A 207,092-nucleotide genomic window follows, 5' to 3' on the forward strand; every position below is an offset into this window, starting at 1 on the left:
CCTTCCTTCCTTCCTTCCTTCCTTCCTTCCTTCCTTCCTTCCTTCCTCTCTTAAGGACTCTGACATTGGAAAGGGTAAAGGGCCCCAAACCTAGCTACATTTCCCCCTTTGCCGCCACCTCAGCCTTTCCCAGAGTCCTCTCAGGCATAGTTTTTAGAGAGAGGAAGGGATTGGTTCAGAGGAAAGAGTATTGGTTCTGGAGTCAGAGGACCTGGGTGGAGTCAGGAAGATCTGAGTTTGAATCTCACTTTAGATACTAACTGTGTGACTTTGGGCCTCAGTTTCCTCACCTATAAATCGAATGGGTTGGATTAGAGGACCCCTGAGTGAGTCCATGATCTTAGGATATACAAGCTGCCCAGATGATAGTAACTCTCATTTCTTCTAGAGATTTAAGATTTACAAAGTGCTTTCCTCATAAAGTAAGGAAAGATGTACAAGGATGCTTATCTCCATCATAGAGAGCAGAGTCAGGATTTAAACTCATGGGGCAGGTAAGTGTTGCAGTAGGTAGAGTGCTGGGCCTGGAGTCAGGAAAACTCGTCTTCCTGAGTTCAAATCCAGCTTCAGACACATACTAGCTGTGTAACTCTGGGCAAGTCACTTCACCCTGTTTGCTTCAGTTTCCTCACCTGTAAAATGAGCTGGAGAAGCAAACAGTAAACCCCTCCAATATTTTTGCCAAGAAAACTCCAAATGGGGTCACAGAGAGTCATTTTTCCCCTCCCTCTGCACTGCATTGTCGACACCTTGAACAATACAGTTCAGTCAAGAGGTAGCTTGTGGTGGAGGTGAGCAGGGAACCTGGAGTCAAAAGAGGTGTGTTGAATCACAGCTCAGATAATTTGCTAGCTGAGTCTCACTCCTCCAGATGTCCTCAGCTCCCTCTCTGAGCCCTTCCAGATAAGACTTCCAGGCCAATCAGCAAACCCTACCCCTCACCAGGGGAAGAAGCTGTAGTGTCTTGGACAAAGAGATGAACTTGGAGGGAGAGGACCCACTGTTAAGTCCGGAGTCTTGGCTCTGCTGCTCCATAGTACAACCTTGACTGAGTCACATCTCCCTGAGCTAGGTCTCTTCTATTAAGTGAAGGGGTTGGATGGGATGATCAGTAGAGTTCCTTCTGGCTTTGATGTTCTGTGATTCTGAGGATCTCACTCACCCTGAGGTGGGGCCAGGGTTCTACCATCTCAGGTTGTCTTTTATTTGCCTTCCCTTTTAGAAAATGGCAAGATTTGTATGGCTCTAAAATCTGGGGTCTGGCGAAACAAATTTGTTGAGCCCTCATTTCAGGTCTCTGTGCCTCAGTTTCCTCAGCTATAAAATGGTGGGAATAGCTTCTGGTCCAATGAGGTCACAATGGAAGAGAGAGTTCTGTGAAGTGTGAAGTGCTGCCCCAATGGGCTGATCATGAGCACTCATTATAATCATCATCCTTCTTATCTCCCACACAATCCTCCCCCTAGAAGACTAGGCATATAGAATGATGGATGCCCTGCAAATATTTTTTGAAGCAAATTGAATTATAAACCAAGATCCAATAGAATGTAAGTTCCTTGAAGGCAGGGGAGTGATGGTTTGATTTTGGTCTTTGCAGGTCTAGTTGTCTAGTACAGTACCTGAACAAAATAGAAGCCCCTGAATATAGACATTGAAACTGAATTGAAGCTCTATGTGGGCCTTAATGAGAAAATGAACTGACCAGGGAGACAGAAGATCTGGGTTCTAGATTCAGACTTAGGACTTAGTGTGAATCTTGGGCAAAACCCTTCTCCTCTCTAAGCCTCAATTTCTTTTCTGTAAAATGAGTGTCTCCTAAGGTCCAGGTCCATGATTTCATTCCATGGTCACCCTGTGCCTTGGTGCTGGAGAATAATTATAGGCTGACTGGGTTCTAATGTGAAAAGAAGGTTGGACCTCCCTCCCTTCTTTGCAGAGGTGGGGGGCTATGGGTGTGAAATACTGCATCTACTATCAGATAGGACCAATGTATTAGTTTATTGACCTCCCTTTCTTTTATTCTTTGTTTCACAGGATGGATCCCTGGGCAATGGAGGGAGGAGGGGTATATTCAGAAATAAAGATGTTGTAAAAATAAGCTATATTAATTTTTTTTAAATGAGGGGGTAAAGGAGGACTTTGAGTCAGGAGGGATATGGGTTGGAATCTCAACTTCAGCACTTACCAGTTTTGTGACCTGGGATCATCCAACTTGGGATTACATATCTCACAAGGCTGATGGAAGGAAGGAAAGTGTTTGGTAAATATTAAAGCCCTAGAGAAATGTGAGTTAGAATGATTAGATCAGCCTCAGGACATTTTTAGTGGAGCCAGTTTTTCTCCTGTCTGCAGCCAACCCCTCCCAGTCACTCCCAGCAACCAGAAGGGCAGGACCCTTCAAAAGGCAATACCTGGGCAGACAAGTGCCTTCATCTCCCCTCATTGGACACCAGGAGTCAAGCTGGGAAAGTCATCTTTAGGGAAAGATGGTGTCTATGGTCATGAGCTGAATAGGCTCTAGGAGCCTGGAAGCAGCCCAAGCAGCAGTAAAAGGCTATGACTAGGATTCAGGAGTCTTGGGTGCTAATCTAGGCTGTGCCACTGATGCTGTATTACTTGGGCACTCATTTGCCCTCTCTGGATCTTAGTTTCTTTCTCTGTAAGATGAGAGGGTTGGACTAAACCTTTTTCTTTCTTTTTTTTTTTTTTGTGATAAGGCAGTTGGGGTTAAGTGACTTGCCAGAGTCACACAGCTAGTGAGTGTTTTGTGCCTGAGGCCAGATTTGAACTCAGGTCCTCCTAACTCCCTGGCCTGTACTCTTTCCACTGCACCACCTAGCTACCCCATGGATGAAACCATTTCTAAGGCCCTTTCTATCTCTAATTCTCTATAAGACACAGTTTTTGCCCTCTAGAATAATAGGATTTAGAGCTGTGACTGAAGAGGCCATCTTATCCACCCTGCTAGGAGAAAAGTGACTTGCTGAAGGTCACACAAAGTAGCAGAGTTGCTTTGCCTCTCTTGGCCTCAGTTTCCTCCTCTGAAAAATAGGGGGTGAGAGGTGCATAGGACTGGACTGAATGACCTCTACGATTCCTTTTGGCTGTGATGTCTTCTGAAGCCATAATTCTTTCTTAGATAGTGAAGTCATTAGATGAGGTGAGCTGAAGGACATAGCTGGGCAGGAGAAGGAAACAGTCTAGGGATTAGAAGTATCCTGGGGGGAACAAAACAAGCTTATAGGGACAGGAGGTAACAAGGAGAGAGCAAGGGTCGTGAGCTTTCTGACACTTTGCCCCGAGGGCTGGCATTCAGGGCCCATGCCCAGCACTAATCTTGTTTGCCAGGGAAGCACTTTCTCTGGTTACTGGGATGTTGCATCAGGGTGGTAACTGACTGCTCTGTCATCCCTGCCTGTCCTGCTTCTGGGTGGGGTCCACGCATGGCTCTCCTCCCCCCTTGAATAGCCTCCTGCTCTGAACAGCTCAGCTGGGGTGGCACTTGGACTACTCTGCTTGACTCCAAGCTTGACCAGGTCATCTGACGTTTTCTAAGCCTTCTCATAGAATCCTAAAAATCTAGAGTGTTAGAACTGGAAGAAAATTTAGGTGAGTGTCACACACACTTTACCCTGCTGGAGTTCGAAGTCTAACAGTCCAAACATGTAATTTTAAGAATCAGAAGACTCAGGTTTGTGTCCTAAGTCTGACATTTATTTACCAACCATGTAAATGAATGTCATAGATGAAAATTAGATAGTCCAACCTCAATCCCAAGTATGAATTCTCTCTACCACAACCCTGCCAAATGGTCATGCCCTCTCTTCTTGCAGATCTAAGCTGATGGAATGGGAAGACTCTCAGGGTTGCTGGCTGAAAGAGAAACAATTACTATTTACATTCACTCAGAGCCTTGAGGGCCCCAAAAATAACCATTAAGTGGTGCTTGGGCAGGGACTTATTGTTGGCCAATCAACGAGAGCCAGAATGAATTGGGTTTAAGGCATGTTCTTTAAGAAAGAAATCTAGCCAGTAAACCCCAAGATAAGTAGGTAGGTTTCAGCCATCAAAATTTACCTTCCTTTGGGCAAAGTACCGTCAGGTAAGGGCATGATACACCATGTGGAGACCGAGAGGAGAGGAGGGAAGAGGAGAGGAAAGGAGGACAAGCTGAGTTGCCCAACTGGAACTGGCCAGCTGGGTCCCCATTGGGGCAGCTCAGACTACTCACAGGTTGTGGTTTGTCCTTCTTTCTCGAAGAAGACCATGACATCAGGAAGATGATGACATGACTTGCAATTGAATTGCCATCCCTTGATTCACTTCTTAAACAAGCCTAATCATTGAATGGATGTTACCTCACTCAAAGTGAGAACTTGGAAAGACCTTAGCTTAAAAAGGTCAAGGTCTCCAACTGCATCCTAGGCCATCTCTAGTCATCCTAATCTATATCTAGCCACTGGACCCAGATGGTTCTGGAGAAGAAAGTGAGGCTGATGACTTTGCACAGCCCTTCCTCACTCAAATCCATTTCAATTGCAGGTCATGTCATCATCTTCCTGATGTCATGGTCCTCTTCTAGAACAAAGGATAAACCACAACACTGATGGGGAGCTTACTACCCATCAAAGCACCACCAATCCACTTTTGAATAGCTCTGATTGGTCTAGAGCAGGGGTGGGGAACCTATATAGTAGGTCCCCTTAATAAAAGAATTTGTTTTGTAAACTTGGATTCCATCAAAAGGCCACACCTGAGGACCTAGAAGGCTGCAGGTTCCCCACCCCTGGCTAGAGTTTGTTTTGTTTTTTAATATTAAGCTTAAATCAGCCTTTCTGCATTATCTGCTCCCTCTTTCTGGTTTCTCCCTTTGGGTGTAAGCCCAACAAATCTAACACCACTTCACATGGATTATAAGATTAAGCTCTAGAAGGGATTTTGAGATCATCTAGTTCAATACCTTCATTTTACAGAGGAAGAAACTGAGGCCAGAGAGGCTTGATCACTTATCCAAGGTCACACAGGCAGGAAGTAGGAGAGCCAGGATGGAAAACCAAGTCCTACTATTCCTCATCCAGTGTCCCCAACACTAGGCTGCTTCTCATATTCCTGCTAAGTTTCTTTTTCCCCAGGCTAACCATACTATCTCCCCAGTTGCTCCAACTGTTCTTCCCATAGCCTGCTTTCCAGTCCTGTCCCCATCCAGGCAGACACCTTCTGCAGACATTGCATTCTTCAAGTCTTGGCTAACATGTCTTCCACTCTCCTCTCTGCCCTTCCAAACATGATCCATTCTTTAAGACCCCCTTCCAGTTCCAGTCTCATTTTATCGGGAACAGGTGAACGTAGTTGGTCTGGGATTGTCTTTTCTCTGTTTCCCTACATGGGTCTTTCTTCAATTCAACAAATATTAAGAGCCTGTTACATGTTAAACACATAAAAAATGACATTTTCCCAGCCATCAAGGAGCTACCATTCCACTCCCCAAATAGACTGTGAAATATCTGGAGGCAGGGCTAGACAGTATTCTTTTCCAGTGCCTTCCTAAGCCAGGAGGACAGGGCTAGGCACACAAGTGAGCTCAGAAAATGTGGGCTGATTGACAGGGGACTCAGAGTGTGGGGGTCCTGAACAGGCTGAGAGTCACCTCCACTTTTTCCCTTTAGAGAGCTCTCTCGTCAGGTAAAGTCCTTTTCGGGTGCTGGGATGCTGTTAAATTGAGCAGTACCTTCAAAAACAGCACTGTCTTTATAAACATTAGAAGGTTTAGTTAGTGCCAAAGGCAAGGACTTCTCTTCAGAGACTACAACTTACTATAAAGGTGCAGTTGTATCCCCACACGTCCCACCCCTCCAGTAGACTGTAAGCTCCTCAAGGGGAAGAACTGCAGCATTTAAGAAAAAATCCTTATAATCTCAATGCGGTCTGTACATAATAAGCACACAATAAGTGCTTGTTGACTTGAATTGACTTAATCTTAAATACTCTCATTTCCCTAGCTCGCTAAGGTTTATTCACAACAAACCTGGGAAGAAGGTGGTGCAAGGATCCTTCTTGCTATTTTACGGATGAGGGAACTAAGGCTAAGAGAGGGTGGTTCCATCCAGCCAAAAAACAACAGAGCCAGAATTTGAGATTGTTTCCTACCCGCCAAGTCCAAGCTCTTTGCATTATACCATGTTACTTCTCTATGGGATTCTCACAATCCTCTGCTTTCCCAGGAGGAGGCACTTCTAGCTGTCTGGGAAGCTGACCTTGGTCTGGTTTGAGATTGTGTTAAACTTGAGTGGTATATAAGATTCTAACTTCAGTCCTGAGCTTCCTAAGCAGACTGTCCTCCAGGAACCTCATCTGGACTCAGACTCCTGATGCTCCTCTGCCCCCAGCATCCCATGACCCAGTGCTTCTTCAGGGGCACTGGCTCCAACGTCTCACCTGATGAAGGATATCTGCAAAGCACAGGGAACACTAGTGGCTGGAAACACCTGACCCTCAGGGGATAGGAAATAGACTGGAGGAATGAGTGGCCTCTAAGGTGGAATCCTAGCATGTCAGAGCCTGAAGAAAACTAAGAAACCTTCTGGTCCAATCCTCTCATTTTATAGAGGAGTCAACTAAGAGAAGGGGGGCGGGGTGGTGGGACTTGTCCAAGAGTGTTTAGTGGCAGAGGCAGGTCTAGAATAGATTATGAAGTTCTTAACTGAGGGTTCTTGAACTTAATTTTTTTTGATAACTGCATTTCAATATAATTGGTTTCATTTGTAATCCTATGTATTTATTTTATGCATTTAAAAACATTACTCTGAGAGGGGTCCATAGGCTTTAACAGATTGCCAAAGGAGTTTCTGACCTCAAAATGGTTAAGAATCTCTGGTACAACCAAGTTTCTCTTGACTCTTAGCTCATGTTACTATGGGCTAGGAGTGGGGCTACCATAGGGGTCCTCAAAGCAGCATGGGATAATGGCAACGACACTGGATTTGGAAACATGTGACTTGGGTCTGAATTCTAATTCTACTACTAACTTGCTAAAGAAACCTGGAAAAATTGCTTCCTCTTTCTGGATCTCAGTATCCTTATTTGTAAAATGAGAGAGTTGGACTTCATGATCTTAAAAGCCCTTCCTGGCTCTAATGATCTATGAACAAAATGAAAAAAAGCCTTCAAAAAAACAAAGGAATGAGAAAGGTTATGGTTTCTCTATGCCTATTATGAGGCAGCTAGATGGTTCAGTGGATAGAGCTTTGGGCCTGGCATCAGGAAGATCTGAGTTCAAATATGGCCTTAGATAACTTACTAGCTGTGTGACTCTGGGCAAGACACTTAAACTCTATTCCCTCCTTAATCCACTGGAAAAGGAAATGGCAAACCACCTCAGTATCCTTACCAAGAACACCCCCAGTCGGTATTGGCGTGCTCTCGTCATTGGTGATGGAACGACAACATGCATGTTATACATTGCCATCTGAATAGATGGCATCTGGAGTATTTTGATCTCTTCTGGTGCCACATTTGAGGTACATTCGTAAGCTGCAGGGCATTCGGAGGAAGGACTTCAGGATGACCTCAAGATTTGCTTATTTGAAGACTGGTTGAGAGAATTAGAATGCTTAGAAATGATTGATGGACTTCAAGTATTTGAAAAGCTACCCTTGTGGAAGAGAGATTCAATTTGTTATGCTTGGCCACAGAGGGTAGGAGTAGGTGAAATTGATAGAAATTTTGGAAACCCAGATTTAGGCTTCATATGGAGAAAAACTTCATAAAAGTTAGATTTATTCAAAAATGGAATGGGCTGTCTCTGGCCTAGAGGTAGTGAATTCCCTCCTCTCTGGAGGTCTTTAAGCAGAAGCCACATGACCTCTTATCAGGTTTGATGTAGAGGAAATTCTTACCTGTGACGGATTGGACTAAATGGCTTCCAAGTTTTGAGGTTCTTGGATATACTGTCTGACAAAGCTCAAGAGGAAAGATTTGAAGGAATGTTACTGACGAGATCCTATCTTTCCTTTCTTCCTCTAAAGGAATAGTAGTGTCCCACACCCCAAATTTCTCCCCTCCCAGTGTCTGATCAGAGTTTGCATGTTAACTGGCTCTGTTCGTCAGAGTCCGAAGTGTGCGATTCATGCCAAGTCAGAGCTTTGGGGGCCTTTAGAACGTAGAACGTTACAGCTGGAATTTGACAGAGGTGGAAACTGAGGCTCTGAAAAGGGAAGTGATTTCGCCAAGGTCTTACAGCAAGGAGGATACTTAAACCAAGTCTCTTGCCTCCTATCCCAATGCACCTGCTGCCTTGGAACAAAAGTCATAGGAGAGATGGGGATTCCTCCTGCTGGTCCCAGGTGGGCTCAGGGTTGGGGTACACTGGGCCCCCAGGACAACAAACCTTCACTCTCAGATTCCTGGGTGCCGACAGGCGCAGCGGTAGCTTGTGCGGGTGTGAGGGGTCGGGAGGTTGCCCTTTCCCCGGGCGGATGTGAGCCCTGGGCCCGACAGGCGGGGCTAGGGGGATGTTGCAATCAGGGGGCGGGGCAGGACGCGTCCGGCGCCGCGGGGGGCGGGAGATGGGGGAGGCTGGGGCCCGAGATTAGCTCAGCTTTACATCACCCCAGGCCGGTGGCTGGGCCGGGCATCTGCCGAGGCAGCCCAGACACTTATAGAGCCAGTTGCAGAGACTCCGCACTGACGGGACAGGGGCGCAAACATGCAGGGGCGGTGGGCTCTTTGAGCCCAGCCCCAGCCCCAGCCCCAGCCAGCCGGACCCAAGCAAATGAGTCCCCGGACCTCCAGAGCAAGGTAGACCTGCGGGGTGGAGGGAGACCGGCTCAGAGACGGAGGTAGGTCGGCGTGTCCCGAGACTCAGTGTTGCTCATAAGTCTGCCTGGCTACCGTATGGGATGGGAGGGTGGCTTGGGCTGCGTGTCCGTATGGGGCTGAGGCTGGGGAGTTGTGGGTCTTTGTTGTGTTTTGTGTATGTGCTAGCAGCTAGGGGAGCAGCCTGAGGGAGTTGTGTAGGGGACAGTGGCGGAGAGCTATGGTTCGGAGCGCGAGTGGTGGGGAGGACCAGTGTCGAAGTTCTTTGTTTTTGTTTTGTTTGTGTTACGAGGACAGGCCAGGGAGCAGCGGAGAGGAGGCTGTGTGTGTGTGGGCTTCTTGTGTGTGTCTGCGTGGAAGACAGGCAAGAAAGTTGCAGTGGTCAGGTTGTATTCTGCGTATGGAGACAGAGGTGAGAATGTCACCAAAGAGGAGTGTGTGTGTGTGTGTGTGTGTGTGTGTGTGTGTATGTGTCCATGTGTCAGCGTTTGGATCACCGGGACTCGGGTGTGTCAGGGTCCGGGTGGAAGTTGTGTCAGTGGGTGATGAAGCTTGGGTGGGTGCCTGGCCCCGATGCCTCAGGGCTCTGGTGCCTGAAGTGTGTCATCATCCCTGTGACATGCGTCGGCAGAAGTGTGGTGAGGTTATATGTGTTTCCTGTGTAGGCTGGGTGTGAGGGCCGATTTGCTTCTTAACAGTGTAGCTAGTCGTAGACTTAGAGTTGAAAAGGACCCCAGAAGTCATCTAATCCAATCATCTTGATTTTGAGAGATGAAGTGACTTAGATTACAAGTAGTGACAAAATTGAGATTTGAACCCAGGTCCATATCCAGCACCAGCCTACCGTGATCACTATGCTTTGTGCCTCAGATTAAGAACAATAACAGCATACACTCTCTAGTGTTCTATGGTTTAAAAAGCCTTTTCCTTGATAAAACCCTAGCTACTGCTAGGATTTTGTCTCCATTATATAGAAGGGGTAACTGAGGCACAGGGAGGAAAAGTGACTTGTCTAAATTTAAGCTAGTGGATTTTAAGATCGAGCTAAGAAACCAGGTCCTCTGAATTCAAATTAGTGTTCTTTCTACCACAGTAGTCAACTCCCTCTCTGCTAAGGGGCCAGGTTTATTGTGTTCAACACCAATAACTTTCCACAGGGGTATGAGGAGCTGAGGACAGGCAGTAGCGGGTACCAGACAGGGCCTTCTGAAGCTGATCCAATCCTTGTGATGCCCACAGCCCTCACTGCTTCCTAGCTATAGCTGGCCACTGCCACCCTTGGCACATGCCCCAGGGGCACATAGCTTCCGATCTCACCGGAGTACTGGCTGCCTGTTGCTAGGGAGACATCATCTCCCCCTCCTCCATCCCCAAGAGAGGTTCCTGGGTATGACTGTCTGAAGTATGCCCCTTTGGGGGATTGAATTTGTCTGTTCTAGTTTCTTGTCTGTTCATTCACAGTATATATATATATATATATGTATATGTATATGTATATATGTGTATATATATGTATATATGTATATATATGTGTATAATACATATCTATATATGTTTTGTCTTTCCAATGTGTCAGGCTATGTCCTGTCATGTCCCTGTATATTAAATATATTGGGGGAAGAGGTGGTTCTGCCTAATGTATCTATTAGTCTTCTTGTATGTTTGGGTATCATAAGTATCAGGTTTTGAGCTACTTACAGATCATTTAGTTCCATCCCTTATTTTACAGATGAAGAAACTGAGACCCAGAGACTTTAAGTGACATGCTAAAGATCACATAGGTGTTTTTCTGGGGTGTATATGTGTCTTGAAAGTTTTCGATGGAAGGAATAAAATAAGCATAAGCAATTTATTAACTGCTTGTTATGTGCCAGGCACTTTACAAATAATTATTTCATTTGATCCTCCTAACAACCCTGGGAAGTAGGTGCTATTCTTATCCCCACTTTACAACTGAAGAAATTGAGGCAGAAAGCAGTTAAATGATTTGCACAAGGTCACACAGCTAGGGAGAAAGTGGATTTGAACTCGTCTTCCTGACTACAGGACCAGTACTCTTTCCAGTGTACCACCTAGGCGAAAAGGTCATTGAGGTGTGTGATTGGGGCTCATTTGCCAGGGTGGGGAGGGAAGAGGAAGGATGAATTTATGTATTGAATCATGCTGTAAAAGCTGTGTTGTATGTTTGTTGATTCCCAGGGCTCTAAAACTGAGTACCTGACATTGAATTACAGCAGGAAAGGGAAAGGCTGTCTAAGAGAATAGGAGAGGATGTCAAGAAAGATAGGATGGCTTCCTAGAAGCCATCTTGGACCAGAGAAAGAATAGGGCTCTTCCCCTGGGAGCCACCTGGCATTGATTTCTGTCCAGTCTAAGAGCAACAGCTCCACCCTGAGCCCCTGTGAGGAGCATGAAGGGACCATGTGGGAACATGAAAAGGGCTGGGGTTCAGACATCTGGGTTTCAAGCTGGTCTCTGCCACCAACTTGCTTTGTGACCTGATTGAGTCATTTCCCTTTTCTGGGTGTCACTGTCTCCATTGATCAGCTGGAGAATGATTTGTGTGTCTCATCTACCTCAGAGAGCTGAGGATCCTGTGAAACTGGGATGGTCACATTTAGAGAACAAGCCTCATCTTTGACTTGTAGCTGGAAAAGGTTCGGTGGAAAGAGTGTTGGATTTGGAGTCAAGGGGATCTAGGTTTGTGTCTTGCCTGTGCCACGCACTTTCTGTGTAACTTTGGACAAGTTACTTCAATTCTTGAGCCTCAGTGTGCTCATATGTAAAATGAGAGAATTGGGCTCATTGACCCCTGAGGTCCCCTGGGGCTCTACAGCTGTGATCTGGCCCCAGAAAGGTTTAAATCCAAGATGCCCACTCTCCATGGACCCTCACTCAACCAGGCCCCTGAATATGCTGAGTTCTCTTGGCTGTTTGCCTGCCTTTGTTTACATGGTGCTTGATGGAATCACACATTTGGACCCCGCCTTGGCTGAGAAAGAATCCATGGAAACTATCTACCAATGAAAATCAGCAAATCCCCTGGAACCTATTGTCTCAGAGAGAATTGCCCAGGCACTGGAAAGTGAAGTGACTTACTTCCCCATGCTCATACAGTCACTATGTGTCAGACCTCAGACTTGAAACTAGGTCTGTCTGACTCCAGGGCTGGCCCATGTTGTTCAATCGTGTCCAACCTTTTGTGAATCTGTGGACCATAGCATGCCAATGCTGTTCATGGAGTTTTCTTGGCAAAGATACTGGAGTGGTTTGCTGTTTCTTTCTCCAGTGGATTGGGGCAAATTGAGGTTAAGTGACTTGCTCAGGGTCACACAGCAACTAACCATCTCAGACTGGATTTGAACTCCAGTCTTTATGACTGCAAGTCCAGCACTCTAGCCACTGAGCCACCTAGCTGCCTTTCCTGAGATACCAATAATATTTAAATAGGCTACCTCATAGTTTTGAAGTTTTAGTCTCGATTTTTGCTTATTTGCTGTGTGCTCTTGGACAAATCTCTATCTCTCTGAACCTCACTTTTCTCCTCCGTAAAATGGCCCTTTCCAGCTTTAGCATTCTGGCTTAAGCTCCATTCTACTTCTGACATCCCATGATCTATGGTTTTTTTGTTTTTGTTTTGTTTTTTTTTAGGTAATTGGGGTTAAGTGACTTGCCTAGTGTCACTTGTAAGTGTCAAGTGTTTTGGTCTGAGGCCAGATTTGAGCTCAGGTCCTCCTGACTTCAGGGCCGGTGCTCTATCCACTGTGCCACCTAGCTGCCCCATGATCTATGTTTTAAGATCTCTTCCAACACTGATTATTTTCTGTTCCATTCCAAAATGTCACATGATGTCCTTTACTGTGTTCTTTACTCTTGACCCATACAATAGATTCTGTTCATGGGTATATCCTGTCATTGAAAACTGAAAGGAATTGTTCAGATGAGGAAACTGAGACCAAGAGTTTTTAACTGATATGTGCAGGATCATAGAGGTATTAAATAGGAGAGCCGAGATTTGAACTCAGGTCCCCTGACTCTAAATCCAGGAACTCCATAGGTGACAGCCTGACATGCCCTGGGGATCCCTAGGAACCCTCATTTCCTATGCCCTTTTTAAGTCTCTTCACCTTCTTGTCCCTAGATGAACCTCACTCCAATGACACTCTCTATGGATTCTCCCCGGAGGAAAAAGCAGCTGGAATTTGATGACAATGACAATGATGACTCAGTTCCAGAGCAGCCCCCCCTGAAGCGAGCCCATCGAGACCCTCAGCTTTGCCTGGCCCCCTGCCAGCAGCCTCTCATCAGGTCACCAGAGCCCACCTCTGATGCTCCTGCTGCGTTTTCTAAGCTGGGGCCCTACATACTCCTAGAGGCCCAGGAAGGTGGCAGGGCCTACCGGGCAGTGCATTGCCCCACAAACACAGAGTACATGTGTAAGGTATGAGCCACCCTTCCCCAACCCCTCAACTGGTATCACCACTTCTTCCACAGCGCCAGAGAGCGAGGTCAGAGAATGTCCTGTTGGAGAGCTCGGCTTGTGGGAGGGAGTGCGGTGGGTACAGGAGGTAGCGGCATGAGAGGCATGGTGCATAACAACAAAGGGTCAGGTGCCAACTTCTAGCCTGTTGCCTGCTGGCCCTTAGATTGCCCTTAGGGTATGGAAGCTGGAGGAACCCAGAGGATTTCAGGAATGGCAGGAAGACAGAGAGCTGTCTCTGGACGTTCCCATCTTCAGATCCTAGAATTTGGCTCATCGGAATATAGAACTGGCAGTGTTTCTGGGCATACCAGAAACATACCCTTAGAGGTAGCTGGTGGCACAATGGTTAGGGTGCTGGGTCTGGAGTCAGGGAGACCTAAGTTCAAATCTGACCTCAGACACCTTCTAACTGGCTGACCCTGGGCAAATAATTTAACCACTGTCTGCCTCACTTTCTTCAACTATAAGATGGGGATAATAAGAGCACCTACTTCACAGGGTTATTGATGATAAAATGAAATCATTGTAAAAGGGCCTCTAAGTAGCTCAGTAATAGAGCACCAGGACATAGAGTCAAGAGGACTTGAGTTCAAATGCCCTTTCAGGCACTTACTAGCTGTATGACCCTGTGCAAATCACTTACCTCTGTTTGCCTCAGTTTCCTCATCTATAAAATGAGCTGAAGAAGGAAATGGCAAACCACTCCAGTATCTTTGCCAAGAAAACCCCAATTAATTGTGTCGTGCCTGAAATGACTGAACAACAACACAGTGCCTGACACCTTGTAGCCCCGATATAAATGCTTATTCCCTTCCCTCCTAGTTAGAACACAGGATGTCAGAGCTCTAAAGGACCTTGCACGGACCACAGATTCTGTGTCTTAGAAGGGACCTCAGAGATCATCTACTCTACTCCAGTCTGTACCTCTCCACAGCATCCTCAATAAGGCATCATCCAGTTTCCACTTTGAAGATCTTAGACCGTAGTATATCAGGGCTTCAGTGGGCTTTAGAACATAGAACATGAATCTTTCTGTGTCTGGGTCTCAGGGCCCACTAAAGTTCAGAAGATTTAGTGCTGAAAGGGCTCTCAGAAATTATCTGGGATAGGGATTCTTAACCTGGGATCCATGAACTTTGTAAAAAAAAATTTGTAGTGGTAGTTCAACATAATTGGTATAATTGGTTTCTTTTGTAATCCCAAGTGTTTTTTTTTATGGATTTAAATTATTCTTCTGAGAAGGGATTGTTCAACTTCACCAGATTGCTAAAAGGATCCATAACACAAAACAGGCTAAGACCTCCTGCTCTAGTCCAACCTGCTCCTTTTACAAAGGAGAAGATAGAGCTCCAGAGGGCCTGGCTAATAGCTGCCCTTAGAGGTACCCAGCTTGTGCCTATCAGGAAGCCCCACACTCTGGCTAGTGACTTGTCTAAGGTCATACAGTCAGTCTTTGCCCGAGTTGGAAGATGGCACTCCATTATGTGCCATTCTTTTTTAGATCAGGGGTTCTTAACTTGGTGTGAGAGAGATTTCAGGGGGTCTGTAAACTTGGATGGGAAAAATTATATCTATTATACATTAGCTTGTAACTGAAATTTAGTATTTCCTTCAGTTATGATGAAAAAACCCCACCATTATTTTGAGTAGGGGTCCGCAGGCTTCACTAGACTGCCAAAGGGGTCCATGACACAAAGATACCTGTTTTAAAGGATTATCTGCTATTTGGGTTCATCTTGCCCCTGCTCATTGACATATTAGACCCAATCTGCTGACTGCTAGTGTGACCTTGGACAAGTCAATTCTCTCTGTGCAACCGTTTCCCGTATGTAAAAGGGTTTGGGGTAGGTGACTTTCAAAGGTCCCTTCCAGCCCCAATAGTCTAGGATTCTGTATTTCCCTAGCTTGTTAACGCCAAACTAGCATAGTACCTGCTGGGTTGTGCTGGTGAGTGCTGGCCCCTGGTGGACATCATTGGAATTGCAACTAATCCTAACCTTCCTTTCCTAGGTGTATCTAGCCGGAATCTATCAAGAGCTGCTGTCTCTCTATGCCCATCTACCCCGACACCCTCATGTACTTCCTGTGGCTGAGGCAGTCTTGGGCAAGCACCATGTCTATGTATTCTTCCCACGGGCATATGGTGACATGCACAGCTATGTGAGGGAGCGAAGACGGATCCCTGAGCGGGAGGCGGCCTCACTCTTCCTCCAGATGGCTCAAGCCGTGGCCCATTGCCACCAGCACAGTCTGGTCTTGCGAGACCTCAAGCTGAGGAAGTTTGTCTTTGTCAACCAGGAGAGGTGAGTGCCTGAAAGCAAGCACCTCAACCCAGAACACCCCTCCCTCCCCCCCTCAAAGAAACCTGGATTCATAATCATTCAGCCTCAGGTTTGGCTTATATCCATCAATCCATCAATGGACAGTTGTTCATTAAGGACCTACTGTATGCTAGGTGCTGAGAATACAAATGTGGTGAATGAAACAATTCCTCCTGGCAAATAGTTTGTACCCAGGTTATAGTGATGGCCACAGTGGCCTTACTCCCCTCATGCCCCTTGCAGCCAAGAATCATAGAACACAAGATGTTAGTTCATAATAAATGTGTGTTGGAATGAAGGGACCATAGAACATAGACTGTCAAAGCTGATGGGAAACTTAGAGATCAATCAGTCAGTCAATAAACATTTATTAAGCTCTTACTATGTTCTGGGCACTGTGCCAAGTTCTGGGGGTATAACAAAAGGCAAAAGCAGGCTCCTTGCCCTCAAGGAGCTTACATTCTAATGGGGAGACAACATGCAAATAACTTGGTACATATAAGATACATATAGAATAGATAATAATAATAATAACAATAATAATAACTAATGTATGTGTAGCATTTACTAAGTGCCAGGCACTGTGCTAAGTGCTTTATAATTATTATCTAATTTGGTCTTCATAATAACTCTGGGAGGTATGTGCTATTGTTCCCCTCCCATTTTACAGATGAAGAAACAGGGAAGCTGAGGTTAAATGCCTTGTGCGGGGTCACACAGCTTGGGCTTGTCTGAGCCTAGGTTTGAATTCAGGTTTTCCTGACTGCAGGTCCAGCGCTCTTTCTGCTACACCACCTAGCTGCCTCCAAAATGGGAAATACAGAAAATGGAAAGATGGAACATAATCTTAGAGGGAAAGCATCCTTCTTGTTATGATGATAAGGGAGCCGAGGCACAGAAGGAAGCAAACAATTAATGACCTGGCTTCCTCTTTTTCTCTCCTCCTGTAACCTAGGACAAAGCTGGCTCTAGAGAATCTGGAGGACTCCTGTCTGCTAACGGGGCCAGATGACTCCCTGTGGGATAAGCATGGCTGCCCAGCCTACGTGGGGCCTGAGATCCTCACCTCCCGGCACTCGTATTCGGGCAAGGCAGCTGATGTATGGAGCCTGGGTGTGGCACTGTACACCATGTTGGCTGGCCGATACCCATTCCAGGACACAGCCCCTGCCCTGCTCTTTGGCAAGATCCGAAGGGGCGCCTTTGCCCTCCCTGAGGGCCTCTCAACCCGTGCCTGCTGCCTTGTCCGCTGCCTGCTCAGGCGGGAGCCCAGTGAGAGGCTGACCGCCCAGGGCATTTTGCTGCATCCCTGGTTGCAGGGAGGGGGGGATCCCTCTGAGGAGTCTGGAATATGGGGGTCAGAGCAAGTGGTGCCAGACAGCCAAGACCCCAGAGAGGAGGAGGCCAGGCAGGAAACTGAGGAGGAGCTGTATAGTTAGGCCAGGAGGGCATCTCCTCTGCCATAACCCTGACTGGCCCTAATGGCTGGGGGCAGCTGGAACATCATGGAAACTCCCCCACCTTCCTCTTTGAATCAAACCAAACCCCATTCAAGTGCCTTAACGGTGGAAAAGAAGGGATGCATGTATGTGTACATGATTGTTACCTGCTACACACACTTGTCTCACACACATGCTAGTATGTGCACACACTAGTATACATGGAGGTTGGTACACACATGTGGCAAACTCAGGCCAAACATATCCTGCACCACATGCATAGTGGTGCACATGTTGTCATACGGACATAGCCGGCGGTGTGCAGACACCTAGAAGTCATGCTGTTGCCGTAGCTTCCTGAATTGAGTTGCCATAAGGCCCCCTCATGGCCCTTTCCCCGGAGACTCAGAGTGCTGAGGAAGGATGCTGGAGGGAGAGCTGGGTCACCAGCCAGCCAATAAGAAAACAATAGGAGAGGCCTCACTTGGAGTGGGAAGACTGGGAAGAAGGTATTATCCTGGGCAGACTGGAAGGTCTGTGTTTGGGGGTGGGTAAGAAGCAGTCATCTCAGGTATCAGATCCAGTCCTTGGTTCCAGAGCTCTGAGGCTTATGAGGAATTATAGGCCCAGGTGGCTGATGGTGGACCAGGGAAGGAGAGTATGAAGGACTTCTCAGGCCCCAAGAGAGGCCCTCAGCTTACTTACTCTGGGAACTGTGTTTTCCCTTCCCTGTCCCCAGACACCAGTTCAACATTCCTTCAGGCTGTGTGATTTCAGAGCCAGTCAAAGGGTTCAGTCTGAGAACTAGGCCCTCTCCCCAGGGGCCTGCTCCAGTGCCTGGACACCTGCTTTCTCAGTTCCCTTGGGACCTCCAATTGACTCTATGGGGCAAGGACATTATATGCAGCATCTATTTTTGTCTTTTGACTAATAAAGGACATTTTTTAAATACTTCCATTTCTCCATATGGTTTCTTTGGCCCACCTCACCCCACCACTTTTTCCCTGGCTTGAAACCAGATCATCAGAGAAAGGCCATGTTTCCTAAATCTCAGGGGGGTATGAGGAGGCTAGGGTGCCCTGGACCTGCCTGTAGGTGGGAGAAGCCTAGCTGGATCCTTGTGAATAATAATGACAGCTTCTACTGATCTAGCCCTTTAAGGCTTAACAATAGCTCCACGAGGTCAGCCGTGTAAGTACTATTAGAAGAGCCAATACATTCTTTTTTGATGGGACCTGCGAACTTCCTGAGAGTTAACTCCCTCTGCCATTATAGACTGACACCTTCTCTGCAGCTTATGGTCTTGGGGAGTCTCCTGGGGGCACTGAGAGATTGTGACTTGCCCAGAGTTACCCAGCCAGGATGTGGCAGGGGCAGGACCCTGAGATCACTTCTCTTATCTACTGCACCTTCCTAATTCCTGAATAAAGTCCATTCCTGGCTTGCCTTAAGGACAATTTCATCATTCAGAAACTGAGGGAAGTCACAGATGGAGCTGCTTTCCTGCACCTGATTCCAATCAACCAGGGGAAGGTGGCTGCTAAAGTAGAAATGATGATAACCCTGGGAGAAATGACCACTCCCTCTCAGAATTCCCAAAGAGAGAAAAGCTGGGCACAGACTAACGTGAAGATTCTTTTTTTTGTTTTGTTTTGTTTTGATTTTTTATTTTCAGTTCTAAATTCTCTCCCTCCCTCTACCCCTTCCCCCCACCCATCGAGAAGGCCAGAAATTGGATACCCATCATACACACTGTCATGCAGAACATTTCCACATTAGCCATAACATGAAGATTTTGAAGGATTCAGAGAAAGGATGTTCGGTAACCCATGGACTAGAGACCTTTAGGTGAAGTCAGCCTAGGAGGTGTGTGAAGTTCTTGAGCATGGAATTCTAAAAACAAAGAGAAGAGATCTGGATGAGTAAGAAAAATGGGAGTTGTCTAGGGAGATTGGTGTAGACACAGAGGGAACACCATGACTGACTTTTTGATTCAATTTCATTTTTTAAATGTTTTATTGATGCAATATTCTTTTTTTAATGTCATTTCCTATTGACTTCCCCAATAGAGCCCTCTCTTGTAAACAAATAACAATAATAATAAGCTGTTATTTCTATATGGCTTTAAAGTTTGCAGAGCACTTTACACAGTTTTATTTGAGCCTCACAAGAACCCTGTGAGATAGGTGCTATTATCCCCATTTTGCAGATGAGAAAATGGAGGCTCAGAGAGATTAGAATTGCTCACCGTCGACACATAGTTAGTAACGACCTCAACACGTTTCAAATCTAGGTCTTCCTGACTCTTAAGTTCAGCTCTATGTCCACTTTGCCATGCTGTCACTCTAAATTAGTATATTCAAGCAAAACAAAACATCTTGGCCCTTTAGTCTTCTGAAATCATTACTGGTCACTGCTGTATATCAGCATTCTGAACTCTTCCAGTGTTGTTTTCCTTTATGTTGTTGTGGCCATGAAATGTGTTCTCCTGATTCTGCCTATTTTACTCTTCCTCTGTTAATGTAAGTCTTTCCAGGTTTCTCTGAATCTTTCATTTTAATCATTTCTTATGTTCCAATAGTATTGCTTCATGTGTAGGTGCCATATTTTGTTCAGCCATTCCCTGACTGATAGGCACTCACTGTTCTAGTTTTAGTTTCTAGTTCTTTGCTACTTGAAAAAGTGCCTGCTATAAATATTTTTGTATATACGAGACCTTTTTCTCTGTGGCTTCCTTCTTTGTTGTATAGCCCTCTAACTTGGAGTTTAAAAAGACAGGTAGAGGACGAGCTATCTCACCACCTATAAGGGATAGGAGGTGACAAGATAGTATAGTTGAAAGAGCATGGGTCCTAGAGTCATGGGTTCAAATACTGCCTCTGTCATTTCCTACCTATTCAATTTGGGGCAAATTGTCACCCCTCCAACAGGCCTCAGTTTCTTCATCTGTAAAAGGAAAGGGTTAGATTAGATACTGTCTGAGATTCCTTTGTAGTAGTAGATCTAGGATGTCTCCCATTTGGACTCTATCTTGCATATCATTTAAGACTCCCCCAAAGTATTTATTCTTCCACTTAATGCCTAAAACTCCCACCTCCTCATTACCCCTATCCCAAGGGGCTCTCCCTCCCTCTGATTAGAGAGAGTAGAGGATGAACAAGATTCCTTGAAGGATGTCACAACAGATCTATCTTTATTCAGTTACCAAGTCAATAGACATTTATGAGGCACCTATTATATGCCAGTTGTTGTTAAATCTTTTATTTTTTCACTCATCTGACTCTTTGTGACTCTAGGGTTTTCTTGGCAAAGATACTGGAGTGATTTGCCATTTCCTTCTGCAGCTAATTTTATAGACAGGGAAACTGAGGCAAACAGGGTGAAGTAACTTGCCCAGGATCACACAGCTGATAAGTGTCTGAGGTCAAATTTGAACTCAGAAAGATGAGTCTACCTGACTCCTGGCCTGGTGCTCTATCCACTGCACCACATACCTACCCCATGTCTATGTGCCAGATAATGTGCTTAAGTGTTAGATATACAAAGAAAGGCAGAAGACCATTCCTGAAGAACTCCCAGATCCATTTAAGGAAGGGGCACACGTAGCCAACTCATCACTTCCTACTTGTCTTCATTCCTCTGGCTTTGTTAAAAAACCATGAGCTGGGTTATCCCCCCTCTCCCTTTCAATTTCTTTTTTTTTTTTCAGTTTTGGTTATCTGATTTATTTTAATCCCAACTATACATATAACATACACACACATACACACACAAATACATGTAACAGGCAGTTGAATTTTATTTAACATAAACTCTTAATTTTTTCCCTTTTTTTCCTTAATTGCTATTTTCAATTTCAAATAATCTCCTTCTACCCTTTCCCCCATCCTTTGAGAAGGTAAGAAATATTATACCCATTATACATATGAAGTCACGTAAGACATTTCCACATAGACATGTCTGGGGGGGGGGGAAGGAAGCAAGAAAAATAAAGAAAATTGAAGAAAATATGCTTCAATCTGCATTCAGAGTTCATCAGTTCTCTCTCTAGGTGGATAGCACTTTTCATCATGAGTCTTTTGGAATTATCTTGGATCATTGTCTTGATTGGAGTAGCTAAATCTTTCACAATTGATTACTGTTACAATACTGTTGCTACTGTGTATAATGTTCTACTTCTGCTCACTTCATTTTGCATCATAAGTCTCTCATTTGATCATCCCAACAACCTTGGGTGGTATAGTGCTAGTAAGGTGGAATTTGAACTCAAATCTCCTTGACTCCAGGCCTGGCATTCCATCCACTGGGCCGCTTAACTTCCTATATTATATGGTAAATATGATAAATACAGAGAAGCATGGAAAGACTAGGGGCAGCTAGATGGCACCATAGTGCACAGAGTGCCGGTCCTGGAGTTAGGAAGACTCATCTTCCTAAATTCAAATCTGACCTCATACATTTACTAGCCTTGTGACCCTGGGCAAGTCATTTAACCCTGTTTGCCTGAGTTTCCTCATCTGTAAAGTGAGCTGGAGAAGAAAATGGCAAACCTCTCCAGTATCCTTGCCAAAAAAACCCTAAATGGGGTCACAGAGAGGTAGACATGACTGAAAAACGATTGAACAACAAATGGATGATGGAATATGACTGTGCTTTAAGAAATGATGAGCTGGCTGATTTTAGAAAAACATGGAAACACTTGCATGAAATAATGAAGTGTGAAATGAGCAGACGCATGAGAACATTCTAGACAGTAACAGCAATATTGTTCTAAGAACTAAGTCATTTTGAGTATTAAAAACTCAGATTAGCAACAAAGGATCTATGAAGGAAGATGCTATCCACATGCAGAGAAGGAACTGATAAATAGAAGCATGCATAGTATGGTTTTACAAATATACACATATTTGTGTCAAATGGTGGCCTTCTCTAGGGTGAGGTGGAGAGGGAGAGAGTAAAAAAAGTACACAGCAGAGAACAAAAGAAAATTTAGAAGGAAGCACAGAAAAGTAGGGTAGCCTTGAAAATAAGTTGTAGTATTTATTACATGGTTTTTCTTTTTTTAATTAATTATTTTTAGTTTTCAACATTCACTTTTATAAGATTTTGAGTTCTAAATTTTTCTCCCTCCCTCCCCTTTACCTTCCTCAAGATGTCATGTAATCTGATATAGGCTATACATATAACATGGTTTTTCAAAAAAAGCAAATGGTGTGAAATGGAAATTCATGGTTTTATATTTAATCCTCTTTTTATGTTGTGCTGCATACATGGAAATGTTCTTTTTTTTTTTCTTTTTGCATTTAAGTTCAAAAAGAATAAAAAATTTTAAAATACCCAACAAATGGAAAGACGTGAATTGATGAAGAATTAAGCAGAGCAAGGAAAACAATATCTCCAACAACTACAACAATGTAAATGGAAGGAACAACTACCACAAAACAATTGAATATTAATGTTGTGAAAATATAAAGAACTAGTTTTGACACAAAAGAAAGATATGAGAAGATATCTCTCCTTGCTCCTTAGCAGGGGGAAAGGGGAGTGTCTATGGATGTAAAATGTTGCATGTACCATCAGATTTTTTTTAAAGTTTTAATCAGTTTTGCTGAATTAAATTTTTTTCCTAAAAAAAATTCTTTGTAAATAAGGAATGGGTCTCTGGGACAGAAGGGTTGCGAGGGAAAATCTAGGTGGCAAGGTAAAGACAGAAAATATCAACAAAAATCTAGCATTACAAAATAAAAATGAATTTAAAAAAAAGAATAATATTTAGTCTGTTAATAAAGTCCAGTGACAAATGCTAAGGAAAAGGAAAAGAAAAAGGGAAGTAGGTGTATTTTTTAAGTTACTTTGGGAAAAGAAGAGGAACAAAGTGTGCTGCCCTGAGTTGTTGAGACAATGACAATGAACGACTTAGAGAGGGAGGGGCCCTCAACTCTTACTTTGCTGTTGTTTTTTCTGCCAAGTAGAATGGTTTTTGGTTTGGAAAAGGCAGCACCAAAGTTATGAATAAGAACTTGATTCACAAGATCCCAGAAGAGAAATTGCAAAACCTTCTATATTTCTGCTAGTCGTGTATTACTTTCTCAAGGTCACATCATTCCGCCAGGCCTGGTTCTCTGCCTAGCCATGTGACCTTGGAGAAGTTATTTCTTCTGACTGGACCTGTTTTCTAACCTGTAAAATGGGAACATGGATTAGATGGGCTCTAAGGCTATCTACACCTTTTGTTTGGGCAGCTAGGTGGCACAGGGGAGCTCCAAAGCCTGGAATCAAGAGAACCTGAGTTCAAATTCGGCCTCAACACTTACTAGCTGTGTGATTCTAGGGCGGCAAGTCACTTAACCGTGTTCGCTTCTGTTTCTCATCTGTAAAATGAACTGGAAAAGGAAATGACAAACCACTCTAGTATCTTTTCCAAGAAAACCCTCAAAAAAAAAATGGGGTCACAGAAAGTCTGACACGACTCAAAAAATGACTGAACAACAACTAAATGGGATAGTTTGTAAAGATATTATTATTATTACTATATAATTATTATTCCGATCCCGAGCAGTCCTAATCTTTGTACGTTTCTCTGCATCGCTAGGTCTCCATTCCCCCCTCCCCCCTTTTTGCCGGCCTTGTCAATTTCTCGGATGCCTCTCCCACCCAATGAGGCTTCTCCGATTCGTGACTCCGCCTCCCCAGCCCCGCCCCCTCTGCGCCCTGGACTTAGCCTGTTCCCCGCCCCTCGGTCTCTGCCCCTACTTGGGGCTTCCTCTTCCTTCCTCCTTCTTCCTCCTCCTTCCTCCTCCTTCCTCCTCTTTCCTCCTTTTTTCTCCTCCTTCCTCGGGCCGCAGCCAAGCCGGGCCGGATCGGGTGGTGAGTGGAGCCTACGAGGGTCCGGGAGGTATCCGGGTCGCCGCTGCCCGCCGGGGGCCGGGAGGAATCGTCCACTGAGAGCCAGCTCTGCCTTAGGGCCCCGCGACCCCCTCCAGGGGCAGCCCTGGCAGCGAGCGCCCAGCATCCCGACCTGGCCCCAACCAGGTCAGCGCCTCCGCCTCCCCAGGTGTCTGTCCCCCCTCCCCTGCCTCTCCACTCCCCCCTCCCACGGCCGAAAGTTTCCATTCCCTCTTCCCCTCCCTGGCCCTTCTCCCTCATTTCCTGGCCCCGGGTCACTTTCGGGTTTCTCTTCTCAAGCCCCTCCCCTTCCCAAACTTGGGGGCCCCTGATAACGATAGGCCAGACGATTACCCCCTTTGGGCCTGTTTCCCCACTATAAAATAAGGGAACTGAGCTCTAGGTTCTTGAGGCCCCTTCCAGCCCAGACATTCTTTGTGCTGAGGTCCCTTCCAGTTCTGACATTTTATCTCCTCAGAGCTCTGAAATTCTGTGTTCTGAGGTCTCTTCCAACCCTGACGTTATGTATCCTAAGATTCCTTCCAGTCCTGACGTTCTGTAGTCTAAGGTTTCCTCCACCTCTAACATTATGTTCTAAGATTCTTTTCGGCTCTGACATTTTGTGTTCCAAGGTCTCTTCCAGCCCTAACATTATGTATTTATTTTAACTTCTGACATTCTGTGTTCTAAGGTTCCTTTCAGCTCTGGCATTTTATGTTTTGGACACCTTTCTAACTCTAAATCCTGTGCTCCTGTGATAGATTTGGGTTCTCTGTGTCTCTCTAACCTCATCTACCCCCATCCCTTTTCAGATTTACTGGTGGTGTCACTATCACCAATTAATTCTGTTATTCAAGGGGCCTGCTTTGTAGTTGCCTGTTGTTAGCTTTTCTCCCCTCACCACTGGCATGCCAATGGCACGGAGGAGATAAATAATACCAGCCAGAGTACAGTAGAATTAAAAGGGTGAATCTGCAGCTAAAAAAATACTCAGAACTCATCATCCAGATGAAAACTGCAAAGGTTTGTTAAACATCCAACAAGTGCAGAGTTGATGTGTCAGAGATTTAGGGGATATACTCTGATCTATGCTAAGAGATATACAGCTTGGGGAGCTGGTAGGATGATACTGGGGAACAGTAACTCCTGAGCTGAGATATGAAGGGAAGGGATTGACAAATGGAAACTGTTCCAAGCAAAGGTGAAAGTGTGAGCTAAGGCTGGGAGTCCAGAGAGAGCTGGATCACCCAGGGCTGGGGAGGAGGAGTTTGTGAAGGCAGTAAGGCTGGACTTTGCACACAAAGTTATTTATTTTACATCTCATAATGCTCTCTATCTCTTGTTTGGTTATAAATTCTTCCCTTATCCATAGATCTGGCAAGTAAACTATTCCATGCTCCCCTAATTTGCTTATAGTATCACCCTTTATGTCGAAATCATTTACCCATTTTGACTTTTATAAAAAACCTCCAAATGGGTGTTCTAGCCAATATACTTGGCCAAGAGTTATCTTTCTAGTGAATAGCTCCAACAACATTCCTCCCCACTTCTGAGACCTTTCATGGTTCCCTATCATCTGAGAAAAACCTAGCTCTATGTTTCAATATCCCTACTAAAATATGGTGTGTAAATATAGATATATGATAACCAGGGCCCTCTATAGCCTTGCTTCACTTTTTCAGTTCATCAAACATTTACTAAGCTCCCTAATGTGTGCAAAGTCCAGCCTTATTGCCTTCACAAAGTCCAGTGAGGCTAGACAGGGCTTGCCTAGAGATAGTACAGAAGAAAGGAGGAGGATGACTGAGAAAGAGACTGAAGAAATAAAATGGAAAGTCCTTGGCTATGGTAATCGTCAAGACAAGCTGGTACTGACTAAGAAATAGAGTCATGGATTAGTGAAATAGATTAGGTACACAATACACTGTAGTATGACCATGCTAATCTAGTGTTTAATAAACCCAAAGATCCAAGTTTTTGGGGCAAGAACTCACTATTTGACAAAAACTCCTGGGAAAACTGGAAAGTAATTTGGCAGAAACTAGGTATAGATCAACATCTCATACCGTATACCAAGATAAGGTGAAAATGGGTAAATGATTTAGACATAAAGGATGATACTATAAGCAAATCAGGGGAGCATGGAATAGTTTACTTGCCAGATCTATGGATAAGGGAAGAATTTATAACCAAACAAGAGATAGAGAGCATTATGATATAAAATAAATAATTTTGATTACATTAAATTAAAAAGGATTTGCACAAACAAAACCAGTGCAGCCAAGATTAGAAGGAAAGCAGAAAACTAGGGGAAAATATTTATAGCAAGTTTCTCTGATGAAGACCTCATTTCTCAAATACATAGAGAACTGATTCAAATTTATAAGAATACAAGTCATTTCCCAGTTGATAAATGGTGAAAGGATATGAACGGGCAGTTATTAGATGAAGAAATCGAAGCTATCTATAATTATATGAAAAAATACTCTAAATCTCTATTGATTAAGGAAATGCAAATTAAAACAACTCTGAGTTACTACATCACACCTATCAGATTGGCTAATATACCGGAAAAGAAAAATGACAAATGTTTGAAGGGGTGTGGGAAAATTGGGACACTAATGTGCTGTTGGAGTGGTCGAACTGATTCAGCCATTCTGGAGGGCAATTTAGAACTATGCCTAAAGGGCTATAAAACTGTGAGTACTCTGACTTAGCAATATCACTACTAGTTCTATACCCAAAGAGATTTAATTTAAAAAAAAAAAGGAAAAGGACCTACATATACAAAAACATTTATAGCAACTCTTTTCATGGTAGCAAAGAATTGGAAATTGAGGGGATGCCAATGGGGAATGACTGAACAAATTGTTGTATATAATTGTGATGGAATACTATTGTGCTATAAGAGATGACAAGCTGGGTGCTTTCAGAAAAACCTGGAAAGACTCATACAAATTGATGCAAAGTGAGCAGAACCCAGAGAACGGTGCATACAGTAACAGCAATACCATACGATAACACCTGTGAATAACTTAGCTATTCTCAGCAATACAATGATCCAAGACAATTCCAAAGGACTTAGGATTAAAAATGCTATCCAATTCCCAGAGAAAAAACTAATAGAATCTGAATGTAGGTCAAAGCATACTTTTTAGGAAAAACTTTATTTTTGGGGGGTTTTTTGTCTGTTTTTTTTTCACAATGTGGCTAATATGGAAATATGTTTTGTACGACTGCACATGTATCAACACATGTATATAACATATCAAAATGCTTGACTTCTCAAAGAGTAGGGAGGGAAGGAGATAATTTGGAATTCAAATTTTTAAAAAATGAATGTTAAAAATTGTTTTTATATATAATTGGTAAAAAAAATATTTTAAAACAAACAAAAAAAGAAAGTGCTTGGTTAACGATTAGATGTGGGAAGAGAGGGAAAAATCAAAAATGACTGGGACATTTCAAAGCAAAAATTGAGAAACTTATTCTCAAACTAAAGGAAAATAACTTTTGAATTTTTCTGTTTGGGAATTCTCTCCCTTTTCCTTTCTTGTTCGCTTGGGTTCTCCCATGGCTTCTAGGGTAAAGAAGGGTTCTGGATGGTCCCTCTACAGACTGAGCCTGCTGATTGGATTTGAGTGGGATGGGCACAGTGCAGCCTGATGGAAGAGAAGACCAAGAAAGGTAGAGCATTGGGTTCAGAGTTGGAAGACCTGGGTTCAAGTTCCAGCATTGACACTACCTAGATGTATGTTGTTGTTGCTGAGTCATTTTACTCCTGTTGGACTCTTCATGACCCCATTTGGGGTTTTCTTGGCAAAGATACTAGAGTCATTTGCCATTTCCTTTTCCAGCTCATTTTACAGATGAGGAACTGAGGCAAACAGGGTTAAGTGACTTGCTCAGGGTCACACAGCTAGTAAATGTCTGAGGGGGGATTTGAACTCAGGTCTTCCTGACTCCAGGGCTCTGTCCACTTTGTTAGCTAGCTGCCCCATCCTAGAAGTATGACCTTGGGCAAATTACTTCCCTTCTCTGAGTTTCATTTTCTTCTGTAAAATGAGGGTAATAATACCAGCCCTTTCTACGTCATAGGGTTGTTGGAAAGAAAATCCTTTTTATATGTAAAAGTAATATAGAATTGGGAAATATTATTGTTATTGTTGATTTTGTAAATAAGAACTATCTGGGAAGTAGAGGATGGTTTAAGGTGAGGAGGGTTTAAGGTCTGGGAGAACTGGGAAGGGCTTTGTGTGGGTAACCTGGGGACATTTTCAGGTTTAGGTCTTCCATTTCTATTCCCCGCAAGTGGGTGAGGTTTGAAGAGGTCAGGATTAATCTTTAGCTCTTCCCAAGACTCATGTAGTTCACTTTTGCCCCTGTGGAAATGCCAAGCCTCTATGCCCTTGGCCAAGCTTTAGATTTACGAGAACCAGGGACTCTCTGGAGATCCATTCTTGCTTCTGAATAGAGAACAGAAAACCCTTTCCCCTACTTCCCTGCCTCAGATGAATACTTTGCCTTACAATCTCTCTCTCCCACATCCCTCACTCCCTTTGCAGTGGAGGAGATGGCCCTGAAGCTGGCTCGGGCTGTGGCAGGTGGGGATGAGAAGATGGCAGTGAGCTGTGCCACCTGGCTGGCAAAGCATCGGGCTCTGCTGACACTGCAGCTTAAATCAGAGGTCTCTCCCAAACAGGAGATCAAGTGAGTGCTGGACAGTAGACTGGGCAGAAGGGAGAGCTTGTCAGATTGTCTTGGGGGGGCGGGGATGGTACATTGATCTCTGAAAGAATTCTAATTACTGTCTCTGTGACCCTGGGCAAATGACTGTACCTCTTAGGGCCTCATCTAAGGCCTTTATAAGTAAGATGAAGGCTTTGGATGAGATGATTAGAAGTAGTTGCTAGGTGGTGCAGTGGTTAGAGGATGAATCTGGGCTCAGGAAGATCTGAGTTCAAATTCAGCTTCAGATATTAGCGGCATGACTCTGTGCAAGTCTGTTTGCCTCAGTTTCTTCATCTGTAAAATGAGAATAATCATAGCATCTACCTCCAAAGATTATTGTGAGGATAACATGGGATAATATTTATAAAGAAATTGCAAACCTTAAAGAGCTATGTAAGAATGCTAGCTATTATCATTATTATTATTATTGTTATCCTTTAAGGTCCCTTCTACTCATAAGTTCTGACTTTCAGATAGGATGGAAGGCAGGCAAGTATTAGAATAAGTTAACTAGGTTAAAAAAAAATGTAGGAAAGCTTTGGATTTTGTTATTTGTTCCTAAGGGAGGAACCAATGTGGGACAAAACTTCAGGGAGAGTTTATCCCAAAAAAATACTGAGAAGTAGGCTTGATTTTAGCTCAGGAGACAGAGAGGACTTCGAAGTCCGAGCCCTGTAGTGCTGTGCCAGATGGGATGCCTGTGGTCACTCTCCCTTAATAGGCTGTCAGTTCCTAAAGGGCAGAGACTTGGCCGCCTCTGCCTTTGCTCTAGCACAGACACCAAGGATGGGGTCAGCCTAACTTAGCAGCTAGCTTCCTTTCTCAGTTGGGCTGTGATGTGAGTGGTTCTGTCCTACATCTCTGGGTGGGTCTCATTTGGAGAAATGGTCCAGATTTGGATACTATATTTTAGTAGGGATATTGAGACTGCATAATGTAGTTGATATAAAGTCCCTTTTGGAGTCACTAGGACCTGGGTAGAAGCCCCTCTTCTGCTACCTGCTAGCTGTGTGACCCTGGTCAAGTCGCTTAATCTCTTAGTGTCCCAAACAACTTTGTAAAGAATATAATTTGTGCCACAGGAGGTGACTGTGTATTGGTAGAGAAAGTTTCCTTATTGGGGAAATACCTTATACCAATAAAAATCAGAATTCTAGGGGCAGCTAGGTGGCGCAGTGGATAGAGCACTGGCCCTGAAGTCAGGAGGACCTGAGTTCAAATCCAGCTTCAGACCAAACATTTGATACTTACTAGCTGTGTGACCCTGGGCAAGTCACCTAACCCCAATTGCCTAAAAACAAAACAAAAAAAATCAGAATTCTAGACCTCCCCCACCCTATTTTCTCCCAAAAAAAAAGTCACACTGTCTGAAGCAAGATTATGGAGATGAGGGAACTGGAAATCGGGCTCTAGAGGAGAGAGTGAGAGTGACAGAGACAGAGAGAATATGAGAGAATGAGAAAGAGAACAAGAGAGAGAGAGAGAATGAGAGACAAAGAGAATGGAAGACAGAGAGAGTATATCTGTCAGTCTGTCTATCTGTCTGCTGTGCTTAGAGATTAAGCACTCTTGCTGGGATGAGGCCCCACATGGGATGAACCATGTGACTTTTAACAAGAATGATGCCTTTCTATAATACCGTACTTTTGTGCACACCTTAGGTAAAGAACCTAAACATTCTATCTTCCCAGTGGCCCATAAGGGAGGCAGCCTCTAGAAAGGTTAAGAGAGGTCAGATAACTTGCCCAAGGTCACACAGCTAATGGGGCAGAAACAGGACTCAACCCTAGCATTCTACCTCCCAGCCCAGGGCTCTCCCCTGGGCAGCCAGCTGCTTGTACCCGTGGGATCTGTGACCTTGGGTGTCTGAGTGCGTATTTGTTTGTTCCAAGAAAGGTAGGCTGTAACTATGTGTGTGATTGGGTTACGGGAGAGAGGAGATCGTATATTATGTCTCTCTGTGTGTGGCCCAAACTTCTCTTCCCAGTGACAGCATTGTCTCCCCACAGGTTATGGGTGGGTGTGGAGGATGCTCAGATGCAGACTCTTCACATCTGGCTCATGGTGCGGCCCAACATGACAGTGGCTTCTCTGAAAGATATGGTATGAAGAGCTGGGGCTAGTGGCCAGGGCTGGGTTTGGTAGAATTGGTTTTCAAGGAACCAGAATGGGCTTGGTCACTGTAGCCAGACTGGATCATTTCCTCAACCTGAGGCTGGACCCAGCCAGACCCACTCCACAAGAGCACTGTGAGGTTGGGGATTGGGGGGAGAAGTGAAGGCGGGTGGGAAGCTCTTTCTCTGCCATAGATTCACTCAAAAGACTATGACTTTTTTCCCCTATCTCTGTTCCTCATCCTACCTATCCTTAACATATAACTCCCCACTGACCACTTCTCCCCTTTCCCATCCTCTTCCTTCCTCTCTCCTCCCCATCCCAATCTCCTTTTCTCTCTTTTCCCTCCTATCTCCTTCCCTCTCCTATCTTTCCTATCCCCTCTTTTCCTCTCTCTCCTTTTCCTCCTTTACTACTCTTTCTTTTTCTCCCTGCTTCTTTTTTCTCTCCTCCATCCTCCCTTTTTCCTTCTCTCTTCCTCCTCCTCCTCTTCTCCTTTCCTACCTTTTTTCCCTCTCTTTTTTTGTTTCTTCTCCCCACTGGCCAGGTCTTTCTGGACTATGGCTTTCACCCAAGCCTGCAGAGGTGGGTAATTGGCCAGCGGTTGCCGCGTGACCAGGACACACTGCATTCATATGGGGTGAGGCAAGATGGCGACAAGGCTTACCTGTACCTCCTGTCTGCCCACCACACCCAGCTTAGCCAGCAGGAGCTACAGAGGCAGCGGCAGCTCCGGGTTCTAGAAGGTAACAATTCTGGGGGCCAGTCCTGGGCTCTGGGACTGATTCCAGGGACAGCTGGAGGAAGACACAAGGGCATCTTCTGTTCTGTCCACATAATATATAGCTAGAATACATAGGTTGGGAGCCAGGAAACCCAGGTTTGAATCCTTTTTCTGCCATCCTGTGACCTTGAGTAGGTAACTTCCACTCTCTGGTCCTCTATTTCCTTATTTATAAAATGGAGGCAGTAATACCTAGGCCTTTTTCAGGCAGAGGGCAGGGGAATTGCAAAAATCATATGAGCTACTAAATGGATAAACCACGGTGAGGATGGCGGCGCAGGTGAGGGTGTCTCTGATGCCTCTTCTCCTTTGCAGACTTGGGCTTCAGAGACCTTGCTCTACAGTCTCGGGGTCCACAAGAGCCCAGAGCCATGGAATCTCAAGAAAAAGTCCCCTCTGAGGATACTGGAACTACTGCTCCCTCTACTGTGGAAGCAGCCCCTGATCCCTCTGTGGTAAGGGATTAACTCTGCTCCTGCCTGCCCTGTGGCCCTCACCACTGAAACCCCCTTACCAAGCCAACCCTCTTCCTGCCTCTGAGTCCCATTCATAGCATCAGTCAATCAAACCTCATTGTTAAGTGCCTGCTACATGCCAGGTGCTCTTCTAGGTGCTGAAGATAAAAATACAAAGATTGAAACAAAATGTACTTTTAGGGAGCTTAACATTCTAATAGGGGAGACAATGAGGAAGCGTATGTGTAGAATGCTTTATGTACATACAGATTAATTATAAAGAGAATAAATACAAAGCAGTTAAATTCAAGATATTTGGAGAGGGAGGGCACCAGCATTTGGGGGGATCAGAAAATGCTTCATGTAGAAGGTGGTGCCTGATTAGTGTCTTGAAGGAAGAATTCTATAAGACAGAAGTTTGGAAGAGGGGAATTTTTCTGGGGGGTGGGGGTAGATAATGAATTCATTTTTGGACAGGTTGAGTTTGAGCTATCTCTAAGACATCCAGTTTGAAATGTCCAGGAGGCAATTGATGATTTGGGACTGAAGCTCAGAAATTGGGAGAGACTGGGGCTGGATATATAGATCTGGGAGTCATCTGTATAGTGGTGATAATTAAACCCAGGGGGAATTGATAAAATCACCAAGAGGGAGAGTATATATAGAAACAAGAGAAGAGGTGCTAAGACAGATTCTTGGAGAACACTCATAGTTGGGGACTTGATATGGATGACTTAGCCAGAAAAAGAGATTGAGGAGAGTCAAAAAGTAGAAAGAGATAGGTAGATAGGTAGAAAAGAGAACTAGGAGACAGTAATGTCATGAAACTCCAGAGGATTTTCTCTATCCATAGCTACCCAAGCAAGAGGTATAGATAGTTGTTTTTTTTTAGGAGTTTAGCTAAGAAAAGGAGGAAAAACATAGAACAGTATCTCAGGTAGATGATGGTCTAGTGAAGGTTTTTAAAGGCTATTTTTGAGGAGTTGAGCATGTTTGAAAGTAGGAAAGGAATTAGTAGATAGGGAGAGGTTGATGATTCATGAAAAGGGGGATGATTGAGGATGCAGTATACTGGAGGAGATGAGGGGGATAGGATCAAGGGTAGCTGTAGAAGGCTTGGCATTGACAAGAAGGGTCACCCATTTGTCAGAAACTGGAGGAAAAAAAAGAGAGTGTGGGGATGATATCAAGGGGGTTTGAGATGAGGAGAGAAGATAGAGCTCACATTAAGTAGCCTCAATTTTTTCAGGAAAGTAGGTGGGTAGATCTTTGGCCGAAATAGCTGCCTAAACAGAGAGGCAAGCTGCCTAACTCCCCCAAATCCACTCCAGCAAAAACCTGAAATTCATGCCAGACTAAATCAAGAAATTCAATGAGATTTCTTCCACTCTAGAACTGCACAAAAAGTCAGCAAGCATCCTCTCAGCATTTGTAAAGAGGGCTGCCAGCTATTGGTAACCCAGTCCAGTAAGCCAGTGGAGGGCTAAAGATGTGTATAGTTTGCAAGGCTTTGTGTCTGGAGACAGCAACCACCAGGGTGCTTGTAAACCCAAGGAGCCCTTGGAAGCCCTAGGAGACAGTAGCAACCAGAGTGGTCCCTAGCATGTAGTCCTGAGATGCCATAGTGGGCCCTGAAGATCCTGTACTCTGAACCTTACAGATCCTGGGTTGCGGGTGGGGAGGGGGGTGCTTAACCCTGGGAAGGTGAAGTCAGCCCAGGAACTCAGGGAATCTAAAGAGGCAGAACACAAGAACAACCACCCTACGCAAAAACACAGCATGAGGTGAAGCCTGGCCCAAAGCTCCTTTCAGGAGCTGAAGATGGAAAAATGAGTAAATCAAAGAAGACACTAATCTGAATCAAAAATTATTGTGAATCTAGAGATCCCAAAAGGAGGAGCAGATGGCTCCATAACAACTTCAAGCACAGACTCAAGTTTATTAAAAAAAAAAATCATCTTCTACAAGGACTGCATGAATAGCTAGAAGAAATGAAGCAAGACATTAAAAAATGGAATAAAAGCTCTGGAAAAAAGAATTGGAAGGAGGATAAATAGTTTAGAAGAGAAAATGATAAACTTTACCCAAATAAGAGACTCTTTGTAAACTGGAATATACCAAACAGAAATTATGGACTTTTTTATTAGAATAAAATCAAGTGTTTTAATAGAAGAAAATAATGATATCTGATATGAAAGAACAGCTGGACTTGAAAAACAAATCAAGGAGAGATTTAAGAACTATTGGGCTCCCTGAAAACCATGTTTTGATGGGGGTGAAAAGCCTGGACATGTGAAAACTGTCCAGATCTATTAGAACCAGAGGGTAAAGTGAAGATATGAAGAATCCACTGGTCACCTCCTGAAAGGAATCCCAAAAGTCCTGGGAATGACTATCATAACCAACATCCAGGACCACCCCCCATATAAAAAAAAAAATGCTGCAAGTATCCAGAGAGAGTTCAGGTACCAAGGAACCACAGTTAGGACCACACAAAACCTGGAAGATTTTATGAAAAACTAGAGATCTTGGTTTGCAATATTCCAAAAGGCAAAAAATATAAGCTTACAACCAAGAGTATCATTACTATGAGGGGAAAATGAATAGTTGGTGAAATAGAGGATTTTTGAGCATTTCTGAGGAAAAGATCAAGGCTGAGTAGGAGCTTTTAAGTGCAAATGACAAAGGTCAAGAGGAAACCTGGAAAAAGTGTGTTTCTTTGAGTATTTGGAAGGGGCTGTGTATGATATTGTGATAATATTCCAAAGGAGGAAAAGAAACAAGTGTCTTTTCAGAACCTTAATATCTTCTAAGGATATTGAGGGAATTAAATGAAAAAACAGAGGTCTCCTAAGGGTAGATTAGTTCTGATCTGTGGATTTTAAGGGGGAGGGGCAAGGGAGAGTAAAAGAAATAGACTTACAAAAGGAAAAAGAAATGGGTGGAACATACTATTTCTCAGAATTGAGTTTGTGAGAAGAGCATACAAACATGGAGAAAGGGATGGAGGAAAAAGGAATCAGATAAACCTCACTTTTATCTGAAATAGACAAAGACTGAATGCCCACAAATGATTTGGTGTAGAAATACGTTAAACTTAACAGGGAAATAAATGAGGAGGCATTAAGAGGAAGCATAATTCAAGGGGGGTGATTTGGGGGTGGAGGGGCAGAACAAACTTCCTGATCCTGAAGGGGGAATTAAAAGGAAAAGAACTAGAATCTAAAGGGTGCCCATCAGTTTGAGAATGTCTGAACATTTGTTGTATCTGAATGTGATAGGATATTATTGCTCTGTACGAAATGACAAGGGGTTCATAGGGAATGTTGACTAGCATGACCCATTGTAGAATCAAGTGAGCAGAACCAAGATAACAGTGTTTACAAGAACAACACATTGTAAAGAAAAACAACTTTGAAAAACTTAAGAACTCTGATCAATACAATGACCCACACTATCTCCAGAGGACCTATGATGAAGCATTTAACCTACCTCCTAAAAGAACAGTGATGGACTCAAGGTACAGAAAGAGACACATTTTTGGTCCCGGTATCTGTGTGTATTCATTTTGCTTGACAATGCTTATTTATCTTAAGGTTTTTTTTTCTTTCGGTTTTTAAAATGGGGGTGGAGAGATAGAAGATGGTTAGCAATGCTGATGTCCCCCAAAATTCGGACCATCGAAACCTTTTCTAAAATGCATAGAAGACATCAAAATTCAGATGTTCAGAAAGAAACCCAGACAAGGATAGTTCTAAAAGTAATATGTGGAATTTATTATATACTTTAAAAATACTTTGAAATAGAGATCATGGTTTCATAAACAGTCTTTGTGATCTGCTGTGTATGTGAAAATGCTTTTTTTTTTTTTTTGGTGTCTAAGTTCAAAATAAAAGAAATTTAAAAATTAAGCAAGAAGCAACGCCCTTAGCTGAGAGGGAGAGGGATGAGGGAGGTGTGGGAGTCTTGATGAGAGAAGGTTTGGAATAACTTTTGGGGGAGTGAGACCGGGAATCAGTTAGGGAAGAATCAGAGAATTACATTTCCTTGAGACAGTACAGTGAGGGCTCAGTTGGGTAACATGAATTTATAATGTACCCAATCACCAGCCTGTGGACTTCTGGATTTCCATTCAGGAAGGGAAGAAATTAGCATTTACTAAGGCTTACTATGTGCCAGGCACTGAGTAGAGTGGGGAGTAATCTAGCTAGGGTTGAGGTTTAGCAAGGGATGAACAGTCATAAAGAGAAGGGATTAGAGAATAGAGCACAATACAGGAGAATTGACTGAAAAGGGAGGGAAGAGAGTTCAGTGCAGCGGTAACAATGGCTCGAGTAAGCCCTGAGGGGTTGGAGGAAGTGGAGGTCTGATGGAGGGGTAGAGGATTGATTTAGGAGGGTTGGAGAGATGGAATGTTAGAAAACTGTGGTCACTTGCGGGTAATGGTGGACTGAGTGTATGACCATCCCTTTGTGGCTGGAGTGGAGTAAGCTGTAGGTTGTGGGAACTGAGAGGACCGAGGTATTGGGAGGTTAAAAAATATGGATGTTGAAATCCCCTAGTATAAGGGTGGGAGTTGAAGAGCAGGTCATGTGGGCCAGGTGCTGAACTCCTTGAGATAGCAGGGAGAATGACCTGGGGGCTGGTATCCAGCAGCAGCCACCAAAATCTGGACTGGGTAGAAATATTTTATCATACCCTCCTTCCCTCTTCCTGCCCAGGCTGGCTGGGAATGTCCAGGGTGCACTTTTGTCAACAAGCCCACCAGGCCAGGCTGTGAGATGTGCTGTGAGGCTAGACCTGAAGGTTACCAGGTGCCCAGCTCCCACCAGCCGGATGAAGAGGAGCAGGCCCGGTTGCAGAATGAGGAAGATGCCCTGCGGCAGTACCACCTGGTAGGTCAGGGAGGACCCCAGAGTCCTCTGGGAATGTCCAGGCTGTCAGTCCCTCTGTTCCCCTCTTTCGAGCCCCTCAGAAGCAGATCTATCCCACACCAAGGAGATTTCTCCAGGCCCTTCTTGCTCTGACCATAACACAAGGCACTCTGCGTAAAAGAAATCAGGGTGGATTGAGAAGTCATTGGGTCCTAAGCCTGGCTGGCCGTAGGCTGAGACTTGTGGACTTGTTTGTTTTACACATTCTTCACAACGAAGGCTGCCTTCTGAGCCTGACCCTCAAAAAAGCTGCCTCAGGAATGGGCACCAGGAGACCTGAGTTCTAGTCTAGATCATGCCCTGAATGTAGCAATGTAGCATATTCTGTCTGTACACTGTACTTCTCTTAATACAGCCTGACTAGTACATCATAATACTGACTCATATTGTTGGAGCTTGTGGTCAACCCAAACCCTCAGTTTTTTTCACATATATTTCTAGGTGGCCAGATCTTCCCCATTCTGGGCAAGTGCAGTTTTGTTTTGTTTTGTTTTGTTTTGTGTGAGGCAATCGGGGTTAAGTGACTTGCCCAGGGTCACACAGCTAGTAAGTGTCAAGTGTCTGAGGCCATATTTGAACTCAGGTCCTCCTGACTCCCAGGCCAGAGCTCTATCCACTGCACCACCTAGCTGTCCGTGCAGTTGGTTTTTTGAACTGAAAGTCCAAGTATAGGACTTGGGTGGGGAAAATAGGAAGAATCCTGGACAAGAAGTTAGGACATTAGGGCAGGGGTCCTCAGCAAACTATAGTCTGGGGGCCAAATCCAACCTAACACCTGGTTTTGTACTATCTGCGATTTTTAAATAAAGTTTTATTGTATTTAAAAATACAGAAGCCAATTCAAAAGTAAGAACATGTACAAAAACAGGCAAATAGCTTGATTTAGTGCTTGGGCTATAGTTTGTAAGCCCCCTGCATTGGGATTTGAGTCCTTGGAATTACAGAGGCTCCTATGTGACCGTGGGTAAACCACTTTCATTTTCTCAGCCCCCTTTTCCTCATGTGTAAGAAAAAGGGTTAAAGGGTCTAAGATCCCATCAAGCTCTGACATTCTGTATTTCTTTAAGAAAAATATTTTATTTATGCTTTTTTACAAACATCACTGTTACTTCTCAATGTCACTAGCCCTCAGAGAATCTTCACTTATAGCTGATTAAGTAAAACAAACTGGCATACAGTGGCTTTGCCTCATTTCATATCCATAGCCCTGCACTTGTCCAAGGAGAGGAAGCAGGGACCTGTTTGCCCACCTCTCCTTCTGAATTAAGATTGGTTGCTGAATTTCTCAGAGTTCTAATGTCTTTAAACTTTTTTTTCGTTGTTGTTCTGAGCTTAATCACCAAAGAGTGAACCTTTCAGTATACAAAGAACAACAAAAAGGACTCTCTCTCTCTCTCTCTCTCTCTCTCTTTCTACATATATATATGTATATATATGTTCATATAAATATATGAACTGTTACATAGTTGTGGGTTTTTTTAATCAATTTATATTGATCTTTTGTTTTCACATCACCAACATGTTATGTCATTTTGCAGATATTTTTCATTATGTTATTGTGGTCTTTGTGTAGATTGTTTTATTTTTTTAAAATAATTGAGTTGATATCTTTTGTTTTTATGTTGCCTACGTTTCCCAAAACAGCCCTATCCTACACCCCTTTCCAGATAGTCATCTCTTATAATAAACAATAAGAAAGAGGAGGGAAATTTCATCAAAACTAATGAACCCATCGGAAATGTCTGATATTGTGTGGAGTATTCCTTACCCATAGTGCCCCACCTCTGCAAACAAGAGGGGTGGGTGCTGTGGCCAGGGGCCGAGCTTGGTTATCAAAATTGTTTCATGGCATTTAGTTTTGATTATTTCAATGCCACTCTTTCTATTTGCATTGTTGTAGTTGTGATGGAGATGTTTGCTCTGTAGCAGTTCATACCAGCTTTCCCGAGTCCCTCTGCATCCTTCATAGCCATCACTCCTCATAGGGCAATAATATTCCATCACATCCATGTACCATGATTTGTTCAGCCATCCTCCAGTCCTTGGGCACTCACCTTCCTTCTGGTTCTTTGTTGTCACAAAAAGTGCTGCTATAAATATTTGCGTAGGTGGAGTATCTTTCCAAAGCTCTCTCTTTGGCCTCCTGGTCTGATTTTCTCTATTCCCAAGTCTTCTTTGTCTAGCAGTCTTATAATCCTGACAATAGAAATTAGTCTGGGAAGGGAGAGGGAGTGGGATGTTAAGGGAAAATGTAGGCTGCCTAAGAACAAAAGATATCAATAAAAAACTTAGTTAAATGACAATGAAATGAGGCTATTCCTATCTGACTGATGCACAATGAACCCATGCTGACTCCCAGGTGATCCTGCTCCTTCCCAGGAACCTTAGCTCTCTCTCGATATGACTCCTTTCTCTCATTTGCTCAGAGGAAGCAGAAGCAGCAGGAGGGAAACTACCTTCAGCTCCTGCAGCTGGACCAGCGGAGCTTGGTGCTGAGCACGGAGGCCGTGGAGTGCCCCATCTGCTACTTGTCCCTGGGGCCTGGCGAGGGAGTTGTCCTGCGAGAGTGCCTTCACTCCTTCTGCAAGTACGGCCTGACTCCCTCGCCCCTGCCCTGCTCCATGCCCTGCTGATGGCCAAGCCCGGGCCTGGGGCTGGGAGGAAGAGGGCTGTCCCCCAGTGGAGTCCAGAAGCCTGAGGGGTTGGAGCAGAGTGTGGGGGTGGGATGGCACTACTCTGCCCTGGTTCCCAGAATCCCAGAATCTCAGGGAGAAGGGACCCAAGGTGACCCAGAGTCACTGGTGCCTGAGCAGGAACCCCTCCTACAACATCCTTGACAAGTGGTCATGTAGGCCACACTCTCACACCTCTATTGATGGGGAGCTCACTACTTAGAGAGGAAGTCTCCTACTCTAATTAGTAGGAAGTGTTCATTTATATCAAACCCCACACTTCTTACCCTGTAACTTTCCCTCCCATCCCCTCTGGTTCTTCGTTCTAGATTGAAGCAGTTGGAAGACAGCAAGTCATAGTCTGCTTAAATTTTCTCTTCTACAGGCTAAACATCCCGAGTGCCTTATAATAACAATAATAACAACTCACATTGCTGTAGAACCTTGAGTTTACAAAGTGCTCTCTCCATAACAATTGGGTGAGGTAGATGTTTCAAGTATTATCCCCATTTTACTGATGTGAGCACTGAGGCTTAGTAATATAGTGTAGTGACAAGGGTTTGAATTCTGCCTCTGACACTATATAATCCTTGGCAGGTCTCTTAACCTTCCTAGGCCTCAATTTTCTCATCTGTGAATTGGGAATAATAACAGTGCCTATCTCCCTGAGTGACCGTGAGGATCAGAGATATTTCTAACGTACTTTCCAACCTAAATGGGCTGTATGTTTAACTGTTATTATCACTATTATTGGTTTTGTCCTGATAAGCACTAATTAATTGTCTTGTCATGACTCCTCAGATCAGGGATTTGCCCCAGGTGTCCAGAGTCTAACTGCAGAAGACTTTCTCCTAGACCACACTGCCTTCCTTTAAACTTCCAGGGCCAACCTGGTCCCTCCTCCTCTCCTTATCTCCTTTTCTCCTCTTGCCCGCCTTTGCCAGGGACTGCCTTCAGGGCACAATCCTGAATAGCCAGGAGGCTGAGGTGTCGTGCCCCTACATTGATGACACTTACTCCTGCCCAGGGAAGCTGCAGGAGCGAGAGATCAGAGCGGTAAGGTCTGGTGTGGGGGGCACCTCGAGAGCTGAAGATGAGGGAGGGACCAGGGACTGTGGGGAACTCACAGCCTCTCTCTGTGGCAGCTGGTGGTGCAATAGATAGAGCACCAGGTCTGGAGTCCGGAAAGCCTGAGTTCAAATCCAACCTCAGACACTAGCTGTGTGGCCTTGGGCAAGTCACTTAACCTCTGTGCCTCAGCTTCCTCACCTGTAAAATAAGGATAATAATAGCATTTGCCTCTCAGCATTTTTGTAAGGATCAAATGAGATAATATTTGTAAAGTGCTTAGCACAGTGCCTGGCATGTAGTTAGCCTTATAGAAATGTTAACTATCTTTATTATTTTTTTATTACCTGTGGTACTAGTGCCTGATCATTAGTTGTGATTAGAGCCCTGAATAGAGACAGAGAGCAAAGACCTAGACCTCTCCCTTGTCCTCAGGGAGCTCGTGGTCTTGCTGGGGAGACAAGACACACACAGGAGGACAGAGTCCAGTTAAGGGCTAAAGGTGTATGAGTCATAGTCAGGGCTGTGGGACCTCAGGGGGAGGAGAAGTCACTGGAAACAAGTGGTCAGGGATGACTCCCTGGAGGAGGGATATCCCAAGCTGGGTCTTGAATGAATAATACTCACAGAGGAGAAGGAAGGTATCCTAGGCTAGTAATTCAACCGAGTATTATAGAATTCTAGAATCTCAGAGCCTGAAGGGAACTCAGAGATCATTTAGTCAGGAGCTAATGTCCAGAGTCTAACTGTAGAAGGCTTTCTGCTAGGTATACGGTGAAAGGAGCCGTGGATTTGGAATGGATTTAAGACCTAGGCTTACTTAAATTCTGGCTCTGCTGCCTACTATTTGAGTAAATCACTTCAATTCTCTGGGCTTCAGTTTTGTCATCTGTAAAGTGGGGACGGAGGGTCAAGTTAGATGGCCTTTTAAGGTTCCTTCCAGCCCTAAATCTGTGTTCCTGTGATTCTTACGATATTCTTGACAAGTAGCCATCCAGCCTTCACTGGAAGAGCTCCCAGGATGGGGATGCCCTTTCTCCTGAGGAAGCCTTTGGGACAGCATTGAAATGTCAAGTTACAGATTAATGGAGACCTCAGAGGTGGGTGGAGTTAATCTGGGAGGGCTTCCTGGATGGGTGACTGTCGAGAGGATGCTAGGAAGAGGCAGAGAGAAGGTGTCCGGGGCAGGCGGTCCCCCCAATGAGGGTAAGTTGTGATGGCAGCTCCTGAGCCCGGAGGACTATCAGCGTTTCCTGGACCTGGGCATCTCCATTGCCGAGAACAGAAGTGCCTTCAGCTATCACTGTAAGACCAATGACTGCCGAGGCTGGTGCTTCTTTGAGGATGATGTCAACGAGTTCACTTGTCCTGTGTGTGGGCACATTAACTGTCTGCTCTGCAAGGTCAGGATCCCAACCCCACCCCCACATCCCACGTCCAGCCTGGGAGGGGTCAGACGATCTTTCAACCCAACACACCCAACCTCCAACATCCCCAGACCCAATCCTGCCCTGATGCCTGCCAACCACCTCCCCTGCCCGTACCCATTCAGGAGACTGTTAAAGGGAGGCTAGATTGCCCAGTTCATCCCTCCTGTGTTTGGGGAGTGGGAAAGGAAAAAAAAGCTAAGCCTGTTTCCTACTCAGGGAAGATCAGAAGCTTCATCTTCATGTAACCAGAATCCATTTCGTAATTGGAGGAGCTGAAGCCCAGAGTTAAGGGGAGGGAGGGCAGAGGGACAGGATGAAGTGAGGCCTAGGGCCTTGGCCCAGAGGAAGCCGAGGCCCCATAGTTTACCATGACAAATACAGATGGGGCATTTACGGTAGGAGCCAGCAAGACAAGTGGTTCTGTTAGCTGGTATCAAAGTGAAACAATGCCACCAGCAGAGCTCTAGGGCAGGGGTTCTCAACCTGGGCGCTGTGACCTTGTTTTGAAAATATCTTGGTAACTATTTCAAAATAATTTGTTTCCTTGTAATCCTGTGGGATTTTATTTTATGTATTTAACAACATTCTGAGAAAGGCTTCACCAGACTGCCCAAATGGAGTCCATGATACACAAAAAGCTTAATAACCCTTGGTTAATAAGCCTGAGAAGTTGTACATCATGGCTGGGGAAGCCCAGGGCCCTTGAGGAATGAACTGACTGAGGAAGTTGGGGGAAGAGATCTGAAAAAAGAGCCGCTGGTGGGAGCTGGGCCACTGGAGGTGTCCGACTGGCCACAGCATACGGGTTACAGCTAGGGGCGCGTCCCGGCCCCAGGGCTTTTCCTACTCAGCAGAATGTCTTTCGGAGGCCTGAGAGCTAGGATGTCAGACTAGAAGAAGGAGCGGCCAGCTTCCAGGGGCACACTCTGATCCGACGCTCCCCTCCACCCACAGGCCATTCATGAGAACATGAACTGTAAGGAGTACCAGGATGACCTCGCCCTGAGGGCGCAGAATGATGTAGCTGCCCGGCAGACCACAGAGATGCTCAAGGTGAGGGGGTAGATGGGCCCAGCGTAGCTTATCTCTTAAGGCCTCTCCCAGCTCTGATGTTTCTGACATTCTAAGAATCTTCCCCTCAGTCCTAGTCCCTTCCCCTGTCCAGGCCAGTTTTTCTATCTGTAGCAGGAGAGGGGTTAGACTCAATGGTCCCCAAAGTCCTTTCTGGTTCTAAAATGCAATGATTCCATTCAGGGAAGAAATGGAATTTGAACTCGGCCTTGGAGGGTGGGTAGGCTCTGGGTAATAACAATTAAGGCTCACATTTCTGAAAGTGCTTTAAGGCTTACAAAGCACTATCCTCACAACTGCCTTGTGGGGTGGGTAGTGCAAGGATCCTCATTTTATAGATGAGAAAAGTAAGGTTCAGAGAAATTAAATGATTTGCACCATGTTCACATCATAGGCAGGGCTTGAGCTCTGGTATTCCAATATATGAAAAACTAGGGAGCTGGGGCTAGTAAAACTGGTGAGAGGAATAGCATGAGCAAAGGAGGGGAGGTAGGAATTAAAATTAATTCATTAAAAACATAGGTGACATAGGGGAGAGGGCACTGTATTTAGAGTCAAAAGACTTGGGTTCTAAAGATAACTCTGTTAGCATGGGATTTTACACAATCTGTCTGATCTTGGACAATTTGCTTCTCCTTTCTGAGCCTCACTTTCCCCATCTCTAAAATGAGATGGTTGGACTGGATGATAATAATAGCTGACATTTAACAGCACTTCAAGTGTTTATCAAGCGCTTTACAAATATTATCTCATTTAATCCTCACAATAACCCTGGGAGGAAGGTGCTGTTACTATCCTCATTTTACAGATGAGGAAATTAAGGCAGATGGTGGTTAAGTGACTTGCCCATGGTCACACAACTAACAAGTGTCTGAGGCTGAATTTGAACTCGGGACTTTCTGATTAGATCTAACACTCTGCCCACTGTATCACCCAGCTGCCTCTTGAGAGCTGAGGCTTCTTCTAGCTTTAAATCCTGCAGTCTTATGAAGCTTTGTGTGAGGTCCTGTGCTTGGAGCCAAGAAAGATAGAGAGTTATAATCCTTGTTCTACATGAGTATGAAATCAAATAGAGGAGAATGAATTATGTACATAAATAATTAGAATACCAGTTAGGCTTTGTGATAGAGGCCTAGGTCATTCAGAGAGGCCTGAGAAGCTTAAGGAAGAAGGGATCACTTCCAGCTGGGAGGAATCAGGGAAGCCTTCCTAGAGGAAGTGGTTATGATCTGAGCGGTGAAGGATGGCCATGAACCTGGCAGTGAGACGGATGGGGAAGACCAGGCCAGCGAGGGGAGAAGTGCTAGAATTGTCCACTACCCTCATTTCCAGACGAAGAGCTGGATGGGACTAGTCGGTCGAAGGTGGAGCTGTGGGTGCCTGTGCCTTCTGTGGGCAGTGGAACTGCTGGCAGCCTAGTGGAGACCCCTGGGACTGGAAATCAGGAGACTTGGCTGGCTTCTAGTCTACACTGCCACTCACTCTCAGTGTGACCCAGGCTAGGTCACATTCCATTTCTGGACCTCAGTTTCCTTATCTGGAAAATGGAGACCATCATCATCAGACTCACAATTAGGGCAGTGTGATCAGAGCTTTGGCCTAGGGCATCAAAATTTAGTGGTTGTATCTCTTCAACAGGTAGAAACAACTGAGCTCAGCTCCTAGTTTAGCAAAAATTATTAAAAAATTATTAAAATTATTAAAATTAAGAAGCCAGGTAGAGCACTTCCTTCTCCTTCTCTTTCTCCCTCACCCCAAATGAATTTCTCCCTGCCGTGGTCCCACCCTGTCCCCTGTAACTGTGGCAACCTCCCCAGCTCCAGCATCGTAGTGGTAGGATCTGAGGCTCATGGGGGTCAGGTGATCTTGCCTGGAGGTCTGTCCATCGTCTTCCTCCTTCTACGTACCCTGTCCCTTCCCCCAGCTGAATCAGCCAGGGCCACATTTTGTGGTGTCTTCTCAGAGGGAAGTAGCATTTCTGGTTCTGACTCTGGTAGCGCTCATATAACCTCACCTCACAGGGCCATTGTGACAGAGGCACTTTGTGTGACACCATAGAAGAGGGAGCCTTTGTTTTCAGCCATCTGGCGACGCTAACAGCCAGACTCTCTGTTACTCTGATTGCCGGTAGCTGATGCTGCAGCAGGGCGAGGCCATGCACTGCCCTCAGTGCCAGATTGTGGTGCAGAAGAAGGATGGCTGTGACTGGATCCGCTGCACAGTCTGCCACACGGAGATCTGCTGGGTTACCAAAGGGCCACGCTGGGGCCCTGGAGTGAGTCCTGGGCCCTGGGGGGGGCAGGGAAAGGGGCTTCCGAGGGCCCAGGAACCTGGTGGGGAGAGTGCTGGGGAGGCCAGGTATGCCCACATGACTCTTGTAGAAGTCATATCCCAGGAAGTCCAGGTCTGATTAACCGTTGAAGCAGGTATGCCCTTGTGTTTCTAAGACTGATAGACCCTTGGAGTGGGTGGGCCTTGAGGGGGTCTCTATGCTCTGTACTCAGCTGGCTTTCAGCAAGTGCTGTGTTGTACAGAGCCCCCGTCTCAGCAACATCCCTAGGTGAGTACTTGAGACGTAGGCAGAGAGGAAGCCACCTTGTCATGCCCTTTCTCATTCCTGTCCCTCCTTTCTAGTGTGGTCATCTCCCTAAAGTTCTCTCTACCCTCTGCTAATTAGGGCCTTGGGGATACCAGTGGGGGCTGCCGCTGCCGGCTGAATGGAATCCCCTGCCACCCCAGCTGTCAGAACTGCCACTGAGGAGCCCCTGAGGAGGCACAGAGCAGATCCTGGCCATGACAGCACAGCCACCCAGGCCACCAGGGCAAAACCAGCCCTCGGGGAACTGATCTTCCCAGCAGACATCCCCAGCCCTCACGTCCCGTCCTGCCCAGCACCACAGGCCCCCGGTGGGGCTGCCCATCCCAGCATAGATCAGGGATGATGCGGATGTGGATCCTGGGGGAGGCTTGGAGTGGGAAACTTGCCTTCCTGTGCTACCAAAAGGCCATCACTGGGGAGGAACCACAGTCCCCAGTGACTCTTGAAGGTGTGAGTTCATTGCAGTGCCTTTGTTTCTTTGGCAACTTTTGGCCAGCCTTCAGTAGAACAGACCTGCAGTCCCCTTCTCTGCTGCTATTGCTACCATTGTCTGGCTCTTGGCTTTAACCATGCTCTGGGTAGCCAACAACATTGAGGCTACCCACCCTGAGCCTTAATCACCTACAGACTTCCCAGCCAGGACAGAGTCACCCATAGGCTGGCCATCTACCGCCTACATGCCGGTAGCTCACAGGGAATCATTACCTTGGACCAGGCACAGAGGGGTTTTCCTTTTTCCCTGCTGCCAGGGTTTATAGACCAGCCCATAGTTGAGTGGGAGGCTCCTCACTTGTACTGGGCCCCTGGATTACTGAGGGAAGAGAGGTGTCCTCTGCATGGGGTAAAGCACCTTGGACTTGTGTGTTCACATTAAAGTTTTCTTTGAGGAACGGGAAGCCGTCATCTTTAAATGATATGTGCCAGCTCATCTGGGGTAACCCTTGGAAATACCTCTAATGGTCAAGGTTTTTTTTTTAAAACTTAACCCTAAATATACCTCAATGCAACTTCTTCTATCCCATCTCTACTCCTGCCCTTTGGGGCTGTTGAACAAAGGAAGTGCATTGATCATGATCCCGGAGCAAGTTAACAGCATAGGTGCATCTAGGCACTTGCCTTTTCTACGTTACACTTTCTCCCCCTCCCAAGGTCTGTATGTTTTGCTCTGATCATTGCTTGTCTATTGTAATAGCGGATATTAACATAGCACAATGGTGTGTTTATAATATTATTTTTTAAATTAATTAATTTGTTTTTGGTTTTCAACATTCACTTCCATAAGCTTTTCAGTTTTGTTTATGATATTCTAAGAAGCAAGAATCTTCCCTGACTGTAGTATCTCTGACGAGTGGTCAGATTGTACTTAAAGACTAACAGAGAACTCACTACCTCCCAAGGTAGCCCATTGCACTTTTAGACAGCTCCAATACTTTTTCTTCACATGAAGTTGAAATTTGCTTCCTACCCATTGCTTCTCATTCTTCCCTCTTCCACAAGGTGTGGTCGCTGAGTCATTTTCAGTTACGTCCGACTCTTCCTGACCCTTTAAGGGGTCTTCTCGGCAAAGATACTGCAGTGGTTTGCCATTTCCTTCTCCAGATGAGGAATTGAGGCAAACGGGGTTAAGTGACTTGCCCCGGGTTCATGCAGCTGGTGAGTGCCTGAGGCATGATTTGAACTCATGAACATGTCTTCCTGATTCCAAGTCCAGCGCTCTATCTACTGTGCCAACTAGCTTGCCCTCTTCCACAAGACAGCACTTCAAAATGCTTAAAGATAGATATGAGCACTTTCCATCCCCTCCTCTCTCTCCTCTCTCTCTCCTCTGGGCTAAATAGCTCCTTCAGCTGGTCCTTGTTATGTGGCATAGTTTCTAGTGTGGTGTGAAAATGAATACTCACATGTAATGGTGAGGTAAAGAGAGTGTACCTTACACATAAAATAGTGTGTGAGTGGGGCTGCCCCAAGTAACACTCATGTGTCACTTCCCATTGTTTTGACTTCTCCACCCACCCTGTGTGTGACCCCTAAGGAGAACACACTGCCGTTGCGGTTTCAATTACCCTTGCTATAAGAAATAGTCTTTTAAAAGTCAGAGTAATAAAATTCCATGAGAGACATCATGTGTAGTAATTAGTAGAGGAGTTAGGATGACCTGGGTTCAGTTCCTACCTCTGATACATGAGTTGGTAACCGTGGGCTAGCCATTTGTTTTAACCTGTCAGTTGCAGAGTGGATGCCACCCGCATTGATAGAGGGATTTCCCTATACCATGGAAATCACTATTCTTGTCCCCCAAAAATATAAAAAATAAAACACCCAACGCTGCTCAGGTCAGCCATCTCTGTGTGTGGGGTGTTCAGGGAGGACTAGCACCTCAGGTGTGAGGGCTTGCCAAGCGCATTTCAGGGCTGCTCACCCGCCTTTGGTGTCTACCTTCACACAGCTCTCACCTGTAGCTCCAAGAAGCTGTAGCATGAGCAGTGGTCGCACACCGGTAAAACTGTCTTGGCAGACGGGCTAACCCAGGTGGAGGGTAACCGATTGGCTTTAGACCCGCAGGTGAGATAGTGAGGTGTCTATCCCAAGCATGTGAAGACTTCCCCTGGTGGATTGGGTAGATGAGCACAATTTGTTCCAATGGCCACAAAGGCGGCTGAAGCAGGAGCTGTGGAGCACTTAGGGCTTGGTCAGGCATTGAAGATGCCAAGGTCATTCACTGCATCCTGGGCCATCGCCAGTCGTCACTGGACTTGGATGACTCTGGAAGAGAGAGTGAGGCTGACAACTTTGTGCAGCTCTGCCTCACTTCAATCCAGTCCACTCACAAGTCAAGACATCACCTGCAATGTCACTGGCTCTTTTTGAAAACAAAGGACAAACAACAACCATCTCTGCCTAACAGCAAGAACTACATCAGGAGCTAAATTCAAAACTTTACTTTCACCAAGGGAATGAAGGTGTCAGCTGAGTTGAGCACATGCTCTACCAAAGGCCCTCGATATTAGTCATAGAATGATGGCATGTACTACCTCACAGCACCCCAGATGGTAGATTAAAATGGGTCACCAAATGTCAAAGACAGAAAGGAACCAAATACACCCAAAAATTCATAGAGGCATTTTTGGTGGCTGTAAAGACCTACAAGCAAAGTAGATTCCCATCCATTGGGGGATGGCTAAACAAGTTATGGTATATTTATGTAACAGAATCATCTTAAGAAATTAGGCATGTGAAGAATTCAGAGAAGCATCGAAAAACTCATCTGAACTATTGTAGAGTGATGAAGACAAATGCAGGAAAATCAAACAATGACAACAATAGAAATAGAAAGAAAAATAATCGAAGCTGCATGCTTTAATTAAAATGGCCTAGTTGAGCCCCAGAAGAAATAGGGAAAAATCATTCCCTTCTTTGCACAAATCGGGGAATATCACATATACTTGTGTGAGTTGCTCTGTTCTTTCTTTCCTTTGAGCTTCACCTCCCTCCTGCCCACTCACTCCCACAAATTGCAAAAAAGAGAAACAAAACTCTTTTCACAGTTATGCATAGGCAAGGAAAACAAATCCCCCTACCAACTCTCTCCAAAAATATTGGCCTCATTGTACAACCTGAGTCCATCCTCCCTCTACCAGGAAGTGGGTAGTTCATTTACTTCGTCATCCATTGGTCATTGCATCGATCATAATTCTTACAGCTTTCAAAGTTATTGGTCTTTGGTGTTGTTGTTACTGGATCAATTGTTCTACTGGTTCTGCTCCTTTCCCACTGCCTCAGTTCCTCCAAGTCTTTCCTGGTTTCTTCTCAACTATTCCTATTGTCATTTGTTTATAGTCACATAATATTTATGCCATAAACTTGTTCAACCATTCCCAAATTGACGGGCACCCCCCTTAGTTTTCAGGACTGCACCACTTTCCCTTCTTTTTAAATCTGTATCTCTATTAAACAAGAGTTGGATTTTTGGAAATGGTACCTATTGAGAAAAGGTGGTGCAAAAACAAAAGAAATCCTCTTTTCCCTTTTAAACTGGACCTGTGATTTCCTGTGTAAGGTGCCCTGGTGAGGAACTTTCTCAACCTATGTAGATTATCACTTAATCTGCAGTTTAGAATTTTAGAGAATTGCCTAAGGTACCAAGAGGAGGTGACTTGCCCAGGGTCATACATCCGGCCAGTATATGGTACAGGTCATACTTGAAGCCAATTCTTCCAGCCTGAGACCAGCCCTTAAACCATTACCTCAGTCCACCTCTCAGAAACAAAATATGTGAATAAAATTATGATTTAAAAAATAATGCAATGGTTCTCTGGGAGGGGGAGAGGGAAAACTATGGTGATATAAAAATATTTCAATAGAAATTTTGAAAAGAATGCAGTGAAATCATAAAAAATTAAGAAAACTAAGACATTTTAATGCACGAATAAAGTTTTTTTAAAAAATAAAGTAGTTCATGAGCAGATTAAGGGTCTAGAGTATTCTTCTCCAAGGTCTCCTGGAATCTCTCAATTTTTCTCTAGATAGAATAGGAGAGAGGAGGAAAGACAGTTTGAGAAGAGGGAAGGAAGAAGGGGGAGAGAGTGAGAGTTGGGGAGGGGAGAGAGGAGAAAAAGGGGAGGAGATGGAAGAGAGAAAAATGGGGAGAGAGGAAAAGAGGAAAGAAGGAGGAGAGACGGGGAAAGGGGAAGAGAGACCCCCCCACAGACACAGCCCACCCCCTCAACAGCCAAGGTGAGGTTTGCCCAGCAGGCTGCGAGCCCACTGCTCCCCATCCTGGCCCCCAGAGCAGGCTACAGATGTGTATAAAAACCCTCTCTTAGCATGGCAATTAAAGACCTACCAGGTCCCAGGCAATTCAAAGTCCAACTCTCAGCACTTCCGGTCCTCAGCTGGCACTGGTACGGGCGGAAATCCAGGGAAGGAGAAGGAAAGATCCGCGTCCCTGCCTTCACCGATTCCCTTTGCCTGTGCTCTCCTTACTGATAAGGGCAACGAGGGAACCCTCATACTTTGCTGATGTCCACATTCTGCCAGCAGAGACACCAGCAAGGCCAACCCCAGGGCAAGAAGGAGAAGAAAAAAGATGTCCTGCCCTTCTTTCGCCACTGCTGCGCTCTACCCCAACCCTTTGTGCCCATCCCTCTCCCCTCAGTAGGGGCTCTGAAATCAATCACGTTTATACTTCATGAATTCCATCACTCTTCTTTCTGACTGATTGATTGCTCACTCGTTCATTCAACCGACCAACCCACATTTAGAAAGTCAGCAGGAAACAGTGGGATGGCAAAAGTCAATAATCTTTTGGGGTTCAAGTTGAATTCCGGCAAAATTGTTTGCTCCAGGACAAGTAATTTAACCTCTAAACCTCAGCTTCCTTTTTCTGTAAATGGGGATAATAAACACTGGGGGGCTCTGCTTTTGTGCTCTGTGAACCAAAGCACTCTCTAAATGCATCAATACTTCAAATGTGGGAACTCCATCCACCAGCTCAGATCACATCCTAATCAAAATATAGTAGATAAAGTGTCTGAGGCTCCAGAGGCCAGACAAACCCAGTAAGTGACTCAGAATCTTAGGAGTCTTCCTCACTCCATGTTCATAATTATCCACAGCCTCTCACTGTACAGATGAGTGATTCTACGATGGCAATGAAGGAACGGTGCAGTGAAAGTTTTCATCCTGTTACTGGAATTCTGGGCCCCAGAGAGCAGGTAAGGGGGTGGTTTTCCAGGCCCTGAAGTCATGCTGTCTTTAGCTTTGCACATGAAGACTTAGAGGACAGATCACATAAAACATTAGGGGTGCTCTTTTCTGGGTTCTATCAATTCTGCTATGATACATCACATGGGAATTTCCAAACCAGATCATGGCTGGAGAAGTGGTAATTACAAACTCAGAGCAGAAGCAGAAAACTGCCACGTTTTATGAAAGAAGAAGGATGTGGCTGAACCACAAGGGCTGGTGGGGGAAAAAAAAAGAAGAAACCAAACCAGAGAATGAAAGCAAGCCTTCCTGGTTGACATCAGGATTCCTGTGCCAGCTGCTCCTGTCTTTCACCCTCCTCCAGACTTACAGTGCTAGGTCCAGCTTTAGGCCTGTCCTGCCCTTTTTTTTTTTTTTAAACTTAGAGACACTGGGAAAAAAAAGTAATGCTGATTCATTTTTCTGTTGTCTTTATCTAACAACTACCTAATGAGAATAGTTTTGCAAATATCATTATAGTCATTTCACAGAGAATGAAACAGACATAGGGAGGAGAAATAATTTGCTCACAGTCATTGGGCTGGTTTGTGGAAGAATTGATCTTGGACCCCAGGGCGCCAGGCTGGCAGACGCAGGACTTTTCAAATGGAACCACAAGCTGTGGTTAGTGTGACATCTAAGAGGCACATAGAAGATTGAGGCCATGAAACCAGAGCAGTGCTTTTCAGCTTTCTGCCATGTCGTAGCCTATTTGTCAAATGCTCTAGTTCTAAGGCAGGACATTCAAGGAAAACAGCCCACTCCTTTTTAAAAAGAATAATTTTTTTATTGATCCCTTTTTTATATTACTATAATTTCCCCCACTATTCCCCCCACCTCTGCCAGAGAGTCATCTCATATAACATTACTTTTGAAAGACAAATTAAGAAAAAGAGGAGAGAAATCAGCATAACTGATCAATACATTAAAAAAAAAAAAAAACTCTGAAATTACGTACAATGTCCGACACTTGTGGCCCTCTCACCTCTGCAAAGTGAAGGGGTATTTTCTCATATTTCTCTTTTGAAGTCATACTTGTTCTTTGTAATTTTTTTATATCCACTTGGGTTGTTTTTTTTTTTTGGGTGCGTGGTTGTTCTGTCCATTTACATTGTTGTAGTCATTGTGTAAATTGTTTCATCAGCTCTGTTTATTTCACTCTGCATCAGTTCATACAGATCTTTCCATGCTGTTCTCTATTCATCTCATTTGTCACTTCTTACAACACAGTAATATTCCATTACACTCATGCACCACAATTTGGTTAGCCATTTCCTCGTTGATGGGCATTCACTTTATTTCCAATTCTTTGCTATCACAAAAAGTATTGTTTATGCATGACTAATGTAGAAATATGTTTAATATGATTGCACATGTATAGTCTATATCAGATTGCTTGCCATCTTGGGGAAGGGGAAAAGGAGGGAGGGAGAAAAAAATTTGGAACTCAAAATCTTATAGAAGTGAATGTTGAAAACTTAAAAAAAGAAATCAGGATGTAAGGAATAAATGTTCATTATGAAGATGCCAGTGACCTAAAAAAAAAAAAAAAGGTACTGCTTATGAATATTTTGGTAGATAAGGGAACTTTTTTCTTATCAATGGCTTCCTTAAGCTATAAGCCTAGTGATGGAATCCCTGGGTCAAAGAGTATGGACATTTTAATTACTTTACTTGCATGACCTAAATTGCTTGTACTGATTCACAGCCCTACCAAAAATATACTAGGGTGCTTACTTTCCTACAATCCCTCCAACATTAACTACTGCCATCTTTGTCAATTTGAAAGGTTTAAGTTGAAACCTCAGGGCTTGATTTTAATTTTTATTAGTATTAGTGATTTGGAGCATTCTTTCCTATGATTAATAGTTTGTGATTTTTCTTTTGAGAACTGTTCATTCATCTTTCCACCATTTATTTATTGGGGAATGGCTTTTATATACAATCTGTTATATTTATATGTATATATACATATTTTATGTATAATGTTAATTGTTTATACAACATACATACTAAACCCTATCAGAGAAATTTGATACAAAGATTTTCCCTCATTCTATTATTTCCTTTTTTATCCTAACTTCATTAATTCTGTTTGTGAAAATTTTATTAAAACCATGGTTTTTTGTTTTGTTTTGATCTTTTGCAATTGGCCTCTATCCCTTGTCTGGTTAAGAACACATCTCCTACCTGTGCACATGAGAGTTATATGATCTGCTTCTCTTCGAATTTTTTTTTTAAAACATGACCTTAAGTAAAGGTCTATTTAGAATATACTGTGAAATACAGTGTAAGGTGTTGGTCTAAATCCAATTTCTGCCAGACTGCTTTCCAGTTTTCCCAAGTTTATCAGATGGGGAGTATTTACCTTGTTTTCTGGTTTATCAAAGACTGGGTTATTGAATTCCATTACTTCTGAGTCTCCCCTGTCTAGTCTGTTCCATTAATCTGCTTCTATTTTTTAACCAATACCAAATGGTTTCTGTTGCTCTATAGTAGAGTTTGAGTTCTGGAAGTGAACACACTATTCTTCATTACCAGAGACAGCAACGTGTTAATGCAGATGACTGGAATCAGCAAAAAGAATATGTCTTATTGATTTTGACCATGACTTCATTCTCTAATACGGGGAAACTTGCCATGGGGAAGAGTGTATGGACCTCCAACTTGGATGGCCAGTTCCCCCTTCTGTTATAGGCAGAGAGGTCTGCTTATAGCCCTAGCTAGCTTGCCAAGCCACACTAATGAACCACGTGCAGAGATACATGTGCCAATATGTAGCTTTAAGGCAAAGTCATATCTAACGTCCCACTCTCCCACTAATTGGTTGTATGACCTAAGGTGTGGTACTCACCTTCGGTCAGCCTCAATTTCTTCCTCTGTAAAATGAGAGGCTTGACTGAGAGAATCAAAGTCTCACTGGAGACACGGATTTATATCTCTCTTGACAGCAGCCTTTTGGAGGTAGTATGGTGCAGTGTATAGGATGCTGGACTTGGCAATGTAAAGATCTGGGTTCCAATACTGTCTCAGAGTGTGACAATGGGCAAGTCACAATTTCTCTCTGCCTCTGTATCCTAAGCTTTAAAACAAGGGAGTTGGACTTAATGACCTTTAAGGTCCCTTCCAGTTCTAAATCTGTGATCTCTTAAGGCCCACCTTTAAGCTTGGGTGATATGGTTCAGTAGAAATAGAGGTTCAAGTTATGGCACTAACTGGCTTAGTGACCTTGGGCAAGTCATTTTGTGCCTCAGTTTACCCATCTGCAAAATGGGGCTAAATAAAATATTACCTACTTCATAGGGTTGTTATGAGGAACAAGTGCTTTGAAATTATACAGCTATATTTGTGAGTAACAATTCTTACTGGGAAAGTTGTTTGGATAGATTCTGAAGCAGTACTTTTGATATTGTTCCATTCTCTTCCTACTTTAGGACTAATATGGAGCCTCTTGAGTCTAGATTACAGGTTGAGAACCAACTCGGTCATTCTTCACAGAACGAAGGGGGAGGCTTTTGGGGGAGGCAAGGCTAGAAAACAGTTCATGTGAAAAAAAGAGTCAAAAATTCCAAACTCGGTGAACACCCAGTGTGATGGCGAAAAAAAGTTAATACACTCTTCAGCTGCTTTCATAGCAGAGTGGTGTCCGGAACAAGGGAAGTGACAGGCCCTGATTTGAACCCATATGGATTTTTGTGTTCAGTTCTGGGTACCACATTTCAGAGAGGTGATTTACAATCTAGTACATTCAGAGGGAAACTAGTATGATGAAGTGACATGAAAATTGGGTGAAAGAGATCCTTAAAATGATAAAAGTAGTCTTAGGGATAGGGGAGAGGGAGGGGGGAGGAAGATGGAGAGGGGTTAAGGGTGGGGTGGTGGAGATGATGGTTGTCCTTAAGTATTTAAAAAGCTGCAATTCAGAAGAGGGTTCAGACTTATTCTTCTTGGCCCCAGAGCACAGTACAGAACTAACTACAGGTAAAAATTCCAGAGGCAGATTTTGACTCAACATAAAGAAAAAAATTTTCTAATACTAATGAGCTGCCTCATAAGAAAATGGGTTACCCCTCCCTGGGGGTCTTCAAGCAGATGCTGATAACTACTGGTCAGAAATATTGCAGAGATTTGTATTTAGCCACTAACTTGAAAAACAAATAAACACTAAGTAAGCCTACAGGCAAGCTCATCTGCTCTAAGATGTCACTATTCAACATCCAACTGTGATCATAATAGCTAACATTTGTACAGCACTGTACTATGTGCCAGGCACTGTGTTAAGTGCATTACAATTATTATCTTACAATAATCTTGGGAGGTAGGTGCTATTATTATCTCCATTTTACAGATGTCAAAACTGAGGCAAACAGAAGTTAAGTGACTTGTTCAGGGTCACACAGCCAGTGTCTGAGGTTGCTTTTGAACTCAGGCTTTTCCTGACTCTAGGTCCCAGTGCTCTATTCTTTGAGCCACCCAGCTGCTCTACCCTCCTGGTTGGCAGCCAGGAGACAAAACTAATCTAAAGCCCCAGCCGAAGACTTCATAAAACATACGCTGAATAATTTAACCTTTAGAAGGCTGGCATTGGGTTATTCCATGGTACAAGTTATGGAAGTATGGAAGGTAGGGGAGAAAAGGATGGAATAATACAAATATCTAATATTTCTATGCTGCTTTACTACTTACAAAGCATTTTACAATATCTTGTTTAATCCTAACCAACTACTCTATGAGGCAGGCAGGATTATCTACCTCCTGGCTCATTATCCTTATTTTACAGATGAGAAAACACGCCCAGAGAGAGGCCAAGTGCCTTGCCCAATGTCACATGGCTTGTTAAGTCGCAGAGCCAAGTTTTGTACAGACCTTTGTTTCTGCTGTTAGAGACTAGCTTAAAGGGTCCCAAAGGAGGCTGGAGGCACAGGGCATGATTAGGAATGGAAGTTTCTCGTCTTTGGCTCTAAAGCATTGGCTCTACCCGTCACTGTGTCGCAGATCCCTTTGCCAATCTGACGAGGCCCATGGACCCCTTCCTCGGGACTTTTTGAAATGCATAAAAATATACAGGATTACAAAAGGTTACAATTACATTGAAAGAGTTATCACAATATTTTTAAAAACAAGTTCATAGGCCCCAGATCCAAGAACCCTGCTTTGAAGCAATGACAAGCCATCTCAAGGGGTGAGTTTGGGTTTCTTTAGCACTTCTTTCCTTCTATATTCCTGGCCTGGGCAGACAGTATTAATAGAAAGCTCATGCTAGAGCTGCTCTCCTCTTCCCAAATGAACCAGCTCTAGGGCAGAGGCTTACTGCTAAGCCCTGGGCTCCTGCCTGCTGCCAACTGGAGGTTAAAATGTAGGCAGGAGGGCTTTTAGAGGACTACTCTCAACAGTGCTGATGCATGTAATCAATCCCATAAGACTTCAGGGCCTGTGACTACTTAACCATTAACAATCCCATGCCCTTCCCCAACATAGTACAGCTAGGAGTTATACAGATAGCTAGCTGTCTTTCCATAAATAGATAGGTATCAAACTGCAGAAATAGGAGGGATGTAGCTAGAGCATCATGCAGCTTTTGTTACAGATCTCCTGGCGAATCATGGAGCTACATCTGATTTGACGTGGTCCAGCTATATTGGTCAGAAGACTGGTCACTTACCTGCAGGAAGCAACATAGAGGCTGCCAACCCAATTTCCCAGATGGGATATGGAAAACCTTCAGTGCTAGCTGGCTTCTGACCTTACCATTCCACCAAAACTGATCTCTCCAAAGTTACTAATGATCTCTTACTTGCCAAATCCAATGGGCTTTCTTTAGTCCTCCTTCTTCCTGACCTTTCTGTAGCCTTTGACACTATTGAGCACTCCCTCCTCCTTGATACTTGTCTCTCTAGGTTTTCAGGACACCATTCTCTCCTGGGTCTCACTCCTTCTCTGTCTCCTTTTCTGGATCTTCTTCCAGATCATGCCTTTAACCCATAGGTGTCCCTCAGGGTTCTGTCCTGGGCCCTCTTCTCCTTTTGTATTTCTTTGCTTGGTGATATCATCAGCTCCCACAGATTTAATTATCATTTCTACACTGATGATTTTCAAATCTACCTATCCTGCCCCAATCTCTCTGCTGACCTCTAATCTTAAATTTCCAACTGCCTTTCAGACATCTCAAACTAGATGTCCAGTAGACATCTTAAACTCAACATGTACAAACCAGAACTTTTCCCCTAACCCCACCCCCCAACTCCTTTCTCCATTACTGCAGAGGGCAAGACCATCCTTTCCATCCCCAGGCTCACAAGCTAGGAGTCATCCTGGATTCCTCACCATCTCTTGACTCCAACATCTAAGCTGCTATCAAGGCCTCTCAATTTCACCTTTGCCACATCTCTCTCCTCTGACACTACCACTATATCGATACAGGCCCTCGACACTTCACACTGGATTACTGCAATAGCAGCTGGTGGGTCTGCCCGCCCCATGCCTCTCCCCACTCCAGTCCATCCTCCAGCCATTAGTGATTTTCCTGAAGTGCAGTTCCAACTATGTCAGCCCTCTACTTAAATGCCAATGGCTCCCTATCAACTCCAGGAGCAAGTACAAAACGCTGTTTGCCATTCAAGGCCCTTTATAACCTAGATCCCTTCTACCTTTCCAGTCTTCTAATACTTTACTCCCCAACAGGCACTCTTCAGTCTAGTGACACTGGCTTCTTGGCCACTCCATAAATAAGGCACTCCGTCCCTTGGCTCTGAGCATTCTCTCTGGCTGTCCTGCATGACGGGTGTGCCCTCCCACCTCCTCCCTGGCTTCAAGAACGAGACAGATTCCTATCTTCTTCTACAGGAAGCCTTCCCCAACTCCTCTTTATTTCAGTGCCTTCCACTAACTACGTCCAGTTCATTGCTTTGTTTGCACATTGCCTCCCCCGTTAAGACTGCAAGCTTCTCGAGGACAGGGGCTTTTCTGCCTCTTTTTGTACCCCCAGTGATTAGCATAGGGCCTGGCACATAACAAGCCTATAATAAATGTTTATTGATCAATAGAAGTAACCTGAATTGCTGATCTGGTCCATCCAGAAAGGAGGGACAACAGGCAATAAGCTGACAGAAGAGGCTGAGATTGTTTAGTAACCACACATGGCTGTTTATTTCATACAGGGATCTGTACAAATTGTATTTACACATATATATTCTTTACAGAATAAGTAAATCACCTGAAGATAGGAGAGTATGAGTTTTTTCCTCGTTGGCAAAAGGACATCCTTAGCCTCAAGAAAGGAGCAAGGCAAGTGAATTTTCCTTCCTTTTTTCCATCAGGGTAAGAGAGAAGCTAGTTTATTTTGCTTTCAGGAAGACTGTGGGTTGGGTGGAGGGACTGGTAACAATTTTAGGATCCTGACTACACCTGTTCCCTACTAATGAGCACCTTCAGCTTATTAAAAGAGATCAGTCTCCCTGTAGCAAAATGCTAATACACAGCCAGTCCTCCCTTATGCTGACATCATAACCTGGCGGGGTTCCACTCTCTTTACTTGGGAAGGAGTTTCCTTTGTCATCAGAATCATCAGGATGGCTCCCTAGAATGCAACCAACTTAAAGCTAGACTGCCCCTAAGCCCTTGGGGAGGATTCTCATCACCTGTTTGGCCATTCGTGTCAAACCTTAAGAAGGATTTCACAGGATCCTCCCTTCACCCTGCTTCAGAGTTTCTCTTAGTTTTAAAGTGCGTAGTGAAAATTCAATGTTTGACACCCTTCCAACCCTTTGGGAAGGCTCCTGCCAAAAAAATAAACCACCCATCTCATGCCCACCATGTGGTCAGACTAGGCAAAGATTTCTGAGTGAGAAAGGAGTGAAAGCAGGATTCACTAGGGGGAGTGCATCTGATACCTTCACTTGTAACAAAATACCTGTAAAAGAGAACCGTGCAGAAGAGACCGGGAAAGATTTAGAGGAAGACGGCTGAGTGGCTGTTTAACATCTGACACCCCAGTTTCTCTAAAGAAGCAGAAAAGGCACTTTTTTTTTTTCTAGCCAGAGTCAGGTTTAAAATAAACCTGGCTCTGGGTATTGGAAAAGCCACTTTCTAAATGGACTGATGAATTTAAACCTACTTCCCCCACATCTCGTGCCACAAGTATGGGAGCGTGGGTTTGGTTCCTCCAGGATCCTGCTGAGCTTCACAGAGACTGCAATTTACCCCTCCTGAAGGAATGGTCAATTTCTAGCAATATTCCCTACAAAATAAGAAACTGCCTGGGGGAAAGACAGAACTGAACCTATGAAGTGATAAAGAGGTAGTGTGTGGGTGTTTCTTTTGGGGATGGAGGGACCAGAGAAAAGCCCAAGACATGACAGGCTGAGTGGGTTTTGTGGAGGTTTGGACTGTTTACAAATTTAATTTGGGTTGACATACAAAAACACTTGATGGCAAGTAGTTTTCAGGGCCTCATGTTCACCCTCCTAAGTAGTAGCTCTTTTTCCATGGACAAAGAACGTTAGTAAAGCAAGTTTATATGTATATTCAAAAAATTGTAATAACAATGGCTTTTATATGCCATCTATGTGGCTCAGGGGCCCTGGGGGGCAGAGGAACAAAAAAGAAGAGAAGATCAACTCAGAACTGAATCTGAAAAAATCATTACCCATTTATGCTTGACAGGATGTGCCCAAGGGATCCCTGGGCTGGGAATAGGATTTGCCCAGTGACCTATTTCATACCTGTCTGTTTATTTCTCAACTAACTGCACTGGGAAGATGGAAAAAATTAACACTAAATCCTTGGCTAACTGGGTCATGTCAAAGCTTCACTGACTGGAGAACTCAGAAAGTGAACTTGGAAAAAAAGTATGGTGGCCAATGGATTATCAGGACCTTACAAACAGTTCCGTTTAAGAACTTTCTCTGTTCTCTGAATACCTACAGACCCTCCCTGGCTTTTGCTCAACCTTCTTCCAACCATTCAACTACTGTGATGGTTCCTTCCTCCCTTGTATAAAAAGGAAGAGAGGCAAGAGAAACCCCTGCAGTAAGGACAGGAGGCTTGCAGTGGCTCAGGTTACTACTGGTCTCCCATAATTCAGTTGAGCTCAGTCCACATGAGCTCCAAAGACAAAAGGGAGTTAAAGTAACTCAATTCCCCTGTCACAGGGGAAGATGGCAGACATCTGCCCAATTAGAAACCCACTGCTTAATGACCAAAGAGATAAAGAGGTTTAATACCATGGCCCTAAAAAGCCCTTGGTGTTGGGTGGACCCTTCCATTAGCCCCTGAAGCAAAGGCAAATCATGGACAGGGAAGGTAGGGTGGTGGGGATAGAAAACCCTTGACATAAACCCTTTTAATAAAGGAATGCTGACTTCCTCTCAATCTTCCCATGGAAGGGTGAGAAGCTTAATTTAAAATAACAGGAGCCTCCTCCCCAGTTGTCAGGGAAATAGCTGTAGTTGAAATTTAGGGGCCCACTCAAGGGCACTCTTCACCACTGCTAAAGCAGCTGCTCCCAGAGCCACTGTCAGCCCCATCACTGCCAGCTTCACAAAGCGATTGGTCCTTGGTTTGGTCAGGATATTTTTTGTCCGATCTTCAGGCTGCAAGAACCCTCGGAAGCGCTGCCGCAATACCATGTCTGGTCTTTGCTGGGCAGATGCCAACTCAAAGTCTTTAAAGGTAGAGGCTGCTGTTCTGCAAAGGAAAGTGATGGAGATGAGAATTTGTGTAGGGGGCAAAATGGAAGGATACCTTTTGTACATTTTTCCCTTAAGAGGACCTGTGAAGTCTAAAATGGGAATCCTATCCATGTCTAGGTCTCTGGAACCAAAATTTCCACAAAGACATCCTTTATACTGTATGATTCTGTCCAGGAAATACTTCCAGATCATGTAGCGCCACGGAGCCACTCACCTCTCAGCTTGTTGCTGAGCCACCTCCCTGGCAAGCTCAGATGGAGGAAACTGAACGAAGAGATCTCCTGCTCTACTAATCAGGGTTTCATACGGCAAGTCCTGAGGGATCTGGGACAAGAGGTGGTGAACAGAGGCCATATCACACTCACAATCAAGGACTTCTTGCTCTCGATACAACACAATCTACAGAGATAAAGCCAGAGATCCTGCAATGAAGACCTGAGAAAAGATGATGATGCCCTGTCCACAAACACACCATTCTCCTTGAAGACAGATGTATATTAATCATGGAAAAGATTCTTTCAAAATTTCCTGTGAATCCCAGTACCCATTTTGGATGTAATATTAACATGAAGGTGGAGTAGTGGATAGAGCACCAGACCTGAAATCATAAAGACCTAAGTTCAAAACCAGTTTCAGACAATTACTAGATGTGTGATCCTGGGCAAGTCACTTAACATCTGTGTACCTCAGTTTCTTCATCTGTAAAATGAGGATAATAATAGCACCTATCTCCCAGGGTGGTTATGAGGATCAAATGAAATAATATTTGTAAATACTGAGCACATAATAAGTGCTATATAAATGTTAACTATTATATCATATTTATCATATAATGGGCTTCAGTGCTGTTGGGACTAGAACTACTGCTATCTTAATGAGGCAGCTGGACACAAGGGATAGGGTGACGGATCTGGAGTAGGGAAGACCTGAGTTCAAATGCAGACTCAGACACTTATTAGCTGTGCAAGTAAGTGACCTGAGCAAGTATGCCTCAGTTTCCTTGTGTGTAAAATGGAGATAATAACAGCACCTACTTCCCAGGCTTCTTGTAGAGATCAAATGAGATAACAGATATAAAGTGCTCTGCAACCTTAAAGCGTAATATGAATGCTAACTTATTATTGCTGTTGTTATTATTATTACTATTAGAAGATAAGGAAAGAGCGTTCTTGCTGGAGGCTTAGACTATGTGAATACCTAAATAAGTCCTTTTGAAGCACAGAGGCTCAAGTGCCTCCCCAAATTCTTATTTAGACACCAGAAACAATCCTTTTAAGAAAAATAGAAGGGAAAAGGAGAGTTGAAACACTGAATTCACCCATAGCAGAAATGATTTCCATTGAATGCCTCATTCTCTCTGTGCTGATGTGGATACTAGAGGTATTATTTTCTTTTCACTTTCAAACTCACTTCTTTCTTTTCAAATACATATATTTAATTTTTGCCCCAATATTACATGTAAAGATAATTTTTAACATTCAATTTTTTAAAATTTTGAGTTCCAAAATTCTTTCCTCCCTCACCACCTCTCTCCCTAAGACAGTTAGCAATAGGTTATATATATGCAACCATGTAAAACATATTCCCATATTAGTCAGGTTGTGAAAGAAACTAATTGCCCCACCAAAAAAAAAAACCCTATGAAAAAAATAAGTGAAAAATAGTATGATTTGATCTGCATCAGTTCTTTCTCTAGAGGTGGATAGCATTTTTAATCATGAGTCCTTTGGGATTGTCTTGGATCACTGTCTTGCTGAGAATAGCTAAGTCATTCACAATTGATCATCATACAACGTGGCTGTTACTGTGTACAATGTTTTCCTGATTCTGCTCATTTCACTCAGCATCAGTCCATACAAGTCTTTCCAGGTTTTTCTGAAGTCTACCTGCTGCTCATCATTTCTTACAGCACAATTTTATTCCATTACAATCATATACCACAACTTGTTCAGCCATTCCACAGTTGATAGGTATTCCCCTCAATTTCTAATTCTTTGCCACCACAAAAAGAGCTGCTATAAATATTTTTGTACAAATAGGTCTTTCCTCCATTTTTTTTGATATCTTTGAGATATAGACCTAGTAGTGGTATTGCTGGATCAAAAGGTAATGCACAGTTTGGTTGCCCTTTGAGCTGAGTTCCAAATTGTTGTCCAGAACAGTTAGATCAGTTCACAACTCCACCAACACTGCATTAGTATCCCAGTTCTCCCACATCCCCTCCAACATTTATCATTTTCCTTTTCTGGCATATAAGTCAATCTGATAGGTGTGAGGTGATACTTCAGAGTTGTTTTAATTTGCACTGATCAATAGGTAGCTTTGATTTTTTCATCTGAAAACTGCCTATTCTTATCCTTTGGATATTTATCAATTGGGGAATCACTTGCATTCTTATAAATTTGACTCACTTCTACATATTTGAGAAATGAGGCCTTTGTCAGAGACACTTGCTGTAAAAATTGTTTCCCAGCTTTCTGCTTTCCTTCTAATCTTGGCTGCATTAGTTTTGTTTGTACAAAACTATTTTAATATAATCAAAATTATCCATTTTACATCTAATAATGCTCTCTATCTCGTTTGGTCATAAACAAACCCACTTCTTCAGCAGGAACAAGGAGTGAGTCAATTCACAATATCTAGAAGCAAGCACTCAAGAATGTCTTACTCTTCTACAGTTTACTTCATCCAGTCCAAGTTGTGTCTACTTTCTATTTTAGAGTAGCAGTGGAGAGCAATCACAAGACCACTGGATCTAAAGTCAGGATTCAAGGCCGCCATTTATCAATTCATGACCATGGGCAAGTCACCTCAATTCTCTGAGCCTCAATTTTCTCTACTTATAAAAAAAAGGACAATAGTACCTATGTGTCCTACCTTACAATACTTTTGTAAGGAAAAGTGCTTTATAAACTGCAAAGTGATAAAAGAACGTGAGACTTATGCTTCAAAGACCCACTGTGGGTACTTCTTCTTACAGATTATAATACCTTCCTGCCTCAAACGGATTGTTTCACGGATTGCTGTGGTGGAAACAATTCAGCCCCTGGTGGCCAACCTTCTGAAAATCAGCATCTCAGAATCTGGTGATGCTGGTGCAGACAACAGTTTTCTTCGGGGCTTGTACTCAAAACCTCTTCAGCCTGGGAAGGCCCATAGGAGCTTTGGCATTGCTGGTTGGCAGAGCCTTTGAGAGCTCAGGCCCAGCTGGGGAGGCCTTGGGAGTTAAAGTAGGGCTTTCCTGGAGGTTACCATTATTATCATTATCAATATTAGCACCTACTTTTTTTTTCCCTTTAAACTTATGGTTTTTATTCATCTTCCCACAAACTATTCTTTTCCACTTTGTCCCCACTGGAACCTGTAAATCATGGCACAAACCAAGGTACATAAGAACACTGAAAGTGGAGCTATGCATAGTTTAGTCATTCTGGAAAGTAATTTGGAATTATGTGCCCAAAGGTACATAGAATACATACTCTTTAACCCAAATAAACCATTACTAGGTCTCTACCCAAAGAGATCAAAGAAAGAAAAAAAGACCCATGTGTACAAAAAGCTTTATAGCAGCTCTTTTCACAGTAGCCCCCAACCTGGAAACTAAGGGATTACCCATCTCTTGGGGAATGCCTAAACAAACTGTGGTCTATGAATGTAATGGAATATTACTGTGCTATACAAAGTGATGAAACGGACAATTTCAGAGGACACTAGGGAGACCTTTATGAAATGATACAGAGCAAAGTGAGCACAACTAGGAGACAACCAACACAATGACAACATTATATAGTAAAACACCTTTGAAAGTCTTTGATAAATCAGGACTGACAATGAATCCAATCACCCATCTTCTGCCAGAGAGGAGATGGACTTAAAATCTAGAAAAAAACTTGCATTTTTAAAATATGGCTAATGTGAGAATGACTTTGCTGGTCTATGTAAGTTTGTGTGGGCTTAGTCCCCACCCCCTAACTGAATATGGGAGAGGCAATGGAAGGGATAAAAACTGCTTGTAAAAATAAAAAAAAGGGGGGCAGCTAGGTGGTGCAGTAGACAGAGCACTGGCCCTGGAGTCAGGAATATCTGAGTTCAAATCCAGCCTCAGACACTTAACACTTACTAGCTGTGTGACCCTGGGCAAGTCACTTAACCTCAACTGCTTACCTAAATAAATAAATAAATAAAATAAAATAAATCTTTAAAAAGGGGGGGAGAGTGTCATAGATCAAGGAGCTACTTTTTCTCTCCCCCCAATTTTGGTGGAAAGAAACATGAAAAAAGGGAGAAACACCTTACTTGGGACTCAGGTGACCATGTCTAGCTCCATTTCTAGATATGTTTGCTCCTGGAGGTGGAATAAGATCCTTCTTAACTGACCCTTTCCAAGGGAAATCATTGGACTGCTATGTTACAGATTTATGATTAATACTTACCACAGCAGCAAAGTAAATGGGCATCAGTGGGTGGCAGGCCAGGAAGAAGTCATACAACCGTACCACATGCCTGAAGTCGGATAGGACGTGGCCAAACCAGGTGATCAGCCAGCTAAGTGCAAAGATGGTTCCCACCTCAGCACTAAGAGCCAAAGGAAATCCAGTTGTTAGATTCTGTTTCAGCTTCCTCCACATCTTCCCTCCCTTTTCGGCTTCCCCAGCCTCAGATCTGGTGAGACATTTACTTAAGAAATATGTTTCCTGGCAACTTTCTCCATCAAGGAATAAGCTGTATTCCCCAAGACTTCAGAATCCAAGGCTGTAAACAGTAATGTTAATAGCAGCTTGATGATGCAATGAGTTCTGGGCCCACAGTTAAGAACACTTGAATTTAAATCTAGTTTCAGATACTTCTTGCTGTGTAAGCCTGGTTAAATCACTTAACCTCTGTACGCTTCAATTTCCTCAACTATAAAATGGGGATAATAATTGCACCTACCTCCCATGGTTGTTATAAGGATCACATGAGATATTCATAAAGTGCTTAGCAGAGTGCCTTAGGAGCTTAATAAGTTCTTGTTCTCTTCCCTTCCCTAATTTCTCCAACACAATCTTGTGATGCTCTCCTGATAGAGTATGAGTCCTAGTTACTTTGCTTCAAAAAAAGGCATTATGGTATACTAGAATGAGCACCAGACCAAGAGTAAAAGGATCCAAGTCCCAGTTCTAACAGCTATGAGATATTGGTAAATTATTTCTCATCTCGGAGTCAAAATTTTTTAATTTGTAAAATTAGGCAATTAACTGCAAAATGAAGCACCTGGGTGGCACAGTGGATAGAGCTCTGGGCCTGAAGTCAGGAAGAGCTGAGATCAAATCCAGACTTAGACACTTCCTAGCTGTGCAATCCTGGGCAAGTCACTTAACCTCTGTGTGCCTCATTTTCTTTATCTGTAAAACAGGAATAATAATAGCACCTACCTCCTAGGGTGGGATCAAATGAGAGAATAACTGTAAAGCACTCTGTACTGTGCCCAGCTTATAGTAAGCACTATATAAATGTTACAGATTAGCTATTATTGTTAAAATGAGAATAATAATAATTCTTATACTAGCAACTTTGCATGGTTATCATAAAGATAGCAAAATACCACATAAAGGTGAGGGGTTTTGTTTGGTTGTTTTTTGGTGAGGGCAGGAGAGGGCAGAGTTGAAGAATAGTAGAAAGAGTATTAGGCCTGGAGTCCAAAGACCTGGATTGAAGGCCTGGCTTTGTCACTTGTGACCACAGGCTCAGTTTCCTCATAATGCTGCTTGAATGAAATACCTTAGAAGACTGTTTCAAGAAAAAGGTTTTATAAACTATTAAAAAAAACCATAAATAATCATTGTTATTATGTTCCACAAAGTTAAGTGATGGCATTATGCCACTCCCCAGCTGGTCTACAAATCTAAAAAACATGGGACAAGAATTAAAGTCAAGTGTTTTTTATTCCCACCATTTTTAGAAAGACTACATCTTCAGTTACCTTCTGACAGTACTCAGATCTGTTATTCTGAGGCTTGGGCAACACATTCTCTTAAGCTAGGAAACAGGTGCTTTCAATGATCTGCAGACTTAGTGTAACTAAAATTCTTAAAAAAAAAATCCTTAAGAGATAGTATCATCTTTCCAGAGATGACACCCAAATCAATATATCCAGCTTTAATTTCACTTCCAATCTCCCACTATCAGTTGACTGCTGGACATCTCCACCTGGGATGTCCCTTAGGCCTCTTAAATTCACCTTGTCCAAAGCAGAACTCATCACTGTTACCCCAAGAACCTCCCTTATGTGGAGGATACTACACTTTTCTAGTTATTCAGGTTCACAGTCTTGGAGCCGTCTTCGCCTTTTCCCTCTGCCTTTCCACTTCTATTTAACAGGTGAGAGGTGTTGATAGCTCAACCTCGAGCATGTCCTCTTCTCTCCATCTGCACTACGTCAGCACTTCCAGCCTTAATCACTTCTTGCTTGGACTATTTTAACTGCCCTTGCAATTTTAATCTTTTCTTTCTCTAACAGCCACCAAAATAATATTTCTAAGGCACTAGTCTTTCTATATAGCTCCTCTATTCAAAAGTCTTCAGTGGCATTTTAATGCTGTTAGGATAAAATATAAGCTCAACCCTCCACAATCAGGCTATAACCAATGTTTTCAGTTTCATCTCCCAATACTTCTGGTTCTCTATGTTACAGACAACCTGGACCACTAGCTGTTCCCTGAACTCAGCATTGCTTCCCCTGCCAACATGGATTTGCATAAGTCATCCTCCACACCCACAACGTATTGCCTTTTCTTCTCTACATCTCAGAATCCTTATCTTCCCCTCAGTGTTCAGCTCATGAGTCACCTCCTCCACAAGATACAGCATTCTCTGATCCTCCTCATTGTTACCTGCCTGAGTAATTAATGCTCTCCCCTCCTTAAGTTACTTTGTATTATTGGTCTGCACACCTATTATATCCCCCCATTGGAAAACAAGCTTCTTGAGGGTAGAGATTGCTGCACTTTGTGTGTGTGTGTGTGTGTGTGTGCGCGCACGCGTGTGTGTGTTAGCCCTGTGCCCAGCACCCTGCTTTGAACATAAGAGTTGCTTAACAAATATGCTAAATTTGGGACCAGGTGGTGAAGTGGATAGAGCTCTAGCCTTGGAGTCAAGAGGACCTGAGTTCAAATCCAGCTTCAGACACTTGACACTTACTAGATGTGTGACCCTGGGCAAGTCATTTAACCCCAACTGCCTCACCAAAAACAAAAACAAATATGCTAAATTTAATTGAATTAATTCCCCTACAGATAGGACCTAATGGCCAACTGTGGCTTTTCAGAGATCTAAACAAGTGGGGAAATAAATCTATACTTAATTTGTAAAGGCACTTTCTATTACTGGAACTGAGAAGTACTTAGGAAAAAAATCCTATGCCTGAGTGATTTTATGAAGTCTAGGGGTTCAATGAGTTTATCTGTCTTTTAGCGCAAAACAGCTTAGGACTTGCCCAACCACACTAATTAACACAAATTTCAGATAATGAAATATGTTTGGATTCCCTAAAGGGGAAAAGTTGGGGAGACTATGTTGTATACCTCTGCATGAAGTCATGGAGCTCTGGATTCACCTGATCTATGATGGGCATCAGGTAGTTTAATATATGCTTGGTATTGTCCATTGTTGGGTCCATGAAATCCCTGGGGTGAGACAAGAAAAAGAGTTTGGTCAGGTCAAAACTAGATTAAACCCTGCTAGGGGTTAATCCATTCAGTAAATAGACCAGTAATAAGCTCAGGGGGAAAACATGGTTTGTTGGTCTTTTTTGTGTGTGACACCAAGTAGGCAGAAAATGTAACTCCTCACAGTTCCCTGGCAAGATACCTGAGGTGGTGGGTAGAAAGCTTCTCCACTAGTGATGTCGCCAACCTCTCACCCACAACGAGCAGAAATGTGACCACAATGTCATGGTAGCCCTGGTAGTAGTGCAGCTGGGGATTGCGTTCCAAAACATACAAAATGATGTCAATCAGTTCCTCTTGGAGCCCTTCTCTTTGTTCACTAGGCATGCCTGGAGATGGAAGGAGAGAAGCACATGGGCATGGCAAATAGCCAAAGAGCAAGAAAAGGAAGAAGGACTAGAGCTGGCTTGCCCAAATACAGAATGGTAACTTTTAAAGGAAGTGTGTAATCAAGGAATGAATCCCACTGCCAACATCCTACAATGGATCCTTGTGACTAACTTCTGGACCACTGCACAAGCCACCCACCCTGCATTCCCCACACCAGTTTCTCTAGCTTCAATCAATCCAACACAATGTAGCCAAATTAATCTTCTTTATGAACAAATATGATTATGATCTTTTGCTCCAAACTCCTGAATGGGATACTGCCTACTGCATAAAATTCAAATTCCTCACCTTGGGAGTCAATGCTCTTCAGAACCCAGCACCACCTCACATTTCCAGCTTTATCTCAGTCCATTCTATATCCTTTTACTATATGCTCTAGCCAGCTAAAATGGACTGCCTGCTCTCTTCTGTATGCAGCTCCTGTGGTTTTCTGCTTCTGTACCTCTCTTCTCTATATTTCCTATGCTGGCAATGCCCTACCCCATCTCTGCCTGTTGAAATCTTACCCATTCTTCAACTCAGCTCAAAAGCCAAAGCCTCCATTGAAGCCTTCTCTGTTTCCCTTCTTCAGATCTCACAAAATACTTTGTACTTCTGCTCTATTTACATTATCATTATTTGTATACACAGGCAGCTAGACGATCCAGTAGAATCAGGAAGTCCTGAATTCAAATCCAGCCTCAGATACTTACTAGCTATGTGACCATCGGCAAGTCATTTAACTTATGCCTGCCTCATCTGTACAATAAGGATAATAGGAGCACCAACCTCCCAGGGTTGTTGTGAGGATTAAATAAGATATTTATAAAGCACTTTGCAAACCTTCAAGTAATATATAAATACTATTATAATTATTATTAATTCTATCACCTTACTAGAATGTAAACTCCATAAGGACCGAGTCCCCAGCTAATTAAAAAAAATTTTCCCCCAGTGCCTGGTTGCATATTTTGCATATGGTAGGTGTTTAATGTTTAATTTAATGGGAAACTGTTGTATTTTATTTCCAACTCTCCTAGTATGCACCCCTGAATACACCACTAGGCCTCTACACCATGGCTGCTGGCAAGAGCTTGGAGGTCCTGGAGTGGAAGCTATCACTGTGATGGAACACTACAAACCAAGGCCAACAAGGCTGCCTACTCCTCCCAAAGCAAGGCGCTGGAGGTGGGCACTATCATGCATTTCACAGAATCCTCTCATTAGAAAAGACATTGGGGATTATCTATTCTAATCGCTGCCTAATTCACAAGGATAGCATTTATGGAACAGAACACAAAATCCCGGGGGGGGGCGGGTAGTGACTATTTGTTTTTGAGTCCTCAATACAAACACAGCAGATGCCTAATAAACAATACTTACTGAAAATTTTTGTTTTAAGCTAACAACTATTAAACTCTTATTTTTCCACTCTTCCCACTCTCTCACATTAAATCTTCATGCTTATCAACTTCCAATCCCTTGATCCCTGCTTATTTTCCCAGTCTAATTAGCCCACTTTGGCTTGGCTTAATTCCATACCCTAGCCTTGGTCCCAAAGGTCACTTTCATGTTTCACTAGATACTACTCCAGGATTCCTTATCCTCCTGAGCTTCCACTGTTCCTAAACTGAAAACCTCCATTCCCAGGTATTTTATTTCTCTGTTACTGTCACTGAGCTGCTGAGTACTGCTAGACAAAGATAAAAATCATTAAACTGGGCTGATTTTACTCATTACAAATTTATACAACATAACCTCAATTGGATCCTTGATGCTGCCTGCCAAACCTATTTCACCCTTATTCACTCCTTATCTCATTCCCCACATCTGTTCCAAACCTTTTCTCCTCTTCTGTATTCTACAATCCTAACCCCACATCTCAAACTTACAGTGATCTATTTCACCATGAAGATTGATGTGATTTAATGTGAGCTTTCTACCTGCCTCAAATATCTTCAAATCTCAGCACTGTCTACCCACACTTTCTCCTTCACTCTGGTCACAGAAGACATATCCCTCTTCCTAACTGAAGTTAATCCTTCTACCTCCATCTTTAATCTCATCCTCTTCTACCTTATATAGAAATTCAGAATTAAAAGGCACTCTAGTAGCTATCTAGTTCAACCATACCTCAACAAGAAGCCTTTGCTTGAAGACCTCCAGTGAGAGGAAACCCACCACCTTCAGGGCAGCCTGATGCACTTTCGAGCAGTGATATCTGTCAGGGAGTTTCCCCCCAATACCAAACACAAATATGCCTCTTTCCAACTTCTCTTCATAGCACCTATTTCTGCCCTCTGCAGAACAAATCTAATCCTTCTTCATCTATGGGAAAAGCCCCTTGAAGACAGTTATCTTAACACTATTTCTTTTCTTCTCCAGGCTAGACATCCCCAGTTTGTTTCAACCAACCTTCCCATAGGATAAATTCAAGGTCCATCACCATTTTGGCTGCTCTTCTCTCCAGCATATGGTGTTTGGAAATGAATGCAATACTACAAGTGTGGTCTGACAGAAAACAGTCTTCCTTATTGCTGGCTGTTAAACCTCTCTTAATTCAGTCTAAGATCACACTAACTTGCTTGACTGTCATATCATATCACTTTCTCATACTGAACATGCAATCTGTTAAATCCCCCAGATCTTTTCCAGATAAACTCTTCTCTAGCTACGTCTCTTCCATTTTGTGTTGCTAAAGTTGATTTTCTGGATTTATACAGTTTAATTTAATCTCATCTCTATTAAATTATTTCAGCTATTTTCCTTCCCTGAACCTCACATTAGACTTGGTTTGTGAATGTATTCTGATTTTGTTAATTGTGTACCTGTTGTGTCAGCACTGCTAAGTCAGTAAACTCTATTAGGAGTGGGGCCACCTCATATAATATGGTTTGAATATATTCTATACCTTTAACATATTTCTTTGGGGTGGGGGGAATACACACACACAAATAGATACATTTGGTAAGCTTTACATTTCAAGGATCCATGGGTACATTATAGTTGGAATTCCCATAACTGTTCAATTTGGTGTCAGGAGGACCTAGGTTCCCTTTTTATTCTAATCAAATCCTGCTTATGCCACTTACTCTTTGTATAGCCTATGAAATGGATTCTTAACTTTTTTTCATCATGGATCCCTTCAGCAATCTAGTGAAGTTTATGATCTCTTTTCAGAATAATATTTTTTAAATGTACAAAATAGATCAAAAAGGAAATCAATTATACAGAAAGTTATCAAAATATTTCAAAGTAGTGATAAATATAAATCACGTTGTGAAGTATTTGCAACAACTATAATGTGAAATGAAAATATCTGTGATTTCTAGAGGTAACAAAGTCATAGATACACCTAATACTACTATGGTAGTATTAGGTATTATAGTAGTATAGTAGTATAGTATTAGGTAGCATAGTAGTATATTAGGTAGTATAGTAGTATATTCGCAATGAAAAGAAATGTTAAACTTCTCCCTCCATTTGCTCTTCAAGCTTTCTTTTTGTTTCTGCTATCACCATTCAAACTGTCTTTCATAACTGTAATGTTCACAACTGTGGACTTTGATTCTATTCTTTTACTTTCAATCAGCTATCAATTCCCACCGATTCTATCTTGACAGCATCTCTTACATCTATTCCCACTTTTAGATAACTGTGAGAGTTTAACAGTTCTTCCTGCCTCTACTCTCTTACTTTCAACTTTTCCAAAGTACTGCATGAGTAACCTTTCTTATGCGTAGATCTGGCCATGTTACCCAAACTGTTCAGTGTCTATTTCTTTTGAGTAAATGCCTTTGCCTGACATCCACAACCTTTTACAATTTCATACCATCCTACCTTCCCAGTCTTATCTCCTCTTCTTGCCTCCATACATTCTACTCTAGCCAAACCGGACTAATTTCTGCTGTCCCTCCCCTAACCCTGAACATGTCTCATGCTCTCCTGCTTTCTATTACTTTTTTTTTGCACCAATCATTGTATCAGGAATGTCCTTCTTTCCTTCCCCCTCCTTCACTGTTGTACTCTTTCCCATCTTCTAAAGTTTAATTCAATCAAATATCATATTGTAAGTAGTTTTCCCAGATTCACTACTCATCAGTAACAACCTTCTTCCTGTCTTGGGTCTGAGATAGTACCTTGGTTGAACTTCCCTAATGAATTTATATAATACAGTGAATTGCAGTTACCTGTATTAGTACCTTATCCACATTTAGACTATAAACTCTATGAGGACAGGCCTCATGGTTTTTCCCCAAAGTTTCTCTCCAATTCTTTGACTAGTTGAATGAAAGCCAATAATTATTATATGTAGTCATGGTTTCAGGTGACATGAATAGAACTTAAATCCATGTAATTATGAACCATGGTGTTCTTCTATATTTAAATGCAAGAACTCTGTAAATAAGGTTGGAAAAATTCTATGTTATGTACTCAATGGGAGATCAGTGAAATAAATCTTCAGGTTTCTAGAACATCAGCTTATCTGAGAGGCAAGAATTTTTAGTGACAAGTACATTGGAAACAGACTTGTGGTTCTGACTAAATCCTACCATTTGTTGTGTGAAGTTAAGCATGTTATAACTTCTACATCCCCATTTCTCCCCGGTGGAAAACCTGGGACTATCTATTACACACAAATGTATTTTGAGTATTTTTTGTATTCCAAAACTTACAAGAAATCCTTATTAGTTGTCTGCAGGCACGTTTGGTTAAGGTGTAATTTGTAGTCATAAATCCCACAGAAAGAGGCAGTGAATCTCAAAGCAATTCATCCAACGGTGTTCTATGTAAATGGAAGCTGTCTTTGGCAAAGTAAAGCCTAAGAGGTATGCAGTTTCAAACTTCTACTAACCTAACATTTACTTCACAAAATGATAAAATCTCAGGCTTTGACAAGACCTCAGAAGTTAACAAGTTCAACCCCCTTTTCATTCTGCATGTGATTTTATTTTCTGGTTGTGTTTCTAGTACGCAGCAATTTCAGGTCTTGTTTTCTTATCTGTACTGCTACTGGTTTTATTGGAATGTTTAAACCATTCACATTTAACGTTATGATTGTTAGGTTGTATTTGCATCTACTTTTTGTACTTATTTTCATCCCCCTTCTGTTAAATCGGTACTTTCTCCCTGCAATTAGTTTTCGTTATACACTTTGGTGCTAGGGATATCACCTTTGCTTGTCCTATTGCAAATTTTTTTAATTTACTTAAATTGCTAACATCTTTTTATTTCCCTGAATCTCTTTTGAACCTTTTCTTCTTCCACTCAGTTAAACTTGTGGTCAGAAATTTTCCCTCCCTCCTCTCCAACTACTTATTTTATAAGTAGTTCTTTTGCTGAACCTCTTTCCAGTAAGTTTTCCTTTGCTTTGTCATCCTTATTTTTTTTCTCTACCCGATGACTGAGGACACACTCACCCACCCTTATTTATTCCTTTTTTATTTTTTTTCTCTCTGTGCAGAGTTTCTGAATTAAACTTCCCCTTCTATTCCATTTCTGTCACTGCATTTGTAGATATTACCCTATTCTTTATTTTATGGTGTACCTCACACTTTTTAGAAATATCAATTCATAAAGAAAAAAAAATGTCAAATGAAGCAATGTCATCTAGTGCAACTTACTTTGTGTCCCAAGTCCTGAAGCAAGTCCTATCCCCTACTCTTAGCTTGATCCCTTTTCACTGAGGCCAACTTAAATCATCTTTGGTTCTAGAGCTATCCTACTATTCATACATCCCTTCTCCTGGGAACTCTTCTGCAGAGACATCAGTCTCCTAGTGTACAGATTCCCTCAGAAGAATCTTATGATGAGGGCTGTCTTTTTACCAGTCATACTGGTACAGTGGAGAAGAACACTGGACCTGGATTAGGAAGATCTGAGTTTAAATCTGGCTTCAGATACTAGCTCTGTGATTCTGTGCAAGTTACTTAACCTCTGCTTGCCTCATTTTCCTCAACTGTAAAATGAAGAAACAATAGTACCTACCTCCCAGAGTTCTTATGAGAACTGAACAAGATATCTGTAAAGCATTTAGCACAGTGCCTGGCTCATAGTGGCACTGGCACTCAATAAATGCAGGCCTCCTTCCTTCTTTCCTCCTTCCTGCCCTCCATAGCAATGTTTTTTAGTGGAACCCTTTTCTTTTATGTTCTGGGGCAAGACACTCTTCTATGCCATATTATAATGGTGTTCCACTGTGATTAAACACAACAACTTTGTATATGAGGTTCTCCTCCCCACTCTTCTTTTCCAATGCCCTCTCTTCCTTGTTCATGAAACTTTTCACTGTTGTCCCTAGCGCAGAGGACAATGATTCATTTGTGGGAGCTCAACAAGTGAGTCTTTGGAATATTAATTCAACTACTCCTCCTTCTTGCAGTCTTCCGATCTTTTAGATTTTTAGCCCCTTGTGTCTTTTTTCTTCCCAGAGGATCCCTCTTTATCTTTCAGTTCAATTTACTTTTTTTCTTTAACCAATAGCTTTTAAGCATGAGACAAAAGATCTTACTATTTAAGTGTTTTCTACATCACTGCGTTTATTTACCTTTCTTGTGTCTCCATTGTTTGGGTATCTGCAAGTCAAATATTCTGCTTCTCTTTTTCTTTCCTTCCCATCATCTAAAAATGATTAGGCTTAATTTTATAGAAAGATTACTTTGGGTGGTAGACTAAGCTCTTTCATTTTTTTAGAATGTAGTATTCCATTCACTTCTCCAATGTCTCATGACTGAGGAGTAATCCTGGGTTATTTGAATATGGTGTTCCTTCACATTTTAAAGATCTTTCTCCTGAAGGCTTTTGCAATTTATTATTGTTGAAATTTACTTGTTCACAGTGTTTTGGCCTCAGTCTTCAAACATTCTTCCTTGTGTTTTTTATGAGCCTCTAACTGCTGGTTTACCTGCTTCTAAGGGTTTCACTTAGATTTCTCTCTTGGCCTTTTGGTCTTTTTCAGCCTCTCATATTCCCAGTCACTTGTTTCCGGTTTTCCTCCAACTTTTCAATCCCTCCCCCTTCTTCTGCTGCAGAGTTGCCCAAGACTGGGAGTTCTTAGTCTCTATGCCTTGGAAGTAGAGGGAGGCCCAGCCTCAGGACAAACTCCAGAGGTGAAGGTTTTGTCCCTGCTAACCTGTAACTCTATATTATCCAAGTCTTTCATCTACCCTTACCCAATTGATTTACTTGGGGATCATGCTAAGTCACTGACATGGGAGACTGGCAGACATTTCCCCATAACCAGACCCTGAAGCACAGGCCTACAATACTATTTGCATTGTTTGCACCCAGCATGTTGGGTAGATTGGGGAGATGCCGAGCTCTATGACTTTATGTTCTCTGATGCTATTATCTTTATATGACATTTGTCTTATGGTTTAAGCTACATACTCAATATCTAGCACATAATCCCCCCCCCTTTTTTTTGAGGCTCTGGGTTTGGAGAAGTTTATAGAAAATAAATATTTCAACACAATGCCAGTAATATTCCAACCTACTCCTGGATATATGAGTCCTCTTTACTGTACAGCACACTTTTAAAGTGATAATGCACTGCTGGAGGAGAGGTTATGCTGGGGAACGGGGTTTCCACTTATGTCATTCCTTCAGCAGCCAGCTCTGTCACTGGACTGGTTTGGTGTCTCACTCTCTTCTTCTTCCTGCTTCTCTTAATCCAGGAAGCATGTCCCATATGAACCTCAGACTGTAAGATCTTAAATACCTGTACTGCCTTATTGCCAGACAAAGAATACAGGTGTAGTGAATGAGAAAGCAAGTGATATCAGGGCCTGAATATCACTGGCAAAAAATTCAGGCCAAAAATCTCATCACCCTCTCATGCTTACCTCCACCCCAACAAAGAATGGTGTATGCTTGATGATACATTAGAAGATAAGTGCAAAATGCAAATAAACTAAACTTACTAAAATAACATTAGTAACTAAGTAAATTATTAATAGTTGAGGTAAAGAATGTTATCAATAGCCACAAATTAACGAATAAGATATTGGTATTTTCTGAATAATTAGGGCAAATGAGATGGGGAGAATCAAGGAAAAAAACTCAGAACTAGAAAGGATCATAAGAACTCAAAGATCATAAGATCCAAGACTATCATTTATCAGAATATAAATGGTATTCCCTTTGACCCAACAATAGCACTTCTAGGGCTGTATCCCAAAGAGATCATACAAATGGGAAAAGGACCCACATGTACAAAAATATTTATAGCAGCTCTTTCTATGGTGGCAAAGAATTGGAAATTGAGGGGATGCTCATCAGCTGGGGAATGGCTGAACAAGTTGTGAAAAGTTGTGAATGTAATGGAATATTATTGTGCTATAACAAATGATGAGCAGGTGGACTTCAGAAAAACCTGGAAAGAACTGTATGGACTGATGCTTAGTGAAGTGGGCAGAACCAGGAGAACGTTCTACACAGTAACAGCCACATTGTGAGATGACTAACTTGGATAGACCTAGCCCTTCTCAGCAATGCAAAGATCTCCAAAAGTCTCATGATGGAAAATGCTATCCACATCCAGAGAAAGAACCATGGAGTTTGAATGCAGATTGAAGCATACTATTTGCTCTTTTTTTTTTCCTTCTGTTTTGTTTTGTTTCCCCTTTCTTGTGGTTCCTCCTATTGGTTCTAATTCTTCCTTACAACATGACTACTGTGAAAATATGTTTAATAGGAATGTATATGTAGAGCCTATATCAGATTGCACACCGTCCTGGGGAAGGAGGCAGGGAGGGACTGGGAGAAAAATTTAAAACTTAAAAGCTTATGGAAGCGACTGTTGATAAATCAAAATAAATTAATTCAAAAAAAGAACATAAACAGTAGTTTCAGCCTAAGAGCACCAGGAAAGTACAGACTACAACACTTATGTTATAGATCAATGATGGTTTAAATCAAGGTTTCTTCACCTTTTCTGTACTATGGACCCCTCTGGCAGTCTGGTGAAACCCTTCTCAAAATAACGTTAGTGCTTATTGTCACAGTCTTTGAGAAACCATCATCATTATGAAGTGTGTCACAGTAGGATTTTAGGGGAGTTATTGACCACAAAATCTGTTTGTCCCATTTACTGTTTTTCCATTTAAGCCAAGGTTTCTTAACCAAGGGTTCATGAACTTGTTTTTTTTTAAATTAATTTATTTTGATTTATCATCAATCACTTCCATAAGCTTTTGAGTTTTAAATTTTTTCCCCCTCTCTCCCCAAAGTGTCATGTAGTCTGATATAGGCTATACATATACAATCCTATTAAACATATTTTCACATTAGTGATGTGTTGTAAGGAAGAATTAGAACCAATAGGAGGAACCACCAGAAAGAGGAAACAAAACATGAGAAGAAAAAAAATAGCAAATAGTATGCTTCGATCTGCATTCAAACTCCATAGTTCTTTCTTTGGATGTGGATCACATTTTCCATCATGAGGCCCCTGGAGATGTCTTAGATCCTTATATTGCTGAGAAGGGTTAAATCTATCAATATTAGTCATTGCACAACGTGGCTGTTACTGTGTACAATGTTCTCCTGGTTCTGCTCATTTCACTCAGCATCAGACCATACAAGTCTTTCCAGGTTTTTCTGAAGTCTGCCTGCTCATCATTTCTTATAGCACAATAGTATTCCATTACATTCATAACATGAACTTGTTTTTTAAAAAATACTTTGATAGCTGTATTTTAATATGATTGGTTTCCTTTATAACCCTATAATTATGCCTATATGTGTGTGAATTTTATTTTATGCAAGCCTTACCAAGCTAAAAAAAATGTTTCAAGCAGTCTCAATGACAGATTGTTTTCTGAAGACTAATTTAACTAACTTAGAAGAGGGTTCTTTATCAACTTGCCAAACACAGCATTGATTTTCTAATGATAACTCTTGAAAACCAAGTTACAGAGTTGTAATCTGTGTTGGTAGTAGAAGTATCCACATATCACTGAAATTACAGACCTTTGAAGTACTGAAGTTGTTAAAATTAAAAAAAAAAAAAACAAAAAAAAAAGGATTTTGAGGGAAAACTGTCCTATATATTCTAGACTAGGTAACTAGGATAGGAAAGGGAACCAGGGCATATATATGGGTATATGTATATATATACCCACATAGACACATAGTACATAGATATATTCTGTGTGAAAAAAAAAATGCAGTCAGTAAGAAGAACCCTTTCAAAAGATAAACAAAGCAACAGGTTTTTAGTCACTAGCTGTCTATGTAAAACCAGGAGATTCTCTTGGCCTCATGACTCCAGATACAAAATTTCCTGGAGAATAATAAACAGATGATAAAAACAGAATTCTGGCTCAGTTTTTTTCTTTCATAAAAGTATTTCTTATTCCTCCAAGGATATAAGGATGACTACAGGGTCTAAACAATAGAATAGAACCACACGTAAAGGTGATGTTCTACTGAAATATTCAGCTAGATAGGTCAAGTGGCCTCCCAAAGTACCTGCAATGCCCAAGGACAGCAATATAGACACTAGATAACATTATCTGAATCTAATCAACTTAAGGCATTAACAGGACTTATTAGTGCTCAAAATCCAAAGCAATTTACTCCTTTAAAGCAGATTGAGTATAGATTTGAGTATGACTCTAATCCCTATTAAGCCCCACTGATGGCTTTGGGAAGAAAAAAATACTCTTATTAGTTCACTATCAATATGTCAGGCATACTTGTTTTTAGCTTGAACCTTTATATCATCAGCCAGAAAGTCAATGATTCAAGGGATAAAATGACTCAAAAGATTTGAAATTACTAACTAATGGACACATTGGAAGGAGGGTCAAAGGTGTCATGTACAAAGCACTTTTGCCTCCCAGTTTCCCACCTCATCAATGTTCTTGTTGCTGCCACTGACACTAAGAGCAGGAGTGGACAGAGCAGGAAAGACAGGCAGGAAACTCATGGCTAAATGCAGATGACTTTGACATGGGAAGCCACAGCAACGTAGAAAGAAAATGGAGACACAAAAAATGAAACAGGGAGCAAGCCAGGATAGCCATCATCTCACCAGGTGGGAACCGCCGCAAAGACCGTCTCACATCTAGAAGTACTTGCTGGTAGTCCTTGCTATCTTCCCGTAGAGTCTTCTCTGAGAGAATAAAAAGGACAGCAATATTTCATAACATTATTTTGTTCCCTTCTTGGTCTTTAAAGCCCAACTCAAAATCCATCCTATTCCAAGGTGTCTTCCTTGAAGCCCCTTGGTTGGTAACCTTTCCCCTCAGATTTCACAGACCTTTTTGTTTCAAACCTCTCTAATATACTTACCATGTAATACCTGTTTAGCATAACTACCTGTCCGTGGCATTGTATCCCCTTAAACTGTAAAATCCTTGGGGGTGGAACTGTGTTGTATCTAACCTATGTACCACCGCAATCTAGGCACGATGCTTTGCACACAATAGGTGCTTATTACAATTGTACTGTAAAGAATCCTAGAGTTGGAAGTATTCTCATAAATCTATTCCAACCCCTACCTGAGGAGTCATTCCATACTATAGCAACCCTGACAAGTGGTCTGCTTGAATTGCTGTAATGACAGGGTACTCACTACCTCAATAAGCCAGCTCATTCTCACTGTGAACATTTCTTCATCAATGAAAAAAATTTCTTCTGAAACCAAATACAGTCAGGTATAAAACAATCTAGAATAGAACCAAAGGCCTATCTGTAGGGACAGAAATATACTGACTTGCTTCTCAAAATAGGACATAGCTCAGGTCATGTCTTTGGCAGAATTTCTGATTTTGTAGTCCAACACATCTCTACCATTCAAACCTAGTTCTACTCATTTCCATCAAATTAAAGTTATCAATAAAGGGAGAAAGTACACAGAGTTAATCTCACCTGTCTAGTACTCCTTGGGTTTTAAAGAGTTATTATCTTTTTTCAAAAAAGGCCTAGAAAGTATTTTGAATATCACAGAAATAGGTATCATATAAATTTTTTTTTAAAAGTTCTTTTTTCCTACCTCATCAGTAAGAGTAGACAATCAAGGCATTGCAGAATGAAGGAGAATATCCCCACGTATTTTGCTGATAAACTCAGAGCAATACAAGAGTAGTCAGCTCTCTAACCAGCTACAATGAGTGTGCAACCACACTTTCACTTGCAATTAGTGCCTCCACATATATACAAGAACTCATCTTACGATTCAGGATGAGAATTCTCAATCTGACTGGTTAGGAAATATCTTCACTACAAACACTAACAGCTCAGGGTAGGAGATTCCAAGGTGTACAGAATGTAAAGAAGCTAAGGTCCCTCCCGAGAAATAGTTTAATGTCTTGAAAACCATCTGTCATAAGAGCAGATCAGAAAGAAAGTGTGAGGTAGCAGAAGACAGTGAATTTTAAGTCAGTGGAACTGGGTTTGAATTCTGGTTCTAATTAGTACCTCTGTGATCTAAGTTACTCAGCCTCTCTAGCTCCTCATTTTTAAAAGAAGGAAATTGGGTAAGATGATTTCTAAAGCATTCCTGTAGCTCTAAATCCTATTATGCTACAGTAATGGCGTGAGGCATACAGAGTTTTCTTCTTATTTTGCCATCTATTTTTATATCAGGCATGTATCCTAAGTAACTGGCACATAACAGTTTATGAAATCTGGGTAAGAGCAGTTTAGCTGGAAGAAATGTGGAACAATTGTGCCACTTTTTACCACAAGAACTACCTAGGGTCAAAAAAGGTACCATGCATACACATGGATGCTTTTTAAATGAACCGTTGGTGAACTGAAAAGAGCAAGGAAGGAGAGAAGGAAAAAAAAGGAGACATGATAGGCAGGAGATTCATACTTAAGGTAGGAGTTGGACTAGATAACCTATCAATTCCCTTCCACAAAAGCATTTCTTATATTTTCTACCAATACTTGGAATTAGCAAAATCAATCAAAAAGAATTTATTATGTACCAGGCAATGTGAATACAAAGACAAAAGTGAGACAGTTCCTGCCCCGCCAAGGAGCATATATTCTATCAGGGTATATACAACCTTATAATGATCTCTAATTCTTCATGTGTATAACCTTTTCTCCTCCTTGGACTAGTTTAGTCCTTGGATGGGTGGGAGAGAAGGAATTCTGCCACCAGGTGGAGAGACCATGGGCAGGGAAATTAAATTAAGAGGCTATTGCAAGAGTCTGGGTGAGAGGTGATAGCCTGATCAACACCTGGCAGCTAGGTGGTGAAATGGCTTTGAATGCCAAACAGAGGATTTTGTATTTGATCCTAGAGGCAATAGGAAACTGCTGGGGTTTATTAAGTAAGAAGGAGACATGGTCAGATCTGTGCTTTAGGAAAATCATTTTGGGGCTGAATGGAAGATGGATTGGAGTGGGGAGAGACTTGAGGCAGGGCAGACCCACCCATCAGTGGACTAATACAATAGTTCAAGCATGAGGTGATGAGGGCCTACACCAGAGTAGTGGTAGTGTCAAAAGACAAAAGGTGGTGTATTCAAGAAGTGTTGCAAAGGTGAAATCAACAGATCTTGGCAACAGATTGGACAGAGGGGGGGGAGGAGAGGAGAGATAGTGAAAAGACAAAGATGACTCCTAGGTTTCAAGGGACTTGGAGAAGGCATTGCCCTCTACAATAATAAAGAAGTGGGAAGGGTGGGAAGGTTCCAGGGGAAAGATAAAGAGTTCTGTTTTGGATATATTTAGTTACTGGATGTCTACTAGAAATCTAGTTCGAAATGTCTGAAAGGCACTTGGAGAGGTGTGAAATTGGAGGGCAGTAGAGCGGTTGGGGCAGTATAGGTAGATTTGAGAATTATCAGTCTTAGAGATAGTAATTAAATTTAGTGGTGATGAGATCACCAAGTGAGATAGTATAGAGGGAGAGGAGAAGGAAGCCTAGGAAAGAACCCTGAGGGATATCTGCAGTTTAGAGGATGTAATGTGGAGGACAGAGGAGGCACAGTCAGATAGGCAGGAGGAGAACCAGAAGAGCCTAGTGTCCTGAAAGCCTAGAGACGAAAGAGTATTCAAGGAGGAAAGAATAATCAACAGTGTCAAAGGCTACAGAGAGGTCAAGAAATTGAGAAAAGGCCACTAAATTTGGCAATTAAGAGATCACCAGCAACTTTGGGAGAGAAATTTTGGTGGAATGTAAGTTGGAAGCTAAATTTTAAGGGCTTAGAGAATGAAAGGAGAGAAAGTGGAAATACCTATTGTAGACAGCTTTTTTGAAGAGTTTAGCTACAAAGAACAGAAGAAATATAGGATGATAGTTAGCAGGAATGGAAGGATTGAGTAGGGTTTTTTCAGGGCAAGCCACTTTACCTCTACTTCTGTTGCCTTAACTGTAAAAGGGAGAAAGGCATAAGCATTTATATAGTGCCTATTATGTGCTAACGTAGCATGCTAAGTACTTTACAAATATTATTTCATTTGATAGCACCTACCCCCCAGTGCTCTTATGAGGACAGAAAGAAATAGTATTTGTAAAGTGCTCTGAAAACCTTAAAGTGCTATATAAGTGCTAGGTATTATTATTTAAGAAAGATAATATAATACTAGGCTACATTAAGAAAAGCAATGTTCATTGACTAGAGAAATGCAAATCAAAATAACTCTCTATCACATCATCCCTTCAGACTGGCTAACATGACAAAACAGGAAAATGATAAATGCTGGAAAAGATGTAGGAAAATTGGAACACTAATGCATTGTTGGTGGAGTTGACCCAATCATTCTAGAGAGCAATTTGGAACTATGCCCAAAGGGCTATAAAAATGTGCATATCCAGCTATACCACTTCTAGGTCTGTATCCCAAAGAGACCATACAAATGGGAAAAGGACAAATACATATACAAAAATATTTATAGCAGCTCTTTTTGTGGCGGCAAAGAATTGGAAATTGAGGGGATGCCCATCAGTTAGGGAATGGGTAAAGAAGTTGTGGTATATGAATATAATGGAATACTATTATGCTATAAGAAATGATGAGCAGGCAGACTTGAGAAAAACCTAGAAAGACTTATATAAAAAGATGCTGAGTGAAGGGAGCAGAACCAGGAGAACATCATACACAGTAACAGCCACCATATGTGATGACTAACTTTAATAGACTCATCTCTCTTTAGCAATGCAAAGATCTAAGACAACTCCAAAGGACTCATGATAGAAAATGCTGTCCACATCCAAAAAAAGAACTATGGAGTCTGAATGCAGATCAAAATCTATTATTTGCTCTCTCTTTTTCTTTTTTTCATTTGTTTCTTCTTTCTCATGGTTTCTTCCATTGGTTCTAATTCTTTTTTACAACATGACTAATGTGAAAATAAGTTCAATATGAATGTATACGTAGAGCCTATATCATACTGCATGCCGTCCTAAAGTGGGGGGGGAAGGGAGAGAAGGGGAGAAAATTTGGAACTCAAAATCTTATGGAAGTGAACATTGAAAACTAAAAATAAAAAAAGAAAGGAAAAAAAAGAAAATGAAAAGCAGTATTCAAAATGAGGAAGGTGAGGGTCTTGCTGTCTTACTTTTGGAGTTCAGTGTTTAGCTCCAGGACTTAAATATTTAAGAAAGTTATTGACAAGACAGTAAGGAAACCAAATTTTAGCTCAAGAGAATTTTGGAGGGGGAAGAAGGCTCTATGATATAGTCTTCAAATATCTAAAGGGCTGTCACTTAGGAAAGGGATTAGAATGGTCTTGCCTGGATCCAGGTACTTTAACTAGGCGAGAAGTTACACGGAAGTAAAATTTTGGAAAACACAAAGAAAAATCTTCCTAATAATTAGATCTATCCAAAAACAGAATGGGATGCCCAAGAGGTAATGCTATTGAAAATGATCATCATCACAATATTGAACTCCCCATCAATGATCGTATTCAGAGGCTGGACGACTACTTGTCCAGGGTATTACAGAAAGAATTCCTACTACTGGGAGAGGTTGGATTAGTTGCCCTCTAAGGTCCCTTTTAACTATGAGATTCAGTGAAGATGAAATAAAAACAGATGTTTATGAAGTAACTCTGATAAGTAGTAGCAATTGTATTAGTAATTCTGCAGCTCTTCCTTCCACAGACAACCCCAAACAAATTCATCCTAAGACAGTCATATTTACTTCTAGGCATCAGCAGCAGAGACAAAACCTTTGAGACTGTCCTTCTTTTCCCTATTTCCTGGCTATTACTTTCCCGTAATAAATTTATTTTTCCTATACCTGTTGGAGAAGGAAGGTCATTTATGTTGACATTGAGAAGTTTTGGCCACACTTCACGGCGGATATCATCTGTCAGAAGCCCGCCTTCACTAATTGCCATGCGTCGAAGCGCAGCCACATCAGTAGGATCACTGCTCAGGGCTTGGTGAATCTCTGCAGCTTTCCTTTTCTTCTTGACATTATAGTCTACAGAAAGAAAAGAAAGAAGTATTTCTGAACTGAGCCAGGGCAAAGCTGGGACGGGAATAGTAAAAATAGGTGGCCGTGTGTGTGTGTGTGTGTGTGTGTGTGTGTGTGTGTGTGTGTGTGTGTCTGTGATGAAAGACTTAACATTATTTTTTACAAATGTATATGTTTTTAAGATCAAAAAATGCCACTCTCCATGGTATGTGCATAGATATACACAATATACAGATATGTGTGTGCATATATATTTGTATATATGCAGCCATATACGTACATATATATTTTCTAATAAGTGACTGTGTTACAGTAAGAGCTCAAAGCCTCTTTTAGACAGAATATACAGGGGGTTGAAATTTTCAGAAAGGGTATGTACACAATTTTCTAAACTCTATGAGGGTATACAAAAGTTATGATAAAACCTGACTCAGGTTCTATTATCATAAGGTCTCTGGCTTAACAATATTATTTGGTTTGAAATTTACATTGGTGTAGGACTCCCAGTGTGGAAACTCTACTAATCTACTAAACTGGCAACCAACTCCCCTTTAACTTATAATCTTAGAGAGACTTGGGCACTGAGAGGTTAGGTAATTTGTCTATGATTACAAAGCCAGTATATGTCAGATGGGACGTAAACATTGAACAATACAAAACGACAAAACAATAGACGTTACAAAGCAGTACAATGAATCAATGAATCTGGAAGGTACTTCAGGTCATCGAGTACAATGTCCTCATTTTACATTTACATTTATAATGCTTTACATTTTACAGTCCTGATAAAGGGCTTCCTCCATTTAGGAGAAATGAATTGAAGTGAGGTGTAGAGACAATAAACACAGTATATTTAAAGGAGGGAAAGATTACTATGGACTAGATTGATCTGGGAAGGCTCCACAGAAGATGTGGGATCTGAGGAATAAGGAGAATATCTTTACCTATAAAATAGGGAGGAGAAAGGAGGATGTTTTAGATGGGGGAAGAACATGAACAAAAGCAGTATGACATAATTGAAATGCTGACTCCAAAGTCAGAGGACCAGGGTTTAAATCCTGTCTCTGATATTTGTACCTTCTGATACCCACGTGACTGTAAGAAAGTCATTAATCCTCCCTGGGCCTTAGTTTCCTCATGTGTAAAATAAGGGGTGTCGGAATAGAAAGCTACTAATGTTAGTTCTAGCTCTAGATCCATGATCCTGTTCATATAAGCAAAAACATTCAAGCAGTCTGGTTTGACTCTGCAGTGTTTAAACTAAATCAATGAATATTTGAAGAGAACTTTGCTATGACACTGTAACTAATATGGGTGAATAAGGTCTTGAATTTGTAGCTAGAGAATATTTCTATGCTATATAACTTCCACTTTGTACTTAAACAATAGTTCAGCGCTCATGTAATGAAGCTGCTATATCATGAATGTGAATAAAAGCATGAGTGCTGCCTACTTACTATGTGCCAGTTTTGGCAGATGATAAACTAAGGCACACACTGGTTTGGTAATAGGTCATGATGTCAAAAGTAGAGGCGAAAAGATGACCTAGACACATGACTCCATTCTCTACCTTGCCCTACTTTTCATGATAACCTAATAGCCTTGAAAGCAGTGCCCTACTTCCTTCTGTCAGCATAGCACCTGACCAGTCAGATGTTTGATTAAAAAGTGATTCGTACTCCTAGTTCAGATGTCTATTAGGTTTTTTCCTAGGCTAGTTTGCTTGTAGAGCATGTACTAAAGAGGCCTAAGTCAAACAGAGTACGTTCTACATATTGATAAAGCCTTGGAATAACAGCTGTCCATCTATACAGCACTTTACACACAATATCTGATTTGATATGATATAACAGCAAAGATGAAATTAGCTACACTAACACGATCTACGACATATTCTATTTACTCAAAGAGAATGCTCTTCATTTTCCACAAATCAGAAAAGGTACCAACACTGACTGTAATAACAGCTTCTAACTGGTTATACTGAATACTGTTTGAAAAAGATGAGGCATTAGCTGGAAATCTTTTGTGTTAAGCTTTTTCTAAAGACAGGAAAAGAAATCTGCCCTCAATTCAAATTTATTTCCCTCCACCTTGTTAGTGTGACATAGCAGCACTGTATTAGATGGGAGAGGGGGTGGAAAGAGCTGTTGCTACATATCTGGAGGAAAAGAACACTGCTTGTAATCATGTGAATTTCCACAAATTTGGGCAACTGTTCTGCCAGAACATTAACCATCTCAAACAACTCTACAATTCTAAGAAGAAAAATAGCTCCCAACTGGATTCTATCTAGATTCTGTTTTGCCCCATCTTCTTAAAATGCTGCTATTCAACTCAAAAAACATTTATCAAGCACCTACTATGTACCTCATCATATCATGGAGATGATACTGGGTTCTCAAAGGCCAAAACAGTGAGGCACAAGTACTGGCAAGTTTTACCTGACTGAAAAAGCTTCCAATGTGGACCCAGCAATGGATTGTTTATGCTTTGAAGACTAAATCTAGCTAGACTAGGAAAGTCTCAATCAATCAACAAGCATTTATTAAGAACATAGTATGTGCCAGGCCCTGTGATAGGTCACTGGGGGTATAAATATAAAGAATGAAACAATCCCTACCTTCAAGTACTTTACATTCTATCAAGGGAAACAGGTGTGTGAGTATATGGGGATCAGAAAAAGTTTGCTGTAGAAGAAGGTGCTTGAGATTAATACTTGTAGGAAAAGCAGCAGTGTCTAAGGCTGAGGGGAGAAGGAAGAAGTATGCCTAGGCATGGGTAATGGCCAGGGCATAGACCCAAAGGTGAGAGATGCAGAGACCAGAGAGAAGGCCAGTGAGACTGGATCTTCAAGTGCTAACAGAGGGAATATGTATAATGAGGCTAAGAAGGCAGGCTGGGGCCAGGTTGTGAAGGGCTTTAAAAGCTAATGAAAAGCTTATATTTTATTCTAGAGGAAACAGTGCCATTGAAGTTTACTGAATAGGGAAGTAACATGGTCAGAAACATGCTTAAGGGAAATTACTGGCAACTGTGTGTTAATGGAGGCGTCCATTTTAGGGATGGGGGGGACAGCAAGCACAAAGGCATGGAGGTAGGAAAGGGCACAATGAGGTCAGAAAATAATAGTAGCTAGTAAGTATATTGCACCTTAAGGTTTGCAAAGTATTTTACATATGTTATTATGTGTGATACTTACAACAACCCAATAAGGTACGGTGTTATTATTATCCTCATTCTACAAAGGAGGAAACAGAAGTGACTTGTCCAGGCTCACACAGACATTAAATATCTGAGGCAGGATACACATGCAGGTCTTTCTGACTCCTTAGCATTCAATCTACTGAACTTCCTAAGAAAGCAGTGAGCAGTGGAGCTTGATGGGAAGTGGACCCATGAAGGGCAGTGTTGTGAAATAAGACAGGAAAAGAAAGTCGAAGCCAGGCTGTTAAAGCTTAAAATGCCAAACTATTTTACTCAGCAGGTAACAGGGAGTCACAGAAGGTTAAGTACTTTCCCCTTCAATTAAAATGGAATAATCTTAATTTAGTTGGATTTTTCCCCTTCCTGGAAAGAAACCTGGTCTAGCAGAGAAATACAAATGATAAATGAAGAGGTCATCTTCCATTTCTCACTGCTGGTAATATGCAAACTCAAACCTAAAATAAATGTTCTAGCATCTTCTGGCTTAAAAATTTCAAATTACTAGGCACTCTCCAGAGAGCAGTTAAACAGCTTACGTTGTTTGTAGCGTGCAGTTCTGGTCCCACTACTACCTCCTTTACAGGAAGATGACTGAATGTTTGGCAAAGAATCTACTATGTCAAGGAAGTAAACGTCACAGGGTGGACGGGGAAGACTTTACTTTGTGGCACCACTCCTCTCTTCTCTTACAAATATCTTACTGTTCATGACACACACACTGTGATCTTGCCTTAATAAGAGGAACAAAGCACTTTCAGGAATAGAAATGTTCAAAAAATGTACACACTTCTGAGGAAATATAAAAATGGCAAATGATATTGTAGAATTAGGAAAAAAGTTTTCATTATAATATAATTATAATTAATTATATATAATTCAAAATAGAAATGAGAAGATGGATATTCTTTAGATGCACAGGAGAAAATGAAATGCTTTGGCTTCCAACAATTTAATATTAAAATAAATTCTGCAGGTAGCCTTTAAGTTATAACACATGATTTTGAACTTCAGAATTTTATAACTTAGGTTTAGGATAAAAGCCTACAATTCACCTGGAGATTGTAAACATGTAATTTCAGGGTCCCAGGCTGCTTTTTTTTTTTTGTCCCAATGAGTATAGAAATGTGTAAACAAAAGCTCCGTGGTGGTCATCAGCATAAAAAATGATGGATTAGTTGGGTGACTGAATTAACAAAAGATACCACAACAACATGCAAAGCTTCCTCTGGTTATGAACAAATCTTCTGGTAATTCTCAGGAAAAGGGAATTCTATATGTACTATGCTTGTCCATTCTCTATTAAAATGATTATTCATATTGTGCCAATATCACAGTGCTTCTTAATATTCCTGGGATGAGGGTGCCTGCTTTCCAATCACTGCATTGAGCCACTCCCAACTTCGGATACAAAACAATCTAGAGTTCTATCTCCACCAAACAACAGGTGTTTCTAGAACCACCTGGCTGAGACAGCAGAATATTCTGGGAAAGAAAACAATGACTAACAATGCTCACTCAGTTACCCTTCCCTCTGGCAGAGATCAAGTTTTTTCCAAGTCACTAAATCATCAGCTGACCTAAAATCATCTTTGTTTTTTGCCCTTAAAGTCTATTTCTAGACACTTACATGTCCTAAGATTACCAAATGGATGAGTTCTTATGCAAGGGCACAAAATTCCATTGTGATTTTGGGGAGTATGCCTACATTCTACATTATAAAAAAATCTTATATTCTTTACTCAGAAATTAAGCTCAAGACACTATAGTCAACATTGTTCCTAACTAAAACAATGAAGTGGGGAAGAGCCAGGAAAAAATCCTCCTCTTCAAATAATGTTCATTTTGTAAACAAGTTTCAGGGAGAATAATAGACATTAGATTTATGGTAGGACCCCATTTCTCTACGATAAGACAGTGGGAGAAGAAAACAGGATTTTTAGGTATCCTGAGTTGGGCTCTAATAAAACAAACATAACACTCCCCCAAAAAATAATGCAGCCCTTTTTGGGGTACTAGTCATTTTCCCCAAACTCAAACCTAAATTAGTAGGCCCTCATTAAAACTACCTGAGGGGAAAAAAAAGGAACAAATTTAAAACTCTTTCATCAATGAAGTATATTACTTTCAATGCTTTCTTTAACAGGCATATTTTTTTTTCATTTGGTTGCTAGAACAGTCTATCTACCTTATGCACAGACCTGGTCATGTCACTCCTCTATTCAAAGTACATCCCTATTGCCCACCAAGTAAATTTCAAATTCCTTTGCCTAACATTCAAAGCTTTCCACAGCCTGGCACCAGCCTCTCCCTTATTTTATATATATTCCATGCACAGTCCAAATAATCTCTTCCTAATCCTAGAAAACATCCTGTTTACTTCCTCCCTCACTTGCTTGCCTTTGCTCATCGCCTGGAATGCCCTCTCTCCCCTTCTATGCTTATTGAATATCTACTCACTTCTGAAAGCCCAATTCAAACACCACATCCACCACAAAATCTCCACTTCCATGTTCATCAACTGTGACATTCCCTTGTATGTTATAATTTCACCTGCCCCTATGCCCTGGTCACCATGATTTCCAATCCTTCCACCTTCAGTTCTTTCCCAGGCCATCACCCCTTCAGTGGTTACATTCTCCTCCCTTCCCTATTTTGACCCCCTGGGTGAACCTGTTCAACTCTATGCTGTTGTCTTCTCTAGAGTCTCCCCCCTCCACTTATCTTACCTTGCAAAGTCTCAGTCTTGCATTACTTTCATTAAATGCTTCGTCCTTCACTAGGAGTCGTGTTTCTGAAGGACGATGGAGAAAAATCACAAAACTGTGCTGAGTGAGTTCACTGGAAATTTCTTAAACAATCTCAACTGAGCCTTCACTGTAGCAAAGCAGTTCTCCTTAATTCACTCATTTTCCCACTCACCACAGCAGCCCTTCAAACCTTTTCATCTCTCCTCAAACCTCTTATAAATCTTTCTGCTCTCAGCTAAGTACCTTACTTCATAACTAAGGCCAGTGCCAAGAGCTCTCCCTCCTTCCTTCTTCCTCACCTCACATCATCCAGGTGCCTTCTGCCAATATGTCCTTCACCCTTGTCTCACATGAAGAACTGGCCCTTCTCTTTGCCAAGACTAACCCCCTCTCCATGCCCAAGTGATCCCATTCCATTCTATCTTCTCCAGAAGATTGTTCCCTCTATCATCCTCATTCTTTCACTTATCTTCAATCTCTTCCTGTCTATTGGTACTTCCCTAATGTCTATAAACATGTCCATTTTCCCTCTATCCTCAAAAAAATCTCATTTAATCCATCTATCTCCCCCTAGCTATTCTCCCATAGTTTTCTTCCATTTTGTGGCTAAACCTTTCGAGAAGGACATCTACAACTGACGCCTCCACTTCTTTTCCTCTCACTCTTAATTCTCCACAATCTGGCATCTGACCTCATCTTTCAGTTAAAATGGCTCTTCCCAAAGTTACCAACTGTTCTCTAAATTAACAAATCTAATGGTCTTTTCCAACGGCCTTATCCTTCTTGACCTTTCCACAGCCTTTGCTACACTCAATCACCCTTTTCTTCATACTCACTCCTCTCTAGATTTCTGTGATAATATTCTGGTCCTCCTCCTACTTGTTTGACCGTTCTTCCTCAGTCTCCTTTGCTGAATCTTTATGCAGGTCACACCTGCTAAAAGGGGGTATCCCCTTAAGCTCTATCCTCTTCTCTCCTCTTTTTTCCCTCTATACTATTTCACTTGGTAAACTTACCATTTCTCTTAGATTCGATTTTCAACTCCATGCAGGTGATTTTTTGGTTTATTTATACAGTTCCAATCTCTCTCCTAACCTCCAGATTACCAGTTCCAATTGCCTATTGGACATCTCAAACTGGATGTCCTAAAGACAAGTTCCAATTTAACATATCCAAAACTTAACTCATCATCTTCCCCTCCCGAGCCCTCTCCTCTTCCTAACTTCCCTCTTAATATTGAGGTCACCATCATCCTCCCAATCATCAAGACTCACAAACTAGGTGTCATCCCTGACTCTTTACTCTCTCACCACTACCTTCCATATCCAATACGTTGCCAAGTCCTGTCGATTTTACATCTGTAACATCTCTTGAATACTCTCCCTATTCTCCTCTGATACTGCCACAACCCTTCTACAGGCCCTCATCAACTCATGACTAGATTACTACAAAAGCCTGCTGGTTGGTCTCTCCAACTCAAGATTCTCTCCCCACTGTGGTCAATTCAGCTGTGAAACTGATCTTCCTAAATTTCTTTTCTTTTTTTTTTGGTGAGGTAATGGGGTGAAGTGACTTGCCCAGGGTCACACAGCTAGTAAGTATCAAGTGTCTGAGATTAGATTTGAACTCAGGTCTTTCTGAATCCAGGGCTGGTGCTCTATCCACTGCGCCATCTAGCTGCCCTGATCTTCCTAAATTTCTAAAGGGCAGGTCTCTCACAAACCCCTACTTAATAAATTCCAGGGGGATCCCTATCACCTCCAGGATCAAATATAAAATCCTCTGTTTGGCAAAGTCCTTTATAACCTTTTCAGTTTCCTTACACCTCACTTACCACCCTCCTTCCTTCCCAAGTGCTCTCTGATCCAGTGACATGGCCCTCCTTACTGATCTTAGAAGAAACCTTTATCTCCTGACTGAGCATTTTCACTGGCTGGCCCTCATATTTGGAATTCTTTTCCTCCTCCTCCTCTCTCTCTCTCTCTCCCTCCAGGTTTCCCTCAAGACCCAGCTAAAATTCCAAGTTCTATAGGAAGCCTTTCCCAACACCCCTTAATGCAAGCGCCTGTGCTCTGTTGATAATCTCCAATTTTTTTTGTATATCTCATTTGTACATAGTTGTTTTCATGTTATCTCCCCCATTAGACTGAACTCCCTGAGAGCAAGAGTTGTCTTTTGCCTTTCGCCTTTTTTTGTATCCCCACTGTTTAGCACTGCACCTGGTATATATTAAGTATATGTTGAATAAAGGCTTGTTGACTTGAATTGACCTAATACCTCCTCCCTGAATGGACCTCTTAAAGGCATTGTGTTTTGCATCTCTCTAATGTCTTTATACAATAATGTATATTAGTTACCTGTGTTTGCGGCTTATCCCCCCCCCCCCCCCCCGACAGTAGGCTCCATGAAGGCAGAGGCTATAGCTCATCTCAACTTTTAATCCCCCCCAGCACCTACAGAGAATGGCGGGTGCTTAGGAAATGTTCATTGATTGAATTAATCCTATTTACAGCATTTCCATTAACTCTCAGAAATAAGCCCATCCTTGACAAAAACCTTTCACCCCTAAATTCTTCTCATTCATTCAAAGTGGCATCATAAAAGGAGGCAGGGTTAAGTATAGTATCCTGTGTACAGGACATACATCTGGCATCTTGGAGACCAAGATTGCAAAAGAAAAAAAAAAGCATGATACAATTTGGGAAAGAGCCAATTGTATCACAAGAATGGAAGTCACAAGACAAAGCAAAAAGTTATGATGCAAAAGGGCCTAGAAAGTCAGTTCACAATTGTTAAGAATTACTTCTGAGCTATCACACTGTGGGAAAAAAAAAAGGGAAAGAGAACAGACAATGATTAGGGCAATAAATAAATTAGGGCTATGCAGGGAGCATAGCAAAATGTAGGCAAGTTAGTTATGCTGTCTATCTTGGACAAAGACCATTGCTATTGGGGACCCAAGAAGAATGTCTCAGGGTCCTAAGAAAGTAGATAAACTAAATTACTGTCTATTCCTATAATTATTAATTCCTCTTGGAATTATGCAGTAGTTAAAAATAAAATAAACAGGAATTTGTGGACTGGCCTGGCAGTCTGGTAGAAAGAAAGAAAGAGGATGTTAGCTTTAGATAATGGACTAAGCCAGGGGTGAAGAACCTGAAGGCTTGAGGCCACATGTGGCCCTGGACTAAGCTCTAGAAAGTTTTGGAACTAATCCTACCCCCCTTCACATTACCATTCTCAATGTAAAGGTGCCCAGGGTCCAGATGCCCTCCTGAATGACTGCTCTAATCTCAGATTCCTCATTCTTTAGAGCCTTACTACTCTAGCAAAATTCTTGAAACCAGTGCTATACTGGCTTACTTGCTGTTCCTCAAACACAGCATTGCATCTCCCATCTCTGAGACTGCATTGGCTGTCTTCCATGCCTAGAATGCTCTCTCTCTCTCTCCCCACACATTTTCATCTCTTAGTTTTCCTGACTTTCAATATTCTGCTCAAATCCCACCTTCTTCAGGAGCACTTTCCCAGTTCTTCCCAGTTGCCCACCAAACTTACCTATTATAGGGACAGCTAGCTGGTGCAGTGGATAGAGCTCTGGCCTTGAAGTCAGGAGGACATAAGTTCAAATCCAGTCTCAGATACATGACACTTACTAGCTGTGTGACCCTGGGCAAGTCACTTAACCCCGATTGCCTCATCAAAAAAAGCAAAAAAAACTTACCTATTATAGTTGAGAGTACCACCATCCTCCTATCACCCAGCTTGAAATTTACATGCTCAACCCTCACTCTCTTTCCCCTTCAAGTCCAATCAGTTGCCAATTCCTCTTTATTCTGACTACATGCATTTTTTTCTTGCTGCACCCCATGCCTAGGACGTTCTCCCTCTTCATCTCCATTTCCTGGCTTCCCTAAAGTCTCAACTCAAAACTCCACCTCTTCAGCAAGAAGTATTTCCAGGCCCCCCTCAATACTAGCACCTGCCCCTCCAGAGCATTTCCTAATTACCTTTTATATTATCTTGTAAATAGTTACTTAGAATATTAGAATGTGAGCTCCTTAGATGGGGATGACAGAGACTACCATAGTTCTTTGTCTCCTCATTGCTTAGCACGTCTGCCACAAAGTAAGTGTTTAATAAATTCCTGCTGACTTACTAAATATTCCTTTCCCGTGGACCTTGGGCCTCTTTCCTTAACAAGCAATATGGTGAAAAGAACATAAGACGCTGTGTCCAGAGAGACTCAATTCTTAGACTTAACACTGTAGGACCCTGGGCAAGTAATTTAGCCTCTCTTTCCTCACCTGTAAAACAGAGATAATAATACTTTCAGGACTGTCGTGAGGAAAACACTATATAAAGCTGAAAGCCCTAAGAACCACATAACCAAATCCTCCCCTTTCATCTCTCAATATCTTTTCAATCCACTTAAGTCCTTGCCTTTCTACATCACTATAACCACCATCACCCACAAGCACTACCATTTTCATCTCAAAGCCCTACCCCCTGTACCCCATTATGGACCCTATTTTGCTCCCTGCCTCCTGACATCAGTACCACCACCCCTCTTCTCAGAACCCCTTCCCCTGGAGTCATCAGCACCAGAACCACGAAGACCCCTCCCCAGGCCCCCTCAACAACAGGTTTAGCACCATTCTCTCTTCTCTCCCCATCCAGCAGCAGCAGCACCATCACCGTCCTTTCCCCAGGACCCCCCAACATCATTAGCCATACCCAGCCTCCTGCCCTTGGGTCCCCCAATCCTAGACACCACCTCCCCGTCCAGCAGCAGCACCACCACTGTCCTCTCCCCAGGAGCCGCCCCCATGCCACGAGCACTCTCCCCACCTTTGCCATCCTTAGGTCCTCCTAACACCGGACTACCTCAGGAACAGCAGCGCTCTCCCTCCCTCTCCGGATCTTCGTCCCCGACCCCATTGCTCCCGGTTTTGCTGCAGCGGCGGTGGCGGCGGCAGCATCCCCCCTGTCTCCCCGGGACCCCTCACGCCACCATCAGCACCCCCTTCCCGCCCTGGCAGCATCGCTCCTTCGCCGACGCCCCCTCCCTCCTGCTCCTCCTCGGGCCCCCTTGCTCCCCCAGGCCTCCTTCCCTCCCGGCCCCATCCTCTGCCCTCCCGGGTGGCGGCCGCAGCAGCAGGAGCAGCCCGGCCCCTTCCGTCCCGCCCCCCTCAGGCCTCAGGCCCCGGCCCCGGCCCCGGCCCCCGGTACCTGCTCTCTCGTCCCCGCTGCGAGACGAGGAGGCCGAGAGCCCATCACCCCAAGCCCTCGGGAGAGCCATGCCCCGGGGCCCCGGCTCCTCCCCGCGCCCGTGGTGGTTGCCAGGGCTGGAGCAATGGTGGCGGTGGCGGCGGCGGCGGCGGCAGCTACAGCTCAGCCGGCCCGTCCGCTCCTCGGCGAGCTCCGCCCCTACCACGTCACCGCGACCTCGCGCCGCCTGCACGTGACCGCGCCGGCACTAAACAAATCACGAACGAGCGGGATAAGTTAATGAGGAAGGGAACACACGCCCCCTGGGGGTCGCCATGACAACCGCTCGGGCTCTGGGTCTTTCAGGGAAGGGCTAGGGTTGACCCAGGGTGCACAGCGGCAGGGAGGCGGAGGCTTTAGGCTAGACCAAGCCAGGACTTACCCATCCTGGCCAGTAGTATCAGAAAGGGTAGGGCCTGGGCTAAAAAGCCCATTCTACAGATATGGAAACTGAGGCCCAGAGTGGCAAAGAGACATTTTGTTTCCTGGCTCCTGCCCCGGAACTCCTTCCATCACATCACAAAGTTTTGGGAACACAGGCTGTCCCCCTCTGAATGGGCACTTTTTTGAGGGCAGGAGGTGACCAGGTATATTAAAGCCTTAGACTGGGAATAGAGGAGTCCTTCCTTCTGCTGTTTACTAGTTGTGTGACTTTGGACACACTCTCTGGGCCTCAGTTTCCTCCCTTGTAAAATGAGGAGTCTCTTTAGGTCTGTTCTGACTTAGGCAATTTGAAAATTTATCTAACCCATCCTCCTCTTCCCTTTACAGGTGGGGGTAGGGGTGGGGAATAAGGAAACAGGTCCAGAGAGGGGCAGAGACTTAGGCAAGGTTGTGTTAGTGGGCAGAGTTGAGGACTAGAATCCAGGTCTCCTCAGTCACAGCGAAGTACTCTCCACCGTGTCAGACTGCTTCCCACTGGTAGTGTGGGTACTGCTTTGGCCTTGGATCACCCACTTCACTCTGGAATCTCCTCATTTGGAAACTGAGTCAGAACCTCGGAATTGGGAGAGACCTTAGATAACAACCTCTGCAACTTCTGTTACTTTGGGAAAGGGATTTCCTCTCGGGGCCTCAATTTTACTTATGAGGACCTTTCCAGTTCTAAAGCTATCATGATCATATCCCCTAATCCAATCCCTTCGAGACCAAACAGCACGTCCTCCATCTGCCCAATTTCTAGGCCTAGCAATGAACTAGGCATGCTCAGTAATGTCAGCTGCACAGCCAACTAGGGGAATTCCATCCAGGAATTTCCTACTCTTCTCTCTCTGGAATGAATCCTTCTTTGCTTCAATAGAAAGCTGTACATGCAAAAGAAGGGGTTTTATTAGAGGATCTCTCCACCCCCCACCCAGCCTTGCAAGTGCACATAGCCCAGGGCAGACAGGTTGTTAGGTAAGCTCTGACCGGCTATTGCAAGCCCTGGCCAGGACCCTAAGAAAAAAGCAAGGGTTGGAGCTGGAGAGGGGGCATTAGGCATCTAATGATAGAATCTTAGAGCTGGAAGAAACCTCTTAGGCCACTTGATCCTACTTCCCACCACACACAGGAATCCCTTCTATTCCTCCCTGACAGTTCATCCAAATTCTCTACTTGGACAATTACTGTGATGAGGAGTTTATTCCTTATGGGTTCATTCCATTCTATTGTGCTACAGTTCTCATTGTTGTTAGGCAGTTTCTCCTTACTTCAAACAGAAATTCTCTCTGCATCCAATGCCATTACTTTTAATTTTGTCAAAGTGTCAAACTAGACTAATCTTCCTTCCACATGACAGTCTTTCATGTTATGCTCCCTCCTAAGTAATTTCTTAGTTAAATATCCCCATTTCTTTTTTTTAACAATACTTTATTTCCCCCAAGTATATATAAAAACAATTTTTAACATTTGTTTTTAAATTTTGAGTTCCAAGTCCTCTCCGTCCTCCCTTCCACTCCCCCCTCTCTCTGAGACGTTAACAATTTGAAATGGTTACCTATGTGCAATCATCCAAAACAAAGTATTCCCATTTCTGTCAACCCATCCTTATATGGCATTGCCCTCTTACCATGTTCACTGCTATTCTCTGCACCTTAGGGAAATCAATATATCATAAAATATGACTCCCAGAGCTGGACACATTGGATCTCAGATTAGTTTTGACCAGGGAAAAAAACAGCAATGATATAATAAAAATCCATTTCTAGAAAGAGTTGAGAGATAGTACCAACACTCTTTTGAGGGGAGATAACATAATCCAGTGGAAAGAATACTAGATTTGGAACCCAAAACCATATGATTCTACGTTCTAATATTCTGTTTCTAATTTCTTTTCCAGTTCTAACATTCTATGTTCCAGGTCTGACAGTCTGTGTTCTAAAGCTAGGCTAATCTAATTTTTATGTTCTTTGATGCTAGGAGTCAAGTGCTTTAGTGTGAACAAAAAGATTAAGTCCCGGTTTTAAAATAATATCTTCCTCTCCATGTGGATAGGAAACTTCCTTTGGACCTTCTGGACCTTCCTTTGAAGTTGCAAGTTCCATCATAGGCATCAGCATACCCTCGTGCCAGTAAGTCCATCAGAAAAGGTGCTATAAATCTGCCAGGTGGGGGTGCTGTGTGAAAAGATACAAAGATCTCAATAAAAAAGACTGACTGGTCCAAACTGAGGCAAATCAAAACGTATAATAAAACCCTGGAGTTAATGAACCCCAGTGGTCCTTTTGCAGTATATTCAGAGAAGGGATATTAGAACATGCTGTGGAAAGAGCCTTGAATTAGGAAATAGAAGAATTTAAAATTGTAGTCCCTGTTCTGCCACTGACTCATTAAATGACTGACCCACCATGAGTTAGTGTCAGTCAGGACTTGAACCTTGGTCTCTGGATTTCTAATAATGCAAATCTTAAGTGATAACATAAATAGCTAGCTATAAAGCACAGCTCCCATTCCTCTAATGCTTTATAGATTGCAAAGAGCTTAACTTAACACTATTGAATTTGGTCCTCATCACACCCCTATGAGGTAGTTAGTGAAGGTGCCTCCATTTTACAAATGGAGAAACGGAGGCTAAGAGAGAAGGGGATTTACCAGTGTCACAAAGCTATGAATTTGTGAAGCAGAGACTAGACAGAAGCCAGGTTTTCTGTTTATCATACCAGTGCGTGTTCCCTTTTGCCCCATTTCTGTTCTAAGAAGTATTTCAATACACCAAAGTTTGGTCCCCTTTTGCCACACTATTCATGACAGCCCCACATATTATACAAACAACCATGATTTGCAAGACTAGATCAGAAAACAGTACACCAAGTCTCTTTTATTTTTAAAGAGGAATCATAAAAACTGTGTCAGAGGAAGGTGATGCAACAGTGGAACAAATTCAGAAATACCAAATCCCCTCAGGAAAGCACTCCATGAAATCAGTTACCTCTCTCTTCTACTAATTCTCTCTGGGGAATTTGTCTTGTGTGGTATAATAGAAAGAGCAATGAATTTCAAGTTTCAACACCAGGGCTCCACCTCTAGTATTTACCAACTGTGGGACCTTGCAAAAATCCTTTAACCTTTCTTATACTCAATGTTCTCTTCTGTAAAAAAGAGGACCCACAAATCTGGGTGACTTCCAAGGTCCCTTCCAGGACTCCAAGATCAGCTTCTGTCTGTCTCTCCGTACATGCAATCTGTTACAATGATATAATCTCTAGGGTCCCTTCCAGTCTTCATTCTGGTCCCAGTTCTACCACTTAACAAGTTGCTGGCTTCCTTCCCCTCTCTAGGCGTCACCTGTCTGTAAGATGAAGACCTGTCTGACTTCTCAGGACTTTTGAGAACATCAGACAAGTTAACATTTGTGAAGTGATTCATAAATTGAAAAGCCCCATACAAATGTAACGTAGTATTTATTATTTGGTCACATTGGAGAAACAGTGTGGTGTAGTGGTAAGACCTAGAGCCAGGAGAAACCTAGCTTTGAATTCCGGCTCTCATACTTACAAGTTGGGTAACCCTGGGCAAATCACTTTAATCTCTCAACCTCAGTCTCCTCATCTATAAAATGGGGATGATAATGATACTAGTAATTTACAGGGTTATTGTGGGGAAAGAACTTTTTTGCAAACCTGAAAACACTATACAAATTTGAGTATTATTATGAAGCAAGTGTTTTGTAAGCATTAAAGCCCACCAACAATTTGAGTTATTATCATTAGTGTTATTTTCTCCTAATAGGAAATAACTCCCAATTGGTTGATCGAATAGTGATCAGACAGATCTAGAAAGAACTTGAATATATTTGGACAAATATTTTAAATAACTGAATTCAAATTAAAAGGGAGCTAGGTTGGTAGACAGGAAACCCAGGAACTCATAGGACACTTGTTTAGTCATTCAATTGTGTCCAACATTTTGTGACCCCTTGTGGGGTTTTCTTGGCAAAGATACTGGTGTGGTTTGTAACTTCCTTCTCCAGTGGATTAAGACAAACAGAAGTGAAGGGTCACACAGCTAGTAAGTATCTGAGGCTGGATTTGAACTCAGCTCTTCCTAACTCCAGGCTTAGGGCTCTACCCACTGAACCACCCAGCTGCCTCACAGGACACTTTGTTGTTTAGTTGTTTTTTAGTCATGTCCAACTCTTCATGACTCATTGGGATTTTTTTTGGCAAAGATACTGGATTGGTTTGCTATTTCTTTCTCTAGCTCATTTTACAGATGAGGAAACTGAGGCAAACAGGGTTAAGTGACTTGTACAGGGTCACAGAGCTAATAAGTGTCTGAGGCCGAATTTGAACTCAGATGAATCTTTCTGATTCCAAGTCCAGCACTCTATCCACTTTGACAACTAGCTGCCCTCATGGAATACTTATTCAACTATCAAAAAGAAAGTGAGGATACACTGAGTTTTGTAGGGTTGGATCCAGAATACAAGACTACCATGCAATACCTATGATAGTTGTTCAACTTGGGAAGTAGCCTTAGTTCCTAGAATCATGGTAAAAAGTGTTTGGGAGTTCTTTCAAGTTTCAATGGAACAGCCTAACTGGGATTTACAAGTAACTTGGGCAAATTTATTGCTAGAGGGACTCCTGCTTAGACTCTGCTGTTAAAGGCTACCCATTGGAATCACTGAACAAAAAAGGAAGCAGTTGTGTAAGTATAAGGTTGGTGAAAATATGGTTAGAATCATACTGGAGCATGTTATAAGTGGAAGAGTTATAAAACGGAGCTTTATGGGAATGTATGACATAGAAATTTTGACCCGGGAAGGACATTAGAGAACATCTAATCTGACCCCCTCATGGAAAAATATGATCAGAGAGAGCGGGGGCCTGCCTGATGTTTACAGAAAGCTGATGGCAGAGCTAGGACTAAAATGACCCAGGTCTCCAGATGCTCAGTCCAGGACTCTTTCCACCGGTTACTTGGTGCAGTAACACTAAATTTTTCAAGAGATGCTCGGGGATTTGATTATAATTCTAACCACAACTGATAACAAAGAAGGCAATGTGAAATTTGATTTTAATTGAATTTAACAAGCATTTAATAAGTGCTTATTATATGTGCAAAGTTTTGTTAGGTGCTGATTGAGCACAAGATTGAAAACAAACAAAAATGCCCAAATCAGCCACAAATCATGGCCATTATACCATTTTAGAATAGCCATAATCAAGACTGTTCTGGCATATTTAGATTTCTATATTTATTCTGCCAATCTTTACAGATCCTACCATACTAATCTACCTTCCTAGGCCCCATTTTTCTTCTTCTGTAAGATGCAGGTAAATATTCCACGCCTATACAACATTAGATCTGCATTTAAAAGCCAACTTTTAATTTAAAAAATGAAAGAAACCTTAAGGTTTTAACTATGGGATTCTGTATAATAAACTTCAGAAAAGTACATTTGATATGCATTTATTCAAAGTGAATGACAGGGGAAAATAAATGACTATAGGGTGGCATGCAGCCAAAATCCGAACTCAGGAGCTCTGGCTTCTTTAACATAGGAATAACAGCAACCTGTCATGACTTTGGTGTATTTGATGCTTACCACCCCATTAAGGATTTCATCAGTTAGCGAACAGGTGCAGAAAGGGACTTGCCCGAGATTTAGAATATTCCCTACCATCCATCCTCTATACTGATGCCAAAACAATCTTCCTAAAGCACAGTTGCGAACACATCATGCTCCTGCTTTAAAAAAAAAAAAAAAAGTCAGTGACTTCTTGCCCTTAAGACATAATACAAACTACTTAACCTGACAATGTGGATCCCTCAACCTTTCCATCTCCCCTTTAAGAATTCTGTTCCAGGGGGCAGCGAGGTGGCGCAGTGGATAGAGCACTGGCCCTGAAGTCAGAGGACCCGAGTTCAAATCCGGTCTCAGACCAGACCAGACACTTGACACTAGTTGTGTGAGTGGGCAAGTCACTTAATCCCAATTGCCTTAAAAAAAGAAATTGTTGCAGACAAACTAGATTACTAGCTCTTTCCTAAACTTGCTACTTCACACCTCCAGTCTACTCCATGCTTAAAATGCGCTGGTTCATCTACCCTTCTCAAGATCCTTCCATTCTTACAAGTCTTCCCAGGTCCTCTTTAGTTGTTAATACTATCTCCTCAGTTTTTCATGTACTGTTATTTGTGTACATGTTTCTCCCCCAGATAAAATGCAATCTTGATAGCAGCAATTTTTTCATTGATGCTTTTGTATCCTTAGCACCTAGCATAATGACCTGTACATAGAAAGCCCCTCAGGTTTGTTGAATTAAAACATATTTAAAGGGCTGCTACACAGCAAGTACTGTGCTTCTAGTGGAAATACAAGAGCCTATTATCTAGTAGAGCTCAGGCAACCCTAGTAACAGATCAGAATTAGAAGGGATGTTAATGGCACCTACACTTTTCTGCTAGATCTGGAAGGGCATTCAGAGAAAAGACAAGGTCACTGCTCTCAAAAAGAACTCAAAAGACTTTTGAAGAAACTTATGTCAGTGTAATCCTTTAATTTAGATAGGACCAAGACCATCAAGATCTCACACTACTCTTTTCTGAAACTTTCTTTTCATATTATTCCCCTCAATGACCTCTACATTCCTGCCACACTGGAAAAACTCTCACTTTTAGCCTTCTTGCCTCCCCTCACAGTTCCTCATGTCTATTTAATCTTCACCTGAATTCCTATTTATTCTTTAAAGGAGGCTTTCATTCCTTACTGCTTTAAAAAAAAAAACAAACAAACCAAAAACCAACAACTTTCCCTTCAGGCTTCATGTGCCACTTTGAATACTTCTACTCTAATGATTTTGAAATATGAATCTGTTGTTGGCTTCTCTATAAGAGTTCCATGAAGGCAGGGACCACTTTTACTTTCCCCCAAGCAGTGTTTTGCATATAACTGGTGCTTTAAGAAATGCTTTAACTGAATGACCAATGGTCAAATAAAGGTATATGTTAAGTACCTGGAAAAAAATAAAGTTTCTGCAAGTGGTTTTAAAAGCACTCACCACTTTTCCCCTCTCTAGTAACTTAATATGGATTAAAATGCATTTAACCAAAAGTGGATTTTTGTCAGTAACACCATGTTCCCACAGGTATGGTCCAGCACTGCTGTATAAAAGTGAGGAGCCAGTTTTATTAATGGAATCCAAAAAATGTTAGCGGTGGAAACCTTATACAGCTAGTCCACTTCTCTTTTTACAGGGGCTGATAGTCCATAGGCGAAGCAACCTTTCCCATGTCGCACAGTGAGCAAATCAGATCTTGAGCCATCTAGCGCCTTTTCCTGACATATCAAGGGACCAGATAAATTCTGAATCTGTTTTTTGAGCACCTGTTATGCACATAGCTTAATGCTAAGCTTCTAATGGAGTCACTCACAAACAGCAAATACCACAATATTTTTAGGACTAATAAGTATGCAAAAGGAGTATTCAAAGCCTTGAATGCTTAATTCACATAGGGCTGGGGATCTAGATCACTTACTGTATCCTTAAGCCTTTTTTTAGGCTAACAATTTCTCTTAAAATTTCCCATTTAAGCACTGATCCAACAGCATATGTGTGAATTCCAGGGAGGAGTTCAAAGATTAGGTAATGAAAATTTGGAAACCAGTATCCCAGAGCCTCACAGTTCCCATCCCAGGTTCCATCAATATAAACTTAATTCCTTTCCTTCACCACTGGACAAAACTTACTAGAATATTAGATTGACAATCATAAGGAACAACTTAACACGTCAGCTGGAAGGAACCTTAAAGAAATCTCTTGTTCCATGGTTTCACATTAGAAGAAATTGAGGCCTGGAAGGGAAAAGTGATGTTAGCCCAAGGTCTCACTAGCAGAGCTGGGACTAGAACCCAGTTTCTCTGCATTCTCAGTCTAGTATGATTACCCAAAACATTACCTCTCAAATCCAGTGCACTTTCTCTGCATTCGAAGTCAGATAGAGAAAAGTGTATTTATTTACTCAGGCTCTGGGGACATTTCATTTGTTTAAATGTTTTTATTAAAAAAAAAAAATTAAAGACCTCCATGGCACAACTTCTTCCCAGCACAGTTAGGTTTTTAGTTAGATCAATTACAATACAATTACAACCAAGAAATTTTTTTTCTGACTTAACTAAAAAAGGGGGTGAGGGGGCACACTTCAAACAAGGTTAAAAAAATATGCTTTTAAAAAACCTTTAGAAGTAATTGCCAACAAAACTTTCACATATTGGCATCCAATTTCCTGCTATCAAATGCAATGCAAAGACGCAGGGAATGCTGAGAAATGTGCTCCAATACAAGGTGTACAGATGAGGTAATTTACAACACAGAAGTTGTTACTCTGCAAACCCTTGCCCACCTGCCCACCCACCCACCCCAGCCTCTTGTGTTAAACTCTCTTTCCTCTTTCCAGATTCATGCATGTGCAGTGGCTCTAAAGTAGCATATTTTTTTTTTTTGCTTATTTATTTTTGTAAAAAAAAAGCCCATGGGTGGCATTCCTTCCAGGCTTGTTTCAATTCCTTGTAAGGCTGATGGGTGTTAGAACCTCCAGCTGTTTGTAGCTGCCCTCATCAACCTCAGCTACAACTACATTTTCTGAACTAGGAGGAAATGAATATTGACAACTCTCCCTCCCCTTTTGAAAAAGAGAAGAGTTCCTTAGAAAGAGTCCTGTTTAAATCACAATTCAGTGCAAAACCTAATCACGAGTTGCATCCCTGGCACAATGGTTGGTGCCATCTGTTCCTGTGCACAGTCAACATGGTAGCTTTCACATCATTTTAGGGCCTAAATAGGTAAAAGTATAATAAATATTTACTCCAAGTGGTCATGGGGAATAAAAGTACACTGATGTGCATTAGGAATTTCTCCCCTTCAGCTCTCCCTTGGCTTCATATAGTGAGATAAAAAGGAGGCCACAATTTTCTCCTTTTAAACCCTATTGCTCCTCCAAGCTCCAGTACTCACTACTTACTACCACTACTATACCTCAGTACATTCACTGAAGCAAAAATGGGTTATAAAGTTAGACAAGTTTATTAAATAGAACAACCCAAGCAACTGCTTACACACGACACTCAAGTGAGAGGCTTGTGGAACCACTGAAGGTCAGGGAAAATAGACTTTAGGGCTTGAGGAGGGATTGGCAAAGAATTCCTGACCCTGAAAAAAGCAGCTACTGCAATGGGATAAGGGGAGAAAATCCAGAGCTGATGCTTTGTCATTGTGCTTAAAAAACTAGGCTTCTCCAATGGTGCACCCAATAAAGTTTGGTGGCTAGGTTACAGTGCAGAGTGTATCCACACACATACATATACACACACACACACACACACACACACCACGCACCCTTTTCCCATCCCAAATCCTGGCATGGCTGAGACACAAAAGGAGTTTTATGGCAAAGTATCCTTATTCCCCAACATTTTGGCTTGATGTTTCTAGAAGGCTTCTATGCACTGCCCAGTATCATTCAAAGTGGGTGAGAGAATGGAAGAGGTTGCTTCCCCCAATCCATAAAGGGCTGGCTGCAGGCCCCTTCAGTGTAAAGTGACACACCCATCCAGCAAGATCTTTACACAGGGACTTAAATCTAACCTTGATAAATAAAACCAAACGTTTATTTACACCAAAGAATTCCAACACTGGATCTTTCACAGAGGAAGGACAAAGTAGTATATATATATACACACAGCAAGGAATGTGGAGCAGGGCTGAAATAAGGGTGCTTTGTCGTTGTCAACAGTTAATATTGTTCCACAACTACGGATCTACTGCTTCACTTTCATTTAGAGAGACTTTGCTTTGCTCCTGCCCCTCAGCATATATTTATGAGACTGAGGTCACAGGTGTTCTCACTGGATGGCACGTGAGGGAAAGGGGCAAATGGGGGGAAAAGAAGCCTCCAAATGTTACTTGGTGTGGTCTGATGTCCCATCAGCTCTAGCTCTTTAACAGCCACTAGCATGAAATTGGTATAAACAACGTTTTGGGGTTTTTGTTGTTCTTTTTTTAAAAAAAGGCAAGCGGTTATACCCAGTAACAAATTTAATGCAAAATTGCAAGTAAAAAAATCAGGGAAGGTTTCTCCTTGTCTCCCCCACCCCTCATCTGCCATGTGAAAAAAGATCTTACCTATAGCACAGTCAACTCTACTAGGGAACCTTGACTGGAAGGGGAATAAAGGAAGAAGACTGGGGAGGCAGAGGGGAAGAAGGCAGGGCAACTGTTTAATTTTCAAACTAAACTTTCAAACTAAAATTACATGCAAGTGAGCTGAATTTAGGGTTAGGTCAATAAGACATGATTCAGACTAAGTGGAGGTTTTTAGGACCTGTATGCACTTTGGGTAAACTTTCAACATCTATGTGACTGTGTTCCATTGGTTGGGTCAGTGTACCCTACTGGATTCCAGCTCCTCTGGAGTTGAGTGTTAAAGTGACCAGTACATTACTATAAAGAATTGGGCCCTCTTCCTCCTTCCCCTTCCTTCCTGCTTCCCTGGAAAAGCTGTATTTTGGTAATCTCTGGAGAAGAGCACAAAGACAACAGACCTCCCAAGGTGTGGGCTGGTGGAGGAGTAATGGTGGGAACTGGAAGAGATTTCCAGCTAAATGCAACAGCCAGGAAAAGGGATGGTTCATCATTGTTCTTGAGATGAAGAGCTGGGATTGGGGTTGGGTTGGGGGGGGGGGGCAGGGAATTGTCCGAAAAATCCATCTGCAGGAAATTTTTCAGGGAATCCCCCGAGTTACGAAAAGTTCGAGTAAAAAAAAAAAAAAAAAGAAAAAAAGAAAAAAATCAGCCTATAATAATTTTTTATAATGACTGAACTACTATAAATCCACAAGCAACTGTTCAGACACGGCGCCTCCGAAGTGTTCCATCCCCTCCCCTGCCAGGCACAACTGCATCAAAGGGAGAGATGGAGCGGAACCCCCTCCCCCGCCCGGCTCTGCTCAGGCATCAGGAGACAGAGGCCGTCATTACTGCTGAGCGCCTGCGGTAGCTGGAACTGGCATCCCCAGAGGGTTGGCAGCAGCAATCACTGGCGAGCCTGCTAGAGGTCCAAGTGGTGAAGGGGTTGGCACTGAAGTAATCCCTGAAACCAAATAACAGAGAATAAGCTAGGGATCGTGACCAGATGGAAGCTTCTATCACTGGGTGGCGTGGAACCTTTCTTCCAAAGTTTGACACACTCATGGAGAAGACTGGGTTAGCATTATTAAATGTCAATGAAAACGGCTTCAAGTGACTATGCTTTGGAAACTCTAAGTTAAAGTGGAATTTGGTTCTGATTCTGCTTGACGTCCCCTAACCTCTAATCAGCATATCTGAAATTTTAAGGCTGTCTCAATCAAATAATTTCTAAATATGGACTTTATTGCTTTCTCTTTGGTGTTTGACCACACAGTCTCTTTGAATAAAGAGGCTCATATAGAATGCCACATTGTACCATATTAAAATACAATTTGGAGTCTGGCTCTAGCCCTGCCAGGAGATGTGTGTATCCTCACTTCTATTCTACCTGACCCAGCCTAACTCAGCTTTATTTTTACCTCTACTATCCCCAAATTCCACTGGAACATGACCTCTTCTTTTTTTCTTTTTTTTTTTGGTCATGAGACCACATCATGCCTTGCTTGGAATTATTCCTCTAATTTCTCTTAATGTGACACAAAACCAATAAATGAGCTCTCAAAGGCTTTTACAAGCATTTAAAAGAACGTGAATAAATAAAACCTTACAAAAAGTCAGGTTAGATGGTACCCAACTCTCATGCTAATGACCAGTATGAACAAGACAGAGTAAGATAGTTTCTGCTCCTGATTTACTAGTATTTGGCCTTGGCTCTAAGCAAATCTGCTGTTTTGTCCTTGCAGCTGAAGGAGAAGCAAGACCAGCCAACAGACTAAATAAAACAGATAATAAATTCCAGGTGGGATTGAGATCTTGGTAGGTCTCCTCCTTTCCTGAATAGACTGGGTGGCCATCCACCCCCAATCCCAAGTATATGTATTAACAAATAGTAACATTCCTAAGATCAACAGCTATGGCTTCCTTTGAATAATCTTGTCCTACCTTTTATAAAGGTTCTTCCACCCACTCAGCTAAGGAGTTGGCAACATTGAGCAATGAAGATGATGTTTAATAGCTAGGCTCATTCTCAATGTCTGCTCCCTACTAGGAATTATGGAGCCCAAAGAGGGAAACAATACCCAGTGGAATAAAAATACCACCGTTATCTCTTCCCCTTTCCCTTCTAAATTTTCTATTTCCGTTTCTGAAAGTCATATAATTTTCCCTACCCTTTACAAGTGAGCTGAAGCCTCTGGTAATTAATTACTCCTTTCTAAAGATGACTTGCAGGAATCATTTGTTGATGCTAATAACAGCATCCAGAAGGGGAAGGATATAAAAATCCACCACTCTCTTCCCTAAGATACCAGAAGAACTGACCTGACATCATGTTGGCGGTGCTGACAGGAGTGCTGCCGCTTGGCATGTTGGATGTGCCCATCCGAGCCTGGTCCTTCACAATTGGGTCTATGAAAGAGACAATATGTTTAAGTTCTGTTTTGTTTGAATACAGTCTGGGGATTTTATGTATGAAGTAGCAAACTGGTTCTTCATAGTTCTAGAAAGGGAAGAACTATGTCTTGCTGCTGAAAGCTATAAGGAGGCAAATTCTGGCTTGACACAAGCTTAACAAATCAAGATTATCCTAAAATAGAAACACATTCCCCCTTCCTGGAGGTGTTCCAATAGAGACTGATCATGTATCAGGAATGTTCTAATTTGGACTATCATCTCTGAGATTATATGACTTTTAAGTGACTAATCCCTTAAAATTAAAATTCTTGATGTTTTGTTTTTACATCATCCTCATTTCTAAATATCCTGACTCACACCTCTCCTATTTAGCAAGTCCTCTCTTTTAACAAAGATTTTAAGGAGAGAAAAAAAGCAGTTCAGCCAACCAAACAAATCAATTGTGGCTAAGAATTTACACAATATTCCACTCACATTCAGAGTCCCCAACCTCTGCAAAAAGGAAAAGAAGGGTATTTTCCCAATATTCTCAGGAGCCAAGTTTAGTCAAGGCATAGTGTTTAGATTCATTTTGTTGATGCTATTTTTCTTTCTCTTTATATGGGGCATATACATAGTACAGTGGGATAGAACATTGCACTTGGGAGTCAGGAAGATTCAAGTTTGAGTCCTGCCTCAGTCAGACACCTGGGCAAGCCACATAACTGCTACTTGACTCAGTTTCCTCATATATAACATAGGGATAATAATAACACCTGCTTCACAGGATCTAATATGAGGATAAAATGAGAACATCTGTAAAGCACACTGCAAACCTTAATGAGCTATATAGATTTTAACTATTATTATTATATTCTTGTGATCATCTGCTATATCACATATGAACATATTTATATATGGCAGCTTGGTGTAACTTAGGACTTAGAATTAAGGATCAAGTTTGAATTCTGCTTCAGTAACTTACTAGCTGTCCAACCCTGGACAAGTCCTCACAACAACACTGTGAGGCTGCTACTGTTATTATCCCCATTTTTCAGGTAATAACGGTAGCAGCCTCACGTTGTTGTTGTGAGGACTGAATGAGATAACATATAAAGTGCTTTGTAAACCTTAAAATGATATATAAATACTAGCTATTTATTGGTTGAGGTTCTGCTTTTCAAGTAACTTAGTTGTATGATTAAATTTGGAGACACCCTGAATCACATATAAGTAAAATAAAAGAAAATTTCTTCCCCATTGTTAAACTTTATTCTTAAACCACATGGTATGATTATTTTTTGGTCACGCAGGTCTTTATAGGCTTCAATAAAGCAAACATTATTCATTTTGGCTAGAACAGTACTTCATAGCACCTAGTACTATACTATTTGACAATTGCTAAATATCTTACATGAATTTAACAGAGATAAGGTTAGTTTTACTGAAATCTAAGGATGGAGGTGTCTGGGGCATGGTATACATATTTGATGCCTATTTGAGGCCAGTTATCTTTGCAAGAAATGCGACAATGGGGTAGCTAGGTGGTGCAGTGGATAGAGCACTGACCCTGGAGTCAGGAGGTCTTGAGTTCAAATCCACCCTCAGACCCATAACACTCACTAGCTAAGTGACTTTGGGCAAGTCACTTAACCCCAATTGCCTCAGAAGAAAAAAAAAAAAAGGATTTGGAGTTGAAGTGTGTATGTAGTTCAGCAGAGACATCACTATACTACTCTTAGAACAATAATTCCAAAGAAGCTATAAACTTGTAAAACATGACAAGTTAGATTTCTGGATGTTATATAATGTTAAGGTCTGGCAGAACTAACTCTCAGGAATACAGGATGTTATAACTAGAAGGGACCGAGCTTTTTAATCATCTGATATAATCCCTTCATTTTAGAGGGGAAAACTGAGGCCCAGAGAAAGATTGTAAAGCACTTTTGGAAACCTTAAAAGTGCCATATAAATGTTGGCTACTAGTATTACTGTTGCTCAAGGCCACAAGGTAAGGTAATGGCAGAGCCTGGTCTTTTGATTCCCACTCCATGGGTTGTTTCATTCAGATACTGTAGGTAATCATTCTCTTCACATACAAATTATGGCACAGTTAAAAAAAACAACTTAATGTGATTTGTAGTTCCACATTTTTTTTTTGATATATCCTACTTCTCATAGACACAAAGGAATTTAGAACTGGAAGGATTCTCATTTATCATCTAGTTCTCCTTACCTAACAATGATTCTAGAGAGGAAAATGAAGTCCAGGAGGACACAAATGACTTGCAAAAGGTCACAAAGCTCTTGAGCTGCAGAGCCAGTACTACAGAAACCTTAGTGAACCTGATTCATGGTTCAATGATCTTTATTTATACTGTACCAAACTACCTTTATCATTATAGTCTCATGAGAGGAACAATAAATATAATGCTACTAGTTTGTTCTGAACTCTTCTAACCAGTGATCAGATTGCCAAATAAAAGTATAACCCACAAGGACTTTGTTGTTAGGGTGGCAGGAGTCACAGGATCACGAGGGAAAAGAATTTAGAAGATTTTACTCACAGAAATAAGGGTGTTCCATGGCCTCTCTTGCCGTGAGTCGTGACTGGTGATCATATCGCAGCAGTTTGTCCAAGAAATCAAGGGCTTCTGGACTGACCAGGTGCTGGTTTTCACTGTGAACAAAACGCTCCCATCGCTTACGGGAGTGCCTGAAGAGCAACGAAGGAAGACAACAATTAGACAAGTACAACTGTTGGTGAGAGGTTTCATTTCTCCTTAGAGAGCCGGGAGCTGAGCCTGTGGCAAAGTGATCAAAATTATCAACAGTTGCTACTGGACTCCAAGGACAGTTTTACTCTATTCTTGCCACTTGGTGGCAACAAAATAAATTGAAAATATGAAGTATATGTTGTTGGGGGGAAGAAAAACTGACTTACATATTTCTGGAATCAACAATAATCAAGTTACTTCAGGGGGTCATATGCTAACACAGATAGGGGAGACTCATGAAATCTGCCCTTTTCTCTCTCCTAATATTAACACTAAATTTCAGCAATGGCTATATTTATCCCTTGCCCAATGACAGTCTAGCTCCAAAAGACTCTAACTTTCATTTTAATACGCAATTATAAGATACTCTTATGTAATCCCTAGTGATGAAGAACCAATTTCCTATATGTAAGGTACAGAGTTGTAATTCAGAGCATGTAGTTTCTTTTCGCTCCTTCCTCGACAGCTATCTATTTTGAAGCAGCAGGTTAAGTGAATATGAGGATGTGACTGAATTTACTGAGCTTTTAATACAGATTTCATTCGCTGAAAATGAAACCAAACAGGTAACAATAGAGCTAGAAAGGGCCTTAAGGATCATCTAGTCCAACCCACTTATTTTGGAGAGAAGGAACCTGGAACTCAAGAGAAGTGATTTGCTCAAGGTCAAATAGTGAGGAAGTAGTAGTGCTAGGCCTAGAACTGAGGGTCTTTTTATTCATAGTTCAGTGCTCTTTCCGCTCCATTTCCAAACATAACACTAGTCACTTTAGGGTTGGAAAACTGCCATTCAGTCCCAACCACACTTTTAAAAATATGTTTCCTGTATATAGTGTGCTGCAGCACTGGAGCAATGTGGGCAACTAGAACTTAACTGTTTTTCCTTAGTCTATAATGGTCAAGATTTCCTTCTGAGAAAAAAAAAAAGCCAACCCTCCTTGCCTCAGCCCAACAATGTCTTTCCTTTTCTGACTTACCTGCCCAGGATATCATTGAAACGTGGATCTAGTTCAATGTTGTACTTGTCGATATAGTCATATAAGTCTTCTGTCCCCAGCACCTTTGCTATCCTTACCAACTAAGTTAAATAACAAAAAACAAAACACAACATAAGCATATGCATAAAGATAAGACTAATCAACTGAAAGGGGATTACCAATTATATCCTATTTCTAAAACCAATGGAGTTACCCACATTTTTTAAGGAGGTGGAGGAAAATGGCAGACTTTCACATTGACCTGTAAAAACCTGCTAGCCACAGTATTTACTAGGCAGACTAAACATGGTGCCAATCCTTATACACACACACACACACACACTCTTTTAGGAACACTTGAAAAAATAGGTGCTATGGTCAAAAGAGAATGGAAAAATCCTAGGATCAGTAACTAATCCTTTCATGGATAAAGACTGCCATAGAACAACTTTGATCAAGCTAGTGAGAATATCAGCATTCAAAAGACTCTTCTTGAGATCTGTAGGTGTCAGTACACATCTTTTTATGATTCCAGATTTTTATCACTGATGGTGGCTCTTGGTTTTTACTCCAGTAGACTCATGAATGAGAATCTACTTTTATAGAGTCAGGAGGTCCCAAATAATTCCACAAGAGAAGGTGGTTAGGTCCTACTAACACTCTTTCACATGTGCGAGCTAATTTTTAAAAAGATATTTTGCTAAAAATCTCAAGTCAATCATATCCCAGGGTCAGATAAGCTACATTTGTGATGTTTAAGATGTGAGATGCACATCTTTATTTGACAGGTAAGAAAATGAGTCTACAGAGGTCAAGTGATAAATTATTCAAGATCACATAGCCAGTTAGTGACAAAACCAGGATTTAGAACCCAAGTTTCCTAATTCTCAATCCAGTACTATTTTTTCACTTAACATATCACTTATACTAGCTGTGAGACTCTGAGCAAGTCTATCTGTAAAATAGGGACTGTAATACTACTCAATTTGAAGTCAGAGAAGCTGTATTCAAATCCTGGTTCTGCTACTCATTTATGTGACTTTGGACAAGTCATTTTTACTTCTTTGGATCTTATGCTTCCTTGTCTGTAAAATGAGAAGGTTGGAGTAGATGATCTCTAAGGTGCCTACTTAAGGTCTAAATTTCTATGACCTCTGTACCTTAAGCTATAACTCAATGGATTGGCATGATGATCAAATGAGGTAGATTACATAAAATGTTCATATAAACGAAGCTATTATTACAGGCATACCTCTGTTTACCTCAAGTACAATCAACTGGTCAACAACAGTCTGAGTTAGTGCTTGAACCCTCGGTGGCATTAACTCTGCCCCTCCTCCCCATGTCAGTCTGTTGTCTCACTGCTTACTTCATGGGAATAGACATGCTACTTGTGGAATGTTTCAGTGACTTTTGTTTTGTCCAACTGTGTATTTTTACAGGACCAATTAATGACATTAGGTGAGATATACTTGTATTAGTAGACATAAAGCAAGAGAAGCTCCTTTCTCCCTAGTTCTATCAAAACACCATCTCACCCCTTCTATAGGAAGAGACAGGACAAGATTGATAAAAAAAAACCAAATTAACCCTTTAAACATTCAACATAAAATCTGTGAAAATGTTTGGGGAGATATTTCCAGTCGTGATGCTTGCAAATTTCAGTTCAAGAAATGGTGTTTTCCTGATAGCAAATACATGTCATAGCATATCACCTGATCATAATTGTCATGTCCATGGAAAAATGGCTCCTTCCGGAAGATCATGCTTGCCAACATACAACCCAAGCTCCACATATCCAAACTGTAATCATACATCTGCACAAAAGAACAGAGAATACAGAAATCCTTTGGCCTTGTTCATGATTAACTTGGTCCAATCTTTAACAAGGTTCCTAGGGTTGTGTATTAAGTTCCACTTAGAATTTATAAAGCATTTGATAAATCTAAAATGTCAGCTGACCATAACTTAGTAAGGAGGAAGGGCACTGAATTCAACAGACATAGAGTTAGGAAAAAAGTGCTAATCTAAAGATTCACATGTATGATACCTACATTTCTAATTCAGATTTGGTAGGTACTACTGATTTAGTTACAATATCTTATATTATTCCCATAAGTTTAGGATCAAATACAAACACATTCTTTTCATCAGGTTCTTCATGTGGTAGGTACTCTGTTCATTGAAGTTAGTGGAATTTCACATGTGAAATGGGTCAAACTAGGGATATATAAATCAAAGAGGAGATGAAGTACTGGAAAGAATGTCACCCTGGGAGTGAGAAGACCTTGGTTTTAGTTCCAGCTTTATTGTAAGTCAATTGTGTGATCTAGAAAAAATTACTTTGAGTCTCAATTTCCACATGCGCAGAAAGGAGTGTTTGACTTGATATTTAAGGTCTCCTCCAATTCTAAAATTTTATTATCCTGAGTTATTGGGAGATGAAAGATGCGCTCAAGTATATGAAGAACTGTTCATGCAGAAGAGTGGTTAGACTTGTTCCTCTTGGCTCCAGAGATGAGAAGTAGGACCAAAGGTTTGAAGCAACAAGTAGGCAGATTATGAAATATAATGAAGAACTTTCAAACAATTTGAGTTGCTTGACATTGGGATAGGATGTCTCACGAGGAAATGCATCTTCAATAACTAGAAGGTCAGAATATTCAGAAATAGCAGGACCCTTAAAGAGCTTCTAGTCAGTCAAAAAACATTTGTTAAGCACCTACTATGTGCCAGGTACTGTGCTAAGTAATGGAGATACAAAGAAAGGTAAAAGACAGTCTCTTCTTCAAGAATTTTAGGTGGGACTTGAAGCAAGACAGGAGAGGAGGGAGAGATGAAGAGGAAGAGCTTTCTAGGCCTGGGGGACAGTGAGTGAAAATGAGCAGAATCAGGAAATGGAATGTCTTGTTCTAGAATCACTGAGGAGGCAAATGTCACTGATCACAGAGTAAGATGTAAGAAGACTGAAAAGAAGAGGCAGGAGAGAGGAGGTTAAGTTATGAAGGGCTCTGAACACCAAATAGAGGATTTTGTATTTGACGCTGAAAATTACACGGAGTCCCTAGAATTTATTTGTTGGGGGTGGCGATATGTTTTGTGTGTGTGGTGTGTGTGTGCACGCGTGCGTGTGACATTATCAGACCTGCGCAATAGGAAGATCACTGTGACCACGAAGTGGACGATGGACTGGAGTGGGGGTGAGGAGCAGGGAGACTTATTGCAAGGAGACCAACCAGCAGACTACTGCAATAGTCTAGGCATGAGGCGGTGAGTCTTCATCAGGGTAGTTGCAGTGTCAGAGAACAGAAGAAGTTTTGAGAGGTGTTAGTAAGGTAAATTAACCAGTCTCACCAACAGCTTGGATATGGAGAGTAGAGAGTAACAGGTAGGTTGCAAGTCTGAGTGATAGGGACAATAGTGGTGTCCTTGACGTTATTAAGGAAGCGAAGAATGGAGGGTTTGGGGAGAAAAATGAGTTCAGTTTTAGACATATAGAGTTTAAGCTGTCTAACTAGATATCTAACTAGATAGGTAGATGGAGATGTCAGACTGATGGTCAGAAGTAAGGTTAAGGCTAGATGGGTACATCTGATAAGTACATTTGAGAATCATCAGCACAGAGATGATAACTGAATCCATGGGAACTGATGAGATCATCAACTGAAATAATATAGAAGAAGAAGAGTAGAAGACGCAGAACAGAGCCCTGGGGGACATTCAGGGTTAGTAGGTGTGACCTGAACAAAGATACAGCAAAGGACACTGAGAAGTAGCAGTCAGATAGGTAGGAGAACTAGGAGAGAGTGGTATCAAGAAAACCCAGAAAGAAGAGAGTATCAAGGTAAAAAAGGTGATTAACATGTCAAAGATTATACAGAAGAAGGAACAAGACTGAAAAAATGTTATCAGATTTGGCAATTAAAATACTATTGCTAACTTTGAAGAGAGCAGTTTCAGTGAAATGATGAGGCTGGAAGCCAGGGTGCAGAGAGCTGAATAAGAGGAAAAGCAGCAGAGGCTTTTCTAGGAGTTTAACCACAAGTGGAAGGAGAGATATGGGATAATTAGGAAGGATGGATGGGATCCAGGAGTGAACAGAGTAGATATATTTGTAGGAAATGTGGAAGTAGATAGCAGACAGGGAGAAACTTAGGGTAAGAGAGTAGTAATAAGAGGGAATCAGCTGGAGAAGAGAGGATGGAATGGGATACATGTTAGAGAAGTTAGTCTTAGCAAGGAGAAGGGCTACTTCTTCATGTAAGATGGGGTAGAGCAGATACTGGTGGAAAGCATCTGGGTAACATGAGATGAGGGGGAGGGGAGAAGAAGCTTTTAATGAAAACTCTTTTTTTTTCTCAGTAAAACATGAGACAAGGTTCTCAGTTGAGAGAATGGTAGGAGAGGGAGCCATGGGAGGTCTGAAAAGGTTTGGAAGAGCTGCTGTGGTGAGTACAGGAAAAAAAATTGTCTTGCAGCAGTGAAGACACAGTTGAGGCTGTGTAACATTAATTTGCAGTAGAACCAGTCAGTTTGGTTTCGTGATTTTCTTGTTTCATTCAGCAGCACACAGGTAACAGTGAAGGATGAGGAGAGTAGAAATACAAGTCAGGCTTGGCAGGGGCAAGACAGGTGATAGGATAAAGGAGTAAGGGACTCAAGAGATGAGTATATTGTAGAGTTGAACTGGTTCACCAAGGGGTCAAAAGGGGAAAACGAGGAGGTTATAGTTAGTGCAAGGTTATGTCTGGGAAAGAACTGAGAGGCTGAGGGATTGGAGTTTTCAGTATGGGTGAAGAACAGGGTTTAAGATTGCAAGACCGAGGGAAAGGTAGACTGACAATCCACTTATTCAAAGAAAAGGAAACTAGAGGCTGCTAGGTGATGCAGTGGATACAGCTCCGGCCCTGGAGTCAGGAGGACCCGAGTTCAAATATGGCCTTAGACACTTGATACTTAGTAGCTGTGTGACCCTGGGCAAGTCACTTAACCCCAATTGCCTCACCAAAAAGCAAAAAAGATAAGGAAACTAAAGCTCAGTGGTTTTATTTATTTATCTGTCTGTTTGTTTATAGGGGCGGAGGGGGGCGCAGGTTCTCAAAAGTAAGCAAGTAGCAAAGACAAGGCCCTGAGTTAGATCCTCTGACTCTAAATACAATGCTTTTTCCATCTCACTAAGTACTTTATTTTACATGGGGGATTTATGCATTCAGCAGTTTGAACAAAGTTGAGTATACAACCCTAACGCTCTATGTATTTATGATCACTAGGTCAGAGTATGGTGAACAATTTGTGGGTAATCAGGTTTAGTTTTTAACCAGGTAGAAGCAGCAAGGCATGATTGCAAAGAACCAATTAAGAGCCATCTGTGTTGGCATAAACTAACGATCCTTCACATATAATCAACACTCCCAATTTGAGTCTCATTTGTACCTCTCACCTGATAGTCTACAAGAAGCTCAGGACCTTTAAAATACCGTGAAGCCACTCGGACGTTATATTCTTGGCCAGGATGATAGAATTCAGCCAAGCCCCAGTCTATTAGTCGCAGCTAGGAAAAAAAAAAGGGAGAAATAACATCAATTTGGGGGTCTTTGAAAAAGTAACTCTAAACAAAACAGTCCCCCTCCAAGGCAGAAAATAATCAGTGGAGGCAACATGATCTCAAATGACAAACATCCACCACCACCACACCCCAATACACATAAGAGAACTGTGCTTGTGAAGAATCAGTTTCTGAATGAAAGTTCAACTGTGCCTTTCCACTTCTGCATGACTCCTTCCCTTCAGAATTACATTTCAGCCACACTGAACAAGGTGCTGTTTTGGATGCCTTCTATGCCTTTGCCCTCATTGTCCTCCACATCAGGAATAGTCTCATACCACACAACACTTCTTGAAATCCTTCACTAGCTTCAAAGGCCTAGATCAGTTACCACTTTCTCCACAGGCGGTCTTGTTCTTTCATCTGGGCAGTAATCACTTCCTTTTCAAATGTGAGACCCATAGTACTTGATATGAATCTTTTATTTGCACTTGTTACCTTTGCACATAAGGGCAGGTGTGCACATGCACACATACATCCCATTGTTACAGTACCCAAAACTCCCCCCCAGTGCTTCGTAGTGTTCTCCACATTGTAAGCATTTTTAAGGCTATTTATGTACTATGGCACTAGATACTAGTTCATTACACTAGTTGCCCATCATCCTTAAAGCATACAACAGATGGGAATTATCACATGTCTCCAAGTAACCAACTTGCTTGTCGCAAGAAACTTAATGTTATACAACTTTTGCCCAAAGGATGACTCAATCAAATATTTCCCAGAGACATGTTTAGTAGGTATTAGTTTACTTATTTGTATTTCTTTAGTAAAAAGTCTTACGTAAAAAATCCCAAAAATCTTCATCCTTTTCTCTTAAAAAACAGCATATGATGGCAAGAACAATGAAACTAGGAATCAAAAAGTTTTAGGATTTAGCCCTGTCTCTGTTTACTTATTAGCTGTGTGACCCTGGGAAAGCCATAACTTCTCTATGCCTCAACTGCTTTATCTTTAAAAGAAAGGCAATGATAACTACCCTGCCTGCTTTATAAGATATTGTAAGGATCAAATGAAACAATCAATATGAGAACCCTTTGTAATAATAAAGATCGAGATAAATATGCGATTAGTATCACTTTATAATTATTTTTTATTTTTAATTAATTTATTTTTAGTTTTCAAAATTCACTTTCATAAGCTTTTGAGTTTTCAATTTTCTCCTGTTCCCTTCCCTCCTCAAGAGGGCATACAATCTGATACAGGCTCTACATATACATCCATATTAAACACATTTAGCACTTTATCATTTGCAAAACACTTTCATATACTCTTGGTTCTCAAAACAACCCTGTAAGTTAGGCAGGTTAGGTATTATTAAATGCACTATACATGTGAGGAAATGGAAGCACCAAAAAAGTAGGCTGGATGACTTGATCTCACAGATTTTTACTGACAGATTTGGAATAAGAACCCAGGTCTTCCGATTCCTAGCTCAAAACTCTTTCCTGTTCATCACACTGACTCTCTTCTTATATTTTTATCCCCAGCAATGACGGCTTCAACATGTTGCAGTTGAAAGTGGATGTTGGAGCTGATCATGAAAACAAATGAAATCTTAGTTTGCTGCTTTATACCTTTCTGTGTTCGTGATCGATCATGACATTATGAGGTTTAACATCTCTATGCATAATCCCCATGCTATGACAATAATCCAGGGCCTGCAGAGAGAATGTGTAAAAGAAGAAAAGGATCAATCTATGAAATTACATTGCTAACTTATATCTCGGTTCAGTTCTAGAAGCCCAAGTGTCCACTATTGTATTCCTATCAATCTTCCCTCTCAGGAAGTCTTGACACTTCTAGGAAAACTCACCTATAAGTAAAAACTCAAATGTAAACAACTACTTGTCCGTCGAAGTGCTAACTCTTCAATAGTTTTGACACAGACCACCTGAATGGTTTATCTTTTTTGGCAGTAATCAAAATCACAGAATGTTAAAATTGAAAGAGAACACAGAGCCTTTGAGTTGAAAGGGACCTTAGGATACTGAAAATGTCACAAGTAGCCCCAGAACAGAGAGCCAAAGGAGAGCTCCGAGGCCATGTAGTCCAATCTCCTGTCATTGTACAAAATAAGAAAACTGAGGCCTCAGAAAGAGAGCAGGAGTTGGTATAAGGATAAAGGGGAGACATATTAAAACCCGGATTCTTCTGGTTGCTAGGTCTAGTACTCTTTCAACTATACCACATTTATAGCCCCTATACCCTAGTTTATTCAAGGATAGCACTGTAATTCTGATAGATACACATACACTAGTTTTGTGCATTTGGCAGCATTGTGACTGACAGATACCTGTGCTCCTAAAAAGGTTTATATTTAATGAAATAATTCACATTTCCAAAGTATTTCAAGGTTTGCAAAGGACTTTTCTTAACACCACCACACTTCTAGTCTAGTGAGATACACAATGCAAGTATAACCTGCATTTTTAAAGATGAAGAAATTGTAGCTGAGAGGTAAAGTAACTTTCACAAATGTCTCAAAGTAAATTAGTGGCACAGCCATGATGAGAACCCAGGCCTTTTGACTCCAAGAGTAGAGACTTCACACTGTCTTCTTAGTAAGTAAAAGAAATATTGTTTTCAAGCAAGGATCTGCCACATCACAATGTAGCAGTGTCCAAATTCTAACTAAGGTGTAGAGGGTGTTATAACCTTTGGAACTTGCCAACACAGTTCTCTAAGTCAGCTGACAGGAGCTGCTCAAATTATTGTCCTTTCTGAAGGGCAAACTGGGCCAACACTCCTCCTGGGGACAAGTCTCGTATATTTGTAGCATATTGAGGCCTATGAGTTTTGCATTTCTTTGTATCCACAAAGTTTATTATAACAGTGCCTGGCACGAAGGTGCTTAATGAATGCTTGCTGACTTGACATGATTTGACAGTAGAATGAGAGCATTCGAGCTCTAGAGAAGAAATGGGAACATCCATTTCATCCCCTTTTTAAAAGTGAGGGACTATGGATGTGGAATGGTATACAAACATTTTTTTCCTTTTTAAAATCTTTGTGTACAGAATCACTAGTTGAGTTGGAAGGGCCATTAGAGACTATGTAGTCTATCCCTTTCATTTTACAGGTTAAGAAACTGAAGCTGATATTGGATGGGGGTGGGGAGGGTATAAAAGTCCTTGCCCATGGTTATACAGGTAGTAGCAGTGTCTTGATCTGAATGCTGGTCCTCTGATCTAAAGCCAGTATTCTGTCCATTACAATGATCTCCCTCGACATCACTCTTGTCATGTTCTGTTTACCACAGTTGGTAGGTGAATCCTCACTGGACATAAAAAGAGACAGTCATATCTTCTGAACTAATAAGAGTTCTTATGTCTATTAGGCCTAACTTGGGACTAAGTACTTTGGTAACTTAATTTTAAGAATCAAAGTTGACTATCAATCAACACTCTCCAAGAACTAGTTTAAATAAAACATGGGACAATGATCTCTTAGTAACTGGACAGTAGATAATCTCCTCTTGATTTGCCTGATAACATCCTTTCAATGGGTGTGGGGGGGTGTTTATCAAATAAAATTATGAAAGGGCCTACAATTTTAGCCATAACTAGCTTTCCTAATCTTGAAAATAACATTTTCAAAGGATGAATAAAATATAGTGGAGATCATCAATACATATCACATATCCCAGATACCTCCCAATTGCCTTGTTTCAGCCCAAACCGTATTGTTCACTGATTTAAACCTTCCAAACCTACCATAACCCACGCTCTTATGACAATTATGTTAATGATATTCCACTGAAAAACCTACTAAGGAAAATAAGATTATATAAAAAAGGCAATTTCTTAAGAATAAAGGCTGTATCTTACCCATCTCTGTACCTCCAAAGACACACAGCACAGTATTTCACACACAGTAAGTGCTTTAGTAAATGTTTGGTTCAATTTGGAATTGAAACTCTTTAGACAGTTACAAAACCAGTTACTATTTCTGTGGCTTGATAAAAGAACCTCTAACAAAGGCTTACTCAGGTGCTATAGTATGGCATAAAGATGATCTTGAGGTCTGAAAAGCCATGCCTGTTGGGCATAAGGTTTGCTAGGTCCTACACTAAGATGCAAAGGTTTGAAGGATGGGCTAGGAATAATAAACTGTGCACCTATCATCCAAAGACCAATCTAGGCTAGTAAGGAGAGGCTTATCACCAGAAAGCTGACCACCAACTGGTGAGTTTTTTGGCCAAAGCAACTCATTAAATACTAAGTCTACCATAAGCCAAGAGGGGGTTGGGAGCTGCACCGTACTCATCCCAATGAAATCAGTGATATATCTTACTGTTTTATAAAGTTCTCACAGTACCACTTAATACCATAGAAGAGATTCCTAGGTAAAATTTCTTGCTGACTTAGTCTCAACAGGACCAATCAAATATATAGAATCATAGAATCTCAGTTAAAATAGACTTCAGAGGTCATATAATTCAGTCTCTGTAACAATGCCTAACAAATAGTCACCAAGTCTTTTCTTGAAGACCTCCAGTGAGCCAGTAACTCCAGTAGTACCTCTAATTGTTACAAAGTTTTTCCCTATATAAAGTCAAAATCTGCCTCTTAGCAACTTCATGAGAACTTAAAAGAGGAAGAGGGGAGAGAATACTAAAATTTGGAAGACTTATTTTTAAAAAAAAAACTTATGTGTTTTCTTATAGCTTCTTGCTTTGTGTACAATAGTTGGGCAATTAAGAATTTTAGGACCATTTTCAGGATGGTCTTACTTTCAGCAATAGAAGTCATCTGAATATAATAAGCTTATTCCCCAAATCACCATCAAAAGTCTTACCTTCAAAATCTCATACATATAAAATCGAATATCATAGTCTGTTAACGTCTGGTACAATTGCTGTTGAAGACAAATACAATAACTCAGGATGAAATAATGCCAATAGGAAGGTAATTTCTCATTAATGTTTCAAGTAATTCAAATTGAATCCTACTTTGAGAACTTTCCAAAGCACCATTGTTCCAGTTTCACTAACTTACTGGTCTTGCTTTCTCTCATCTAAAGTTCACATTAAGGACCCTTTAGATTCTTAACCCAGTATGTAAAGTGAAGAGGAACTATTTAGCTCATTATGTGGTAGAAATACATAATGGACTACTACAGATGGATTCGACTTTGGAAGTGATAGCCCAATTCCCTTCATTGTACCAAGAAGGAAATCAAGGCCATGGGAAATGATCTGCCCAAAGTCATAGCTGAGATGTAAACAAACCTAGAATTCCCAGCTCTCAGTTCAGTGCTCTATCTACTATACTACATTGATCTCCTTATAACTGTGATATACTAGTAAAAAGCTGTTGAACATACACAGTATCACTTCAATAGGAAATATACAATCCTTGGTTTACGCACCCAGCACTGCAGATTATCACCCAACATGTAGGATCAAAATGGTGCCAAACATGCAGAGCCAATTCAACAGTGCTTTTATCCTAGTCCCAATTCAAAAGCAAATACAGCAAAATCTGATAATCTCTTCTTCAGTTTCCAAAGAGCTGCAGCCTTTTTTGGTTGTTTAATAAATGGATGATGATGTGCTAAGAGGGCTTTTCTGGGTATTATTAATCTGATTCTAAACAAAATGTTTCTCTTTTTTTTTTTGGCTGCCAAAGGAAAATTTTTGAGATTCAACATTACTGTTACAAGAATGATGTGAAATATGAAATGCATGTCAAATCTCTTTATAACTCCAAAATTCTCTAAGCTCCCATAGTCTAGACAACTTTTGGTCATTTCATGTAAAAGTCATATGTGTTCTAACAGGATTTGATCTACTGTCATATCAAGCATTAAAAGCATTTTAGAAGTTCTTCATAATTATCTTAAGGTAAGAAGAGCTTCATAATTATCCTAAGGCCTCCAGGCCACAGGTTCCCCACCCCTGTACTAAGGCAAAGAAGATCCTTGCTTATTTTTAAACACAATAATGTGTTCTTAGAAACCACATCTCAGAGTAGATCCAAACTAAGCATGCAGTACTGCTTTCTTCTGTTCAGACATTAGGGGAAATCTTTCAGCAAGTGGGTCAGAATGGTGAGAAATGAAGTACAGATTTTTGTTAGGCACTATCAAATGAGCGGAGTGGCAAAATACAAAGATTGTTAAGTTTTTACGTCTTAAAATATATACTATGTCAAGATGACATGCTTCCTCTTAAAGTAACTTAGATGCAGGCCCTTCTGATGGCATCATTTTTAGTTAAAAGTCATGTAACAGATCGAAAATCAACAACTGAAAAGGGCTGTCACATATTATACCTTGAAGTCTGTGTTGTTTACGTGTTCAAAAACCAAGGCAGGTGTTCGTGACTGGGGAAAAAAAGAAAACAAAAATTAGCAACAACACTGAAATCTTTGACTGGTACAGTGTTTTGCAGGCTCTTTGTGGTGAGTTTGGCAGTCTCGGCCTCAGCCTCAGTAGTAGAAAACCCTCTAGTGCTAAGATCCCTCCCCCCCTCAGATAATCACCACACTTAGGTAATTTCTGGGATGGATTCAGACAGAAGACATGGAGCTGAAGTCTCACCAGGCTCTAGGCAGCCCAAAATGCGTGCCCATCTGCATCGGACCTGAGTTTGCAAAATGGATTAACACATTTCAGTTTCCAGTGCTATCAGTCTCTTATCCTAGAAGAATAAGAAATAGTCTGTGGGTGGAGGTCTCTTTGAAAGAAAGAAGCTAAACTGATTAAATGGTTGATCTGATTAAGCATTTCAAAAGTAGGACTTAAGGGCAGAGGGAAAAACAGAAAGAGGCCAGTTTTATTCTAAGTCAAACCCAACCTCAGTGGGCTTTGCTAACATCTACCATACTCACCACAGGGTCTTTTACTATATCTGCCAGCGTGATTATATTGGGGCCACCTCGAAGATTCTCCAAAATCTTTATTTCACGCTTGATTTTCTTCTTCTTTACAGGCTAAAAAGGGGAGAAAGTCATGTTAGTAAAATATGATATTCAAGAGTATTTCAGTATATAAAAAAGATGCACAAAGATATGACTACCATAGTTATATTCAGATATGCACAAAATAGGACCTTTGTGGTCACAGTAGCTAACATAGCTTGCATGGAAATGGCTATGGTCTATAATACACTCTCATGAAAATCCAATGCAATCTTAACTATTCCTCTTTGTAAAGGTTTAAAAAGTAAAAATTTAAAACAGCAGCCGGGAAGTTAAATGCCCCGTCTCTCCAAGCTACTCTCAAAGTCCTTCACAATTTAAACTCATTGGTCTTGAATTCAAAGCGCCAACGTATCCATTGTAACTAGAATTACTAATTAACAACAGAGGAACCCTCTGCCATATAGCTGTTATTTAGGGGACAGTGAACAAACCATTCATATTTCTGCCAAACTACATGATATTACCACCTCTCCAACTCACTGCCCTTTACCTGAATCCTATCCACCTTCGAGGCCCTGGTCTAGACCCAACTGTTTCCTTCCATGAATCCTTTCCTGATTATAATACTAGAGTCACATAATCACATAATTTTTCAATTGGAAGGGGCCACAATAGCCATGTACTCTCACCCATAATCGATGCCCTCTTTTTCTTCTTAACCTCAGCAACATTGGTCTATATAGCCTTCATTTAGCATATATCCTATATTGCCTTCAATTAATGCATTTATTAAGCACCTACCATGTGCTAGGCACTCTGAAAAATGAGACTGTAGTCCCTGTCCTCAAGAAACTTGCATCCTACTATATAACTATCATTTTTAGTGACTTGTTTGTTTTAACTAGTCTTGTCACTTTAACAACATTAACTTTTTTGGTAATTAGATGCTTGTTTTTACTTCTTTACAAGGTTGTGGCTTACACATACTCGGCATTCAATAAATAAATATCAATCCCTTTTTAATCAACTGACCCAGAAGCCCAGGTTCATAGTCTCTCTCTCTCTCTCTCACACACACACACACACACACACACACACACACACACACGCACGCACGCACGCACACACACTCTCTCTCTCTCTCTCTCACACTTTGGGGAGAGTGTGTGAACATGTGTTATACAAAAATTTTTCACCCCCAAAACATTACTCAGGACCTTCACATCTTACATATCTGGATTACTAACAGAGCCTCTAATCTGTCTTCCTGCTTCTGGTCTTAACCCTTCAAATCCACTTTGTCAATTGCAGCTAAAACACTATTTTCCTTTTGTTAACACACCTCCCCAGCTAGAAAATTTTGATTCCCAGCTGTATAGAATATAAAAAATACAGAATTTTGAAACTGGAAGAGAATTTGGAAGTCATTTGGTCCTTCTAGAATACCTCTCCCCAGCTGCTTAACCCTACCAGCTTTTTAAGGCCCAGTTGTGAAGCATTTCTTGTTCCCAGTAGCTAGAAATGATTTCTCTTTTCTCCAAACTTTCACAACTCCCTTATTTCTCTCATTCTAAAATGTTCATCTGACCAGTTAATCAGTTAAGCTTCCAGAGAACAAGAATTGTATTTAAAACGTTTTTGCTGTCCTCCACATATCAACATACAGAGAAATAATACTGGGTAGTATGGAAGCATAAGTTATTAAGAGCTGGATTCTAACCTTGGTTTTGCTACTAACTAGCTAGTTGTGACCTCAGACAAGTCACTTACATCCACTATACCTCAAAATGTGAAACTTGCTTTACCTACTTCACATAGTTATTAGAAAATAAGACCGGTATAAAAATATAAAAACCTGGGGCAGCTAGGTGGCGCAGTGGATAGAGTACCAGCCTGGCCTCAGACACATAATACTCACTAGCTGTGTGACCCTGGGCAAGTCACTTAACCCCAACTGCCTCACCCAAAAAATAAATAAATAAATAAAAATCCATTGAAAAGTCACAAGTGATATATATAAATTCAAGGTATTAATGCCTAATGTTTTTCCTACTACTAAAACAGTAATGAGACCCCATTTCAAATTATCTCTGAATATTAAAATTTCTCCCTTCACTTACCTTGAGAATTTTAACAACTACTTTTTCATTATTTGTGATGTTGATGGCTTCAAATACTTCACTGTATTTACCCCGGCCTAACTTTCGAACTAGTTGATAGTCGTCTTGGTTTCTGTAAACAAAGGACACCATCAGCCTCACAAGACTTCACATTTATTTACTACCAAGAAACAAATCTTCTTATAAGGGCCTATCTCGTCTAACCAGGAAATGAACAAAGAGGTTTTAAAAATGACTGTACCTATATTTGCATTTGTAAAAACCCAGTAAACTCTGTTTTTTGTAATGTACATCTTAAAGGACAGCCCCATTTAAAGCCTAGAAAGGAAAGAAGAAATTTTTGGTAGGCTATTCTGTAGTTCATGAACCATGGAGACAGGTCTTTTCTTCTGCTTTATCACATACTAGAGGTTAATGAAATGTTCATTTCTACTGTTTCCTACTCTGAATAATTTTGCTCCACACAAGTACCAAACAGGTCCCTTTTATGAGCACTAAAGTTTTATTCTAGAAGTCAACTAAATAGTTAATTGGCCACCTATTTTATTCAAACAATTAAAAGGGACCCAGACATAATGGAAAGGCCTGAAGTATTATAAATGTGAAAATGATAACTGCTATGGAATAAATGCTTTACACTTTGGACAAGTTAAGCTTAGTTGTCCCATTTCTACTCTTCTATAAACACATAAATGAAGGAATTCAAGCAAACTAAATGGCAGTATGCCAAAAACTTGAAAGAGATGGATACGATAGGAAGGAAACAGCAGTCCTCCTGTATGTATTTTTATTACTTTTTTTTTTTTTTTGTGCTTACACTCAGGGTATGACCTGATAAATATGCACCACTTCGAGGAGGAAATGGGTACTACCACCATTAAACAAGCTTCACTGAATGACACTGTAACTGCTCCAGTGAACATTTGGGTCAAATTCCAAGGACATTGTCTTCTGACAAAGACAAGCATTTAGGGATTTTATTTTGTATTTCATAAAAAAAGGGAATAATATTCAAGATTCACCTCAAAATCCTGAAGGGTGGCAAAAGAAAGTTCCCTATTCTTAAGAGTACCTTGGACAAGATTTGGGGGTTTCCTTAATGTATCTAAGTAGCAACTGCTATACTATCCTCAAAATTCTTTGGGTTAATGAAATATTTCCATAGAAGTCTAATTTGCTTCATACCTAACAGTTACACCTAAGGTAAATGCTTTATGCCAGGGAAAAGAATGCTAGGATTCACTGTATTTTTAAATAGTGAGGCCAATGAAACAAAATTATTTCTTCAGGACAGTAACAGAATTTGCAAATCTAAGAGATGTATGCAAGCTGGGACACTGGTCTCGACCCTGATGTATTACAGCTGTACGAACAGGTAGCTTTCCAGACATAAAGCCAAATCCAACAAGGCTCAGGGCCCTTGGGGAAATAGTGAAGCAAGTGGAGACAATTACCCCCATTCCACCACATGTGACTCGTAGTCCCAGTACTCCCGGGGTCTGTGCGTGTTAACATCAGTGTAAACTCTGGCCCTGCTTGGCACGGGTCCCGACATGTCAGACAGGTTGGCTTGCAAAGCTGGACTTGATGTTAAAGTTCTGGTAGTCACTTAATTCAGAGCCAACTAGGGGTAAGGCCTTGTTTAGACCCCTTGTTTTCTCCAACTGCAGAAACAAAATGAACAAATGGTTACTTAAAAAAATGTAATGGGGAACAGAGGGAAGGAATGGCTCACAAATACCATTCTTTCTAATACCTCTGGCTCTATGACTTAGCAACAAATCTCTCTTAAATGTTATCAACCACAGTACTTACTGCTGTATGAAAATCCAAACTATCCTTAAAATGATACAGTTCTTCCCATATTATGAAGGATCATTTGAGACTTTTGCAAGGAAATCTTGGATGTCTCATGTTTCCAGAAAAAAAAAAGGATTTGGGATCCAACCATTCAATATTTAAACATAACTATTATTGGCTTATTAGCACACATATGGTACAAAGATAAATAAAAAACAGTATCCACTCAAGTAGTTTACAATTTAATTGAGGAGAAAAGTTATGCAGATCAAAAAATGCAACAGAAATTTGTTTAAGTATCCAAGAAATGCAGAAAGTACAGTGAGAACAGAAGAGGAAAAAATAATTTGGTGGTGGGTAAAAATTAATGAGTAATCCGGTTTGTCTGTAACAAAGAGGCAGAACAGCAGAAGGTAAGTCTACATAGGTAGGTGGGGTGATATCACAGAGGACTTTTCAAAAATCACACTAAATAACTTATCTATCCAATAAACAATGAAGACATTGAAACTTTTTGAGCACTGCAGAGACATGCACAGTAGGAAGACCAACATGGAAGGATCAGATGCACCTACTAGTAAGACCCAAAATTTTATACACAAGTTATCTGTTAAGGCCTGGAATTTTCACCTCAGTAGATGCCTTTCCAGGGTAGATGCTCAAAGTTAAAGGTACTATAGAGGTACCAGAGGATCAATGTACTAAATAAAGGTACACTGATTATTGAGATTACAGCACTTTCTTAATACTTGCCAAAAATTGAGCTAAATCACTCCCTTTAGCTGTAACTAAAAAAACTCTGTTCCTACACAGAGTGAGATATTAGTTTAATACTATTGTTTGGGAACTTCATACAGTAATGATAACATCAACAATCACCAATGCCATTATTGTAATCCAAGCAATTGACTCATTCCATTTTACCAACTAGCACTTAAAAATAAAAATAGAATTTCAAAATTGAAATTAAATTTTGTTTTGTTTCATTCAGTGTGTGGACTCAACTAGTGTTCTAAGGTAGAGAAAGTAATATTACATATATAACTACTCAATACTTATATACCACTGTAGTCTTTACTTTAACATGTGTATATACCTTATCTCCCTAACTAGATTACTAATCCTCAAAGGGAAAGAAACAATGTCAGACATATTGGTATTCTCCAAAGAAGTAAGCACAATGTTACACACACAGTAGGTTGTCAATAAATCTTTAAGTGAATAATATTGCCTAGGACAAATAGTTCTATAATCTATTTCTCATAGAATCATATTCAGAGCTGGACAGAACCTTGCAAGGCATCTAGTCCTTTTAAAGATGAGGAAACTGAAGGCCCAAGAGCCAAGCAACTTGCCTAGTAGTAAATGACAAAGACAGGATTTGGACCTAAGTTCAATGAAATCTTAAGTTTTTAGTACAACTGTGACCAGATAGATTAGAAATCAGTTCTACAAAAGGAAAGTTGGGCTGTGTGTTATGTCTACTCCAGCCATTTCCTGAAACTTCTTTCCTTTCAAAAAATTATACTTAGTTTCATACACAATCTTGTTCTTTTTTATACTGAATTGTTATACTCATAATAAAATATAAAATAAAAATATATTCGAATCACTTATGTGGTCAAAGGACAGATCACAGATATAGGACTACAAGGATGGTTAAGTGATGTGCCCAAGGTCACAAGCCATTAAGCAGCTGAACTCAGACTCAAAGAACAAAATATCTCTGTATTCATAAGTACTTTCCTTTCAAAAGGGGCTCTGTCTTTACAATATACCAGCTACCAAATAGTCTGATGAGCCAGTAAGCATAAACCACTGCTTGGCTTTTCACTGGCTTAAGTGAAACAAACACAAACTATCCTATTTACACCGCAGATGTTGAAGATACTGCTATACTAACTAGCACTGCCATTCCAAAAGGCAGGAAAAAAAACTAACAAATCTTTGGGGACCCACCTCCTCCCTTCCCTCAGTGTGAACCACTAAAGCCTCAAAACCTTGCACATTCACTTATAAACTAACTCATCTGGAGGAATCCCATCTCCCTCTATGGTCCCTATACAGTCACTGGGTATTGACCAAAACACAACCTATGATCTTTGTAGTCCAGCACACAGGTCTATTTTGCTTAAAATATGTTTTCCCTGGTTCCTACCTGCCATTTATGACACTAAATTTGGTGGCTTTAATCTCATAGACCTTGACCTATTGACAAAAAGGCTTTAAAAAACTTCAAAACAAGAAAAATAACTATCAAGCTATTTCCTAATTGAGAAACTTATAGGACATATAGAAATGTACAGGACACAAAACAGAAATGAGCATCTATTCCCCAAAACCTTGGCTACTCAGTATGAACACTGGAGCTTGACCTAGGACAGTTATCAATACAATATTCCAATTAATAACAATAATACAATGCATTTATATAGTGTTTCCACATCACTGTTTCATTGATCATCACAACAATCTTGTGAAGTCCTAAAGACAGGATATTATAATCTCAAAAGGAAGAAATGGGGGAAAGGAATAGGGAAAAGGGGATAGAAAAGAAATAGGAGCCAGGTCTCCTGGCTGCCAATTGAGAACACTGTCCATTTCTTTTTCTTTTCTCATGAACTTAGTCAACAGAAAAAGAAAATAATGAACTTATGAACACATGAAATTATGAACTCCTATTACATAATTTTTTAAAAGTAAATATTAAATTCAACAAAGCAATAGCAAAATTGCCTTGTTCTCTTCTGAATTCTTTTTTGTCTTCTATTACATAGTTTTAAAATGTTTTATTTATACTCTTTTCTTGCTTTTTCATTCAATCTCTTCTAGCACTAAACAGCTAACAAATGCAAGAACAATGACTTAATGATTTTCAGGGTGAAAACTGAGGAATCTTTCTCTGGAGAGAAGTACAGTGGAATTTTAGGTGAGGTCTTGATGTGGTCAAGACTAGGTCAGTGTATTCTAACTTTTGTTACAAGGGAGGTTTTTATACAGAAAGTCATTGAGATGTGACATCGTTGTAAAAAGAAAAGCATTTACAAAACTTTTTTAAAATTCTGAACTAAAAACATCAAAAAAGAGCATCTCCATATACACAGCAGAACAAAGATTATATGTGAACCTGTGAATCATTTCATAACTGTTTTCTTTAAAAAAGTATACAATAAATTCCACAAATTATTTCTAAAAGTTTGTTTTACTTTCCACTATGCCCTTCATGGCATTATCTTTCCACTTTTAAGTCCTATTCTCCCCAATACCTACTTCCACCAAACTGTCTGTATATGTTTAATCGTCCTCTAATCCCCTCCCAATTTTTCCTTACGCACTCTAAATTTTGAGAAATACAAAGTCTTACCCCTTCCCTATTTCTATACTAATGTATTCCTTTGACCCTTTCACTCTTTTCTCCCCTTCACACCCTTGGAACAAAACCAATCCATTCCCCAGGTACTGTTTTTCATATTTAACTACCTAATACCCTTTGAAGACATTAAGGTTTTGACATTTGTCTCTTCTCCCCAACTAGAATATTAGTACTTCATATGGCTCCTTCCAAATGCTCAAATAAATTCACCTTTCTAGTTTCTCCACTCACATTTGTATTTCTAAGTCCCTATTCAGGGCCAACACCTGAAAAGTCCTCTATTCCATTCCGTCACTGCCCCCCCCCCCCCATTATACTTAGCTTTGCTCGTTAAGTTATTCTTGATTATAAGCCTTTTTCTCTTTTTGGCCTTCTAGAATGCTGTATTTTAATAGCTTTCATTTAAGTAGAAGCTGCCAAGTTTTGTGTGATCCTGACTGGTTCCTTGGTGTATGGAACTTCTTTCTGGATGCATGTATTACTTTTGATGTGGCAGCTCTAGATTTTGGCTATAATGTTCCTGGGACTTTTCCTTTTAGAATTCCTTTTAGGAGATAATTGGTGGATTCTTTCTATCCTCACTTTGTCCTCTGGTTCTAATAGATCTGGATAGTTTTAATTTATGATTTCCTATAGTCCTAGGATTTGTTTTTTTAAATCATGTTTTTCTAGGAGTCCAATGACTCTTAAATTACGTCTCCTTGACCTGCTTTCCAAGGTCAATTGTTTTTCTAGGTCAGTTTTAATATCAGACTTCAAATTTTTTTTCTATGTTTCAATCTTGATTTTCTCCTAATATTTATTGCTGTTTCATAGAATTACTCATTTCAGTTTGGTCTACTCTACTTCTTAGAGAGCTTGTTACCTGGTGAGGTTTGCCAAATTCTCTTCTAGGTTATTTATTCTCCTTCCAATTTTCCTCCAGAGCTTTCACTTCATTAAAAACAAATAAAAAACCCACCTCTTGTCTGATTTTTTTCCCCTAGGTATTAATATAGTACTTATGGAAATTCCATTTTTTTCCCTTTGAGTTTATGCTTCTGGTTGTTATGAGTTACTCTCTCCTTTGATGAGAGAGGGCGTCTCTATATTTGTAATCATTTTTTATGTAGGCTGGTCTCCTAATTTTTTTAAACAAGAAGGGGAAACTTAAGTTCTGTTCTTATAGAACAGTGGTCTTCAATTTTTTTTTAAAATTATCTACCATGACTAAAAAATGTGAGCAGACACCCAATCCACCATGTGTATATCTACTTATTTATAAATTATTTCTGGCAGTCTTGTGGAGGACAGATTAGAGAGAGGCAGGGAGATCAATGAAGAAGTCTAATGTAATATATAGTCCAAGTGACAAGTGATGAGGGTTTCAACTAGGGTAGAGACTGTGAGTAAAAAGAAGGGGCCAGATTTGAGAGATGTGGAGGTAGAAATGGCAAGATCATGTACCTGATTAGATGTGTGGAGTGAAGGAGAGTGAGTAGTTTAAGATGATAGCAATGTTTCAAATCTAGAAGAATGGAAGGATGGTGGTATCCGAGGTATCCAATGGTAGTATCCTAGTATCCTAGAGAAATTTTTGAGAGAAGTGAGTTTAGGGTGAAAGTTAATGTAATGAGATCTATAATCCTTGGTAACCCATCCATGCCTGCTTATTCTGTTCAACTGGCTAAGCCACTGTAAATGAAAAGTGGGGGAATAAGGGCTCTTATCTGGCCATTACTCCTGATTCCAAGAGGTGACCTTGGGAGACATGGGTGAGTAATCAGTGGTATGCATGTGAAGGTACTGTACATCTGCACAGCAGGAGGTCCTCAGGTAGTGGTTAGCTTATAATTGCCTGTAGGAGCCAATTTTTCTTCTCTCCTCACATTACCCAAGAAGGAAAGGCTGGGAATTTGCATAGCAGAAGAACAGGATGCATTAGGGGAATGTTGGGTGGAAAGGGTAAAGATAACTCTAACTGGAAAGAAGCCCCACAATGGGCTATCAAAGGGAGAGTATATCTAACAACCATCTAGTTGATGACACATCTCTTGGTGTCAGGCCATAGTCCCTCAGTTAGTGCCTATCCTTACTTTGAAGACACTGGCACAGACAACCATCATACACTTAGAGTTAACAAGACAATTATTTGTGGGTGATTTAGAAATATTCTTAATACAATGGTGGCATAACAGAAAGGAATGGAATTGGAGTCAGAAGATTTGAATTTGGCTCTCCTGAATGTCACTCTAGTAGCAGTTTGACCTTGGATAAGTAATTTCATTTCTAGAAGTCTGTAGCTGCTGAGGAAGAATATCTGACATAGAATTGTTGTGAGGATCACAGAATGTAGTCAAAATACTTTGTAACTATATGACATAATGTATTTTTGAAGCTATTACCATGACTAGGCACAAAGCCAGTTCATTTTTAGAATATAGGGGCCCTAGTCTATTCAAATTATATTTTGGAAACCCATCCCACATACCTTACCCAGTAAGTATTCTGAAGGAAAGTACTCTTTAATAGATAAATAATATCTTATTACTTCTAAGTTGTCAGTAACTAGGAGGTTAAAATGATGATTTGAAATAATTCCTGCTACTTCTGTCTTATCCAGTGATAGCTGGCAGGATACCGTAACTAATTTCTAAGCCTGAAAAGATCAGTATTATCTTGAGATACAAAAACACCAGGTCTAATTTCCTGTTCTGTCCCTACAAGTAATTAGATAGTAATTAGATAAAGAAAGTATAAACAAAATGTAAGAAGATCAGCTGCTTTCTTTGTTAGCTACAATATACTTAGGTATTAATGTTAGACTATGACCTGGGAGGGACCTTAGAAATAATCTAATCCAACCCCCACAATCTACATACTGAAGAAACAAAACTCAGAGAAGTAATCTACCAATAAGCATGCATTAAGTGTCTAGTATCTGCCAGGCATCATTCAAGGTATCAAAAATTCTTTTCTCATAACAACTATGAGAGGTAGGCAGATCAAATATTATGACCTCCTTTTTGCAGATGAGAAAATTGAGGCTTTGAGAAGTTAAGTGATTTGCCCATGGATCACCTACGGTAGTATCTGAATTGTGGTTTTCAGATTCCAAATTCAGCACTCTGTATATGTACTACAGCAGGTTACTTCTCTGGTTGTGTGTCACTTAATGTTACACATCTAACAAATGAGAGAACTGGAGCCCAAATCCAGGTTTTTTTAAAGTTTAGTGTTCCTTTCATGCTGTCACAAGTCAGAAAATCCTAGATCCTGATTCTGCCATTTATTGTCTGTGACCCTCAAAACAAAAATCTCTTTTTCTCTTTGGACCAGATTCCTTCATCTGTAATGAGGATACTACAACTAACCCTAAGGGTTGTTATAGGAAAAGTTTTATAAACCACAAAACATCACAGTAAAGGTGAATAATGTCATTGCAATGGGTGTTTCTTCTTTCCACACAGAAAAAAAATGCTTCATGATCCAAAGACAATTTTCTTCCCTTTCGTTAGTTTTTAGTTAGGTGAGCACAGGCAAGTCACTTCTACTTCCCTCTTTCTCAATTATAAAATAGGCATAATACAACTTGTAGCACCTATCTTATAGGGGTCTTGAGAAGTTACACATATAAACTCTTAGCAAACTTCAGAGTCCTCTCACTTGAGGACGACAAGGCAGCATGTTCTAAGGGAATAATAAAAGTGGAACCAAAGGTTCATAATCTGGCTCTGCTTAGTCATTTCTTTCTGGGCCTCAGTTCTTTTTTTTTGGGGGGGGGGGGGTTGGTTGGTTGGACTAGATGGCCTCTAAGATCCCACAAAGGACAGGTCCATCATGCTTTGTTTCCCTTAGAACACAACAACTTTAGGCATTACAGTTAACCCACTTCTGATAAGACAACATAGCATAATGGGAAAAGCCCTGGATTTGGTGTCAGTAGGCCTGGGTTTGAATCCTAGATCTATGACTGGGCAAACCACTCAACCTCTCAAAAACTCATCTGCAAAGTAAAAATACAATCTGCATTAATGGGTTGGTGTGGTGAAAGCATTCTATAAATCTTAAAGTGATTCTAATTTAGAAATAGGAGTTATTAGTAATTTTGACACCCAGCTGTCAAAATGGGGGATCATAATATTATAAAGCAGGATCTCAGCTAAAGAAACTAATGACAACCACTCAGTTGTCAGACTAAGAAAACCTCCATAACCTAACTTTAGACTGTTCAATTGTTTATTACTTCACAGACAAAAGTACATTTCCAGTCAGACAATAGTTAACACTGCAGTAACAGGCTCTGGGTTCTTTCTTGCTCCTTTCTGCCCTGAGAGTGTGGTTTGCTCCACCAAAAGCAGAGCAAAGCTAATTACTAAGAAAACTCTCCAGATTCTCAAGTGTTTGGCTAAAATGACCCCTGCAGCTTCTGACTCTGTCAGATTGGATCTATAAATTATGAACTAGTGGACTTAATTCTCTATTAGAAAAGGTCTAGTTAATTATTTAATAATCGACCACATTTGCACACTGTCAAACATACATCACCATTCAGACCAATTCCAAATGGTTACCCTTCATCAGGCAGTGAGAATTACACCAGGGATTCTTGAGCTGTAGCAATGTAGCCCCACAATGCTCTGCCTCTTTAGAAGAATCTGTGGGAATAAAATGGTGCCCAGGAGAACTAAACACAGGAAAGAAAGCTAGGAAACAAAGTAAGGGGTGGGAAAAAACATAGAGGAGCACAGAAACTAGGGACAAACAGGATCATAGGACTTAGAGCTCCAAAGGACTCAGACCCCATGTAGACCAATACCCTGATTTTATACACAAGGAAACTGAAGTTGGTTCAGAGAGGTTAAGTGACTTGCCCCATGTAGGGAGAGTAAGTACAGAAATGGGACAATCAATCCATGTCCTCTGACTCTAAATCCAGCACTGCTTTAACATGTTATAATAAGACTACTAGACTATGTCAGTAGAAAGGAGATTTAATTTTGACACTACAACATAACAGTTGTGACCATATTCAAGTCGCTTCTCTGCCCTCAGATTTCTCATTAGTAAAATCCAATCTTGAAGGGTTATTATCAAGATGTAATTAGATAATGTATGCAAATTGCCTTGTAACCATAAAGTGATTATTATTTTAATACAGCAAAATTATCTTAAACGTAAATACTATTACAAAAAGATTTATAATGGTGTTGTGAAAAGAGTATCAGATTTTTAACCAGAGGATCAGTGTTGGAATCTTAACTCCACCATTTACTACCTGTCTGATCTTGGCCAAGCTCCCTCCCCTCTGTGGGCCTCAGTTTCCTTATCTATAAAATGAGAAGGCTGACCTAGATGAATCAACCAACAAGTATTTTCAAAGCATCTAATATATGTCAGGCATTACACTGGGCGACATGAAGACAAAAAAATGAAATAGTCCCAGCTCTCATGGAGTTTATACTCTACCAGGGAAGACATGTACACATTTAAGTATATACAGAATACAAAGTAATTTAAGGAGAGAGGGCAATAGCAGTTGGTGAAAATCAGGAAAGGCAAAATGTAGGAAATGGTGCCCAAAATGAGTCCTGCAGGAAATAAGAGAGTCTATGAGGCATAGGTGAGAAGGGAGTACCTTCCAGGAATGGAGGATGGCCTGTATAAAGGCACTGAGACTATATATGGAGTGCCATGTGAAGAAGAACAAGAAAGCCAGTATAGCTGAACCATAAAGTACATGAAGGGTATTACATATAATAAATTGGCAATACAGATTGAGGCCATGCTGGGAAGAGTTTTAATAACCAAAGAAAGGAGTTTATATTTGATCCCAACGGCAATAGCCATTGGAGTTTACTGAGTAATGGGGTGACATGGCTAGATCTATGATTAAGGTAAATCACTCTGGCAGCTGGGTGGAAAATGCAATTGAGTGGGAAAAGACCCAAAGTAGAGGCTCAAATAGGAGGCCATTCTGAATAGGTATAATTAACTTTAAATTGGGGATCCTACTTATGAATATATGCCAGCCTACACAAATTAAAAAGGAAAAGATCACAAGATGTCAGAGCCAGAAGGACCTTAGGGATCATCTAGTAGTTAGTTATGAACCTGGAGGATAGGGGGTAGAAGGAGATTGGAAAGGTACCTGTAAAGAGGCATGGTGGAGAAGGAAGTCTGGAGTCAGGAGTGGAGCCTGAAGAAGAATGAACATGATTAGCGAGGGCACTCTTCCTTAAAATGGAGGTTCTGGGAAAAACTGACCAATTAGAGAAAAGGGTGACACAGATAGAGGGATCTTCCAAGGTAAGAAGGGGACAGGAATAATGGGAGTTTTCAGGTTTTTGGGACACAGTTTTCTCTTGGTTCTCCTACCTGGTTCTCTCCTGTGTGACTACTCAATATCCTTTGCTGAAATCTTCTTCCAGGTCATGTCTACTACTTGTAGGTATCTCAAGTACCAATCAGACCACTCCTCTATCTCTTTTGCTTGATCTTCATATAAGTCACACCATCTAACTGGAGGTGTCCAACAGAGCTCTGTCCTAGGCCTTCTTTCCTTCTCCTTCTATACTAAGTCACTTTGTGATCTCCTCTCTATGTGGATGACTTTCAAATCTACCTACCCTACCCTAATCTCTCTGCTGACCTCTAAATCTTGCATTTCCAACCACTTTTCAGATGTCTTAAACTGGATGTTCAGTAAACATCTTAAACTTAACATGTCCAAAAGTGAACTCATTATCTTTCCCCCTAAACACCATCTGTCTCCTTCCACTTTCCTAATAGTGTCAAGGGTACCACCTCGAAACTCAGGTTTCATCCTTGATTCAACACTACTTTCCCTTCCCCCACCCCATATCCAATCTGTTGCCAAGACCTGTTGAATTCACGTTTGAAATCTCTCAAATATGCTCCCTTCTCTCCTCGGATACTGCAACACCTGGTACAGGCCCTCATCACCTCATGCTTGAACCTTTAAAGTAGCCTTTGGGGGGGGGGGTGTCTTCCTGCCTCAAGTCTCTCCTTATTCCAATCCATCCTCCATTCAGTTACCAAAGTGATTTTCCTAAAGTGTAGGTTCAACCTCCCCCCACCTCCACCCCACCTTTCCAGTCTTCTTATACCTTATTCATCATCAGCATGCACTCTTTGATCCAATGACACCGGCCTTCTTGCTGATCCACAAACAAGACATTCTCTCTCTTGGTTCCAGGTATTTTTTCTGGCTGTTCCCCAAGCCTGGAATATTCTCCCCTCATTTCAGCCTACTAGTTGTTCTGGCATCTTTCAAGGACCAATTAAAACCTCATCTTCTACAGTAAGCTTTTCCCAATTCCTCAATTCTAATGCCTTCCCACTTTCAATTATTTCCTGTTTTTCCAGTGTATATAGTTTATTTGTACATATTTGTTTGCCTATTGTTTCCCCTATTAGATTGTGAGTTCCTGGAGGTCAGGGGCTGTCTTTTCCCTCTTTTTGTACTCCCTTCCTACTGGTGCTTAGCACAGTGTCTGGTACATAGTAGCTGCTTAATAAATGTTTATTGGCTAATTTGAGCCTGTCCCTCTATACTACACCTCAATAGTAATCAACTTCCACGGATTCAATGCAGATAATTCTCAGATCTATTTATCCAGCCCTAACCTCTACCCTAATCTCCAATCTCACATGGCTAGCTGCTTAACTGAACATTTCAAAATGGATGTCTAGTAAATATTTCAACACAGTCAAAAGAGAATTTATTTTTCTTCCCAATTTCACTATTACTATCCAGGCCAGCACCATTCTCCTGGTAGCCCAGGCTTACAACCTCAATGTCATTCTTGATCCCTTGTTTGTACTCCCCTCACATATCCAATCTGCTGTCAAGTCTACCTTTACAACATCATTCCTAGAAGTCTCCTTTTCTCCACTCACACAGCCACCACAATGATGTGGCCCTTGTCACCTCATGCCTAGACCACTACAATAGCCTTCTGGTTCATCTCACTGCAACAAATCCCTCCTCATTCCAGTTCATCCTTCAATCAGCTGTCAGTGATCTTCCTAAAGCATAGGTCTGACCAACTTATCACTTTCCTACTCAAATTTTAATGGATCTCTATTACTTCCATTTTATACTTTCCTCAATTGTAAAATTATGATAATAATAGCACCTACTTCTCAAGGTTGTTGTCAGGATCAAATGAGATTTCTGTAAAAAGCACTTGGCACAGTGTCTGGCTATCCAGGATCAAATATAAAATTTTGTTTGACATTTAAAACCCTTTATACCCTGACCCCTTCCTACTATACCTTGCCAGTCTTCTTACATTTTATTCCTCTTATGATGGGGACACTGGCTTTTTTGTTGTTCTTCTCACATGATACTTCATTTTCTGACTCCACAAAAGTCACTTAGTCTAAAACTCCTCATTTCACAATAGGAAATGTGCCTGAAGAGGTTCTAAGGGAACACAATAGGGTTACTATATCCTTCTTTAAGTTACCTATTGCAAATGACTTAAAAAAAAAAAAAGTTATTCCCCAACTACAGCGACAGGAACTGGACCTGTGATTTCACTGATATAGGGAACTCTCAGATGAGAAAACTCCTTCTAGCCAGGTCAGCACCTTCACAACTTATAGTCTTAAATTTGCCTAGAGCACTTGAGGGGTGAAGGAATGTGCCAGTATCAGAGAGGTAAGTACTGAACCCTACTCTTCCTGGTTCCAACAACAGCTCTCCATCAAGGACACAAGGACTGTCTCCCAAGTTATGCCACTTTAAAATACTCCAATAATTTATATTTTCCATTTCTCTCTCTTCTAGACATCATGGCACCTGGTTAGACAAGAAGCTATGATTGATGCTAAACTTCAATAATGTACAGTAATTGTAGGTACATCATCTTAAGTTACTCATTTAGGTGTGAAGGCTAGTCACTAACTGTGTGACCAGTTTTTTATTATCTACTTTTAAGGAATGTTTGTATATTAGATAAGAGGCAGAAGATGCAGGCTCCTTTCTCAACTCTCCTATACCAGGTAACTGATTATGGACACTTCCTTTTTTCATATTCTTTCACTTAATTCATCTGTAAAATGGGAATCATATTATTTGTATTGCATAATTCATAGGATCATAAGCATTGCTCTTAGTAAACATTAAAATGCTATGAAATAGGAATTATCTCTAACACTATACGACTTTTTTAATTCACGCTCTCGACGTCTAAACACAAAAAGATGCCATCCTTCACAAAAAAATTCATCACAGATTCCATTAAGTAGAGAACTGCATCAGACCATAATATAATCTGTTCTTCTTGCTAGTAACAGCTAGATTTCAAGATTCACAAAGGCTCTCCAAGGCAGGCAATGCAGTAACTATTATTCCTCTTTAGAGTTAAGAAAACTGTTATAGTTTCGTTGGGGAGGGGGAGTTCACAGGGGGAAGAGATTTGTCCTTGGACATACAGACTGTGGGATTTGAACCCAGATCTTCTGAATCTAATCTAGTGTTCTTTCTACTATCAAGTAATTAGCACCATAGGGTTTCTCTAACAAAGCCTTAGGGCACTGATTCCTTGGACACGATAAGAGCCTTGTATTTTAAGCTAAAATTTTAAAACAGGACTTTATCAATCAAATATAAGAAAATCTCTTCACTATTTTTTCCCATTAAAAAGTCAGACTATGGGGGGCAGCTAGGTGGTGCAATGGATAGAGCACCTGCCCTGAAATCAGGAGGACCTGAGTTCAAATCTGGCCTCAGACTAAACACTTGACACTAACTGTGTGACCCTGGGCAAGTCACTTAACCCCAATTGCCTTTAAAAAAAGAGTCAAACTATAATCATAAACTAGAGATCATTAATGTGGCTCTGTAATGACCTAATATGGGACAAAAATGCAAAGTGATCGAGAAAAAACCCAGAAAACCCTGTTATTATGCACTGTTTAAAATGGAAGTTTATTGACCCGACTGGACTAAGAATCAGCAAAATCTCTTACTATAACCTTTCCTTCTCTCTTTCCTCTATCATTAATAATAGCTGATTAACATAAATAATAAAAAAGATTGGACCACTTCACTCCCTTAACTCAAAAATCTCCAGTGGCTCCCTATTTCCCCTAGGATATAACACAAATCATCTGCCTAGAATTTTAAAGTTCCCCATGAACGTACTTCCTATCTACATTTCTGGTCTTCTATTTATCCCCTTTATACACTCTTCATTCCAGTTTAACTGGCTTACTAGTTGTTTCCCTCCATCTCTTGCCTCACTGAGCCACAGACTAATTGCTCATCTGTATAGTTAAGGGGAATTTCCTCACTAGGAGTTTCCTACACCAAAAAAATCAGGTCTTACAGATGTAGGGAACCCCTAGTGAAAGAACCTTCCCCATGCAGATCAGCAACTGCTCTGCTTCTTCTAATGTGTGTGTATGTATTTTAGCAAAAATATGTGCTCACATTTTTTCCCAAACTCTATTTTTTTTTCTTTTAGTTTTCAACATTCACTTTTACAAGATTTTGAGTTCCAAATCTTTCTCCTTCCCTTCCTCCCCAAGATAGCAAGCAATATGATATAGGTTACACATATACAATCATAGTAATCATACTTCCACATTAGTCATGTTGTGAAAGAAGAATCAGAACAAAAGGGGAAAGCTACGTGAAAGAAAAAACAAGCAGAAAAAAAGTGAAAATAGTGTGTTTCCATCTGCATTCACACTCCGCAGTTCTTCCTCTGCATGTGGATAGCATTTTCCATCATGTGTCTTTTGGAATTGTCTTGAATCATTGTATTGCTGAGAAGAGCTAAGTTTATCACAGTTGATCACTGCACAATGTTGCTGTTACTGTGTACAACATCCTGATTTTGCTCATTTCACTTTGCATCATTTCATATAAGTTTTTCTAGGTTTTTTTGAAATCTATCTGCTTATCATTTCTAACATATGCTCACATTTCTGTAGCACTTTATAGTTTACAAGTTGCTTTCTTCTTAATAATCTTGTGATGTTACAAATATTATCACCATCACATTGATCAAGAAGTTGGATTCTGAGGTAAAAAAAGATAAAACTAAGGTTCAGAAAGGGAAAGTGATTTATTGAAAGCCACCCTGAGACTCAAATCCAGGGCTTCTGAATTCACGTTCAGTCCATCATACTGCCTTTTATTTTTAGCAATTAAAGATAAAATCAAGTTGACAGAGAAAAACTAATTAATAATAATGTTTTAGCAGCCTTCCCCCTGCAGTTGGTAGTTACTCTAAAGCTAGTTTGCAGTGGAATTCTAAACTAACAAACTAGCCAAAACAATTTACAAACTGTAACCCTAATATTTATAAGGCAAGTTCTATCTAGAAAGCAAGATTTAAAAAAAAAAAATCCATGCACTATAAATCAACCATTCATAAGGAAGACAGATTTGTAGAGTAAATATATCCATAAGTATTCCTGAGGAAAATACAGCTTCCATAGGCAAACGATGCTGAGAACTCTTTTAAAAGTTTAACTGTTGTTGGGAGCTCTTTTTTACAACCAGACTGTACATTTACATGACAAATAAACAAGGTAAGGGATGGTACTACATAATTACAATCTCAAGACCCAGATTCTGCACCTGAGTCTGGCATTCACTAGCTATTATTTTCTTGGCAATGCGATATGCCCAGGACAGTGGATTTAAGAGTTCCAATCAGGGCTCTACTTTCTATCTTTGTGCCACTGAGAAAATCACTTTTATTTTCCAGACCTTGGTTTTCCAAGCTATAAAATTAGAGGGTTTGGCTACATGTTTTTTAAGGCCCTGTCTAACTCTCTAAATTCCATGATCCTTAGTTACTTCACTTCTGAGTCTCAGTTTCTTCATCTATAAAATGCTGTGGATATGGGGATAATGCTCATATGGGACTGTGGTGGAAAAAAGCACTCTGTAAACTGTGAAGTATGCTTTTAAAATCTACATGTCTATGTTTCTCTAACTGCTTACCTTTATAAAAGAAGTTTCAAACAACAAAATTTCCAATTTAAAATGTGATGTCGCTGATAAGAAGCATCCATATACACCAACATTTTATATTACAGCAGTTCTTTTCATGGTAGGAAAGAACTAGCAACAAAGTAGATATCCATTTGATTAAGGAATTGTAAATTGTGGTACATAAATGTAATGAAATGTTACTGTGTTGCATGAAACTATGTATATGATGAATATAGAGAAGCATGGAAAACACTTGCATGATCTGACGGCAAAGTGAAGTAAGCTGAGCCAAGAAAATAATATACAAAACGATTACAACAATATAATGGAAAGAACTACAAAAATCAAGTAAATGTTGCAAAATTACAAAGAACAAACATGCCCCCAAAGAGATACATGAGAAGATAGCCTCTCCAACTCCTACCCCAATCCTCTGCAGAGGGGGAGGTCCACAGGTTCAAACTTTTTCAATGTGCTGGTTGGTTTTGCCGAGTCCCTCCCCCCCACCACTTTTTTTCTTTAAAAAACATTCTTTGTCATATAGGATGTTTCACTAGGAGGGAAAGGGGGAAGGATAATGGAAGAAAGTCTAGTGATATTAAAAAAAAGCCACTAATAAAAGTTTACTTTAAAAATTATAAGAGATCAAGGACACAAAAAACAATGTTCTCGGGTCTCTGAAACAACGCAAGTTTGATTTCTATTTCACATTACTCTGTTTCTGTATTTTAAAGAAAATCTTATTAATTCAATTAATTCCAATTCTGAACTTGGACTATTACCTTTCCATTATGAAAAAAAGAGTGGCTAAACAAATTAATAATGTAGGCTATTGTATAAAAAGAATTTTAAGTACTTAAGAGGCTTAGAATATACAAACAAAATGCTATGTTAATTGCACAGAAATTTTATCAACAAAGAATGGAATGCAGTCTAGTTTGATATTACTAAAATATTAAAAAAAACAAACCCTAAGATTTCAGTATGGCTAGTCAAGCAACAAACAGTAAATGGTCAAATTAAATGTTGCGGAGGTATCCACAAAATATTAAGACAATTAAAACATTACATAGGGAATTAATGAAAAGGCTCAGGCAGGAACTGTGCAAATGAAGCTGTATACTAGTTGTAATTTGTAGGAGGAGAGGGAGTAACCCCACTGATGAGATCATATACCCAGTGGAGTGCTATCAACCAAAATGCATCCAATTATATCAAGTTAGTTTTTGAATCAGAGAACAACTATGAATGATAGTTGCTATAGATGTTTTAAAGGGTACTTGGACGTAGAGAAAAAAGACTGAACCATAGAGTGAGTGTTGTTCAGTCTTTTCAGTGATGTCTGACCCTTTGTGACCCCATTTGGTGTTTTCCTGGCAAAGATACTGGGATGGTTTGCCATTTCCTTCTCCAGTTCATTTTACAGATGAGGAAACTAAGGCAAATAGGGTTAAGTGACTTGCCCAGGTTGATACAGCTAGTAAGTGTCTGAAGTAGAATTTGAACTCAGGAATATGAGTTTTCCTGACTCCAGGCCTGGTGCTCTATTCACTGCCCTATAAAGAGAATACCTGAGTTCAAGTCCTGGCTTTACCATTTAAGTAGCTGTGTAACTTTGGGCAAACTACTTAACACTGTTTCCTTATTTGTTAAAATTTGAGGGAAAAGGTAGAAAGCCAAAATACTAGTGCAGGATTTGCACTCAAAAGGTCCTGGCATCAAATCCTGACTCTACTGCTCTGAGATCCTGGGTAAGTCACATGCTTGCTGGGCCTCACGGTCCTTGTTTGAAAAAACAAAAAATGCCAAACAAAAACAAAAGCATCCAAAACACAAGGGGAATTCAATGATCTTTAAGATTTCCTCTAGCTTTAAATCTAAGATTATTTAATCCAGGTTTTGTTAAGGAAGTGTTTTGTATGCCTATATAATGTGAACCGTTAATTTATTAGTATTTAGAGATTCTTCCCAGGTCCAAACGAATGAGGTCTCATGCATTTAAGTCTGCATGATGCCATATAGTTTTAAAAGTGCTTTGCATCAATTATCTCATTTGATCCTCACAACAACCCTGTGAGGAATTTTAAAGATAAAGAAAAATAACCTAAGAGAAATTATTTATCCAAGGCCACATATTTAGTGTCAGAATCACATGAACCTAAGTATCCTGACTCCAAATCCAGTGCTCCAGTTTAACTATAAAAATATGTGTATTAATCTCCATAAAATATCTAAGGAAAAATAAATTCCTAAAGCACAACTCTGGTTCCTGATTGAAAATTAAGAAAATAAGGCAGTTTTACAGTAAACTAAATATGAAACTTTATGTATGATTAGGCCTCAAATAAAGGACATGCAGCTATCATTATTAATGCTGTATGCAAAACATCTCACAATCTTGCTTTCCAAGGAGACAACATGACAACAGAGAATGTTTACATTACTCCCTAGAGGGAGGAGATGGTATAAATGGATAGTTATGGATTTGGAGTCAGGAAGAATTGTGTTCATATTCCACCTATAATAGCTCATAACTGTGATCAAAATCAAGTTATTTAACCTTCCTAAGATTCAGTTTCTGCATCTGTAAAATGAGTCTAATACCTGTATTACCTAGCTTACTGTACTGCTGAGGCTCAAATGGAATATCATATGAAAAGTTCTCTCCAAACTTGAAAAAGGTGCCTAACTACCTTTCTCCACCCACCACTTTAAATAATTTTATTTTTTCTCCAATTACATGTAAAGACAATTTTTAACATTCATTTAAAAAAATTTTGAGTTCAAATTCTCGCTCTCTCCCTCCTACCCCCCTCCAAACAGTAAATAATTTGATATAAGTCATACATCTTCAATCATGCAAAACATATTACCATTATCAGTCATGCTGTGAAAGAAGACACAGACCCAAAGGAAATAAAAAGCCACCAAAAAAATACAGAAAGTGAAAAATAGTATGCTTTGATTTGCATTCGAACTCCATCAGTTCTTTCTCTGGAGGCATCACGAGTCCTTTGAGATTATCTTGGACCACTGTATTGCTGAGTATAACTAAGTAATTCAAAGTTTACCATCCTACAGTATTGCCGTTACTGTGTACAATGTTCCCCTGGTTCTGCTCATTTCACTTTGTATCATTTCACATAAGTCTTTCCAGTTTTTTTTCCGAAATCAGACTGCTCTATCACTTCCTATAGCACAATAACATTTCATTACAATCATATGCCACAACTTGCTCAGTCATTCCTCAATTGATGGGCATCCCTTCAATTTCCACTACAAAAAGCTGTTATAAATATTTTGTACAAATAGGTCCTTTCCCTTTTTTTATATCTCTTTGGGATACAGACTTAGTAGTAGTAGTATTGCTGGATCAAAGGGTATGCACAGTTTTATAACCCTTTGGGCATACTAACTACCCACTTTAAGCCTTCTCTTATGCCACTCCCTATGATAAATAAATTTCAATCAGTATGATTCATATTCATTTATTATTTTAAGTACCTGCTATATTCAAAGCCCTTGGAAAAGGCAGGGAAATCAACATAAAGTTCTGCTAAAATTCCACCTAAGAGGATTATTATTTCTGAGCTAGTTTTTACTCTCAGTTCCCTAATTCTGAAATACCCTAAGTCTCATCTCTGCATCTTGAAATCTTACCTTTTTTGCTTTAAGACCTGACTCAAAGGATAAATTCTTTCCTAATTCTCCTGGTCATAAATGACCTCTCATTCCTGAGATGTTACATAGTACTTTGTATCTTTCTTTAACAAGTGACATTTATATAGTATCTTAAGGTTTATAATATGTTTTATCTATATTTTTATTTCAGAGAATTTCTGGAAGGAACCCTAGACATCTAGTTCAACCCCCTTCATTTTACACTGAGGAACTTGAAGCCCCCAGAATAACACACCCAAAGTCATACAGGTAAAGCAGCAGAGCTGGGAATTCAAACATAGGTTTTTCTGACTCCAAATTCATGTACTTTCTGCGATAATGCACTGTCTACACGTAACCCTTTAAAGCAAGGTAGTACAAATATCATTTTTATTTCTATTTTATAGATGAAGAAACTGAGATCCAAAAAAAGTTCAGGTGATTTACCCTAACATCAGACTAGTAAATCATGAACCTGGGACTCAAGCCCAAGCTTTCTATTACACTACAATGCCTGATAGCTCTCCTTATATTCTGCAGTATAGTTATAGCTGTATCATAAATACCTGTTGTTATTGTTCAATCACTTCAGTAATGTCCAACTCTTTATGACCCCAGATGGGGTTTTCTTGGCAAAGATAATGGAGTGGTTTGCCATTTTCTCCTTTAGTTTATAAACAGGGCTAAGTGACTTGCCCTGGGACACACAGCTAATAAGTGTATGCGGCCAGATTTGAACTTATGAAGATGAGCCTTCCTAACTCCAGGCCCAGCACTCCATACACTGTGCCACCGAGCTGCCCTTGAATATCCTTTGCCCATGAGAAGAGATCTTAACTTGGCTGCCTTGCCCAACACAGGGCCCTGTATATACCAGGCATTTAAAATAACAAATGACTATGAAAGACGATTGATTGCAGGTTTGAAATACTATGATAGGTGTTTGGATGTTGTCTTCCCCATTAGACTTGCAAACTCCTTGAAACTAAGGACTAGCTTTCAAATTTTTTTCCTAACCCCATCACTTAACACAGTGCCTGGAACATAAAAAGTTCTTAATAAATGTTTATTGACTGACTATTCTTAAAGGCTTCTTATTACCCAATGTGGCCTGAAGTTGGATGCTTACCCTCTGAAGTTTAGACCAAAGAATGGCTAGGGGAAAAAAAATGGGGAAAAATAAATTTTCAGAAAATAAATTCTGCTGAGCCAAGCCTAACTGTGCTTCTTTTGCAAAAGCAAGCAACAGAAATTGCAAACTTAAGAGTTGTAAAACTACCCCAAACCAAGTATAGAAGCGTATGATAACCAGTTGATTTAAGGAAAACTGTAATAAAAAAAGTAATTTTTAAATAAAAACAAAAAACTACTTTTGGACCTACAATTTAATGAACTAGAAACAGAGCTAATAAATTCAATAAAAACCAAATGAGAAAAGAGTGACTAAAATGTCCATATCATTTGACCCAGAGATTCCATTATATCTAACTCAAGGAAGTCAATGTCAAAAAAGAAGGGCTGAAAAGAGAAAAATGTTATAGTGGCAATTTTGTGGTACCAAGGAACTGGCAGATTAAGAACATGCTCACTGATTGGAGAATGACAACTATGGGACATAAATGTAATTAAATATTACTGAGTGGCTCAAAATTAATATGGAGAAGCACTGAAAGATAAAAAACAGATGCAAAAATGATATAGGCTTAGTAAAGCAACGTAATCTGTAAGTATAACAATGTAAATGGAAAAAAAATTGAAAGCTAATGCTTTGACACATACACACAAAAAGTTAATGTTTTCAAATTATAATAACCAAAGGAGAATTATGAGAAGACACCTCTCTCTATTTCTTTGCAGAGGTGGGGTCTAGTGTGAAGTAGTGCATATAATATCAGACTTTTTCAATATTGGCCAATTTCAATGAACTTTTAAAAATTTTTATAAGGGATGACTTTCTTGAAGGGAGTGAGGGGAAAAAACAGCAGTTTACATGGATGACATGAAAGCAAAAATATATTATTAAATTTACCTTTAAAAAAAGAACAGGAATGAACTCAATTCATAATGTGGCTGAATGGGTCAGTAATTTTCCATTCACTCATACGCTACTAGATACCAATGTACCAAAACCCCTAGAGCAAACCCTTGCCCCTCCCTTCCTAGGTAAAAAAAAAAACATACCCAGAGAACAACCCGATTGATCCCCTTCAAACAACTTGATAAACTATGTTGATATTTGGTGACTCTGGAGCAATTAGAGATGATATGGGGATGAGGTGGAATAATGTGTTAACTTAAGCAGTTTAAAGTATGTATATGACTGCTAAGTTTTCTGAGGAATGGGAGGGAGGAGCGGGGGAGAAGGAAAACATTTTCTGCACTTTAATTAGGTCCCCAGTACAAGATCCAAGTTTGCTGAATGTTAAATGTCAACCTTCACTAAAACTTTTCAAAGATAATCAGTGGCACTTTTTTTTTTAAAGAAAAAAAGGTCTTTACTATTTCTTCCCTAGCAAAGTCTGTCAAAAATGGGGAACTTTGTTGTAATTTTGGGGGTGGGGTGTTACTTCTGTAATTTTATATGGTCAGTACCTATAATGAGCTATCTGAATAATTAATTTCTTAAGCTTTCATTAGGTATCAACTGTGAGTAGAGTACAGTGCTTAGTACTAGAGAAGATACACAGATTAGGAACCCTCAAGGAGTTAATAGTCTAGTTAGGAAATGACAAGAACAGATAACACCAGAACACAATTTATGTGCTAAATGAGTTACAGAGTTGCAAAATAAACTGCTAGGAGGAGTCGGAGGGAAACTACAGAAGGATCAAAGGGAGATTATGGGGGAGGAGACATTTGGGTTAGGCTTTAAAGGAGGTAGAAATTAGTAAGTGAAAGGGGAAGAAAAAGCATTTCAGGAATAGGCAACAGTAGAACAAAAGCAGAGGTGGGAAAGATCATAGGATGACTGGAAGCTTTGCAGTTTTGCTGAGGCATCAAGTGTGTATATGAGAAGTAGGGGGTGGGGTAGGATGGGCAGGTTAAATAATAGGAAATAGTGCTAGAAAGGTAAGATGACACTAATCAAAGGTTCCCAAAGTGGGCAATAGTGCCCTCTGGGGGACGCTGGAACAATGAGATGGGTTGTCTGGTAGTAGCTTCAGGTGCAATTGTGGGGCACTGAATAAAAATAAGGGGGCGGTGGAAGCATAAGGAAAGAAATTTTTTTTGAAAAAACATTCTTACACGTTTCATCTGTTGCGTAACAGAGTTAAAGTTGTAGTGCCTACATTATTTTCCAAATAAACACACAAAATGGAAGTTGTAAGAGATCAGTGGTAAAGTCCACTGACAGGTCTTAACAAGCAAGTGTTGGCAGGTAAGCGTGTTGAGCACTGTTGGGAAGTCCAGCATGCACTCAACGGGAATATGTGCAAGTAATGACTTGTTTACAGTATGATACTATAGGTTTACATGACGAAATATTGCACCACCAAAATTTCAATGCAAGAAAAAACTTATAAATTTACAATAAATAATTAGATTTGGGAACATTTGGGAAAGCAATTTGGAATTATGTAAACAAAGTGACTAAAATGTCCACATCCTTTGAACCAGAGACTCTATTACTGGACTTATACTCCAAAGGCAGCCATCAATAAGAAGAAAGTCCCCATATACTCCAAAATATATGTAGTAGCATTTTTTGTGGTAGCTAAGAATTGGAAACAAAGTAGATGCCCCTCAATTGGAGAATGGTTACACAAACTGTGGTATATGAATGTAATGGAATATTACTGTGCTGTAAGAAATGATGTGTGATGAAAACAGAAGCACAGAAAAATTTATATGGATAAAAAGCAAAGTAAGAGTCAAGAAAACAATATATACAGTAACAGAAATGTAAATAGAAAGAACTACACACCAAAAAATCAAGTTAATGCAAAAAAAAAAAAATTTTTTTTTTAAACAAAAATCAAACAAGACCCAAATGAAGAAATATGAGAGGACACCTCAGTCTCTCCCCAAACCCCAATGGATGTGGGAAGTCCACAGGTGTTATAAGTTTCCAGACTTTTTCAATGTATTTATCAGTTGTGCTGATTTTTTTCCTCTCTAAAAATACTATTTATAGTTATGTAGGATGGCTCTCTAGGAGGGGAAAAGGGAGGGAGACACGCTTTGCTTTGGATAACTATGATGATGTAAGAAATAAAAGATATCAATAAAAAAGCCAACAGTTCAATTTGCCTCATGAGGGTATAGAAGAATGTAAATTGCCACAGTTCCACTTACTACCTTGAAACTTCTGCCTGTATAAATCTGCATATTTACATTAAGAAATTATAATTCTTAGATTTATAGCATGAGTTGGAAAGGATCTTTAAAAACCATCTAGTCCAACCCCCTCATTTGCAAGTCAGGTAACAGACACAGAGAAGGGATGTGACTTAGCTTAAGTAAAATTATGCGAAGATTAGAGAGAGAACTTCAACACAGGTCTCTTAAGTCGTAGACCAGAGTTCTTCCCTATTCATAATTCGGAGCATTATTTCCTTTTACTTTTTTCCACTTCTCTCACAAAATATGGCATATACTATTTACTCCCCCCAAGGTAAAAAAAACCAAAAACCAAAAAAAAAACATGAGTTTTCCAAATAGCAAAACATTAATATTTTCACAATAAAAAAATAAGGAATGCAACACAGTATAAAACCTCAGAAAGTAGGACAGACGGTTTGAGACCTGGTCTCTCAACTTCAACCGTCAAATAAAGTACTCTCTATAGACCTTTGCTTCTTCACTTCCAATACAGAAAATTAATGAAGTACTTCTATGACTTGGCACAACTCACTTAAACCTTTCTTGGCCTCTGTTTCTTCACCTGTAAAATAAGAGGACTGACTAGATGATCTTTATGGTCTCTTCCAACTCTAAATTCTATAACCACAAGAATTTTGTGAGAAATAATTGATACAGCAAAAGCCGAACTCTTTCAAAGAAGGACTTTGTTTTTATAAGAAATTTAAAAGGCTATGATCTAGTGAACAAACTGGATGCATACACTGACAACAGTGTCTTGCTTAAGATTATTAGAAGAAGGGGGAGCTAGATGGCACAGGGGATAAAGCACCAGCCCTGGAGCTGGGAGGACCTGAGTTCAAATCCAGCCTCAGACACTTGACACTTATTAGCTGTGTGACCCTGGGCAAGTCACTTAACCCCATTGCCTCGCCCAAAAAACAAAACAAAACAAAAAAGATTATTAGGAAGTTAGGTAGCACAATATATAGGAGTGCTAGGCCTGGAGTCAGGAAAACCTGAGTTCAATATGGCTGCACACACTAGCTGTGTGACCCTGAGAAAGTCATTTAACCTCTATTTGCCCCATCTGTAAAATGGGGATAAGCATCTACCTCATACATAGTAAGTATTATTATATAGTCTCTTCCCTTCCCTAAGATGATCAACAAATGTTCTTTGAAGACTGCACTGGCAAATTACTTTGGATTTATAGATTTTAAAACAAATTCTTAATTATCATCTGCAAACCCACCTCCCAGTTAATTTACTAAATTGTCATGACTACACAGAATTTTACTTTCATAATAAACTCTAATAACTTTTGGAAGCACGAGAAATAACATTCAGAAACCAAGAGTAATCCAAATCTAATGCAATTTAACTGAATATCCTACAAAAGAGTATGTTCCAACACCACTCCTTCACCCTGCTACACCAACATAATCTTCTTAATGTACTGGTATTATCATATCATTCCTTGTTAAGAAACACCCCCCCCCCCCCACACTCCCCTTCAGAAAACTCTCCACTGCCTATCAAAGCACAAACTTTTCTTCCTGACTTTCTGGCCCTTCACAGTCTGTCTCTTAAGTTGTCTTCCCACTTTTACTTAACAATACTTCATACCCTACTAAACTGCTCTTCTCAATGTTTCATCTCAGCCATGTTCTTGCCCTTCTCTGTCTCAAACATACAACTCCACCTTCTCAACTATACCCGCTGAAATCCTTCCCTTCAAGACCCAGTTCAGATGTCACCTCTGCAGCTTAATGTGATCTTGCTCTCCTGAAATCTATGTCTCACATCACTATTTGAACCTTTCCCTTGCAATGACACAGTTGAAAATTTGTATAAATTTCTTAACAGCAAGGGATGTGCTTTTTTAAAGTCACTCTATCCTAGCATTAAGTTCCATCACTTTCACAGAACAAGTGCTTCATGTTTGTTAAACTGAACTAACATCTAACTATAAATATTCCTATTCAATGTTCAGCTCAAAATTCTCCAGACACACCCCTCTCAAAACTGTCTTTAGATTGGGGGGAGGGAGTGAAATAAGGAGAAATCAAGAAGTCTAACAGGCAGGGCTTCCTGCTTACTTATCTGAATTGGAATTAGGCAGCTACAGTATTATAAAAATCAGTTTAAAAAAAGAAAGGAAGAACTATAAAGCAGATGTTATTTCCACTTATTACATACTGAATTATAAAAACAGAGAGCAAGTAATGATAAGACAGGTTCCAACCCTGGGGAGTTTATGGCATAAGAGCCCTGACAAAAGTACAGTAAACAAGAAAGCAGTGGCGGATCCTCTCAGAGGATAGGGCAGGGAGAAGAGACAAACATTAATGCAGAAATAACTCTACCTCAAGAGAGCAAAGCATTTAACCAGCCACACAATATGCCAGGAACCTCCCAAGTTTTGTTCCTTGAGGCCTCATGATATAAGAGAATTCTGATACTGGTAAAAGGTCACCCAGGAATGCAGAGGGTGGTTGTTGTATTGTTGTTGTTGTTTTTAACCATGTCAGAAGTGAGGAATTCTAGCCATTTTAAGGGATGCTCAGTCCGCCAAAATAAAGAGAAATCTTTTAAGCAGTCCAAAGTGCATTCATTGCCCTAGTCTAGGCTTTCTGTTAGTGGGTAAGGCCCTGTGTTGCTGGTATTTTAAGTACCAGCAACACAGAACTTTACCCACTAACAGAAACTGTATATCAAGAAATCTCATTAAAAAGACAACTGAAATGACAATTAAGTCTGAAGATTTGTCTTAGTCCTGAATCACCTCCTTTGTAACCATCTGTCTTCAATGATAATAGCCTCATTTTAATAAAGGTCATGGAACTTCTAAATTTTAAATTACAAATACCTTTCAGAAATTACACCCTCATGTACACAAAGCAAATTGATACTGAAACAGGAAACACTTCAGAAAGTGTCCAAGTTTCTGTGCTGTAGAAAGAGCCTTAGGAGTTAGTCTGCAAAGTTGGGCTCAAGTCCTGCTCACTGAACATGGAGGAAACCTTAAGCAAGTCATTTCATTTTTCTAGTCTTGATCTATAAAAGGAGAGAGTTGGACCACATGCTCTTTAAGGTCACTCTCAACTCTGATGTTCTATATATCCTACAAAGTATATAACGCTCTAGACCCTAACTACAACAATTTCTCTCAGATTAAAAATTGGAAGTGACCTAGAAATCTCTAGTCCAACTTTCTCATTTTATAGATGAAGAAAGAGAAGACTGGAAAGGTAAAATAACTCACCTTTTGAGTCTGTGCCATTTGGTAAACACTACAATTGTTACAGGTGCAATGGCCAAAAAAAAGTTCATGGCAAATCCCTGTGTATTCTGATTTACTAAGTAAATTAATAGAATATTTACATATCTGAGAATTTTTCTGCAATTTCCCCTTTACTTGAATAATGATTCATATTTTAAGAATCAACGTCTTAATATCTGAAGATATATAATGAGCATTAAAATCTCATTACTGGGGAGTTGACTTAGCAACTAGAAAATACTGTTAGAAACCTACAAAAAATTCTGAATAACCTATCAGCATATATAATTATAATTTCAGAGAATTCACAATACTCACCTTTCTCAACAAACTAAAATAAATTTATCTATTCTATCAGGAAATCACCAAAACAAGAAAACTGTAAAAATACACAAATACCTTCAAAAGAGCTCTAATGGTTCTAAGAACCCACAATTCTAAAACTGTGTAAGAGCATCTTTAATCTAAGCTGTTAACCTTTACTTCAGAAAAGGCATCAATACTTTCCTTCACAGAGAAAGAATATTAAAGAAAAAAAAAAGCTTGCCCACCATAGCAACAGTTACTAGGTAGGTACCTTATGTGTAGGATCCTAAAGCAAGTATTGAAATGCCACTCTTAGCAGCAGCTTGCGATACTGTGAATCTTTCACCCTCAAACTTTTTTTTTAAAGGCCTAACAATCTTTGATATCTAGACCATGGGAAAATGACTACTCAACAGAGAAATCTGCTAAAATCTACTCTAGGGAATACAAAATACAGGGAGAAAAACAATAACTCTGTATCCATAATCCAACTCAGATCTTTCTTTTAGTGGGAATTTTGTCTTAATAATCCTGGAGAAATTTCTTCCTTGTTTGCAAGTCTAGTTTGGCCCACATTTCTCACTGTTGAACACAGTCAAGTAATAAAATACTTTGTACTTTTGTAGCCTCATCTATCATAAGCATTCAAAAGCAATATTAATTCACCCTAAACACTCCTGAGAAACAGAGATGGTAAACAACTTACTCAAGGTCATCCAAGAAACTAATGACAGGCCAGGGACCAAAAACCTAGGATTTCTCATTTGAAACTTATTGTCAAAAGAAGGCTGAGCACTTATCCAATAGGTCAAGTCATACCAGTTAACTTGTGAACTGTGTGCTCATGTGCATATATACACATTGCCCTGGGACCACAGTGCAAATGTAGTGGAAAGCATGATAGGACTGGGAGTAAAGAAAGGTGGGTTCTAATCCCTGATCTGCCACTAACTAGCTATGGGACCTTGGGTAAGTCTCTTACTCATTTTCTTAAATCTATAAAACAAGGAAACTAAATACGTTATCTAAGGTCTGTTAAGTTCTATAATTCTTTGCTTCTATGAAATTGTAAACAAAGAGAACATTTCCCTCCCCTCCAATTAAATATGTAAGACAGAAATTCACCCGGAAAGACCCTTAAAAGATTATCTGGCAGCAGACATTCTTATCCCGAGGTCACAGAACTCGATTTTTAAAACATTCTGATAACTTTATTTCAATTTAATTTATTCCCTTTGTAATAATATGTATTTTATTTTATGAATTTAAAAACTATTATTCTGGGGAGTCCATAGGCTTCACCAGACTGCCAAAAATGTTCATCTCTTACATCCTCCCCCCCCCCCCCCCCCAAAATTAAAAACACCCGATCTAGTAAAATGAGAAAACTAGGGCCTGAAGTAAAGTGACTTGCTAAAGGTCACAGCAACTTCTGACTCCCATTCCAAGTATTCTTTCAGTTAGTTACTTCCTCTCCTATAGCCCATTTTACTCAAGCCCAGTCTCATCCATTTCAGATTCTTCTACTTTAAAAAAACCATTATTTATTTTACACTTGATTCTATAGAAGTGTTTAAATTAAGACTAAAAGGCATTTCTCCAAACACTAAATACAACATCCTGCATAATTCAGCAGGTCTCGGGCCTGACTCTTAAACCTTGAAATGAAGGTGACAGATAAAATCCATGGGCCTTTAAAGATAGGTAGCCTTGAGACCTCAATGCAAATGATGTGGATGGAAGGAGTAGTAGAACCCTTTGCATAATCTCCAGAGGTTTACCAAACTGGATCACTGCACAGTCCTTATTTCTAAAAAGCATAAACTTCCAAAAGGGTGATGCACTGAACTGTATACTTGATCTTACTGATGACATATTTCTACTGGGCAACATAAATTAATAGGGACAAAATGACAACATCTCTGTAAGTTTCATGTTAAACATATAATTTTTTCCAGGAAGTCTATTACGGTAGACAGAATAAGAAAAACTATTTCTGAAAGTTCTATCAATACACAACTAAACTTTTATTTTGCCACGTTGATGGTCTTTCCACCTTTGAACTGTCGTACAAACATCAAAGAACAGAGACAGTCTCATGCTAGCAGAACATTTAAGTGTCAAGAGGAAGTTTTCCCAATGCTACCCAAGCATCTGTGAGCCAGGCACCTCAGAAAAGTAATCCTTTGTTGCCTTTGTTCTTTAGAAAGTTATTCCCAACAAACTTTTTTTTTCAGCTCTTATCTACTAAAGACTTTAAGATGACTTCTCAAAGGAATTCATTCTTTAGTTAAAAAGAATATAAAAGAAAAAGGCAGGATATTAAGTTAAATGTTCAAACATGGAGACAAAAGTGAAAGCAAGGATTTATTATGGAAGGTAGTGGGTAGCAAAAGGGAGAACTAAAAATATCTTTGTGTAGAGACAGTTAGTTACCAGCTGTTATCAGCCCCTAAGAAGCAACCATTGCCCATAAATGAATCCCTTTCTCAACTTTGGGCCTCTTTCTTTCCCCACCATCAGTCCTTTACTAAAAGAACCTAAACTAGGATTATTTGTGACCTTGGGTAAAATCAGCTGCTCTCAGTGTCAATTTCTTCATCTGTAAAAGGGACTAGACTAGATTATTTCCAACATTTAAAATTCTATTATTTCAAAATTTTGTTTTTAATATAACTGTCCTAGTGTAATTTGACTCTTTACTCAGCTGATCAAACAGAAAACATAACAGGCAATTTGTTTTCCAAGTCAATATTTTACTACCCATCCCCCCACAAAAGATTATGAAGCCAAATCACCAAAATTGGAACAAGGCAAATCAATCCAGGTAAACTGAAGGTGGAATTCTGGAATGGAGAAGAGTAACAACTACAAGTTCTTGGAGGTGTTTACAAGGACACCGGAGTCCAGGCCAAATTTTAACATTCAGCCCCAGGTCAGACTTGCTTGTCAAGTCAATTGACTTAAGAACAAACAGGTCATACAGTAAGTAGAAAAAACATTCGGAAGTCTTGGTTCTTCTCAGGTTCTTGGTCTCCAATTTTATCCAAATGTAGGTTAAACTTATTAATACCTATTAGTCCCATAAAATAAGGAAGCTAATCCCACTAAAAATATTTCCTATTTTAACGTTTGGGCCACCTGTTTCTTTCTTCTTTTCCTTTTCTACAAAGCTATCTTTCCTAATACTCAAGAAGTTCATTGACTGAACACTGTTCCCAACCACATAAAAGTACATCCTATGGAAGCTCCTCCCTATTGTCTAAATCCCATCGCTTTTCTAGTCAAGCAATTGCTGATCTTGTTCCATCCCCTCCCCCTACACACTCCACAAAACCTTAACTTAACCCCTATCTTCCACATGTTCATCAGTTAACCACCTTTACAACTCTAACCCTGATATAGACAGAGGCCACCAGACCTACTCTGAATAGACCCCTTTCCCTTATCTTTCCTGGCCTAAACCCAGTCTCGAAATCATCTCTCAAACTACAACCCCACCCATCCTTCCTAGTCCCTCCCCACCAGGGTCTTCTGCTCTCGATGGACCCCACCCTGTACTTCCCTCCAGCCTAACCCTCTGCCTTCGAGTGGGCAGTAACCCCACCTCAAAGGTCCCCCAAGGAGCCCCCTCCCTCCTCCTCTTCCACCTCCTGCAACACCCCTCCCCCCCACCTCGTCAGCCGCCCCTCCCTCCCGCCCCACCCATGTCTCCTCCCCTTTCCTTCCAGGCCGTCCCCCCTCCCAGCCTCTCCACCTCGAGGGGCTCCCCAGCCCCCTACAACCCTACCCCAACACACTTCCAGATTTCCTCTTTCCCTTTCCTGGAGAGCTGCTCCCCGTCCCCCTGGATGTCCCCGCCTGCCGCCCCGGCCCCTGCTGGCCCCCCGAGAGGCGGCCCTGAAGGCTGCTGGGGGCCCCCCGGGGGGGGGAGAGAGTAGGGTTAAGGCGGCAGGCCTTCTAGAAGCAATTCGGAGGGGCCAGCTGAGCAGCGAATTTTGTTCTCCCAATCCGAACCCACACTCCCAACCCCCCCGCTTCCCCACTCCACTTTACCTGTGGTGGTGGCGGCGGCGGCGGCGGCCGCTCTCCCCTCTCCTCACACAGACAATATGGCGGCGGCGGAGGAGGAGACACACGGCTGGGCCGCCAGCCGCAGGGACCAGAGCGAGGCTGCAGCCACCGCTGCCGGAAGCGGAACCCCGCCCCTTCCAAGCCGCCCGCCCTCCTGCAGAGAGGCGGGGAGGCGGGGTGGGACCGCTTCCGGCTCCGCCCCTAGTTGAGGCTAAGAGAACGCTGCCATGTTGGGTCATACTATATATTGTTTCGGGGGGGTGGGGTCCGTGCTCCCAGACGACATGGCGGAACAAGAAAAGTACTCGGCGTAAAGTATGAGAAGGAGATATATGAAACTACTTTACGTTGTTTTCTTTATAGTGTTCCCCAAACAGCGCAAAAGAGGGTGATCAAGTCAAGTTCGCTCTCCCTCGTCCTTGTCCTTGGTTCGGCCTAAACTCAGATGGATGGAGGTCACTACGGCTTCCTCCCATACTCAAATCAGCTGCGGAAACTCATCCAAGCTTCAACTCCTCCCCCTTAGGAAATAGCATCACGACCTCCAGAGTTTATGGCAAAGCATTCTGGGAGTTGTAGTCTCCCCGCTCCTCCTTGGGAAGCGTTAGGGTTAGGTTTAAGGTTCATGTGTTGTTCTCCGTTTCAAAACTTCCTGCTGTCTGGGAGAGGGTGAAGAACGTTGTGAGGGTAAAGGTTAGGGTGAGTGACGGCACTGGCCCTGTGCTGACGTCACGATTTGGGGGGCGCGCTGCATCCTGACACTTTCTAGGGTTGTCACTGTGGGGCTGGCAGGTGTGAAGACAAGGAGGCGCCGCTGTTGCCCGTAGGGTTATTTAGGGATCTGAGAACTTCTCAGTGGAGCCCCCAGAATAGAGGTTGGGTTGGGCCAGAACTGTCAGGGAGACGAGAGAGGAAGGAAGGATTTAGGGAATATAGTGTTGGCTTTTCTCCACTTTCCCACTAGCGAGATGCACCTTGCCTTGTTCAATTAAGCAAAGATCTAATACCTTCTGTGGTCTGAGCTCTGTGCTGGTTATGGGGGGGTAGGTTGAGATGCGTCCCGATTCCTGCCCTCATGGAATTCACAGTCTAGTACAGATAGTTAACATATAAGGTGAATACATGTAATACCAAGTAAAAAGTGATAAATACACCAGAGGCCCAGATTATAACTCACATTGATTCATTATCTCCTCTCTAGTATTTCATGATTCTGCTCTCTCCTGGTTCTCTTCCTACATATCTAACTGTTCCTTCGAAGTCTTCTTTTTCTTCTTCCAAGTCATACCCACTAACTGCAAGTATCTAACTGGATGCCCCATACATACCTCAAACTCAACAAGTCCAAAACAGAACTATCTCTCTACCTAAATCCTCTTCTTTTCCCTGTTTCCCTATTTCCATCCAAGCCACTACCATCCTTCCCTTCTACTCCTCATTTGCACTCATCCCATAAATCCAATCTGTTGCCAAGTTTTGCCATTTCTACCTCCACAACATCTTTCCTAGAAGTCTCCTTCTCTCCACTCATATAGCTGCCAATCTGGTAAATGCCCTCATCATCTTGAGTTGAAGTTGCTATCATTTCAATCATGTCCAACTCTGCATGACTTGAACATGGGTTTTCTTGGCGAAGATACTGGAGTGGTTTCCATTTCCTTCTCCCGATCATTTTACAGATGAGGAAACTGAGGCAAACAGGGTTAAGTGACTTGCCTAGGGTCACACAGCTAGAAAAGTATTTGAGGCCAGATTTGAACAAAAGTCTTCCTGCCTTCAGGCCTGATGCTCTACCCACCATGTGACCTAGCTTCCCTAGCTGCTTATCATCTCACGGTTGGACAAATGAAATAGACTTCTGCTTCAAGTCTCTCCAGACTGCAGTCTATTTTCTACTCATATGCCAAAGGAATCTTCCTATGGTGTAGGTCTAACCATGTTACATAAACCCCTGCCCCCTCCACTCAATAAACTCCATTGGTTCCCTATTATCTCCAAATATAAATCAAATATAAAATCCTGTTTGACATTTAAAAACCCCTCACAGCCTGGCTCCTTCCTACCTTACCTTGCCAGTCTTACATTTAATTCTCCTCCACTTACTATACAATCCAATGACACTGGCCTTCTTTCTGTTCTTCTAGCTCTCTGCCTTTTCACTGGCTGCCTCCCATGCTGGGAATGCTGCCTCTTCATATCCAACCCCTGAGTTCCTTGATATCCTTCAAAACTCAGCTCAAATCTCCTCTTCTGCAGCAGGCCTAAGAAAGCCCCTCCCATTGCTAGGGGCTTCCCTCTGAGATTGCTTTTCATTTATACTCTATATATCTCTTGTACGTATGTAGTTGTTTGTATGTTTTCTCCACCATTAGGATGGGTTCCTCAAGGACAAAGATACTGTTTTTTCCTTTCTTTGTATTGCCACCATGTAGCAGAATGCCTGATACATATTAAACTTTTACTAAACTTGTAACTGACAGACTACTGACCTACATTGTGGTTCCAAACTATCTGTTTAATATTCTCTTACTCTATACCCTTCCCTTCATGTTTCAGCTGGACGATCATAGATTTAGAGCTAGAATAGACCTTAGAAATCATCTTAATCTAAATCACCTTATTTTATAGATGAGGAAACTAAAGCCACACAGGTCACAAGTGCCAGAGCCAGAATTTGAACCATGGGCCCCTGACCACAAATTTAGTGCTTTTCCCAGTGTAGTTCTGCCTTCTCCCGTCTCTATGCTTTTACTTACTGTGGTTATGGTGGATAGAATTTTCTTTCCTACAAAACCTGTGGAAGTGCTTTCCATGCCTGGTTTGGGTATCATCTCTTTTATGAAGCCGCTTTGACCCATTTACTCCTGCCAAATGATGTCTACTTTCCCAAATTGTCTGTGGCACTTTGACATGTCCTAGTCCTTGTTATTCGAATGCTTGTGCTCCTCCCCTTCCCTCCCCCCACTCCATTAGTTTATAAATTCTTTGAGAGCAAGTGCCATGACATAGCTATATTTTTATTTTTTTAGTGAGGGATGGGAGAGGAGGAAGAGGCAGTGGATTGAGGGCTGGTTTTGGGTTCAAGTCCTGGCTCTGAAACATGCTAGCTAAAACCAAATAATCTCTCCATTACCTAAGGCAACTCTCTTAAGGTGTTGATGTAGTAGAAGGAGTTTCCCCACTAGGAAGTTTCCATATACCTGTGCTATTACAGGTCAAGCATCTCACCTGCTGCCAAAAATAAAAAATAACAAACAAACCCTACCCCGAGGGAGCTAACCTTCAATGGAGGGCACTGAATTGATACTTGTTGAATTACATGTAGAGCACAGTGCTAGAAAAAGGAGATCAATCAATTAAAAGGCATTTTTAAGGCATTTCAAGGCATTAGAAGTGCCTGCTATGAACCCAGGATTCATAGTCAAGAATTAAATAGACCCTGCCCTCAGGGAGCTAACTTTCTACTGGGAGACAACTTGTGCACAAATAAGTATTTGAAAAAAAAACACACACACAAACACACACATACATGTATTTGGACAAGACCTGATGATTTTGTTGATATAGGGAACTCCTGATGAGGAAATTCTCTACCAAGACAGTGTCAGTATCTAGTCTGCAATTTATAGTCATAGGTATTGAGAGCTTATGTAACTTGTCAGTATGTATACAAGGTGAGACTTGAACCCAGGACTACCTGATACCAAAACTATTGCTCTATCCACTATACCACACTGCTTCTCATTAAATATGTGTGTATACATATATAAAATGTGTGTTTATATATAATATAATGTATGTTATATATTATTACATATATAAGTGCATATGTGTATGTTAAACACTAGAAGTTGGGAGAGGGGTGTCTGGTGTCAGGAAAGGCCTCATGTAGGAGGTGGGTCTTGAGCTGATCTCTGAAGGACCCTTGGGATTCCAAGAGTCTGAAGTTAAGAGGAAGCATATTCTAGGCAAAGGAGATAGCCTATGAAAAGGCTTAGGAGATGTAGCATCCAGTAAGGAATAGCAAAAAAGCCCATGGAGCTAGATAATAGAGTTCATCAAGAGGAATGACATGTAATAAGGCTAGAAAAGTCAGCTGGCACCCACATGGTTGTAAAGAGTTTCAAATTCCAAATAGAGAAGTTGAGAAAGATACAAAGTTTAAAAAGCTATTTCTACCTTCCTAAAACTGGGAGTGCGGGTGCAGTGTAGTGGGTGAGTATTACGTAGATTATAAAATTCAGTTTAACAAACCTTTTAGCATTATGTTCCCTGGTCCTGTTAGGGGAATATGAAATTTAGATAAGGAAGGGTCCCTGTTTTTTCTGGAGCTTATGACTCAGTAGAAGGATTCTTTTTTTAATAAGAACACCTAATTTTATCTGAACTTCTCACAGCTTCTACTGTGGAAACCCTTGATAGTTTTTAATCTCTCTTCTTCCCTGTCCCCAATGCCCACCAATGCAAATTAGCAACCCTATAACTGTAGTCTTAGAGAATTGTTTGGAGGCATGGAGAGATTAAGTAACTTTCCAGAGTTATGCAGTCAATACAAATTAAATTAGAGAAGGGATGTGTACTTAGTCATGTGTAGTAGAAGGCCTTCCCTCTATCTGCTTGCATCTAAAATTCTTCTCCAGTGGAGGAAATAGATCATACATTTGGAATTATGCTAACACGTGATTAAGATGTCTATATCTTTTGATACCCAGAGATCCCAAAGGTTTTGCCATTTCCTTCTCCAGTTCATTTTACAGATGAGGAAACTGAGGCAAATAGAGTCAAATGACTTGCCCAGGATCACACAGCTAAGAAGTGTCTGAAGTTGGATTTGAACTCATGAAGATGAATCTTCCTTGTTCCAAACCCAGTGCTCTATCCACTGTACCACCTTGCTGCCCCTCAGAAATCCCATTATTTGGCTTATATCCCAAGGAAGTGAAAGACAGGAGAGAAAAAAGTTCCAATATATACCAAAATATGCATAACAGCACTTTTTGTGGTAGCAAAGAACTGGAAATAAAATGGTTGCACATTGATTGGGAAACTACAAAGTAAATTAGATTACATAAACATAATGGAATATTACTTTGCCTTAAGAAAGGTTAAATATGAAGAAATCAGAGAAGCATGAGAAGATTTATATGTACTGATGTGAAGCAAAATAAGCAGAACCAGGAAAACAATGACTACAATGGAAATGAAAAGAACAGGAAAATGAAATAGAATGCTGTGGAATAAAAATGACCAATTTTGTCCCTGGAGGAGAGTTAGGGAAATGTACCTCCCTCCATTGTCAATGTGGGGGGCTATGACTGTGGAAAATCAAATATGCTGTCAGACACATTGGATGTATTGCTTGGTTTTGCTGAACTATTTTTGCCCCCTTCTAAATCTGTTACAAGAGATTGCTAAATGAATAGGGGAATGAGACAGGAATCGACATATTTGTAAACGAATGAGATGTTAAAAGGTATCAACAGTGGGGCAGCTAGATGGCGCAGTGGATAGAGCTCCAGTCCTGGAGTCAGGAGGACCTGAGTTCAAATCTAACCTCAGATACTTGACACTTAACTAGCTGTGTGACCCTGGGCAAGTTGCTTAACCCCATTGCCTAGCCCCATCCCCCAAAAGCATCAACAAAAAAGGAGGATCACTCACATGTACATGCATTTTACAGTTTACAATAAGCTTATCTCAGCAACTTTATAGTTTACAATAAACTTATCTCAGCAGCTCCAAGGACTAAGTACTGTATCTTCCCCTCCATGGTTAGGATGAGGAAGTTTAATTTTGGAGGCAAGTGAGGCCTCAGGTAGATAGGACTAGGCTGGAGAAGAGCCACTGCTCTACTTCCTAACTACCAGCCCCTATGTTCTTTCCATGGCAACAAGAACCTTATCAACTTCTCCCCAAATCTAAATAAAAGCTTCCATACTGCTCTCTGCCTCTGGTCTTAATCCATCTATCCAATCCCTGAATTCCTCTAGGACCTAGCTCAAACATCACCTTCTGCAGGAGGCCTTCCTCCCCTGCTGCTGTGTCCATCTAAGGTTATTGCCCATCTTACTCTGTATGAATCTAGTATGTACCGGTTTATCTTTATGTGTTGTCTCCTCCACTAGAATGTAAGCTCCTTGAGGGTAGAGTCTGTTTTTACTTTTTTGTCTTTCCAGGGCTTAGCCCAGTACCTGACCTGTAGTACCTAATAAATGCTTATTGCCTGATTTAGTCATTGATTAATACCACTTTGATCAAGTTCTTTCTTTATTTAGAAACCTTCAGTGTCCCAATGTCTCTCCATTGCTTTCAGAAGAATCAAATCAACAAAGCCCAACAGCAAAAGATATAAAGAGAAATTCCATTTAAAGTTACTGTAAACATTATAAAATATTTGGGAGTCTACCTGCCAAAACAAACCCAGGAACTGTATGAACACAATTACAAATACTTTTCACACAAAGAAAGTTAGATCTAAATAATTGGAAAAATCAGTTGCTCATGGGTAGGCTGAGCTAATATGATAAAAATGGCAATTCTACCTAAGTTAATTTAAACTATCAAAAATTATTTTATAGAGCTAGAAAAAACAATAACAAGATTCAGTTGGAAGAACAAAAGGTCCAGAATATCAAAGGAACTAATGAAAAGAAATGCTAGGGAAGGCGGCCTAGCCTTTCCAGATCTTAAATTGTATTATAAAGCAGCAATCATCAAAATTACTTGGTATTAGTTAAGAAATAGAGTGGTGGATCAAGGGAATAGGTTAGGTGTGCAAGACACAGTAGTCAAAGACTATAGTAATCTACTGTTTGATAAACCCAAAGACTCTAGCTTCTGGGATAAGTACTCACTATTTGACAAAAACTGCTGAGAAAACTGAAAAAGAGTATGGCAGAAACTAGGCATAGACCAAAATCTTACACTCTATACCAAAATAAGGTCAAAATGGATTCATGATTTAGATATAAAGGCTGATACTATAAGCAAACTGGAAGAGCAGGGAATAGTTTACCTGTCAGATTGACAGAGAACAGAAGAATTTATGAGCAAACAAGAGATAGAGAGCATTATGAAATGCAAGATGGATAATTTTGATTATATTAAATTGAAAAGTTTTTGCACAAACAAAACCAATGCAACCAAGATTAGGAGGGAAGCAGAAATCTGGGAAAGAATTTTTATAACCTGTATCTCTCATAAGGCCTCATTTTAAAAATACATAGAGAACTAAGTCAAATTTATAAGAATACAAATCATTCCCCAGTTGATAAATGGTCAAAGGACATGAACAGGTAGTTTTCAGGTGAAGAAATTAAAGCTATCTATAGTCACATGAAAAAATGCTCTAAATCACTATTGTTTAGAGAAATGCAAATCAAAACTACTCTGAGGCACTACATCACATGTATTAAATTGGCTAATATGACAAAACAGGAAAATGATAAATGTTGGAGAAGATGTGGGAAAATTGGAACACTAATGTGTTGTTGGTGGAGTTGTGAAATGATCCAACCATTTTGGAGAACAATTTGGAATTATGCCCAAAGGGCTATAAAAATGTATATACTCTTTGACCCAGCAATATCACTTCTAGGGCTGTATCCAGAAAGATCATACAAATGGGAAAAGGACCCACATGTACGAAAATATTTATAGCAGCTCTTTCTGTGGTGACCAAGAATTGGAAATTGAGGGGATGCCCATCCATTGGGGAATGGCTGAACAAGTTGTGGTATATGAATGTAGTGGAATACTATTGTGCTATAAGAAATGATGAGCAAGCAGACTTCAGAAAAACCTGGAAAGACTTGCATGGACTGATGCTGAGTGAAGTGAGCAGAACCAGGAGAACATTGTACACAGTAACAGCCACATTATGCGATAACTAACTTTGATAGATTTAGTCCTTCTCAGCAATGCAAGGATTTCCAAAGGTCTTATGATGGAAAATGCTATCCACATCCAAAGAAAGAACTATGGGGTTTGAATGCAGATTGAAACATACTATTTGTTCTTTTTTTTTCCCTTCTGTTTCTACTTTTTATTTTTTGGTGAGGCAATTGGGGTTAAGTGACTTGCTCAGGGTCACACAGCTAGTAAGTTTCAAGTGTCTGAGGCCAGATTTGAACTCAGGTCCTCCTGACTTCAAGGCCAGAGCTCTATCTACTGTGCTACCTAGCTGCCCCTTGTTTCTTTTTTCTTGTGATTCCTCCTATTGGTTCTAATTCTTCTTTACAACATGACTAATGTGAAAATATGTTTAATAGGAATGTATATGTAGAGACTATATCAGATTGCATGCTGTCTGGGGGAAGGAGGCAGAGAAGGAGGGGGAGGAAATTTAAAACTCTAAAGCTTATGGAAGTGATGGTTGAAAACTAAAAATAAATTAATTAATGAAAAATAAATAATGGTCCAGTCAAAAAGAAGAAGAAGAAGAAGAAGAATCAAAACTTTTCTGTCTTGCTTTGCAAGATCCTCTGTAAAATGACTCCAAGTAATATCTCCAATCCTTATTTCCCAGGACTTCCTTCTATTCCAGCCAGGTTGATCTCCTTACAAACTTATCTCTTTGCATTTGCTCATGTTGTTCCGTACCTTCCCTTCTCTCCAATCCCTTTTGAATGCCTTCTCTCTGACTAAATCCTATTCATCTTTTATAACAAAGCTTAATATGTCCAATAAGCAAGTTCAGGGCCCCATGTCCCCAGTGTTAGAAGAGTTACAAAGTTTAGGTGAGACCTAGATGATCTGTATATGAGAGGGTTGAATGATATGACTTCTAAGGGCTCTAAGTCTGGTGATCCTAAAAACTACAAAACAAGGGAGGATAAGATAAGTATCAAGAAGAGGTAGGTACAGGCAAAATGTTCAGAGAAATTTGAGGAAGAAAGATTGCATTCATATGGCGATGTTGGAGAAGGTTTCATGGAGGAGGTAGTAGTTGAGATCGACCTTGAAAGAAAGGAGAAGGGGAGGAATTCTAACAGATAGAGATGGAGAGAGGTATACTCTAGAGGAGAAAGAGGATCAGATGAGAATAGAGAATAATGGCAATTCTAATCTTATTGTAGAATATATGAAGGAAAATAATGGGATCTGTCTCTCTTACACCTCAGTTTCCCATTTAATAACACAAGAGAGTTGGAGTGTATACTTTCTTTTCTTTTTTTTTTTTCAATTTTTTTTTTTGTTTTTTTTTAGGCAATTGAGGTTAAGTGACTTGCCCAGGATTGCACAGTTAGTAAGTGTCAAGTGTTTGGTCTGAAGCCGGATTTGAACTCAGGTCCTCCTGACTTCAGGGCCTAGTACTCTATCCATGTACCACCTAGCTGCCCCCAAGTGTATACTTTCAAAGGCCCATTCTAATTTTAAATCCTATAATCAAATAAATCAATAAGCATTTATTAAGGGCTTACTATGTGCCAAGCACTGTGCTGAGCTGGAAAGGTTAGTAGGTTAGAAACAAACTGTGTAAGGTCTTGACTTCATAAGTTTATATTTTATTTGTTAGCTGCTGGGGAACCATCTCCAGGAAGCCTTTACTGATAACCACATCCCAGAGTAATCACTCACTTTTCTGAACATTTACTGCCAACCCAGAACTCTTGTTTTGACACTAAGGAAACACTGCTGTGAAGGACAGGCTAACAATTTCATATTTGTAACTCTTTTCCCCAACTAGACTGTGAGGCCTTTAAGGAAAGAACCACATTATGTGGTTTTTAAAAAGTAACTTTCTTTTTTTATATCATCATAATTATCCCAAATACTTCTCTTGTCCCTCCCAGAGAACCATTCCATATAACACACAGTATTTTTAGAAAGGGAAAAAGTTCAACACAAATCACGATATATTGAAAAATCTGAAAACGTATCTAATGTGTAAGACCTGTGGACCTTCCACCTCTATTAAGGTGTGGGCTAGAGGTGTCCTCTCATATCTCTACATTTGAGTCCTACTTGATCTTTAAATTTTATTACATTTACTTTTGATTTTTTTGGGCATGTAGTTCTTTCCATTTATGTGGTTGTAGTTACTGTATAAATTGTTTCCTTGGCTCTTCTTACTTCACTCTGCATCAGTTAATAAATCTTTTTCATGTTCCTCAATATTCATCACACATTATTCCTTACACCATAGTAACATTACGTTACATTCATGTACCACAGTTGATGGACAGCTACTTTGTTTCCATTTCTTAGCTATCACAACAAAATGCTGCTATAAATATTTTGGAGTATACAGGGACTTTTTTTTTAATCAATGAATTCCTCGGGATATAAGTCCTTCAACAATGGCATCTCTGGTTTAAAGGATATGGACATTTTAGTCACTTTATTTGCATAATTCTATACTGCTTTCTCAAATGGTTGTACCATTTCATAGCTCCACCAAAAATATATTAGTTTGCCTAGCTTTCCACAACCCCTCCAACATTGACTGTTGCCACATTTTATCATTTTTGCCAGTTTTCAGGGTGTGACCTGAAACTTAAGGGTTGTTTTGATTTGCATTTCTCTTATCATTAGTGATTTAGGGTATTCTTTCATCTGGTTGCTCATAGCTAGGCAGTGCCAATGTAATAAAAATTATAATACTTCCAAACTTAATTTACATTTTCAGTGCCATATGAAGGGTATACTTTATAGAACTTAACAAAATAATAAAATTCATTTGGACAAGCAAAAGATCTAGAATATCAAGGGAAATAATGAAAAGGAGGGATGAAAGGGGAATAACGTGTCCAGACCTCAACCCATACTATAAAGTAGCAGTCATCAAAACCATGTGGTATTGGTTAAAAAACTACAAGATAGATTAAAGGATAATTCGACAGAGTAGTCAAGGGAGAATGAGAAACAACAGACCTCAATAACCCAGGGTTTGATAAAGTGGAAAATATTTATTACCTAGGAAAAACTCTGTATTTGATTAAAAAAAAAAACCTCTGGGGAAACTGGAAAGCAGTCTGGCAGAAATTAGGTTAAGAGCAATATCTTATACCATATTCTACATTACATTCTAAATGGATACATGACATTTATATTATACTATTAAAAATTGTAAGAGAAACAGCTTGCATGCCTCTCACAGCTATGGGTAGAAGATGTATTCTTTTGGGGGGGGGCTGGGCAATGGGGTTAAGTGACTTGCTCAGGATCACACAGTTAGTAAGTGTTAAGTGTCTGAGGCCAGATTTGAACTCAGGTCCTCCTGACTCCAGGGCCAGTGCTCTATCCACTGTGCCACGTACCTGCCCCTAGAAGATGTATTCTTAACCAAATAAAAGATAGAGGCAATTACAAAAGATAAAATAAATAATTTTCAATTATTTGAAACTGAAAAGCTTCTGCTCAGACAACATTAATGCACTGAGGATAAGAAGGGAGTTGGTCAAATATCTTTGTATCAAATTTTTCTTTTTTTTCTTTTTGGCTAGGCAATGGGGTTAAGTGACTTGCCCAAGGTCACACAGCTAGTAAGTGTTACGTGTCTGAGGCTGGATTTGAACTCCGGTCCTCCTGAATCCAGGGCTGGTGCTCTACCCACTGCGCCATCTAGCTGTCCAGTATCAAATTTTTTCTGATAAAGGTTTGATATCTAAGACAGATCAACTATATATATCATATATATATATGATTAATAACCATTCCCCAATAGATAAATGGTCAAAGGATAGAACAAACAGTTCTCAAAAGAATTGCAAAATATTCATAACCACATGAAAAAGTATTCAAATCACTAGTAACATGAGAAATGCAAATCAAAATGACCTATAAGTTTCATGTCACACCTTGAAAATTGGCAAAAATGACCAAAACTGGCAGCAGTCAACGTTGGAAGGGTTGTGGAAAGATAGGCACACTAATATGTTGTTGGTGGAGCTATGAAATGGTACAATCATTTGGGAAAGCAATTTGGAATTATGCAAATAAAGTGACTAAAATGTTCATATCCTTCAGGAGGACCCAAGTTCAAGGTTTTCAGTGAGAGGGGGGGGTTGAGGTTTGGATTTGATTCAGAACATCCTCTTCCGCTACCACTGACCAAAGAGAGCTTTTGCCTAGTTTTCTGGCCAGGAGCAGGATAGTAGTGAGACTATCCCCTCCTTTTCCCATAAGATTTTGTAAGTAGAGAACTAAAAAATGCTTCCAGGGTGTGCCTGGGAAATAGCAGGTTTAGAACAGTAGGTGGAAAACCTAAGATTTCAGACTCTTCTCTAGAAGGGTTCCTTGCTGCCTGGGAATTTTAGAATCAACGTTTTAAATTGTTGGGTTTTTTTTTTTTACAGTCACAAAGAAAGTACAAGGAAGTCCAGATTGTAAATTCTGCCCAAATCAGACTTTTATTTTACTTTGTTAATTCTAAATATATTTTAGTAAAATGTATTTTCATTTGTGTATGAGTGAGTAATTCTCTCTGATCAAGGGAAATTTGGAAAGAGATTGGAATCATGGAGCCTGAGTTGTGAAAAGATTTATGAGATATTATAGTTCTTCTTATCCCTAGTTAGAAATCTGGTCTAAAGTGCTGGAACTATGGGAGCTGAGAAATCTAGGTAGTTTCTGTCCCTTTGTATGCAAGGGAATTTTGAACTGAAAGAAGCTGGGTCTTGCTCTTACCTGTACAGCAATTCAAAAGAATAACTCAGAGCTTGGAGCTCCATCTGGTGGTTTAGCAAGATATAGTACACTAAATAGCCATTCCCCCGAAACCTTTAGTCAAGTATTCTTATGTATAGAGGCACACCTCACCCTACATTCCTGACATTCTAAGAACATTCAGAAATCAATCAAGATTTTAATCTCTGTCTCCCTTAGGAAATAGCAGGTCCTGGATTGAAGGTGGTGGCACCAAGCATCATATAATCTGAAGCTAAGAACCCATACTTTCCTCAGGGCATCTGTCTTCTTTCTTACATTTTGCCTTGAATGCTATATTTCCTATTTTTCCCTAATTGGTATAATTCCTAATTCCATAATTTCCTCATTTTCTCTGCAAACTTCCTCACTGGGGACCCTAGACCCCATTCCCTGGGACTGTGAAATAGCCTACTGGAGAGGAAACAAATGTTAACTTTCTGTCATTTCACCTCTTTAGGGGGGAAAAAGAGGCAAAAAGAACCACTGACTCCTTCAAGCATGATATCTAACAGCAAGAAAGAACCTTAGAATGTAGAATATAGAATGTCACAGCTGGAAGGGATCTGGAAATACAGAATACCAGAAAGGGAGGGGAACTTAAGAAGATAAAATGTTAGTGCTACAAAGGAGCATTGGACACAGCATGTCAGAGTTGGAAAGAATATAAAATGTCAGTAAAGAAAGGAACTTTAGTGATGATCTAGTCGAATCTTCCCATTTTACATAGAAGGAAACTGAGGCCTGGGGGGGGAAGTAAATTGATGGCAGAGCCAGAACTTGAACCTAAATCTACAGATTCCCAGACCAGGGCTCTTTGTACTTTGTATGTGGCCTTCCCAGTGTACCCTTATGTAGCTAAATAGGGCATCCCAGAAGTCTTAGTGCAGTTTTAGGCTATAATATGCATATTATATAATAGCTTATAGCTATTATAGCTATATATCATAGCTTACATTAATATAGCATATCTATTATGGCTATATAGTATAGCTTATAATACTATAACTTACAGCCATTATGGCTATATGTTATAGCTTATATTATTATAACTTATAGCTATTACAGCTTAAGACTGCACGAAGACATCCTATATAGTATACCTGGTCCAAGTCTATGACAAACTCTCCAGGTTTTTAAGACCCCAGGTATGAATAAGAGGGAGGAAAAAGAGGGGGAAGAGGAGAGGGAGGAGAAAGAGGAGGAAGAGGTCTCCCCCACTCACCGCTGCCCATCAAGAAGAGGAATGCTAGAAACATTCTGGTACCAGTGGCAGATCACATCTGGACTCTCTGCTTATGTAGCTGGGGACTATCATGCATGTCCCTGGGGGAAGTGACCTTCTGTATAGTCTTAGCATAGGTGCAGTAAACCAGTGATGTCACACTCAAATAGAAATGGGGGCTATACTCATGGGTGTGGATGTTGCAATGGGGTCTGTGGGCCAGGTGTTTAACACCTTTGCAGTAAACAATTTTTGTTAGTGGACAAAGATGCCCCATTCCTTGGAAGACCAGTCCCATCCTTCCCTGCACAAACACATAGCTAGAATCATCAAATTATAAAATGCCAGTGTGGACAGGGAATCTTATTACTTGGGACATAAAATATTAGAGTTGGAACAGACTGTGGAACATACACTTTCAAAGATGAGAGCTGCAAGGAATCATAGGAAGATAGTATGATGATATAGAAAGGACAATAGATTTCAAGTCCAGACACTTAATCTGAGTCGTGGCTCTGTTCTTTCCCTCTGTGACCTTAGGACAGTCATCCAAGTCATCTGACTCCAAGTCCTAAGCTTTTCCCTCTACAATTTGCTACCTGGTTGACTTTGGGTGAATTATTGAACTACAGGAGTATGATGGTAAATGTTTAACAACTGTCTCTCTGAAAAAACATTCTCAGAACACACTTTTAAATTTAATCTGCATTATTAACATTTTCTCTGTCACTTTTAGACAATCAGCAAAACTAATTTGTTGTTCACTCGTTTCTGTTGTGTCCAACTCTTTCTGACCCCATCTGAGGTTTTCTTGGCAAAGATACTGGAATGGTTTGCTATTTCCTTCTCCGGGTCATTTTACAGATGAGGAAACGGAGGCAAACAGGGTTAAGTGACTTGCCCAGGGTCATACAGCTAAATAAGTGTCTGAGGCCAAATTTGACCTCAGGTCTTCCTAACTCCAGGCCCAGTATTCTATCCACTGTGTCACCTATCTGTCCATCAATAAAACTGAATCAAGCCTTGCTTTTGCCAATTTCCAAAATGTAAATGCTCACACTGAAAATTTTAACAATCACTGTTGAGAGTCCCTGTCTGTGGGAATCAGTTTCTTTATCTTTAAAAGGAGAGTGTTGTGACAAAACAGGAAAATGATAAATGTTGGAGAAGATGTGGGAAAATTGGAATACTAATGCATTGTTGGTGGAGTTGTGAAATGATCCAACCATTTTGGAGAGCAATTTGGAACTATGCCCAAAGGGCTATAAAAAATGTGCATACCCTTTGACCCAGCAATACCACTTCTAGGGCTGTATCCCAAAGTGATCATACAAATGGAAAAAGGACTCACATGTACAAAAATATTTATAGCAGTTGTTTTTGTGGTGGACAAGAACTGGAAATTGAGGGGATGCCCATCTATTGGGGAATGGCTGAACAAGTTGTGGTATATGAATGTAATGGAATATTATTGTGCTATAAGAAATGATGAGCAAACAGACTTCAGAAAAACCTGGAAAGACTTGTATGGACTGATGCTGGGTAAAGTGAGCAGAACCAGGAGAATGTTGTACACAATAACAGCCACATTGTGAAATGATTAACTTTGATAGACTTAGCCCTTCTCAGCAATGCAAGGATCTAAGACAGCTCCAAAGGTCTCATGATGGAAAATGCTATCCACATCCAAAGAAAGAACTATGGAGTTTGAATGCAAATTGAAGCATACTATTTGCTACTTTTTTTCTTCTGTTTTGTTTTTTCTCTTTCTTGTGGTTCCTTCTATTGGTTCTAATTCTTCCTTACAACATGACTAATGTGAAAATATGTTTAATAGGAATGTATATGTAGAGCCTATATCAGATTGCATGCCATCTTGGGGAGGGAGGGGGAAAAAAACTTAAAACTCAAAAGCTTATGGAAATGATTGTTGATAAATCAAAATAAATTAATTAAAAATTAAAAAAAAATAAAAGGAGAGTGTTGGACTAGATATCTCTACGATCCTTTCCATCTACAGCATGACTTCTAGGATCCTATAATCTGACACTATCAAGTTTAAAGTTTATCCTTGTAAAAAATACAATTTCACATCAGTGTCAGCAGGTGGCGATTTGGGGCTATAATTCAACCTGAGGCTGGGATTTAGGGTATCTTGACTGAAATGGGCAGGGGCAGAAGCAAACTTTTGAAGTGTCTAGGTTTGGAGAGGTGGTGGAAGTCACATTAAAGGCTCCCCTTTTTTTGGACTGATAGTAACAGTTGATACTCTCTTGGCTATGAGGACCTTGGAAGCTTAGCTCATCTTATAAGGATAAGAGAAACTAGAATCCATGAGGGAGCAAAATCCCAGAGTGGGGAATGTCTCAGGCATCAGGATATAGGAAACCAGTGGAGGATGATTAAATGTAGATGGAGCGTGGGGAAACACTCTGCTTGTCTGGACTAGAGCTGTTTGGTCTCCTCTGTTCTTCCTCACTATAAATGAACTGTGCCAGGAAGGAGAAGGGGTCTCTGAGGATTATTTTCCTCCTCCCTCCATCCTGAGTATGCAGAGTGAAGCCAGAAGCCAATATTACTCAGGCAGACCCTGTGCCACTTTGCACATGAAGCCTTTCCTGATTCCTGCAATTGCTAGTGCTCTCCCTCCAAATTAACTTGTATTTAGTGACTTTGTATTCTCTTTATATTTATTATATGTATAATTATATATTTAATACATACACATATACATATATAACATACATATATACATATATACTTGGTGGGTATTTTCATTAGAATATAAGTTCTTGAGAATAAGAATTATTTCTCCAGCACTTAACACAGTACTGGCACACATTGTTGGTGCCTAATAATGCTTGTTAGTTGATTGATTTACCTTTACAGACATCCCTTTACCCTGAGCTAGATAGTAGCTCAGTTGGACCAGTGAAATTCAATGGTGGTTTCTTCACTGCGTTATATAGTGGTCAGAGCTGTAGTTTTGGAGTTAGAGAACTTGACTTTGGATCCAAGCTCTGCTTCTTTATAGATCAACAAGTATTTATTAAGCATCTATGTGCCAGGCCCCAGGTATTCAAAGACAAAAGTGAAATAGTCCTTACCCTCAAGGAAATTATATTCTATCATGGGAGACAATATTTACATGTATAGGTATATTCAAAATATCTAAAAATAATTTTGGGGGGTGGTAGAAGAAAGACTTTAGCAGCTGTGAGGAGAGGAAATAAGGAAAGGCTTCATGCAGAAGCCGTTCCTTGAACTAAATCTTGAGTGAATTCTAAGAAGTGGAGGTGTGGAGGCAGAGCATTCCAGGTATGAGAGACAGCAAATGTAAATGGAGATGAGAGATAGAGTGATATATTTGCAGAATATTTAAGAAGACTAGTTTAGTTTGACCAAAGATTGTGGTAAACTGAGTAAGGTGGAATAAGACTAGAAAGCTGGATTGGGGCCAAGGGTTTTAGATGTCAAACAAAGAGTGTGTTTTATGTTAGAGATAATACGGCTCTACTGTGCCTTATCAAGTAAGACAGTGACATGGTCAGAAATACACTTTAGAAAACCACTTTGGCAACTTTGTGGAGCATGGATCAGAGAGAAGGGAGAAACTTGGGGTAGGGAGATCAGTTAGGTCAATTGAAGAGCCCAGGCTAGAAGCAATGAGTGTTTTCAGCTAGGGCAGTGGTGGTGTAAATGAAGAGAAGGAACAGATATAAAAGATATTGTGGAGGAAAATGCACAAGACTTAGCAATGGACTGGATATGTGGAGTGAGGGAGAGTGAAGAGTCAAAGGTGATTCTGTGTTTTCAAACTTGAGTGACAGAAATAGGGAAGTTTGGAAGAGGTGTGGGTCTTGGAGTAAAGACAATGAGTCTGTCTGGACCCCATTGAGTATGAGATGCCTAGAAGATATCTATCTCAAAGTGTTCAGAAGGCAGTGAGACTGAGGATAGGTCACTTAACCTCTCTGTCTTTTGGCTTCCTCCTCTGTAAAATGAGTGAAATGAGTCACATGACCTTCAAATTCTCTTGTAGCCCTGACATTTTAAAATAATACTTCCATTTGTCATAGCGTTTTCACACCTGCAACACCTTACATTTATACAGTACTATAGGGTTGTAGTGAGGATTAAGTAAAGTAACCTGTCAGAAGCATTGTAGAATTTTGATATATCATTATCTGCTCTATCCACCACCAAAGCTACACTGAATATATGACCCTCTTCCAGGAACTACATAGGGCATCTTCCAACTCTAACTGATGACATAACATGTTTACAGTGTGAATTTGGGGAAAAACCCTTCTCTCTAAGCCTCAATTTTCTCATTTATGACATGGGGATAATGTGTACTACCTTTCCCACAGGGGTATTGTCAGCAAAGCACTTTGCAAACTTTAAAAAGTGCAATGAGAATGTGAGCTATAAAAATAGTTGTCAGTACTATTCTTCCTGTGTATCAGGGCTTTGAGATCAGTTCAGGGAAATGACCTCCCTATGGAACTTGTGAAATCGTAGGTTCTAATAAGGAGAATTTGGGGGATTCTAAGGTAGAAGGAACAGTTATAAGTATATGTATGTTGGGGGAGGGAGGGGGGCTTTCTGAAAGTCCTGTTGGAGAAGGAATGGTGGCTTCTGGGAAGGTAGCCAGGAAGGTCTAGGGCAGGGGTAGAGAGGTAAGGGGGTAGGGGGATAGGGGTGGGGGATGGTGGAGAGAAATGGGAGTGAGCTTTGGAAAAGGCTGCTCTGGAGAGTAGGGAAGTGAAGAGATAACTTAGAAGGGTGGGGAGGCACACCAGGGGCAGCTGGAGGAGAAGATAAAGCCAGAAAGGGATGTTACCAGGGCCAAGAGAAGCCGTCCCTCGTTTGCCATGTGGGTGGAAAGGAAGAGATGAGGGGAGAAGGAAGGAGCAGCTGTTGGGGAAGTTAACAAAGCCAAAAACCCAAAGAGGGAGAGAGCTCCAGGTGGGCCTGGGTCCAGGTCAGGTGATGCTATCTATTCCCTTGGGCATTAGCCCCAAATGCTAACTCTCTCCCCATCTTGGCTTTACTTTGTCACTGCTTAAGGGAGGAGAACCCCTAGCACAAGAAGGACAGTCAAATGGATGAGGACTTCCATTAATTCCACACACAAATGCTTCTTAGGGAATTGTGATTAAAAAGATAAACTTAATGCAGACCCTACTCTCCAGAAGCTTACAATCTAATTGGAGTGGGAGGAGTGAGGAAGACAGACGGTAAGGGAGAGTGAGAAAAGTATAAAGAAGAGGGTCAGGCTCTGAAAAATTTGACAAGTATAAGATCTCTTTTACCTGGGGAGAAGGAATGTTGTCAGGTGGCCTTCATGGAGTGACACCTGAGTTAGACTTTAGAGAGAGAGAAAAGGACTTTAACAGACAGATATGGTGATAGAAGAGAAAGGAAATGAGGGAGAAGGGAAAAGGAAGGGTGGGGGATGGGGTGGTCCATTTCAATCATGACCAAAGATAGAGATGGGATAAAGGAGAATGAGAACTGGAATCAGATTGGTCCACCTTGGCTGGAATATAGAATACACCAAGCAGAGTAATATGTGATAAGGCTGGAGCCAGATTATAGAGAACTTTGAATGACTGTAGTAGGATTGTATACTTTATTTAATCAGCAACATGGATAAAACTTAAAGTGTTATATAAACTCAGATATTAATATTAATAATAGTAATTATAATAAAGTATTATAAAATGCCACTCATCATGATTAATTATATAGTATTAATAATTATATTAATAGTAAGAGACATGTATATAATGACACTTTAAGATTTGCAAAGTTCTTTCTTTACAACAGTCCTGTGAGGTAGGTAGTTCATGTATTGTTAATTCCTATTCTATAGACAAGGAAGCTTAGTTTCAGAGAGGTTAGTAATCCTATCCCTTCTCCAGCTATTGTGCTATATAACCTCACTTCCGCAGTTCACTTCCTAGAAAAAGGTGTTTATACTCCCTCTCTTCCACTTCTTCTCTCACTTACTTCTCATCCTCTTGAAATCTAGTTCCCATCCCCATCATTCAACTGAAACCGCTCTCTCCAGAGTGACCTATGATCTTTTAGTTGCCAAATCAATGGCATTTCATCAGTTCTCATCTTTCTTGTCCTCTGCAGCATTTGGCCCTGTTGGCCCTTCTACTTCTGGATCTTCTTCTCTCTGGGTTTTTGTGACACTGCTTCCTCTTGGCATTCTCTCTCTCTCTCTTTCTCTCTCTCAAGTTTCCTTTGCTAGATCATCATTCATATTATGCCCCCTAACCATGGGTGTGCCTTAAGTCTTTGTCCTGGGTCTGTCTGTCTGTCTGTCTCTCTCCCTTTCTCCTTATCCAAACTTATCTGCTCTCTTGAGTTCAATCACTACCTCTCTGCAGGGGACTCCTAATCCTCTATATAGCCAGCTCTCTCTCCTGAGCTCCAGTAAAAATCACCACCTTCCTACATTTCCAACTAAAGTCTTGTAGGGAATCTCAAACTCAATATAGCAAGGTTCCTATTAGGACAAAAAACAAAAACAAAACAAAACAAAACAAACAAAACAACCCAAATCTCCTGAAGTTGATGCATGTATTTGAATTCACACTATTTGAAATTATACTTATGTTAAATATGGTCATTGATTCCAGTCAAATGGAAATATGTTGCATGTTTTCAAATAAGCTAACCTTTTATGGAGGAATTTATTATTCAAACTAATGGGACTTAATCAGAACTCATCTTTTTCTCAAAGCTTATCCTGATTCTGAATTTCTCTATGTCTGTTGAGGATTCCACCTTCCAAACTCCTTCCTCTCCCTCCCACATAGCCAATCAATTTCCAAGTCATGTTGATTTGCCATCCCTAAGAGGGGCCCAGTTCCCATCCAGAGTCATCTCTGCATCCAATCTCTTCTTGACACTCACTTAATTGGCCACTGCTGTTGTTTAGGCTTTCATTACCTCTAGTTTGGACCAATGCAATAGCCTTCTAATTTGGTCTTCCTGCCTCAAGCCTCTTCCTTCTCCAATCTGTTTTCCACACAACTGCCAAAGTGATACCCAAAAGCACCATATGATCTGATTGAGTCATTCCTCTTCTCTAAAATCCTCCAAAGGCTCCTGATTATCCATAAGATCAAATTTTTGGAATTTAAATCCCTTCATAAATGATGAGCAGGCAGACTTCAGAGAAGTCTGGAAAGACTTGTATAGACTGATGTTGAGTAAAATGAGGAGAACCAGAACATTGTACACAGTAACAGCCACATTGTGCAATGACTAACTTTGATAGACTTAGCCCTTCTCAGCAATGCAAGGATCTAAGACAGCTCTAAAGGTCTCATGATGGAAAATGCTATCCACATCCAAAGAAAGAACTATGGAGTTTGAATACAGATTGAAGCATACTATTTGCTATTTTTTTCTTCTGTTTTGTTTTGTTTCCTCTTTCTGGTGGTTCCTCCTATTGGTTCTAATTCTTCCTTACAACATGATTAATGTGAAAATATGTTTAATAGGAATGTATATGTGTAGCCTATATCAGATTGCGTGCCGACTTGGGGAGGGAAGGGGAGAAAAACTTAAAGCTCAAAAGCTTATGGAAGTGATTGTTGATAAATCAAAATAAATTAATAAAAAAATAAATCCCTTCATAACATGGCTCAAACCTACCTTTTCAATCTTATTCCACAATACTTCCCTTTTTTAAAAAAAATCATTTTTATAAGCATTTATTAAATCTCTCTCCTACTGTCTGGCCCCCTCCCCCCAACCCTACCCTGCACCCGCCATTGAACAATAGGGGAGAAAAAAAAGAAAAGAAAGAGAAAACTCTCATATCAAATATGTGTAGTCCAGTAAAACAATTTCCCACATTGGCCTCTTCTGAGACAGAAGGCCCCAAGTATCTGATTTTCTTTCCTCACTGTTCTATTCTCAACCTGCCTTCACTTTGACACTGCTTAAGGGTGGAGGATTCCTTACCCAAAGATTTTTTCAGCGACAGGCCCCTAGACTCAGTTCATCATTGCATTGATCACAGTTCTAAAATCTGATTCCAAAGTTGTTTTTCTCTATCATGCTGTCATTCTGTAAATTATTCTCCTAACTTTGTTTACTTCATTCTGCATCAGTTCATAGAGGGTTTCCCAGTTTCTCCTGAAATTTTTGGGGAGGGGAAATTTGGGACATGTTGAGTTAGAGATTTTTTTTGAGACTTTTTTTTTTTTTACAAATACTATCTTATTTGATCCTTACAACAATCCCAGGATGTAGGTGCTATTATTATCCCCATTTTCCAGTTGAGAAAACTGAGGCAAACAAAGGTGAAGTGACTTACCCAGGGTTATCCAGCTAGTAAGTGTCTGAGGCCAGATTTGAACTCTGGTCTTCCTGACTAGATACCAGCAGGAGATGCCCAACAGGCAGTTGGAAATATGGTTGGGGATAGAGGTAAAGGTTTGGGTATCATCTACATAGAAATAATACTTGAAGCTATGGGAGTGTTTGAGTTTAAGACAGAGATTCCAGGGAGAGAAGACAAGAGTTAGCACTTGTGATCAGTAGTTTAGGGGGAGACTAGATAGTGTCTAATCCCAAATCTCTAGAGTCCATTGGAACTCTAAATCTATGATTCTAGTGATCTGATGACAAGGAAATCAGTGAATTAATGAATGAAAAAGATTCTATTCATTTAAGTGTTTATTATTTGGTAAACACTGTGCTAAGTTCTAGGGATATGATAAATAAATCAAACCAGTCTCTGTTCTCTCTCTCTTTCTCTTTAACTGGGGGCAACCACACATATACTCATATTTATGCAAGCTGGGATAGTCAGGGAAGGCTTTTTAAAGGAAGAAGAACTTAAACTAGGCATTAAAGAATATGTATAGGCAAAAGTGAGGGAGGCATCTAGGTAGGGGAGGAAGAGAGATGTGTGTGTTTGGAAGAAGAAATGGGAAGAGAAAAACAGGGTAGGAATTAGCCTGGCAGGTACAAAGGACCATGACTATCTCAGAGTGGTAAGGTACTGGCCCAAATTTCAGTCAGGGACAATTTGGATTGGAGGGTGGGTAACCCTTGTGGAAGCAGAACAAGTGGAAAAGTCAAGAAGACAAAAGGTAGAAGGTAAGTGGTACAGTAACTAGGTAATATCTAAGTTCTTTTCACTCTCTGACCTTCTCTGTTCAATGAGGCAACTGGTGACATAGTAGATAGAGCACCAGGCCTGGAGCCAGGAAAACTGAGCTCAAATATGGCCTCAGACACTTACTAGCTGGGTGACTCTGGACAAGTCACTTAATTTTTATTTGCCTCAGTTTTCTTACCTATAAAATGGAGATGATAACACTTACCTCCTGAAATTGTTGTGAGGATCAAATGAAACAGTATTTATAAAAAGTGCTTAGTGAAGTACCTGGCACATAGTAGGTTCTGTACAAATGCTTATTCCATCCCCTTTCTCTCCAGCCCCCTCATGTTCTCTTGGCCCATTTAGATCCAACATTCTTTTTAAAAAATGTGAGAATGTAAAGAAAAAAAATGGAAATGGTTTCTGACTTCAAGGAATTTACATTATACTTGCTATGTGGCATAGTAGATAGAACACTAGACTTAGGAGTTCAAATCCTACTTTAGACACTAGCTTTGTAGCTAAGACTCATCTTCTTGAATTCAAATCTGGCCTCAGATATTTACTAGCTATATGACCCTGGGCAAGTCACTTAACCCCATTTGTCTCAGTTTCCTCATTTGTAAAATGAATTGTAGAAGGTAACGTAAACCACTCCAGTATCATTGACAAGAAAACTCCAAATGGGGTCACAAAGAGTCAGACATAACTGAAAAAACTGACTGAACAACAACAATCCACTTATCTGCTCTTAGTTTCTTCATCTATAAAATGGGAATCATAATTAACACCCACTTCACAAGGTTGTTGTGAGGATCAAATGAGATAATATATATATAAAGTACTTTGCAAACCTCAAAGTGCTATAAAAAGATAGCTATTATTAGCTAAGTATCAGAAGATATGGCATGTATAGTGCTCATATAAAATGTCTCAAATTCCTCTCTGGCTCAGTCTTGCTCAGTGGGAGGAAAGAGCCTCCACTCTTAGAGATGGTACATTTTTCCTTGTGGAGAGAGTTTGAGCATGTGGCGAGATAGAGATGAGAGACTAGGGATGGCTGCAATCAGTCAGTCTGTCTACAAGTATTTAAGGTCTATTATGTGCCAGGCACTGTGCTGAGTGCTGGGGATGTAAAGAAAATAGCCCCTGCTTTTAAGGAACTCACATTCTAATGAGAATGCAAAATGTAAGTTAATAGCTATGCATATAATATACACAGAGTAGGAAGGAAGGAAGCAAGCATTTATTAAAAGCCTACCATGTGCCCAGCACTGTGCTAAGCTCTTACAAAAATTATTTGATCCTTACAAAAACCCTGAGAAATGGGTGCTATTATTATCCCAAGTTTACAGTTGAAGAAACTAAGGTATGCAGAAATTAAGTGACTAGTCCACAATCACAAAACAAGGGGGTATCTGAGGTGAGATCTGAACTTCAGTCCTGAGCCCAGGCTTGACACTCTATCTACTGAACTACTTTGTGACCTCTGAGAATAGATGAAAGGTAACCTTAGAGGAGAAAGCGGTTAGGTTCCCAAAGTGGGAAATACTGCTCCCTGGGGGTCATTGGACCAATGGTGGGGGGAGCAGTAATAGCCTCACGTCAATTAGGCCTTATTGAATAAAAATAAGGGGGCGGTGGAAGTGTAAGGAAAGAAGAGAAGAAAAATTTGAAAAACCGTTCATACATGTTTCACCTGTTGTGTAACAGAGTTAAATTCATGGTGATTACATTGTTGTCCAAATAAAGACACAAAATACAAGTTATAACCGATCGGTGGTCAAGTCTTCAGACAGGTCTTAACAAGCAAATGTTGGCAGGCAAGCACGTGGAGAGTTGTTGGGAAGTCCAGCATCGGCAGGAATAAGTGCGTATGATGACTTGTTTATAATACAACACTATAAGGTTATATGACTCAATATTTTGTCATCAAAATTTCATTGCAGGAAAAAACCCACAAATTTACAATAAACTATTTTATTTAAGATGCATCATTTTAAAAAACATTTTATATTTTTTGAAATGATGCAAATTTAAAAAAAAACCCATTTAAGGGTTACAGTAGATTTCCAGGGGGCACTGAGTAATTTTTTTTAAAAGGGGGCAGTAGGTCAAAAAAGTTTGGGAACCTTTGCTTTAGCATCTAGGGGTTGATGAGGGGGAAGGAATCAATCAGTCAGTCAATCAATTGTCTTCTCATATGTGAGGGACAATGCTGGGGATAAAAATTCAAAGATGGAAACAGTTCCTACTCCTTGGGTGATCATTCATCTGTTGCTAACCCTCATGATGAATGATCCAAACCTCCTTAAACTCCTAATTTCTACCACCACTACCACCCCCCCATCCCCCCAACTCTGTGGAGAATCTTACTTCCCATAGCATAGATAAGAGGATGACACAGGAACAGCATGGAATCTCAGCTACCATTGTATTCACCTTAAGATGCTACTCCCTTAATCCACACACTCTATATCCTTAAACCGCTTCCAGCTCTAGTCATATATTGCCAAATGGAACTTGGTACCCAAAGGGACAGAAGTGGGAAGACTAATTAGAATCTGGAAGGGCTGAATATAGGATTCAACAAAGGGACCAGGGCCTTTCAGTCCCATAGGGCATATGCAGGTGTCTTGCACGGACTGAGAAAACCCCTTTGTTTCAGCTCACTGGGTGGAAGGAGGACTGCATTGTGGGGGAGGACAGGCTAATGACCCTGGGCCAGGACTGAGGGAAGGGGGGGGGTGGGGGTGGCTGGCCCTAGCCCCAGAGCTAAAAAAAGAGCTTCGTGTTGTTTTTTCTTTTTTCTTTTTTCCTTTTCAACAGACGAGAAAGCTCACGTCTCTCCAGGAGAGAGGAAGGGGAGTGGGGAGGGCAGGGCTGGACACTGGAGCTGCACAGACCCAATTCCTGCCGGTCTGTTTTCCACTTGTCCGCAGGCCTCACCCAGAGAGCTCATCAGGGGCAGTGCAACCTGAGCCTTCCCTGATTATCGGGGCTGGGCTGGGGTCAGCCCACTGCTGCTATTGCTACTGCTCCTCCTCCTCCTCTTCCCTGACAGCCGGCTGCTCCCTAGCTCCACTTTCCTAGTATTGTGTGAGGGCCTGGGTCATCGAGGAAACAGGGCGGCCGCTGGGCTGTGGGGACGGCAGGCCCACCCCCTTCCCCCCATTGTCACACTCCTGGCTCCTGCCACACTCTCCCCGATCCTGCCACTAAAAATAGGCCCCAGTGGGGAGTGGGTCCCCACCCCTGGGGTGGTCCCCAGGGCCGCTGCAGAGTAACAAACTTAGACGGACAGCAGCAGACAAGGCCAAACCACTGCCTGCCCCCATTTAGAACCTAGCTACACTTGGCTTTTCTATTGAGTCCAACTTGTTCCCCTGTATTACTATCCCTTTCCACCTGCTCATAGGGTTCAATTCAGGAAAAGGTTAGGGAACAGAATGGTATAAGGGACAGAGCATGGATTCCAAGTTGGAGCAGACGTGGGTTTGGATACTGGTCCTGCTGCTTACTTACCTGTGTGACCTTGAATAAATCACTTGCCGAGATGTTCTGGGCTTCCTGCCTGTGTGGGGAGCAATCTTTACAGGGAAGCTGTAGTCCCAAAAAACTATCATCTCCAACCTTCCACCACGCCACCCCCACCCCCCACTTTTAATCCACAGGAAAAATCCTGTGCTGATTTTCCTAGTGTCATAAGGATGGGATCAGTGTCGTAAGATTCTCAAAAGCATTGCAGAGTCACTGGCGAGAAAGAGAGGAAGGTAAAGGAGTGTGGAAAAAATCAGTCTGTCCAGCCAAGAACACAATTTAGTGATAGAAAACCAAAGGAAGAAATTTTGTTTGTGCCAGCAGCTTTGGGATGGAACTTTTATCTGCTGTGCTCAGTCCTGATTCATCCAGGGGCATTTATTATAAACATCATTAGCATAGCATCACCAATATTTCCATCATAGAATATCAGGACTGGCAGTAAACTCAGAGGGCATTTATTTAATCCACCCCTGAGCAGGAATCTTCTTGAAAACACGAATGAATAAATGAATGAAAAAGAATTTATTAAGTGCCTTCTATGTACAAAGCACTGGAACAAGGACAGAAATACAAACAGCAAATCAAAATAATCCTTGTTCTCAAGGAGCTCACATTCTACTAAGAGAGATAACTATATAGAAGGGTTCAGTTTCACATCAGATGGAAAGGCCTCATTGTCCTTAAGGTACAGAGGCAAAGCATATCATAATGACCTTAACGACTCAGACTATTAGTTTTGGGAGGGCCCTTAGAACATAAAATACTAGAACATCCATTCATAAATCTAAAGCTGGAAGGGATATTGTCAATTATCTAGTCCAACCACCTCATTTTATAGAAGAGGAACATGAAACCCAGAGATGTCAAGTGACTTGCCCAAAGTCATGCAGGTAGTAAATGGTACTGGTGGGATTTAAATCCAGATCCTGTTCATTCAAAAATGAGTGCTCTTTCCTCTGTCCCATGCCAGGGACATGTCTCCCCCTTTTATATAAGCAATGGGAGGGACCTTAAAACACAAAATGTTAATGCTGGAAGGAACCTTAGAGAGACCATTTATTCCAGAGCCCTCAATGTTATAGATGAGGCCCAAGGTCACCTGGCTAATCAGCAGCAGAACTGAAACCTGAAGTCAGGTGTTGGCTCCCAGTTCAGGGCTTTTTTTCTACTCCTGCTTTATTCAGCTTCCATTTGAAGACCTCCAGTGATGAAGAATTCACTACCTCCCACATTAGCCAATTCTACCATGAAAACAGTTGTTGTTGTTTAAAAGTCTGGACCTGTGAATTTGTAGCTTCAGAAAACTCCATGACCCAGATCAGAAGTTCTTGGTAAGTTATAGAGAGAGAGTTAAGTGGGGAGAGGTTTTACAATTTGTACTCTTCCTCACTGTCAGTATATGCCAGAGGCAAGACTTGAGCCCAGGTCATCCTGACTCCAAGGTAGCCATCTGACTACACTATGCTGCCTCTCATTCATTTTGGGACTATTGTAATTTTTAGTAATTTTTTTCTCGTTTATTGCCAAATTAACCTCTCTGTCACTTTTCACCCATTGTTTCTAGTTTTGCCTTTTGAGACCAAGTAAAAACAATAACAATATTGACATTTATATGGCTATTTAATATGTGCTGAAAATCTTTCTGCCGTATGAGATGAATACTACAGTTATTAGGATTGGGGTTAGGGACAGAAGCTGTGATTTCATTGACATAGAGAATTCCCAGATGAAAAAACTCCCTCAACTTTTCAGCAATTCATAATCTTAGAAAGTTACTTAGAGATGTCAAACAAGAAGCCTGTAGCACTTCTGAGAATGTGGCCCAAACCAGATTAAAATGTAATTGGGAAATAATTAACAAAATAAATAAAAATACAATAATAATGTTAATATGTGATTTTCTAAATCACTATGCTTCCCATGAGGATCCTTTTGTTCTAGTAGTTAGTGGCTTGAGTTTCTATCTGAGTTTTATTCTTCTGGTCTAGCATACTCAGAGGATAAGTGATTTGCCCAGAGTCATACAGTCAGCTGTGTGTGACTTGAACCCAGGCTTTCTAGTTTTTAGTCCATTTCTCTATTCGTTACTCAAAGCTTCCTCTCACTACAGGTATTATCCATATTTTACAGACAAGAAAACAGACTCAAGAGAAGTGAAATAACATGCCATAATCATACCATTTGCAAGTATCCAAGGTAGCAACCAGCAGGTAGGATCCTTGCTTTGGCTTCACATTTCCAAGTTGATCTAGCTCTAGCTGAAATAAGAGTCTACATTTCTTTAGGGCTATAGAGTTTATAAAGTGCTTTCCTGACAGTAGTCTTGTAAAGTAAGTGGTACAAGTATTGACCCCATTTTATAGATGAGGAAATTGAGGCTCAGAGAGAAATCAAATGCCCCAAAGTCACATAGCTAATAAGAGGCTGAGTTGAGGCTGGATGTGAACCTGAGTTGAGTTTTCTGACTCCCAGGAAGATTGAGATATAATCTTTGACTAGTGAAGAGTCGTCCCAAGTACATTCTTGGCTGAGTTTTCCAGAATTGTTGGAGTTAAATGGAGAAGGAAGGTGTGGTGAAAAATGCTCTGGACTCAAAGTCAGGAGATGTGTGTTCAGATTCCAGCTCTGATACTTACTATGTGCTATTAAGTCATTTCAAAAATGCTATCTGCCTCCAGAGAAGAACTGATGGCATCTGAATACAGACTGAAGCATATTATTTTTCACGTTCTTTCTTTCTCTCCTTTCTTCCTCTCTTCTTCTTTCTTTCTTTTTTGAGTTTTCTTCCACAAAATGACAAATATGGAAATATGTTTGACATGATTGCACATGTATAATGTATATCAGATTGCTTACCCTCTCAAGGAGCAGGGAGAGAAGGGAGGAAAGGATAGAATTTGGAACTCAAAACTTTTCTAAAAATGCTAAAAATTGTTTTTACATGGAATTGGGGAAAAAATAAAATATTATTTAAAAACGTAAACAAGTCATCTCCCCCTCTGAGCCTCAGTTTCCTCCTCTGTAAAAGGGGTATCCTTGCACTGTTTACTTCAGAGGGTAGTTTTGAAGAAAGCACAGGTAGGTCCTGATTAGTTCAAATACTGGATCCTGTGAAATAATTGCGTGTATTTAAATTTGCACTATTGGAAGCTATAATTACATAAAATATGGTAATTGGTTCTAGCCTAGTGAAAATATGCAGTACAGATTCAAATGAGATTACTTCATGGGATCCATTATTTGCACCAATTGGGAGGGAATTGCACCTTTCCAAAACCTAGAGCACCAGAGGAATGGGATCTCACAAAATAGTACTGTGAAGGGAAATTGGACAACATTTAAACTCCTTTATTTTACACACAAGGAAACTGAAATCCAGGGAAGTTAAGTGACTTGCCCAAGGCCACACAGCTGTTATTATTATTATTATTATTATTTTCTGTCCTTTGTTGCTTTTTCTCCTTTTCCCTCTTCTGTGTTCAGAAATGCCCAGGCTGTCCCTAGAGCCTTCCTCTGGGCCATTGCCCTAGGAGGGAAAAAGCAGCCTGGATTTCCTGGAACCCTTGAAGCTGGAGTCTGAAGAGCTGGGGAGGAAATAAGGCAGCTGGTCAGAGATCCGCCCTCCACCCCCCTAAATCTCCCCTACTCCCAACCTCAATCCCCCGCCCGGCCCAGGGGAGCTCTCAGAATGCAGGGCCGGAACCCCCTGCCTGTCCCCTCCTGGGAGACCTTCCAAAGACCGGAAAGGGGGGGCAGGATAATGAGGGGGGAGGTAGTTTACTTCCAATTCCGACTGACCCCTGATTGGGGAGTGGAGGGGAGTGGGTCTAGGACTTCAGAGACTACCACACCCAAAAGGTCCAGGGCACTGGAAGTGTGGTGGGATTGTGGGTTTGGCTAGGGGCTAGAGTCCCTCAACCAAAGAAGGGGAGACAGGGCCAGGATCAAGCCATGTGAAGGAGGTTTCAGAGTTGGTCCTATGTTGTTCCCTGGGCAAGGGGCCAGGTCTCAGCCCAGCTGATATCTCCAGGCAGGCCAGGACCACTCCTCCCCACCCCAAGCAGAGTCATAGACCCATAGAATGCTTATGGCCAAGAGAAAGAGTGGAGCAACTTGGAGTAGGACAGTTGAGTCAGTTAGAGATTTGGCTTCCCTCCCTGGTGGGGAGAGAACTGCAAGAAAGAGGCAGCTATGGCATAGAGGGAAGAGTGCTGCTAGAATTCAGAACATCTGGCTTCTGATTCCCCATGTGGAAGAAATTTACTGTGTGACCCTAGACAAGTCACTTCCCTTTCTGGGACTCAGTTTCATTCTTTGTAAGATGAGGAAGATTAGATGGTCTCTAAGGTCCATTCCAGCTCTGATATTCTATGTATTTTTCAATTTTAACTCCTAAGGTCCCTTCAACTGCTAACATTTCATGTTCTTTATTCTAAGGTCCTTTCTCGCTCCTATACTCTATGTTCTAAGTTCCAAGGCTGTGTCTAACTCTGGTAGGCTGTGCTTTATGTTCTAAGGTCCCTTCCAGCTCTGACAATCTTTTGTCTCCAACTCTGTAATCCAAAAAGCAGGTAAATAAAAATAATTTGCTGTAGATGTCTGAGTCCTGACCTAGTTGGGCATTCTATGGAATAAGCAGCTGTCACAGAATTTCATGGACTATTAGAGATCCAAGGGAAATTGGAGATCATAAGATGATAGATCTTGATTTAGAGAGGAAGGAACTGAGAGACCATCTAGCCCTGACACCTCATTTTAGAGTTGAGGAGACCGAGCATCACAGAGGTTAAATGACTTGCCAAGGGTCACACAGCTAGTAAGTCATAAGAGGCAGGATTTGAACCCTGGTCTTCCTGGCTCCAAGTCCAGTACTCTATACACTGCTTCATTTCATCTCTAGGTCACTCAGTGCTTTTCCCCCTATGCTCTGTTTTACATATAATGAAGATACAGCTCAGAGAGCATGAAGCCAAAGCAGAGGGTCTGCCCCAGCTCCATTTCTCCCAGCTCACTCATCTCATTTTCCTTCATGCCCTCATCACTCCATTTTCATCTTCCTCATCACTTCCCCTGACATTTTCTTGACTTTCTTCTCCTCTCTCACCCCCCACTTCTCCAATCCAGGTTCCTATTCCTCATCCCTTCCCAGTCTCTCAGGACCAATTTTTGGAGATAAAATTCATTCATTCAGTTAATTAATAAACAAATACTTAGCATCTACTTTTTACTAGGCTATGTTATTTTTTATAAATTGGGAGAGACAGAACAAGTGTCCCTCAGGAGCTCATATTCATTTGGTGAGACAAAAGGTGAACTCATCAAAAGAAGGATAAAGTAATCTGTATTTGTTATAGGACTAGCAGTATAGACTGTAGGAATGAAGAGAGTGCTAGGGGCTAGGAAGGCTTCCTGGAGGATATGTGGAAGGCTCAAGGGAGATGGTCCTTGAAGGATGGCTAGAATATTGGAGAGGCAGGAAAGAGAAGTGGTAACCTATTTTGGATCATAGAATGTCAGAACTAGAAAGGCCTTAGAACCTATGGTTCTAAGGAGTTGGGAGTTAGGAGAAACCTTACGCAGGGATCAGCTCGTTCAACCTTATCTTACAGATGGTAAAACCGGAGTCTGGAGAGAGGAAGTGACTTATTCAGTCACATGCCAGGTTCATATCTGAGTCAGGACTAGAACTCAGGTCTCGACTGACTGCTAGCACAGGGCTGTTCCTTCCCTGCTTCCCTGCAGCTAAGGGTCAGACATTCCTCAGGCCCTGGGGGAAGGTGAGAGGAGACCGTAGGAGGGGGCAGGGGAGAGGCAGGAGGGGCCTGCCTATCTTTGTTTGCTTTTGCAAGACAGAATAGCGTTGTTGCTGTTTTTAATAAGAGCAACTCAGGTGACCTTCAGGTTGGGATTTTGAAAGGTCCCAAGAGCTTGGCCTGTTGGGACTGGGGCCAGTAATGGCTGTAATTGACTTTGGGGCTCTCTTCCCTCCCATTTACTGCTGCTTAAATACTAATATTACAATTTCCCCTCCTTGGGGCTGGCTTACGCAGGCCGCCTCCGGCCGGCCATTGTCTTAGTGTTTTCCGAGGGAAGCTCCCAGAGGAAATTAACCTGCTGCTCACCCCAAGCATTGGTTTCACACCCTGTCACTGTGGGGGACTTGAGGGAGGGGTGGGGGAAGGGGTTCACATGTTCCTAGCAAGACCAGAGGGAGCACACGGGAGTGGAAGAAATAGGGAAACAGGAGGGAAAGGAGGATAGAGAAGAAGGTGAGTTGCAGGAAGTAGGGAAGGGTACGTAAGTGTATAAGGCAGAGAGTGGGATGGTGATTCTAAGGAAGCAGTGAACTTTTCATCATTAGGAATATTCAAATAGAGGCTGGCTGACCACCTGTCAAGGCTGTGGGGTGATTCCAGATTTGGGGGAGGATGGATGGACTGGCTGACTTCTAAGGCTCCTTTCAGCTCTGAGTTTCCAAGATTCTATTATCTTATGATTTCAAAGAAGGAGGAAAACAATCCCTATCCCCTTTATTTTCTAGAAGCTTTATGACCCTAGAAAAGTCACTTTGAGCTCTGAGCCTGGAGTCAAGATCTGAATATAAATCATGTCTCAGATACTTACTTGCTGTGTGTCCCTGGGCAAGTCTTTTAACCTTTGCCTCAGTTTCCTCAGCTGTAAAATGGGGATAACAATTGCATCTACCTCCTAGGGTTGTTGTGACACTCAAATGAGGTAATATTTATAAGAGGCACTTTGCACAGTGCCTGGCACATTGTAGTAAATGCTTATCCCTACCATACCCCCCATTATTATCTGAGGCTTTTTCTACTTCAAGAAGGATAGTTCTTTTTCTCTTTCAAATTTTTATTGAAATCTTTTGTTTTCCAATGCTTCCCCCTTGCAAAGAGCCATAACCCAAAAGAAGTTATGTTCTTATAACAAAGAATAAAAAAGAAAGGGGAGAAAGGCCAGCTCAAAACTGGCACATCAACCACGTCTGCCATTACATGCTTTCTCCCACACCCACAGTTTCCCACCTCAGCAGAGAATGGAGGAAGGTCCATTCCCATATCTCTTCGTCAGGGTCAAGTTTGGTCATTGTAATTACAGAGCGGTCAGTTTTTATTTTTGTTGTTGTTCTTTCCATTTATGTCATTATAGTCATTGTGTATAGTTTTCCTGGTTCTGCTTTATTGCACTTTGCACCAGATAAGCTCCTCTGTGTTCTTCATATTTATCATTTCTTACAGAGCAGTAATATTCCATTGTATTACGTTAGTCATTCTCTGATTGATGGGCCTCTATTTTGTTTACAATTTTTGGCTATCACAAGCATGCTATTATTAATATTTTGTTGTATATGAGATGTTACTTTTTGCCTTTGACCTCCTTGGGGTATACACCCAGTAGGGGGAATCTTTGGGATAAAAAGGTATGGACATTAGCATTATTCCAAACTGATTTTCAAAATAGTTGGACCAATTCACAGATCCACCAGCAGAGTATTAATGTGCTTGTCTTCCCATAATCCCTCCAACCATGACCATTCTTACCTTTTGTCATCTTATTATTAGTTATTTGAAAATCTTTCATATGGTTTGCATTTCTTCTTTTTGAGAACTATTCACTTATATTCTTTGACAACTTATCCATTGGAAAATGGCTTTTGTTCATATATGTTTATATCAGTTCTTTACATATCTAGGAAATCAGACCCTTATCAGTGCTATTTGATGCAAAGATTTTTTCCCCCAACCTACTATTTCCCTTCTTATCCTGGTTGCACTGATTTTTGGGGGGAGCTGCAAAAACTTCCCAGATGAAGGATAATTCTACTAGTCTTTTATTCATATATTCACCGAGGTAGGAGAGGGGTGTCTTGGGGACCCAAGGAATGGGCTTAGGTTGGGAGAAAATGAAAAATAGATGGGAAGACAAGGGATGAAACATTAGCAAAGAGTGAAGCTAGAAAGCAGGAATGTGTGCCAGCCAGAAAAGAGCCTGACTTGATCCAAAGAGGTGAGGAGGGAAAGCCCACTAGGCCAGAGGAGACACCCCTAGACAGGACCAGTAGCATGTCAAGTAGAGAAACATCAGCTTGTGGGATTATAAGCTCCCTTTGCATCCTTACCCCCTAATTATACTACAAACTTTTTGAGAGCAGGAATGTTTCCTATTTCATTTTTTAAAAATCTCTTGCAATGCCAACCACAGAGTACTGCTACACAAAGTAGGCAATTAATAAATGTTTGTTGAATGAATGATTAATACAAGTCACTCTCTGGGGGAAGGATTTGGGAGGAAGGAGTCCACAGACATTGCCTCCTAGCAGGATTTTGTCCTGTCTCCTGAGGCTAGAAGCTTCTCTCCCAATCATCTAACCAGTTTTGAGTCCCACTCAACAAATCAGGGCTCTGCTACTTTCTACCTGTGTGACCTTGGGAAAAAGTCACTCACCTTTTCTGGTCCTCACTCTCCTGATCTGTAAAATAAGGGGGTTGTATAGGATGACCTCTCAGATCATTTTCAGATAGAAACCTATGATCCCATGACCTGCTCTGTGCCCAGTCCTGTGCTTAGCTTTGATATGGAGGAAGACCACATTCCTTCCCTTCAGGTTGCTCACCATCTGTCTAAGGAGCAAGATTTTCAGAAATACTAAGTTAAATAATAACAAGTCTTATTTTTTTGTTGTTCAGTCATTTCAGTTGTGTCTGACTCCTTGTGACCCCATTTGGAGTTTTTTTGACAAAGATACTGGAGTGGTTTGCCATTTCCTTCTCCAGCCCATTTTACAGATGAGGAACTGAGACAAACAGGGCTAAGTGACTTACCTAAGGTCACACAGCTAAAAAGTGTCTGAGGCCAGATTTGAACTCAAGAAGATGAGCCTTTCTGACTCCAGGCCTGGTTCTCTATCACTTTGCCACCTAGCTGCCCCAACAAATCTTATAGGAAAAGGTTATTATTACCAGATGGGACCTTATTTCACACCTCATTTGAACTATGGGGAAACTGAGGCTCAGAGAGATTAAAGTGGCCAAGATCTCAGAATTAACTCATGGCATAGCAGGGCTGAGAAGCTAGGCAGGTGTCCTGACTCCCAACTCAGCTATCTTTCCAATACCTCATATTATCATACAAATTTAAGACAATAATATAGAACAATGTAAGAAATCCCACCAGGTCTAGTGTGCTCAGTGCCAAGTGGTACAAATAATGTTCTACAGGGATTTATTGGATGGGAATTCAGCAGCACAATGTAGTACAGAGAGCACTGGGCTGGGAGTCAAGATATTTACATTATAGTGTTAGACCTACCAGTGGCTCATGTGATCTGGGGCAAATCATTGTCGCTTTGTAGGCTGCACTCTGCCTCTCTGCAACATGAAAGACTGGATATTCCCCAAGGAAGCAAAAGACAGAAAAGGCTCATCTATTGGAGTGTTCTGGTGAATGTTTAACAGCTGGCCATCTGAAGGGAAAAAATGCATGTATAACACACTTTTAATCTGCATTATTAACATTTTCTTCATCACTTTAAGTCTAGACAATCATCAAAACAATAAATTAAATTCTGATTTGAGTAGCATTTGATGATTTCTGAGGTGCAAGTGATCAGAGGGAAAATTTAACAACCAGATCTTGAAAATCAGTTTGAACTGGCTCTACTACATGTATGCAGACATGACAAAATTGTCATAGCAGGGTGAAAATCATATATTTGGACCTGGAAGGGACCTTAAGGGTCATCTAGTCCAACCCTCTCATTTTACAGAGGCCCACAGAGATTAAGTGAATTGCCCACCATCATTCAGGTAATAATAACAATAGCTAACACTTGCATGTCATTTTAAGGTTTGCAGAGCATTGAATATATATCACTGAGTTAGGTGTTACTATTATTCCCACCTTATGGACAAGGAAACTGAAGCTGAGGAGAAAGGTTAAATGACTTGTCCAGTTTTCATTCTTACTGTCTAATAGCAAAGTAAAAATTAAAATCCAGGCTCTGTGACTTCACATCTGGTGCTCTTTCCACTGTTACACTCATCAAATACTTCTTACTCTATGGAATCCATACTCTATGAATAGCCCTTTATCCTCAAGGACTTAAAATTTAGAGGGGTGGAGAGACAGGCTTAAAAATAACTACAGTACAAAACAAAATATGATAAAAGGCACAAAATTCTACGGGGGTTTGTAGGGAAGTGAAGGCATATACCACTGGAGATGTCAGGCAAGGCCACATGGAGAAGGGGACATAATTGACCAGGGCAAAGAAGAATGGCAGAGATGCTGAAGAAAGAAAAGAAGTGGAGTTAGGGTCAGATGGAGAGAAATCCTCATTGGAGATGTTATTGGACAACTAGCAAAATCCTTTTTTTTTTTTAACCAGATCTGTAATTTTATCAGAATAGGAAGTTCCCTTTAAGAAACTTCCTTTACTAATGTAGATTTGGGGCACTGAGGAGTTAAGTGACTTGTCCAGAGTCCCACAACCAGTATGTATCTGAAAAAGGACTTGAACCTAGATTTTCCTGATTCTGAAGCTGGTCTCTATGCAAGATGGCACAGTGCCTTGAGGAAATAATAGAACATAAGATTATCCAGGGCCCGGAAGGCACCAGTGACTCAACAATCAATTAATAAACATTTATCAATGACCTACTATGGGCCAGGCACTGTGCTAAGTGCTGGAGATAAAAAAAAAAAAAAGGGCAGGAGATAGTCCCTGCCCTCAAGGAGCTTGTGATCTAAGAGGGGAGACAGCAACACGATATAGACAAACAAGCTATTTACAGGGTAAATGGGAAATAATTAACAGAGAAGAGGCACTGGAATTAAGAAGGACTGGGAAAGGCTTCCTATAAAAGATAGGATTTTAGTTGGGACTTAAAGGAAGCCAGGGAGGTCAGTAGGTAGAGTTGAGGAGTAAGAGAACATTTATTGAGCCTACTATGTGCCAGGTACTGTTCTGGGGATTCAAAGGAAAGCAAAAATAGTCCTTGCTCTCAAGGGAGTCAGGATCTAATAGGGGTGGGTGGGGCGTGGGAACCACATGCAAACAACTTCATACAAACAAGATATATACAGGATAATTTGGGAATAGAACCAGAGGGAAGCAATTTGGGATTAAACCAACAGGCAAAATAATATTGTTAGAATATGTACTAATCTTTAGCAATGTGGTGGATAGTAGTATCTTAGTGTATGACTGTTGTAGTGGGGCTCCACCCTTATCCCAAATTAGTTACATTAAGCCCAGATATCTCAGTTGGATCATTTAATAAAGACATGTAAGGTCACAAAGGAACTATGTAATGATTGGTTGAAGAAAATAAAGTTATGAATCTTAGGATAGTATGTAAAAATAGTAAGTTAGTTCTGAGCAAATTAGTCAAATAGGAGAGAACTCCAAATTTGGGGACTGAGAATTTTAGGTCCCTTTGAGGGAATTGATCTTGAAAGGAAGAGAGAATGTCTTCTCCCTCCCTGCTAACCCTTGCTACTGGAGAGATTAGACTATTAGGAGATAACACATCCAACTAGGAATAGGAAGAGATATACAGAAAGCAAGTAAGTCTCCTTAAAAATGACAAAGGAATATGCAGAGACAAAATTGTGAACTCTGAAAGACTGGAAGACCTGCAGGTCTCATTGGCATGAGTAGCAGCCCCCACTAGAGCTGGCAGCAGCATCTCTGGAATTACAGTACCTGCTTTGGGAGCCAAGAGACACACCAAAGATCAACTAGATACACTGAAGAAAGGTAGCTTTAGAACTCTGCAAGGATACTAACCCTCAGAGAATACACTGGGAGCTACACTGGAGAAGAACTGATGACTATTTAAAAACAGAAAAGACTCTCAGTAATCTGGAACTGTTACCCCTTTGGTATTTCCCACTCATGTGTTTCACTAACATTTTACTAGGAGTTTGAGCCTATTCTCCCTAGCGATCTTTTGTGTGCAAGGAGAGAGTTTAGGAGGATTGTTTTTGAAAATGTTACTATGTCTGCTTAGTAAAGATCCTTTCTAAAAGCTAATTAAGTTTGACTGATAATCGATGGGAAGCATACTAGTGGGGGCTCATGAACACTGGTACTAGAAATCCCGACCCTAAGGTTTACCCCTATAATTTTGAGAGGAGAAATAGACAGTTGTCTTTCTGGGGACCTAATGTGTCAGTGCAGTAAGAGTGATCACAGAGGGGGTGCTACATTACTCATACATCTGCCCTCTATTTTTAGCATCTCATAAATCAATCCATTTTTCTCCCACCTGCCAAGCCTCCTTTTCAAATTTCTCCTGGAAGGGGAAGTCACTTTTCGAGGCTGTGTGCTTAACAGTGACAAATATCAAGTCCCAAGATCATTTCTCTTTAGAACTATATTTTAGGTTTAAATCTTTTGGTGAGATCAGATATCTTGATCTGTTGCCATTATCACAAGCTGTAACCTAGTTTCTCACTGAAATCTCTCAAAAGGAAAAAAAATTCTATTTACTGGATCTCTGCTGTAAAAACCAATTAATATAAAGCCCTGTGCCATTTTTCCTTCAGACAATATCGATGATTCCTACAATAAGGGCCTTGTCCTTTTAGATGTAGGCTTTATAACCTTCCTCCCTTTGCAGCATTATTTGAAGCTTGTTGGTATATCATTTAAGGAAGTAAGGATACTAGAGGGAGAAGGTCCCTTCCAGCCCTGACGTTTTATAATCTCTTTTCTAAGGTCCCTTCTGAGTCAAACGTTCTATGTTCTATGGCTCCACCATCCCCTCACACATTCTATATCTATCCTCCCTTCCACTGCCAAACTACTAGAACAAATTGTCCATAGCCTCAACTTTCACTTCCTCTACTTCCTCCTCAAGCTTTGCCATCTAGTTTCCGTTCCCTCTATACTACTGAAAGTCCTGTTCTCTTGATAATCCATGACCACCTTATTGTGGCTACAGCCAATGGCTCATTTCTGTTTTCATCCCTTTCAACTCCCCTTACAAAACACTCTCATGGTTTTTCTACTTCTCTGACCACTTCCTGCAATCTCTTTTACCAGTTCTTCATTCTCCCTTGCCCCTTAAATGTGGGTGTTGTCCAGGGTACTGTCCTAGGGCCTTTTTTTTCTTTTTTCTCTATTCTGTATTCCTTACTGACCTCATCTACTCCCAATGCTTCAACCATCACCTCTGTACAGACAACTCTTACATCTGTATCTCTACCTTCAAGCTTTTCCCAGAGATCTAATCCTATAATTCCTGAATATTAGGCATGTCTGATTGGATGGCATTCTAGCATTTCACATCCAACAAGTCTAAAAGAGAACTGATTATCTTCTCCTCGAGACAGTCCCCTCCCCAAACTTCTCTATTTTTGTTAATAACATTACCATTTATCTACTTTCCATTCTGTCCCCTTCTGTCTTCATGTCTTTGATTACTCTACCCTCCGGACCCGGAAGACTCTTTTCTCTCCAACTTTCTTTCCCTTCACTTGAGGCCCACCACAGGTGCCCCAGTTTCTATGAAGCCTCTCAGGACAAGAGGGTTGAGGGGGCTGGGATATGGAATTTGAGTTTTCTTCAGGAGATTCCCAGTGAAAGTGATCTTTTCCTCCTCATTTCTTTTTTCTTTTTTAAGGTTTTACTAGAGCCTTTCATTTTTACATCACTCAAGTCCCACCCATCCCCTGCCTTAAATCTGCCTTGTGACAAAGGAAAACAATTAAGCAAAACCAGAAAGTGGATGACATTCCATCTTAGCAGCCCCCACTTTTCTGGTGTGAGGGAAGAGGTAGGTTTTATTTTCTCTTCTCCAAAACCTTCATTGGTTTTCCCCTAACTTCCTTTGGGTGACCATTTTTTTTTTTTTATCTTTTACTTTACGTTGTTATAGTCATTGAGCATATTGGCTCATTTCTTTCTGCATAAGTTCCTATGAGCCTTCCCAAGTCTCTCTGGATTCATCATAGTCATCTGATATTCATTGCTGTTACTGTTGTTCGGTAGATTCAGTTGTGTCCGACTCTTCATGATCCTGTGGACCATACTGTTCATGGAATTTTCTTGGCAAAGATACTGGAATGGTTTGCCATTTCCTTCTCCAGTGGATTAAGGCAAACAGGGCTAAGTAACTTGCCCAGGGTCATGCATCTAGTAAAGTGTCTGAGGTTGGATTTGAACTCAGGTCTTCCTGACTCCAGGCCCAGTACTTTATCCATTCAGGCACTTAGCTGCCTGATTTTATTATTAGAATATTATTATTATGATATTGCTGCACAATTATATTATGTTATATTAACTTAGTAGTTTTTTAAACCATTTCCCAGAGATAGACACCTGCTTTGTTTCTAGTTCCTTTCTAATGCAAAGAGTTTTTTTTTTTTTCCCAACTTCTTTGCGGTAGGCATTTGCCTAGTAATGGCTTCCTCCTCATTTCTCACAGTACTTTGCTTGAATATCTCCTTTATATTTATCTCACTCTCCTTTTTGTTATAATTATTTGTGTCATTTATCCTTTAATCTATTCAATTGTTAGCACTTTGAAAAAGGTGTGTGTGGGGAGGGGAGGGGGGAAATCTGTGCCTTATCTTTGTATCCTCAATAAGTGACTATAACGCCCCAGGTCTTATTAGTAGGAATGTAACAATATCTGTTGAATTGAATTATTGAACATTCTTAGTTTTAATTTTCTATGTTTCCTAGAATGTTAGAATTATACTCTGTTCTAAGGTTCCCTTCCAGGTCTGACATTCTATGCCTCTAAGATATAATCCCTAAGGGGTCCATGGATAGATTTCAGGAGACATGTGAACTTGGAAGGGAAAATAAAATGACATCTTTATTTCCATATAATTGGTTTCTTACATAATCCCATGTATTTTATTTTAGGCGTATAAAAACATTATTGTGAGAAGGGGTCTATAGGGTTCACCAGACTGCCAAAGGGGTCCATAACACAACCAAGGTTTAAGAACCCCTGCTGTAAGAGATTCCTGTAGGAATCCACAGAGGGAAAAACCTTGGTGGATGTGGGGAGTGAACTTTACCAAAATGTGAAAGTGTTAATGCAATTTCTGGCTGTGGTTTGAGCTGGAGGGAGGTAGGGAAAGTCAGAGAAAGTGAGAGAAAGCAGAGCCGGTAGGGTAGGGAGAAGAGAATGGAGGCAGAAAAACAAGAAACAAAAGAAATGGAAAAAAGTTGTTTGAGAAGGCAAGGCAGAAAGGCGGGGGGAGAGAAGCAGACATAAGAACTTAGTTGGCCAGTGATGGGACAGTGACAAAGGAAAAGTACCCTGTGAAAAGGGCAGAGGCCGGGGCAGCTAGGTGGCACAGTGGATAGAACACCAGCCCCGGATTCAGAAGGACCTGAGTTAAAATCTGGCCTCAGACACATAATAACACTTACTAGCTGTGTGACCCTGGGCAAGTCACTTAACCCCATTGCCTAGCCAAAAAGAAAAAAAAAGAAAAAGAAAAAGAAAAGGGCAGAGGCTAATGGAGAAAGAATATGGTACCTGTGACATAGTCTAGTGAAAAGGGTGATGAACTTGGAATCAGGAAGACCTGGGTTTGAATCTGATTCTAACATTTTCGAGCTGGATAGTTGGGCAAATCACTTAACTACTCTGAGCCTCAATTTCCTTACCAAGGTGTGTGTGTGTGTGTGTGTATGTGTGTGTACACACATGTATATATATGTATATGTACATATATATATATACATAACCTAGATATCCCTATATAAAATAGGTATAATTATTCCTGAAGCACCTACCTCATAAGACTATGGTGAGAATCAGCCAGATTAAGGATAGTAATGTGCTTTACAGGGTGTCTCAAAAGTCTTGGACACTCTGGATAAATGTAATTTATTTTTATTATTATGGCAACCACTCTTATAGTTTTTATTGGGAATTGGGTTTGCCTCAATAAGAATGACAAAAACTCTTATTTGGAGGATGCCTTTCTTTAAATGATTTCTGAGAACTTCATCAGCATTGTCTTGGTGCCAGAAAATAGAATCAGAGATGAATGACCTTAGAATTAATTTAATCCAACTTCCTAATTTTACAGAGGAGGAAACTGAGTCCAGAAGAGGTCAAATGACTTTCATAAGGTCACATAGCTAGTAAGAGGCAGAGAAGGGATTTGAGCGCAGGTATCTCAGACTCTAAAATCCAGCATTCTTTCCACAGTACCCTACCGATATTGTAGTCTCATTTTATGGGGGTTGAAGGTGAGGGGAAGCTCAGTAAGCCAGACAAGGGCAGAGGCTTCCTGGAAGCCCCTCCCAAAGTAGAATCTTGGCAAAATCAGGGACTAGACACAGGGGTCCTAGCTCCTATCGTCTCCTTCAAATTTGTAGCCTTCTAAAATAGGAGCTATCAGCCAAGGACCAATTTTGAAAACTACCCCTTGACCCACTGCCCTGGAAAGGACTCCCTTCTGGGACCATAGGAAGCTAGACTGCTTCCCGAAAGAAATTGGGTTAGAGGGCTCTAGGCTAGGGATAAGATCCAACTGAGGAGGGCGGAGGGTCCGGCATTGGACAGCTGGAACCTAGAGAAAGTAGTACTTCTGGAGTCCTGATTAGGTGTAAGGCAAAGAGGGGGGAGGCAAGGGGTCTCCTGAAACCTATCTACATATGGGTGGCTGTTTGGATAAGAAAGAAAAAGAACACAGGACATCAGGACTGAAAGAATCACAGGGTCATAGTTTTAGAGCCAAAAGGATCATCTAGAAGACTTTGGAGGTCATCTAACCCAACTCCTTTATTTTTACAGATGAGGCAACTGAGGCCTAGAAAAATTAAATGATTTGCATAAGATCACATAGGTAGTAAGTGGCAAAGCCACGATCTGAACTCAGGCCCTCTGACTCCAAAGCCAGTGCCTTTCCCACTATATCATGCTGCTTCCCTTTCTTAAATAACTTCTCATCCAACTACCTCATTTGACAAAGGAGGAAATAGAAGTCCAGAGGAGGAAGTGAATTCATCAGGGTCACACAGCAGGGCCAAGACTTCCCCAGGACCCTAACATCTACCTGTATTCTTTCCACTTTTAAAATATATCACATAGTCCTTATTGTTAGAGAGGGTACAGAACTTCTGCTTAGATGTGCCATTCAAAAATGAAAGATGTGAACACAAATTGTCATACACGTTAAGGGTCAAAATGAGTGGCACAGACAATAAAGGTTGCAGGAGCTCAGAAGAAGGAGAGGTCACTGTGACCAGAGGGGTTAGCAGAGGTGGGGAGCCTGCAGCCTGGAGACCAGACATGCAGCCCTTTGACTGAATCCAGACTTCACAGAACAAATCCCTTTAATAAAAGGATAATAATAAAATATATAATAAAATATAAATAATAATAATGATAATGATAAAAAGAAAATAAAAATAATTCAAACTGTGAAGTTTGGATTCAGTCAAAGGGCCTCTCTGGAGGACTGAGAGAGCCACATGTGGCCTCGAGGCCCCAGGTTCCCCACCCCTGGCCACTAGGGCATGTAACATGGGCAGGATTCAGACCAGGGTGTAGGTTGACCTTTTCAGATAGAGGAGAAGGGAATGTACACTGGACTGACTGGAGAGTCCGTGGTGGGAGAAGCAGCATAACAGAGTTGTTGTTCAGTTGGTTTTTAGTCATGTCTGAATCTCTGTGACCTCATTTGGAGTTTTCTTGGCAAAGATACTGAAGCAGTTTGCCATTTCCTTCTCCAGGTCATTTTACAGATGAGGAAACTGAGGCAGAGTTAAGTGACTTGCCCAGGGTCACACTGCTAATGAGTGTCTGAGGCCACATTTGAACTCAGGTCTTCCTGACTCCAAGCCCAGCTCTCTATCCACTGCACCACCTAGCTGCTCCCAGTAGCATAACATACTACCAGGAAACTTGACATGGAGACCCAGTTCTGTTATTCACAAGCAGTTACTTTTCTTATCTTTAAAATGGACTTTCTTCTTCCTCCATAAGACTGTGAAGATCAAATGAGGTCACGGATATCAAATTGTTTTGTAAAATTCCATAGAGCTATGAGGTTTTGTTTTAAATCAAGATGATTAGATAAGGGAGAATAAGGTTGTAGATAGCACTTTGTATACCTTAAAATGCTATACAAATGTGAGTTAACATTATTACTGTGTATGGCCTTGAATTCCAGGTAATTGGTTTCTTTCCATCATATTTCAGATTGTGTCTGAGTTGTATGGTTCCTTGCCCACCATACCCCTGTATCAAAGATCTTAATGGATGAGTTTTGGGGATTCAGGTAGCCAGACTAGGTCCCCAGCCTAGAAAGCAGACCTGGTGTTAACTCAACCACAGCTGGCAATGGGAATCATGGAGAGTAGAGCTAGAAGGAATCACCTGAAAAGTTAGGGTTCTCTGGCCCTGAAAAATCCAAACTTTCCCACTCTGCGACTATTGTTCTGGGAACTAATGCTCCTGTGGCCCTGAAGGGTGAGTCAGATCTCTTCAAGACTGCTCCTCCCTAAGGGAAGCTGACTTCGTTCTCTTCTCTTCCGCCTTCCAACCTTTGTATCCACAGGGAATAATAGAGCATGGTGGGAAGATCATAGGTCTTATGTAACCTTGGATAAGCCACTTCCCTTCTATGCACCTTGGTTTCCTCCTCTGTAAAATGGGAATAATAAAACTTCATTGAAAGGCATGGCCTTTCAATAAGATAAGAAAGCTGGCCTTGGAGCCAAGGCCATGTGGCATGATGGGAAGTGCTCAGGATTTGGAGGAAGAGGACTTGGGTTTTAATCCAACTCTGCTGCCTAACCTATCTGAGCCTCAGCTACTTTATCTGTAAAATGAGTAGGTTGGATTCAGTGACCACTATAGTCACTTACAGCTGTAACTCTGTGAACTGTGATCTAGGTTCATGTTTGTCACCTCTCATTGCTATGGGCAACTTTCTAAGACTAAGTTCCAAGGGGCAACTAGGTGGCGCAGTGAATAGAGCTCTGGCCTTGGAGTTAGGAGGACCTGAGGTCAAATCCAGCCTCAGACACTTAACACTTACTAGCTGTGTGACCTTGGGCAAATCACTTAACGCCGATTGCCTCACCAAAAAACAATAAATAAATAAAAAAAACTAAGTTCCAGAGAAGGCAGGGAGGATATGGTCCTTGTTGTCAGGAAGATTACAGCCTTGCTGGGTAGATAATGTCATTCAAAGATGAAAGATGTGAATGTAAATTGAGTGGTACAGACTGTACAATGTATAGTGGTAAAGGGCAGGATCTCAGAGAAAGGAAAAGTCACTATGGGTAGGAAGTGCTGGAGAGTATAGAATTTATACCTCCCAGGAAACTTCTGGTTTCCACACCCTCTCCAGGGATAGCTTATGGGCACATTGCTTGGGAAATGAACTGAACATCTTTTCTGAAGGGTGTGTGTCCTATCTCACCATCTCACCAACAGCTTGCTTTCTTTCTTTCTTTCTTTCTTTCTTTCTTTCTTTCTTTCTTTCTT

General features: G+C 40.9%; 4 protein-coding genes across 11 annotated transcripts; 2 read left to right on the top strand and 2 right to left on the bottom strand.

Moving 5' to 3' along the window:
* Nucleotides 1–8,585: 8,585 nt before the first annotated feature.
* Nucleotides 8,586–18,008, top strand: LOC114046838 (tribbles homolog 3-like). 2 transcript variants are annotated; one of them, XM_027867373.1, is made up of 4 exons: nt 8,586–8,837; nt 12,956–13,255; nt 15,308–15,600; nt 16,574–18,008. In XM_027867373.1, the coding sequence occupies exons 2-4, from the start codon at nt 12,956–12,958 to the stop codon at nt 17,055–17,057; spliced, it is 1,077 nt and encodes a 358-aa protein (XP_027723174.1). In that variant the 5' UTR covers nt 8,586–8,837; the 3' UTR covers nt 17,058–18,008. The 2 variants fall into 2 exon arrangements, with proteins under 2 accessions (XP_027723174.1, XP_027723176.1); XM_027867375.1 differs by lacking the exon at nt 12,956–13,255 and having other exon boundaries at nt 8,587–8,837.
* Nucleotides 18,009–23,801: 5,793 nt separating this feature from the next.
* On the top strand, nt 23,802–46,697 carry LOC114046949 (ranBP-type and C3HC4-type zinc finger-containing protein 1-like). Of its 4 annotated transcripts, none has more exons than XM_027867589.1 (13): nt 23,802–24,111; nt 27,527–27,629; nt 28,508–28,652; nt 30,683–30,776; nt 31,336–31,534; nt 31,888–32,027; nt 36,749–36,922; nt 39,388–39,548; nt 40,578–40,689; nt 41,925–42,104; nt 43,086–43,184; nt 45,334–45,477; nt 45,880–46,697. In XM_027867589.1, the coding sequence occupies exons 2-13, from the start codon at nt 27,608–27,610 to the stop codon at nt 45,958–45,960; spliced, it is 1,551 nt and encodes a 516-aa protein (XP_027723390.1). In that variant the 5' UTR covers nt 23,802–24,111; nt 27,527–27,607; the 3' UTR covers nt 45,961–46,697. The 4 variants fall into 4 exon arrangements, with proteins under 4 accessions (XP_027723390.1, XP_027723389.1, XP_027723391.1 ...); XM_027867588.1 differs by having other exon boundaries at nt 23,802–24,089; XM_027867590.1 differs by having other exon boundaries at nt 23,802–23,924.
* Nucleotides 46,698–58,665: 11,968 nt separating this feature from the next.
* Nucleotides 58,666–97,006, bottom strand: LOC114046950 (TBC1 domain family member 20). Its single transcript, XM_027867592.1, has 8 exons — nt 96,888–97,006; nt 85,522–85,707; nt 80,349–80,429; nt 69,084–69,270; nt 68,798–68,899; nt 65,669–65,810; nt 61,450–61,634; nt 58,666–61,230 (listed from the first exon to the last, which is right to left on the bottom strand). Exons 1-8 carry the CDS (start codon nt 96,955–96,957, stop codon nt 60,975–60,977), a joined length of 1,209 nt encoding a protein of 402 aa, XP_027723393.1. The 5' UTR covers nt 96,958–97,006; the 3' UTR covers nt 58,666–60,974.
* Nucleotides 97,007–108,177: 11,171 nt separating this feature from the next.
* LOC114047057 (casein kinase II subunit alpha) lies at nt 108,178–161,130 on the bottom strand. Of its 4 annotated transcripts, XM_027867746.1 has the most exons (14): nt 161,024–161,130; nt 139,582–139,629; nt 129,733–129,942; nt 128,279–128,390; nt 126,126–126,227; nt 125,568–125,618; nt 124,090–124,149; nt 120,867–120,950; nt 119,125–119,235; nt 115,400–115,501; nt 113,685–113,785; nt 112,498–112,646; nt 109,859–109,945; nt 108,178–108,500 (listed from the first exon to the last, which is right to left on the bottom strand). In XM_027867746.1, the coding sequence occupies exons 3-14, from the start codon at nt 129,831–129,833 to the stop codon at nt 108,385–108,387; spliced, it is 1,176 nt and encodes a 391-aa protein (XP_027723547.1). In that variant the 5' UTR covers nt 129,834–129,942; nt 139,582–139,629; nt 161,024–161,130; the 3' UTR covers nt 108,178–108,384. The 4 variants fall into 4 exon arrangements, with proteins under 4 accessions (XP_027723547.1, XP_027723545.1, XP_027723546.1 ...); XM_027867744.1 differs by lacking the exon at nt 139,582–139,629; XM_027867745.1 differs by lacking the exons at nt 139,582–139,629; nt 161,024–161,130 and adding an exon at nt 134,898–135,015.
* Nucleotides 161,131–207,092: the final 45,962 nt, after the last annotated feature.

The sequence above is a fragment of the Vombatus ursinus genome, unplaced genomic scaffold, assembly GCF_900497805.2.
Source record: "Vombatus ursinus unplaced genomic scaffold, bare-nosed wombat genome assembly UNPS02014786.1, whole genome shotgun sequence".
Classification (NCBI taxonomy): Eukaryota; Metazoa; Chordata; class Mammalia; order Diprotodontia; family Vombatidae; genus Vombatus; species Vombatus ursinus.

What these genes read in the sequence shown, in the direction of transcription:
- LOC114046838 (XM_027867373.1), top strand. Translation starts at nt 12,956, where the DNA reads ATGAACCTCACTCCAATGACACTCTCTATGGATTCTCCCCGGAGGAAA. An exon ending in ACACAGAGTACATGTGTAAG is followed by an intron (nt 13,256 to 15,307) that starts GTATGAGCCACC and finishes TTCCTTTCCTAG; the next exon opens with GTGTATCTAGCCGGAATCTA. An exon ending in GTCTTTGTCAACCAGGAGAG is followed by an intron (nt 15,601 to 16,573) that starts GTGAGTGCCTGA and finishes CCTGTAACCTAG; the next exon opens with GACAAAGCTGGCTCTAGAGA.
- LOC114047057 (XM_027867744.1), bottom strand. Translation starts at nt 129,833, where the DNA reads ATGTCGGGACCCGTGCCAAGCAGGGCCAGAGTTTACACTGATGTTAAC. An exon ending in GACATGACAATTATGATCAG is followed by an intron (nt 113,786 to 115,399) that starts GTGATATGCTAT and finishes TATTTAACTTAG; the next exon opens with TTGGTAAGGATAGCAAAGGT. An exon ending in TTCAATGATATCCTGGGCAG is followed by an intron (nt 112,647 to 113,684) that starts GTAAGTCAGAAA and finishes GTTGCTCTTCAG; the next exon opens with GCACTCCCGTAAGCGATGGG.
- LOC114046950 (XM_027867592.1), bottom strand. Translation starts at nt 96,957, where the DNA reads ATGGCTCTCCCGAGGGCTTGGGGTGATGGGCTCTCGGCCTCCTCGTCT. An exon ending in TTTGCGGCGGTTCCCACCTG is followed by an intron (nt 69,271 to 80,348) that starts GTGAGATGATGG and finishes TTCCATCTCCAG; the next exon opens with GCATGCCTAGTGAACAAAGA. An exon ending in CTTTCTACCCACCACCTCAG is followed by an intron (nt 68,900 to 69,083) that starts GTATCTTGCCAG and finishes GTCTCACCCCAG; the next exon opens with GGATTTCATGGACCCAACAA.
- LOC114046949 (XM_027867589.1), top strand. Translation starts at nt 27,608, where the DNA reads ATGGAAGAGAAGACCAAGAAAG. An exon ending in TGGCTTCTCTGAAAGATATG is followed by an intron (nt 30,777 to 31,335) that starts GTATGAAGAGCT and finishes CCCACTGGCCAG; the next exon opens with GTCTTTCTGGACTATGGCTT. An exon ending in CCCTGCGGCAGTACCACCTG is followed by an intron (nt 36,923 to 39,387) that starts GTAGGTCAGGGA and finishes TCATTTGCTCAG; the next exon opens with AGGAAGCAGAAGCAGCAGGA.